Below are 269,465 nucleotides of genomic sequence, written 5' to 3' on the forward strand. Positions count from 1 at the left end.
GCTGGTGTTTGCTGATTCATCCACGGGGCCCCCTGTGCTGGTGGCTCCCCACCAGGTAGATCAGGAAACCACCAGCTGGGGTTCGTTGTATGGCAAGGAGCTGTGCTGAGCCCCATCCTGGCAGTGCTGAGCCCCTGGGCAAGCACGGCGCCCTGCAGTAACATCCCTCTGCAGCTCCGCTCCTTGCATTTTCCCTGAAATAATTGTCTAGAATCCCAAACCCGATCAACGAGTGGGTGCCCTGGCTCAAGAAAAACACACAGCTGGAAATGCACCAGGACGTCTGATTTCTCCAACCCGCGTTATAATCCCACATCATACTTTATAATGACTAACCCTCCGTCTGTGTTTTTGCGCTCCTGAAATATATTAATGTCGGCTTCCTTGCCCAGTTCCAGGCATTAAAGGCACTGCTGGATTTGAACGGTAATCCTTGATGCAGAAGTGTAATCCAAGCAGGACGAGCGTGTGTGTGTATAACTGGCCAAAACACCAGATTAAAGGGGCAGCATCTGCCTCAAAACCTCCGCTGGAATTCCTGTGCCGCTCCATGCGAGAGGATGAAACAACTCAGTGGTTTAATTTTCATTTTAAACTAACCCAAATCCGCATTTCTCATCTTCTTCCTGAATTTTGGGGAGGATTACAGGGAACCCATTGGGCAGGCTCTCCCTCCCCTGCACGCGACTGCTCCCACACCCAAGCTTGCTCTGCCGTGGGGGCAGGCAGGGTCCCATGTCCTGGGGACACGAGACCCCCATTTCATGGGGGTTGCAGTGAAAGGCACCGAAAATCAGGGGCGATTTGCTTGGCACTTTCACATCCTTCCTGGGTTTCGGGTTGGCAAGAGAAGCGACGAGAGAGAGGCGCCTGCAGTTTGGGGAGGCTGTGGGCCCGGATGGAACAGCTTTCAATTATCACGAGCCTCAGACACGGTAATGAAAATAGCATCCTGCAGAGCTGCAGCCTCTACCAGCAAGGACAGCTTCCCGGCGCAGGCAGCACCCCGTGGTTTCTCAGCTGCAGGGCTGCGTATCCTGCCCACACGTCCCCATGTCGGGCTGCAGACACGGCCACGAAAGAGGACAAACTCCTTGGAGCAGAAGGGACAGGGCTCATTTGCACCAGAGGGTCTGGCTGCTGGTGCTGTGCTCTTGCTGGATCTGGGCACTGGTGGCTGTTGCCTGCACCTTTAGGAACAGACGCCACCCCATGCTGGAGCTCCTCTCTCCCTGTGCAGGAGCAGGGATTGCCCTCTCTGCTCCAGGGTTTATTCTCCTGGCTCAGAGGCTGTAAGCCAGAGCCCCTAAACCAAACCACTTGGTTTTCCATGCACCCTGTGCCTTCCCCACCTCCACCACCTTCCTGAACACTGTCCCTGGCCGCAGGGTAGCAGCAGAAGCACCCATCTGCACATCCTCATCAACCGCTTTTTGTCTTCTTGCCCGTGCTCCTCCCGGCACCCTCATTTGCAATTTTCCCATGTTTTTGCTCTGTCTCCCTGGACTATAAATGAAACACCCGAGAAAGGCAAGCTGGGCTGACAGAAGACATCAGCAATAAGCCAGACAAGACAAGAGATACCATGGCAGCAGAAAACAGGACAGTGCTTTAATAATAGCATCTATTTTATTTATCATGCCATCTAAAAGTTCTTGCCGTCTGCATCTGAATACTCAGTGCCAGGGGATGGGAAGGACAGCTGGAATATAATAAGAGCTGACCTGAGCTGTTGTGAGGAGCTGAAACAAAAGATGAATAGGGAAGAGCCTGAACGATAAAAAATAACCTCAATAATACAGGTCTTCAGGTGCCGCCTGCTCTTTCTCAAATCTTTCGAGGCTGATGCACAGTGATCCAACACCACCTCCGGACCTGCCTCCCCATTTGGGGCTGACATCTGGGATGGGGTGACTGGGTACTCCATTATTCCTGGTATTATTACTTGCACCAGGGCCACAAGAGTGTAAAATGCCACTGTTGATCAAGGGAATCTACCACCTGCTTGGCATGGGAGAAGGGGACGACCCAAATGACCCCCTACAAACCTTCCTGGAAGGGCTTGCGTGGCCCAGACCCACTCCCCCCAAACATTGTCCTCAAGCTTTGCTGCCGCCTGGCACACAGCAAATTGGAGCGGGACCTTCTAAATATAGAGGTTTTCTAATGGCTGCAAGTGGTGAAAATATCCCGGCTCCATTTATCTTTGCGGGGGAGCACTATGGGGATTTAATAATTAAACTGTGCGCATCCAGTTGCTATGGAGCTCTTACCAGTCCCTGCATCCATCATCCAGAGGAAAGTGGGTCAGGGTGGCTTTTTGCAGCCACTGGTTCCCAAATCTGGTTCCTCCTTCCCAGACCAGTGACCGAGCCCATCATATTGTGGAGGTGGCCACGGATTGCACCAGGCTCGGTGCTGGGTGAGATCCCACAGGGGGCCCCAGCAGCGTTTTGGAGCTCCTGGCTTCATAGCCATAGCACGGATGAGGCCATGGGAATCTCCACCATGTCACTGTGACTGAGCTCTGAGCCTGCAAGGAGCCCTTAGAAAATCTGCCTTCGTTTTTCATCTCTTCAACACCGTCAGTCGTAATTCTAAAAAACAAGTAGAAGAAAAACCTTCCTTGCTGAACACCACAGACCAGGTTGGTTGCTCTTTCTTTCCTTCAATTTCTGGCTGCAAAATTCCAAGGGAAATCTCAGAGAAGTTCTTCCTGGAGATAGACATGCTCTGCTTCACTCACCTTCATTTTTTTTTCTGAAAGAAAGTGAATGGCCCTGCTACCCTGCGAGCGATTCTTTGGAAGAGAGCATTACAGATAAAACACATCCCTGCTCCTTCCTTCAAACCACTCTGGGAAATACACGTGGATTTCCTGATCACCTTTAGCTGGGTTTACGTAAAAGGTCACAGCAGCTGTGTCCTCCCTGGATCCAGGGGAGGGGAAACCAAAACAGACAGCCGAGCAGCTGTCCTCAAGGTGGTTTTGACCTTATCAGACGTAGGCAATGCAGGAAAGCACATTAAAGAAAATATTGCTGGTGCAATTAGGCAGATGCCTCTGAGACTGGGACAGTGAAAGCTCCTGCACAGCCAGCATGGGCTGTGATGTGGGCTGGAGCTACAGCACGTCTGAAAATTGCCAGGCAGTGGAAAGCAGTGGGATATGTGCATATATTACAGGATTAGCAGTAATCTCCCAGACCCCTGTTTGGAAGAGTCAGAGGGATACGTTATTATTGCTCATGTTCAATGCAAGAACTTCAAGATTTTCTTTAATCAGCTGTACCGCTGGTGATGATTAGTGTTTTGTTGGCTCAGAAATATGCTAGGATGGGTTTTGGCAGGCGAGTCTGTCCCGAATAATCACGGGGTGTTACAGACCCGCTTGCTGAGCGCATTAGGAGGAAAAACGTGTTCCTACAGGGCCACGCAGCTCCTGTGGGACTTCAGGACAAGATAACCCCAGTCCTGGCAGGCCTGGAGTCCTGGCAGGACTCCTCCCATCACTGTAATGTAGGCTCAGGGCAGAGGTGGCCCCATAAAAGCCACCATGGTGGTCAGGAAGGAGAGCCTTCCACTGGGAAGAGGCGATGTGGGAGGCTCTGCTCGGTCCCAGATATCTGCTCGGTCAGGGAAAACAATGTCAAGTGGTTGCCAGAGGTTTTGCAAGGCCCAGAAAGGTGCCTGGGGACAGGGCAGGGGCAGGGCAGGGACTTTGCAGCCTCAGCACAGAGCTGGGGCATCACAGTCCCTGAAGAAACAGCCGAAAAATTCCCAGCCCCATGCCTGGGCTCCTGTGAGCTCGCTCCCACTGCAGGGCTGAGCCGGGACTGGACCGATTCTAAGCCAAATGCAAAGCCCACTTAATGAAGCTTAATTAAAACACGGAGCCTGGTGCCGGCCTGCAGCTGCAGACGCATCGGCAGTGCCATTAATACTGGGGGGTGCTGGCAATTAGCACAGTGCTGGCAATTATTTGTTTGCTGCTTGTGTCAGGCTTGCTGTGGGTTTTTGCTCCTCGGGAGAGGGCTGCAGACCCCACGCACCCCCCGCGCTGCTGCAAACTGGGCCCGGCTCCAGGTCAGAGCTGAAACGTTGTCAAAAGTGCACCCAAGGCACAGCCAAACTGCAGGGAAAAGAGAAAATTGCCGAATTTTAATGTAAAGACTAATAGCGCAACAGAAAAAAAATAATCCACTCTTTGATATTTTCTAAACAAAGGGGTAGTCCCAGAGGCGAGCTCAGGCCCTGCCAGGGAGGCGGAAAAGCACATTGTGCAGTTCTGAGAGTTTCCAGGGCTGTTCTTTGCTCCTGAGGTTATACCTCGTACATTTATTTATGTGCCGTGGACTTAATTAGATGTTCTCCTGTCTCAGGCGGCGGCGAGATGAATCAGCACTCCTGTGCCCTGCAAGGTCTCCGCTCAGAGCAGCTCCGGCTTGGATGGAGGCTCGGAGGGGAGTTTTGGAGGGGAGGCTGCTCTCACCCCACTCAGGACCCTGTCCCAAATCCGCCCAGCACCGCATCGTCTGCTCCAGTTGCAGCAGCGCTGCTGCCAAAGGATACAAGCGAAGGCACCACCACGCTGTCGCTTGCATCTTGGGCTGAGGAAGTCCAAGGCCCCGTGGGCGATGGGCTCACTGGAGTGGGAGGTGTGAGCGGAGCCCGTCCTGCCTCTCCTGCCCCTCACACCCCAGGGATTTGCCACAGATCAGCTGGAGCTTACGGTGCTAAAACTTGTCAGGCAGAAGAACCAGGGAAAGCAGATGAAAAGGCTCCTTCTGATTAATCTATTTTTTTTTTTTTTCTTCTGCCTTTGCTGATTATATTCCTCCTTCTGCACCCGCTACTTGAACACACGGCCTCCACTTCTAAACCCCTTCTGGCATCAGCATCACATCCTCTTTGCAGCACCAAAGCTATTTATCCAGCGCCCCCTCCCCATTCATCACCCCCAGGTGTGCACCCACAGGTGCAGGGTAGGGCTACGGGCACCCCGCTCACATCACAGAGGTGCTGAGCAGCCCCCATCACTTCGGGGCCATGGGTGGGCACCCATCTCCTCCAGACAGGTCCCTGGCAAGGCAGAGCACCCAGAGCATGTGCAGGTGCAGCAAAGGGGCCCTGGCTTCTCCGTGCTGTGTTCTGAACTGATCTTCTTCCAGCAGAAGGACTGTTCTCTTGCTGTTTTTTTTATAAGCTGTGCCCACATGGTCATGTTCAAAGTGATGCAAGCCTGAATTAAGTTTTACACATTTTCCCCGCTATCTGGTTTCATTTTTCTTCAGCGCTTTCCTATAGCGCTGCCAATATCACATTATAAAGCAAACGCGTGACTCTGTCGGCCAGATGCCTGAGCTCCAGCACATTTATCAGCTACCAGCAATTCTTCCTGGCTCCGGAGAGGGGCTGGCCACCGGTTCCTGCTCCAACAGCATGCAGGGGGCACGGAGCACAAAGCAGGTGCCAGCGCCTAGGGTATGGCACAGGCTGCAGCCATTCTTCCCAGCTCCCTTTCGCTTCCATTTGGGCAGGGTTTGTAGCTAGCAGATGGGAGTGGGCTGCAGCATTATTTGATTGCTACCTATTTATGGCACTCGCACAATATTCTGTTCAACCAGGGCAAGAAGCCATTCGCAGAGGGTTGGACGTGTGAGTGGGAAGTCGTTAGGAGCCGCTTTTCTTCTGCCTGCTGATTATGCAAGAGAGGACGGGGTGTCCCACCTGCAGCATCGGCTGGAGCTTTGCCCGGTGGAGGCAGGTCCCTTACGGGGCTGCAAGGGCCGTGCCACCCACGTCTGCTGGGCTGTGGTGGCCTCCCAGGGACGGAGGAGACAAGGCACCTGCATGCTCACCCCGCTGCGGGCCCTGCGCCGCATGGTGCTGCAGGGGGTTGCAGTTTGCTCCTCGTGCAGCCGAGCTCACTGCAGGCAACGCTCCACCAAATGTGGCCAGGCTTGGGCAAAGAGTCCTCAGATTCACGTCTTCAGGGAGAAATTGGGATTTGGCAAGGGAAAGGGGTCTGAGCATCCCCTGCACCTGCATCCAGCTGCCCACAGGCATGGGGACGGAGCAGGGACCGGCTGTGGGAGCTGGGGTCAGAGCAGCCCTCGCACCACACCGGGGCTGCTGCTGTTATTACTTCCACGGCAGAGGCAATATGACTTATTGAAGCTTTTTTTATTTCCCAGTAGCTCATCCAGTGTTGTGTGTGTAAGGAAGACAAACTGTCTCATTATTGTCCTGATCTCTAATCATGTCACATTTTCAGTTACTCTGCAGTCACGGTGACATGTTGGTGTTTGGGGCTGCTCTGATGAAGGGAAAAAAAAAAAAAGAAAAAAAAAAAAGAGGGGAAGGAGTAAGGGAAGCTAATGCAAGTGTGATTCTGACTCCAAACTGGCATTTTCCCGGCTTTCCCTGGAAGACCAACACACACTTAAAGGACTCTGCTTGGGCCCATTGGTGTCTCAGCGCAGACACCTCCACCTCCGGAGGGCCTGAGAGCACAGCACAGACTCGTAAAGTCTCCAGAAATCTGAATCAAGAAGAAAAATGGGATTTTTTCTCCCTCCATATAAGGAGGCAACACATGGAAAGGGGGAAAACTCTGAACCCAGCCATCTGGGAGCTAGCAGGGTGCTCTCAGAGAGGCCTTTTATCTCCTCCAGTGGTGAATGCTCACCTCTGTAAGCATGCTAACAGCACACTGATGTACAGACAGGGATTTTGGTCCCGATGGTGGAGTTCCTCCTTGGGCTGGGGATGCTCCAGGTGCTGTGAGGGCTGCAGGCACAGGGGTGAGCAGCGCTGCGGGCTCTGCCTGCAGGGCCTCTGCATCACTTGCCTGCAGGATGGTTTCCATATCTAGGGCAAACATTTCACACAAAATACTTTTTTTTATTTTTTTATTATTTTTTTTTTTTTATGCTATCATTAAGTAAGGGAATAATATGACCAGATGCTCTGAAAGAGACTGCTGGATTCATCAGTGAACAACAGAGAAGCTGTAATGATTAAACATATTACATAGTGAAAGACAACAGAGGATTAATTTCAGCACTTAATTAGAGTACCTCTAATCTTCCTTTCCATCACGATTTTCCTTCTCTTCCCTTCCCTGCTTTGTCCACATGTGCTTCCAGAGATCATCCTTCAGGGAAGAGGGAGGTGTGAGATATGCCAATGTTTATTTTAACAGCTCCTTTTTTAGGGATCTGCTGCGAACATGCTCCTCCTGTTGAACAGGCTTGTTGCTATGGGGTAAAGTGATCCAAGTTCCCCAGTTTTGTACTTTTTCTCCCCTCTGCTTACACGCAGCTCCTGTTCCTGGCTGGCTGTGTGGTGGCACTGGAGACACCCCTGGGAGCGCTCCCATGGCACAGCTGCAGCCTCAGGAGCACCTGAGGGCTCCCAAGAGGATCAGGGCAGGGTGTGGGTGTTTGGCCTAGCAGCGTACTTCCAATACTGATTTAACAGATGGGAATTATAATATTAACACCGCATCTAATATTTAAAATGCAAAACATCTTAGAACAAAGCTGAGGACTATCAGGTCTGGTAGCCTGCTTCCAGAAGCAGCGACCGCTGTGTGCTTTCAGCAGAAGGCAGCGCAGCTCCTACCACAGCCCATTAGGTAGCATCACCCCTAGGACAAATCTCTGCCTGACCCTTAGCTGACAACCATCGTGCGCCCTGGTGCACGAGGGCTGGCTGCCCTTACGCAGCTTTTATCCCATCTGCTTTGACTTCAGAGGCTATTTTTATGCCCGAGGCTGGAATGTGTCCCCGATTTGCTCGTGCTGGGGATGCTCGCCCTGGCTCCCAGCCGGGCATGGGCAGCGCTCGCCTGCTGCTCGCTAAGGTGGCGAGGGGGAGCTTTGCACGGGGTGCGAGCATCTGGCAGGCACGGAGCAGCCTCCACTCGTTCTCATTACCATAACGCAGTAACGATGTTGGGTAATTAAAAGTCTGACAGTTTTTCCTGTGCAAAACACCGGTTTATTGAGTTTTTGAAAGAAAGTGTTATGGCTAAAATCTGGGCACGGGGCCCTGCTTGTTTGCAGCAGCTTTCCCTCCCCTCTGTCTTCCCAGCAGTGACGGATGTGCTACAGGCACCTGCACCTGAGCAGCGCTTGTGTCTGAAGCTGTTGGGCTCTTCGGGAAGCTCTGCAGGAATGTGGGACCTGCTCAGCACCCTGCCTTTCCCAGGGCTGCTTTCCCTCACAGACATGAGAGGGGTTTTGAATTTGAGCTTGCACTTTTCCTCACTGCAACAGAAAAGCTGCGTGTGGGTTCAGAAAAGTGGATTTGTGCTGATTCTGCCTGCTCTGTCGGGGGAAATTACAGGAAAGCAGAAATGTGGAAGTTCTGAGACATTTCTCAGCTCTTGCCCGAGCTCTTCAATGCAGCCTGTTGGTCCGCAGCTGAAGGCTGCCAGCTCTTGAGCACTGTTTGCAAGAGGAAATCTTGTTTGAGAGCACAAATATTTGTGCTCAAAGATGCTGAGCCTAACCTCACACCTTTCCTTCCTGCAAACCCCTCCTGGATTACAGGACTCATCTGAGTTTTCACTTCCCGCTTTGCTCCCCAAGCACTGTCCAAACCCTGGCTCCTGGGGCCACCAGATCCATGCGTGCTCCCTCACCAGGGTTCTGCAGAAAGCCCCGTCCCTGCCTGCATCCTTCCATCCATCCCTGCACTGAGATCACCCTGTGTTTCTGCCTCCTCATCCTGCTGGTCACGAGAAGCACCACCAGGAGCCTGGTGCCTCCGCTGTGCTTCCCTGAACCTTGCTCCTGCAGCTGAGCACGGCTGACTGCCCTGTGCTCATGGCCAGCATCAGTGGCAATTAGTGCTCAGCTGCTAATTTAAAATCCCAGCACAGCTCTTGAGACTCACCCTTGCGGCTTCACATTGCAGAATTGCAATAAAACTTTAATTGAATGCCTCCTGCACAAGGGGACCTCCCTGAGCTAATGTCAGCCCCTCCGAGTGACCCTTTGCAGCCACAGTATGTCTATTTTATTATGGCATGCCATGGCCAATTTGATGGGAAAAGGAGACTGCTTGGGCCGCAGAGAGGGAGCGCTTTAACATTCATTCAAAGTGACAGTGCCCTAGTGCAATATGACTGGTAAATGCTAAATTGCCACAGATGGCAAATTTATGTTTCCTTTCCCCAAGGTCCCTTGCCTGCCTTGCTGGGACTCGATGTGTGTCTGAGGGAGGACCCACACTGCTGCTGCAGGTGCTACTTGGCCTGTGGACACTTTTTTTTTCTTTGTAGCTGGATTCTCAGAAAGAACGATCCTCAGAAATGGGAAAGTATGCATAGAAAAGCATAAAAAAGAATTCCTGGAATCAATGAGGTCTTTGAAAGCCAGATCAAAAAAAAAACAGGAGGAAGGTGAGAAGCAGAGCTCAGCCCTGGCCTGTCGAGAGGGAGCTGATTCACTGCGAAGCCACCCCAAAGCTCTGAGGACACTGGGGGCCAGCAGGGAAGAAACAGCCCGTGGGTAAATGGAGAAATGGTCCTGATCCCCTGCCTGGGTGCTGGCTGGTGCTCTGGGATGCTGCTCCCTGTGCTGGGGTGCAGCTGCCTTATTCCTCCCCCTGGGGCACAGCAAAATCACGAAGCTGCCGCTGCCCGGAGTGGCCGTGGATGCCTGCGCGGCGAATGCCTTATGTAAGCCCTCCTTTGCATTCCTCCTCTCGTTCTTTTTTTGGTTTTATTTGACAGATTTGCTTAAAAAACAGCGTGGGAATACAAATGACATGTTCAATCCAGATCAGCTCTCGGCTTTACAACATCCCAAAGAACATAAGCACCACGTTATCAGAAGTCCTCGGCGCAGGCTGAGAACAAAAGCCCAGAGCACGGCGCCAAGGCAATGCTCGTCCTGCATGGCACTGAACTCTCCTCGCAGCTCTGCCCCTGCCAAAGCCACATCCCTCGATGGCTCCCCTTGGTGACGAGAGCCTTCCTGGGGTGATTAGACAAGATTCTTAATGACCGTGAACTTGTTCAGCCTGCCGGGCCTGGGGACTGCTTTGCAGGAGGAAGGAGCTGTTTGCGGTCGGTTAAAGTTCGGCGCAGCTGAGGTTTTGGTTAAAGCCTGCTGCAGACAGGCTACTTCCCTCCTGCATGCTCTCTGGGTGAGAAGTGGAGACAGTCATCTCTTCTAAATGGCTTGGGACCCATTTTTAGGAGGTTTTAAGCAAATCACTTAATCCCTCAGCCTTCACCCCAGGACAGGGGAGCCACCGTGGCTCCGGCACTGCCTCCTCCTGCTCTGCACCAGCTCCGCAGAGACTGGGAACAGCTCGGCCCTGGGCCGCCCACCTCCCTCTTTTCTGGGCCACCAGCAGCAGACGCACCCGAGGAACCCAAGCGAAGTCTGTACAGCTCAGAGCCTTGCAGGAGAGACCCATTTTTCTTCTGTGCTCACGTCTCGGAGCTGCACTCCTCCGGTGAACAGCTTGCGCAATACAGCGAATATAATCCATGCCCATCTGGCTTTTATTTATTCATGACGGGCCCGATCCTGCAACGTGCTGTCGGAGGAGCTGAGCCTCGCTAACTCCTGCCAGCCCCTGCACAAACAGAGGGGCTCAGCACCTCCCCTCATCTGGCAGGGACTTATCCAGGGTAAATTGATATAAGGAGGGATGCGCACATTTGTTTTTACAGTTACGGTGCTGTAAAAGTGGACTTATTAGGACATCAGCCCATAATTGCCCTCTTAATGATTCTTACTCTTCTGCACTCATTCAAAGAGAGTTATCTCTATTGTGTTACGTACAAAAAGTGTCATTGGCTTAGTTTATGACTTTATTAAACCCAAGGATTTAATATTAATAGCTATCAGCTCCTCAGCTATATATCCCTAATGAAGGAAATGTGTGTATTTGTCTAGGTCCAAGGTAATTTGTAAACACAAAGTATTAAAAGGCTCAACAATTCCAAAAAGTTTTAATTGGAAACTCACCAAATTGCTTGCAACATCTTAATGCTTCAATATGGAACTCCCAGATAATGAGGAGCTAATTAAGGGGCCAGGATTCATTTTTTTATGATAACTGTCTCCATATGGGCTCTGCATTCGGTGCTTGCAGAACTAATGAAGGTCAGAGAAGGAACAGCAAAGAAAGAAAGGGAAATTTTGAGCTCTCGGTGTTGTGACAATGCTCAGCAGCTGCCAGTATTTCTGCCTGGGTTGGAGGCCAGGTGTGGAGTGAGCGGCACATAATGGAGTGGGACAGCCTGGCCATGCACTATCGCAGCACCCAGCTGTATTTCATAGCCCACAGCTGCTCCCGATGGGCTTTGCTGCTGGTGGGGAAGTATGTAGGGATCCCATGTGTCAGAATAGGAGCTTCCCCTGTGCACACAAAGCCAGTTAGTTATGCCTGTACCAGATGCAGCCTGGAGCACCACAGGATTCCCAGGGTGAATCTCCCCTAGGAGGTGCTGAGTCTGCTGCTGGTGCCCGTGCTGGCCAGCACCAAGCCACTTTCTAGGAGGCTGTAGCCATGCAGGAGCCACTCCATGCCCCAAAACTGTGCCAGTGTCCTCCAGGACAGGGACTGTGGCTGCAGGGAGGAGGACTTGTCTCAGGGTGAGGAACAGAAAGGGCTGGGGGAACTGCAGGAATGGAAGCCAGCCTCGTGACTCCACGAGCAGATACACTCCGTTCATCCCCAGCTGGAGAGCAGTGCTCATCCGACTCAAAGGACAAAGAATAGAGGAAACATGACAGGCAAACTTAAAGCTGCTGTTGTTTGCTCAGATTCCTTGCCAGGACTCGTAGGGCTGGGAGCAGACCCTAGGCGCTATGGAGCCCTCTGAGCACAAGGCTCCTCTCTGTCCAACTGAAACACCCACAAATAACTTGTAATCTGCTTTTAAATTAATCCCTTGTAAAATATTAACAACACATAAACAGACATACAAATGTACGGTCAGATGTTTTTCTGAAGTAACTCGCTGACTCCCATGACTAAATTTGGACCAGCAAGCCTCGTGCACCAAATAATTAAGTCATAGGCTATAGAAAGCAATCCTCTGGGACGTACTTGTCTTTGAATGGCTCATCCACTTGAAAAGTAATACATACCATTAACTATATGACCATATGGCATCCATTTATAGAATATTGCACTACAGGCAAATAGGACAAAGGTACACCCCTTAAAGCACTTTTCTCATCTCATTAACTTTGGGTACATGTTACAGAAGAGCTGCTCTGCCTTTGTTGTGTTCAAGGACATTTTGTGCTGTTGAGTCTTGTATTAAATGAATTGCACTAGGAAAATTAGAGTCTAAATGTAGCTATGCCCTAAAGCAAACAGCATTATTTTGCCTTTCTGTAATTCAATTTATTTTTTGCAGATCAATGTTTTCAAGCAAATTTGTTCTTTTGTCCTCAAATCTTGCTTAATGACAAAACTGACTTTGGGTAATTTGGTGCACAAAGAGGCCCGCCAGTGCTTTGGTGCTAGCAGGTCTGGGTGGTGCCCTGCTATGCGCATCAGTATACCCAAAACAGCCACGTGCACTTCCCTGGAACTGCACAGATTGGCTCAGACAACCTCTGTGAGCACCGACAGAAGTTCTCAAGAAGACCCATCTGGTGCTCAGCGTGATGCACTCAGCTCCATGGCTTGCAAAAGGGCAGGAAGCAGAGTCTGCAAAGCCCAGTTGCTGGGACAATAGGCAACACCAAAAAGCAGTCATTTGTGTCCTACAGCTGACGGTGGCTGCGATTCAGCACTTCAAAAAGACTGTGCAGGAGGAACAACCCTACGCACACAGAAGCTGAGCCATGAGCACGCTCAGCTTGCTGCAAAAGCTCAGTCCCTCTTGTAGGCATCAGCATCTGCCCCACTGAGTCCTGCAGCTGCTGCATCCAGCTCTAAAAATTATAAGCATGCTGTGTTCCCTTTAAATTAATTTGCACTGAAGAAATGCATTTGTTAAGTAGAAGTGAGTGCAGGTGCCTTAAAGGTTTTTGGCTTGACAGATTTCTCTTGTACACTGAAAATCAATATTTCTGCCAAGTACACTGTGGGTCTATCCCCCTTTCCTAACTTCTTGGAAGGAAAGCCACTGCTATATATTAAAGATCTCCACAAATGTGGTGGTCCAGTGCACTAGAAATATAATTCGTAGTAGAGAAACGAGTCCTCAGAGATGTTCCATTCTGGATACAGCCAACATCTCAGTAAGAGGAGCAGTGCTGACACAGGGCAGTATCTCAAACCCACATAACTGGCTCAGACATCTGCACGTGGAGGATCATTCATTGCTCATGGTTGAACCCAGCTCTGGGAGCCACTTAATGTCTTTTTTTTTTTTTTCTTTTTTTTTTTTTCTTTTTCTTTCTTTCTTTCCCCTCTCCTCCTGCTGAAGAGTCCAGCAGAGACCTTCCGCAAAGGCCGAGAGGTTGAAATCCGCACACACAATTAGCAGCAATCACCTGTTGCTGACATTTCATTTCCGGACATTGGCGAGCCTCTCTCCTTCCAAGGGCCCAAACACTCCAGTCTGCTGAGCTTGAAGGCTGAACCTCAGCAGCAAGCATAGCTGTTCACATCCTACTTTGATGAAAACAGGCTGCTCAGAAAAATAGGCAATGGTCTAATGGCACCTTTGCACCATTTGCAGGGCTCCCAGGCATACCAGTTGCACATGAGCAGTAGCACTGGGGCTCCTTGGCAAAGGCAGGATGAGGCCTTTCCTTTCCCCATGCAGTGTGGGAACATGCTAAGCACTATTCTGCCTGCAGGCACCTGCAGGGACCCCGGGCAGTGGCAGCAGTGACCCAACTTGGTGCTGGGTTCCTGGTAAAAGGAGCCCTGCTAGAAACATGCAAGGGGATAGCAGAGACGTGTGGGATTTATTAAAGGTGGTTTCGATGAGCATGTTAGCATCCAGCATCCTCAGTTCCAAATATTAAATGCTTTAGGAGTGTTCAGCTGGAAAAATGCCCTGGATCATCTCGAAGTGTGTGCTGCTGTGCTGCAGCAGTCTGCAACGCCGTGAAGTCTCCGCCTTGGCAAAAACAAGATGAATGATTGCGTGGAGTGCTCAGGCCCCAGCAGCAACTGTTGCTTGTTATAATAAGCATTGCAGTGCTGGCTGCATGAGATGGAAGACTTTTACTAGTGCAAGACTAGCCAGACCATGATGAGAAGTGTTCTAAGTGCCTGAGAAGGAAAACGACCCAATTGCATCATGCAGCATGAAGAGAGTCCTGCAGAGGAGAGAGCAAAAGCCTCCAGCCTCTGCTTCCCAGTTGCAGATGGGCATCCCGTAATACTTGATTCCAGACACTAGGGAAGTCAGGATGGTTGCTCAACCATCACCCCAAAACCCACAATACCTCCTGTATCCTGCCCCCATACACCTGGCCACTCGTACACAGAACACGCAATGACCAAAGCAGGGAAGTCTCCTAATATTTTTATTGTTCCTTAGATAACTGTGGATAGTACAAAGTTTTCCTCTTAAAAAAAATTAATTACCTTCACACTTCCATAAACAGAGCTTTCCATGGGAATCTGATGCCACAGAATTTCCACAGAAGCGATTTCCAACCACCATAATGCTATGTAGATATTATAACAGTAAGAGAATATTCTTGTAATTATCAACATGAAATTGGTTACCTGTGTATAAGGGTGAACACTGATCTTTTTTTCTTTTTAGAAACAAAACCATCATTTATTAATCCAAACTACATCATTGCATTTACAACATTCATTGCATAAACTGGACATACAAAGTTTTGCCACCTCTGGTAAATAACAGACATACATTATACAATATATTTGCTGAATACATAAGTTCAAACAATATGGGTACAACAACTTGTTCATAATACATACTTAAACCATCGTGTTTAATAGTTACTAAGACACAGATCCATGAGCTACTTCGGGTCTCAGCACAGTTAATCTAAGTGACAAGAACACAGTTGAGAGACAGTAGCTGCAATGGAAGGCGAATAAAACTAACCTGTGATAGGTCTTGTTCAGACAGCGAGAGCTCCTCACGGGTCAGCTTTTCTGCTTAGAAATACAAATCACACATCCATCACAGCTGACCGCGATGTCGGAAAATGTCCATGCAACCCACACACAGAAGAGAGCGAGTCTCCCAAGGATAAACTTCCAACAGTCATTGCCTTACTGCTTTAGTATGTACTATAGGTTTGCTATCGGAACAGAAACAAAACAAAACCCCAAACTTAAGTGGTTCTTCAGGTGCAGTTCCAGCTGCAAGTACATGGTTAGTCATGAGTCTATAACACAGGGCCAGACTTCTAGAAATGTAGAGGTAATGCTGATCTGTCAGGTTTATGCTGAATAATCCTCCATGACGTTGGTCTTCATTTTGGCAGCTGTTTATTTATTTACTTATTTAAAGTGTGTTTCCTCGATATTAGTATTTCTTTTTCATTCGTTTCTCCCTTTTTTCCTTTTTATTTTATTTTTTCCTAAATCAGTTTCTAAACAAGGATGGACTACAACTCATCAGACCTGATGACGTGGAAGAGGGTGACATTGTAAAGTATTTGGTGCCCGTTGTTCCAGGCATAGAGGGCCCGATCCTTGGGGTTGTAGTCCAACATGGAAATGTGCGAGTACTTGTTTTGGAACGGGATGTCGATGTACTCGTAGGTGGAGGCGTTGGTCTGGTAGGCGTAGTGCACCTTGGTGCCTCCCGAGTAGCCGTTGGTGACGTAGAGCGTGCCGCAGATGATGAAGGCCTCCCCGGCGCTGCGTTTCGGGTAGCTGGTGTTCCAGGTCTGGAGGCTCTGCAGGGTGTTGGGGTCCAGCTTGCTGATGACGATGTTGCCCGCGTTCTGGTTGGTGGCGTAGACGGCCCACAGCCCGTTCTCGTCCACCATGAGGTCAATGTCCGAGTGGCCGCCCCAGGCGTAGTGGTACATGTTGTTGTAGCCGGCATAATCCAGGCTGCGAGTCTTGAGAATGGTCTCTGTTTTCAAGTCAAACCTGATAATTATGTGGCTTTGGTATTTGTTGAAATAGATAGAGCCGTTGTAGACCACTTGACCGGTGCCTGACCATGGGTGAGGGAGACGGTGAGAGGTAAAGTTGTCGGTATTCATGAAATCTGCCATGGATTTGTATTCGCGGACGAAGCGGTTGTTGTGGTAGCTGTCCATGTACCAGACCTGGTCGAGAAACAGAAAAACCTGGGGTTAGGAAAGAGCAGAGACCTGCCCGAGCCCTCCACCAGGGAGAGGTGCTTCACCTTTACATGTTTCCCTAGAAAATGTTCTGGGTGCTAAATCTGCGAGGAGGCTGGCTTCATTGAGCCACCCACTGGAAAACCACGCGCCCAAAGCCTGCCACCTGCGCCCAGAAATAAACCTCAGGCTGCCACCCCAAATCAGCCAAGAAATCAAGTGAAGAGCGAAGCTTTCCCAGAGGTAAGCTGGCATCTCCCTGGGGGCTGGCACTGTTCTTCCGGAGGGCAATCAGCATCTTTCTCTAGCTAAACCCAGCACATTACACTGATGCTGCCTCTGCTGCCTCTAAGCCCCATCACAACTGCACTCAGTAAATTATAGCAGCTGCTGTGCAGAGCTCCGTTAATTTGGCACGCAGAAGCAATGAACGTAATCACTCATTGTCAGGGAAATGCAGGCAAAGTCCATATTGGTTTAAAAATCATACACTTCTGCATCAAAAGCTTACACCGAGGCTGCTGAAATACAAAAGACAAAGACATCAAAATCTTGCTGTCAGGAGATGGGGGAGAGATTTTAGACCATGACTTAAACACCGGTTCACTGGGGACAGTGTCTAGACTTCTTAAAAAACAAAAAGGAAAAAAAAAAAAAAGAAAGAAAAACAAAAGCTTTCATCATTTGAAATCAATTCAGAGGCAAAGAAGAAAGAAGAAATATCCATCCAGTGAGAGACATCCTGTATGCCTTTGCTGCCTAAAGTTGAGACAGCTGCTTTCTATAAAAAACGTTTAGGAAGGTAAAGAGGTAAATGAAATAGCAGTGGGGAATGCCTTTAAGGACACAGATTTGGGTAATGTTGTAGTGCATGCTCCTTTTGCAAACACCTTGCAAAATCTGATCATACCAGAGCCTCAATACAGCCGTCTCCAGGGTCCATTAGAGCAGCAGACAAACATTTACACATGCCTGTGCGTGCATGCACGTTTGGGCTGCTGTATTTGAAAGGCCGAGTGAGGTCTGCAAAAACTTTGTAGGAAACTTCAGAGCTCCCTCAGTGCTGCCCCAGAAACACTGCAGAGGTGGAGAATAATCCTGTGGCAAATTGCTCTGGGCTTCACACCTCTGCTGTGGGATCAAGGATGGCTGCCAGAGCACCAGGAGAAAACCAAGCGCATCCCCGAGCCCACGGCAGAGAAGTGCCTGCAACCTGGGAGAGCTTCTGCTGCTGGACATGATGCTGGAGAGCACTCTTTGGTTAATGTAAAGTCTGTGTTTAACTAAAGTAGCTTGGGAAATTACAAAAAATCCTGAAAACTGATTGTATCTCAGCTAATCCCATTTCATTATTTGGCATTAAATAACTCCACGTGGCAATGCACTGTGCTCAGTTTTTGGAGAGACGAAGAGAAGACCACAAGAGCAGCCCCTGTTATCAGGCTGGTGCTGCAAGGTGGCAGGATCCAACGATGTTTTGTGCTTTGGAGAAGCAGAGATTGATCGGCAGAAGTGCCTCGTCGTGCCGACTGGCTCTGAGCAGCCTTCTCTGCACTGTCCTGCCAATACACATCAATCCCGGCGCTCAGCATCCACCTGCTGTCTCGCCGCTCCTGCGAGACTTGCAATTGTGCCTGGTTGTGTTCAATGATTTCATGACATGAACAAATGACCATGAAAACCACCAAACACCTCCCGGGGCCTGGCGAGGGAAGATGGATATGATAAAGTGCCAGCGTCTCCCCATCACTGGTTTCCCACTCCGCCAGGTAGCCAATGAAGTTCACTTGGGTGATTGTGTTTGTAATAAAATTCGCAGTAGATTTATGTATTATACACACACACACGCTTGTGAAGCTTGAGATACAGTCCAGAGAAAACTGCCTGTGTACTCTCACAACAAAACACACTGCAGAAAAAGACATGGGCAAAAAAAAAAAAAATCCATTTTGAGATAAGACTCTCTGAAGACATGGGAAGATCTTTAGCACGTAATTAATGTACTTCAGCTGCAACCCAACTCTCCCTTTACAGATGTATAAATCATGCCTAACCCTGTTAGTGCCAAGGGAGGCAGCAGACACAGCCTGGAGGGGACAACTCCGTCCCTTCTGATGAGGAAAACAGTGTGTGATGTGGGTAAAACCTTCCCGTTCTGCTTCCAAATTGGGATTTCATGGGGGTGATGCTTTGTTTAATAATTGTAAAATAAAGAGGTATTGTACTGGGAAGCCAAGCTGGCTGCTGGAAGGAACTAGCCCGGCATCCCAAGTCACTGCTGCTTCATCGCTGCACACCTCCAGGCACACGGAGCCACCCCCAGTGACGGCTTCTGCAGAGCATCCCTCGCGCGCTCTTAGCTACAGAAAGCCGATCACAGGGCAAGCTCCCAAAATAGCTGCCCCGACACAGCCCTTGCCAGCGCCTTTATCTTTTGATGAAGGCTGCTTCACGCAGGAGGGAATTGCCATGCAGCCAAGGTCTGTGGTTTCTGTTTTGTTTTGCTGCCTGCAAATCCTCAGCAAACACTCGAGATATTTTCCATTCCATCAGTCATGGGAAGCCTGGATTGATTTTCAGCCAGTTATTGGCCTCCTACCTCTTTGGGATCAAAATTGAATGGTCTGAATGAAAAAAAAAAAAAAAAAAAAAGGAAAAAAAAGACCAAACCAAATCTCTCGCTGCAGTCAGTTAAACCCTCACAACATTGCAGGTGGAAGACAGAGGGACAGAGGACAAATGGAGTTCGACGACAGTACTGGGTACACAGGCAGCAAAAAAGCAGCAGGGATCAAGACCATGGGCCCCTCTGCTTTGCCCCAGCTCCCTCTGGGCTTCCAACTCCAGACAAGAAACCCAATATTTGATTTTCCATCCCCAGATCTGGTGACACATCCAAGACCAAGCAAACAGTGGCTTCACTGAGGTTCACCTGCCCTGGGAAGGGACCACGGCATGGGGCTGCTCCCCCATCGTCCTCCTGCCCTTCCCCACCCTCAGCCGAGGTTGGCAGAGCCCCACGAGGAGGATTAGGCACCTAGGGGCACTACCAGGGCTTTGGTGCTCGGATTTAAGGAGCTTTCTATGGCTTTGGTGGAGGGGGGGACCACGGGGATGGCGCCGCCGCGCTCTTACCTTGTTCTCTCCCTCTGGAGCGAGCGGGTCCGTCATCCACGATCCGAATCGGGAGCCCGAGGTTTTAATTGTGATGGGGTCACTGATTCCCGTCAGCTTGCCACAAGCTGGAAAAAGAGTGCAAGGCTGGTGAGCACCATTTCCAACACCCTCTGCGGCCCGGGACTGAGCCTTCTCACGGCGGGTCTCTGCCTGCCAGGCCCCAGCTCAGGGTGCTGTGCCCTGCTGATTTGAAGCTGGTTTTTATTTAATTAGAGGTAATTAGGCTGAGAACAACTGCCGGGTGCTTTTGTTTGTTTCATGCCTCTTAATAACAAGTGTCCTTATCACACTGCCCCAAGAAAACAAGCTTTCCTGAAGCAGCCACGCTGCTCGAATGGAAAATGAGAGGAGTTAGCCAGGGTCGAGCAGCCAGGTGGAGAAATTAGCTGAACAGCTCTGCTCGTTTCTGCCGTAATAGAGTGGGTGCAGCCAAGATAAAAAGACAGACGTGTCTATTCCAGCCCTGCTGGAAACGCGCATTTGTTACGGGTTATGCAGGGGAGGAAAAAAAAAAAGTGGGAAATTCTAGGCAATATAAATCTCTTCCTTGAGAAGAGCATTTACCAGCTTCTAGCTGCCACCTTCTCTGCTCTCTGCCATGTCTGCTTGCTCAGGAGACACCCGAGACCACCAGCCCACCGTGGCCACCCCGCTAGCCCCAGAAGGGGACGCTGGGCACAGCAGAGGATGGAGGCTGTGCAGGAGCCTCCGGGACCCAGCCTCAGCATTGCTCCAATGGGGATGTGCACCCACACAGCACCCTGGGGCTCGGAATGAAGGGCCGGGTTGTGAAGCACTTCACCCCGTAGGTTTCATGCCCCTAAACTTAAGGTCAGCACATCTGCAAGTCCAGCTAAGCGCCTGGCTGCGTTTTAAAGCCATAAATACCAGGTGAGGCAGCAGCACCTCTCCCCTGTGAGCCTGCTATGCTGGCAGCCCACGGCAGCTCATTTTCCTTCCACCTATCTGCCCCCTGGCACTGAACCCAGTGTCCCTTTTGGGACACCCGTGACTAGATACCTGCAAAGCTACAGCCTCAGCATTGCAGGCAGCCCTACGCCGATGTCCTCTTTACGCTCATCTCCCCATTTTTCAGCCCAGCTGCCATTCTGGTCTCCCAAAACTCCAGCATCTCAGCATATGTGCACGACGTAATGACAGGCAAAGAGACCAAGCTGGATGCAGCAGGAGGGGCTGCAGCCGGTGCTGAAGGCTCTGTTGCTACGGGAGCAGGCATTTAAAATCCGGACACATTCCCGCAGAGCCGGACTGGCGGCAGCATCTCCTGCCAAGGTCAGCAGGGCAAGGGGACACCGGCCCCTGAAGTTCACCAGGTGTTTCTGGCTTCTCCCCTGGGATGAGGATGCTCCTGGGATGCTGAGGAAGGGGAAATGGTGAGGTGCTGGGCTGGAGAGGATGCTCCAGGTGCTGGGTCGGGATGTCCGGGGCTGGGCCAGTAGGTGGGAGCCTGCAGGGTGCTGCTGAAAGGCACGGGGAGCTGGACCAGATTGGGACAGGGTTCTGCTCGGTCACCGAGAACATGCCCCAGGAGCTCTGCACTACCCACCGGCTGCCCTTCTCCTAGCCTGGTCTCATCAGTCCCCTGGGCTCCTGGTTATGGCCACGGGACACATCCACATACCACAGCTCCGAGCTGAGGGGCAAAGGGGCCACCTTGGCCTGGGACATAAAACAAATGAAGATTTGCCTGATCTGCACCAGTACGACACGGCCACAGGGACCATCAGCCTTGCCACAGCCTTCAGACACCAAGCAGCTAAAGAGAGCTCCCACCAGAAAGCAGAGAGCTTCCCTGGCCTCACAGGGGAATGGCAGGGGGAATTCTGCCCGGCTGATGCATTCAAAGCCTCTCAGCTCAGGAGGAAAGCAAGGTATTGACAAAGGGATGCGATGGGTTAAAATAATAACTGCTTAATGTCTGGTAAATTCCCATCGCAGAGGACCAGCCTTCCTCTAATCACAGATCTGCTCAGTGCTGCCTTCCATTATCACCGCCCTACATTGCTGTCACTTTATCTCTTTCCTTCCATTTCCCTGGAGAGAAAGGTTGTATAAAAGCTCATTGATCAAAAAAAAAAAAAAAAAAGGAGAAAAAAAAAAAGGAAAAAAAAGCAGAAGCAGCTGATAAGGGTAAACTACTGTTGTTTGAACGTAGTGAGGCTACATCTCATACACGTTTAGCTGGAGGCACATTCACAACAGCTCTTCAGCAGTGCAAGAGGGTTGCTCTTATACAGGATGAGGTGTTTTCTGTCTTGGAGTAAATCTATGAGAGGCACTTAGACAAGAGAAAAAGTTTGAAAAGGGTCCTGGAGCCAAGTGCTTCCTGGCCCCCGGTGAGCTAGGTCCACGCAGCTCTCATGGGGTTACCAGCCCTGTGGTCCTGAGCTCGGGGCGAGGGTCCTGCTTACAGCCCTGCTGCTTCCACCGCGCTCTGCAGTGTTCTCGCAGGGCTCCCAGACCGTCTCCAATATTTCATGAAACACAAGAAAGGCAAAGGCTCTGCTCACTGCTTATTTTCCTTCTGGGACCCTTTTTGATTGCCGAAATGCTACAAGCATCTCAGCTCGCTCAGGGATGAATGAGCAGGAGGGGAGCTCGTTCTGGTGGCCGTGCCTGAGTGCACGATGCGGGGGAAGCTGGGACTGACAGATTTGGGGGCACTCACAGAGGGTCTGTTTCCACTCCACTTTCCCCAGCACTATTTGGGGTCCACGGGTGTCTGCATGTCCCTATCCCTGGGCATCAGCATGGGTCAGCCTCTCCCAGGGCGACCCTCCAGGACTCCTTCCTTCAGCCCCAGAGAGCAGCAAGGAGATGCCACCGCTGCGCACAGCCCCTTCCTCTACCCACACCAGGAATTTTCCAGCAGCAGCAGACAACTTCCAGCCAGTTACATCGAGCGCTGCCATCCTCCCAGGATGCTCACACCCCCGCTCCATCTTTTTTCCTAAGCTCCAGCCCCCCCGGTGACGTTTAGCAGCTCAGGAGCAATTTCTCCACCAACGCAGCCGCCACACCGCCACCAGCACTGCCTGGCGCTGCCCAGCCAGGAGCCCCCCATCCCAAACACACGTGGGACAGGCTGGCAGGACCCTGCTTCTCCAAAAAGGAAGGACACGCTTGCTATTTCCCCACCTCTGCACCAGGATTGTGGGCTGGGATTCTTTGCAGGAGTTGGGGAAGGCTCGTGCCACCAGCAAACGTGAGCCTGTGGAGAGCAGACGAATTGAATTCCCCCTTGACTCGAGGAATGACAGCCTTTCCCCTGTTTGAAGGCTCCTCTCAGGAGCATTAATGGAAACGTTAAGATCCCAATATAAATAGTGATCTTTAAGAATGTAAACAGAATAACAGATTGAACGTGCCATTATTGATTTCTTTTTCCCTTCACACACATGCCAGGGTCAGGAAGTGTTTTCACTATTGATCCATCAATAATGCTTAAGAAACCCAAAATACAAAAAGGACCTTGTCTAAAGGAAATGCTGCTGCACTGTTGAGCATCAGTGCTACCTGGAGGACGGGGAGAGGCAAATGGGACAGAAGCATGGCACATCTCCTCTGCCTCCCTTGTCCTGTGCTCCCCAGTCCTGTTTTTGGTGCTCCGAGCTGTATCCTGAGCACTAGCAGGCCAACACGCACCAGATGAGCAGTGCTGCTAGCCCATGCAGGAACAAATTTAAGCTAAAACATGCTGCTTGAGACTCCAGTGCATCCCTCGGAGCAGATAATTTGCAGCAAACAACAATCCTCAGCAAACAGGGTCTCATCGTGTGCCAGCAAAGTGTCTGTGAGGTTGTTATCTGAATTTAACTCAATTAACTACCATTTTCACTGGTTTACACTCCGGAGTGATAAACAACATTGGAAATTCAGTCTGTGCTGTTTGCTGCTAAATGACCAAATAAATCACCCTCCCAGGCGAGCAGCAAACGCTCCCGGGTGCGCCCTTGCAAGACTCAGCGCTGGTCTCTGCGAGCAGCCGGGGGGAGGCTGCAAAGCCCCAGGGCACAAAAGCTGCTCTGGGTGGCATAGACACAGAGGGAGCAGACAGGCAAGGGGAAAAAAAAAAAAAAGAAGGGGCAAAGCCAGAATGCCTAAATAAAACCTCAAAGAAATAAATACAAAAAAAAAAATAATCCCCAAAGTTTCTGGAAAAGGCTGCCTACAGGATCTCAGCACCCCAGCTGCCTCAGACTTAGCTGGGCTGGTGACCTGGCCGGTTGTCCCAGCTGGAAGACCTGAGCACTGGGGGACACAATGAGCCAGAACAACACAGCCCAGAGCAGAAGGGGCTAACTGTGCAAGAGCAAAACTTGGTTATTTTGAAGCCCTGAATGGTCTGGGATTTATTTCTTAAAGTCTGCCCAGGGTCTGCGGGAGGATCATCACAATGTCCCTGACTCTGGTGGAGCCAGCTTGGGCTGGGCAGCTCCATCAAAGCCCACCGGAGAGGGGCTATGAGGTCTGGGAGGGATTTATTTAAAGACCTGTCCCTAGGAAGGCAATTGCACAGCCCAGATTCAAATCCCTGATCCTGCTGCTGTTCCCCCTATCCATCATCAGCATCTTCTCGAGATGGGCTGAAGGCTACGGATGTAGCAAATGGATAGTCGGGCACCATCTCCCCCAACCAAACCCAGCCCTGCCCTCCAAAATTTCACCGGAGAGGTAGCTGATAAGGGGAAATGCAGGGAGGAGGCCGCTTGCAGGGGCTTGGAGGTGTCTAGAAACAAGCAAAAGCAATTCCAACAGCGGAGGCATGAGAGAAAGGAAACGTTACCTTGCCAAGGGTACACAGTTCTGAGAAGAGATCAGCTCTTTCTTGAAGTTACCTGAGAGTGTAATTTCATATGTGCTACCAAAATAGACTGCAGAGCAGTTAATGTGTTTAGATTACCTAAATTGCTTAACGAGAAAGTCAATAACGTAAGGAGAAATTAAATCAAGCCAACGAGCGGCAGGGAGCCCTGCAGTGGCAGGAGGCAGCACCCTCCTTCCCCCCTGCCCGGGGGCAGGATGTGGATTTTGGCTACAGCCAGGACCCCTCGGGCTTCGGGGCAGGCTTGGGCAGCCAAAGCCATCCAAAAGGCTCGGGGACATCTCCCTGGTGCTAGCACTGCTACGACCCAAGGGGTTCCCGGCTCTTTTGGGGAGGGAAGAGGTGGGGAGGGGCCCCATCCTGCACAGTCTGCACCGACCGCGAGCCCGCTACGTCATCATGCTCTTCTCGACAGTGGTTTGCAAGATGCAAAAGGAAAAAGGAAAAACTGGGTCCCCGCCTGCACGCTCGCTGCTTAAGCAGGGTGCAGAGACATTTGCTAATGTGCCAGGTCCGGGTAGCAAACGGGTTGGCCACCGATGCGTAAGCAGAACGGGTGCATGTGTTTGCTGTGCATAAGCGTTGCTTAGGAGGCCGCGTGTCGCCGCATTTCACCGCCCGCTTATGCAAACGCTGCAAAGAGTCACATGCCTACTTACGGGCCTGATCCTGAAGCACTTGCACCATGAGCAACATCAGTCGTGCAAGTAATCCTCAGCAGGACTACTCCCAGGACGGATGCTCCTTATAGCGCAGGTAATTGCAGGATCGAGCCTGGCCGGGCGAGCTCCTCTCGCAGCCAGGCGAGGCACCGGGAGATGTCCGGTCTAGCATCTCTGTCTGCAGGCGTGACGTGTGTTTTAACATCGATGGTGTTTAGCCAGTGCCACCATGTTGTTCTGAGCCTACCTAATTTTTGCATGCATGCACGAAGCCTTTCTTCAAGATTTGACACTCTGTTCTGAAGCTCTTCGTAGTCATAGGCGCCAATCTCTTCCTGGAGTTCGTTTAGAACTGACGTCAGATTCTGGACCTCCTCTTTAAACTGCAATACCAATTTTGCATCGGCTTTGTACTCTTCCAACACTGGTATCAAAGGCCTAAGTTCCTCCATTTTCGCTTTTATTGCCTGCAAGGTTAAAATAAGCTTGGTTCAGTGCTATGCGTGCAAAAATCTGCAACACTCTGCCTTGACCTGGTTGCTTCCTACGTGAGTGCAATGTTCATATCCCCAAATTATTATCATTAAAATTATTTAAATTATTATTTTGGTCCAAATGATGTATTGGAAAGAACATATTAAACAGGCTGCAGAACACCAAAATATTTGGGAAAGGCCTTTATTTGTCATTTTTAGAATGCAACATCTTAGGGTTACATGCTTCAGATCACATACACAAAGAGTTCTTTTTTTTTTTTTCTTTCCAAAAAATAAAATAAAATAATATATATGCATTGACAAGGGTTTCAAACTATTCATGAAATGCATCTACAATTGCATGCAAAGGAAGATCTCGGTTGTGTGGTTCAAGGTTCCTTAGTGAGATATGGTGCTAATTTGGAAAATAATCAAAAAAATAAATGCATGGTGCAAAATGCTCTGTGGCCCTCTTTTCATGGTTACATGGGAGTGAACTGCTTCTTCAGTCACTGCAGCATTGAAAAAACTTGCTTTTAAGTTAGCCCTGTAAGCAAGAAAATGAAATACTGTTGAGGATCTAGCTCACTAACCTGCCTTATATAGATAGCCATTCATAGACAAATACGGAACTAAAGAGAAAAAAAAACAAAACAAAACAAAACGAAAAACAACACAAGATCTCCAAACCACTCATATTTTAACGCTGGCATTAGCAGAAACAAAATGCTGTGGCTGTTACTTAAAATGATGCTTTGGCAGCAAATTATACAAAAATTCCTCACTGTTTTCAGGCCTGCTATGAGGAACAGAAAAATCCAAGTCATTACCACATTTATTTTGCAGCAACGAAGGCTTGTTGTTGTTTCGTTTTTGTTTTTAATTAAACGAAGGCCTTGTTTAAAGGCACAGTATGCAGCATTTTGTTAAGGATGCTTTGCTCCAGCAGCTAATGAGTAGACATAAATATGCATGCACCTACCCGTTAATGAAGCATGTCAGTGTACAGGGTATACCTGGCGCTGCTTGCACCAGCCAGAGCAGCGCAGGGGCAGGCTGTGACCTCTGCCTGCCTGGTGAAGCAGCTCTGGGGTGGGACAGCATCAGAAACTGGCCCCAGCCTTGTTTCTTTGCCTCCTATTTAAGTTGAAAGGCTTTCCCTCCTGTGGCTTGCGTGTGGGGAATTTGTTTATTTCCTTAGTGGCTCGTGCTACCTTGGTGCAAGTTCCCTGGCAGGTGATGGGGAGGATTAAACTCATCCGAATGGGGAAGAGCAAAAAAAAAAAAAAAAAAGGAACTCATGCTCCACTCAGGGAAATGGGCCTGGCATCCTGGCTGTGGAGCTCAACAGGGTCCTGGGGATGGGGAGCGGGGAAGGCAGAGTTGGTGGAAAGTTTTAAGAGCCTTCTTCCCAGCTTTTTATCACATAATCTTGGTATTTCGGCATTTATCGTATCAATTAAGAAATACCTGGTTTAAAACACCAGTCAGCTGGGCAGCAGGATGGGGATCAATGGGACGGGTCCCCAGATTTCACTAGAAATCTTCCAAATTTGTGCTTAGTTTTTAATCCAAAATATTACTGAAGTGTAACATTACAAATTGTACTGGCAGCCTCCTTTGGGCAATTTCATTTTGGTCATATTCTTGAAAGTTGCTGCATTGGCAGCTTCATTTAAAAGGCTGATTTTTTCCTCCTAATTTGCATGACACCAGGACAAAAGGCACACCAGTGACCAGAAGGCCCAGGCTCTGCTGCCAACATCCTGATTCAAAACTGGACATTTGCACCCCTGAAGATGCTCAGTTTGCCAGCCTGATGACAGATGAATAGCCAAACATTGATTTTTTTTTGGGGGGGTGGTTGTTTGCTTGACTGATTGCCCCACTGATGCAACCTCACCAAGGAGGGCAGCAAAGGGGTGAGAGCCTGGTATGTAGAGAAACATACACAAAGCCTCTGCTCTTGGCTCTTCCCAAGGAAAACTGGAGCTGGGCAGGGGTGGGGATGGGGACAGGACGAAGTCCCAGCTCTGCCTGGCCTCATCCTGCCCAGGCTCTCCCAGCACGGAGCCCAGCCTCGTTGGGGCACCGCCAGCCTGTGGGTATGGGAACATGGGGATTCAGGCTTTTACCCTGCAGAAAAAATGCTCTGTGGCAGAGGAAGCAATCCTACAGCCTGGATCTAGCCCTGCTTTGGGCAGGAGGGTGGCTGGGTGGCCACGAGCACAGCAAAGCAGGGCTGGGGACACAGCGCGCGCCCCGCAGCATCGCCAGCCACGGCTCGGTTAAGCGGATTGGAAAGCACACCTACCTTAAACTGCCTTGCCAGGTGCTGCTTGTGGCTTTCTTCCACTTGCTTGAATTTGGATTCCAGTCCCCTCATCTGGTTTTCCATCTTCTCCACGTACTGTAGGTCTCTCTGAGTCCGCCTGTCCAACACCTCTATCGACTGGGACATGTTTTGCACCTGTCAGACGAGAAGGGACTTGTCACGCACGAGGCACATATTCAGCAGCAGGGCAGCACTGCTCGCGGCCGAATGCAGATGCTGACATTTTCCCCGAGTCAACAAAGCTAAAGGGCAATCAGCAGATGCATTATTTACTGGCTAATCAACAGCATCTCCTCGTATTATGACCCCACGCTCCAAACCAGAGCAAAGTGGTTTCAGAAACATTTATTCTGCTGTGCTGCAGAGAATAACTCAGCGATCCCGTGTGCAAATGAGGGCTGTAGCCAAGTACGAGACGCATTAGTGGTAACGGCCTCTTTCGGTCTGGAACAGCACCCGGTGCCTGGTGCAGCACAAGGAGAGCCTATTAGCTTAACAGGAGCACATCTGACTCCGAGAACCACCTCTGCTGAGATGCACGTTATCGTTTCTTTGCGTGCATAAGTGACACTGATTGCCTAAGAGCAAACTTTCCTCCCAGCTAGTAAAACTTGGTACCCAAACAGCCCTACGGTTTAAGCAGCATCTGCCACAAGGAATCCAGCTGTGGATTTGGGGGTGCCCCGGAGCTGAGGGATAACGGGTGCATCCCTGCCCGGTGGGTGGGTGCTGTGCCGGGCGCTTTCTTGCATCCCCCTGTGTGCCCATCTGGCCCTGCTGAAGGAATGATGTAAGGTTTGGCCAGGTTCCTTGTGAGAAAAAAGCTGCTTATGGCAGAGGTGTAAGGAACAGGGGAAATGATAGCCTAAATGAGCTGATTTGGAAGGCTGGCTGTCCCCTCACTTATTGAGAGATTTGCTTCTCATTTTTCAGGCTATGAGAGAGCAAACGAAGCTCTGACTTAGGCAAGTACCTAAGCACATATTTAGCATCAAGCAATGGGTAAAATTAAAGGTCTTTGCTTCGGGAATGGTTGTGTTTGTACCATGTTTGGTACATTCTGGGGCTCAGCCCCCGTGCGGTGCCACCACCACTGCCAAGGTACCCATGGAAATGCCCCAGCCCTGCCAGCATTAATGGGGATAATGCCCATGTTTAAAATGAATCAGGCATCCATGCATGGTGCTGCACGGTGCCTAGCATCAAAGGCCTCCTGGTTCAAGCCTCTTCCTCTGTGGGGATCTGAGCAAAACACAAATATGAGCCAAAACGATCTCTGTGAGATGCTTCCCAGAGCCCTCCAACTCTGTCCCTCATGGGGCAAAACGCAGAAAGCTGAGATGGGGAAAGAAGGGTGTAAGGGCAGCGTTTCCTCCAGCAGCCCACACGGTGCTGCTGTGACTTACCTTAGAGGCTGGGACACCCGTGTGCATCGAGCAGCCTGCCTGCTGAAAGCAGCGCAGGTCAAATGCCAACTTTTGTGTCTGCGTCTCCAAAGTGATCAAAACGCCCATTGCTCATGCACGCCGACAAGAAAACTATTACAGGGAACCATTAAAAATGTATGGGCAACTGGTATTTCAAAGGCCAGGGGCGAGGAAACATTTTGTATGACCAGCGCAACTGCCCTGGGGCTCTAATAATCATCCTCAGCAGAGGTGAAGGTATTTGTCAGGCTGAGACCCTCCACAGGACTGGGAGGTGCCCCTTGGAGAGAGAAGAAAGGCCTCATACAAGCCTGACTGGTCTGCAATCCCTCCTGTTAGATATCCTTATCCCATTAATCCAGTCTATCCTCCTTTGAGTCAAGCCGTATCTACGTAGCAGAATTGTTTCAACGGGTTGGAATAGGAACGACTTGTTGGGATCATACAAAATCGATCTCATTTAGTCCACTAATGCCCAGCCCCAACTTTAGGCCAAGCAATCAGATGAGCAGAGATCATAACCCAGCCCTGCAGGTGCTGAGCAGGGGGCTCCTGGCGCTGCTCCCGGATCGTGTAGAGGCAGAACAGACTGTGCTGGGAAATGAATCAGAGCAGCTCGCGCAGGCTCCTGCTCTGAATCACCTCTGGAGGAGCCTGCCTCTCCCCTGACTGCAGAGGAAATTAGCCTCCTCGCAGGGCTCTCAACTCAGACATCTAAAATTAGCCGCCGTGCTATTTTAGGGATCTGTTTTACAAGTTCAGGCTCTCACTATTTGTTGCCTGTATTGTTTTCAACCAGGCAGGATTCTGGCCAGACTGGTAAAAACTCCATCTCCGTCATTCCTAATCTCTGACAGTAATGCGTGCTTCATCATCTGGAGATCTACTTGTTTTCCTTCATTAGCATATTAAGCCCTTGATCCAGCAAAGTACTTTGGCACATGATTAGATTTCAATGAGACTGCTCATAGCTTAAACTTAAGCGTGTACATAAGTGCTCTAATGAACTGAGACCTGAGGATATTGTCTCAGATTCCCTCTGCTTTATCCATTAGCTACTACCCTCAAATAGCAGCTAAAATGCTTTTTGCCCCCACTGGCTGAGCACGCACTCTCGACGTGAAACCTCATTTTCCATCAAGCTGATGAGAGAGGTATACCTGTGGTTGTCCTGGGGAAAAGAGCCCACTTCAGCGTATAAAACAAAAAACTGATACAGGCAAAGCTTCCAGTTCTGTTCTTGTCATAAAGTCAGGATGACTTCTTTGTCATCTCGAAACATAGACCAGTCCTGATGAGCTCAGGAAGGGCAGTTCAGAGCCCATTTTGGGGGTCTGAGGTAGGATGAACGCTTAGCTTGAGCTTGGGGTAGCTGGACAAACTGATGGAGTGATAGCTTGAGACATCCTGAGGGAGATTGTTGTGATCTATGGGAAAAATTGGCAGAGAGAGGGACTCAGCCAAGGGATCACTACAAGAGAAGTCCATTTTATAAGGATTGTGGAAGGCTGAGCAGATCATTGTCCTCTCTAAATACACCTCCGAGCGAGTATCAAAGGAACAAGAAGAACTGTTTAAGCTGGAACTCAGTGCTGGCAAAGAATAAGCCTTGGCAGGAAACGAGAAGTGGTTTAACTGTCAGAGGAGGAAGTCCTCCCAGATAACAGGGCCAAAAAAAAAAAAAAAAATCCATTTGAAGATAAAACATAATCTGTTCGTGAACATGATTTCGGTGACGGCTGGGTTTGGACGCAGCCCAGGATCTGGCCTCAGCACCTGACGCACGGAAGGCAGGAAGGGCTCCGCGCACGGCAGCCAAGGATGAGCTCAGGCACCTCGGTGTCCGAAGGCGGCCTGAACAGCCTGTGCGGCGGCGAGCAGACCTCGCTCATCACCTTAGCTCACTTGCACCTGCTGCTCCTCACACTGCTGGGGTGCCCAGGAATCACCTGCAAGCAGCACGCCCCGTGTGCCGAGGGGAGCTGGGGTCTCGGCGGCTGGGGACCTCAAACTGCCTTCAGCCCCTGATGCCCCTGTGTGGAGATTTTCACTGAGGATGCTGTAACTGCCTTGTGTACACACACACACACACACACACACAGGCAGCTTTCTTCTGGCTCACGAAAGCAATGCCTTATTATTTCTGTAGGTGAGTGCCAGGTTTCCTGCTTTGAAAATCCAAACAGAATTACTTCGCTGACACATTATGCTTCTTCATCTGCTGGCGGAGAGAAATCCGGAGGTGAGAGTTTTCCCATCACAAAACTAGAGGTAAAACGTCAGATTGGGGGAAGAAGCATCCAGGTCTGAAATCCTTCCTGGGGAGCTGGGAGCTCTCCGCTGCAGTTGCGTTTCCCTAAAGGGATTTTCGTTTCAGCCTTGATCGAGATCAGATGTCTGGCACCAAGAGCCCACTCTTTATTCTGGGGGTTTGATATGGGTTAGCGTAGGAGTGAGATGCAGACAGATCCGCAGGCAGGTAGCACATCCCCAGAACGCACGCCTTCACGTACCGCTCCCCCCTCGCTTTATCCACTCGCAGCCGGAGAGCTGCCCAAGGGAAAAAATCCCCGAGCGTTTCCACCCTCCGCAGTGCACCTGCTGGTATCCCAGGGCTGCTGCGCCCTGCTCGCCTGCCCATTAGCAGAGGGCGTTGGGTCAAACCCTACTTGTTTTCTGCATGTGAGCAGTTCTGGGAACGCGAGCGGGCTCTGACTGCCACAGCAGCTGCTAGCACAATGCCTGCTGCCTCTCAGACAAATGTGCTGCCGGACCAATTGCCGGTGTTGCTTAGAGAAATAAAGGCTTGAGTGCGATTATTTTTAGAAGCCTATGACATACCGAAGAGCTGTTTAAGGGCTAAGTGTTTTCTGTCTGAGTTTATTGTCCTTATCACGTAGGAGAATCAGTTAAGTGTAGGTTTAATGCTGTTATGAGTTCCTAATACATCAACTTCCCGAGAGCATCAGGGTGGAAGTTATTTTGTCATGCACAACACACGCCAACGTAGCATTAGGGCACAAAGGATAATTACACATCCAGCACACGAGTCCACTTATATTTTAAAGAGAAGAGGACCATTTCGCATGAAACGGCATTTCTTCAATGAAATCTATTATCTGGAAAATTTCTTGTTATCAGGAGCGTTTCCCTAATGAGATTCTTTGATCTCTTCGGACAGCAGACTATTAAAAACTAATCAAGTGGATGTCAACATTAGAAAGAAAACCACTAACTGTCATTTCTGTAATATTTGATGTTGACAGCTCGTAGTGTTCTAGTCGACCTTTTTTTTTTTTTTTTTTTTTTTAATATCAGCTCGGCTAAGAGTGCACGGGCTTTGGTTTTTTAATTCTCTCTCCTCTCATCTTGTTGAGACTCATCCTTTCAAACAGCTTGTGTTAACGTAATGAAAAAAAAAAAAAAAGCAAGTTACACCCTTTTATAAAAAAAAAAAAAAAAGAAAACAACTGATGTGATTCAATATCGTTGCTTTGATCTCAGCAGTTTTAACCTGACCTCAGGCCACGGTCCCTTTTCCTCTGTGCCTCAGAAATACTTAGACATTCGTCCTCCTGGCTGATTATTCCCCACTGCACACCTGGGGACAGCGACAGTACGGGAGGGCTGGCCCAAGGGGGCTGTCCTTTCTGGAAACGAAGGCTCAGCCCAACTCTCTCGTGTTTTTACCCCCTGTGCCATGTCAAACCAAACCACCTTGCCCAGAACGGGTCAGCCGTTACCTTTTCTAATAGTTGTCTCAGCTGCTTTGTCCTGGCATCACGCGAGCACATCGTCTGTTGAGGTGCCACCACTGTGCATATACAACGTCCCTCGCTATCCTGGGCAGAGCTGTAGACCTGCCAGCTTTCCTCTGGGTTGGTAGGCAACACCTAATTAACACAGGGAAAGATGGGTTAAGTCAAGGAAGGGAGGGTGGGGGAGATGAACGAGGAAGAGGAGGGAGGAAGCAGCACGGACTGAAGGATACTGGGGTTGTGCAGCAAGCGGAGGGAGCTCCTCCGAGGGCCCAGCCAGCAGAATTCCCTTGTAATGCAAAAATATGGATTGGGGACAAATAAAGGAAGGGTCTGTAAGGGAGAGAAAGAGCTGAAGCAGACAGGGCAATGCAAGGGGGAAGCAGGGACAGGAGGAAAGGCGTGCTGCAGAGGGGGTGGGCAGCGTGCTGTAAGGCACCGAGCGCAGCGGGGTGCCGAGCCGGTGGGAAATCCGCTGCCCGGCTGTCATTACACAGCACTCATCTTCTCCTTGACACCGGGAGAAGGATGTGCCCGAGCTAACAGGGGGCGTACGGTGTCCTGGCTGAGCGCTGAGCAGTGATCAATGAGCATCTGCAGAGCTCTCCTGGAGCCGGCGACAGGAAAATCAGCTCTTCTGAGGAAGCAGATACCGGGAGTTACGTTTCCCCTGTCCTCTGCCAGGTTCACCAGGACAGCCACTTCTCTCCAAACAATCTGTGGGTCCCAGGCAGGGAAACCCTGGTGCTGTGCCCCACAAAGCATGCCCGCAGTGAAAGGATGCAGGATCGGAGCCTCCGTCAGAGCTTCCAGGACGCAGCGCAGAAAGGGAGCCCAGCCCCAAACACAGCACATGCCCCAGCCCCCCCCCTCGTGCCCCTTGTGCTCTCCAAAGCTCTCTGATCTTAATTTCCCTTTGATCTTGCAGCACTTTGCAAAATACATTATTTAATCACAATTCAGCCTCCACTCACTTTGAAGGTGCCACTGTTTTGCCAACCGAAAGGGAAATGTTCTTTCTACAATTTTAATACATTACAAATAACCTTGCAAATACCCATGTGGACAGACACGCACTGAGAGGCAGCTAGCAGACAGACAAACAATTTGATTCTCTAGCAAAAGCAACCAGAAATAATAACAATAAATAAAAAAAAAAGGTCTCATCATCCCTGGTAACACGGAAAAAAAAAAAAAAAACTAGCTTCATTCACAACCAGCAGAGCCACTACATTAAATACTCATCCTGGAACAGCAGAGCTGAAATACGTTAGCTCTTTTCTAAGGCACGAGCATGCAGCCTGGAGGCGAAAGATTCCCTTTTTTTTCCTGCTCCGGGAAGACAAGACAGAGGGGTTGTTTTCCTCAGCCATTTCCAAAGTGGCAAGACCAGCCACCATAGCAGCCCTCCAGCACTGGAGGCATCAGGCACGACCGAAATACACCGCAACTCCTCCGCTGCATTTTCCATCCCATTAACGACTATTGATTAAAGGCAGGGAAGCAAACGAGACCCTGCGGGACTCGCACCTGCTGTCCCGAGCCGCTTCGCCAGGCGACGGCGGAGCAGCGCCGAGGGAAACTTTGCAATCCCCTGGCTGGAGGCAGGGCAAAGCCCCCCCCCAGTTTGCCCAGGGCTGGGGATGGATGAACCCCAGAGCAGAACTGGGGGCGCCTCCCACACCGCCACCCCACTTCCCCATCTCCTGCCAGCCCCTGCGACCCCAAAACGACCTGACCGTGCCTTCACGGCACGGGGGGGGCACTGGCAAAGCACCCCCCTGGGTGATGCCCCCATCACCCGAGGGGCAGCAGCGCTGCCTCCCCCCGGGGGCGCTGCTCTTTGCAGCGAGGGGGCTGCCGCTGGGTCTGCCGTGAGGGGGGTGGCAAGGACAAACCCAGACAGCCCGAGGGGGGGTCCCGGGGCGGAATTTAGCCAAGGAGAGATTTTGGCGACCCGGGGGGCACCCGGGTGGGGAGGGACAGGTTGGCCAGGGAGGAGCGGGGCGAGAGCCGGGGCGTAGCCACCCCCGGAGGCAGGGATGCTCCGGGCAGACCCCGACCCCCCCCCAGCCCCCTCCCGGCCCCCCGCACTTACTCCCGTGCTGCGATCCAAGGTGCCGCCCGAGGCCGCCGTGAGTTTGGTGGTGTTGAGCCCCACGAGGGAGGGCAGCGTCTGCGACATCCAGTTGGTGATCATGGCCATGGTGCTGAGGACCACTCCAATCTTGAGTAAAGGCACAGACATGTCTGCGGGGGGGGGCGCCGCGCACCCTTCATTCTGCACCGGCGCCGGGCTCCATGCCGCTGGGGACGGGCTGCGCCAGCCGCCCGACCACCGCCACCGCCTCTCGCCGCCTGCCCATCGTCCAGAACCTCGCCACGGCCCTGCCCGGGGCTACCGAGGATGCTGAAGGTGCTGGAAGCGGTGCTGGAAGCGGTGCCGGTGCCGGAGTCGGTCCCGGAGCGGGGCTGCCTCCCTGCGCCCGCCGCCACCGGGCGCGCCCCAGCCGGAGCGGAGAGGCTGCAGGAGGAGGGACGGGACCGGGAGGGAGGGGCAGGGTGGGTGGAGGGGAGGGGAGGGGAGGGGGGGGAGAGCCCAGCCAGCCGGAGAGGCTGCGGAGGGCGGGTGGGAGGCAGAGGGGAGAGAGGGAGAGGGAGGGGAGAAGGGATTTGGGGAGGGGAGAAAAGGTTTGGGGAGGGGAGAAGGGGTTTGGGGAGGGGAAGGGGGAGCGGGGATTTGGGGGAGGGCGAGAGATTTGCTTTTGGGGAGGGGGGCAGGGGAAGGGGAGAGGAAAAGGTTTAGGGAGGGGGGAAAGAACAGGGGAGAAGGGGATGGATTTGGGGAGCGGGGAAAAGGAGTTGGGGAGAGGAGGAAAGATTTGGGGAGAAAGGGGAAAATTGGGGGGGGGAAGGGGAAAGAGCCGGGGAGCCGGTACGATGTGGTGGTGGGGAAAAGGAGCTGGGGAGAGAGGAAAAGACCTGGGGGGGGGGAGAAGGCGGGAGGAAAAGAGCCCGGGGGGGGGGTCGCGGGCGGGTGCCGGGGCCGGGGGGCGGCTCCCCGCTGCGGCGCGGCGCTGCGGTGCCCCCTGCCGGCTGCCGGGGGGGGGGGGGCGTGGGGAGCTGCGGAGCCAGGGTGCGGGAATGGGGGGCTGGAGGGCGAACAGCCCCCTCGGGGACCCTATGGAAGACCCCTCCTGGCCGAGAGGCTGCTTCTCCGGGGGACAAAAGGGAGCTGCTGGCCACCGGGGGGAGCCAGGAGCAGCCCTCTGGAGCCGTGCCCCCCCCGTGAATACTCAGGTGCAGGGGGCTCCCCGACAAACCACGAGGTGTGGGACCCAGGGGAGGCACCTGGTGGTCTCCAGGCCCGCAGCCCCCTTCCCCCTCCGCGGGTTGTGGTGTATCGGAGCATCCCCCACGTTCCTGCGTGCCCCCTCGCCACGCTGCAGCCTCAGCCCGTGGCACACCACGCAGGAGCTGAACCCCAATATGCCAGGCAATCAGCCTGCCCTCCAGCTAGCAGTGCCACCCCTCGTGCTGCTCTCGCCCCACTCCCAGCAGGCAGGGTTGTATGGCCAGGGGAGGTGGGACAGCACTGGGTGCCCCCAAAACATCCCCCAAACGTCCTGCAGTTGGAAGAAACCTGGTTGCTGTGCCTGGGGTGGCTCGGAGGCAAACCCCGATGAGAAACCCCGTGGGCTGTTAGACTGAACAGGGTGGTGGCTTTGCCCCATGCAGCTCCTCTGGACCGAGACAGCACTCATTTGTGCCCCCCCCAAAGGGGTTTGCAGAACCGTCCCGGTGGCTTCAGAGCCAAAATTCCCCAGGCAGCAGAGAGCTGAGGTACCCTGCACACCCACCCTAAGCAAACCTTAACCACTCAGGGAAAAGTGAATTGTGAAGTCGATCCCCTGGCCCTCTCCAGAGGATAAAAGTGATGCCTCTTGCTCCACTGGCACAGCACCGGCCTCGGCACAATGAAGCAGCCACCACGGCCCTGCAACAAAGACCCCCAGCCTGGCTGGGACCCGTAGGGGTCTGATCTGACGAGGTCCAAATCTGCCTCCTCTGGCACCATTCCCCCCATGGCACAGCTCCTGGGGGTGGCGGGTGTCACAGCTGTGAGAGCACTGAGGGGCACCCCAAAGCTGTGACCCCCCAGGATTTCCTTGCCATACAGCGCCCAGACTGGTGTGCACAGCAAATCTCAAATGGGGAAGCAAGAAACTGTGCCCTAAAATGCATTCGCAGCAGAGCTGGCGTGTCCCTAAAGGCACCTTGCCCCTGGCTGGGGACCTTGCCCTTAGCTTGGGATTGCCCCAGTGCCCCCAGCACTGCTGCTCTGGGCAGAGAGACCAGGGACGGATGACAGCAGAGTGGAGCTGTTTCTGCAGCGAGCGCGAGGGAGTTTCAGGGAAGCACTGAGTGTACATTCAGCAAGTCCACCAGGTGGAGAAAAAGAGATGAGTTTGAGCGTGAGCGCGGATGCCAGGTCGGATCCTGCCCCTCCGGCAGCGCAGCAGCAGAATTGGATGCTGTTAGCTGGGCGGCACTGCCTGGTGCATGTCAGGGCTGCAGCAACTGGGATGCAATTCCCTTTCCTCGCTGCCCAGCACCCTCAATCCTGGCACCCCTGCCTTTTTCCCCACTGTTCAGGACAGACCAGTGCTAACCCCGGTAAGGCAGCCAGCCGACAGGTCCATCTGCTGTGCTGAAATCAGTGAGAAAACCACTCCTGCCCTCTGGGTCAGAAATTGTCCTGCTCAGGGCTCCTGAATTAGCTAAACTACTTCGATCCCATGAAATGGGCTTTACCCAGACCCAGGTTTTCCTCAGGTTTTGGGGCATCCCTTCCATGGCAAAACTGCTGTCAGCTTGTGCAGAGTTGTGCCTGTGAAGGGGGTCAACACCAAGGAGGTGTTTCAGGCTCTGCAGGACCAGGTTCTTTAGGCAAAAGCCTTGCATGACTTTGATATTTTAGAAAAAAATAACAGCTCCTGTTCTGCCTCAGTTCGGCCTGTGCTGCTCTGAGCAGGTGCTCATGCTGTGCTCAGACCCTGGTGGCTGATCTCATACCGTGTAAAACACCAGAGTGCTACGCTTAAATCCTCCCAATGTTCATTTTGAAGCTGAGTTTGTAGGAAAAGTTTGTCCCTCGTATTTGTCTACTCCACACACATACAAAGGACTTAGACCTACAGACCCATTATTAATTAAAGTAGTATTCACTGAAGGAAAAAACACCCCTGTGCCCTGCTGGGGATTCCACCAGAACTGAAGAAACATTCCTTTCCACCACACACACCTGATTTCATTCATGTGCCCTTCAAATGCAACGATTAAAGCTTCTGCAGGCGGGGACAGCAGGGTTCAGAGCCACTGGCCCCTGCCACGCAAGGAGGGGCCCAGCACCAGGACCCCTGTGCAATTCCCCAGCCCACCCCCAGCAACCAGCAGTGCTGCTCTGGCCACTTGGCGTGGAGCCCTCTGCGCTCAGGGGGAGGCTGCGTGTGTGGAAACGTGGGAGAAATCAGTCTGAATTTGCTGCTTTTGCTTCCAGTATTGGTGAAATAGCCAAGAGAAGCAGGGTCCTGGGAGTCTTTGCTGCTAACATAAGGGGCATTAAGGGAGGGACAGCATGAGACCCACGGTTCTCCCACACCTTTGCAGAAAGGTCGGTGCCTGGATGCACTGATAGCTGAGCAGGGTGGTGCTGAGCCCTCAGGACCCAGCTGTGCCTGCAGAGAGCCAGGGCCCTTCTCCATGGCAAGGCCACACAAGTTTAGCCCACAACATTGGGGTCAAAGCAGGACCTGGCCCACAAGAGGTCCCCAGAAGTGCCTCCCTTCTCCTTTCTCAGGGATGAAAGGTTTTCGGAGGCAAGAGGCGGTGCTGGCTGCTGGGCTCGGAGATGCTGCTGGTCACCCCGGGCTGTGCTAGCTCGTGGGCAGCAGGAAAATGACTTGGGTCACCTCCATGCCCAAAAGCAAATGACCTGCAGATGTGGAAAGCGCTTTCCTGCCCCAATGGCTTCCCCAGTTTTAAAAGCCTAGCACGAGAATAAAACCAAAGAAAGCAAAGGCAACAAAAAACAGTGAGGGCACGAACCTGCTGTAGGAGCCCTGCATTCACTGATGGGCCTTCCAGGATCCGGCCCTTAAAGAGCAACTTCCCACCATAACATCTGCTGAAATCTCCTCAGTGCCAGTTTGCCAAGCTGGTTGAGCTCACCGTTCTCCTGATCGCTTTGCTTTGTAGCACCCAGGGCATCGCCTTGAAAAAAAGGCTCCTGATGTTCCTGAGTTCTCCCCGTGCCCTCCCTCCCTGCAAGACCCGTGTGCTGCTGTGCACCTCGCGGGTGCCCCGAGGAGAGGAGGGCTGCTGGCAGCAGCGAGCAAACAGCAGGGGAGGATGAAGAGTTGGGGAACAAAAGATGCTACTCACACGCATGTTTTCTGAGCAGGGACAGAGAGAGAAAAGCAAATAAGAGAGTCTCCCGAAAGAGCTGCTTGGGGGAAAATTCCACCGCTTGGTTTGTTTTCCTGGGGCAACGCAAAACGGGAGCGGGTGCTGCAAGGAGACCCACGAGGGTCAGTGTCCGCAGAAACCCCACGCATGTGCATGTGTGTGCACGTGTGTGCGTGTGCACACGGTGGTCATTGTCTCCCTCTCCTGGCTGGTTCCGAGAAGAGGTGCCGAAGTCTCCGCCACCACCAAGCTTCAGTGGAGCTGGTGCCCGCAGACCCCAAGCAGAGCGCTCCGCAGACGGCACGGGGAGCGAAGGGGGCTCCCTTCAGATGCATACACCAAATTTTAGCAGCCTCAGCTCTTGCTGTTGCTCCCAGCTGGCTCAGCTCAGCTGTCACCCGGCATCCACAGCAGGGACTGGTCCCATTGTGCTGGTTGCCCACAGCACCCAGGGCAGGGCCCAGCACCTTCCCAGTGTCCAGCAGCTTTCTGGAGCTGTGTAACCTCAGGGATTCTGCTTTGGCACTTGGGTTAAGGGTCTTTTCTTCAGAACTTGTTTCTGTAGATGCTGAACAGGCTGTGAACCCACCTCTGGTGGTCTTTGCTGACCCCTGGCATCCCTCCCGGCAGCCTCTGGTTCCTATTCCTGCCCCACCTCTGGGTGCTGCAGCTCCTGCAAAGCCACGGGGACTGTGTGCAGGTGGGAGAGCAGCAGGGTGCAGGGGACCCACCCTCTGCCTGCCATCACACATGGATGGGGAGAGCACCCTGCGAGCCAGGGCGAGGTGCTGAGCTCCCTGGCACCAGTGGCAGAAAGCCCTGGGGATGCTGAGCAGCTCCGCAGGGCCTTTGGGCTGAGGTTAAGGAGCTGTCAGGGCTCTGAGCCCACCCCAGCATCACATGAGGCATCGCTGTGCCCCCCTGCTCTCTGCCTGGCACTCAGGGGCTAAGGGGACAAGGACGATGTTCCCCTTCCCTCAACTTGGTGAAAGTTCTTCCCCTTCCCTTGCATTCCCCATCACCTGTGCTTGTGGCAGGGGGTATCCAAAATCCCTCTGCACCGATATATGGGCACTGAAGAGCTCCAGGTCCACATTTCCTTGCCCTTTTGGCCATTTTTCTCACTTTTGGCTGTTTTTGTCAGTCATACCAGCTTGCCTCAGCCCTGGAGCTGGATGCTGCCATCTCAGCACTGCACCAGCACAGAGCTGACTGTTCTCTTCCCATCATGGGCAGGTTTTGGATGGACAGACGGGGAAAGTAAAGAAAGAGAACAGCACTTAAAGACCCCAAAGTGCTCTGGAAACTGTCCCCAGTGCCCCAGGTGGCAGCCAGCTCCCAGTGCTGCACCTTGCCCCTAGAGCAGCCACATTTGGGGTCAGGCAACCCAGTGTGCTCCAGAGAGTCCCTGCAGGAGCTGGGACACCTTCTGCACACAAAACACTCCCTTTTGTTGTCCCTTTGTTTTTTTTGGTATTTCCCTTTGGTTGTCCCACGGCGAGTAGAAACGCTCTTCTGCAGGAAGAAGACGCTCTTTGTGTTACACTGCAACCGAATAATCCCCTTTGCAGGTCTTCACTTCGCTAAATCTGTGTTTAGCTAAAGCTGCTCTTGACATTAAACCCGTGCTCTAACAGAGTGCCAGCACACGTCAGAGCCTCTGGGCGAGAGCTGAGCCCATTAAAGTCGGCACAGGTTTCAGCGGGCTCCTGTTACTCCAATGTTTTGGTTAGGAAGGATGATTATTTTTTGGCATATCTCCCCGGGTCAGCCGCACGCCTCCAGCCAGAAAGTGCCTGTGCATCGAAAACTTGCTCCGTGCGCTGCTTGCTCGGAAACACGGCATTGTTCTGGGCAGAACAGTCCTAGACCAAGGGCTGGGCCATGCTCTCATCCTGCTGCCCATCCGCCCAGAGTTTTTTTTTCCAATTTTGGCTGATTTTGGATGCTGCCTCCTGGCTGGGATGGGAAAAGGGGCTGGAAGCTAGGACGTGGGTCCTGAGAGGGGAAGAAGCTGCACAAGGCCAAAACCCCAGACAGAGCCATCAGGAGGCAGGGACCGGGGCTCAGCTCTGGGACAGTGGCAGCGAGCGGTGCCTATGGCCCATAAAACAGGGAGAATCAGGATTTTGAGGCACTGTTTCCTTGTGGTCAGGATTTGCTGCTGCTAAGGCACAGCTTTGGCTCCGTGCCTCAGTTTCCCCAAGTGCAAGCTTCAGGAGGAACAGCAGGACCAAATCAACCTCTCGGGTACCCCTTTCCAACCCAGGTCTCCCAAAGAGCCCGATGGAGACACCTGTGGGCAGCACACACCACAGGGATGCTCCTCGGTGTCCCTGTCCCTGCCCTGCTCCCGTTTGTTTGTGGCTTCCCCAGGGCAGAGCCAAGCCACCACAAATCACTCATAACCCAGGAGTTCGCTGCTGCCACAGCCGGTGCAGCCTACAGCCCGCATCCATCTAATTCATTCGGATCGTAATTAGTTTTGTATTACTTTCCTCAGTGATGCTAATACTGATTACAAGGACTGATAACTTGAGCAATAAATACAACCCGGGGCTGAAAATTACCTTTCTTTTTTTTTTTTTTTTTATTGGTTAAAGCCGAAGTTGGCGAAATGAGACACAAATTGGTTTATGAGATGAGGCAGCTGCCTCCTGCTACAGGCTGCAGATTTGCAGCTTAATCCTGCCACTTCCACGTGTGCCTCCCTGCCAGCGGGGGGAAGAGTCTGGCCACGGGAAGGTCCCCGTGGGTCCCACGGCTGGGCAGGGGGCACTGGGACACAGCAGCTCCAGGGATGGGACATGCAGGCACATCCCCAGCCTGGTGGGGCTGGCAGCTTTCCTCCTTCCCCCCAAAACAGCCCTGAGAGACCCAGCGAGCTTCTAGGAAAATCAATGGCAAAATTATTTTTCTTTTTGTCTTGCCAAAGCCCTAAATGTTTAGTCCCTCCCCGCTCCAGGAACCAATTTCTTCCCCTGTGGTTTCAGGGATTATTGGGTATGGGAGCGTCAGGGCGCCGGCTGCCCTATGAAACTTTGAGGAACACAAAGAGCTTTCCCTGGAGGTGTACAGTCAAAGGCAGCCAGAATAAGGAGGGACAAAATGATGGGGTGGACAGACAGAGAGCATCCTGCGCCCCTGCTTTTGCTACAGCTTCCCACACCCGCCATCCTTCTGGCAGCTCTGCCCTGCACGTTACAAGCAATGTGGGGGGGCAAATCCTTAGAGTGTAGGTTGGCTCTGCTTGCTCACGGCCACCCAGTGAGCTGCCCTGGGCTCTCCTGGAGAAGAGGATGAGGACAGAAAGCCCCCTGCTTTCCCCAGTAAACCCCTGCTTTGGGCAACGGGAAAGAATCCCAGAGCATCCTGCAGGTCTCACTTGTGCTCCCCCCCCCCCCCCCCAATCAGCACTGCCTGCTGGGGGCACGTGGGGGCTCCTGAAATGGGTTAGGATGCAGGGGAGCATGTAGGGGCTGCTTCCCCTTGTTTCCCAAAGGGGGACCTACCACCCACCTCAGGCAGGTCTCAGAGCTGGGGATGCAGCCTGCAGCGAGTGCATCCCCTCTGTGCTCTCAGGACACAGGCATCCTCCCTCCCAGCCAGGCAGATCATCAGAGGATGCTGAAGCGCCAACACACTGAAGATAATGCCCTCCCCACCACGAGAAGGGCTTTTCGGGCATCCAGCATGGTGCTGGCTGGAAGGACAGCCACGTGCTTGCCCCCTGCAGCCCCTTTAAACAGCCACCCCCCTCCCCGTTTTTATCCTTCTTGCATGCTGGCCTTTCCATGCTGCTGCAAGGAGGGAAAGCAGCAGCTTCTGCACCATCAGGGAACGCTGCCTGAATCAAAAACCTCTCCCCCCAAGCCTCGGTCCATCCTCCCCCGGCACAGGATCCCTGTAGGGGCAGGCAGAGACTACACGCACGTGATGGAGATGTGAAGCCGGCCCCGAACTAAACGTGGAAGACACGGAGCTGGGCGGTGCCTGGGCTGAAAGGCGTATTTGGGGATTGCATCTGGCAGCTGTGTGACTGAAATGAGATGCTAGAACTCGGTGAGGGCTCTGCAGTGCCAGGCGAGGTTGGTGAGATTGCTCCATGGGGCCTGGCAGGAGGTGGCTACCTGCAGGCACTGAGCCCTGGCTACCCCTGCGAGCCAGGAAAGTGCCCTGGCCAAACCCAGCTGGGCAAAGCCACGGCTCCGGCAGGGGCTTCAAGCCTCTGCTGGTGGCAGGGCAGGGCTGGGAGGTAGCCAGCAGTGCTCAGCTCTGCTCTTGGGGGGTTCAGTCGCCGCTCCCACCCCGCTTTAAAGTTGGGTGAGAAGTTGGCATGCTGCGCTCACGGAAAGGAAAGCAGGAGGAGGAGGAAGTCACCAGGCACAGAGGCATCCTCAGCATGAGAGGTGGTAACTCAGCATCCATGCATGAACCACCGGAGCAGAGCAATGGGGACTGACAAAGCCAAAAGAGGGGTGGCAGCACCCAGAGGGGTGCATCAGCGGAGTCCCTACACCACAGCCACGCTCCCTGGGGCAGGTGGCGATGCTGGAGGGGGGCAGCAGGGCAAGGGGTGGCCCCCACAGCACCACTTTGCTTCCCCACACAGCTGGCCATGCCCTGGGCCGGGTGCTGAGCCCCCTTTCTGCTGATTTCTGAGCGATGCTGGGGGATCGGCAGCTGCTTTGTCCGGCACGACGCATGCGCACTGCCGCGTGCCTCCTCTCGCACACAATGGGCTTCTCTCGGGCACTCACTTCCAGCTCTCCTTCCTTCATCCAGAGCCTGGATGTCTTCCCTCACCCCCAGTGAATTATTTCGCCCCCCCCCCCATCCCTTCTCCGGAGGGCTCCATGCAATTAAGGCAGCTCTTACTCGAGCTGTTTCATCCTGGGGGCAGCAGAAATACTCTGAGGGTGCAAAGCCCAAAGGCTTCAGCTACAGAAACTTCAGCACTAGGGCAGCGACAGGAGAGAGCATTGTCAGCAGCAGAAAGGAAGAAATAATCTACATAAAGCATCCAGGATGAGAGCCCAGCTGCTAATTGCTCCTACACTAAGAAGCCTCCATTCCTCCCCTATTTATAGCGTCTTTTTCTTTGCTTCTAGGCAGCACCACAATTAACCCCACAATCTAGAGCATCCTCTTGCAATTACTTTACTTCATTTCCCACTGTCCGTAGGAAATTAAAAAAAAAAAACACAACACAAAAAACCCACAAAACACAACCTCGCTGCCTCTCTCTCCCCAGTGATGCTAAAGAAGTCAAATGGAGTTTTTATTTCCACTTGCCAGGGACGTGGCCGTGTGCCTCCCCTCCTGCTCCTTCCTCCCCCCCCCAGCCCCACTACTCACTCAGCGCAGGGGCCAGGAAAGTAAAGGCGAGCATTAAAATCCGGTGAGGAAAAAGAGGGGAGGGCTGAGAGGGGGGCAATAAATAGGATGCTTCTCTCTCCCCCACAAGCCTGTCACAGATGGAAGCGTTGAGGGGTGCTTAAACGTCCCCTAAAACCCGGTAAAGCTGCCCCCACGCCAGCAGCTGCACGGGCAGGGATCACCACGGGGCACTCCCAGCACGTCCCCGTGGGGACACCACGGGGACATGTGGGGACACGGGACACGCAGCCCCAAACTTCACCAAGCCGCAGGCAGCGAGGGGCCATGGAGCACCCCCTGACCCACAAACATGAGTGGGGCTGCGGGGGGACACCGAAGGGCCCCATGTCCCCCAGGGGGGCTGCGGGAGAGCCCCCTGCCCCTTCCCCACCCCGTGCAGCCCCTCTCCTCCCCTCCCCAAACCCTGTGCCAACACCCCCACCCTGTCCCCCCCCCGGCCCCGCTGCAGGTGCACCCAGGGCACGAGCTGCAGCAAAAGGGGGGGTGGACCTGAGGGTGCAATCCCCTACTCGAGGGGGATAAATTCTTTTTATTTGCGCTCTCGAGATTTAGCAGAAAATGGCGTTGGGGAGAAAAAGGTGGGGATGGGGAGGTTGGAGGAGAAGAAGCAAGAGCGAAACCTACTTGAGTGAGTTCTGTGCCCATCAGGATGAGAAAGAAGAGGGTCAGGAGCTTGCTTGCCGGTTGCATGTCTCGCACCCCGCTCTAGGCACCTTGCATGCAGATCGCCTCCGCTCCTCCCGGCGAGCCTCCCTGTGCCGATCGCCGAGCGCCTCGCTGCCTCCTCGCTCCCCTTTATTGTACGGGTTGTTTTAATTAAAAATAAAAATAATAATAGAGACAAGATGCAATTAAAAAAAATAATGAAATAAATCGGTGATTTTTTTCCAGGCGGCTCTCAGCACCCCCAGGAAGCAATGCAAGAAATCTGCTTAGCAGAGCCTTCACTTTGCATATTTATTGGGATCCCAGGTTCTCTCCTCTGCTCTCTGGCAATTTTTTTTTTTTTTTTTTAATGGCTCCCCAGCTCGAAAGACATTTGCGAGGAGAAATTCACCGGAGCACGAAACGATTATCCCTGCTATTGCCAAAAGTTTGCCGTGAAAAGGGGGAGGGGGGGGGTGATGGGGAGAGGACAGGGATTAAAAAAAAAAAAAAAAAAAAGAAAGGAAAGGAATTGGTAGGGCTGGCTACTGGCAGGGGATGGCTGTGGAACAGGATGTGACATCAACTAAGGCGGGGGAAATTTAACTAAACACGGCAAAGGGAGAGGGGGAACGGGCAGCCGGGGAGCGGGAGGCTCGCGGATGGGGTGGGGGCGTTAACCCCCTCCCCGCCAGCACCCCGGGGCAGAGGGGCTCCCGCACCCGAAGTCCCAGACCCCCAGGCGAAGATGTGTGCCCAAATCAAACCCTCCCGGAGGGCTCTGGACACCTCTGGGAGGCTCAGACCCAAGCTCACGGCAGCAGTGGGGTGGCCACGCTCTCGCTCAGCATCCTCTGCGCCCACTGCCCTGCCAGGGCTCTGCTGGTGGTGCCCTTCCCCTCCCCAAGGTCCCTAGGGGCTGTGCACCCCTCATTTCTCTCTCACGTGCCCTCTGAATGCTTTCCAGCCCATGGTTTTCCCAGGACCTCAGAAATGCTATTAAGTCTCTTAGAACCTGGCACTGCAGGTGCTGAGCATCACCTCCCTGCCTCAGAGGTGAGAAATGCAGTGCAGAACTTCTCTTAACGATCATCAAATGCATTAATAGAAATCGCTTGCTACCGGCCCCCAATTAACAGAGGCCCTACAAGAGGATTTTCTTTCCTTGATTGCTCATTGCAAAGTTTTTTTTTTTCCTCCTTCTGCAGCCCCATGGCACCAGTCACTGCAGGAGGGGGTGATGGGCTCCCCGTGGGGATGAGCTGACACAGGGCATTCCCACATCCAGGGATCATCAGGGGCAGAAGTCAGGGAATTTGCAGCCCCCGACCCTGTGCTGAGGTCCAGCAGGGACAAACAGCCAAGAAAATAATGGAGAAAAGCTTCAATGCATTGCCATCAGCAAATGGCCAGGGGAAAGCTGGGCCGTGGGCATGGCTGCTGTGGGTTTCACCAGCACCATGCATCAAGAAAATCGAGAGATTCGTTTAGGAAGAGCTCAGAAAAAGGCACTCCAGAGAGCAGCCAGGGGAAAGCTGGCATGTCTGGCTATCCAACATAGATCTCTCTTTAATATACTTCCCCCAGCACCTCCCTTTAAGGTCAATGCTTTATAGCCCATAAAAACGAAGGACCTTTAAAGAGCATTAAGCTCCCCTTGACTTTAGCAGGAGGAATGCACAGAGGCCAAAAGCATCAGTCGCCCAATGGGATCTGAACTCATCTTCCCCTGGCACCTTACCTCGGGCATCACCTGCCCCCATTGGGATCCCATCAGGATGCCCTGCCCAGGTCAGCTCCAGCCCAAGGCAGGGGAAGGCTAGAGAATTACTGACAAGTGGTACCAAAAATACTATGAAATGGCATTTTTCCCAGGAAAGCCACAGCATGCTCCCAAAGTGGCATCTCTTTTCTTTTCCCCCCCTCCTTTGCTTTTATACACACCCAGCTTCATTGACCTTCATGGTAATAGTCATGGCTTGCAGCTGGGTAAACGACAGAAGCATCAGCTGTGTAATTTGTCTTAATTTATTCCTCTTTTACACTCTTTCATAATCAATGTCAAGAACCTAGTTGTAGAACTTAGGCTCTGGGCTCCCAAGGGTGAGGCCCTGCAGAGCCACCCTCCAGCCCTGTCCCTCGGAGCTCCCCTCCCAGGACGTAAATCACAGAAACCAGGAGAAATGAAAGGAAAAAACGGGCCTGGTGTGACACAGCCCAGGAGCCTGGGAACAACCCAGATCCTTTGATTCCTGCGGTGCCTTAACCAGACTTTGAAAAATACCTCCAGAAAGTTGGAAAAGGTTCAGAGCCGTGAACGTTTCGGGGTGTGGAGAACCTGCCCGTGGCGCCAGACTAAAGCAGCTCCAGCTCTCCCACCAGCTAAAGGCAGTGCTGCGAGGAGGCGGCCTGGGGGGAGCTTTCTGTACATGAAGGCTCTTTTATCTGATAAAAAAAAAAAAAGAAAGAAAAAGGTGAAGCTGGAGTCCACAGTGTGGACTGGAAGTCGGAAAAATTCTGGTTAGAATTAGGCCCTGTTTTTCCCTCGGGGGAGGATAATCAGAGTGTGAAACCACCCGGCTGGAGGCACGGTGCCTCCGCTGCTCGGCACAGTTAACTCGGAGCCAGGAGCCCTTCCCAAAGAGGCATCCAGGCCCCTCCAGAATTACAGTGCAGTCAAGGAAACTGCTGTGCAATGCAGGAGAGCAGATTACAATGCTTCTGGATCAATAAGTCACAATTTTGGCCAGTGCTCTGCTCCCTGGAGCCTGCTGCCCCCCTGCCCTGGGTGCTGGCATGGTGTGGGCAGGGGACGGCCGTGGTCCTGGGCTCTGCAGGAGGGCTGAGCTGGCAGCAACATCTGGAGGGGACAAACATACATTTCCCTCTTCCAGTCTTGACTTGAGGCTGCTGAAACTGCCCCGGTGTCCCGCTGAGTTCTGCCTGCCCCTGGGAGCTGGGTTTGGGCTGCTTCGGTCCCTTCACAGGCGTTGCAGAGCCATGTCCGTGGCTTTCTCTGCAGAGGGCTCTTCATTCACGTGGCCTACTTCTCTCTGCCCTTTGCTGGGATCTGGATCTAAAGCACAGATCTTTCTATTTTCTCCTGAAAGAGCGGCGGTGTCCCTTGCTGTGAGCTTTCCTGGTCCTGCCATCTCCTCTCGCCTGCTGTTACGGCTCTTTTTAAAACCTCTCGTGCAGCCAAGTGCCTCTCGCACGCTAGGATCCGGCTTTTCCTCCCCGCTGGGATGAAGGCTATTCCAGGTGGGGTGAAAATAGCTTCTGCGATGCTTTGTTACCTACAGAACGGCACATTTCAGACAATTTTTTTCAAAAGACCTAATTTCACACTCATTTGTCACATCCCTTGTGTATATTCACTGAAGGCACCTCCCCATCTTTTTTTTGGGCCCTTTCCCTTGAAATATTGGTGTCAGGAGTGCCAGGGGGAACGTTTAGTGCAGGTGTGGCTGCCAAAATGCTCCTTAAGGACAAGCCAGCTGCGTGCTGCTCCCTGAAAGGGCCTTTCCTGCAGAAAGCCACAGGGAAACGAATATTTTCCTCGCCATGGGTGCCTGCCCTGCACCTGCACATTTCTCTGTGTGGATACCAAGGGATGTCCCGCACAGAGGGGGGCTGCCCCAGGGTCACCAGCCTGGGGGGCTTTAGAGGATTCACAAAACCAGGGGGAGGGGAAGAGCTCTGGTAGCCCTGATACAGCCAGAGGACAAAAGAAAGTGAACTCAGTGGAACAGGAGACATCTTCAATTTGGGATGGTTTGGATGAAGCTCTGGAGACTCTCAGCAGCCCCAGGCTGGCTGTGATGACCCCAGCAGTCTTTCACCCCTTGTTGTTATCTCCCCCCCGCCATGTGTGTGTCACACCAAGGAGGAATGGAGAGTAATGAGCGATTCTGGGAGCAGCCACAAATAATTTGCACAGCCAAAATCCCCCTAAGGAGGAAGCAGGCCACCACGTTCACAGGACAGATGTAGTAGTAATAGCTCTAAGGGAGATGGCATGACTTGGATGGGCACTGGGGAGGGCCAGCTGCCCTTTCTCCCTGCAAATAAAGCAGGCAGGAGAGGCTGTGCTACCTGGTGATAAATACCCCCACCGAGCCATGCGATCAAACTACACTCGACAACAGCTCCAAACGACACAAAACCCAAGGAGACTGCTCCACGGACACATTTAGGTAGGTACATTTGTAAAACATTCCCGTCTCCTCCCCTGCTCACCACTCGCACCCTCGGGGAGTCTGGATTTATCTTGTCCCTTCCCAAGGCTCTGGCTCGGCTGATGTTTTGTTGGTGGTCTACAAGGGCTGCCAGTGAGAAAATTGACTTCCAAAAGAGACCCGAAGTATCGATCCCTTTGTCAGAAAGCTGCCAGGGGATAGGGGAGAGATGCCTGGCACGAGCATCACTGTCATGGGGCTTCAGCATGTGTGACGGGTGGACTCGCTGCAAGGACCCCTTGGGGAGCACTCAGTCAGCAGGCAGTGAGGGCTCCGTAGCATCTGATACTCGAGGAGCAGGCAATCTATCCTCAGAGGAAATCATACACGTGTGATCCTCCTGAACAGCCCATTTCATGCAGACAAACTCAATGATGAACGCGGGATGTTTTCTTCTGGTAGCCGGGATGCCACCGTGACTGCCTGCGTGATGGATTTCTCCTCCTCTTCCCTTAGGAATTGCCTTGGGATCCCAGCTACACAGTCTGGGGGGGAATTTCTCTGGTGGTGTTTTTCACTGACATCAATAAAAAAGAAACAAAACCTGTTGTTTCTTGGAAAATTGGCCCTCTCTTGTAGGGGATGTTAATAAGGACAGTACAGGTGGAGATGCTGGATGAAGCTGTTCCACGCTGCGCATCCAGCAGCGTGGCCACCTGCTGCCCTGTTCCTTCTTTTTACAAAGTGGAACCATCTGGGGGAAAATAACCCCCTTTTGCTGCAACTTTATACAGCATGTAGTCCAAAGTGACTCCGGGCCATGACCAGACAGTGCTGTGGTCCAAGCAGTAAACCTAAATTAATGCATTTCCTCCTGCTCCATCACCGACTTCTGTGGTTTCCCTGGCGAGGGTGCTGGCTCAGCCGGGCTCCCTTTCTGTGGGGAGAGGCACCAGGAAAGACGGATGTGCTCCTTTAAGGCAGGGCTCCATGTACCTCGGGCAGAGCATCACCATAACGTGATGCGGCAGTTGCTAAGGTAACAGCACCAACATATTTTTTCATGAATAGCAAAGCAAATTGTCATGGAACAGTAAAACCCACATACATTGCCAGGGTATATGTTCCGTTGCCCCAGGGTTACAGGTATTTACAGGTTGTTTATTCTTTTTTTCCCTATCTTGAGAAATGATCCTACACGTGCCCATGTGCTACTGATGTCCAGAAACATCTTGCCTGCCCCTGTCCTTGTGTGCTGCCAACAGAGGCACCAAACTGATGCTGTGCATTCGGTTCGGTCAATGCATGGGAGGAGAATTCATCTGGGTCTTCCAAACCCCTCCTAGGTGTGAGTTTGCTCTTTGCTTTGCTCCTTGGCTGAACACATGTTCAAAAAGTGGCCCCGTAGTGCCTCCTGATTCTCCGTGGGAGGTTTTGTATTCAGACCCCAGGTGCAGAGCTGAGGGACCCCGATGAGCAGCAGCTGTGCCCATTCCCAGCTCTTGGACGAGGACAGCTCTGGGGCCAGGCGCATGCCACCTTGCAGATCCAGCTGGGCTGTGCTGGGTCTGAGCTCTCGGGGGCTGGTTTTGGGGGCCCAGCTCCTCCTGCCAGAGCCCAGCTCCTCCTGGGATGTCCCCTCCTCACCTTCACTAGCTGAGGACGACCTGCTGCGGATGCACAGAGTGCACCAGTCATGAAGGAGACCTGGCAAAAGCAGTTGTTGAGCTCAGAGCCGTGATAACACCCCCAGGTCCCACATAGGCTCAGTCAGAAGGACCACGAGCAGGAACAGGGCTCCTGCCTCCCCCTGTTGCAGCTGGAGATGTGAGGCTTCAGCAAAAGCCTTCCTGCATGCCCCACAGCCGCAGCCTGCTCACAGCACGGCTGCAAAGTGTGTGTCCACACTGACACTGGCAAAGCTGCCTTGGTATCTGCCCATACCCTGAAGTGCCGTAAGCAACCTTGGGCCAACTTCAGCTGGTTTCAGGCAAATAGCATGGATTTACCTCCTTCTCTGAGGACCTGATCTCATGGGCTGCTGATCTGAGGTCAGGCAAGGCCACATCCCATGTCTTTTCACTTGTTGTCTCAGCACCGGCGATTCCAAATGCACCCAAAGGACAGAGGGGATAGGAAAGAAATGCCAGTTACGCATACGTATCTGAAAAAATGGCTTTCTTTTTATTATTATTATTTTTATTTTTATTTTTATTTTTATTTTTATTTTTATTTTTATTTTTATTTTTATTTTTTATTATTTTTTTTTTCAGGAAACAACTCTCATTCTGTGCAGCTCTTCACCTTCCTGCTCAGAAGCGGGTAGAGGAGCAGACACTGCCAGACTTCAATCCATCCACTAATGCTTCAGGGAGACCAGGCGAGAACAGGTCAGAAAGCAGCAGTGTGCATCAGGAATGGTAAGAACCAGCCTTTTACATCAGAGACAAGAAACAATCCAGCAGCTGAAGAACCGGGGAGGTGCAGGAGACAAAGAGTAGGAAGGGAAGTGGAAAAGAGCTCGGTGCTTGGTTGTACCGGGCACTTTCAGCAGCCAACCTAGCAGCAGGGAGGGTCTCGTGTGTCTGTGTGGGATCTGCCTCAGCCTGGGGGGCTTCCTAATTAAACTAATAACTATGATCTTCCTCAGCCCTACTCCTCCCATCTCGGTGAGGGGCCGACTCCTGTCCCCTTGCTGCACCAGGTCTCGGATGGTCCCGAGGCAAAGCCTGCTGCTGGCTGCATTGCCCCAGGCAGGATCAGGCTGGTTGCAGTCCTGTAATTGGTCCTGAATTCCCTTTTCCTGGTGCAAACTGCATGCAGATATTTCGCCTTTGTGGCCTGGTGGTTTCCTGGAGCTTTTACAGGTGTAGCCAAAGTTTCCAGGTGGTTGCACAGCTAGTTCCCTTAGAAGCACTGCCTTTTCCTTTGTTTTCCTTTACAGTTGTATTTTTTCCTCATCAGACAATTCGGTCCAAAGCTCACAGTTGGAAATTTTGTTTCACTGCTTTTCAAGAGTAGAGCAATGCCTCTCCCGGCCTCTTCATTATGGAAATAATTCAAGGACTTGAGCGAGGAAGATAAAACCCCATGGCAGGCAAAGCAGGCTCTGAAGGGCACAATTTTCTGAGCCAGCTGGCCACAACTGCTGGGCATCACCTTCCTTCCCAGCACCATAAAGGGCTTTGTGTTTTCTTCTTTTGTACCCAATACAATCTCGTGGAAAGAAAACAAAATCCATATTAGCAGCCTTTGAAGGGCTCGTGAGCTTCCCTGCAGCCTCAAACCCACACGAGGACCAGCACTTGGTGACAACAGACTAGTCTGCCATCCCAGCCAGGCCAAACCTCTGGTGTTCTTAGGGTTTCTGACACCTGGAGAGAATCAGCACTTTCTGCCCTGGTTTTGTATCAACAGGCAGGGTCAAGGAGGATAATAGCTGGCGTCAGAGGCTCGGTGAGCTCAATTCATACCGGGAAGATAGCCTCGTGCAGCTTAGCAGCCAGCTCACTTCTGAAATAGCACTAAATTGTGCGTGCTTTCTTGAGGAGCCACTTGCTCTCTGAGAGGCTCCTCTAAAAGGTGGCAGTGAAGTCATTTTGCAGTTTGGCTCTTTCCATTTATTGGTGACACACAGATAACAGATAACAGGCTGAGGACTTCATGGGGCTGGCAGGTGCATGCCCTCCTGCAGCTCCGTGGTGTCCCTGGGTGCAGCCCCCAGTCGGATGCTGCTGCTCAGGGCTCTGCTTGCTCAGGTAATTCACAGCTCCTGCAAAGCAGCAAGAAACCTCATGAAAGAAGCCCAGATGAATCAAATGGGGGAAAAAAAAAAAAAAAAAAAAAAAGAAAAACAATGCACTCCTGAATTTCCAGAAGTGATATTGGCTCACTGGGAGGGAAGTGCAGACAACAGCTTATGTTGCTAAAAAAACAAGTTTGCACTGTTTTGGGTTCAGCGTTTTAGCCAACTGCTAAGAACTTTAGAGTAAATCTCAGCATTTCCCAGGGCCCAGATTGCATATTGGACCATATACCCTGAAATGTTTTTATTTAATTTGAGTCCACATTATGCTGCCTACATATGGTGACACACACATTTCATTTTATGTAGCAGATGCTGCTTTGCTATTGAGAATGTAATATACTGAGTACATTATAGTATCATTTGGTTTAGGGTAACTGCAGTGTTTTTCAACTCTGATTAGCCTTAATTTTAAACCTGATTTCCTAAGGAAATGAAGCTTATGAGATCCTGCTCTGTATGCATGCTCGTGCGTGCCCATCATCCATCCACTTGTCCATCATTCCCCTGCTTCTTTGGAGCTCGCAGGCCAATCTCAAAGCAGGACGGGAAAACCTGGTGAGCTCCCCCTAGCTCTGCACAAAATGACTTCACGTGGGAGATGAAGGTCACGATACAGGTTCACGAGTCCTGGGAAACGGAGCTGACACAGCGCTTTCCCCTGAATTGTAAGGACTTCTGAAAATTAGAGGGCTAAGGGTAATAAGGCCACTCTCCAATAGCATCCAGAAGGAGGTATCAGTCAGGCCGAACGGTGCAGCTCTGCACGGAGCCAAAAGCCCATCTCAATCTTCATTAGAAGCAGATTAAGTCTCCAAGCGATTTCCGCTTTGCTGACCTCCCTGCTGGACCCACGGGCCCTGAGTTTGAGCTGCAGAGACTGGATTCCGATTCTGGTGGCGATCGCATCGCATCAGGGCAGTCCCAGACACCAAGACAGGTGCTATATGGCCACAGCTCTGGCTGGTCTGTTAATTGCATCCAACTCTTATTTGCAGATGTTTTCCTCACAATTAACACTTGGGTTTACTGAGAGCTTTTAAGAGGCAGCAGGGCACAGCTGTGATCGAAATGAACTGCAGCGTGAAAATGCAATATTTTTAATGGAGCTGACGTAGGCAGTGTTTTGCAATTCTCTGGCACTTTTCAGCAAAATATCATGTTTAGCATGTTGAGATAACACCCGTTTGCTGCACCTGCTGCAGCAGAAGTGCTGCATGGCCCTGCATGCGTGAACTCTGTCTTGTTACAGCACAGGCTCCACTGAATGTGGCCATAAACAGCACTTAGTGATGCATAATATATGAAAATGGCTCACGCTGAGCTTTTAGATACAGAAGGATTTTTTTTATTTTTTTTTTTTTACAATACTATTACAACATTCTCCTGCAGCCATGGAAGCAGTATCATAAATATTTAAAAGGAGGTTTAAAAGACCCAATCTGTGCAGACTGAATATTTACAGCCCCCAGAACCCTGACCTTTAGATTTAGGGTAAGGCACACATAAACCAGCCTTATTAAGCCGTACACTGTGGGTCAGCCCAGGGATCAGGTCAGAACTGAAAGCTCCTCCTGGGTACTTAGCATTTTTCAAGTTCCCAGTGGCAAACAAGCAGAGTGCAATGAAGAATGACTCTATTTGAAGCCTGACGAGGTGCCTGCTGTTGGGGAAGAGACGGGGCACACAAAGCCCAGCAGGGCGCAGGGATACCTGGTGCCAGCCCAAGCTGTCCCAAGAGAGAATATAATTAGCGTTGGGGTAAATCAAAAAATATTGGCCATGGTGTTGGATGCAGAGAGAAAATGCAACACTGGCTGCTCCCAGAGGAATCGCTTGTAATTTCAGAGTTTGTCTGGCCTTTTCTTTCTTGGATTTGTCCCTCTATAGCGCTAAATCCCCGGTTACACAGAGCCGGGTGTGTTCGGCTGAATGAGGACCTCTTTGCCTTCATTCAGGTTTTTCTAGCAGACCCGCTGCAGCTAAATACTTCAATCAGAGCCAATCAGAGATTTTCAAAACCACCATGCCTCCCAGCTGGCACATCTTTTTTTTTTTTTTTTTTTTTTCCTCCTTTTTTTGTTCTGTTTCTCGAGAATTATGACTCACGCTCCGTGTTTTCAAGTTAAAGCCTTGCATTCCCTCTACACCCTCAGCCCGGTGCCTTCCTTCTGCAAATTCCTGCCTGAGATGGAGCCAAGTGGGGGGCAGGAGCTGCAGGCACGCAGGGTTTGGAGGGGGGTGCAGCCGAGGGAGCGCACAGCATCCCTGTGTTTTTTGGAGCCAGGCCTTCAGGAGCTCAAAGGCCCTTCAGATCTGTGCCTAGTCAGGAGTTTGAAATGCTCCTCTGATGTATTTGCATATTTAAAAATAAGGGAGAAGGCAAGAAGATAAAAGGGAAGAGTTTTCCGCACGGCAGGCAGTGACCTGCTCACAGGGAACACAGAAAGCTGCTGAAAGCCCAGACAAGGTACTGGAAAACAAAAACTCCATGAATTTTATATCAATATTTTTTGTTTGTTCTCGGCCTGCTCCTTCCCTCTCCTTTTCCTGATTTTGTGCCCTTCTTCCCCTGGGAGATGCAGCCCACCTCTGGGGCAGCAATCTGCAGGCAGAGGGGCTGTGCTGCCTCAGGGATGGGCATGGGGGGCTGCAGGTACCCAGCAGAAGGCTGCGGTGGGCTGCCTGGGGTCCTGCCCTACAACCCCAAACTGCAAACCCACAGGGTCCAGAGCCCAGCGTGGGGTGTGCTGGGCAGCCCCGAACCAGCACTGGCTGTTGGCTCACGTGTACGTGGGGCCAAAAAGATGTGACCAACAGAGAGTCACCAGAAATTTGACATCCGTAATTCTCCTGGTGAGTCCGTCATGGTGGAGGTGAGGGAAAACTGGCCGAGGCAGCGGGAAGGATGCGCAGGTTTCTGGCAGTTTGTGCTCCAGCTGGACCACGTGCAACGCAGCCCATGTGTTAAATAACCCAAGCCCAGCGTGGATGAGCAAGGAGCAAAGCTAAAGTGCCACTTAGAGCGTAATGGGGTTGGTAACAAGTGCTGGTTGCTCGGGTTGGACGGTCGCGTTTTGAACTCATTTGCAGCGCGATGCCAGATGAGCACCATTCAGGCACCACTTAGAGTCCTGCGGGAAGAGTTACTGCAGGGAGCGTTTGTGGCTGGGTTTTTATGTGCGCTGCCTTGTTTCCAAGCACAATTTTCCCTGTCTAGTCAGTGGCTGGTAATAATCAACAGGGCAAACATGCTCCTCTTGCTTTGCCGGTGACGGGCTTTTTGTGATTTGTGTCCATTTCTGCGAGACGTTCCTAGCCCTCTGCCATATCACTGCATTAATCCTGCTGCTGCTAATAACCACCTACAAGGTGTACGCTACAAGTTCTCCACAGGAATTGCACATCATTTTTCTGATATTCCCAGATTTGTTAGCTGGAATTGATCCTGCTGCTCCATTAGCTGGAAAATAAACAAACCCTCAGCCAAGCTGGCTGCGTGCTTATTGCTAGGAACCTGCTAGAAAAGACAAAAGATCCAATATTGCGATTAATAGGTCCACAGGGGCATTTTGAGAAGAACTTCCATGTCCTCACTTCGCTCTGAACCTTCACAAAGCCTTCTGTGCTTCCTTCCAGCCCGAGCCAAAAGCTGCTGCAGACAATCCCTGCGCTCCCCAGGCTTGCTCCCCATGGGGACCCACCAGGATCTGCTTTTCTCCTCCTGTTAGTGTCCTCCCAGGACTGCTGACAGCTTGGAGAGTTGCAGGGGGAAGCGGGGACATCTCTCTGTCTCAGCTCCTTGCACAGACATCGGGTCAGAGAAGCCTTTCACCATCCCAGGCTCCAACCAGTCCCTTCATACTGGCAGCAAAGGAGCGAGCCTGGGGGCTTTAACATGGGTCTTTCTCTACCCAACCCATTATTGTTATTTTTTGCAATCCCAATGAAATATCCTTAAAATCTCTCTTCCTCTCCACCTCGGATGGTGCCAGAGATCCTGGGGGCGTTGCTGGCACAGAGGCTTCGGGGCTGCTTTGCCTGCTTCCCCAGGAAGCGCTGCCGCCTGCCAACCCGGCCAGAGATGGTTCCTGTAGCCCGGGGAGCCAGAAAGAGGAACTGCAATAATTCCTTTTGTATGTAAATACTTGGAAGGCGTTCAGCTGGGCAGAGCTGCGTGGAGCACAGAAGGCCTTGGCAGGTGTAGGAAGGATCCGTCAGTGGGGGCGGCCGCCGGACGGGCAGAAAGGGGTGCTGGCTTTTGGGGGGTTCACTCCTGCTGGGGTCCAGCTCTCATCTGGGGTGGCAAAGGCAAGGATGAAATCTGCATCCCTGGAATCAGACCTGTTTGTGGTCCTGGGAAGATCTGTCCCCATCCTGTTGCCTTTGGAAGCCTCTTTGCAGAGGGAAAGGTTTTCTCACAGACATCCGGAGGGTACCCCAGGGAATTTTTGTCACCTGAGAATTCAGGAGCAGTTTCACTGTCTTGTTCCCTGGTGTGTTCAGCAAGCTTGCCTTCTGCCGGAGTTGTTCTCACAGGCTTCCTTTCATCATGGGTCACCTCTGAGCCTGGTGGTCCCGGTGGCAGGAGGGGACCTCAGGGACTTGCCTTGTCCCCAGGGGGCCCTCCTGGGCTTGTGCCCTCCATGCTCCAGCTCCTGGGATTTCAACACCTGCCTGGGAACGAGCAAGGAGCTGATGGAGTTAAGCCATTTGCAGAAGGCAGGAGGTTATATACATCAGCAGAGCAAACCTTTATGGGTGTTTGACTAGCAGCTCTTTGTAGGCACTCAGCACATTAGCAGGAACACTGCCATTTAGTGTGTAATCGTCAGCTTAAACCCTCTCCTTTTATTCCCCTCACTCTGCAATACCCAAAATAGAGCAATAAAAACCTCACCCAAGGGCGACCAATAATCACCGTTACCATTTGCCCCTGATCCTTATGTGTTTGCTGCTGGAAAACTAGCTGGGAGCACACCGAGGGCTTGTCTGTGCTGCCAGGGGGTGAGCAGCACAGGGACACCCCATATTGTCAGTGCCCCCATTTGGGATGGCAACACCCCAAGGGGGTAAAGGGGAAGGGGACTGTTTGGAGCAAACCCATCCAGGCCACCTGAAAAAAAACTTTCTGGTTTGAAACTGGTCCCTCTTTGCTTTTCTGTCTGCAGGGGTGAGGCAGAGGCTGTGAAGGGAGCTGGGCTGGTGCTGTCCCTGGCTCAAAGGCTCTCTCATAGCAGCGGTTTTTAAAAATTAAATGCTGGCATCCACTTGTGTTTGCATTGTGTAACGTCCTTACCCGATGCAATCACTTCAAATCACTGTTCTTCAAATCCTCTGGGGCAGCTGCAGCGAGCAGAGGGCCCAGGTCAAGTATAAACCTTCTGGTTTATTTGGGAATGCCTGCGCCGGTGTTACCGCTGCATTAATGAGCTGTGTAAATCACGGCCAGTTGTTAAATAACGAGGGGGGGAGGAGGGGAAGGCAGGAGGGGCTCTGCACCTTTTGCAGGCAGAGCTTTGCAGCTGCAGGAACGAGCTGTGTCGGTGTTACAACTTGCCAGCTTGGAGGACATAAGTTTCCCATCCAAATATTGCTTCTTCAGAGGCTTTTGCTGCTCCCAAGGGATCCTGCAGAAATTTGTAAAGCCCGACTTCAGCATGTCCTTAGAAGGGTTTTACCGAAGGCTAATATGAATGCAAATTTTGGTTATTAATAACAAGGCAGGAGGAGGCAGGCTGCTTGTCTTCCTTTTGAGGCTCTCCGTGCAAGGCTGGGATGCAGAGGTTGGATGCCTGTCCCTGGCTCCCAGACACACCGCAACATTTCTGCTTTGCCCATCACCCTTTGGTCTGCACATGGAAAAAGCCCAGTCCCGAGAAGCATCTCTCACTTCTGCATAACACACTGTTATTGCTTTAATATTAAAGCGAAAGACAGGGGGGAAGTGGGAAAACAGACATATGGCTTGGCTGCAATCGCATTTCTTTTCTGGCTGCCTCCCTTCCATCTCCGGCTGTCCCTAAAGCCAGCATCCTCTCCAACCTCAGAGCCTCACCAGAGTCCTGCAATGCAGACGGGCAGGATGGGTTTGCCACTGGATAGGATATTTTGGAAAGATATTTGGAAGAATAGGATGCTGTTTGCCAGCCGGGTGGCACAAAGTATTGCAGCCAGACCCACAGTGTAAACCTGGACCAGGAAACATCCACAAACACACACACCCCATGGTAAACAGCTGCTGGATGGATGGGGAGCATGGGGCTGGCACTCCGTTTTTGCCTAAGAGGCTGCTCATGACACTTGTAAATAGTTTATATTTCCTATCCATTTTATCAAGGAGACTTTATTTCCTCTGTGTTTTCCCTCGGCAAGATTGACATTCACATTTCTGGTGGAAGCGCTTCTTCACTTGCTGCAGATGTGCTGAAATCTTAATATAGCTTAAATCCTCTCCGCTCCCTTTCCTGAGAATACAAACCGGGATGCTATAAGGCAGAATTGTTATTTTAGTTACCACTCTCCTAAGTCACCTTCACAAATCCATCATAATATTCCTGCATACAGTTCGCATTGGATTACTGTTGGCAATGGTGTTTTGGGAGCTTTGAGTTTTGATGTGACAAATCAGGTGTGATTAAAAAAAAAAAGTTCATAACAACACCATCTATTGCAAAAACAACAATAATAATATATATAAATAAGGGTTATTTCTATAATGAGCTTTAAGTATTTCAGTATTATGCAGATTACTGGAAAAAAGCTGGTACGTACCATCAGCTGCATCCCTCCTGCAGAACCTGACATCCTCACTTCCCTCCAGGCTGTGGACACAGCCTAACGAAGGCACTGGTAAATGAACACATCACGCTGGGAGACTGTTTGGTTATGGGTCTGGGTTGGCTGAACTCAAATATACTCAAAAAACTTCAGAAAAAATGGAGTCAAAAAGATGTGGGTCGGGCCCACTGCTGATAAAAGGGATTCAGGTGTGGCAGTGAATCATCCCAAGGCACAAACCTGGTTTATTGGTAACAAAACACCTGCTAGAGAGACGTCACCTGTGCATTGATCTGCAGCATTCCCCAGTCTGACCTGGAACACTCTGCTGAAAACAAGAAGAAAAATGTTAGGTGCACCCAGCAACACTGGGAGAGAGTTTTCCCTCTCTCCTTTTTCTCAGTGTCAGATCATTTGGATCATTCACCAGATCATTTAGATGGAGATGTGCTTGTTTGCACTTGGTCAGGTCCAGAATCAGTCATCCACAGGGTAAAGAGTGACAACATTTCCTGCCCACATAGTCTGCCACGTGAAAGAAATGAAGCTTACGTGGTGCTTGGGCTGAGCTGATCTTTGTTTCCTGGAAAGATGCATTTCCTGAGCGCATCATAATTATTGACACGAAGGTTCAGAACCTCGTAGTGCAGCAGGGAGGGCTTCAAAGCAGCTACAAAGTGATGACCCTCCAGTTTATGGCTGTGCCAGGGTTATGGGGTGCGTGTTGATGATAAGGCAGGGATGTGGGTGGACGTATGGCCAAGGTGTGGCTGCTCAGTCAAAAAAGGGGTTGGGAAAATGCTGCTTACTCCAGACAGCTCAGAGCCAGGCAGGGAAAAGCAGCTGCAAATAAAAACCCTACCCAAGTGTTTTGCCCTAGATCCTGACCAAGCCAGCCTGCTGCTGCATCCCTGGATCCCTTTCCCCCAACAGCTCCTGAGCGAGGTGAATCAGTGTCTTGGGAAGGAGGGGGAAAGAAAACACAGGAACTGCAAAAGAAATTGGTTTCACCAGTTTGCCCCTTGATTACTTAACACTGCTCGCATGCCAAATTTCTGCAGAGAAGCCATCAGCACAAGAGCCGTGGGTTGTGCTCCCCTGATTGCCTCCATCACGCCTGCACCCAGAGCAGAGCCCCCACTTGTTTCACTTGGCAGCCCCCTGTGAAACCCAATCCATTTCCACCTCCGCTGGCCCACAGCCCCGCTGCACGTTTTCCTCCCTATTTCAAAGCTGACATTTGCAAATAGATGTATTTATACATAATCCCTTCTTCTGCTGAGTTTTTTTTTTTTTTTTTTTAAAACCAGGCTAGAACGAGACAGACGCTCATTTTTTTATTTAATAGCGAGATTCCATCAATGCCTCGAGCTGCACATTTTGCACCCGCAGGAGCCGGGTGTTTACGTGCTGGCATAATGAACCATCAGCTGCGGGGCTGTGGAGTGATGGGGACGTTCTGTGTGTTACGGCCTTTAGTGAAAACAGTCCCCAGTCAATAACTACCGATTTTCTCAGGAGGAGAAGACCCTATTTGCAGTTGATATTTTCAGGGAAACCGTACACTCGGAGCAGGGCAGTGGCACGGGGTGTGATGTCGCTGTCGGAAATAGCCAACGATCAGGCATTGATCTTCACCTAGATGTGGCTGTGTGGGACCAAAAGAGCTGGAGAAACATAATAACAATGTGATTTTCTATTTTCTCTGCTGAGATGAGTAGCTTTGGAGCTCCATTATCGCACCCTTAATCTGTGATTTAGTTTTAGGGGGATTCACAATGTTTGATGCCAAATGCTGCTCCAGACGCCCGGCAGGGAGCATCCTCAGCCCTGGAGCACACTGGTGGCAGAGGGACATCACCCTGAGGGCTCCCCTGCTCTGGACCCAACCTACCAGACATGAACAACATGTCTGGATGAGACCCAAAATCTTCACCATACGAGCAATCCCAACACCTGCAATGGAGCAACAGGGCCAGGCACTGAATTAGTTTTTTACCAAAAATCTATATTTGCTGATGTGCTCTTACCAGAAGCGCAGAGCAAAGTTCAGCGTAATGCAGGGCTTAAAAACTCCAGCAGCTGTAAGCAGGAGATGTTTTGAAGTGTTTGATAAAAAAACTAGTCCTTGCTTCCAGGCTGGCAAAGTTTCACTTTATATTTCTCCCTCTACGGAAGATTTTAGAGTAGTAAGGATTTTAAATACATCCACATAATGCAGCTTCAGACAGCAAACAGGATTAAAACCCGACTCCAGAAAAGGAAAGGAAGTCAGATTACTTGTCAAAATTAAATTTGCCTTTGGATGCCATTACTTTCTACATTAAAAAGCTCTGGGGATTAGGAGATAAAAGAGCTAAATCCAATCTGGAGACAGGCTCAGAGGAAAATGTCAGCCAGCCGGTAATCCAGGCTCTTTTCTTTAATAGGATCCTCCCGAAGTCAAAGAAAGTGAGAATAATTATTTAATTCCATTTGGAAGCCGGGCTTCCTTATCGACCTGGCTCAGCACCACCGTCCCCGTGGTGAATCACCCGGTGGCCCAGCCCTTGCTGCTCCACGTGGTGTTGGCTTCGCCCTCCGTGCAAAACGAGCCCTGCAGCTGCCCCGTGCCCTCAGCACCAGCTTCCCAGCAGGACAGGGCCACCCCTGGCAGGTTCCCCTTTGTGTTTTGAAGCACAGAGCCAACCCTACAGCCTGCCCCAGCCTTCCTCGCCCCCAAAAGACTGTAACCATGGTTGCAGAGTGATCTGCAGGCACGGATATCTGCACGGACACACGTGCACCGACACGGGGGATGATTTAATTCTTTGGTGGGGTACAAGAGCCACGAGGAGCCCCATGCCATCTGACGTGCTGGTAGATTCATGCCGAAGTTTTCTTTAATCCAAGCACCAGACAAAGCTCCTCGGCCACCACCATGGATGAAAATCAGCGATCAATAAACATCAAAATGCCTTAGGGCTTCGGGAGAGACCTGAGGCGAGCTGCGGCGGCGTGCTCCGGTTGCCAAAGCCGGGGAGAGCAGGAGATGAGCTGTGCTATGGGGGCTCATTTAATGAGGGCCCGGGTGACCCTGGGAGCTCAATAGGTGGGTGAGAAGCAAAAGCTTGCTATGAGAGTGCTATTTTTAATAGGAGAAGGAGAGCAGGAGTCTCTGGAGCTAGAGAGATCAGGCGCTGGAGTTCAGCTGGATGCGTGTCAAACTGCAGGTCAAGAATTGTTTATCCACAGACACTGGCTGCTCTGAAAAGGAAACAAAAAGCAGCCGTGGAAAGAGGCGGTGGGGCTCTACCAGCAAGTAGGGAGAACAAAGGCTCCACCAGCCCCTGGTGACTTTGGGTCTGGAAAATGCACCTGCTTGCACAGGGAGGGCAGCGGGGGGCTGCTGGGTGGTGCAGAGGGTACGAGACATCTACTGCTTCCTACTGGGATGTTGTAGGGTCTGTACAGGAGCAGGGCTGAAAACTCCACCTCACCTCACTCACCAGCACAGCCAGACCCAGGGGACCCCCCCTCACCTCCCATCCAAAATTAAAGACTTGCCGCTAGCCTTCAGCTCATCAAAATCATGCCCATGCAAATGGAAAGGACAGCGGGGCCAACCACAGCATCTTCAGAGGTCATTTGCTTAAACCAACGCTCCCCCAGGCTCGAATAAAGGGGCAGTGAGGGAAAAAATGCAGCCAGGCTGGTCAAGTGGATGCACTGGAGGGGAACCAAGCTGTCAATGAGGGTTTAATAACACAGGGACTGGTTTGGGTGACGTGCCCCCCCTGGGGTGTCACTGCCAGTTGTATCCGTGCCAGCCCTGCCTGTGCCACTTTTGACAAAGCAAACGTGGCCCGTCATGCCTGATGCCTTTTTTTTTTTTTTTAATTAAACTAGCTGTAGGGAAATATAACATTTTCCTTCAGTAATTCATCCCCACGGCTCCCCTATTTTGTCATTTTAATTAAAGCCAGCCCCAGCCACAGTTTGGATGTTTGCAGCGATTAGTATTAAATCAAGCTCAGGCCTCGGGGACTGGTCCCTCGTCTGCTTTTGGATGGGTTTTTACAGCAAAAACCACCAGGATCTGGGGCTGAGCACCTGAAAAGGGCAGCACAGCCACAAAGGCAGAGACCTAGAGCTCGGCTGGGGCAGGATTTTGCCCCGTTGGTGGTGCTGCCCCTGCCTCTTCTCACCATGGCCAGGCGCAACCGAGCTGGAGTTTCACCCCAGTACCCAGCTGGATTCTCCTCTGGAGGAAGCACTCCGTTTTAATTGTTTCTCATTAAACACACCCTGACTGCTCACCTTGCATACACAGAGGGATAGAGAGTTGTTAGGGTTTAATATAAGGGAGGTGAAAGGGCTGGGAGCTTGGCTGCCACCCCAGCCCTGCCCATCCTTCCCTCCCCTGCAATCCCTGCCAGCACCTGCGCCTCTTTCAGCCGGAATTCTCCTTAATGCCCAGCCCAAACCTGCCTTTCCTTGAGGTTAAATAATTTGCCCCCAGCTGCTTTGATCACTGTTGCTCTGTTAATCGTGAGTTATACGATATTCAGAGATTTTGTTAAGCCCACAGCTTCAGGGAGAGGTAGGTACTCGGGTCTCACATATTTCACTTTTTTAAAAGCTCTCATGTTAGCCTTGGCGGTGTCAGAGCAAAGGTGGGGAAGCGTGACCCATGAATCAGCTAATGGCTCAGAAACAAAGAGAGGAACAAAAGAGTAAAACACCCAGCATGGATTTGTTAAATCTAATTTCTTCTTGATTGCTTTGCCTGGGCCCAGTTCAGAGGATTTCTGAGCAGCAGCATGGCAGTGCTCGGTGTTTTGGGTGACCAGCAGAGCCCAGGAATTGCTGTGCTGCCAGGGCACTGCTCCAGCACTGCCACAATCTGAGTTTCACCCCCACCAGGGAGCAGCTGCTGGAGGTGCCCAGGGACAGATTCAGGTGCAAGCCCCTCTGGCTGCTTTCTGACCCCCAGCAGATCCCCCTGTGGCCGGCACCCATCCCCACAACCCCTCAGGGGCTCAGCTCCTTTCAACAACCCAGCTGCTTGGGGGGAGAAGGCAGCTGAGCCCCACGCCTGCCCCAGAGCCTGAAGCCAAAGGGGAACCCAGACTGGCAGCACACCGTTACCCCAGCAATAAAACCCTAAACAAACCCCAAATCCCTTGGCTGAAAGCATGTAGGGCTCTGTGTGTGTACAAAGGTGAGAAAACTCCCCCAGGACGTCGGGTACCTTTGCTTGACCTTGCAGATGGGCACAGGAGGACGCTCGGAGCTCGCTGCGGCACGGGGGCGAGCGGTGGCCAAGGGGGGAAGCAAAAGGCAGGCAGCGCTGCCAGCTCTGCCCAAGCACGAGCAGATGGAAGAAACAGGAGGAAGCATGGCAGAGTGAGTCAAGACTGTGATTTTGCACAAGGGAAAACTGTTCCTCCCCACAGCAAAAGAAAATTAAAAAAAAAAAATGGTTATCTTGTCAACAAGTCTTCAGGATTGTGCAGAACACGAGCGGGCGATGAGCCCTCGCAGGGACACCTGAAACAGCACCAGCTTTTTCTAGCTGGAATTACGCTGGTTTGGTAAAAACATACACAGAATTAAAAGCTATGGAAAGCAAGGGCTTCACAGCCAGAAGCAGGAGTAGTGCATTGGTTTCGCATCCCCTGTGCTGTCGGAGGAGGAGAGCAGCTGCTGCCGCCCCCTGCTTCCCCCCACGGCGCTCAGCACCGCCAGCGAGCACCGACCCATCTTCCCTACCAGAGCCACATCCAGCACATCTGCCTCACCTTGACCCCTAGAAAATGAGATTGTGTGTACAAAGAAGTCAAAGTCTGGATACAAGGACCCCAGAGAAAATGCAACCTTCTCTAAATGCCAAGTAAAAAATAAAAATACTTTGGTAACAACCCTAGCCTTAGAGGGGAAGGACCAAAATGCTTGCACTAACCTAAAGGTGCAGGAAGATCCTAAACCTCCTCTCTTCCACCAGACTTCTGCAGCCTCCTTGGTAATGACTTGGTACTTAATTAAGAGTGGTTAAAGTTATTCATCACACCTGACTCAGGCTTGTCTATGAGGAGAAAAGCTGCGGAGGCTTTGCACAGAGGAAGGTGGTTTAACCCCCTCCCTCCCCAGCATCTCCGAGCTGCTCCCCGGTCTCTTGGGGCTCTGCACATCATCAGCAGCCAGTTTCCAGGTGTTGGGAAGGCTGGGTCTGATCCAGGTCCCAGTCCATGTAGCACAAGCCAGATCAAAGGACTGCAAAGCAAAATGTTCATCCGCAGGAGTGCTGGGGCTGGGGAGCAACAGATGCACCCCCAGACCTGGAGTGCAGAGCTGGGCACGTTGTGGGCTTGCAGTAAATGCCCTGTAACCTGCTTACTGACCTCCCTGTCCTGGGGTTTTGGGGTGAAGGGATGTATTGCACACATCCACACAGCTTTATGTAAGTGCTACAGAGACGCTTAAGAATAAATTAAATGCATCCAACTCCCCTCAGAACGATGAATCAATCTCATTTGCATGTCTCACCCACAGCTCCCGAAGTGCTGATGCTGGGAGAAAGTTCCTCCAGTTTTCTTTTTTCTCCTTGTCTGTCCTCACACGCATTTCTCCAACCTCCCTCGTGTCTTGGACATGCCAACGCCACGCTGCGAGGATGAGATGAGTCAAACCCCCTGGACGAGGGTGGGCATCTGCCCACATTTTACCACTTTCCAGAGTGTGTTTTACAAGCCCACAGCATGCTCAGGCTCGTCTGCTCTGCTCATCCCTCCACGCTGCCATCCCCAGTGATTAAAGGCTCGTGGTTCTGGCTCAGGCTGCCCTGTGGGGTCATCCCCTTGCTGCTCCACTCCCACCCCGCTCTAGCCAAGAGCTCACAAATTTCCAGTGGGCAAAGTGGGTTCAGTGATAGCAGAACAGCTCCTGGTTGCTAAATGTGGCTGTTCTTGCACTGACCTGGCAGGAATCAGCAATCCTGGTTAAATTAGCACCGGGGCATTGTTTCACTCTGGTGCTGCAGCCTGCAGCTACCTCCGACCAGAAAGGAGCTTCCATTGCCAGATATTTCAGTGTCTTCCTACCTACCACATCGCCAGTGGGACCTGACCCCCCCCATCAGCTACTAAAACAAATTCTGCAGAGATTTCAGGTGCAGAGACTCTGGGCTCCTGTGTTTTATCACAAAGGAATCAGTTTTGCATTACAAAGGCCAGCAAGGAAACCTTTCAGTGCTGGGTCTGCACTTCTCCTCTTGATGCTAAGACAAGCTATAAACTGAGCTCACTGAAAGCCTAAAATATTTACTGATCATCCTCCTTCTGCTGGCCACGTGGAAGTAATTGCCAGGGAGTAAAACAGAGAAAAGATCTCTTTATAGCTCTCAGGGAACATTTTTCCCTGAAGGAAGCTACCACCTCTCCCCCAGATGTATGAGTTTTGGTCTCCTGAAGTACACGTGACACTTTTATTCTCCTTATCTCTCCCCAAATCAGCACACCTGCTGGCAGCCAGGATGGAGGAGAAATGCTGAGGACCAGGAGGAGATGTGCATCACAGGCACTGGTGAAGCTCTTGGGGTGATGTGGCTTTCCCCTTACCCACCGGTAGAAATCCAGAGGTGTAAATGTGTGCACCTAAGGAAGCAATGGGAAGGTAAAGCTGAGCCTCCTCTATTTAGGACAAGTACATCTCCAGGGTGGGATTCTCACCACTGAGCCTCAGCGAGCAGCCAAGATGCCCACTGGAGGCACAGAGTGAGGAGCTGCTTGTGCCTGCGTGTGCCAGCAAGGAAACTTGACACGAAGCCAACTGCTGGACGGGAAGGAGAGAAAAGAGTTATGGAAGGGATACTGTCAGTGCTAATAGCCAGTTCAATGCAATTATAACCCTCGGGCATACAGCCTTTGGCCTACCAGGAGGTAACGCATTTCTGGGATTTCATCCTAATCCCTAACGTTTATTATCACCCGCTTCCAAGCTGAGATCTGGGTATTGCAGGTGGTCCTCCTGGAGGGGCTGGCTGCACAGTAAGAGGGCTGTGACACGAGGTGGCAGCCCCCAGGGCTGTGTCCCTGCCCCATCAGAGCCCAAGTGGGGTCTGCCCGGGGCTCACATCGTGCTCGTCCATGGGCACAGCCCAGCACCCTACAACTCCACGGCTCTTTCCACAGAAAAAATGTTCACAGAGAGTGAATAAAAAAAAAAGATGTAGTACCAGCTTTACAGGGTTGGTTCGCTGGCACAGAGTAGGAGGAAGCCTTCAAACCCCAGCACTCATTACGAACCGTACATCCGCGGCTGTTGTGCGTAATAGTCTGTTCCTAATGAAGCTTGAACTGGAGCCAGTGAAATCGTACAAATGTAAGGGAGAGGGGGGAAAAAAACAGGCCTGGTGCTTTAAGTCTGCATTAAATCTTGCCTGCTGAATGGCTGTGAAATATTACAGGTCAGTTTGCACCTGTGGGTGATGAGAGGCAACAACGCTGCACCTGCCGCGTTTCATGGTCAGGCCCAGCACGCCGGGCATCTAAGAGGCACGGGCTGCAAAATATATATCTAGACATGTTGTTAGACATGATCAGCACTGTATGAAATTCTTCAATGGTTTTGCACAGCCCGTTGAGCCCCTGTAATGAGGAGGAGGAGGAGGAGGAGCATTTACACAAACCTGCAGTTTATGAATGTGCTGTTTGTACGCTAAACTTGCCTGCTATTTATTGGGCTGGATCTGGCAGCTCAGAGTGAGTTGGAAACAGCAAATCACTTAGTACATTGCCTCTGAAACTAAGCTAAATAAGACTCTAGGGAACAAGGCAGTCCATGGTCCTTGCCTCCATCGTATTCTTTACTCTCAACATGTTTTTTCCCTTGGTTTACATTACAGTGGGGCTACAGAAACGTCTGCTCCAGACTTTAACTGTATCAGCTTCCTAACAGAGATGCTCTGGTTTTATTCTCTTTTAATTTTTCAAAATTTTCAAATCTCAAATTTTTCAAAATTTTAATTTTTCTTCTCTGAACATAAGTGGAAAGAAAGATGCAATGCTGTCAGAGGTTTGAGTGGAGAGAGAATATTTTATAGGGCTGCTCGCCTAGTCCTGTACAGGCTCTGCCTGCACAGCTTTTTCAGTGACTTTGTCAGGCACTTTATCCAACTCCCAGGTAATCAGTGGCCTTGCTCTTAGTAATTACCAACCCTCATTAAGCACCACCTCACACTTGAAGGGTCTGGAGGGGGCTCAGAGAAATTCCCTGCAGTTGTACCTACAAACAGCAGAATTTGGGGGAACGGAGCTGCACGGGGTCTGCACTGCCATCAGCTTCTGATAACAGCAGCACTGTGAGGGTGAGGTGCACAAGCCCCGTGTTTGCTCACATCCGTGTGCTCATCAGGTGAGGAGCAGTGCAGTGCATAATCTTCTGTGACAAACAGATTTTCCCCAGGAATCTCATAAAGGACTTGGAAAGGACATTTATGGCTTCATAAAGCACTTTGCTAACGACTTGCTTTACCACTGCTAAATCAACTGAAATCATTTAGCACTGTCCTCTTGTAACTTTCCACATTTGGTCTACAGGGGAAAAAAAAAAAAAAGAAAAAAAAAGAGTGCTGACATTTGCAAAATACATCTCAACCCATATTAGATGGTGTTAATTAAAATGACTTGCCGGGTAATGAGCTACAAGGAAAAAAAAAGAAATCAATCAGAGGCTTAGCACAATTAAAGCCAGATAGCCCAGCTCTGCGCCGGTGTGGTAGCACCAGTGCTCCTGGCATGGGGCAGCTTGGAGCTGAGCCTGCATGGCTTCCTTCATCATGGGCATCCCATCCAGAACTCCTGCATCCCTGCAGCACGATGGGCTATGATGGGGCTTGTCATGCAACTGAAAGCTCTGGTGGGTGCTCTCACCCATGCCAAGGGGCAGCAAAGGCTTCTGCAGCCCTCCCCTTCCAGCATTCCTCACCCTGACCCTGAAAACAGAGCATTTCCATCATTGCTGGAGACTGAACACCATGCACAGAGGCTGCACGTGGTGCTGAGCCTGGTGCTGCCCTTCCTCACCTGCCTTCACCCATAGCCAGCGTCTCAAAACCTGCCTTCAATCAATACCAGTGGATAAGTCTAAGAACAAGAAAAAAGGCAATGAGAATAGGGAGGAAAATCCAACAATATGAAGGAAATGGGCTATTTCTTCCTGAAAAAGGTGCCTTTCAGGTGGTTGGGTCATGGTGCAAATTAATAGTGTGCTGGGACATTGTTGCAGGCACTCCGTGTATTCGGAAACTGAATTACCAAATGAAATGTGACCTGTCCCCAAAGAGGGGAATTTCAGTGCTGTGCTGTGGAGGGAAGCTTCGCTGTATTGTCTCTAAGTATTTTGCAGCTTCTGCTCCCAAATTCACGTAAACATCTGCCTTAGCTTAAGTGCTTCCTTAACACCGGCGTTCGCAGAGCAGGGGCCGATTGCAGCAAGTTCAATACAAGGCTTCTGCTGCTACAGCTCTTATTAAGTGTCAGAACTAAATGGGCAAAACTTACTCTTAAAAGGAGCCCAGCTGACAGCAGTGTGAAGAGTGCTTTTTATTCATCTTCCAAACAGGTACTTTCAGGCGAGCAGCAATAAAACCTCTCTGCTTGGCCCAGCCCAGGCGCTGCTGTCCTAGAGGATGATATGCCAAGACAGGGAGGAAGTTGAGTCCTGCAGGCGTGCCACCACGTCCATATAGCAAGCAATAAATAACCATTAAGGGCCCTCTTCACTGCTTCTCTCTTGAGGCTGTCACCCAAGTCACCAAACTGTGGAATTGCATTTACCATTTTAACCGTTTCTACAAGAAGTGAGGAAGGAGTTAAAATTGAACAGAAGAAGCAGTTTTCTCCCCTCTCTAGCTCTCCTCACCCCCTGTGTGTTCAGTCACAGCCCAGAACCATAAAATCACAGAATGGCTTGGGACGGGAGGAACCTTAGATATCCTCTACTTTCACCCCCCTGCCACGGACAGGAACCAACACATTTCCAATTTTTAAATAAAGAAGTTATCACTGCACAAGCGTCTGGGTACTTTCCTGCTCTTACCCCTTGTTCTATCCTCCCTGGTCATTTTTCACCCACACAATAGGAGCCAGGGCAGAGCAGACCTTGACCAGAGCAGGAGGAGCATCTTCTGCTGCAGGGCCAGAGCAGAGCTCTCCTCCCATCTTGCTCCTGCTCCCATTACTCTGCCTCTAAAAACAAGGCACAGCTGGGATGGCTCTGCCAGAGGAGAAGCCCTGGGTGAGCCTTGATCAGGAAGCCTTTCTCCTGCTCACACACGTGGCAAAGGGGAGTAGAAAATTCCTACTTGTCACCAGCAGCAAGGAAGGTGCAATCAAGAGGAGCCAGGATTTCAGCTGTCAGCAACAAATGGCATCATGGCACGGCTCCTTCGCTTCATAACCTGGACCCAGATAAATGGTAAGCACTGCCAGAAAGATCCGAGCAAAGGCAACTCTCCAGCCAGCCAGACCAGAAGAGAACTTTATTTATTCCAGCAAAGCCCCTGGTGACCATCAGAAGGACGGTCACATATGCACTTCAGATTTAATTTCCCTACATGATGCATTGTTAGGAGGGATGGGAGCTGTGGAAGCGCTCTGGCAAGTCTGTTTGTAGTGATACACCGAAGGCAGCTCCGAGATGTCATAGCTGTGATACGGCACTTCAGAGGACAGGGCGGATCATCGATCCAGATTTAGACCCGTGTAAAAAGCAGATCATGTGCACGCAGTTATGAAAACCCCTCCACCTCCCTGCCAACAGTGATGAATTACCCTGCGTGTCCCCAGCAAGGGACTGGAGTGCCAGCCATCACCAAAGGGAAGGCAGAGCCAGGGAGACAAGTCGGATACAGATCAGGGGCAAAGCAGAGGGGGCTGTATAAATCAAGGGGGACATAGCTGAGCTGGGATGAAGTGTTTAGAGGAAGCTGAGTACCCCACAGGGCTGAGAGAGCACCAAGTGCCCCCGTCACAGACAGCCCGGGAGGGATGCGCCCCCCCTGCAGCATCACAGTGCTGTGCTTGCTCTTCACACCTCAGGAAGACTGAAGCATCTCCCCCACATGTTCACAGCCAGCAAAAAATGTTCACATTCTCTTAAAGGAAGACTCCAAGCAAACAAATGGGAGTATAAGCAATTCATCACTGTCTGAAAATGATTCTCTTTGATTTGTGAAGCTCTCAAAGGGTAAAACACAGAAACAGGCATGCTTGGTCACACCTGAGGTGCCTTCAGAATAGCTCTCTCCTTGGGGATGTGTGTTCATTTTTAATTATCTGTGCTGAGAGGGTACATTCGTGTAACTGCAAGGGAGATGGGAGGATATATATATAAACCCCTTCTTTTCAGAATGAATTTTTACAGAAACCGGGCCAAGTGCACACCATCACCCTCGTATCCAGACTTGAAAGACTCCAGATCCAGCACAGGGACATTTCCTAAGGGAAGATGGGAGCTCCTGGCTCACAGTAGCCACTGCAAGAGGCACCAGGCAGTCTCCATCATGGTCTCTTCCTCACCATCAACTAATTCTGTCCAGGAGGGTGATGCAGCTCTCCATCCCTCTGTAGCACTGGGCACCAGTGTTGGGAGCAGCACACAACCAGCACTGTGAGAGGGATGGAAAAAAATATTTTATTTCTTGTAAACTTAGCAGGACTCTCTTTAGGATAAAGTAAATATAAAATTGCCCATGTCATTAAAAAAAGATGTATGGCTTAAAGAAATCATCAGGGGTACAGACAGCAGAGAAGCCTGTTGCCTTCTGAAAACACTTATCAGCATCTTTGTCAGAAGGAAACCTTTATTCTCTTCCTTGATAAACTACCATGGATGATGGAATGCAGAAATAAATGATGAATGAAATGCCTTAATTAAATACAAACTGAGAGCAACTTGGGGCATTGTATTTTAATTCAGTCCTTTGACAGCACTTCATAAGCCTTAGGACAACATCTCATATTTAGTAATGCAGATGAGCTGCTGCACTGGCAACCTTCACCCCCAACAGGAAAGATGGGAGAGCTGAAAGCTATGGAGAAAACACTTCCCAGGGCAAAGTGGAATTAGCCTTTTTTTTTTTTTAATAGGAAAAAAAATGTTGGGGTAAGCAGTTTCCCCAGGACTCAAGAGGCAAAGTCCTGCAAGCTGCAAGCACCCTGGGATTCCCAAGGAGCTGCTGGAGCAGCCCACTGAGACCATGACAGAGGAAACTCCATCACCGTGGGAGGAAGCATTCCCATGGTCTGGGAGGAAAAAAAAAAACAAAAAAACAAAAAAACAAAAAAAAACACTGCAGTGCATAAGGTGCTGCCAGAGGAGGGACTTGCCCGAGCATCACGGACCTGGCTGAAAGGCAGGAGTATGAGCAGAAAGATGTCACAAAGGCTTAGGGTGACAAAACCCATTACAATTCTAGGAAGTGTCTTTTTAAACAATTTCAGAGCCTTGCTATGTTTCACCCCAAGCACCAAACCTGTACTTCTGGGATTAACTTGGAGAATAGCTTCTCAACCAGTGCTGGCATTGCCTACTATTAACACATAGGGGCCAATTAAATGATCGGTGCAGTCAGATTGCAAATGCCTCTCACAAAGCAATATTTCACCTTCAGTCCCCATCATCATACAGTGCAAAAAAAAAAAAAGAACAGAAAAAGCATTCCCTCTGTGGGCTTCTTTTCTCTCTCTGCTAGTCCTTCCAGATCTAATAAACAGGGCTAATAGACAGCTACATCCAAAGATTTACTGCATTTAAGCCCGACACGAGGATCCGGAGATGTAGCCCTTAAGCACTGATTTGTATTCAGCACAAGACGTTAGCTCAGGGAGCAGAGCCAAACTCAGTGCTGAAATTCCTGCTTTCACAGTGGAAGACTTAAAAGGCTACGAGCACAATGTCATCAGAGAAGGTTTGAACTCGTTCACGAGTTTTTTAATAAGACTCTCAAGCTCCCCGTTTGGGTTACAGGAGGATTTATGGGTTTAGAGAAGAGTGCTTCTCAAGATGTTTTATCAGAAGTTCCAACAGGAAGGGAATAACTCCAGGGGAGACAAACGACAGCACCAGGGCTGGTGACAGGAGCTGGCTCCCACAGCTGGGTGTGCTCCCACCACAGTCCCCTCTGGGGGCCTGAACAAGACCCCTCTTTCCCAGAAAGGTTAAAGGATCAGGAGGCTTATCTACAACCCATGTTGTGTTCGTTTGCCTCCAATATTTCAAGCCTATAGGCACTACAAGGAGCCTAGAAACATTCCCAAGCCTTTTTTTCTCCTCGAAGATGTTTGGAAAAAGAGCCTCCAGGATCTCACTGATTTGGGGCTGATACAAAAAGCAGGATCTGATGCCCTGCGGAAGGGCAGATCCATTCACATCCTGATGTGAGCACATCTCCTGCATCCTCTGCGGAGGCATCGCTGTGCCCATCACTGTTGGCAGCCAGGGCAGCCTCACTGCTCATCTCTGGTGGACGAAATGACAGCTCCATTGTCACTATTAATCAGCTCGTTAATGAAGGCTTGGAAAACCAGTCCTGGAGATGGGGGGGGGGGGGAGGGAAAGGCAGGGGGGGAAAAAAAAAGGGATGAGATCAGCAAAGTAATCCATCTCTAAGATTTTTTTTTTTTTTTTTTTTTTTTTAAAGCTTTTGACTATAGATTTCTTCCTTCCACAGAGTCTGCCAGAGCAGGGAGGGGGGACCTGTGCAGTTAAACAAATCAATTGATGAATTTTCTCCATGACATTCAAGGGCTGAGTCCTGGGCTAATCGTAAAAAGGCACTGCCAGAGGATTTTAATAAATCCCCTTAATTAAGTGATATGTTTTAGAATTAAATTATGATGAAAACTATAAATCCTTTCCCAATGAATGGAGCTCAGTGTGTACAGAAGGAGCAGGGCATCCCTCTTCTTTTATCTTCCTGTTTTCCCCCTCCTTAATACAACAGGATTCAAACAATTAATTATCAAACAATACAGGAAGCCATGTCATTTATCACCCTGCAATCCAGCCTTTTAAGAAGTGAGATTTAACCTTGCACTAACTAATCCTGTGCTGGCAGAACAGTTTAAGGCTTTTTTTTTTCCCCCTCCTTCCCTTCCTTGCTGAAGGACTCCAGGGCTAATGCCCTCAGCTTGCCAATGCCCCTTTGGGAATTTTGTCCCTGTGCTTCATCTGCAATGTGGTGCTCAGCCAGCCAGCCCCAAGGAGACGTAAGCAGAGGCAGAATTTTCTCCACTTGGTGCTCACAGAAAGCACAGGGAGCTGCCTTTGTGCATAAGGAGTTAATACAAGGAGAGCTACAATAAGATGGGATACAATAAGAAGGTACATGGGTCACTTGTCCCTGACCCCAAGGGACTGTGCCTGTACACCTCATTGATAGTCACAGCCAGCAGTGGCACCAAGCCCAGCTCCAGCAGAACCAGCTTGGTGTCCTCCTGCCCTCACAGGGACCCCTGGTCACACAGATGGTGCTTGCCTGCAGCTCTGCAGCACACGGCTTCAAAAAACGAGAAGCATCCCTGTGGGACTGAGCCCAGCATCTTGCAGCATCACACAGGGCAGGTGAGCTGCTGTTGGGCAGGAATGTGAAGGTGGGGCAAGAGAGATCCCAGTCTGATCCCTCTGACCAGGGCAGAGGCATTTATAGCTGTAGATTGGCATTAAGGGATAGGAGGATGCATTAAGAAGGGGCTGGTGGGCAAAGGAGAATTACAGCAGGACCCAGAGGAGGAAAGGGATGGTCACAGCACCCTCCCCATGCTTCTGTGCTGATGACTGCTGGAGCTGTTTCTTAAAAGCTGGTTTGTCTCCTGCACTGAGCACAACACTCATACAATTCAGTACAGGGACACCTTGACCCAGGACAGCTGGGAGCAGAGAAGAATAGAGAGAAGCGAAGGAAAACAGTTCTGGAGAGGGGAAAAAAGCACATATAGCACCAAGCACAAAGCTTTACCTGCACAATGGGTTGCTTTATCTGTAGCAGTTCTGTTATACAATGCAAGAGCTGCCATAATGCAGTGCAGGGAGAGTCAATATGAACTGGAGAGAAACTTAACCAGAGAGATTGCTCCCCAAGACACAGCCTTGTCACAGCTGATGCAAACAGAGGCTCTTTGTTAGCATATTTACCTTGCTCCACGATCATTTACTTGCTGCATAAATAGAACTGTTCATTTTCTTCTCCCAGCCAGCTCTTCTCCTCCGTGGGGATATCAGTGCAAATAGCTCAGGGTATCAGGCCAATGTAATATCCTTTTCCAACAAGGCTGCTGGTAATTGCAGGAAGAAAAGGAGAAGACAAAAAAAATCAGTTGTAATAACTGCTGAAAAGTTGCAATTAAAGCAAAGAAAATATGCAGAAAGAATAATACAGTGCTAAGGAAATAAAGTAACTAAAAATAGGAACTTCCTTGATATTAGCTTATCTGTGGGTGTAGTAGGAGCAGTGCCCTGCTGCTATTTCTGTAACCTACAGGAGCTACACCAAGAACAACAGCAGCACTCAGCACACAGCCATTGCTTTCTCTTTTCAATACTGCTCCATTGCTGAGCAATTTACCTCCAAACCAAGCAGCACAGCAGCCAGTTGAATTTTTCTGATTAATCTCCTTCAGAAAGAGAAATATCTCAGGGTCAACAAATTCACAACAGTTCTCCGCGTTCATCTCAAAATATCTGTTGTTCGATAAAAACCTGAATATCAACAGGATTTATCAGTTTCCAAATGCTACCAGCACTAAACCTTTTAGCTTACCTCCACTTCAAAGCATCCACAGGGAACTTCTCACCCCCTCAGTCTGCAAAAAATAAGGAGGGAGCAGCTGCTGGCATTTTATGGGGCAAAAGCAATCAGGAGCTTCACCTGGTGAAGGCCTTCATTTACTACCACACGTCTCTGGATCTACCCTCTCAAATCCTGGTAAATATGGCAAGTCTGAGTACTTTCTAGGGTCTCCTACCCTGAAAACATTTTCTGGGGGCTTTTCATTAACTTTGCTACAAACACCACAGGTTACAGAGCAGAGGTCCGTGCACAGGGACATTCAAAAGTGTCACCTTGAGTGGCATGCACACACGTTACCTCTGCATTGCCAAGCACCCCTTTGGGCCCGTGTTTCTGGCAGATGCAAAAATCCCCTTTAATCATGAGAAATGTTAAAGTGAGAGAAAGAAGAACAATATCTGCTGTTCATCCATCCCCTAGCGAAACAGAGAATCAAAAATTTCCCGACTCAAACTCTCTTGAAAGATGGCAGCTGGTGAATTGTAACTTGCTGCTGGTAAAACACAATCATTTTCAATAATTAATACACAAGATGCCTTTAAGAAAAGCAGAGGTCTCGTGGAGTGGAAGGTGCAATTATGGTTTCATTAAAGATTGATTGCGTGTGTGGCCATTCATTTGAATAATGGCTCTGCTGACACCTTAAATGGAATGATAAATGAGGGTTGGTGTACTGCTGTGACTTGATACACAAGTTGGCTCATGGCTGCTGGTGAGGAACAGCAGCATCTCTCCAGCCCCAAAGGTCACCTGAAATATTAAAGAGCTGAAGATCAAGTAACAATGAATAAGGTTGAACAGAATGTTACGGTGACAGGAGTGGAATTAATTGGGTGATAATTGTCCTACATTTTGGCCTTTATTTTTAGTTTATTTTTCTTATGAAAAGAACCCAAAGGCACGGCCCCGCTTGGCAGTGAAAAGCAGCGAGCTCGCCACCAGCTGCAGCAGAACAGTTTCTCTGCTCAGGGGGAAAGCAAGGTGCCCCCGGCGAGTGGCAGGGGCCATCTGGGAGAGGGGCTTCCTAAATCCCAGCACTGGGCTTGGTGGGATGCTCATCATTCCCATCCCAGCCCCAAAAGAAGCGTGGAGTGCAATGCTTGCTGAGAGTACCCCTACTGTCACCCATAGTGTTTGTGCTTGAGATAAGAGTGTGGTTCCCACGAAGTTTTTCTCCAGCTGCTTGGCTGGGGAGAGCAGAGGGGGTGGGAGCGTTCCCCTCTTTTCCTTGGCAGGGCAGGGGCAGACCGAGGCCACCGTCCCTCTGCAGGCAGCGATGCTTGCAGGGCAGGAGTTACAGGAAAAGCAAACACATGTTGGAAGCAAATGCCTTAATTATATTCATGATCGGTTTTGCCCTAGTCTGCAGCACTGAGGAGACCCCCTTCTATCAAAGTCAATTAAATGGATGCTATTCTACTAAAACCTAGCAATAAAACAAGGGCTGTACATATCCATTAAACTGCAGTACATATCCATTAAACTTGCTTTTGCTGCTGCAGTTCATTTACTGCCAGGTTTTGGACTTGATTCTGATCTCATTTACGTGGGTTTTACCCTGGTGTAATAGCAGAGACTTCTCAAAGTCAGTCCGGCTGATTTACTCCAGCCTGGTAGAGATATTGACACAGTTACAAAGGGATGAGGCAGATACTTTCATTTCAAAGACCTCCAAATAATCTTTGAGCATCAATAAACCCCAGAGATTAATGGTCTGCTAAGCAGCCAGGTTGCCCTACACACACTCACACACACACACATCTAAATGCAACTCCTAAAACAAATTTATCCTGGAGACAGGAAAGCTTTCTCCGTGACCATCCCAGCAGGATCTGTGCCAACGATGCCCCCTGACTTCATGTCCCTTCTGTCCCCTCGGGCCCTAGGGACAAAAGCAGGGGGCTGCCCTGGTGCTGGGTGGGCTCTGAGGGCCCAGCCAACCCAAAGCAGGTCGTGATTCCATGTTTCTAACCATTTTTTTTTTTTTCTCTTTTATATGAAAAGTAGCTGGATGCCTGCTTGTGTCAGGGGGTGTAATGCCCTTATGGCCAGGACTGACTTTCTGTTTTAACAGACACCAAGAGCATCCTTGGATTTTAAACCCTGCTGTCATTTTCTATAAATTTATCTTTTATATTCTTGCTGGTCCTTTTAAAATAAACCTTCAGAGAAGCATCTTCAGCTCCTTCCCTTAAATCTCCGTCCACCCCGGCCTCTCGTGGTGCCCCTGCACAGGGATGATGTGCTCCTGTCTTATCCCCAGGACCCCTCACACTGACAGCACTGGGGGGGCACCTGCACCTCCGCCAGGCATAGCACTCTGCATCCAGAATAAAGCAGTGTGATTGGGGTGAAATTTAACATTTCATGGCTGCTTTTTGTATTTCAAAGAGCTTGCAGGCAATCTGCTCATGCAGTGCAGCCCAGAAGCTGAAGATGTGGTGGTGAAGTTATCAGCACTTTAAAGACACCTTTGCTTTCTTAAGGTTTCCTTAAGAAGTCTCACGGTCGTTTTCTTACAGGGGGCTGAAGATAACAGGGAAGTGGCAGCATGTGTAGAAAAGGGAAAGGAGAAATCTGTGTTTGCCTGTAGGCAGAGCAGCAGGGAGGTCAGGCAGGCAGGGTGGCTCCTTAGCAGACATCCACTCATGTTAAAAGCTTGAGTCCCGGTGACTTTAGCACAAAGTCAGGAAGATGCCTTTGAAAATACGAGGCACGCATCCCAGAGCATCAGCAGCTCTGTCCCCATCTGCCTTTAGCCTCTGTGGTTCTCACTGCCCTGCTCTGAGCAGCCGGAGATGCACAAAGGACATGCACAAGGGGAGACAGAAAACCAAGGACGTCCTGGTTGGGGATGAGGTGCTGGGTGCACCTTTGGGGTGACCCCCACTTATGGCTTTCATCTTGCCTTAGAAGCAGCTGCAAGCACAAAGCTATAAAGCTTCATGGCAATAAGCAGGGATGTAATGAACTTGACAAAAAAAAGGAAAAGGTCACCACGTCCTTGTCTATTAACGTGGCCCTGCAGAAAGACCCAGTGACTAATTAAAACTGTGGGCTTCGCAGCCAGGAATACTAATCTTTATATCTGCACCGGCCTTAATTATCTGCCTCTGCGTGCTTCTTCATGAAGTGGGAAAACAAGCCATATTCAATCTAATTGGCTTAATTTTTATAACTGTGTTCCCCCCTGAGATCCATTTCTAAAACAATTTGGACCATTCTTTCAATACCCTTTCCTTATCTCCTTATGATCATCTCATTCACTCTAATTTGGAAAGAGGCCCATGAAAGACAGAAAGAAAAAAAAAAAAAAGCCCTTTTTGCTTTACAGAGTGCCCAATGTGAATTTTCTGACAGCAAAACTTTGAGTTACTTCGGGCTCTGTTAAAGACAAAAGGAAAATAAAGAAGGTGAGAGCTCTGAGATTTATGGCATCCAATGAAGGCTCTGCACATCGTGATTTACACAGCCACAGCAGCGGGTTGAGTCTGGAGAGAAAAATGTGTGGGACTCTATGATTTACGAACACCCACCTGGCATTTTCAAAACTCTCAGGCAGCAAACTATCAGGTCAATAATTCTATAAGCGATCAGCACTGGGCACTAGGTCAGCCACCAGACCCATTACAAACACCTTTGTGCCCATTTATTTGCTTGTTTAAACCTCCTTAACACCAGTACTCAGCGAGGACACGCTCCGGGCCATCAGCATCTGGATGCTCCTGCAGGTTTTCAGGCATGGCTCAAATCCTGCTGATGTGGCCAGCTGCACTGGGCCATCAGGCCAAGGCTTTATTTTGGCACTTTCACCTCTTGGGGTTGAAGTCTTCGTGGCCCCAGCCCTGGGATTCTCCAGGTGCCCCAGCGGGCACGAGGCAGGGATATAGATATGGATAAATAGCAGATAAACAGCAGAGGGAAAGAATAATTTGGTGTGCCAGGTATGGGAGCTGGGGAAGGTTCCCAGTGGTGGCAGGCAGTGGGGAGCTGATGAAGAGGAGCAGGGAGGAAGGCTGACTCCGATGATGGAGACAGGTGAGATGCTGAAGGACAGGGAGGGAGAAGAGCCTCTGGTGGCTGTTCCCCTCCGTTGTGGCTCTTGTGCAACACTTGTTAGCACAAGTTTCCGGACTGTTAGCACACTAATGAAGTTTTTAGTAATGTGTTAACCTTTCCTCAGCCCTCCACTCTGGCAAATCACACCGCTTCTTTGGGTGGGTGGAAAGGGCTGCCCTGGGGCGATGCAGTGCTTCCAGCTGGTGCAGCCACACGTGCAGCAGAGGAAGGAGATTTGGCTCCAAAACCAAACCTGCCTGAACCCCCCCCGAGCTCCCTGCAGCTCCTGGCACCGCTCCCTCCGCAGGAGAATCTGCTTTGCTACTTGTGCTATTTTACGGCTGGCATTTATTTGTTGTTTGGCGGATTTGAGTTTTCCATAAGCAGACATGGCTGCTTAGAAATTCAGCAGGGATAAGAGATGCCTCGTAGGTGCCAAAAAGGAAATATCAGCAGATGCTACGCACAGACTGAAGGTGCCACCGAGCTTCCTTTGGCTCCCGTGCTGCTCAGGAAGCACATCGCCTTCCCTCGCTCCCAAACTCTGTTTAGTGAATGAAACTCATTTTCTCGTACAATATTTCACAGAGCTTCCACCACTTACTGCCCGAGGATGGGCACTAAGACAAAAAACTCTCTCCCTCCATCTCTGGGAAAAATAGCTTTAGATAAAATTGATTCCTCCACTCCTCAAATTATTTCTCTTTAATGTCACACAGGTGGCTCCTCCAGCCTCATCTGACACACCCTCAGTTCAGACACACAGAGCAGATGATTACATGTGATTTCCTCAATCCTGGTGTTGCTGCACCAATCCTGGTTTGGAGACATCTGCTGCAAAGGGCCGAGCTGCCACCTGAATGCTGGCCATGCTATGGGACCGGGGAATGCAGCAGTGGCCCTGGCTTGGTGCCTCTCCTAAGCTCCCCTAATTTCATTTTTCTTGCTGTGATTTATGACACGAGGAGAAAGGCGCTGCTCGAGCTATTTCTGAGGAAGGCACTGGGGGGTTGCCGGCAGCTTTGCATTTTGCACTGAGTGGAAAGAGAAAAGCAAAGCTGAAAGGGGAAAACGGCTGCAGCAAACAGAGAGCTCCACGGAAAGCATGGGCATGGAAACTTCGCACCCAGGGGCTGAGAGCTGTGGATGGCAAAGAAAGTGCTCCTCTTTCCCTGCCTGCCTGCCTGCCAGCCAAAATTATTCATCACAAACGAGCAGGCAGTCACAAGGCTGCGTTTCTTTGGTATTTAAGCATATGGGCATAGGCTCCATCACATAAATGAGCCTCAGCAGATTCAGCAGAACAGCTAAAGCCCAGGTCTGGACAGGGACAGGAAACTTCCCCATCTCTGGGGAGCCTGGAGCCCTCTCCCCTCTGCATGACCCACAGTGATGGGCATGAAGCAGAGCCCATCACACACAGGGGCACAGCCCGGGCTTGCTGCTGGCCCAGCCGAGGGATGCTGGGCACCACGGGGACCCGGCGTTCTGGACATCAGCAAAAGCATTCACAAGTAAAGCCGACACAAATTGAAAGAGATGTTTATCCCCTGTGGCATCCCACACAAGCCCCATCACAGCCGGGCCTCCTGAACATCCTCCTGATTGATGAATATCGACCAGGAGGTGATTCGCCTCCCAACACTCTGATTTTTGAAGCCTGCCTCTAAAAACAGAGGGATGCACGTGCACGAGCCTGTGCTGCTTGCCTCCTCGTGCATCACCCGTGTCCCAGAGACGAGCCCGGTACAAAGGCAGTGCCAGAAATGGGGCTGATCCTGCACTCAGGATTCGAGCCTCGCCTGGTGTAATGGGACCCGGCACCGCAGCAGGCAGTAGGGCATCGGGGTTCTGCAGCAGCTGGGGAGAGGGCTCAGACTTTGGTTTTACTGAGTGCAGTCAAGAAAGCTTCTTCACGTGATCCTCTCTATAAATCATCCATACAGCACCTATAAATCTCATCAGTCAAAGGCGGCAATACTCGATGATTTATTTTTACAGCTGGCTGAAAAATTTCCTCCAAAGTACCCCTTCTAGGAGAAAATGGCTTTTTAACAACATGGAGATCTGCTGAAGTTTCTCACTTTGAAAAGTTTCCCATCCAGAAACGAGCAGTTTCTAGAGATTTCTGGAATTTTGAATGATGGAAGGGAAATTGAATATTTTGTTTTAGGTGTTCTGCCCCTTCCCTACAAGAAAAGGGATGAATATTTTTCAATCCTGTGTCAATTTACATTAGTGGTTCTATTTAGGCTCTACCATGTAGGGGATGCATTACAGGGCTTCTGTAGCTTTATGAGACACAGGAAGATCGCTGACCCGGGGAGAGTACAGCCAGGCCTGAAATAAAATAGATGAATTGGGAGAAAACGAGACAAAGGGAACAGGGTGCAAAAGCTGCAGACTTAGAGAGGGTGAAAGACTGGGACATGAACCTGTGCTGAGTCCCTTTACCCACCCGAACCTCCTTGTGCCCTTGACCCCATCACTTAACCCACGTTCTTTGCAGGTGCTGTGAGCAGAGTTAAGGCTGCTGCTCCCACCTGCCCCCAGTTCTTTTTTGCTCTTGTAGCTTTGGTTTTTGGTTCCTTGCCCCTGCCCTGGCCCCTGCCCTCAGCCAAACCTTTAGGGCTGCCGTGATGTACGATACCAGTCACCACATCACGAGATCGCTGCTGCTTCCCACCTTCATTTGATTTTCAGACTTGATTACCAAACTCATATTTCATCTAGAGAATTTACGGTGCCTTGGCTGCGAGCAAATGGGCAGTTTATTATCTGCAATTGGCCTTTGCAGCAGGGTGGTGTCTGTTCTTGTACCGCTGGGCTTAAGCTCGGGGCTTTTTACCTCGGAATGGTATTTCTAAGCCCTTTCCCAGGCGAGGCGAGATAGTGAGTTTGTTATTGATAGAATTTCCATTTAAATTGAGGACGTTGCTCAGCGCAACACGTGTACCAGTTAAACGAGACTCCTCCAGCAAAAAGCAGAAAATTATATGATGAGGAAAAAAAAATGTCGGGAAGGGGAGGGAGGAAGGGAGAAATCACAAAACCTAATGTGAAATCCAGCCGGATATATGTCTGCAATAAAGCATCTAGATCTTAATAAGGCTGTGGGCAAAGCTCGGATTACACTCCCAGCTCTCTATGCTATCTGCTAGTCAGCAGCTGCTTCTCTTGAAAGCTCCTTTCTCTGCTTGCCAATCCGATTAGCTCTCTAGAAAATTAGAAACAAAACAGCACAAAATCTTTCGCTTTTAGAAAATAAATAGAAAGGCAGCCATAAGAAGGGGGGTGGATCGGCCCCTGAAAAGTCTTTTCAAGTGGGTAATGACATGGGACAGACATTTCAGGTGGTTTTCTTTTTCATCTCAGATTTTAATTTACTCTGTAATTAAAGGGAGGGATGCAGGGAAGAAGAGGAAAATGCTTTCCAAGGGGCTCTGCCCGTCCTTTCCAGCCGCTTCCCCAGGCACCCAGGGCTGCACCTCCTCCTGCATGGCCCCGCAGCACCAGCTCTGAGCCTCTTACCAGCAGGTTAGGGGACTCCTGGTGCCCCTCACTTGGTCAGAGCCACAAGGGCTCTGCTCCTAAGCTAAAATGCACAAAGCCCTGGCTAACAGACGGGTTTCTAGCCAGGAGGAGTGGGCATTTCCCTGTCTGATTGCTCTTCTCCCCCAGCCCCCAGCTGCTTTCTACTGCTAATCAGAAGAAAAATGCTGTGCAATGAACCCCTGCAAGCAGCATTAATCCCTGCAAAAAGGGGAAACCATCCTGCACTGGCTCAGGAAATGCACCCAGGCTCAAGCCCCCTGCATGGTGCAGGCAAAGCTGTGCCCGCTCTGAGTGCTGGGGATGGAGAGGTGACACCGGGGCCGTGAGCTGCTCTCCAGGACTGATGTGCTGAGCCCTGCTCCTGGCTGCTCTGCTCCTCCCCGCAGCACAGGATCCACATGATGAGCTCCTTTTTTTTTTTTTTTTTTTTTTGCCATTTGCAGGGTCACCTCCAAGTCTAAACCACAGGTGTGAAGTAATCAGCTCCATATTGTACGTTGGCGGTTGCTAAGGGGGAAGAAATGATTAATTTATCACCCATTCCAAGATCTGAAGAAAGAAAGATAGGAAGGGAAAGAGAGAAAGAAGGAAAAGAGAAAAAAAAAAAAAAAAGAAACAGCCCCAAATAATTCTGCCTGAGCTGCACGGCGACATTATTTATGGTCCAAAACTTCTACAACACTCTGAATGTAAAGCAGGATCCCCAGCATTGATAAGATTGTGCCCTGATCGGAGGGAAGAGGCATCTGAGGGAGGGAAATAATGGCATATTTTCAAGTAGCCAGGAAGATTGCAAAAGGATTTTAATTCCAGAGATGCTGAACAAATTGCAGGTGAGACTCCATGAGAATAAATAGTGTCGGGTCATAGATCAGCACAACTTGATTTTCTCCCCCTTACGGCAAAGCGCTATCAATCTTTAGAGGGGAGGGAGGGAAAAAATCAAGGTGGCAAATGAATTATTCCTCAGACCTTTCTCCTCACGCGGGAGGAACGGGAAAACCTTGTGCTCTGCCACGTGTGACCCCGAGGAGATGGGGATGCTCCACGGCACAAACCCCGGGGCAGCAAACGGCTTCGTACAGCCACGTGGCGTGCCGGCTGGAAAGGGCGATGCTGCAGTGGGTGGTGTGTGTGGGCTCCCCGTTACCTCATCTACAGCACTTAACACAAATATTTTGTTCCCGGAGCGTCGTTGACCTTATTAACAAGATCTAATAGCAAATAGCTGGCTTTCAACCAAGGGTCTCAAATCCTTGTGGAAACATTTATTTAATTAGACACCACACCACGCAGCAATAAGGATGGCTGCGTGTTGCCATTCACCAAATGGAAAAATTAGAGGAAAAAGGGAGAAAAATCTGGGGAGGTGAGTTGTACACCTCCCTCGGTCGTACTTCTTGGAATTCTCCAGGCCCTGGGGAAACACTCATTAATCCTTGGTGGGTTTCTATGTGGCAGGTGGAAGAAAGGCCAGGAGTGTTTCTGGGCCCTTTTCTGACCTGTTTCAGGGTGTACATTTGAGCCCCACTTTTATTCCCCCAGTAGACCAGTGTCCCTTGCAGCAATCCAGCATCTCGGGGCAGGAGGTAGCAGCACCAGGGCTGTTCTGCATGGGCTCAGAGATGCCATCCATTACCCACAGGGGTTTCTGTAGGGCCGCTGTTGTGAGCAGGCGATGGGGAGCACCAGCAGAGCCATCTCAGGCCGATGTGACCCTGCGGGGGCCCTGCCTGGTGAAATCCCTCCTGGCACATAATAAACGTGGCAGTAGCGCTGCTGATAGAAGAGCGATTAGCTCAGCGTAAAACCCATAAGGATCGGAGATGAGAGAGGCTATTTGGGGCTGAATGGCTTTTCCAAAGGCATATTTCATCCCCAGAGCACTGAGGCTGCGGGCTACAGCGTGCATTTTCTTTGCTCCTCGGACATCAGCAAAGGGTGACCGCGAGGCTCCCAGAGCTCCGAAGCACCCAGGGCTGCAGGAGCAAGGGATGGGGGCTGCTGCAGCAGGCTGTGCTCAGGGACAGACCTTCCTGCTCAAAACCACATTAATGCTCATTAGCAATAACAGACTGATTAGCAGCTACGTTGTGCAAAACCGCTCGTGGTCCAGGTGTGCTGCTTTGCTGGGCAGACAGGCTTCGGCAGGTGAAGCAGCCAAAATGTAGACCTGGAGAGAAGCAGGGAGGGAGGGGAAGAAGAGAGATTTACATACAACTTGCATTTGTCTCTCCTTGGTGTTTCCTCCTGAAGAAACTTGGAGCGGGGATTAAGTTTTACACATTCTGCCTGCTCTGCTAATGCCCTTCAGCAAGGTTAATCTTTGCACGGTGCAGGTTTGAAAATTAAATCCACGGCGGTGTACAAACTTCCCGGGTCGTTTGATTCAGTTTCTTTCATTTGCCACCAAAATGATCTATGTGTGTCGAATTCACAAACGCTTCCTTTCAGAGCAAATAATTCACAAACAGGCGCTCCCCTCCGTGCTTCTCCCCATCTCTCCCTGTTGTGTGTCTTAATTAATGCTTCAGGTCCGGCAGCTTTTTGATTTCTGTTTCAACAGGGTCTCTGATCAGCCTGCCTGAAAGGCAAACCACAAGAAAGGACATTTGGTTTTTGGGTGGCTGCTCCCACTTTCTCCTGAAACTCAGCATCACCCCCATGGTGAGGATCTGTCCTGCAGACAGGGACTCTCCACCTCTCGGTGAGATGGGGCCTCAGGAGCAGCCCAGCACCTGGGACCATGACTTGGCCACTCTATGGGATGTCCCCATGGTCACACAGGCTGTTAGGACCAGCATGATGCTTGCCCAGCACAGTTACACCATCGCCCACCCCGGGGTGTTAGGGAAGGGTCCCCTCGGGTGCAGCCCCCGGCTTTGCCCCAGAGGAACGGAGACAACACAAAATCCACAGAGCCAAGGAGCAGCTGGAGAAAAAGCCCAGCCCAGTGCTGAAAATTTCCTGCGAAGAGGAACGTCTCATTGTCAAATTAACATACTAATAATTAGCCAGCACCAGAACGCAGTGTCCCAGCGCAGGGCCCGATGATGGCACATTTGCTCTCCGCTTTCGGCTGCGATGAGCCGTGATTCAGGGGTGCCTCTGAGTGTGACAGCCTGTGCTGTACAAGATGTAATTTTAGCGCTTCAGAGCCCTCTTAGTTATGCATCTCCTAAAAAAAAAAAAGAAAAAAGTGTGTTGGCTTCTCTCTGAATAAGAAAAAACAGCTCCTTCTTTGGGGTTTTCATGCGTTTGATTTCTTTGGGGTGTTTAGTTTTGCTCTGGGCTATTTGAGAAAACCCATTAAATACAAGCATATATTGCTAAGTTTTGTTTGCTGGGAAGGTAGAAGCGCACAGGGCCTGTCTGAACTATTGAGTTTGTGCCTCTGGAGAACATCACTTCACTGCCACGATGCCCCAGGATGAAAAAATCTGCAGCCAGAAGTTACGAGGAATAAATGAAACAGCGATAGGTGCCATAAATAAAACCACAGCGCATTAACACTCCCCCCACTTTGGGGATCAAAAGCAAAATAGCTCTCAGTGTTGTGACACGGGGAAAATCCAGCGAGAGCCCCAAACCCAGCAGCTTGATTACAAGCCCAGCAAAGGCACTGGTACTGGAGCTCTCCTTGCATTTACACACGTACAAAGGTTGTATTCAAGGGGGCTGCAATCCCCCCCAGCTGGAAGCACTGGTGGAGGGATGGGTCAAGAATAAATTCCTTCCAAGGCTGCTCTGTGGTCTCTAATGCCAGGAGTGCCTCCTGGTTGGATTCAGACCTTGGATCAATCCTTGAAAAGCTCCAAAGCTCAGTTGTTTTGTGCCACTGTAACAGCAGGAGAGCAGCACCGGTGGAACAGCTGCTGCAGATGCTGAGAGCAGCAGCCCAGGCTGGCTTCAAAGGCTGCCAAGCAGTGAAGTCACTCGTGCCTTAAAGTAAGAAAAATAGATGGGAAGGACAGAAGAAAGGAAAACGAAGCAGAAGGCCCCACTGCAGTGATGATTTATGGATAGTTACACGTTGAGGCTCTGCTGCCCGCCTGCTGCTCCTGCACCACGAAGCGGGGCAGAAAGGAAGCAAAGTGGGAGCAGGAAAGGAGAGCAGAGGAGGTGGCTGTGCCTGAGGGGCTCAGCTCCAGCCCTCAGCACCAGCAGGGGGCTGAGGGGACAGATCCTGCCCTGCCACCAGCACAGCGCCAGGCAGAGCAGAGGACGTGGTGCCACAAACGTGGAGGCACAAATTAAGGATAACCAATAACTGCTCCCTGATTCCAAGGCACACAATGGTTGGAAAAAAGTCTAGAGGACTTTCCGGACATCTGAAACCCCCAAGGGTCTGTCCTGCTCAGGTCACCTGCATGAAAACTAAGATAATTGGGAAGCTGCACGTCTGGTGGAGTGCTTGCTGGAAGGAAAACCAGCAGTGAGCTTGCAGCAGCACAGTTCCCATGCCAGGTGTGAAAGGGGAGGGCAGACCTTCAACCTGCACTGAATTGGCTTCGCTGGAGACTGCAGCTTAATTTACAGGTAGCAGAGAACTGCCAGGAGGCCTCTCCAGCTCTCTTGTCCCTTCTCACAGCAAGCCATGGAGAGACTTTTATATATATATATATATATTTATTATTATTATTTTTTCCCCTGGAGCTGTGAGTCAGATCAGTTCAATTCATTTGATTGAGATGTTAATAAAAAAGCAGCCAAACCAGGCCTAGCTGGGGAGAAGATGCTGGACAAAAAGCAGCTGAGCACTGAAAATAATCCCAGTTTGCCTTTTACAGCACTAAAGCCACACTCTAGCCAACACTTTGCACTCACTTCGTGCTAGAGCTTATTCCTCTCTCCTTCTAGTGACTGCCTCCCACTTCCCTTGCTGTTTCGCTCTTTCCAGGAGAGCTTTAGTCGCACTAAGGAAGCCCAACACTTCGTATAAAACACACATTCACAGGTTTTCTTCTGGGTTGGTTGCCCAAACTCACTCAGACCACAGGGAATAAATCCCCAGGATCTGCTCTCTAAATTTAACCCTAGCCAACGCTTCTGTTTTAGCCATTTTTATTTTTACCAGTCTCATGCAGACGTGGTATTTAGGGAGCTGGGAGGAGCATCGCTTCCAGAGATAGTAATAGAGCACGGCACATTGCAACCAAAAGCTGTCACGTCGTGCAACGAGCAAATGGGCCGTGAGTATGGAGTGAACATGGAGTGAGCACGGCGTGTCCCAGCACCCTGCAGACCGACACGAGCACCCAGTGTGCTGCAGCACCTGCCTCGTGCCACCACCCCCGTCCCTGTCCCCATCCCATTCACGCTTTACCTTAGGAAGCAGCCTGGGAGCAAATGCACACGTCCTCGCTCCTGGGTCAGCCTGGGTAGCTGAAAGGGAAAGCTCTTCAGGTCTCACGCAGAGTTAAGCCCCAGCTCTCTGGGGACAGTGAGGGCACAAAGCAGCCCCCAGCAGTGCTGGTTTCTGTTTGCACTGATGGGATCAAATGTGCAGAGCAGGGAGAGGAGAGCCTAAGCACAGAGAAAAACTGAACTGTCTCGGTGTTCCAACAACCTGCTGCTTTCTGTTGCGGATTGTCCCAAAATTACCTCCATATTGCACTTGGCAGAGTTACTGCCCTGTAGCTCTCGCACCAGATCACGGGCTCTTTGTTGTAAGAAAAGAGGTGAAAACCTGCTGTGCCTTCCAGCACTGGCAGCTCCAGGAACAGTCAATCCTTCGCTCAGATCTCTGTTTTCTCCTAATAGCAGATCAAAGCTCCTCTCGGCAGCGAGACCCCAAGGCATTCATGAGAAATGTTTGCTGCAACCACAACAACCTGCTGCAAACCTCAACTAGCAATCAGACAAGGTGAGCGTCTCCTTGAAACACCATCAGGATTAAGTTAAATCTTTCTAGCCAGGTCTAAGCAATTCAAGCTTTTTTTTTTTTTATTACTTTTATTATTATTATTTTTTATATTTACCCTAGCTGTGGTACCTCTGCATTTCTGGGGTCCGTTTGGATGGAGATTCGGCCGTAACATCCCAGGGTTACCCAGACTCCTACAAGCTAATTTACAGGTACAATAAAGAACTGCTGCTTATCTGAGCAGCTCTCTTAATCTGAGATTCACCACTAATTACAGCCAAGGATGAAGGGGGGGGGGGGCTGACAGGACACAGCTTGCCTCTGGGACACATTTCTCCTGTACGTACCTGCTGCACTGCAAACACCAAGCTTTTAAGGTGCTGTCTCCTGAACCTGTGAACCAGCAGCACCAGCAAATGGTGTCTGCAGGAAGCACTTGAGAAGCAGAGTAACACAAATCCAGAATCGTGGTGTTGACATATGGACATGCCATTTCTTACACTGGTTTCCAGAGGAGCCGTCATCTTGCACCCCAGGAGCGAAACGCGGAGAGGCAGGGCAGGGAGTGCCCCATCCCATGTCCCCCAGCAGCACCTGGAGGTGGAGGCAGGAATTTGGGGTTGAGAAGCTCCCCAGAAAGCTGCAGAAGTGGGGTTTGTTTCCTGAATTCACCTTGATGCACAGTCAGGCTCCTTGGATGTTGCTCCTGGGGTGGAGAACTGAAGAGTGGTGGCCTGGGGCCCTCATCCTCATCCCAGCAGCTGAAGTCCCCGGGCGATGTCTTTGCACAGCTGGGTTGATCCGAGTTTGTCACTGGGAAATAGGATTCCTGGAAGGTCTCTCTCGGATGCCTTTGCTTTCGTGTTTTATGGTGTGTAACCTTTAGGTGCTTTCACCGCTTCTCTGATGAACTCTTCACGTGCCACCGTGCAGAGGGGTCGTGGGGAAATCCCGCTGCAACCAACTCCAAGAAGACATTCACATCATGTTGATTTAGGTGGAAACAGTAAACTTGATTTATTGAAAAAATCTATTACATTTATTCCTTTATTACACAGGTTTAAAATATTTAAAAATAGCTCTTATGGGCATTACACTTAAATTTTATGACATGTTTATTGGACTTTGAAGAAATGTACAATATGTCATTTGACAGTATATTTTAAAAAGGGCCTTATGTACTAAATTTTTTTTTTCCATAGGTTTTATTTTTCTTATCAACATTTGTTCAAGTCATATATTAAGGGAAGAGGGAAATAAAATTACACAAAAAGAATGTCTGCAAATACAAGTAGTAATTTTATTGCAATATACCGTAGCTAAGTGGTCTGGGGAAATCGGAACAGTTTGGAGCTCAGTACAATTACAACACTGTGGAATTCAACAGAGGATTTTTTTTTTTCTTAAAGCAAGGAAATAAAAGGAAAAAAAAAAAAAAAAAAAAAAGAAGAAAAAAGCTCCCTTGATGAAAATTCATCGTAACAGAATCACATGACCTAGACAGACGCACACGTGTGTACATACATTGATATATGGCTTATCTGTTGCAGAGAGGAACGTGCAACCTTTCCTGACCTTCCCACTGTTCCCGGACAAGGCTCTCGCCAAGGTGAGCAGCTGAATTCTGCGATACACCATCATATGCTCAACTGCACTGCTTTGCTGCTGGAGTCTGCAGTTTTTAGGATAGCACCTTTTTCTTTTTTTTTTTTTTTTCCCCCCAGCGGGAAAAAAAAAATAGACAGAACACAACACAAGAAGGGAGACGGATGGACACGGCTCTTGCAGACCCAAAAGCACCACGCAGCGTCGCAGCTCCCGCCGCCGCCTCGAGCCAACACCATGGGCTCGGGTTCGGCATCGCTCCCTCCTCTGCTAGGGAAGGAGGGGGGAAAAGACATCATATATAGGCTCTTCTTCACAGTAAATGTGATGTCCTTTCCTTTACGGTGGCAGACCCCCTTGGCTCAACCGTCGCTGTAATACTCCAGGCCAAATAATAATAATAATAATAATAAAAACCCTGCAACATCTATTTGCCAGCCAAGAGATCTAAACAAGGAAATGGCCAGGGAGAAAACAAACAAACAAACGCAGAAGGAAGGTGGTGTCAGCTGGTTGCGATCCAAAAATGCTGCATGGAAAAAAAAAGAAAAAAGAAAAAAGAAAAAAAAAAGCCATCCTGGCAGCAACCACGGGCAGACAAAGAGAATTGCACACGCAGCTTCGTCCTCGCATCCGGACAGCAAACAAATACATAAATTAGCACCACAAACATTCAGCAACTGAGTACAATCTGGTGTGATTACCACCATATAAAATGCATGAATATTTTTTTTTTTGGAAAAAAAAAAGGCGTAAGCACATTTAATACTTTCTACATGGGCTGTAAAAGCTACTGTAATACAATTAGAGAGAGGAGCAGACCTTCTACATAACGAATACGAAGGTGGCATGCATTTATAATCAAAGACTGTAGCAAAAGCGTGCAGTCTGCGTTGGAAGTGGCTAAAGCAAAGGCCAGTGGGAGACTGGCCACTGGCAGGGTATAACCAGTGTTGTGTAAATGTTACTTGAATAGATAGCACCACAGAAAAACATTTAAAAATAAAAAGCACCTTTTTTTTCTCCTTTTTTTTTTTATGTTATGCTTTACACTTGGTATTCAGAGAGGACAAATGGATTTCCCCTGCCAGTGCAATCTGCCGCTGGGAATAGATTTTTTTTTTTTAAACATTTTAAAAGAATGCTGAAGGAAAAAAGGAGGCGAGAAGAATTAACTTAAAACACGCACATTAAGGTAAGCAGGGGTATAAAAGGCAGAGATGCAAATGGGATTCTGCTTTTAGGTTGGCGTTTTGTAGGAATCTTAGCAAAAAGTGGCTTTATTTTCCTTATTTTGGAGCGAATCCTTCCAAAGGCAGCAGTGGCTGGGAGGCTTGGGGGGTCCTCACCCCACAGAGCCTCGTGCCTGGGCACAGCCCCTGGGCATGGGGCAGCACCAGGGAGGGCGCGCGTGGCGGGGCTGTCATCGTACGGACAGGGTCACATGCATGTTATGAAGCCAGGAACGTTTAACCACTTAAAATAATATACAATACACATATTTACTTACAAACATACAAAAATATAAGCACCTTTAAGACACGGGGAAGAAGACGCCCGGCGTGGCTTTTAGCAACCGAATTGGGTGGGTGAAAATTTTGTAAAAAGTGGAATCAGGCGATTCAAGGGAGATAGTACGAATGCTGGAAACGGCCATTACATCTGCTTGCTAGACCCGATCCAAATCTCACAGAAGCCAACGAGATGACCATGAAGAACTTCAGCAGGGTTTGGATTAGAGCCAGGACTGCCCCGGTTTCAACGTCAAGCCGAACGCAGGAGTTTCAAGTTTGTTTTTTTTTTTCCCCATTATTATTTTTTTTTCTTAGAAACAAACGATAACCTCCAGCCAAGCTCTTGGTATCATCTCATGGCGAGAAGAAGTCTTTCATGTGTTTCCATCTCCGGACCCCCAGGTGGCTGTGCAGAGGTGGCTGCGGGAGGGAGGTGACATGGGGACAGGTCTTGGGGCCACGCGTGCGGCCTCAGGTCATGCGATTCTGGTCTGTCGCGGGAACGGTCCTCGCGGTTGGGTTCGTGTGGGTGCAGCGGCACAGAGGAACTCAGGCAAGACGAGGAACAAAACAAAAGGAAAAAAAAAAATAACCCATCGCTGTCCAGTTTCAGAACGTGCATGTGACAAGGAATTCTTTTTTTCTTTTTTTTTTCTTTTCTTTTCTTTTTTTCTTTTTAATTAATTAAATGGCGCAATGAGGTTACGAGGTTGCTCATTTGGAGACTAGTTTTCAGGTGGCTCTTAGCCCATGAAGCAAGCCGGTCCCACCTCGAATCCAAATTTCTGTGACGCTTCTCCGAAGTCATTGAACATGATGTCGACTATGGGTACTTGCTCGACCTTGGGCGTGTTGATTTCCAGGACAGTCTTCTGATAACCCTTCTTTGCCTGGAGGGGAAAAGGAGGAGAGAGAGGAGCTCTGGTGATGCCTCCAACCCCACACCAGCCAGTTATCATGAATGAGCATTCACTGGTCAGCTGGGAACATGGAGATGGTATCACCCAGGTATTTCCTGAGACAATTCAGAAGCATCCAGCACCAAAAAAACCCCACAAACATTTATCCTGCAAACGCACTAGATATGCTCTCAAGCAGGATGGTTGGGGATCACTGAGCAAACCCTGAGGGGGACAAGTGGCCCGAGCACGGACTTTGGAGCAGAACAGCTGTTGCCATGCAGACAGAAAGCACAAATGCTGCCTTCAGCACATCTCAGAGCTGGAACGGGAGCCTGGTAAAACTGTTGTGGCTGTGCTATAGCTGTGTTGCCTCCCCGAGGACACGCATGGGTTGTTGAGCAAATGTGAGCGATTTAATTTGAATATATTAGTTTGACTATTATCCGAGCGCTACCGAAAAGCCCACGTTTAAAGTTTGATGGAATTCACAAGGTGATGTTGTCTTTTTATCGTGCCTGCTAGCCATACAGTTATTTCTGAAATATAAATAATTATTGGAGGAGCAGAAGTGCACCCGGGGGCATACAAAGCTGCACAAACAAGTGAATTTATGGAGCAGCTTTTGGCTCTACCTTACCCTCTGATTTGTGTGTCTCAAAAGAATAGCCTATAGCACAGCTACTGAGAAAGGGCTGTAAGATCAGGAAAAACACATCCAAATAATGGCCCAGACATTAGCCCTGGAGTTCCTCCAGCGTGGGCTGCGGCAACCTCAATCATGGTGAGCGCACAGGTCCTGTCGGGACCTCTGGCAGTGCTGTGTTGGGTAGGCAGGCCTAATTTTTCACTTGGCAGGGCTCAATCTTATCAAATCTTGCCTGTGTTTCAGGAAGGATGACCTGCTGAGGTCACGGAGATGGTGGAGGAGTGCAGGAGATGCAGAGCATCTTTCTACAAGGCTCTCTGAGCATCTCACGGGGACGTGGCTCTGCACTAAATTGATCCCTTAATGATGCAATGAGCTCCCCTGGCGTTTTTTACCTCCTTTTCAGAGTCTGCAGGAACTTCTCCTGCAAGGGGGGCAGGAAGGAAGGGGCTGAGACCCAGCAGCTCCAAAGTGATGCCCAAGGAGCCAGGACACAGCTCCATGCCCCCGGGGGCACCAACTCCAGGGCTCATCCAGCCTCCCACCACAGTCCTTGCTGCTCCCTGCCCAATTCTTGCCCCAGCCTTTGATTTTTGGAGACTGGTCATGCTGACAGCAACCTGTGCTACAGCCTTCATTGTGAAGCGACCAAGCAAATAAAACCAAAAGGAGCGGCAGACCTGTTTCCATGCAAATATCCCTCATTAGAGAATAGGGAGAGGAATGTAGGGCACCTGAGCGGCACCACTTAAGCTGAAAGGATTTTCATCAGACACGTCTGCCTTAAAATTTGCAACCTGTGATCTCGCAGCTTCCCCGAGTCTTAAGAAAGAAAAGGGAGGGGAAGGCTTTTTTTTTTTTTTTTTTTGCTGAGGACAAGATGTGTTAGCAGGAGACCTGAAGTACTTGAGGATAAACTTCCCCATGTGACTTCTGAGTGTTTTCAGCAGAGGGATGAATGCCCTTTCCCTCTCTGCGTGAGTGTTAAAAGAAGTGATTCTAATTTGATTTTCCTCATTGCTCCTACAGTAAAAAATGTGTGTGCGCCAGAACAGAATCACTTTCATCTCAAATTATGTGGAGGGCTTTTGCTGTCAAACATCTCTATCTTTCAGTCCCGTGGGCTTCAAGCACTGCAGTTGCAGAGGGTGAGAATTATGCAGGCTTTTGCACCAGCAAACTGGATCTCAAAATAAATACAAGCGGCACCTGCTTTGCCAAATTTTCAGCTCCTGAGGGTAGATTGCTCAGAGCTCAGTCCCATATCAGGTGCCCAACAGGAGGAGGAAGAAGCAAAGGCAAGATGTTGGGCCCCCACGGAAGATCTGGCTGTTGCTCATTGCAAAGGCAAAGAGCACTGGGGGCTGCTTTGGCTCATCCTTCGCCAAGGGCACGGGCAGCTTTCATGTAGAGCAGACACAGAGCAAACCAAGTGCTGTGCTGGACTCCTCTGGCAGCCCAGGGACACCCACCAGGAGCTGAGGAGCAGCTGCACCCAGCACAACCCAGAGCCTTCCTGAGGCTGCACTCAGCAGCGTGCCACCAGCAGCAGCACCACCACCCCAACATAATGCTTTGCCTCTAAGATTTCCTGAAAGCACTTGCAAAATTATTATCAAAGCCTGCAGAATTCCCCTGCACCTGGATGTCATCACTCACACCTCCCCTTGTGAGTCAACAGTAAGAGCAAAGGCAAGAGGGAACGTTTAAAAGCAAGCAGTGATTTTAGACAGGTCCCTTCTGTATGCAGAGCCAGCAACAGACCCAATAAATGCGGTTTCTAGAGGTGCTGCAGCTTCCCCTGGCCTTGAGCTGAGCTGTGGCACAGGGAATAGCAAGCTGGAGGTCTCCCACCCTGGGAATAACCCTCAAGGCCACCCCATGGCATGGAAAATTTGGAAGCGATTTGCTCAGAGATCCCTTCTGCGGGGGCTTCCCACGTACCGCGCAGCCGTCGAAGGCGGCTCGGATGTAGGGGTTGTTGTCGTAGGACATCTCCTCGTCGTTGGAGCCCAGGAAGCGGATGGCCTTGTCGTAGCTGTCGGTGGTGGCGTCGTGCCAGGCTACGGACTGGTAGCAGTTGTAGGTGATGTTCTGGTGGGCCGAGGCGCTCAGGAGCCGGAGGAAAGTCATCTGCACCACTCCGATGGGGTTCCCATCCGAATCCACGTAGGAGAGCTGTGGGAAGTGGAGAAGGGGAAACACTGGGCAGTGAGAGGCAAGGCAACCCGCCTGGGGGGCTCCAAGGACCACCAGTCTCATCCTTAGCCCCATGTTCACAGGCATCCTGCCCTCTGCTCCTGGACCTCCCCACCCCAGCGGGGCATGGATCCTGCTCCTGCCATGCTGCACGGCACAAGGATGCTCTGGTCCTTCTGCTGCCGGGGCAGGTTCTTTCTTTTGCCGTTTGGGATCTGTTCATGAGCTGAACTAACAAGGCTAACACGGGGCAGGAGGAGAAAGGAAAGGGGATTTTGGCCCTGGTTGCAAAAGGGTGCAGCACTGAGCAAATTTGGGGATATATGTCCAATGGTTATTAAAGCCAATACTGAGCATATTTCTCCAGCTTTTGAAGAGAGAAGAATGAAGACTTATGGAGGAGCTTAGGGTTTTATTTTCCTGCCTCATTTGACACAATTTTTGACCTCTGTAGGTATTTTGCTCCACACACACAGGGCCATTTCCCATTCATCTTTCCTAGATACCAGTACAATGGCTTTTAAACAATCTTTGCAACCTTTATATAGAAATCCTGTTCCTGCCAACAGGGGCTGGAGAGGCTGCATCAGCCACAGGGAGCTCTGCTTGCTGCCCTTGGGGCACGGCGTGAAACGCAGAGCCACACAGCTGTGCCTGCACAGGGATTTGCTCCGATCTGCACATCAGGCTCCTTTTCTCCCCCAAGGGAGAACAGCTTCTGGAAATACGTTTCTGCAAAACAAGTTACTGAAATCCCCTCCAGCCCCATAGGATTCGGGCCTTTCCAGGACTCTCTCTTGTGCCCCACCAAGGAAGCAAACGCTCAGTGGGCCAGCCAGACCACAAGTACAGACCGACTGTACTCAGGGTGGTGTCTCCAGCCATGGCCAAGCTGCCAGAGCTGCTGCTGGAAACTGTCTACAGGCAGCTGACTTCTTTAGTAACAACTGGGGGAAAAACACAGCACAGAAACAACGCAGAGTTCTTCAAGGTACCACGAAACATCAAATTATGGCGCGAGCTGCAAACAGTAGAACAAATTTGTAACCACATGACAAAATCACGAGTAAAAAGATCATAAAAGTAAAGAAATGTATACCAACCGGTTGTCAGGATACCGTTGCGCTGTCCTCCTGAGAGTTAAATATGACTGACCATGAGAGAGCCACGCATGCCAGGTGGAGAGAGACCAGAAAACCACCAGGACATGGAAGGAGAGGGACACAAAATGCCAGCTACTTGGCACGCACTCAACGTCTCAGCTACCCATCGACCTGCAAGATTTGCTTTTCCTTGCACTCTTATTTCAAATCAGTGCTTGGCCTGGGAGCTTGGTTGCATGCTAAGGGGTCTCAGTTGCTGTTCTGCCTCTGCAGGCTGCACGAGATTTGCAACTGGAGCCACTGGGAACTGGCTGCACGCACAAGGCTTGGCTGGTTCTGCAAAAATCAATCTTTTCCTTTTTTTCCTGTGTGACAGTATTTGCCTGTGGCAGATGCCATATGGCATTGAAGGATAACAGGATGGGATAGATGGCAGGTCTCGTTAGAGCTACTGGGAATTACGGGTGTGCATGAGTAACGCACACGGGAGGAAAGCAGAGTCCAAAAGAAAACATCTGCAACCCTCTTATCCCTCTAAATGCAGGTTGGCTGCCTCATGAGAAATCCTGGGAAATTAACTCCAGGTACTCTGTGTCATTGATTAATGACAGTGGGGAAGCATCAAAACGAGATGGTTTCTTTGTATTCTATGTTTACTCTGTCCATCTTACTTCAGGTGCTCTCAGAAGAAAGGCACAACTTGGCCTTGGCACAACTGCACACCTTGTGTGAGCAGAGATTCCTTTGGGGTGCCCCATAAACAGCCCCATGGAAATCCTCCCCATGTTTCTGGGATCCCCTGGGCTCAGCCCCAGAAAGGCTGGGGCTGGGCTGGGCACAAAAGCTCTAGGGGTGACCAGAGCACTCCAAGGAGCACTGACACCCATCCTGCCAGCCTGTACAGACTTCAATTGATCCAGACAAACATCTTCCCCATTTACTGATCTCATAGCTCCAAATACCAATTGGTGTGAAATGGAGCTACTTTTTTTTGTTTTAAACAAACTTCATATTTATGGCCTTTGTGTTTAACAGTTCTGTGGTTTGCTTAGGAAGGTCTTCTATGTGCTGGTGGCTTTTTTCCAAATGGAAAATATGAAACAGGTAAAAAGCAAGAAAACGGCAACATGGAAAGATGGAACAAAGGGCTCCAAGTGGCACTGAAATTCCTATTTAGAAAAAGGGCCCTGAGCTCTAGACTGGCCATTCAGCCTCTAAAGTAGCTGACAAACAGACTGGAAAGAAATAAACAGAAGCAGAGAAAACGGAGAGATGAAGGCACTTGTAATATTAATTGATGAAGTGCTCTGTGACTAAGCTAGGAGCAGTTGCCCTCCAAGGAGCGATGAGGCTGAAGCCTTGGCTTTGCGGCCTTGCCGGATGGTGCAGAAAAGCTGCAGAAGCCATATCCTTCTTGTGGGCAGAATCAGAGCATACACGTTTAGTGGCGATGAAATGGGGCTTAGGAAAACAAGGCAGCGTTTTCCTTCGTTTGCTCTTTAAGGTGGAAGTTTGCACGTTCTGCAGGAAACCTCTGCCCTGGGCAGCAGGGCCATCAGCACCTCCACCTGCTTCTCTCTGCTGAGTATTTCCTCCTTCCCTAATCCTCCTGATTTGATTGAGCTCATTACATGCATCCTGCTAATCCTACAAGAATTGATACAGACGCGGGAGATTTCTGTTTCCGAAGGAGAGCTGGATCGTGCTAATCACTTGCTGATGGGCTCTGTGGGAGAGCAATCCATCCACCACAAACCTGCTACAGGACAAAACCCTTTTACGTGTTGCTGTCTTGGCTGCTTGCTGACATCAAGCATTGTTTGACCTCACAATAGCCACAATTAAGGATTTTTTTAAAGGAGAAAACAAAAAATCAGTAAAATTCCAAGCTACCAAGCTTGGCACACACTCACGGCTTGAAATCTTCGTTTGACTCAATGACTTCACCTCTCCCAGGCTCTGCTGGTGCTGTGGGAGCCCCCCTTTCTTCCCCTGGGGACAACCTGACCCAGTCCAGCCTGGAGCCACACAAGGGTTCTCTGAAGATAGAGCTACTCTCCCAGGGGACTGCAGCATGGGGACACCCAGTTTGCCCTTGTCACAGTGGGAATGGCTCAGGAGGCAGCAACACCCTCCTGCAGGGTACAACCTGCTCGGGGCAAAACCCATATTGGGTTTTGCTTCTTTTTTGCTTCAATTATTCCACCTTAAATGTTTTAACTGCAGCTTGTGATGGCGATTAGTCCAGCATGCAGAGTGCAACAGGTCTGGCCATACCAAAGCAGGTAACGTGCTCTGATTCAGACGAGAGGGCCAGGGTTAGCCACTTACCAAAGACCCCCGCTTGTATTGACTATACCATGTGGAAGGCTGTTCTTTGGGCCAACGAGCCATTTTACTCTGTAAAATATGACACGGGTTAAAGAAAACAGAAAGCACTGAGATGCATCTTACCAGTTTACCGCGCTTGAATTCACTGAACCAGGAGCCTGGGTTTTCCTTTGGCCAAGAAGTAATTCTAGCCTAGTTTGTGGACGGCAAGGAGGGAAGAGAGAAAGAAAAGAAAAAAAAAAGAAAGAAAAAAAGTTACATTCAGTTCCATGAGTAGAGTCTGCAAGTCTTATTGAAAATGTCCGACTTCTTTTAAAGAGAATGTTTCCTTAATCCTTATAAATCAGTAACAAGACCAGCCGGCAGAGCCCTAAGGTGCCAGCAGCCTCTCGAGCAGAAGGAGATGCCACTGCTTGGCACCAGCCTCCTTCACTAAGGGCTAATGATCACTAACTCCGGATACTTTGGATGCCAAACCGGCAGTGCAGTCTGTTGGCAGGAGAGCTGAAAGGAAAGACATAGGGGAAAAAAAAAGGAAATATGAATAGTAGAAGTGCTGGTAACAGACAAGGCTGCTGTCACTCCAATGTCAAATCCAGATGCTGTGGGGCTAGGAAAGGCAAAGAGCACGCTTAAGGAAAAGCGTCCATCTGCCTCCTGCAGTTGTACAGCAACAAGGGGCAGCACAGGCTGCACATCCTCCTCCATCGGTGCCGGACCATTGCACGTGATGGAGCTCCAGCCACCTGGAGCAGTGCAGGGGGTGACCTTGACAAGAAACGTGCTGTCAGAGCATCCTTTATGGCTGACCATCCGAGCAGCTGAAGCACTTTTCGCAGTCAGAGCACAAGGAAGGAGTGCAGCTGCCGTGTGCTCTCCTGGTTTTCTGAAACCTCCCTCGCTTCTGCCGTAAATCTCTCCAAAAACAATGGGCAAACTTTATGCAGGTGTCTCAGGATTATCCCTTCCTTTCCAGTCTGTGAACCATAAAGCTGGTCAGTGTGCTGCCACTGTGCTAGGGGTGGACTGAAAGGGGAGATGTCAAGCCCTGCAAGGACTTACAGTAAAACCACTCAGCCAACACTTCATGCTGCTGTGGTAGCAGTTCTCATCCCTCTCCATGGAAAACCAGCAGGCTGAGCCTTTTTCTCATTACGGCATTACTGCAATAGTGTAGCACAGTTTGCATTTGGGGAGCATCACAGCCTGTGTCCAGAAGAGCAGTTGGCAGGGGATGAAGTGGGGCCCAACAGCCACTGGCCGAGCCAGTGGGGCATGAATCTGCTATAAGATCATGGGCAGAATCCACTTTTTTTTTTTTGCTGTCAACACTTTGAGGAGATCCATGGCAAGGTAATGCAAAGGAGAATAAATCTATCTCCTATTTAAACAGCCCTAACAAAAAAATCAGGGAATATTTATGCTCTATGTTATTTGCCCTGCACTGGCACATATTTCTGGTGGATAAAATTCAGCAGGCGAACGGCTTCCACTGGAGTGAACAGCTTCATCTGCACCTCGTGCCAGCTGCAGCACAACTGTGACATTGGGAGCGCTCCCCCAGGCTGCTATACAAAGACTTTCAGCTTGGCCAGCGCTAGAGCTGGTCCCCAGGGAGCAGGGAGAGCTGCTCCACAGAATAAGGTGCATGGCTATGGGGCAAAAAACGTGAGTATGGGTGAGCTAAGCACATCAGTACATGTTAACTTAATCAATCTTGTGTTTCAGTGCCTGGAACAGTGCTGAGACTGGCTGAAGCCATTTAGGAAACCAGATACCCCCGAGAAGCAGCAGGGAAAGTTACAGGAGGTGAACATTTATCTGCTCTGCCTGAAGGCACAGCCAGGACGGAGGAGGCAGTGGTGCTTGCGCACACCAACGGCAGAGAGGCAGCCCCACTGCAGGAGGGAAGACAAGGAATGAATTAAATGTGGGGAGCCACAGCTCCTGCACCAACACAGTTCTGCCTTTGCAAAGGAAAAAAATAAGGTTTTAGCATTTATCATGCCTGAAAACATCTTCAAAGTTTAAAACTGACTTACTCAAAGAAATTCTCTTCGTAAACATATTCCTTAGTACTTTAAAAGCCAGCATTGTACAACAAAAGAACTGCTCTGGATTTTTACTTGCTACTGTTCAAATCACCTGATATGGATTCTCTGGGAATATTCGCATTAGGAAACAACCTCTTACCATCATGATATAGGAGAAAAATAAAGTTGTATGGACTTACTCCTTCAGACTTCTTATCCGGGAAGATGCAAGTCTCTCCACCAGCTGTGAAATTACAGTAAACTTTGAAAGAGTCCCTGGAACATCCTTGGTTAGGATCAACCCAGTATTCACCTGGATGCACGACAGGGCAGAGAGGGGAAGAAAGAATCAGCACTGTGGAGGGAGGACAATGGGCGCTTCAACCACCATCTTGGTAGGTACATTTCATCTCATTCACAGGCCACTATTACATGTATTTTTTGGAGATCTTTTGTTCTGATTCCAGGTGATAAAGTAGCACCTTTCAGGAATAGCTTTTTTTTTTTTTTTTTTTTTTTTTTTGCATCAGACATCCCCATTCTTCTCTGTGGGTAAGCTACAATCCTCATGGGACACAAGGGCCAGAAGTTCCCCAAATCTTTCCCCTTGACTATTCACTATTAGTGGGAAACCCACAGCATATTCCCTGTCCCTGCTCAGTTCCAGGACGCACCGTCTGGGAAATCCGGGTGACAGAGCTGCAGATCTTTGCAGGTGCGAGCTGGGTTATGTTGAGTGCCCAACGGATGCTTCATTTGCTCAATTTCCAGTTTCAAGGAATTCAGTGAGCCAAAAATTTCCTCCATGCCATCTGCATAGTCCATGTAGTTGTCAGCGTTTCCATCATCCACCAGCTGGCTGGCATCAATGTTTCGCCTGGTCCTCTTGGAGGCCTGGATGGGCAGCGGCTGGATGACTTCTCCAGGAGGACCCTGAGTTGAGGGGAAAGAAGGTAACTTCTCATTGCAAAGGGGGAAGAGACAGAAGAAATGGCCAAAGCAGCCACCAGCACTGACAAACAGTACCACAAGACAGGTAAAACACCCATGATGGTGCTAATGAAAACCCCAGTCACGAGGCATGAACATGGGTTTCATCTTCTCTTGTCCTCCTCCCATTACTAATTTCTCCCTTCGCCTCCTTTCTTCCCTGGCAGGACCCACAACATCCTAAATCTTTACCTGGATATCTACATTACAACACCTGTTAAATCAGAACCTCCTTTCACATTTCATGCGATGGGCTGTACTTACAGGAGGCCCTGGGGGCCCAGGAAGACCAGATTCACCCTTTGGACCTGTTGGACCCTAGGTGGAGAAACAATGGAAAAACATAAATCACTCAGAAAAAAAGAAAAAAAAAAAAAAAAAAACAACACTTGTTACTGATACTGCACTACATTATTTCTTTTAATAGTCTCTAGCAGCAAAAACTATCTTCCTATCCCTTTAGGGACACAAAGAGAGTCTCCTACCCCCTTACCCCCCAATAAACTGTTTATTTTGTTTACTCTCTGATGCTTGGTAAGAGAAAATGTCTGTCAAATGCTTGGTATTAAGCAGTCAAATTTTGCTCAAGCTTCTGCAGAAAAGGAAGGATATTTCAATGTATGAGGTCTCCAAATCAATTCAACAGGTTTATAAATCAAATAAAATCTTAAAAGTGATAAAATATTTAATTCTGCATGGAAAAAAAGACTTTAGGAAGTTGCACAGGAGGAATTTTTAGCTGCCTGAATAGATGATCTGTAGTACAAAGCCTGCTTTAGTGATGCATTTCTCACCTTCGCTTTTCAGCTTGCTACCTCCTGCTTCTATTTTTAATATCCTCTGCTTCACAATAGTGGGCTTTCTCCCAAGGACTATGCACTGGATTCCTCCTTATGATCTTTTCTATACTGATGTTCAATGAAGTACAATGCATGGAACAGAAACCTTCCCCAATTATAACTTCTGGGCTTGGACAACCTGAAAAGGCTGCATTTGCTACAGTCATCTTTGGCTAATTGCCTTAATGCTACTGATGGGGAGATGTCGCAGCAGGTTATGCACTTAATAAGAGATCCTCAGCCTCTTCATTTAACAAAGTCTATACTCACTGATGATCCTTTAGCACCTTTGGGACCAGGTGGACCCTGTGTAGAGAAGAATGAAGAAGGGAGTTAGTTTCTTTGTCAGCAGAGAATTCAGCCTCTCCTTACAGACACAGTACTGTTACACAAGGTTCTGCAATTTTAACATTCACTTCCCTTTTTGTGTATACTTTTCACATCCATTTGAGCTGGATGCTATTTTTATTTGCAAACAGACAAAAAACATTGGTGATGGACCAGCCTGCATCCCTCCCACAGGTCCATGCATGCCCTCTGACTTCCACCCACTGGGTACTCCTGTAACTCATTCAGGTGTTGTTAATGGGCTCAGCTGGGCAATCCTAATTCCCCACAGCATCCTCAAACAAGGTCAGGCCAGATGGGCCGAACTGGGTTATCTGGGAGCACCAAGGTGACCCCAGAAGGGCTGTGGAGCTCCCCAGGAATTCAAAGATAATTACTTGTCACATACCGGTAATCCTGGTGGCCCTGGGGGTCCAATTGGTCCAGAAGGACCTGTGATACCCTGAAAAATAAAAGCAGAACAACACTGATTTGCATGCAGTGATGCTGGCCTATTGCTATGCAATTAACATCTGCTCACAGTTGACCACCTGATTTTGGAGGACATTCAAATTTGAAAAATCAATTAATATTATTATTATTTTTTAAGTGTGTGCATCCAGAGAAGGTTATGAGTGGGAAATCTCATTTAGGCACACAGTTCTAAAAATCAGTCCTCCTGATGCATATTTAATGTTACCATCCCTCCAAGCCTATTCAACTCTTTTCATACAAGCCCTGAGAAACTGCTTTCCACTAAAATGGGTCATTGTGGAGCACCTCTACATTTCACATGTAGAATAAACCACATTAATATAGAAAACAGCAAATATTCCTCAAAATTTAGCAAGACTCCCTTGCTGAGCTTGACCATCTCTCCTATACTGCACTTGCTCAAAGGCAGCAACACCCCCCAGCTCAAAAACATGTTTAATGAAGGTCTTATGGGACGTTTACCTGCTCTCCTTTGGGTCCTGCTGAGCCCTGGGGGCCTGGGAGACCTCTGTCGCCCTTTTCTCCCTGCTCACCCGGTGGCCCAATAAGACCAATTAAACCTGGATGACCCTAGGGGAAAATAGCAGATGTTAATTACGATCTCTCTCCGGAGGTAACCGAACGCCAAAGCTACCCATCAAAGACATCTCCAGGTACACAAACAAATATCTAAGCAAGGTGACAGGAGTTTGCAGCTACCCTTGACACCTGGAAGCGGCAGAGCAGTGAAAGGACGAGCTTTTTGCAACGGGAAATGCTACAAATGCAGAAACAGAACTGCTGCACCCAAGTGCCTGCTCGTTTTGTATGGGACATATACTTCATACCCTTCTGTGGGAAGGAGACTCCTGCCCTAAAGCAGATGGGTGTTTGCATCGCCTGGTGCAAACAGACACAGACATCAGCGAGGTCGTGCACCGATTCTTACCTTTTCACCTTTAGGGCCAGAGTCTCCTTTAAGGCCAGGCAAACCAGGTGGGCCCTTTGGGAGACAGGAGGGAAAACAAAGGGGAGAATGAGATTATGGAAAATACGCTCTCCCGTTTCAAAACCTCATCAGATGTGATGGTCCGGACATACCATTGGGCCTGGAGGACCGTCTGGGCCAGGTGATCCGGGGAGACCTTGTTCACCCTGTAAAACATCACAATTCCCTCAAAGCCATCGTTCATGACAACAGTGCTCCCAGCTGGGGTTACTCAGATTATTCATAAATCCTCATCCTGCCACTGTGCCAGGGAACATTTGCCCTGTTTTCTTAAAGGTGGTAAGGACAAATGTGTTTATACCCCCCTCGTGCTCCAATCTCCACTGGAAAAGGGGCTTTCAAGCTCCAGGAAATGTTGCCCCAGAGCAGACCCAGCACTCAGATAAAAGGTGCTGGGAGCTGGTATCCACCATCACGTTATTTCCACTAAGTGTGTTTTGCCTGCTGTCAGGCACTGCAGCACAGAAGCTCTCTGCCCACTTGCAGACAGCACGTTACACTGGGAACAAGCTGCCTTCCACGGCAAATGCCCCTAAAGCACAGCCCTGAGCAGAAATGTTCTCAGACTCTGCTCCTTTGGGGAATACTCACGACTGGACCAGGAATTCCTCGAAGACCATCAGGGCCGGGTTTCCCTGGAGCACCCTGGGGACCGATTGGGCCTGTCTTCCCAGGAGGTCCTTCCAAACCAGCTTCACCCTGTGTGGAAAGACAGCACAGTTCAATTTGCATCGGGCCATCAAGTGATCTTCTCAGAGATGCAGCAGTGGCTGGCAGGATGTCACCAAATAAACACAATTCCCTGCATAGCATGTAAAATTTTCCATTCGCTGATTTTCCTGCTGCTTCCCTATCCCTGATGTGCTGGGGACAAGTCTCCAAACAGCTTCACTTTTCAGCCTTGCCTATTTCTGCTGATTTACAGCAGGAACGGTTCTTTGCTGCGAGCCCTCCAGAGCGTGAAGCTTCCTTTGGTTCGGTCCTGAGAGATGTGCTAGCAGAGCACATCCTCCTCCACCAGCGTTCCTGTGCCTGCCACAACAATTAGATCTGTAATTTGCAATCCCACTTGCCGTTTCCCCACCACCCCTAATGAAACTGCCACGGTCCAATAATGCTGTGTTTGCCCTGGGATATGATGCACGGCTCTGCAGGCCGTATTATTCACAACACATTAAATTGCCAAATATGGCACTTTGTCATTTTGAAGCAAGAAAAATATTCCCATGACCTTACCAAGCTCTATTCAACTCCACGGAGTTTGTTCAAAGATGAAACATACACTTTAATTTGAGGCCAACAGCCCCAGATTCAGGCTATTTTGTTGTAGCGCAGCAAAATCAAATGACTGTCTTTCAATAACAATGTCAGAGGGTGAGAGCTTTGGCACATGAAGGATATGGTAGAAGACAAATCCCATTCAGCTCTCACCTTGGCTCCTTTCTCTCCTTGCCTTCCTTCGGGACCAGCTGGACCAGGAGGGCCCTAAAGAAAGCACAAAATAGATGCAAAACACAGTTAGATCACCCTGATCTGTAACAGCCTAGTGGAATTACCAAAACAGTGCTTCAGTCCCAGAGAAGAAGACAACATGGAGACAAATATCTCTGAAAGGCTTTATAAATTAGCTTCTTGATAAAAAAAAAATCTCTCGTCTCTACCAGGAGAGAGAAAGTAAAGGAGCACCTTAAATTTATGTTTTCTTTTGGGTGTTGGAATCTTTGAAAAAACAATGAGATTTAGTTGACAACTTCCCATTGATTTCCAATGGCTGTGGATGGCATGTCAATTTTTTTTTTATACATGCTACTGCCTGGCATTTACTTTAGACGGAGTCATAAAATCGGTTAAAAAAAAAAAATCAACACGAGTACATTCAGAAAAATATTTTTAAACAATCAGCTTACCCTTTTTCCTGGGGGTCCGGAGGGTCCTGGCTCTCCCGTGGGACCTGGGGAACCCTAAATGGAGAGTGGAGGAGAAGCCATTACTGCACCACGAGACATGGGAAGAAGAAGCAAGCGTGCAAAACTCCAGCTGAGATTTGGAGTTTGTGCTAAGTCGGGGTGTGGGCGGCCAGTACAACTCCCAGCACTTCCTTGGGGTGCAGGTGGTATCTTGTTTTATCCCTTCCCACCATGTAATACCATAAGGCATGGCGAGCTTAAAACGAAAGGCTAGAATTTGTGGTTTTTTTTTGTAAACTAAAGTTTTGCTTTTTGGATGTATTGCTGAGCAGCCTGGATGGATGGCAGTGGCCAGGCTGACACAGACAGGAAGGGATGGGACGGGGCAGGCGGCTGGGGAAGCTGTTGGGAATTTGTTGCTGTACATCTTTCTGTGCTAAAGCCCTTGGACCTGCACAGAGACACTGGGGACTGAACACAGAGCCCTTCCATCCAGTTACTCACAGTCTGACCAGGTTCGCCATCATCACCTTTGTCACCAGGGGGACCATCTTGACCCTAAAATGGAAGAAGGAAGCAAGCAGGAATATATAGGGTACAAATGGAGCTAAATAAAACATTAGACCCAACAGGTGTGGTTCAGCATGTCCTGATGTCACCAGGAACCATCCCTTCCCATCTCTCGCTGGGAATGCCAGCATCAGCAAACCTCCCACATCAAATACTGTGGACAGGAACTGCTACCACCCCAAAGGCTGCGGGGTGGGCAGAAGAACAGTCTTATGGTGGGACTTCCCACCCTTTCCCCAAGTAAAGACCAGAGGAGCTGCTGGTGAATGAACAGCACACAGTCATATTTCACAAAACCTAATTATCCCTCTATGGGACAAACACTTACGGCTGGACCAGGTTCTCCAGGAGGACCAGGGTCACCAGGGAAACCAACTGGACCCTGCGAAGGGAGAAGAGGGAGATCCCCAGGTCAAAGGTTGCACCTGGAGAGCTGCAGAGCACTGTACCTGTCACCCCACTGGCAACATGGGGAGATGCCCTGTGGAGCAAAATCCCAATTCCCTACCCTCAAACCCAGTCCCAGTTCACATCCCAGTTTTGTGTCGTCAGTAATTTCATCCTGTTACAGTTCTCTGCAGCTCTGCAGCCAGGCTATACAAAGCTCCAGTATCTACACAGGGAATTTCATCTAGTTTTTCACAAATAGAGTAGACAAGTGACAGTGAAATCCTCTCAGCTTTGGAGAATGTGCAGATTAGAAGGTTTTGCTTTTCTTTACTACACGACGTGTAACATTTTTCACCTGAAGATCCTCTCAAAGCATTTAATGACTAAAACAACTCCACCACTCTCCTCCATATAATGCCTATTGTGCACTTCAAATGATTCTGAGAACAGCGCTCAGACACTAAGTTTGAACCAATAATGCACTCTCCCCAAACCCCATCTGTTAAGAGAGATGACTAACTCCCCTGCCTCCTTTGCTGTTTCATGCCATCTTTGTTTATCGCATGATGAATTTCTTCAGCCAACAAGCATCAAAGGAGCAGGCAAGACAAATACTGTACCATTGTCATCTGGTATAAATCAGTCCAGCTCTGCTGGCTTCCATAGAGCTACAGCAATTAGCATCAGCAGGGATCTGACCCCGGAGGTACTGCTCCCAGATTCACATAAATCTCCTCTCTGCTATCTTGGAAGCTTTGCTCTGGTACAGAGGACCCTTGCAATGCACAAGCTCAGATGCAAAGTAATCCTATTGCAGGCCCTTTCCATAAGTGTGTTTCCTGACAGCCTGCAAAAAGGACTAATGATTCAAGTAACGCTGCAAGGTATTGTACAGTTGGGTCTTTTCCTCATTAGCACCCTAAAGGAATGGATTAATAGCACATATTAATTAGAGGGGAAATTCTCTGGCTGGTAAACTACTTAGAATTTCCACAGTAATCCCTGGAAAACGTCTCTGCATGTGGAAATCTCCACAGGGCAAGACAAGGAAGCACTATTTTGACAGCAGGGGGTACTTACAGGGCTGCCTTTGGGCCCATCATCACCTGGTGGACCTTTGGGACCAGGTGGACCAGCAGCACCAGAGGGACCTGCTTCACCCTTTTCACCTCTTTCACCTTTAGGACCCTGTAAAGGAAAAAAGGATGTTTCTATTATCCAGTAAACCAACTTACCAATCCCTAATTATCCTTTAATCAATTCTGAACAGAACTCTCTATTTGTATCTCCAAGCACAAGGACGTGATTTAACAGTCCCTTCCCACAAAGATTTGATGGTGTTCCTGTTGTTGTGGGCAGCATGCATCCCGTGACTAAACGCTCTCCTATAAATACCCCGTACCATGGCAATGCCTCTGCCTGACGCCCAAACCAAGAACCCAGCTGGTTCAGTCCCCATCCACATCCATCCCTCCCGAAAACCTCTTTCACCAGCTCCCTGGGGGTACCACGGACAAAAATCCTCTCTCTGCCACATCCCATAGCATACTCACCGGCAGGCCAACCTCCCCGGGAAGACCAGGCTCACCAGATTCACCAGGTTCACCCTGCAGGGGAGAAAAAAAGAAGCCTACAGTTGTATTTCTGCAGGGTCCTGAGCTTTCTGCTGATGTGCTGAACCCCTTGGGCCTGCTGAGAGCTGTGAGCCCCAGCAAGGCACGGGCTGGGTGCTGCCACGCCACATGCTAGGGAGACCTCACTATTTTCTGTTCAGGCACATTTCCATCTTTTGGCTTATAATAACAAAAATACACAACATATATCTCTCTCAATAGATCTGTTTACTTAATTGAGGAGAAATCACTAGTATAAGTACCTCAAGGACTGCATTAAGCATGCTTCAGGTTGGGAGGAGCTGCCTCTTTTTAAATGGCACCTATTTATAGACCAGGTGGATGAACAAAATGCCCACAGCCATGAATTTACCCCCATCACCACCCCACTCACCTGGCCTAATCCTTACCTTATCACCTGAAAATACAGCTCAGGCTCCAAAACAAATTCTCTAATGAGCCCACCACAACTGTGGGAATTGGCACAGTCTGCAGAGCCACTCATCCACCTGAGCCCTCTCGAGGTCTCATTTCACATGAGCACATCAAGGATGATGCTCACATAATAGGAGCATTCAGCATCCAAGCTAGACCAGTAAGCAGACCTGGCGTATCTTCCTCAACAGGCTTTTTTATTTCCCTTTTCCATTTTAAATGATCACCCTGAGACATCGATATCTTAACACAGAAGACCTCCTTATTAGCAAAGCCCCCAAACAAGTAGCAAACTTCTTGCAGGCTTCAGTTGAGTTTGGGCGGATGCTTTACCTTCTCTCCTACTGCGCCAGGATTTCCAATCCCCCCGGGAGAACCCTGGGGGCCGTCTGCTCCTGGTGGTCCAGACGGACCTCTGGGCCCAGGTGGGCCTGGCGGGCCCTGGGGAAAGGGGAGACAAACCTCAGATGTGTTCTTGGAGAAACACTTACATCAGTGATGAAAATAGAAGAAAAGGATCTTACCATTTGCCCAACATCACCTGTTTCTCCCTTCTCACCGGGTGGTCCAGGCAGGCCCTGAGGAGATGTAGGAAGGGATAATTTTTAGCCATGAACATCTCTGGTGGAGGCCCCAGCTTTCATCACCCTCAGCACTCCCTTGATGCTACAAATTACCTGCAGGCCCACAGGGCCAGGGGGACCAGGGAAACCTCGAGGTCCTTCATCACCTTTCTGACCAAAGAGGCCTTGCTGCCCTCTGGGACCTGGCTCTCCATCAGCTCCCTATGAGGAAAAAGTCTAACGTGGCTTAGCATGGGCACAAGGTGGGTGCACAGCCCCATCCCCAGCACCTCCTGCTGCAGCCAGCAATGCTCATCCCCATGCACCGGGTATGAGCAGTGCCAGTCAGAAATTGCAACTCTTTACAGAGCTTCCCAAAATATATATATTTTTTTTTTATGGTAAGAAGCAGGATTCCTGCTGACAATACTCACAGCTGGGCCTGGCTGACCAATTGGACCCTGGGGGCCAGTAGGACCTGGTGGACCCTGTCGTGAAACAGAAGTGCAATGTCACATTTAGGAGCAGAAGGTGAAAAATCTCACCTGTAAAATAAGCACAGCATCCATTAAACCAGCATAAATCTCTGAAAGAGTGCAGTGGGTGGACAGGGTCCCTGGTGCACCAATGCTGGTGCAGCAGCGCTGCACCCAAGGACGTGCTTAAACTCATTTTGCAAAACACTTTCTGGGGGCGGTGGAAGCTGGAAATCTTTCTGGAGAGAAGGAAGCCATCTGTGTGTTTCTGTGTAGCATAACATGTCTGACAGATCACCATTAACCTCCAGCATCCCCTCCTGGGGGGTGCAGCTACCTGCCTGCATGGCCGAGAAGCCAAAACCAGTGCAATCCAACTTCTTCCTTCGGTACATTTACAGGGGAATTTGGTCTTAGCCATCAGTCACGCATCTTTGCTCCAGCAAGGCAATATCACACCACTCAGTCCTCTCTAGATACATACGTGCAATTTATTTTCCATCCCTCAGCCTCTGAGCACACAAAGGATGCTTCAGTGTGCTATAAGCAACCAGAAAAGTAACCGCAGCCAAACACCCAGCTCTAACAGCACGGGCTGAAGAGAAAAACACTTCAAGCACTCACTCTTTTTTTTTTTACACCATGTGGGTATTTGATGAAGCAAAGGAGAAGAGGAAGGAGTGACAGGAAGAAGTTAAAACGATACCGTTTTGTTTCCAGCAAGCCACACAACATCACCACATGTTCCTCCAAAGAGCAGCTGCTGGCGATGCCCGGTGCACTCACCTGCTCCCCTTTGTCGCCCTTGCTGCCCTTCTGGCCAGGTTCCCCGATCTCGCCCTGCCAGGAGCAAAGGGGCACAGTTAGCTTCCGTGTCCTCACCCAAAAGATGCTGATTCCCACAGAACCCCCCTAAAAATGCTGAAAAGGGCCAGTGATTTGGCTGTAACCAAACCCTTCTGCATCATTAAACTTTCCCAAGCCACCGCACAATGCAGGACCCAACATCCTGCAGGCCTCGTTAGCGGTGATGAGCGATACACCCCAGCTAACGCTTTCGAAGAATCCTCCAGTCCTAGAGGGGCTTAATGAGAGAGTGGGAAAGGTAATTAATTTGGAAAGGCCAAGCGCCTGAGGGCAGGCCACCTGCTACAGGCTCGGGGAAGGCTAACTGGATTTCAGCGAGTGGTTTGGCTGGCAAATTTGGCCTGATTCTCTCCCAGACCTGACTCTGCTCGAATTGCAGGACTGTGAGCACCACAAAACATCCCTGTTTTAGCAGACGGCACGGTGGCACTGGGGCAGGCGGCCCCACTCCCTCCCAGTGACCCCATACAGCAGGAGGACTTCTCCCACCTTGTCTCCGTCCTCGCCAGGGGGCCCAACAGGACCTGCTGGACCCGGCAGTCCCACCGGGCCCTGGATGCCGTCCCGACCTGCTGGGCCTTGAGGACCTTTCTCGCCCTGGAAGCAAAAAGAGCAGACAGGTCAGGCAGAGCTCACCTCCACCCTCCAACCGACCCATTGCAGTCCATTAACATTTTATGCAGCTGAAAACGACCCCAACTGCATGGACACGTAGAGCAAGACATGTTTCCAGATGATATTTCCTGGATCTCCCTCTCTCTCTCTCTCTCTCTCTCTCTCTGTGCTCGCTCTCTGAACAAGACAAAAATTCTATCTCCAGAGATAAAGAACAAACAAACCTAAACGGCAAATACCCAGATCACAGCTGCAATTTCGCTGCTGTAGCAATACAATTAGATTTAATCTGAACCCTCTGCCATCTCTCTCTGAATGACAAACAAGTCTCCAACTAATTTTTATTCCCACAGACCAGTTCTTACTGATGCTGGTCCTGACTGCCCCAGCTCCATCCCTGACTAATCCCTAAATAATGGCCCTGAGCTCTCTCCTGAGCCTCTGGACAAAAGAAAATACATGAAGCAAATAAAGCAATCTCTGCTGGCCTCCTGCTTAAACATCTTCTTGTATTCCTCAAGCCTGGAGCCTTTACTCAAATTTGTTTGTTTATAGGAACTGAACAGTGGATATTTTTCAGTTTCCTTGTACATAATTTAATTGCATCTGAATCCTGGATGCTCTCTTCTGAATAATTAGATGCCACATAAATTGCCTATTCATCTATCCAATAACACATCATATAGATACTTGGCAGGACAGATGTTCATAAAGCTGATTCACCAAGAAATTCTTGCCTCTGGACTAGCTGTTGGAGTTCCAAATAAGCCAGCAAATGTGGAATACACTGCCTGATAAACGCTTCTGATAACAACAATCAATCAGTGCAAGTGTCCTCGTGCAGTCTGAAATCCCTGATGCCAGCATTTGCTCATTTTGATGGATCTGAGGCTGAGCCTGGGCATGAACCAAAGCAACCCAGACGTCAGAGATGGTTCCAGCAACGCTCCTGGGGCACAGATTCGTGGCACAGCCTTCCCCCTTGGGACTGCCATGGCACTGGGCTCCTTGGGGACAAGCAGAGGCATCCTGCCCACTCCCTGCTGCCTGCAGGTGACATCTCATGTGTGAGCCGAGGGACTGAAAGATGTGAGAGTGTGCACGGCTGCTCTCAGCATCTTTGCGCGGGCTCCAGCAGACGACTGGCATGCTCACACCACAGGAACACACAGCATTTGTTTCTTGTTTCCTTTTTTACACCCAGTCTGGGGACTATCTCCATGCTCAGCTCTAGTTCTACGTGACCCACAGCTGTTAATTGGTGTACTGGTACTTACTGGGGCTCCCTTTTCACCTGCAGGTCCCGGAGGTCCCTGGGGGCCAGGTCGCCCTGGCAAGCCGATGGGGCCAGCTGAGCCCGCGGGGCCTCGCTCGCCAGGAGAGCCCTGTTTGGAGAAGGAAGGAGCAAGCATTACTGGGTTATCGAGCATTATCTATATGCAGAAAGAAAGAAATGCAGCAGTAGGACGCTGCAAATGCATGAACTTAGTAAATGAGCACGTCTAAAGGGGGTGAGTTCCATGCGGTGGCTTGGCACCATCAGCCCAAGGGGTTCTGCAGATCTTAATTAAAATCCTTGAAACTGCTGAGTTCTCCCCTGGCTGGTGCAGCGAGCTCAGTTCCTGGGGGCACATTATCAGCTTGGAACATGCGTGTGACCACTTCATGGTTAACGCAGCCGGGAGGGTTCGATGATGATTATTTTCTTCCAGAAGGGCTGCACGGAGCACACATCTTAAGTGGGAACAACTTTCAGAAGAAAAGCTGGTGACTTAAAAGCAAAATTCTGGATGTCCTGGATCATCCCAGTTCCCCCAGCTTGTCACGTATGTTCATAGCTAACCCCATAAAATAACTGAGCTATTACATGTGTGTCTTGTAAAATAAAGCAATATCCAGAAAGCCATTAGTTAGCACAGTAACGGAGGAGGCACTGCGCTGACTAACCCTCTGTTTTGGCTTGCCAAGCTTGTAAAAGTGTTAGGTGGTGCCTGGGAGGGCAACGATACTCACTGCTGGACCGGGGGGGCCTGGGGGACCTTCATTGCCTTTTAGTCCTGGAGCACCCTGGAGGGAAGAAGATGGGAAAATGGAGTCATTTGGGGAGCTGTGTGCTGCGCTGCTGGGGTGTCCTTCTTGCTGGAAGGACAGAAACTTACGATGGGGCCGGGGAGACCTCGCTCTCCAGGGAAGCCTCGCAAGCCTGGGGGTCCATCCTTCCCGGGGAGGCCGGCGGGACCAGGGTCCCCCTGTAACAACAAGGACAAAGAGCTAAGGAGCTGCAGATGCCATGGGGGCACAGCTCCTCTCTCTGTGCCAGAGCCTTGATGAAGCCCTGTGAAACATCATTTCTTTACTGGATCATCCCTCTCCACCTCTGCAAGAGGGGCAGCTGTCCAGGAGTGCAAGGAGGGGAAGCCAGCAGGCTGCTCATCCCTACCTTGGTCCCTTCCTTTCCAGTGAGGCCAGGGAGACCTTGTTCACCCGGGGGACCTGGAGGACCTGGGTGTCCCCGCTCACCCATGGGACCCGTCTCACCGGTCGGACCCTGAGGACAGAGAGCAGGGAGAAGGCGGTGGGTGTCAGCAGAGCAAATAGAGGAGGAAGGGCATCAGTTTGCTCCTTTAGGCTGCTACAGGATGGAAGATGCTTCTTCCCTGCAGTGTCACCAGGAAACCCCACAGAGATGCCTCCTTTGGCACCTAAAGGATCTCTGGTGCGGAAGTGGACAAAACTGCACTGAACAGACAGGAGGTATTGGAAAGAAAGCGTTCACATAAATGAGATCATCACTCAAATTATTACGCTTAGTTGTCTTTTTAACTGAAAAATTCCTAAGTATTCTACAATCATGCTGATTTGCCCTAATATGGGGAATAAATAATGGATGAGGCTTGTACTACACGGCGGTTGCTGCCTGCCGCTGTGCCATACACGGGCACTGATGGTGACGAGTGTGCCACGAGGCCCGGAGCAGAAGGTTCCCCAGCGGTCTGTTTTGGAGGAGGACACAAGCTGTGAGCACAATGCTACGACAACCCTGCAAGTCGGGGTCCGCTGGGACCGTGGTTGTGATTCGTGTCACGCTCCAGGGTGCCACTTAGCCTAAGCAGAAGGAGAACGCCGCGATCGCTCGGCAGCCACACATCAGACTAACTACACGCTGCCGAACCAAAGGAAATTGCCACGGAACCTAATTTGCACTTGAGAAGACAGACACAGTCGGGGAATTGCCCCTAATCATGGAACTTACAAATCAGAGAATTTACACTATCATTAAAGAGGACAAATTAATTGCTTTGTAATTAAAGAGCAACCTCCCTGGCAATTCAGGAAAGAAGACAACCAAACCCCAGTCCTCCTCAGCCTAGGACTCCACCTACACAACCGATGCACGAGCCCTGCATGCTTGTACTTAAGGGGTACAAATTCTGGTCGCGTAGTTATTATTTCCAGATTGCACTGAGTTCATTGCAACTGAAATAAAATCAAAAAAAAAAAAAAAGGCACAATTCCGACAGAATCTGGCAGCACTTCATGTCAAACAGGGATGCATTTCTTCCTAACGAAATGTCACACCACTCTTGCATCATGCTCCTACTGCTCCGATTGCCCAGTAGGTTGCACAGCCCTTCTGAATCACATCAAACTCTTTGGTCCTTCTGTCAGGCTGCACACAGCTGGTCTGTGTCTCCCATCCTGCATCTGTTTTACACCAGAGCAGCTCTGTTAAGTTCACAGGAGCCACCTCATCTCCGGCAGGGCTCACACACCTTGTCTAAGCGCCATCCTGTTCTCTCCTACCCTACCTGCATGCTGTACCCAGGAAAATGAGCCACAAGGGGCTGATGCAAGCACCAATATTTGTTCCTTACCTGAGGGCCTACAACGCCAGGGGGTCCAGGAGGGCCGGTCTTGCCTTGGAAACCCTGTTAGAAAAAGGGAGAAGACAAAAAGGTGACGATTCTGCCATGGAGTGCTCCCGTGAGGCTCATGGCCAGCTGCTGCCTGCTCCTCCCCGGCAGAGCTGCTGACCGTGAGCGATGGGCACCCGAAGGCAGAAGGAAGGAGAAATCAAACAGAAGGTGTAAAATGTCTATCTGTACATTTATGGGAGCAAGAGAATGGTAGAAAAAAGGAACTATCAAAGCCTTTCAGCTCCAGTGGAGGGTTCTGGCTGCTGCCTTAGGGATGAGTGGGTGTGTTGTTGGATGGCCATCAGATCGTCAGCTCAGCTCTGCTGGTTTGGTGGAGCTACTGTGGTTTGGCTGAAGGACTGGCCATATAAAAAAATAATAATAATTGCTACACTCATAAAACCTACAGAGGAAATGGCTATTAATGGCTGTTGCTCTTAATGCTGAGCAATTCTTCATCACCATTTCCCTTCTCCTGCTCCCAGTTCCAGAGCGGTTCCCAGTTTGAGCTTCACTCCTAGGGAGCCCTGAGGCTGGGTAACCACAGGCAGCGCCAGTCCCCAGCCCTGCAGTTTCATTTCCTTCCTCAACGTCTGCTGAAATAAATCACAGACGTGTTTCTCTCTGGATGGTCAAATGATGAGTAACGAAGTCTCCACGACAGCTACTTATAATGACATTTAAAGAGTGGCAATAATGAACTATCACCACTGCAATTGTTTAGTTCTCCTAAGCCACTCTTTAAAAAGCACATTAATTATCATTCTGACTGTAGCATGCTGACAAGCTTGAGAAATGTCAGTTAGGGCATACAGGCTATTTCTCACTGCCACAAAAGATGAGCAGATAAGTCCCAAGCCAACGGTACCATGTCATGCTAAGAAACTACTCAAAGCTACTCTAGCTGTCTGCAGATCACAGAAAATATCGTGTCATTGATGAGGAAATGGCAAGCCATCATTAGGAAAAGAATGTACAATTTAAGCTCTTATCTTAGAAAAATACTTCAAGTGCCTCCATGCGGGACTTTTCTTTTTAATCTGAAGAAAGGAGTTTCCTTTTATCCTGTCTGAACCACGGGCACAGAGCTTTTAGTTGTTTTTTTTTTTTTTTTTTTTTTTTTCTCTTGTCTTTTAGAGATTCCATCTTAATATATCTAATACGGCCAAATATGTTGGCGTCTTCAGCATGACTGTTTGCTCCTAAATGAAAAGCAAAATAAAGGGAGCTATTTGACACACAGACTTGATTCAGTCTTCTGGTGTTAGGTTTTCTTGCATGAAGGTACAGGGTGCGCTAACAAGCTTACCGATGTGGAAAACACATCTAATTTGTTTTTATGTTCACCTCCTCTTTTTGGCACTGTGCAAGGCAGGAGGACAAAACAGTGACTTTTGCTACCTGGGTCTCTGCATGTGTCTGCATGCATCCCAAGAGGATTCAGGGGAAAGTGATCTTTGCTTGTTCGTGGTGAAGATTAACAGGTTTTAGAAAGGCAAGTTACTCCCGAACGCAGCTATCAGGGAATGCTTTCAGACCCGAAATGATTGAAAGCCCATTCTTCACTCATATTCATGCAGACTTGAGAATTTGGTCTTTTATTCTGGTCTCAGAAGTTGATAACAGCAGATTTAAGTAAAATTTCTACAGCCTTTTCTGATTTCAGCTTAGGTGTCCTGGATGTTAGAGATAACTCAATGAAGGAAGACTAAATGTCACAGTCAGACTCTGGCAGGTGAAAGCTCTTCTCTCCATCTTTAAGTTAATCCTGACCTGAGGTCTGTGCGCTCAAAATACCACAACCATCGCCATAAAGTCTGACAGAGCATAAATAACTGGCGTGGCACTGAGCAGTGTTTGCATTGCCTTGCTTAGCAAATGCCAGGCAAGTTAATTAAACTGTTGTGTGATAAGTTGAGGGGGAAAAACGCACAATGTGCAAAGCCTTCTCAATGCTGTTTTGCTAGGAAAGGTGGTGAAGAAAAACGTGAAGCTGAGTGGAGGAAGTTGGGTTTCCTTCCCATAAAATAAACGCAGAACAAGGAGTCTATTTGCTAACATGCAGCATGCAGTCTGGGGAGAGGCACGTACCAACAGCAAATGAACTGGATTGTAAACAGCCGAGGAAAAAGAATCAGCATCCCCAGAAACGCCAAACAGAGAGGTACTAATTACTGCATGCAGAAAAATACGCGGCAGAACAGTCATTTTTGCTTAGGGTATCCTTCGAGCAAAAAGGTGCAGAGAACAGACCACCAGAGACGTAAGACAGCCATCATACCTTCCACATGCCTCATCATTCTCCTTTGGTGAGAAACACTGATTACATCTGTGCAACAAAACCTTTTAAAATTGACAAAGCAGTATGCGCACGACGCGGTAAGGTACCTGAACGGCCAGAAGCTGCTCCGTGGGTTGCAGCAAGGGACATTTGCCTGGGGAGAGGCCTTAAGCAAAACTTGGCGAGATCCTTGTGATTAGTTTTGGCTAAAAGGCAGCGCAGCAGAGATGCTCTGACTGGTGTGCTAAGGCAGGGCTGAGAGGTGAGCGTGCTGCAGTAACTGGCGTGGACAGACAAGCTAGAGCAAAACCATTGCACCACAGATCTTGGCCAGGAGTTGCCTTCCTCCTGAAAGAAGCACTGCCAAAACGGGGCTGTAACTCTTTTCTGCTGTGCAACAGTTCTTGGTGGTGGCCTCATGGTGCATGAAGAAGGCAAAAGTGTTTATTTCTACCCATGGCGGGCTCCAGAGACAGTAAAACTGCCCCTGACCTAAGGCAGCTGCGTGCAGAGAACTGAGCGCTGCCTAGCTGAGGAGCGAGCCTGTCTCGCACAAAAGATCTCTGTTATCACAGACCTAGAGTTGTGAGACCTAAAACCTGCACTTTTCCAATGGGAGGAGTGGGGAAGAAAGCACAGATTCACCCACAGTGCTCCTACAAGTTGGGTAGAGGCACAGCCTTCCCCTCCGTCCTCCTCGGAGCACAAAGGGACCAGTGCTCTGGTGAGTCCTTGGGGTGCACAACATGCGTGGAAATCACCCCCAGCTCCTTCTCCATTTCAGAAAGTAAGCACCACGCTGAGTCCTGGGGTGCTGACCCAGCCAGCATCCTCCCACCTAGCCAGGAACTGCCCCTGCAACATGCAGAAAGCCAGCTGCTCCGGCACTGCTCGCTGCTTCTCTGCTCAAATCCACTTCGTGTATGACCCACGTGCCCCCCACAATCGACTACGGGGCCAGAGAGAGGGCTTGGTGCACAGCCTTCACCCCAATCATCATTAGCCCGAGCCATCCTGCTCAGAAGAGGGTTGCTTCCTGTAGACCACCCCACGCAGCTGGGGACACGCAGACCTCTGGGGGAAACAAACGGGCGGCCCCATCTCCCCAGCTGCACGGAGGGGTTTAGAGAAACCAGCCAGCAAGACGAGGCTCGGGACTAATGATCTGCCCAGGATTTTTGGCTACTTACAGTTTCTCCTCTCTGTCCGGGGTGACCAGGCAATCCATCCTTCCCAGGAGGACCCTATGGCAGAAAACCAGGGTGAGAAGGACCAGGACCAGGTGCTCAGTAGTAAAAATAAGATAAAGGACTGTATCAAACCTGCTTGCATCCTTGCATTAATTCCTACCCATTTTACAGTGAAATGGGGGTGCTCAGAACCCTAAAAGATATGTCCTTTTCCCATACATCCCCCCAAAAATCTTACAGGTTTATATTACAGATCCAGACATTGAGTGAGCTGTCACCACAGGGAAAGAAATCACTCCAAAAACTTTTCTGCGGCTCCCCACCAGTGTACAATAATTGCAGAGACAGACGTGTTACTCTGTTGTGCTGTCATCCCAGTGTACAGAGGAAAAATAAAGAACAGAGCAACCGTGAAAGATCCTAGTGATATTGAGTCATTAGGAAATGAACATTTATAATCAGCTGTAATTTACTTGCCTATTTAAAATCTTAAACCGCCGGGTTATTATCATGATGGCTCAGTAATGCCTTTTATTGGGCATGTCACCACTTGTCAGAGAAGCAGCTAAGACTGAGATGGCACAGGCAATTACAGCTGGCTGAAAAAAATCTTTATGTACGTTTTTGTATGTTCTGGAAAGAGAGTTACTCACAGGGGGGCCTTTTGGTCCAGGAAATCCAGTTGGTCCTTGAGGCCCTGGTGGTCCCTGGACATAAAACAAGGCAGAGAGCACATGGTTAAGGAACGTATATGCTTTACTATGAAATACCAGCTCTGTGTGAACAGTAGATGATCACAAAGAAATGGAAAAATGGCTTGTTCTGCCACAAAGAAATGCTATTGAAGTGCAAGGCACAACTGCATGGGGCCATCCCTCAAAAAAAAAAACCTTGGAGAAGTAAGAACCACAGGGCATATGTAGCCAAGCATGCTGGCCAGCTGGGCAAAGAGGGTCATCCACCTCTTAGTGCCACCTTTCCCTCCCAAAGCTATGAAAAATAGGTCTTCTCCCATCCCAGCTCAGCTGAGGGCTTCAGGAGCTACCAGCTCATGCAGGGATGGGAAGGAGCCTGGCTCTTTTGGGGCTGGTGCTGCAGGCACCCTCTGCCCTTCGCAATGCTGCGGTGTCATCAGCAAATGCTCCTTCACCCAAAACCATCAAAATGTGCAAAGCACAAGGCCAATTCCATGTTTCCTGCCTGGGAAATTTCATACAGAATTTAGAGGCAAAAGAAAAATTTTTTTAAATTGCAGATATTGAGACTACAGTCACAAAAGTCCCATTGCTGCACTGTTTTCCACCGAGCACACTGTAGGCTGGAGAAAGCAGAAGAGGTCCTGGTGGATCCAACTCCTCCAGAAACCAGGCTATGGCCGTCAGCACAGACAGAGTGGGGGGCTTTTCCCTTTTCCCATGGAGCACCGTTGGCACAGGACACCCAAAGGCCCACTTGAGCCTCACTTGGAGAGCTCAGAAGCGCCATGAGGGCTGTGTGTGACTTGTGAGACCTCTCTCCACACCAATAATTTTCACCTGTTTTTTTTTTCTAAGCACTTTCTTAGCCCGTATCCTGGCTGCAGGGAGCTCCCCAGCCCTCTCTGCTTCATGAGACACTTGTAGGGTGCTTACTGCAGGAAAATCCCCTTGCTGTGAACCCCCCACTTCTGCTGGGTTACACCAGCAGAGGTTATAGGTCCCTGCCCCAGCCCCACGGCGCTGCCTTACCCTTTCGCCAGGAGGACCAGGGGGGCCATCGCCACCAGAGTTGCCCTTTTAAGGATAAACAAAAAAAAAAAACAAAACACAACAAAACACCATTAAAAATACATGCATCACCACTTCAGCTGCTTCGCACAAAGATTTCAAATGGCACCGACCCCAGGGTGAGAGCCCACCCCCCAGCCCCTCTCTATCAATAATTCTCCATCAGGGACAGCATCCAGCGAAAAAACGAGCAGCTGCTCATTCCCCCCACACCGCTTAATAAAAACACAGGGAAGATAACATCAGCAGGCTCGGGACATCTCCACCAGCTAACAGCCTCCCTCGGAGAGATAAATGCCGCAGCAAAGCCGAGGTATTTATCAAAAATTCATGCCGATACAAAGCCGAGGCATTTATTTTTAACGCCGGCAGTGCGGCGGTGACAGCGCCTCATTATGGCAGCTTTGCTTCCATCACGCCCAGCAATTGATGGTCACTTCATCCATTTCTGCAGCAGGTGCTAGAGCTGAGAACGCCTCCGGGTTGGCTGGCAGAACAATGTCTATTGTGTCTGATGGCCAATTGCTGGCCAGCAGTTTGCATGCAAAGCGGCTCGGCACGGTGCAAGGGTGTGCAGGGCTCGGGGGAAGCGTCAGTGGAGTTCAGGGTTGGGGTGGTCCCTGGTATGGGGTGACCCCTGGGTGAAACGGGGCCTCAGGTCAGGCTTCGTGCTGAAACAAAGCCATTGCATTTTTAGGACCTGTGCACAGACTTCTCAGTTGGGTTACGAGGCATTTGGCTGGGTAATGCAGATCAGGAGGGCTCAGCTTCCAAAATACAATGGAAAAAGGAGAGAAGGGAAACGGAGGGCAATGAAGCAGATGGTCTCTAATGCTGACGCTTTTTAGGACGTAGTTCTCTTCCCAATTACCATCATAGGCTCTCCCAAACCTTACCTTTGGGCCAGGTTTCCCAGTGCTTCCCCTAGGGCCTCTTTCCCCACGTGGACCCTTGGAAAGACACAAAAGATGACGGTTTAGTGCTCTGGGTAGCAAGAAGAACTGCACTGTGACAGGCAAAGAGCTCAAGCACCTGAGCTGCACGAGGACAAAGAGCAGTCCCACCAGCAGCACCACGATGCCAGGAGCCTTCGGCAGTGCTGGCTGAACATCCCATTTTGTTATGGCTCCAAACCAGAACCACTGGTGAGCCCCAGCCCCAAAGTAGTGCCCTCTCTGCTTGGCTTTAAGGCTGAAGGCCAGATAAAGAGCCAGATCCTGCCCAGGTAGGACATGAATCAGAGCACACCTCGTCTAGTATTAACAAGCTTTCAAAATGCACAAGAAGTGATAAAAAAAGATAAAAAATGATTACCGTTGGACCGCGCTGCCCCCTTGGACCTGGTTTGCCAGGTGTCCCCTGCAAGGAGAAGGAACACAGGTGAGTCACGGGCCAGCAGCAGCCACAGGCTGAGCTCGCAGCAGGGGAATGCACAACGGAGACCTATCGCATGCAAACTGCCCCCCAAACCTCCTCAGTTCTCATTTGCAATCAAAAAGACAATAGCAGTTTTACTCATAGCTCTCAGTTATTGCGTTTGTTGTCTTTTGTAATATTTGGACACATCTGAACAGCAACCCCAGTGCCCAGATGGCATCTAACACCTGAGGGACGGTCTCCTAAAAGTACCCAAAAAACACCACAAGGATGAGGCCACCTCCTTGGACCACGCAGGCTCCTAAAAAGCCAGCAAACACACCAGGGGCAGCCAAAAGCTGTTCTGCTCTGCCACCCCAAAATCCACAACCCCCTTTCCTGCTGATCTTCGCCCTCCCCTTCTCCCAGCTCACGCAGAGCATGTGCTGATGCACACACACACTGCAAGACCTGCGTTAAATATGTGCAGAATGACAGCAGCAGAGCAGGCACCCTAACCCGAGCAGTTATTTTACGCTACACAAGCCAATTAAGCTGCCCCACATATTTACAAATCTTTCCTCATCTTTGTGAACTTTGTGCTAAACAAGTAATTTAAGACATTGCTTTGCAGCAGCGACAAAACAGCAGGCTTATGAGCTCTGACAGATGCAGTCAGTTCCCCGTAATGGGGGACTGTGATTAATTCTGACAGAAGAAAGACAAAGACGGCTGGGTTCTAAATCTGGCATTATGCTAAGCTCCATTACCATACGCCTAAAAGAAAAGTAAAAGCCCAGATCTTGCTACCTGAGGACGCTGTTTTGGCTACTGTCATTATCAAAAAAAAAAAAGCCAATAGGTTTGACTTTCTTCCTTTGGACCAGCAGCCTACTATTTTTTACCAATCACCTGTTAAAGGAAGGAAGAGAAGGATTTTCTATGTAAGGAACACAGATGCTTAAAATATCATTTGCCATTTTCTGCCCCAAATCCATCATCTAAAAATCTTGCCTTCTCGTATTTGGCACTCATTAACCGGGCAAAAATAAAACAAGAGCTGGAAAAGTTTTAAATCAACTTTCTTCCAGCTGCTAAAATTAGCCCTGCTGAATCTTCCTCGTTCTGCGGTTCCATTTAATAAACACTACTGGCATACTTTTTTAATTAATTACAAAAAAATCATTTTGAAGCACTCCATCTGTTTTTCCTTTCCCTACAAGAGGCTGAATTTGGATCAGGTGGTGCAGAGTGCAGCCTCCCTGCAGGTAGCCCCCCACACTCCCTTCCTTCTTTCTCAATTCTATTTTTAAGCAAAATTTTTCCCCTGCTTATTGCTGTCATTAATCATGCATACAGCGCTGTGTACTGCTGCTAAGAATTCATATAGCACTGTAAATGCACACAGGCCTACATTTTTCAAACAGGGATATCGAAGGAAAGGCATCTAAATTCAGATTATTTTTTAGGCACCCAAATAAATGGCCTGGATTTTGGCTCCCCCCCTGCACACCCTCCAGGCTCTGTCAGACAGGGCGTGCAGGGAGATCTATTATCCCATGCTAATGGCTGGGGATTATTAGCTCTAAAAATAAAGATCACTTACTCACATTTCCAACTATCGATTTCATGATCAGTTTGTGAAAGCGCCCGAGCCAGCCCACCCAAACTCGCCTCAGGCTGCTGGGTGAAGCTGGGCACCGGGGAGCTGCTTGCCGAAACTACCAGGATATTTTGCAGGGCACTCCTTTCCAAAGACACCAAAGACACCCTTTTCTTCCTAATTCTTAACTTTGCCAGCCCCTGTGTGCAGCCAAAAGCTGTGGTTTCAGCTTTGGGGAGCTTTTGCACTGCCAGCACCAAAATTCAGCTGCTGGTGCTGGCCTGGCTGCTGATGCTGCTTGGGCTTCCTTATTTTCACCTTTTTTTTTTTTTTTATTATTATTTTAGGGGGAGAATAACTATCCATGTTGTTGAAATAATGAGATGGAAAGCTTATTTCAATGCCTAGATGATGACAACTGTAGGAAAAACCTGTGATTCTTATTATTCTGGACACGTAAACAACCGTGTGGAGTATCATAATAGTAATACCTTGTAAAAAGAAAAGACAAACAGAAATGATTTTTGGTTGTTTCAGCTGCAAATTGGGTTACCCCACAATGCACTGGAGAAGCAAATCTTACAAACTCTCTTTCTTGACTGCATGTGGACATGCTCATAAAGTAGCAAATTTACTGGTCTCGGGAGAAGCAGAGTGTAATTTATCAAGTCTAACTCAACGAGGCTTAAATTCAGTTGATGGTCTCCATTTGGTTCGTGCAGTGTGATCCTAGCTCAGTCTATTGTTCTCTATATAATCGCTTTCACTTATTTCAAATCAGATACTTGGGAGGAAAAAAAAGAAGGATACCAAAACAGTCATTGAAAATCTGTATTTCTGCTACCCTTATAAATTTTTCAAGCTGAGCTCCTTTTACTAAAAGGAGAGATTTGTCCATGGAAGTGTTTCTCTCTCCCACGCAGACAAACATAGCAATAAAACAAGGGCGAGCTGCTGGACTAGGTGCAGAGTGGTGTAAATGGTCCAAGCGAACACTGGAGAGAATTAGAATTAATCCAGCTTAATCCTTGATTATTTTTTCTCATTCTTACAGACAACCAGCTCCCACTGTGCTCCCGAAGAAGCCTGCTGTCCGAGCGGGCTGGCTCCACATCCCACCAGATGCAGCCAGATGAAGCAGGAGGGGTGAGGATGCTCAGGGGGTGCACAGCAGCATGTTTCCCTATCACTGCAGTGCCCATGCCCTGGTTTATGTCACCCAGAAATGCACCCCGAGGATTTTTTTTTTTGCATATTGGATAAGGCGGGTGGTAATTATACAGCTACAGTAAATTTGAGGCTGCTTTGGCAGCTGCCTCCCTTCTCCTGCCTGGCTGGGAGTGGAGGGAAGGGGATTTGTAGTTCAGAATGAGATGAAAATTACTCAGTGGGAAAAAAAAAAAAAAAAAGAGAGGGATATAAACCAAATTTCGGTGGCACAATATTAATGCAGTGCAAAGTGATTTGTATTTTCTGTGCTCCTATCAAACACGTCTGTTAGAAGTCATTTGTATTTAAATGAGAGTAAAATGGAAACTAATTCCACTTACTCTCCTTACTCCCCCTATTTTTTCCCTGGGACCAGAGCTCACGAAGAAAATGACTGCATTTGTACTTTCCATCCCCTAACTCAACCTTGTCATCCTCAAAATAAAATAATACAAAATAAAATAAAAGATCACTGGTGTATTTAGACAATTCCCTGCTATTCAAGCACAAAGCTGAGCAGGGGGTGAGAGGTAGAGGTGAGTTCAGGGGATGGAGCCCCTACATTTTGAGGCTGTTTAGGAATTTAAAACAGCTCCACTTATTAAAAGGAGAAACATGTTAAGTGTGTTTTCACCTACGTATTTTGAATCTCAAGTTAGGTTAAGATGGTTCTGGCTGCTTCTGAATAGATTCACCCATTTCTAACAATTACCATTAATTAAAAAGCTCTTCATGCCCCGAGCAAAGTCTGGCAGCAAGGAGAGGATTCAGGTTCAGAGAAATCTCTTGAAATATCTTGAGGGAAAGCTTTCTGCTGTGTAATAGGCGTGCACTGTGCTGTCACTTGTGCCCACCATGGGCATCAGCAGCATCCTGCCCTGGGGACCGGGAGGTGACAGCTGCCAGCAAGGGATTTTACCACCATCAGTCCTGCCCAAGGGCTGCTCTCTGGAGGAAAAAATCAACGAAGCAGCCAGCCAAAGCAGCTCTTACCCGTGTGCCCTTCTCGCCGTTGGCTCCTGGGAATCCTGGGAATCCGATTGAGCCCTTTTGGGGGAGAGAAAAGAGACGGATGGGTTCAGGACACTGGACGGGGTGGCTCTGTCTGGCTGTGCCAGGCGCCCGCTAGCCTGAAATAACCCTGGCCGAACTCGCTGACGTCTGCAGCTCCTGGTGCTTTTTTTTTTTTTTAAACCTTCCTCTAACAAAAACAAAATCGAAGACAGACCCGAAATGACCTCAGAAGCCAAATTTTCTCCAAAAATAACAAACCAAAATAAAAAGGTCCATGCCTCATTAGAAGTCGCTGCAAAGGCCCAAGCCCATGCTTGCACCAGGTGCCTGGGGAACAGCAGGCTTTTGTGTTTAGCTCCTAAGTCACTATGTTGCACATGAAAATTTAACTCCTGGCTTGTTCCTTTCTGATGTAATTGCCTGGAGAATAGCTGCTGCTGCTTTTAAAATATGAATTAGCTGAAAAAATGCAAAAAAAAAAAAAAAAAATTACCCCAGAAAAAAAAAAGGCAAATTAAAAAAAAAACAAACCATCAACACCACAACCAGAAAACAATCTCTTGCAGTTAATTATGTCTCCAGTGTTAAACAAGACTGCTTTTTTTTTTTAAGCAATGAACATGAATAATAAAATATGATTCTAAAAAGAAAAAAAAAAAAAAGTTAACAAAAACATAAGTTCCCAAAGCCTCCAGGGCATGTAAAAGCTGGGCTGTAGCCTCAGTCTATGGGGTGGAATTTGCAGCTTTAATTTAAAAAGGGCATTTGAAAATGGCCCATATGAAGGTGGGCGTGCAGGTAGGATATAAAGGATGTTTGCAAATCTGTAAATAGCAGTTCTATTTTAATTTCAGGGAGATCCTGATTCATTAGCTATTCTTCTTAATTAATTAAAGTAGCTCAAAGCTTTGAAGATACAAGGCCCAGTACCGGGAGAAGCACCTTTATGCCTATTGCTAGCACGAAAGCTCCCACAGAGCCCTTATCTGCTGCCTTAGTGGTCCTGCATGCCCTGGAGGGGGCTACTGTGCACACTTTGCAGCCCCCATCCCTGTGCATCTCCTCCCATCACGTTGCAGCACCCCCCCATTACCTTTGGGCCCTGCCTGCCCGGGTAGCCGGGCAGTCCTGGCACTCCGAGTTTTCCCTGAAACACAAAAAGAAAGTGAGTCAGTGGGGGCAACGGAGGCCTTGAGAGCAGCTGCGGGTTTGCACCAGCTAAAAGGGGAGAAGTTAAGCATGTAGAAGTCAAGAGCCAAGGTTGCTTAGGTGGCTTCCCTCCCTGGTCTTTTTTTTTTTTTACCAAGACTTTGCACCCAAGCAGATAATCCCAAAGAGACCAACACCTCGATGCACCCAACTCACATCACTGCAGTAACTCCATCTCCTCTGGGACCCCTCTGGTACTCACGTTGAACTGCACACACCAGCCTTCACACACAGCTCCTGCCCCTCTTCTTCATCCCTCTGCCCCAAAACCACCCCTTATGCCCCATACTGAGCACCGCTCTGTCCACACACCACAAAAAAAGCCCCAAAGCAGCGTGTTTTGCTGTAAAACCCACTTGGGTGTCTCCATCCCAAAGACTCACCTTCTCTCCAGCAGGACCAAGAGGACCGGGATCTCCATTAGGGCCAGAGCGACCTTTGGGGCCTTCGGGACCATCCTCACCCCGTGGACCAGGAGGCCCAATCTCCCCCTGTAAATGACAAGATGGGCACTGACACAGCAATACACGCCATCAGATACTCCCTGGAGCTGTTGGAGAAACTCAGCTCTTGGAGAAAGTGGCTCAGCTGAGACCGTCCTCGAGTAAATTGCAGAGCGTTATCAGAGCACCAAGCTCTCACTCATATGGCTTGGCTATTATTTCTGACTACAGCCGTCTTATCTGGTGGCCCAACTATCCCATCTACATGAAGCATTTCTCCACCGAAACAGCCTTCATTAGCTCTGATTGCAACACACCCTTCCCGGCTCCCAAATCGTGGTTTGATGTGCAAGCAGGCCCCGGGAAGTGTTTAATTGAGGCCTGAGCCACGGGCAACTGGAGAATAGAGATCGGGCTGGAGCTTTTGTGCTGAAAATCATTAGGAAATCTGAACACGGGCAGACGGAGCCATTAACATGAATTGTTACAGCACTGCGGGCTGCAGCACACACAACAACAGTAGTCATTTTGTCAGTGGGCAGCAGGAGATGTCTCCATGCTGTGAATACGGGCTGTGGCCTTCTCGCTCACCAGGTGAGCCACAGATCTTTATGTGAAGCTTTTGGGTGCCTTTGTCCTTTCAGAGCTCGCTGTAGATCACACAGATCATCATAAAACAGAGAGTTTGATGGTGGGAGCTGGAGCTGTGGGCTCCAGGTGAGGACAGCCGTCCCCTCCCCAGCAGGCCACCTTGAGGTCTGCTGAAGCCTGTGGAAGCACCAGCTCCAAGGTGACACGTGGAGTGTGAACCAGGAACCCCACCAATTACACGTTTAAATGCTGGGATTTAAATGGAAGATTTGATTTGTACTTTTACTTCACGCAAGGCATTCATTTTTCCTTTAAGCATGGGGAGAAAAGAGCACAGAGCTCTCCCTCAGCTGGGGGGACACCAAGCCCCAAGCAATGCAACCACTCGAAGAGATGGGACAAGAACAACCCCTTGTCCCCAACAGCTGGATGCTAAGGACAGACAAACACACTGCAAAGCCCTGTGCTACAGCTGCTGCTCACATCCAAGCATGATCTGGGGTTTCTGGCAGTGTGTGTGTGTTCCTCTGTCTTTAAAAGCCCTGAAGCCAGACAATGAGCTCTGCTGCTACAGATAAGAGTCTGATGGAAACCTGCACCCCTGGCAGCTTGCGCCGCACTGCTCTGGGTTCTGTTAAAGTGTGTTCCCAGTAACTTTACAACCCATGCTGATGGCATGGAGACGCATCAGGTGCAGCAAATAAAGATGCCTACCAGACCCGAGATGCAGTACTATGGGAGAAAAGAGAAAATGGAAATAAATGTGACACAGCTAGATTGTGCAGGATTCTTAGCTGTCAAAGCAGCAAGACTTGGCCCTCTTTTACTAATCAGTTTTAGTTTACCATCAAGATGGGACTCTAAATTTAGGAATTTATAACCCCTGTGCTTGATGTGAACATGAAATTCCTGCCTGGAGATCAGATGTGCCAGAAAGACCCTGACCAGAGCCTGCCCTGCTGCCCTAGTGCCACGTCTGCAGGGCTTGAAGGAGCACTACGAGACCTCATCGGTCACAAGCTCTTACCCGGTCTCCCTTGATGCCCATGTCACCTTTAAAGCCAGGGAAGCCATCTTCACCCTAAAAAACAGAGAGGGTAAAAAACAGACAAAGTGTATAAATGAAAAAAAAAAAAAAAAAAATTCCCTAGTCTTCCTGTGGGCCCCCTGCACAAGGAGAACAATGTCAGGTCCTTGGCTTCTGTAAGCCCTGGGTGCACACAAGCAGACACGAGGACACACACATGGAAGCCCAAGCAGGCTGCAGCTGTCAAGATCCCAGAGGCATCCCAAGGAAGTATTCCTTCACATCCCGCACTGGCTGCCAGTCAGGATATCACAAATCTGGCTCGATATGAGTAACAACACCTTGCCAGTACTGGGAACCAATTATTTCTTAAGTACAACTGGCTTTATTTTCATGGAGGATGTTTTACACCATGCTTCAAGGGAACCTCTAGGACAGTGGCAATATTTCTTTCAGCCAAGAAGGTTTAATTGCAGAACTCAAATCAATAATGTATTTCATCCTCCAGCAAATCTTTCATAGGCAATGAGGACACCATTCCCAGAAAGACCTTTCGAGTCCTGAAGGTCCCTGCCAGGACTCCCTAGCTAAAATGCCTAGATTTGCTGATTTTTTTTTTTGGAGCAGGAATGAAGGAATACAGAGCTGTTTAGGGCTGGAACCAGGCAAGATTTTTCTCTGCTTCCTTTGGGAAAACCCAATTCCATCTTTGACATACAAACAGACAGACTGTGTCCTCGTTCATACTGACTTGGGTCTCACAAGCTGCTCTAATGACCAGGCTGGGTAGCACATCCCATGTGCTGTCCTCCCTGGTCCAGCAGTTCCCCAGCTGCCACATGCTACAAAACTTCATCTCCGTGGAATCGTGCCCAGAAAACTCAAGCTGCTAATTTTGTCAGGAGGAAATCATCCCAAAGCTGAACCTGAGCTATCCGTAACGGCTGCCTGCAGCAGACAGCCCCGGCCCCAAGCAGGTCCTGGGGGCTGCACTGCTCCCAAGTGCAAATAAAACAAAATTCTAGCAAAATTCACCTCATGCAAGAGAATTTCACAGACAGCACATTGTGCAGGATGGGTCTGCAGAAACACTAAGAGGCTATAGAAGATTGATCCAAACACAGGGTGTTAACTCACCTTTTCACCTTTGGTGCCTTTCAACCCGCGAACACCATCTGCTCCCTTGGAGAAGACAAAACGAGATGTTACATGGTATGTGTAAGCTTAAGAATCATTAACAATGGTGATTTTTGCTTCCAACATTGACGATGGCATCTTGCAAACTGTGATAGTCTGAAATGCATTGCTAATTGAACATCACCTGCTAATTTCCAGCTGTGAGTGCTTGGAGACTCAAACCTCTTAGTGGGGCAGGTGGGGTTGGTGGTCTCTGCCTCTTCCAAGCCTAACCCCTGGAACCATGTTCCCAGGGATAAAACTCATGATGGAAAGTTTGTTTTCTGCATATATTTTACCCCAAAAAACATTTCCTGAGTGCTGAGTACACTTGTGCATTCAGAGGAAGGCGGTGCAGGAGCTGGGCAGGGACACCTGGGCTGGGAATTCAGTCTGAGCACACCGAGGAGATTTCCCTGTGGCTCTGCAGCGCCCTGTCTAGCACCCACAAAGTTTTAGCTTGTTTTTTTCTTTTTTCACCACGGTTCTCACCTCCGTGCACACACTGTATTATTTTATTTTTAAAGCATCCTGCTGTCAGCTGAAACCCTGGCGCTCCTCAGATCAACGGCAAAGCCTGGATTTCATTCCTCCTGCCTGACGGGGCCCCTTTTGCAGAGCAAGTAAACACGTTTGAGGCTGCTCCTGAAGCACCCATTCAGCTTCTGCTTGCCCTGCAAGGCTTCTGCTTGGCCTGCAAGGGTAGCCCCAGAGAGGGCTCCACCTTGGCTGGAATTCATCTCTGGAAGATGGACATGGAGCTCTGCAAGGGCTGGGAAAAGCTCACAGGATCACCTGCTTGGGGCACAGCTCGCTCTTGAGCTACCACTGCTTACAAAGGACGTGCCCAAACAGGATTTTCACGCCCTGAGAAATTTCACCAGGTTATAAATCAGACACGGTGATGCTGAATAAAACCCCAAACAATGAAAAAAAAAAAAAGAGGTAAAAAAAAAGAAAAGAAAAAAAAAAGATGACAACAAGCATGCCTGAAGCAAACTGCTGACTGAAAGGAGATTCAGTGTCTCCTGGAGGCGTTTGCACAAACATGATTGCTGACCAGAAGCAGAGATGCTGCAGCACAGACGATGCCTGGCACAGAAGCCTTGCTTGGCACACCGTGTCCTCAGCCTGCAGCCAGCTCTGCATGCTCCCTGGCCATCAGAGGGAAAAATCACCTTTCAGTGTGGTTTTTGCTTAGAAAAATCATTTAGGCACTGAAAGGAGAAAAGAAACAAAACAAAACTAATGTGACTGGTGCAGGCATATGTGACATTGTGCAGACGTGGTGCAGAAACCCTCCAGGGCTTCACTAAGGCGATCAGTCCATGGAGGTGCTGAGTGCGGTCAGGATCTGGCCCCTGCTCTGCCACCAGCCCTAACCTCGCCAGCCTCCAGGCTCCTCACCTATCCTGCCTCTCGGGATAAAATGCCACCCTAAGGTATCCACACCAGCTGAGCAATGCAACTCCTGAAATAAAAATGCCGAAGATATTTTTCTTAAAGGAGTATTTTGTGCAGGGCATTTTAACTTTTTTTTTTTTTTTGTCTCCCTTAGGCATGTCAAGAGAAAGTATAATTAAAAGTACATCAAAATTTGTGCAGTAGAACAGGGCTCTGGTAAGTGAGGCGAGATCTAAAAATTATTTATAGCTGCAAACCCAATGAGACGCATTTTTCTCAGAACTGGAGATTCATTCATTTAATAGGATGCTGCTTGTAGGAAGCAAAACCCCTTCTGTACGCACTATGGATTTGGTGCATGACATACTTTCTGTAGATCACTGTAATGTGGAACAGTTCCACTTTAGCGGTAAACACAACAGCAAACCATTCCCTAATGGACCACTATGTCTCAATCTGCAACCTTGCAAGAACCGAGATGAAAGCTTGCTTTGGTTAAATACATTCAGCTTAAATTTTGAAGGCAGAACGGCAAATGGGTTTGTGCTACTGAAAAAATATACAAGGGGCTTTAAGAGGGTTTAAATTCACCTTTCGTCACCAATCTAGCACAGATCCCTGCGGATTCATTGGAGCTTTGGGAAGCAAGATGCAACTGCACCTGAATTAATACATCTTGATGGGGCATAATAGCCGGAGCTGAATCGGGAAAAATACCCAGCACCTTCTTACTGGTGTGCAAGCGCTGCAGGCAGCAGGGAAGAGCTGGAATTCAATCTACTGAAAGAGCACATTACTGAGACCTACAAGCGCCGTCTGACAAGGTTTTGGATCAGGAGCATGAAAAGCTTGCTTTGTTTTAGTAATAGGCTATTTTGTTTTATTAACAAGCCTTGTTAAAGTCTTCACATTCTGGCTGAGATTTGCTTTGGCTGTAAACTGGAAACGACTAGAATGGGACTGAGCCATGCTCACAGAGAATTAAAAGAGAAATCTCTCCAAAGCACTGAAGGATGCTAGAAGGTGTTGTTGCAGAGCAGGGCACCTGCAATCCTTGTGGCCTGCGGGAAGACACAAGACTGAGGCTGAATCAAGCAGCAAACAGGGTGTCACCAAGGTGGCCCTAAGCACCTGTGCCCACCAGCAATGCTTCCTTTGCAGGTAAAAGCTTCTGGACCTGCCAGAAGGATTTGTTTCCTCCACAGTGGGCTGGAAGCTCTGCAGGTTTCCCTGAGGCACTGCTACAGGGCAGGTAATGTGTTACCCATGGGGGTTCGAGATTGTGCCCCAAAAGCATGCTCTCCTACCGTCCCTCACCGTCCGTATGGCTGCAGGACCAGAGCATGCAGAGGACCCTTCCTCAGGGTGCTTGGTGTGACTGAGAGGGCCTTGTCCATCTCCAGCATGAGGCAGAGATGTCTTAAGCTTCTTCTTAAGGAGTTTTAAGCAAGCAAAAGGGCGGACACTGTTTTGGCATCCTCCTTACCTTGACTCCACGTGGTCCTGGATAACCAACGGGGCCCTGAGGACCTGGTGGACCCTGGGGTGAAAAAAAGGCAAAGAAAAACACATCAAGTCAATGCGAAGGTGCAGCAGTAAGGAGATTGTGTGGAAAACAAATATCCCAGCCATCTGGCTGCTTCAAACTGGGCGGAAATGGCAGTGACCATCTGAAAACAGCTCAAAATAGCACCGAGTGCTACAGCAACATCACTTGGAGCAGGTGCACTCAGCTCAGCCAACAGCAAAGATCCACACAATGGGAAAGGATGAAGGAAAGGCAGAGCAACAACTCGGTACAAAGGGATTTATACATAAGATCAGTGACTTGTGTTTTGGATTGAAAAAAAGAACAAGTCTGAGAGAGAAGAACATGCTCTTCTGCTGCCTCCCCGCTCCCAAACCATCCTGGTTTCGCAGTAACGCTCCAGCCCAGATCGGGCATGACACGGCTCAGGGCGATGATCACCAGATCAGAGGAGTTATTGCTCGAGGCACACGCCTTGGATGCTGTCCTTTGGCCTTGGCGACATGGCAGGGAGGTGCTCACAAAACTCCTTCCTGCTACCAAAAGCTGTCGACCACCAGTGCTGCCGTGAGTGCCGCCACCACAGCACCCACCAGGTGCCCTGCGGGTGCTCCATCACCACCCCACCACCACGCTGTCCTGCCTGCCAATAAATCACGCTCTTTATCAAGCCCAGTTGGGTCTTATTCTCCTCAATCAGCCAGCTAAACAACTATTCTCTCACTTCCTCCAGCCTGAGACAGGCACTTTTTCCAGCCTGACAGCCCAGCGGAGCCCAGACCCCGCACAAACATCAAGCCCTGCCCGAAGATCACGGCTGCTGGAGAAATAACTCAAGCAACAAGCCGTGTGCCGGCCCTGCACCTCCACCTGCTGACTCCCTGACGTTTGCTAAATGTCCCCCCCCCCACCACCACTGCCTGGCTTCTCATATTGCACAGCTGTGAGGGTTTTGATTTCTCAGCCATGAGGGATGGCAGCGGGACAAGGGGCACAGCCAGGGCTGCGGCCGCTGCTCTGCACGGGGCTGGGGGACTTCGAGGCAGCCGGGCTGTGCTCCGGTAAAACACTTTTGACAAATGCAATGTTTTTCAACCGAATGGGACGCAGAGGGAACGCAGGCGGTAAATCTCCCAGACAGACAGACACCCGCATAATTCAAGGGCTCTAGCCCGCGGCAATATTCTCAAATATATTGTTAGAGAGGGACTTCAACCAAGGGGAGGGGAAGAAAATGGAAGGCCAGGAATACAAAAAGAGTTATTTTCTGCATTCCCCTGTGCCACAAAGGGTATTTATTTATGTCTGCTTAGGCTTCCCTGCACAGTTTCAGCTTTCACATCAGCTGGGCGCTGCTTGCCAGGAAGGAGGGCAGAAGGGACGGTGTTGTGCTGGATTTCAGGAGCAACAACTGCTGCATCACCAGAAAAATTGCAACTGCCCCCTCTCCTCTCCTGCCACCAAAGCACCAGAGAGAAAAAGCTTCAACAAAACCACTACAAACACCTTAACGGAGATCTGAGGGCTGAATAAGCTGCAAATATTACAACACCCCCCTGAACCTGGGGCATTTTTGGGGTTGTCACAGATGCTGAAAGAGCGCTTCGCTATTTCTGCACCTCCCTTTCCCTGACCTCGTGGAGAAAGCTGAGTAAAAAACAGCACAACGGAGAGACCCAAGCAGACAAGCTGGGCTCAGCTTCTGGTGTTGTTTCAGTGGGGTTTGCTTGTCCCCGATCCATGCCTTGGCAGCTCGGTCCCCCCGGCATATCCCTGCAGAGCCAACCCCATGCAGCACACGGACTCGTCCCCAGCTTGCACCCCGCTCCTGCCCGGCCTTGGCAGCGTTGCTGTGTTGGCCAAGAATGCGAAACTGCTCAACGCAGCTCTGCTAGCACAAGTTCTAGTGCTGGCAAACGTCTTCTTGACAACAGTTTGTTTTATTTTGGGAAGAACCATGACCCGTAACAGCGAAATCTCGCCCTCCTACAAGCAGCAGCTCCAGCAGCTAGCTGGCTGCAGCGCTTTCGTGGCGCCCTGGCAATGGATCTTCACTTTTAAGGCTAATATTAAATTCTTAATTTGTATTTTGTGATACTTAACAGTAATGAGGATCTTGTTGACACCTACCTGACTCCCCTTCTCTCCAGGAGGACCTTCCTTGCCAGGATGACCCTATTAATACAAGAGACAAACAGAAGAGAAAAATGGGTTTGGTGCATGCTGAACGCTTTGGAAGCCAACAAGCTCGCTCAGGCAGCTATGATTTATTTGCAAGACAACAGTTGCTCTCCAGGAAGCTCTTACTGATACAAAAAGCCCTCTGAAGCCAGCATTTCCCAAAAGAAAGAGGACTGCATTTGGTCTGTGTTGCTGTTCTTAGATATCTAAACCTTCTTACCCTTTACCTCCTTTCGGCAGACAAGCACAAACCATTCTGCAATATTTTTCTCATATTTGAACATCTCAGTGCATTCAGCAGCAAGCAGCATACACATTTTGCAGACGGAAAAAAAAGATAAAATTATCTCTGTATTTAACAAACTTGTGAAGATCACAAGATGCCCAGACTGGTCAGAGCCCCTCGCATTAATTTCCTAATTCCTGGAGTCGGTTACAAGATCTCATGACAAAGCCCCAGCTAACCTGCATCCCTGTCAGACGCTGGCTGGCTGGCTGCTGGCCAGCATTCCCCTGGGGATTTGATGCTGAATAACCCAACAGCCAAGAGCCTCCACCACATTCTCATTCACAGCCTTTAGGAGCCTTTTGCTGGGATTTCAATCAGCAGAAAAAAAGATGGTGCGAATTGCCTCAGGTATAACAGGAAGGATTAGTGAGAAACTGGGGAAATCCTTGAGAGAAGTTTTGAGTGGTGATTTTTCTACTGCAGGAACCGAGATGGAGCCGGGTCAGAAGATGAATTTTTGTCTGGCAATGCAAACAAAAGCAATAAGCCCTCCGTGAGGGCAGTCGCTGCACTCCCCAGGACTTTCTTTTTTCTCCCATTTTTTTTTTTTTTTTTTTTTTTAAGAAGATGAGAGCACATCCAACTGCTCTAAGGCCACTAAGACCTTCTTCACTCGGTAGTTTCTTTACATACGAAGTCTCCTCTAATACTCAAAATAGAGCAATGGAACAAGTAAAATCACAAGACTATTTTCCATAATCAGTCTTCATAACAGCAATGTCAGACAAGCAGGAATTCATAAAACAAGCTGGTTTAATAAAGAAACAACATGACAGCTGTCAGCTATGCGTCAATAACATGCAGAGAAAATACAATCTGAATTGGCCCTGTGATTTTAAACGGCACCAACAGCATCAGTGCACAAAGGGGGAGCGCATAAGCGCTTGCCTTCGGCTCCTGACATCTGCCTGCAGCCCGGGGGAAGCAAAATGGAAGTGCAACAAGACTTCAGAAGCACCCGTCCACTCCACACTAAATCATCACCGTTTGCAAAATGCCCGTCTCCATTACTGTTACTGAGATCAAAAATTGATGAGCAACTTGGTTGGCTCTTGCAGCGAGATGCTTCAGGCCCTCGGGGATTTGCAGACGCCTTTCAAGACCAATTTCTATAAAAGGCACACAGGCAGGTTTTGTCCTTGGGAAGAGCAACCCTTATGCTTGCAAACCTACACCCTGCTCGCAAACGACGTGGCTACCAGTGGCAAAGGGCCAGCGTCTGGGCACAGCCACGCACGCTCAGCCTGCTGATCTCACACAGCCTTCAGCCTGCACAGAAACAGACCCAGCGCCTTCTCCAGCTGAAGCTCCCTAGAGGCTGCTGCAGGAATTTCACATCGAAAGCTACAGCCTTGGAGATGTTCTGGGCTTTGCTTTAGCTGCTCTATTGACTCAGCTAACAATTGTAAGGATGTTTGAAATGCCCCTCATAGGAACGATAATCCCAGGGTGGGAAATGGATTTTTTTTTTTTTTTTTTGGCCATGCTTTGCATTTGCATCAGTGGGATGTAACTATTTCACATTTGTCACTTGTAAAATCAGGTGTCTCTGAGGTGTGCAAAAACGAGATCAATTTTAAAGGCCAGAGATTTTAGCACCAACTTCTAGAGGAATGAGCAAAAGCTGTTTAAAGAAGGATTAGGAGGAAGCTGCAAGAATATCGTGCTGATATGCCTCTTATCAGCGTTCTGCAGCAGTGCCCAGTGGTCCTGAGCGAGATGAGGACCACCGTGTGCTAGCACTGCAGTACACACACACACACACGAGACCATCCTTACCTCGGTGAGCTGCCAGCCTACATAAAACATAAACGAGAAGCAGGAGGAGGGGAAAAAGAAGCCCAAAAAGACGGCAAGAATTGCCCTGTGCTACACTGTGAGGCTGAGCAAAGCTCAAAGCAGGGCCAACTCAAACCCCTCAGCCCAGGTGAAACGTGGGCAGGCTGCAGGCTCACAGACTTCACAAGCCCACGGTGCACCCAGGAAGGATGGGTGGGTGCAGGATCACCCCTGCAGTCCCTGTGCCAAGGAAAGACCTGGGAGAGGATGACTTACCGGAGGACCGTCTGCACCAGGCATGCCAGGAAGACCGGGTTTGCCCAGAGGCCCCTAAAAACAAACAGAAAAATCATCAGCTGCAATAGCCAGAGCCCCCAGAGCACCAGTTTTGCTTGCTTTAGTCGTGAAAGGCTGCAGGGAGGTGGGTTTATTGGGAAAGCTGCCATGACTTGCAAGGAGTCTGAAAGGAATCTGGGATTCCGGCATCCCAGGAAGGTGTGGCAGTAGTGCCAGCACCTTACCCAGGCCTGGCAGAGCTCAGAGGGAGACGTTTGGGCATGAGGCTGGGAACAGAGCCCAGGGCTGGGAGCAAGTGGCTGCCCTGAGAAAGGCACCATGCGTAAGCATAGGTGGGAGCAGGTAAAAGCATGGGGCTTGCTAGGCTAGGAAATACCCACCCTTTGGTGACAAGTGCAGGAAGATTAATAGGCAAAGGGAGAAAATCAGGCGTGGAGCTGCCCCCATTGACTGCACCTTGCTGCTTTAACGTGAGGAAGTGGTCGCTTCGGTAATTAAGCAGCCCCCTGATTTCTCACGCTATCGAGGAGCGCCACTGCTGCTGCAAGTGCGTGACTCAGCACTAAACCCGAGAGCCCTTTATCTGCTGGAATTGCTAATGTGCTCCTTCACTCTTCTCCTGCTGATCGATAATTTCAGCACGCTGCGGGCTGCCAACACGAGCAGGGAGCTCTCCCGCACGCGTGCTGGATGGATCCCCTGCCTGTGGGAGCTGAACGAGCACCCAGCAATAGCTGCTTTGTCATCTGCATGGGCAAAAACGATGCCCTTGCTTAAACTCTGATGGTCCCAGCACTGCTGGGGGAATGAGGACAGCAGCAACTCCACGTCGACAGCGATGGGAAATCAGAGAGAGCTGGCATGGGTTGGGAGCGGGGAGGAGGCAGCACGAGGAGACCTCGGCAGAGCGATCCAACCCCCAGCTCTTCCCATTACCATCCCCATCAGACTTCCAGGCACTTAGCCCGCAGAAAGAGACAATTTTCAGCCCTCTGCTAATGTTTTGCCATCGGCTGCCTTCAGAATGTTTCTGTTAAAATAGGAAATGAATGCAAATATTATGAATTCGAGGTAAACTGCATTTTCTTGTCTCTCTTCTGTCTGGAATGAGACACATTAGACTTTCATGGACACGGCTGCAAACAGATGTTGCATATGGGGCAAAGGAGCAGCTGAAGCAGCAAATGCATATTAATGGCAACAGTTGTCTTAAGTCAGAGCTGTGGCATTTTAACCTACTTTCTCTCCTGGGGGACCGATGGGGCCTTGTGGACCTGGAAGACCCTGCGAAAAGAAAAACCTAGGGTCATTAAGGAACGAGTTATTCATTCCAAATGCATTTTGGCAATGTCTCAGCCAAGCATCATTCTAGTGCCTGCGACGGCTGGGGATTTCCCCGGCTCCATTCATTCTCAAAACGCCTTGCACCAGCTGATAAAACCTCATTTTTGTAATTTCATTTTCTCCCCCGGGGAGCCATCCCGCCTCGCGGTGTGCAGCCAGGTTCATCCCCACGATGGGAGCGGAGCCGTGCCGAAGGCTGACAGCAGGACTCGGACATCTGCGTTACCCTTCTGGCTCCCAGCATCTGGATGGGGGATGCTGAAAGTCAGACAGGAGCCACAACATGTGGCTCGGCTGATGAGATTGCTTGGACCTGGGCTTGGCTTTGTACCGTGGCAGCGAGAGCCAGGTGAGAACAGGAGGGATCTGAAACTGGGAGCGTTTTCAGGAAGATTTTGGGCCAGCAACGTACATGGAGCCAATTCCCAGCAAATCTCCTTATTGCTGGTCCATCTATTTCTTCCAAACCAGCATTCCTGTTTTTTCATTCCATTTTTTTCCCTCTTACCTGAGCACCTGGGTTGCCCTGCTGGCCTGGGGGGCCCGGCTCACCTTGAGGACCCTGTGAGGAGGCAAAGGCAGAGCTGAGAGCAGGAAAACAGCATCATCCCTCTTGCATCTCAAACCCTTCTCTAACTGTTGGCAACCAGGAGCTCCTGGGCATTGAACACAGCTTCACTCCATGGTGGGGCAGGAGGAGTGAAGTTATTTCACTGCACACACGCTTCTGTGCATGGCCATGCTGCCCAAACAAGCTGTGAGGGGCTTTAGTGCTGCCTAGCTCTGATCAGGTTGTTCTGCAGGAGTCCCTTCAGCCTGGTAGAGCCAACGAGAAGGCATACAAAGATTTTTTTCCCCCTCAGTTAAACTACAGTGCTCCGATGTTCATTAGAACAGCACACGTCTTGATGAGAATGTTTGATCTTTCACGGGGAAATAATGTGCAATTCCATCAGAAATTATAATAAATTAACAGCCATTTGCTGGTTTGCTGTAGGAAGATACTCTCGGTGGTTTTCACAGGCCCTGATAGGAATCTAGACCAGGCTAAAAAGCAATTAGCAAATCTAATTTAATGGAGTACATTTTACACTTCACATATGCTCTCTCTATATAATATCTGAACCGTCTGTAAAACTTGCAGTGAAAACTTACCACATTCCCCTTGGGACCTGTTTGTCCATCCATACCAGCCACACCCTGGGAAAGGATTGAAAAAACAGCATTAAGAAAATATCTGCATATTTCGCACCACAAAAGCAGGGAAAATGCAATAAAAATAAGAAAACATCAGGAGGCCCTTTAGACCGTGTGGAAATGGAGCAATTTTCTAAAGGTGTTTTGTTAAGCAGCCAATTCTATGAATCCAGCAAAAATTAACACTTTAAAGAGTCATTTTGGTATTTTCCCACTGGTTTAACCTGCCTGAAAAAGCAGAATCAGCACCAGATGAAGAAATCCTGGCTACGTACTGCAGCCGGATTGCTTCCGACAGCGAGCAGACTGGTAGTAGCTCGTGAGAAGGAACAACTGGACACAGACCTCGCTCGGGACAGGAATGCATTGTTCAGGTGAAGCCAACAAGGCTGTGCCAAAACGAGGATTTGACCCAGATTGTTCTTAACAGAGTTATGGACAAAGCAAAGCCTCCAAGGCTGAGGTTTCCTCAATAACAAAACGGAGCCTGTGCCAACAAAATAATCCCCCTTGTAACAGAGGGCCACAAAAAAAGGCAGCCAGGGTCACGTCTGCCCTGATCATCTTCAGTGAGGGTGTAATGTGGTAGATGGTCAATGCAAACCTCCTGCTGGGGCTTCTGCGTTCACCCATTTGCTCTAGGGCACATTAGGTTATCCATTTTTAACAGCATGCTCATGTGAGACCAGTTTTGCAGCAGATCCTGAAGCCTCATTTAATTTCAGCAGACTAGGAGTTCAAAGTGAGGATGTCTCCACATCCCACGAGGGGTTAAGGACCTCACCACGCTCACCATTAAAACCCTGACCCCCTCAGCTCTAGCAGCAGTCCAGAGTCCTGTTTGTAAATCCTGGGACCTCAGTGAGCTGCAGTGCTTTGCAGAAGGAGCCCTTACATCAGCACTTCCCTGGCCAGCAGTGCACGACAAATAGGGTGGCTGCCTCCTGCATAAAAACTGCACATTCTTGCCTTGGCTTTTGCCTGAAACCTGAACAAACTGCTTTGAAGGTTCAACACCCTATAGGAAAAAGTTAATAGCAAAGCCACCACGTTAATAGCTCTCATTCTGCCCTCCCAGGCTGAGCTAGGCATTAACTTCTACTCGGGTGAGCCAAATTTTGGGCTGTCACATGCAGAGGTGACAGCACTGAAAACAGGGCAGCAACTTTGAGCAGCAACTTTTATGAACACGTCTTCTCATGGCACAGACATATAGAATCGTGCAGATGCATCATCTGCTTGAACGACTAATTGGGGCAGGGTGGTTTGGCTGAGATGACCCAGGAAGGCAGCAGCCCCGGGAACTTACCGGTGGCCCTGGTGGTCCTGGTGGCCCCTTCGGTCCCAGCAGTCCTCGGGGTCCCTGTTGGAGCAAACAAGCAGGGTTAGTGCATCCCGTGCTCCCCCATGGGTGCCAGGCACTGCTCTGCCCAGCACAGCATTGGGGCTGGCCACGACCCTACTGGTTTTGCAGTAACAGCAGCTGTCTGGGTTAAAAAATCAGTAAGAGAAATCCTGTGTGCATGCACCCTTGAAATGCTTTTTGTCGAGGTAATATCCATGCATACAGTTATCCCCTGGATTGGAAGAAGGCCCACTTCAGCCACTTTTTTTTAATTTTTAAATAATTTAATCATATTCCTGGATTACCCTGTAATGCACACAATGATGCAAAACGTGTCACAGCCAAGTCATTCCAGCCGGAGAGTGCCATGAAGAACGAGCTTATTCCACTAATGGATCATTAAGGTTAGCATTTCTAAATCTCTCCAGACTTAATTCTGGTCATTGACAATCTGTACAATGAAGTAAGGCTGGAAAAGGTTTTAAGCCTGCAGCATAACAGTGCATTTTCAAAGGCATTTGGTTCTTAAACCACACCTTGCCATTCCTAGCTTTCTCACCAGATGAAACCTAGCATCATCTTCAGGGAAATCGGGGAGATTTGAGTATTGCATTGATGTGTCAGGAGAACTGTATCCATGTGAGAGAGTGAGTCTGACAGCTAATGCTTCAATGTACTTTCCCTGACTTTGCAAACCCCGCTCCAGCAGCCCCTCTACCTGGTGGGTTTGCAGCAAAAGGAAAGAGAGGGGGCCTTGTGTGCCCACCTGAGCGCTCAGATGCAGATCTGGAAGCTCATCCTTTAAATTCAGGCCCTTTCTTCAATTAGAGATGGTAAAAGGACCCTGGACATTTACAAGGCTGGTGTTCATTCACTGTCACGGAGGAAAACTGTTCTTGACTGATGGGCAGTTTTATCTGTCTGCCCAAATATTGCACATCTCTTTTTATGACGCAGAGGAATTAAAATGAAATGTTAGAGGACAGAAGAGCAGACATTATGAAAGGCTCTGATCTCAGAGGCCACGGGGATTTTGTTCCTGCAGAAAAGCAGTTTGCAGGGCCAACGGGATGCATGGGCACGGGGCCCTTCCCAGCCACCGGGGTCCTGCAGGGGCTGGGGCCTTTGTACCCTAAGCCCCAGGAGAGCAGCTCCTTGGCTGATGCTTGTATAACCCAGCTATGGAAGGAAATGAGGCAGGATGAAGAGGAACGAATTTCTAAGTCACACCACTAGTATCAGTTACGATTAAATTTGGTAAGACCCTATTTTGGCTCAGGGCAGGTAAAAACATGCAGATTTGGGACATGTATTTATGACCAGAAGTTTCCTGTGATGCAATTTAAGCCTTTCCTCTGGCAACCACTGATATTTTTTCTTGTATGGCTGCTATAAAAATAAGCTTCCCTGCATGCACGATCATCATTTAAGTTCCTCTTTTGTTACTCTGTTACCTGAGCATATAAATGCTTTTAAGAAGTTAATAACCCATAAGTTATTGCTTAGACATGTGCCGAGGAGATAGCTGGGTTGATTAATCTTTCCCAGAAGTTAATCAGACATCTCGTCTATAATTTAGTTCCAACGAGTCCGTAAATGCCAAGCCTTCCCTTTCTCATGTGAAGTGTGTCCAACAGTTCTCATCAATTACTCTCGGGCCACCATGCTGGGCCGCTCAACAACAAAATAAGACATTTTGAAAGCAAAGCTGATGGCCAATGATAGATAGTTAATGTTCTTTTTATAACAAAGGAAGTGCGTTTGGGATACTATGAGCAGCCAATGACTGTACTACACTCAGAAATCTACGGTCAGCCAGAAACAGAGTTCATCGTTGCCAACAAAATCAGAAATCGTTGGTGCTGGGGACAGAAAATGCCTTCAGAGTCTTGATTTGAAAACCCAGCTGTTTCTTTTTGGTGGGGCGCTCCCCCAAAACACTTGTTGGGATTGTTCAGGAGGTTTTTGTTCAAATCATGAGCATCTCCTTTTCACCTTACTGTTGATAGGAACTGTCCCCTTCGCTAGCCCTGGCCTGGCTGCTCCGGCACTAGCAACAGGATATGGAGCTGCAGGCCCAGACACTGACAAACTCTGCAGATTTATAAAGTTGTGTGTGCTGTGAACAGAACACCAGCCCCACTAAGGTCATGGCAAATGTCCCCTTGTGTTCAGTCCTGCTAGGACTGCATCCTAAGATTTATATGGGATCACTCACACTGCACTAAACTAGGGGTGCAGGTGATGAGCCGCATGGCTGATTGCTGCCATTGCCCCTGCAATAGCAGACAAAACCATTCCTCACTGCTGTTTGCTACTAACACTCACAAAACTCACATTTCACTTACACTCAGCATGCACACTTCACACCCCAGCCCACTTACCTGACTCCTAAACAGTCCAGATGGAGGATGCATGCAGGAAAAACGAGAGACCAGCCTAAGCTAAGCTTTACCTTTAAAATGACAGGGTTTAAATTTCAAATATTAGCCACTGAGCAAATAGAATCACCGAGAAGTTTGCTCATCGGTAATACAAGATCAGAAAGCATCTTCTCTCCTCAGTAGGCATCTTGGTGAAAAAAGTAGATGAGAACTGTTAAGGCAAAGAGACTCCCAACCATTCACTTGGATCTTCAAGCAGGAGAAGCTGTTCCCTGCAAGAACTCGGGGGTCTTGATTAGCACCACAGGAGCTGCCCCATGGGACACCTAAAGCACCCTGATCATGTCCAGCCCCTGACCAAAGCGGTGCTGCTGCACACCGAGCCCCAGGAGGTACTCACAGGCTCTCCAGGCAGCCCTCGGGGTCCAACTTCTCCATCATCTCCCTGCTCGGCAGCGAAGGCACAGAGGGAAGCAGCAAAAGAGACAGAGCAAAGCAGTTATATTTCAGTCACATCACAGGTGTTTCATTCTTGTTAAATAATAATCACACCGAAAAGCAGCTTCCCTGGAGTAATAAAAGGGTAGCCGTGCATAAGGAAGACCTCGTAAGCCGCGAGACTAATACTGCGTGTGCAGAATTTACCGAGGATTAGAAATGCTGTATGGATACTTCATAATTCATGTCAGTGTTTATAAAGATGGATTTTGCTAATAGCCAAGATACTGTAGGAACAATTCGGGCCATGTGAGTCAATAACCACAAGATTTAGTGCCTACTGAAGGGGAGCATGGGAGCGCTGCCCGGGGAATTTGATTTAGCCAGATTAACCCACTGGCTCCTCAGATAAACCAGAGGCATCAAAGGGGTAATTCTTCATCCCTCCACACCCACCTCTTGTTGATGCCCACCGATGGTGCTTCCTCCAAGTCATTTTTAAACGACCTAACACATGAGGCTCCCCCAGGGACACCGTATCACAACCCAGCACGCCCACACCCAGGAAATCAATCCTAGCAGCCAGCCCATGCAAACCCTCCTCTGCTGCTGATAAAATGCATTCTCTTCCCCTCAGCTATGCCCTCTCTTCCCCTTACATGGTTTCTCTTTCTCTTTAGGATTAAAGTTCTCCAGAAATTTGTTCTTTCCCCCAAAGATGCAAGTTAGGTCTTTTCGACTTAAAAGCCCTTTACATCCACGACTAATTAATCCTCACAATTTTGTGGTCTGGAAGGCATTATTATCTGTGCTTTAGAGATAGCCAAAGGTGGAAAGAGAACATTGTGGAGGGGGATTAGAGCCTGGGAAATCCATACTCCTCCAACTGAACCGCACACTTCCCAGAACTACACATTCAGCATTTGCAATCTCTTCTCTTAAACCGTCTCTTCTAGGCCTGTATCACTTAGTTTGAGCTTTGCTAAAGGCCTTGCGATTATCAACTGTTGCATGGTGTTAAAGTGAACAATTTAATCTTTGATTCCCATGTCTATCTGGAATCCCTGTTCCCCAAGTCGTGCTGCAATTTGCCATATCTTAGAAAACAAGCAGCCCACATCGTCAATGACATGATTTTTCATAACAAAAACAGAGTTTTTTGACCAGATACTTAAAATCCTCATCACTTTTCTTCCTCCCATCTTGCTCTGTCTGCCCCATGTCACTCTCATCCCGTGGCACCACGCTGCAGGGACGAGCTGCTGCTGCTGCTGCTGCAGGGGATGGCAGCAGGCAACGTGCGCCCGGTGCTGCCATCGCATCTGCTTCTCGTTTACAGGGCTCAGTTATGAATTCAAAGGACTGCTGCAGACACAGACAAACTTACCCTCTCCCCATCCTCTCCGGGAGCCCCTGGGGGTCCATGGGGGCCTGGCTCGCCCTGTGAAGGAAAGGCAAAAAATCCTCAGAGAAGGTGGACAGTCTGGCAATGGAAAACATTGGGTAATAGCGAGAAACCTAGCAACAGGCTTGCCTTTTCTGTCTGCACCATGTGCTGAGGATGCTCGTATCCTCACTTTCCTGTGCATGAGGCACAGGATTTACTCGTGACATCTCACTAGGGGTCTGCGAAGCAAGCAGATACTGTGGCTCCTTCAAGAAAAGGGGACTCGGGCTCTGCACACAGATATTCCTTCACCCAAGGCATCCCACTATCTCACATCTCGCCAATTAAGCATCTCTCTCAGGCACTGTCTTGCCTTTCCTCTGTAGCTTGTAATCATAATGCGATCTCTGCGTCTCAAGAACTCCCCTGCTTTACAAACTAATGGTTTAACTGGGGAGACAGTGGCTCTCTCTAGGGAGAGGAGGCAGCCTACCAAAATAACTAGCTTCTTGCTTTTTTCCCCATTGTTTAATTATAAGCCAAAGCGAACTATCCCATTGTGTTTTTGGCAGTTCCCATCCAGATCTGCACTAAAAGCAGGTTTTGCTTCTAATTTTTCAGTCTGCATTTTATTAAAGTGATCCCCCCCCTCCACTTTCAAGCAATCCCAGAAGGATTTTGCAGCTTCCCAGGATGTGAGTGCTGTGCCTGGGAGCAATGCTGTGACATCCCACATTATCCTTCAGGACACTCTTGTTCTCGTTGCACTGTTCTGGCTCATCCCCAGCAATAGCTGCCCTCCTCCCAGCCATGTCCTCCTGCCAAGGTTTCATTACAGACTGCAGCCAGGAAACAAGTGGAATATAACTTACTCTATTTCCCTTCTCACCAGGCAAACCAGCCAAGCCATCAAACCCTCGGTCACCCTAAAAGAAAAGCCAGGTTAGTACACGTTTCCACCTGCTGTTGAATATCTTTCCAATTTGTTTCCTTTCTGTGTCAAGGAGGGATTGATTTTCTCCCTCAGACATTCAGCCTTCACCTCCCATCAGACCAGTGATGATTTCAAAGTTATAGATTAAAAAAAAAAAAGAAAAATGCTCAAATAAAGCCATTTTACCTCCTCCCTTTTCCTGCAGCACCTACAGACTTATTATTTTTCCATGTGAATTCCGGAGTCCCATCATCTAAAGCATCTCAATTCTGGACAGGTTATTCTAGTGCAATTTATTTCATTTTATTCCACAGAATTACAAATGATGACCCAATGGTAGCCAGTTGGGCACCAGTATTCCTGCCGACAGGTCCCCAGACACCACCTTGGCCTCCACCACAACCCATCCCATACACACCCCTCTAATCCTGGCCAAACAGGGCTTTGGCCGTGCTGGGGAGCACGATGCCAAGCCCAAAATAAGGAGCTGTGCTAGGAGGGCGGGCGTGTTGCTCTGTGCTTGGCACCACGCTGGGAAAACAGAAGTCGTGCGGACACACTGAGCACACAGCTGCTCGCTCCTCACGTCCGCTGCCCAGCTCTGCAGATGTTCCCGAAGGAAACGGGCAACTCTTTGGGAAGCTGAAGTGTGAGGAGGAAAAATTAAAACCCCAGTAGTTCAGAGAGCTTCCTGGGGCTCAGACCAGCATGGGTCCCCCAGCGCTGGGATGCAGCCAGGTCCTGGTGAAACCCAGCAAAGCACAGCAGGGCTTCTCCTCTGCACAGCTGCTTTTCCTCACTGAATTTGTGCCCTGTTCCAATTCCCTGTATTCTGGGGGGAAATAGGAGCAGGAATGCACTGAGACAGACTGTCTGTGAAAGCCTCAGCTCTTCAGAAAAGGGAAGTCCCAAAGGCACCTGCAAACTGCGGGTGATGTTGTCACACAACACCTGGCACAGTTAAAAATGAAAGTCCCATTTTCTTTGTATAGTGAGGAACCCCTGGTCAAAAGGCACAGCACACACTAGTGGTAAGTGGGAAGAGCACCACTCCTTCCTCCCACAAACCTTTTACCTACGAACGAAGAAGTTGGTTACAACAGAGCATTTTGGAGGATAAATCGACCTGGCCAAGGCTGACGGAGATGCACCAGGGTAACTGATGGCTCCTTCGTTTTTGTCAGCTCATGGGGCGTTGCTCTGGCTCTGCTCACAGCAGATTTAGCTCGTTTCCAGAGCTGCTCATTATTCTGTTTTCCCTTCTTCCCTGGCATACACTCCTTGGAGGGCAGTTGATGCTCATTAAAGCACTTTACTGGATAAATGATTTGCAGCCTCCTGTCTCTGTATCAAAACCCCCCATCTTTTCCAGCTTTAAGTATCTACATAATAAAGTACTTAAAACCTTTAATACATGATTCCCTGAGCAAACTTTCTTTGCATTCAATTTCAGTGGAACAGCTCCTTCCTTGCTTGATAATACCTGCAGATCACAGCTGAATGAAAGGATTTTGTCTCAAAGATAAATACAAGGCATTAAAATTCCTCACCACGCCTTCTACATTTCCTCACCCACTTAATAGGTATTTTTTGGTAGTTATATTTCAGGATATTTCCAACTGCTCATTCATGTTTGTTTTTTGTAATTAGGATTCTGAAGTATTTGTTCTACAACTGCAGCCAAGGGAGCATGTTTCATTCTTAAGGGGATCCAGCAATTTAATAAAGTTGCACCAAAAAAAAAAAAAAAAAAAAAAAAGGAAAGAAAAGAAAATACAATCTCTTGCTGTTCTGCCTTCCAGGTGTGTGTTTAATTTCCCTCAGCTCTCAAATGTGGAGCCCACATCTTCACAGGAGTCGCTGGACCATTTCAGCCACCTCCTCCAAGCAAAGAGGGCTCCTCCTGCAAGGGTCCTCCCGTTCCTGCTTGCTAACCAGCTGATGCAAATTCCAAAAACACACAAAGACGTGACGCTACCTTTGGTCCTGTCTGGCCTGGCATTCCCCGGGCACCATCACTGCCAGCTCGTCCCTGCAGCAGAGAGAAGCAAAGTCAGACACAAGGGGTAAAGTAGGACTGCGGAGACATCTGCTCTTTGGTCTGTGGCTAAGCAAAGCTTTATTGAAGCTAAAGCTTGCCAGCTGGGCAGCAACTTCCCTGGGCAAAGGGAAAATGTTGCTCTGTTCTTGCAGCACCATCCTGGGTCAGCCTGGTGGGCTGGAGTATGGCAAACAGCAGGGAAGCTGGTTCACAGCATGGACATTGGGATACAGTCATCAATTTGAAAAAATAACCTTCCATTACACTTTAAGATATGCTATGTTGATGTTCACAAATTGAAATGAGATAAAAGTTTATGAAAGCCGGATGTGAGTCACACAAAAAACTTCTTAATTTCTTCCTCTGGTAAGCTTACACAAAGAGCTGGAGGACTCCGTAAAATAAAAATCAGCATTTGTGCAATGGGAATGTCAACAGAGCAAGTGAGCACTGCTTCTGCCAGCTCAGATACCCCCAGGGACCAGGTCCTCGCATGCTGCAAAGACCAGGACTGCCCGAAGCAGCCCAGGGTGCTCCTGCAGCTCCCACCCCAGCACCGTGGAGCAAAAATCTGGGAACTAAAACATGGGAAGCATGGACATGCAGCTCTTCCCATCCTCCCTCCTCCCTACCCCAAGCTCTTATCCCCGCGTGTGTCTGCCCAGCTGGACCGAGAAGGCCTGGACCAGCCCCTGGCTGGCCGCCAGCCCACGCTTGTGCAATGCTCTCAGCGCTCAGGAATTGCTTTGGCCGCGGGACGAAGCGCTCCCGGGACACTCACCCTGCGGCCTGGCTTCCCTGCCGGGCCGGGAGGGCCCTGGATGCCTCGTGGACCCTGTAATGCAATGAGGAGAGAGAAAGAAACGCCGTCAGCCAGCAGCATTACAGACGGACCCCGTGCAGCTGGCCGGAGCAGCGGCCCCACAGGCATCCCCAGCCAGGCCCCATTGGGGTGGTGAGGGTCAGAGGGGTGACAAAACACACAGGGTAGATGCAGGATTGAGCATGTCTGGATGGGAGTTGCATGCGTAGACCCAAATGTAAGCCTTCACCCTGTGAGCAGCCCTGCGCTTGTCACAGGCTCAGGGTGGTGGAGACAAATCCCTGCCCCCCATTAGAAAATTTCCCTTTGATGCAGGATTTACGACTCCGGAGGACAATTTTGTGAGCAATAAGGAACTCCCCACACTCCAACATTTCTCATATTTACAAGGCCACCCACACCACATCTCTTTTCCAACGTTTGTGGCCAGGGAATGGCTGGGGCCATGGGGAAGGCAAGAGGCTGGCGCACCAAGGAGCCCCCTGCCCCTCAGCAGCCTGCGGGAACCCCCTCACATCATGCCTCTGGGGTGCTCACAGAGGGCCCTGGGGGAATCGAGGGCCTTCAGGACCCCTCTGTGGATGCCTTTGCAGGAAAGGAGAACCACCTGCAGAATTTTACGCTGCTGGCTTGGAATTATGCCTTGAATCTGCGCTTGGATACTTGAAGGGACATTTATACGTGGAACAGATGTTCCCACACCTTCCTGGTTTCAGTTTGCATTTGTAGGCTCTGAGCTGCTCCCCCACAGCAGCCCCTGAAGCAAGGCTGGCTGCTCCACACCTGCATTTCCCCAAAGCCCCCGCAGCCCCCCGATCTTGCCATACACACCTGAGGCCCCATTTCTCCAGCTTCGCCCTTCAGTCCTCCACTGCCCGGGGGTCCCTGTGGGCAGAGAATGGGATTCACTGCATTTTGCCACAACAGAACCAGAGGGAAGAGCCAAAGGGCGTTAAGGAGAATGACAGTAGGTGCTGAACCAGTGCCAGCTTCGTTCTCTCCTTGCTTCTTTACTCACCATGGGGCCAGGCCGCCCGGTCAGACCCATTGGGCCCGCGGGTCCTCGCAGTGCCAGCTGAAACAGAAAGAGAGATGCTGCTTTAATTGTGTCCCTGTGTCACTGCCTCAATGGGACATGGCCACACTGCACCATGAGCTGCGTGTTCCCTGCATGCTCTGAGAACCAGGAATCCTTGCAGCTATTTCCATAATCTCAATAAATTTGATCAACTGATCAACTTCTTCTTGCTTCCACAAATGGGCCAAACCCCTGGTTGGTGGCGGTCTGCTGAGAGAATGTACGGACCTACAGCCCAGCTGCCTGCAGCCCCATACAGGTAGATACCTATAAACACCCCGCTTGAGACCCATGGCAGATAGAGAGCACAGATTTTCCTGCATTTGAACCCTTTTCCAACAATACACAAAAACAGAATACAACGGGCACTTTTAACAATAATCTACTGAAGGTAAATGACAAAACTTTACCCAAACATGCTACAGGGGTTTGCTCACATCCTGGTTTAGGAGGGCTTTTTCTTTATGAAACTAGCAGTTTAATTTTGGAGGATTTTTTCCTTTTTTTTTTTTTTTTTTTAATTACTACTTAGCATCTTCCAAATAGAACAATTCAATTTGCAGTGGGGGGTGTTTAGCTCAGTAATTAAGGAGTCATGTAACCATGCATCAAGTCGGTAATTTCTGTGGAGGGTAATGGGGCCGTCCACAGTTCATAACATCACTTGGACAATTTGTTCCCTCGTGACAATTCGACACTTTAAAAGAGTTGTAATTATCTGTGTATAACAGGAATTAAAATCTATCCGTGACTGAACTTGGAATTGTGTAAATATTGCACAAATGCTGGATTATGTGGCATCTTTTTACAACTCCCCATTAAAAGGGAGCTGCTCCGGAACACTGCTGGCTGGGACAGTGTCTACTTTCAGTGTCTACTGAAAGCCAAATTTTAAGGGAATAAGTCAACCTAATAATGCAATTAACAACACCACCCAAAAAAAAAAAAAAAAAAAAAAAAAAAAAGGAGAAAAAGAAGCACTTCCCTCTGCAGGACTCTTTTTTCATTCCTGCCACATCCCATAACTTCTCCACAGAAAAAAAATTATCTCCCTGTCCACTTCAGTATCAGGGTTTTCAGCTGAAATTGCCTGATGATAGGTTGATGTTTGTCAAGAAATGGATCTTTCTGTTTATGGAAATTATCAAATTTTCATCCACAGCCCAAAAGTTGCCCAGGATTTATTATTTTTTTATTTTTTTCCCAACATTTTACTGAAAATTAAACAAACAAAACACACACACACAAAAACAAAACAGAAAAGAGAATTTTCTTGGGGGGGGGGGGATACTTTGTTTTTTCAAATCAGTCACTATTTTTGACAGGCAGAAGAAAACAACAACAACAACAACAAAAAAAGGTCTGAGAAAGCAGATGCTTCTCATGAAACGTTCATCTGGTCAAGAAAAGCAATTTCCCAGCAAAATAAATGCTAATGGAAAAACTGTAGGCAGCCTGGAAATTAAGACTGACGAGGTAACACAAGAATCATAATCCACCAATATCATTCTCAGAGTAAGGTTAATGGATAGGAAAATGCAGTGGCTGGTGGCATCAGGGCCCTGTGCTCTGCCTGAACATGAGAAAAATTGAACTCCTTAGTTAAAGGAGAGCTGGATGGAAAGCAAAATAGTCCCAGCTGAGCCAAAGCCCTCATTATAAACCCAAAAGGGCATGTGTCACCCAGCTGGGTGGAGATCCTAAAGGACTTTATTTCACTCAAGGGTGAAAGGAATTGCTTTTTAGCCCATCAACAATGTCTGAGCTACGAGACCCAGCTGCTGGCAGACGTGGGCTTTGGATGCTGGGAAGCACAGCTAAGCTATGTCCTTTGATGGCTGCATTTGGCTGGAAGAGAACCAAAGCGCCCCAAAGCCATCCCCTTTCATTTTTGGCCTTGCTAAACCATCTTGTATTTTCCCCTTTACTGCTCAAAGCCAGGATCTGGTCCTTCCTGGACAAGACTGGTGCAAATAAATCAGAAATGCACTCAAGGGGTCCTCACGTTTTCCCTTCTGCTATAATTGTGCCTGCTGCTTTTCTGCTTTCAACGTGCTAATGATCAAATGTAACCTCAGACGAGCACTCATGGAAGGGAAAATTCAAAGCTGTCCTGCCTGGAAATGAAGTCTTATTTTGAACAGCTGAGGATGGAGCCTTATACACTGACATACTCATCCAGCTAGGGAACAGGAATTGTACTGGGAACGTGCATGGCCCATCTTGTTTCACCAGTGAGCCTAAATAATAAACACGGCTGGGGATTATGTGATCACTAATCAATAAGGTCATTTGACAAAATAAAACAAAACAAAAAAAGGTGTAGATATTCATCATGTATTTTCAATAAATATATTAAAGGAAATTGCAGGCTGCCTGCTGAGATTCATGGAGCTGGGAACAGCTTACATCTGTGACATACATTTAATTATTGAGTGAGATTTGCTGGAAAAAATGAAAGAAAGAAAGAAATCCCCTACAGCATATGCCACGACTTTTCATATAGATTCTCAAAACTGTCAGCATAAACAGCAGAACGCTGCAGCAGGTTTATGTCTACTTCCATCAGCAGAAGGCCATCTCCAAGGTCCGTAGGTAATTTAAAACTGAGTTTTTAGAGCCTGGCCTGTTGCTGGTGCTCAATAAAATGCCAAGTCATCCAGGTGTCATCCCCTCAAGCCACGCAGCAATCCCACCTCAGACCTAGGTCAAGAGACTGTTACCAGCATGGATGGTGCAAACATGGAGACATCTCCTCTGAGAAGTTTAATCTTGTCTTCCTCATCAAGACAGACCTGCTGCAAGAGACACCCCGCTCCCCTTCACTTACCCTGGCCTGCTGCAGGATGGCTTGGGCTTGGGCCTCCTGGGCTGAAACGAGTGGTCCTTTCGAGCCAGCATCTCCTCCTCCGCTAAAGCGGAACTGATGGGAACAAGACAGAGAAAGCAGGTCACGGGGTTGCTGTGTCTCCATACTCACGCTAGCCTGGTTCCTAAATAGCTCTGTTCAGCACGACTGCCCCAGGCCCATCGGTGTCCTTCCAGACCACCCCATTAAGCAGCGTGCTTTCGGGTTGCACAGCTCGCCGGCGCACACGGACTGTTTCCCATGGACGTATCCACACAGCAAACGCTGCCAGGCCAAAGCATGCACAATAGGAGGCCTTGCAGGCTTTGAACTGTAAGGACCTCATGCACCACTGCTCAAAACTAACGCCGAAGTTCTCACAGGCCTGAGAGCCCCCGTGCAGATGCTGGTGGAGATGGGGTTGTATCAGGTTATTGGGCTGGAGCTGTCTCGTGGCCATGGGACCGAGGCTGCCTTTCCCAAGCATGGCAGCATACTTCAGGGAAACTCATCCTAATGTTTAAGCCATGATCCTTACACGCAAAGGATTCAAAAAAATAATGATTATTTTTAATTTTCCTGAACTTGAAAGGGAAGGAATTGTTTAATGTTTTCTTCTGTCTCTTCCATCTCCAATTCCTTAATTGCACGTGTTTTGGGGTTTTGCAAGAGGAATTCGGCAGAGTGCAGAACCTACTTGGAAGGCTCTTTCACCTCGACTTCACCTCTGCGTCTTGCTTGGTTGGCTCTAGGTATACGACCACATGAACTTGGCAAGCAGATCCAAAGAAACAATTTATAGGCCTACGGTTGGTTTCTGTAGGGGCCAACAAATGTATTGTAATGGCCAGCTAAGCTCCGTGTTGAGCACTTGGCCCAGGCTCTCCTCGGCACCCTGCCAGTAACCTACACACATATCACCCTGCGATTTGGAGCCCGTACAAGAGTGCTGCGGTTTTTCACTAAAGCCTCTTTCCCTTTGGTACCTAACCACTCATTTTCAACAGCTGGTTTCCTGAGGGCTTTTTCTCACATCAAAGGAGACACAAAATATAATCACTCGCTTAGTGTCCCGGGATCAAGAAGACTGACTTGGTACTTGCTAGCTTCATGTAAAGGAAAAAGACAGTGCAAAGTAACCACTGGTTGTCAAAAGGGACCAGATACTAAAACCGTAAGAACCTGGATGAACTGCTATGAACAGCCATTAGAGGTTCCTCACCTTAAGAAGCAGGGTAATGCCCAAAATTTGGCCCTTGGAGATGTCTTTAGTTGCTTCCTCATGACTTTCACCCTCCACCACTTAACTCCAAGGAGCCCAAGTCATTTAAATGCCTTTTTGGGGGCTATATTTGTACTTACAGGCAACATAAGCATTGTCCCTGGTGGTCCTGGTAAACCATCTGCTCCTGGAAGACCTGGACGGCCAGGTGGTCCCTATAAGAAAGAGAAATAAAAATAAACTTCTGTAATACCATCTTAGTTATGGTTGTAAAGGCGTGTTATGACACAAAAGGCTCCCTATCTTGACAGCTCATGTTGAGCACGCTGGCATCCTGATGGTCTGGCAAATTTTGTGGAAGCACATCTGTAAGCGCACATGGTTTTTCTTAGTAATTCCCTCTCCTTACATCCTGGCCCCTATATTTTCAGTGTCTGCCATAAGCAATATTTGAGTGAACAATAAAACCCTCTGCGTTGTTCCAAGTCAATGGAATCAATGTTTAGTAGAGTCTCTTAAAATCTATTAAAAAGGTATATGAAACTTCATAACTCAGGTCAGCGAAATAGAAATGTGGAAAGATAAATACATTTCCGTGCATGTTCAGTCATCTGGGTCATTCCATTTTTCTCTCTTCAGTCTTTTTTTTCTTTTTTTTTTTTGTCCTGTGAGGCTACTTCTGTCTACAACGAAGTGATCCTGTCAGCAGCTGTAAATCAGCCAAACTCCGAGGATCTCAACAGAGCTGTGCTGATTAACATCAGCTGAGTATCTTTAACTTACACTAAAGAAACAAGTACGTAATAAAAGATGTATTGATGAAGCCATAAATAATCGAATATGGCCAATTTCCATAAGACAGCCCACAAATTATTCACACTCACAGTTGTGGACTCGGCAATAAGTTTAAGTTAACCCAACTTTTCACAACCATCCAGCAAGCCTACATACAAACGAAGATGACATCCAACCACTCGGTGAGCATGCAGAATTGCAATTTTCACACCAGCTTAAAGGGCTGAGAGTGGCTTGATCTTGACCCAGGAAGCCTGGTGCTCTCTTCATGGCAAGGCAGACAGAACTGCCTGGCCAGAAGCTCAGGCTTGAGGACTTGGACACTCCCCTGGTCAGTAAATGCCAACAATAAAGTCATCTGTGGAGGACCAAAGCCCTTAGGAGGGCAAGCGATAAACATCCACATTAGTTTGTATTCTCTCCCATTTGTCTGAAGCTCTCAAACCCATCCAGACACCAAACAAAAGGGAAAATAAAATCCTGCCACAATCCCAGACACCTGTGGACACAGAAGAGCCAGCCCTTGTCCTGAGAAGATGCGTGCTCACCATACAATGCAAAGGAAGGGGGGTGAAGCTGGGAGAGGGAGGAGGAAAAGACAAAAGGGTACAAAGTCCCTAAAGCAGAGGATTTAGAAAAGGTAGTTGAAGTGTTTCCCTTGCCCCATTGTCTTGCTTTCAGATCTGGGTGCTCATTGGGTCTATTTCTACGAAGGAGGCATCTAAAAACATCCTTCAGATCTGCCTTGGTTTGGGCTGAAGGTCTCAGGCCATACTGGAACTGACGTTTTCTTCCCCCACATCTCATCTCAGCCGTGCAGCTCTCCATTTCTGCAGGAGCAGCGGACTCAGCTTCACCTCACACCTCTTTCCTCCCTCCCTTACCCTCCCTGCCTTCCTTAACCTACCATCTCCTTCCTCGTCTCCCTCTTAAAAAGGAACATAAAGCATTCGAGCCAAAGTTCCGAGCCCTAAATTAGAGCCCAGCCCTGGGGAACGACAGCCACCGTCACCCCACCCCGCGGGGCTGTTCCCCTGCCCTGCACCACAATCACAGGGCAGCGCGGTGCCGCGGGCCAGGCGCCCAGCTCCGCACTGCAACCGGCCCGGAATAACAACGCTGCTCCCAGCGCCGCAGCGAGCCAGCGCTGCAGCCCCTGATTTATCATCAAAACCACCCAACGGCTCCCTCAGCGCCGAAGGAAGGCTGCACGACACGCCAGCCCATCCATTTTTCAAGACAAGCTCATGATGTTACATTCCTGGTGTTTACTTAGTCTGGCCGACACCGGAGTCCCTGGCTCTGCTGGCGAGGTGCAGAGGGCAGCCCCATCTGCCGCACCAGCAGCATGATAAATAATTTAGGCCAGGCTCGTCTTTATATAATAAACTTTCTTCCCTCTCTTCCCTCTCCTTTAGCTCTGGTCCCCCGTATGACGGATCAGGAATGAGCTTGTTTATCTCTTGTTGTGTACTCTGCCCGACAAATGTTGGCGGGGTGTTTTTCTACAAAAACGCCTCGTTATGTTTCAGGTTGGGTGCGTGAGGTCTTTTCCTTGCGGGGTGGAGCAGTGGGGGGCAGTGACACGGAGGAAAAATCCAAACCACAAAGCACTTTGTAAATTTAAATTGAGGCTGGGTTGCAGAAACCTCTGAATGCCTTTAAGAAATGCAGCACGTCAGACCCTCCGTTGGTGTAAATCTGTGTCACTCTCATTATGTAAACAGAGATCTGCTGATATACAGCAACCAGGGATGGGAACTTCAACTTCCATTTGGTGCAGTGCTCCAAGATGCCACGCTGAGCACAAACACTAATGCAATATTTCAAGGGAACGCTTAACCTCACATCTGTGTTAGTTCTCATGATCATCACATAGCAGACAGTGATGGACAGACACACGGTGGGTGTTGAGAACAGTGCCCAGCAGCAGGCACACAGACCCACCCACCAGCCTGCAGTTTTGAGCTTCAAGTCAAGGATTATTTTTCTACCCTGGCCATAGAATTTCATGAGAAAAGATCTTTCTCACAGCATTTAGGGTTTTCTGTGTAAGGCACCGCTTGCAGTCTGATGGAAGAAAGGGTACCCTGAAAGCTTCGAGCCTTTCAGAACCGCAGGAAGGATTTTAGGGATCCTATTAAACTCTGGAGATGAAAAACTATTCTCAGTGGAAATAAGGCCATGGAGACATTAGGACTGCATGAGGTTGGGAAATGTAATGATGGCTTTGAGACCAGCTTTTGCTCAGAGCTGGAGGGAAGCTGAGCAGAAGCCCAGCAGCACCAAGGCACCCACATTTATTTCCCAACACACAATAGGGTCAGCGACCAGGGTGAGATTTGTTATACTGCTACAGACCATCTCGTTTAAAATTAAAGATATAAATAAAAATCTCCCCTTTTCTTCATTCCATTCTGGAGTACCCACAAAACAGCTCTCTGGCCTCCTAAGTGCCATATTTCCTTCTTCCCACCACTTGAAAGAAACTCCCCATCAGCCCTCTGCTACCTCCCACAAACAGGCTGCTCTGCAGCTTTGCTGGTGATGCGAGCTCCTCTGTGCTTTGTAAAGTAACTGGGATAAATGAACAAACTGACATGATGAATAAAACAGAGCTAAATGAGTGTTGGCCAATATTAACATAGCTGAATATTGTTGGTATATTAATTCAGTGCACCTGCCTGATTGCAAATAAGTCCTTATCAGATGCTGGCATAAGAAATGTTCCTCACTGTACACATATAAGTGCCATGTAAATTCATGAGCTATGCGCAGGGTTAATAATAAACAAATTAAAGAGGAGCTGCTCTAATTGAAAAGAGTGTTTTAATACAGTTTCAGTTCCTGGCTCTGCAAGTTCATCACTTCTCCATGCACAATATGTTGGATTACATTCTGTTCTGGACACTCTGTAAAAGCAGGATGTGCTGTCTGGGCTAGAATGCAAATGAAGCCTTTAATTTCAGGGTGTGTAATGACAACATCAGGGACAGTGTGTCTGCTGCTGGTTGGCTTTGCACGGCCGTTCAGGAGGAGCCCGGCCAGCAAACATCTGCATGGACAAGCAGCAGAAGCGCTACCTCCCTCCTCATCAGGGTCAGCACCCATCCTGGCACACAAATAATTGTTAGGAGCAGGGGAAGAGCATCAAGGGGAGTAGAAGAGCAAGCTGGACAACATGTAGGACCCATGGAGGCTGAACGTGAGGGCAAATGAAGACTACCAAGGGCTGTGTTGACTAATCCTAGGCTGCTGCAAGATTTGTGCTGCACAAACATTGCTGGGACCTTGCCCGAATGAACTGTGGATGGTCCCCTACAAACTCCAACACTGAAGGATGCAAAGCCTTGCCAGGGCAGTGCAGGAAGACCCAGATCTGTGGTGGCTTGAGGGTTAAGCAAGCCTTGGAGCGGTGGCCCTGGCACCCAGCCGCGGGCTCGTGGCTGCGTATTGACTTTCTGAGCTCGCAGACACCGATCGATGGAGCTCAGGCAGGGCCTCTCGTTCTCAATCATGTCACAACCACAAGAAATGTTACTACTGTTCCATCAAAAAAAAACAACAATAAATACACCAGGAGTGTAAATGAAGCGAGGGTCTTTACAGAAGGGCTCCGGGGGGTTGTGGCAGCACGGCAGCCAGCGAGCTCCAGCCAAGGCCCCTGGGACCAGCAAGGCAACCAAGAGCCTTAATTAAAAATATGGGGCCCGAGCCAGGTTGACTGCCACACGACCCCAACACCTAAGCAATCTCCTCAAGTACACCTGAAAACCACACCAGACACCTTCCAGTGCAGGCCAGCAATGGTTTTATTTCTCCCAACACTTGCATTTTGCAACACGCACGTCCTCAGGCTGGGAGGTGAGCAAGGAAGGTTTGGAGCCAGCTGGTTGCCTCATCCTCCAGCAGGCAGGAAAGGTGGCAGTGCAGCTGGTCCTGCTGTGCCCCAAGCATGGCAGCCAGGCCACAGGGGACATCCCACAACAACGGGGTGTTGCTTTCAGTGAGCACCAAAATGCAGTTCCCCATCTCTTGCTTTTTTTTTCCTGGTGAATGGGTGGGCTGGAGAACCACCTCGAGGGGTGGGAGAAGAAGGGTACAAGGGCAGTGCTGGGGAGGACAACAGCTCAGGGGGACGTGGGGCATAAAAGAGACCCAGGAGTGTTGTTCCAGAGTGACCCCAAGCCTTTCCTCCAAGGGACGACAGCTTTTAAAAGCTGAGGGTAGGAGAGACTGGTGAAAACCAGCTCAGCCCCTACTTAATGCAGAAAGCCTGGCTACAGAGGATTTAGGGAAGAACATTTAGCTGTTCTAGCTGGAGTTTTCACATTGTGCTTCATCCCATCCTAGGGTGGAAATGTGCTCAGCCCTTTCCTGAGGGGCTGCCACTGGTGCTGCCTGCCTGCAAGGGTAAGGAGGAATAAAGCCCAGGGGATGTGATGCAGACCTGATAGTTACTGCAGAGGCAGCCATGCAAACCTCCAGCATCGCTTAAGCATTACAAACAAAGCTACACTGAGCTCCTTTGTAGCACAGAAATCTCGTTCTGATTCTCTGCAACGGAACAAATCCTCCCTCGTGTTCATTCTGGGTCTTAGGTTATGCAACTGAAATAGAAAATAAAGTGGAAAAAAGACAAACAGCAATGCTACAACATGAATCCTTAACAGGAGTCGCAGCAATTAGCTGTGCTAAGATGTGCATCAGAACAGCACAACACCCTTGTCGGCATGGACCTTCCCATTTGAGCCTGAGCAGCTTCTCCCATCCTGTACAGACAAAATCCAAGAAACTCAGCCAGCAGAGCAGGAAACCCTGCAGATGCAGAGGGTCTGGGTCTCTCTATCCTATCCCTGATGCAGCCCAGGGACAGATAGGACAATTCCCCACTCAGAAAGCAGCTGCTAAAACAGCTGAGGACGCCGTGGTGTGTCAGACCCTGCTACGTTATCTGCCAGGAAAAGCTGCTGAGGCCCTGGCCATCAGATTGAGGAGTGTTTGCTGATAAGCACTCCCTCCATCGCCGAGGCATTCTGCATTCACCGGGTGACAGCACTGACAGCTGCGGGACGCGGTGCATCCAGGCACATCTCCTGCCATCAGCATCACTGCTGCTCTCCTCCCGCCCCCGCTTTCCCAGAGAAAGGCTGGAAAAATAGACCTCCAGCCAGCCTGCCTTCAAAGAGCCATCTGTAGGCATGCTTTCTGCCCTTTTGGTCACTTAGACTGTGTGCCTCAGGCCACAAAGTGCCCTGTCCTTAGGGCCGCTTTTATTTTTAGGTGGACTTCTAGCGCCCGCTAAAATTGCTCCCAGCAGCAGCCCTCGAGCCTGACGTGGCCCTGGACACTTGCCTTGGTGCAACTGCCTGGCCCCATTACAGCTCGTTTTGTTCAGAGAGGACAAGCCAAGCTTTTCCTGCATGCCTAATGCTTGCACACCTCTTGCTGAGCTGAGGTTTGAGTTCAGCAGCCCTTAAAATAGGGGTGAAAAACACAGCGGGATGGTGGTGCGACACCAGGGGCTGTGCTGGATGCAGCCAAAACCAACCCCTCTGCTGCAGGACCCGCACCACCAGCTGAAATGAGGATTCAGAATCACAATGAGCTCCGTTTTTCTGTGCTCATGGCTGTTTTGTGTGCTGGCTCACCCCGTTCTCCCAGTGCCCAGCTCCCGTGCCCTAATGACTAATAACATGCCAAAGGGTGCAGGCAGAGAGGAGAGGGTTTGTCAGCTTTAGTCTTGGTTTTAGCCTGGAGAAAAGTGCTTAGTGCTGCTCACTACCGTGGTTAGTCCCCAGCCACTTGTCCCTGGGTGCAAAGGTCTGCCCTTTACCCTGGCACAAGCATCTTTTAGGGCTGACATCCTCTTCACCCAGCTCTGAGGTGTTAAGACCAAGGACTCAGAGAGGGAACACCATCAAACGCCTCGTGCAACCAGCAGAATTTAGGGTTCCAATAAGGCACCACAGTCCCGCTTTGAAGACAAAAAATGACAAAAGGCTTCTAAGAGGAGAAAAACAGGGGTACTCACTCTCTCCCCAGGGTCTCCCATTTGGCCCACGGGTCCAGTTGGTCCTGGAGGTCCTGGAAGACCCTAGGAGAGAAAAAAATAATAAAAATAAGCCACTGAATGAAAATGTGCATTATTTGTAACGTTCATAGAAAGCACAGGAAAAGAATTAGAGCTTTCTGTTTATTTTTGCTCCAGAAAACAGACTCCAAAGCGCTCTGCACACATGCATGGCACATGGAAGCAACACATCCCAGGCACAGATGGGCGCTGAGCCCTCTGCTCAGCTCCCTGCAACGCACACATCCAGCACCATGCACCCTCCAGTGAGGCGTAAACAAAATGCCACTTACTGCCGGGCCTTCAGGACCTGGGGGGCCCTCCACAAGCATTCCCTAAATAAGAAGGAGGAAAAAAAAACAGTGATTAGCAGAGCACATCCTCCAAGTCACCTCAACATCAGGGCTGGAAACCCAGTGCTTTGTCTGTCCTTAAGTATTTCATGTCTTGCTTCTGGGTTGGGGCATCCCAGAAGCTGAGCAGTTCCCATTCTCCCCCAGTGACACCCCCTGCGCATTGAAAAGCCAAATGCCATTTTTCTGGACCGTGCAGGGTTTGGCAGAACAGCCCTTTCCCCCAGCACCAAGCCTCACCACAGCACAGGGGCATCTTCCATAAAAAAAACCTTTTCCCTGAGCTCAAGGACAGGCAAACCCAGGGCGCACACAAACCTCGGCTGTGCTGCAGGGGGAGAAGGGCTCGTTGTCAGGAAGAAGCTGTCTCTGAGCCCAAGCAGCTTTAAAAAAAAGTTAATAATCAAACTGCAAGGTGCTTTTTTCTTTTTTTTTTTTTTTTTGAAATTACTTTTCTAGCAGGCTGCACACCGTGATTTACTCTGTGTACCTAGGAAATCACTGTGTGGGCAAAATGGTAGAATAATGTTATTTCATTCCTTTTAATCTAAATATTTTGTCATAACTTTAAATCAGATCTATCATGCACTCAGTAGAATTGAGAGGTGGGTTTTTTTTCATTTTCCCCTCATTGGTATGTAAGAGGCAGGGAAAAAAACCTCCCAATAAGCCAGGCAAACGTTTTCCAGCAGGCATCAGGATGCCGTGCTGGGCAGAGCCCCACAGCCAGCGCTGCCTTTTTATCTCGGGACCAGTGACCACGCACCCAGTGGGCACCTCACTTGAGCCAAAGCGCTTTCAGCCCTTGCCAGCTCCTCTGTGGAACTGGGGAAATCGCTCCCAGGGGATGCAAACAGCCTAGGAAAGCCTGCAGATCCCCACGGGCTTGCCTGGAAGAAGCCTGGGGGAAGCAAGCGCTTGGTCTTGGGCAACCCTTGGCTGGGCTCTGGTGCTAAAAGCATCGGCTGAGCCCACGGCAGCCACGGGAGCAGACAGGGCTGAGCTGAACGGGTCTGAAATGGGGAGAAGAAAACCCAGGCCTGCCCCCAAAGCCACAGTGCCTAACCCCAGAGGAGCAAAAATTAGACCAAACATGCTGGCAGGAGCCAGCCTTGCTTCCATTAGTGCTGTTTCGGCACCATTAATGCAGGGCCAGCGTTATTTTCTGTCCCTCCCCACACCCGTACTCTCCATTACCATGTCATTTAAATCCGCTTTCCGCAGATTTGGGTGCATTTGGGAGATGTTCTACTAGCACCTGTGTTGTTCTTTGCGGGTAAAGAGAACAGCTCCTGGCCTTTGCTCCATCCCCATTCTGAGAGCAGTGTCACTGACCGCCACGGAGCCACAGCTCTCTTTTGGGTGTAAATTAGGGGGAAACCTTACACAGCACTGCCCCAACCCTCACTAAGTGAGCTATTTGCTGCTGTGGGCTAGCAAGATGTGGCAAGCTAAGCCGATAAAGAAGGCTCTCCCCACAGGAATGACATCTGCTAAGCACCAGCTCCTTTTCAGTCCCCAACGAGGATGTTGCTCAGAAAACCCCAGAGCTCCCAGCAAGCCCACAGGGGCACCCTCAGACCCATCCCTGGTGACACCGAGACCAACGATGGCACATTTTGGTGTGGCAGGCTCCAAAACACAAACCGATGCCAACCCTTCCCTTCACCAGGCTAGTAAATGTCTCCAGCCTGGTGCTGAGAGCCACAGCCCACCTCTGTCCCCCCCCCAGGGCTTTTTTTTGGAGCTGCTGGGTGCCAGCATCACCACGGCCTGAGCACGCACAGCACCAGGGCTTTCCATGGCTGGCTGCAGGATGCTCCCCGGCACGGCGGGGTCTGGGCTAAGGAGCCAATTCACAACGCAAACATCCTTGGCATCTCCCCGTATTTATCTGTCGGTTTACGTTGAGCCCTAGCTTTAGGGACATCTGGAGAGTCTCCTCGGCAAGGGATCTCAGCTGTTTACACAACGGGCTCAGCAACACGAGGGGCAGAAACACGAGGAGGCTCTGGGAGCAGCCAGGCAGGGCAGGACACCCCATAGCTGGGACACGAGGGGGGTCCCAACATCCCCGTGCCCCTAAGCAGGACCATCCTCACCCCACTCCTGTGCTGCCCTGCTGCCTCCAGCGAGCGTCAGCACCGAGCAAGGATTGAGGGCCGGGCGGCGTGAATGAAAAGCTGAGAAAATTCAGCAGAACCCGCCTTCCCTGCTTGGTTTTTATTTCCCCTGTTCTGCTGCAGCCCCGATCAAAACGGAGATAAAGAGCACGGCGAATGTGAATTTCTCTCTCCGCCGAGGAGGAACCGAGCAGAGAGGAGCGAGGCAGCATTTGGTCTTGTTTACTTTCTGGCAAAAAGCTATACGTGGCTCCAGTGTTTTGAAATAGCAAAGGCGGCCAAATTCTTTCTGGATGATTAAACTTAACTATTTTGCTCGCTCTGTAACGTTTCAGATTGGTTCTGGCCAAGGGCAGGCTGCTGGGGCTGCCTTTCCCCACGTCTTTCTGCTCGCCCCCCACCCTCCCCGCGCCGCGGTTCAGCGCATCGCTCGCTCCCTGCCCTTTGTTTGCAGCCCGAGAGTGGGACCCAGAAGGGAAACGGAGGAAGGAAGGCTCAGAGATGCTTTTATCAAGCATGTGGGGAGGCTTGCAGAGCCCTGCTGCTGCCCCCCCGGCTCCTCCATGGCCCCACCGGCACCAGCAAAGTCTCCTCGAGAGGGAAAGGGAGGAAAAATGCAAAGGAAAATGAGGGGCTGGGGGCGATGGGAAGTGCTGCTGCCACGCTGGGCACTGCACGGGCCCTTTGCCAAGGGAAATTAGGTTAATTGAGCTGCTGGTGTGCAGCGAGCCTGTGCTTGGCCCTTCAGGGACGCTGCTGATGGGGTGACTGCAGGGATGCAAAGCCCCCGGTTGCTGTCCAGGGGCACCGTGGTGCCCAGCGAGAGGCAGACACACATTAACTGCCCAAACTGAGCCAAAAGTGGCTGTCCCAGCACAAGCAGGGCTGGGGACTGCCGAGCCTCCAGCCCTGTGCACACCTACAGAGGGATGCTCGCTTGGAAACCCACATTTTCTGCAGACTGCAAAGGGCACAGGCAGTTTTTATTGTTCTTCAGAAAGAAAAAAACACCTCGGGAGTGGGCCAGGGCAGAATCGTAACGAAGAAAAGAGTTGAGTTTCCCTCCTGGGACAGCACAGGGCTCCTCTGGAAGTGCAAGCCTCTCTGCTCAGCTCCCACCCCGTGTGCAGTGGGAACCCTTTTATTTCCACAGAGCCGACCCCATTAGCTGCACCATTAAAGGCGGCCCCGAGCTGTAGGTTCAGGTCAGGATGGGACCTGGCCACCAGCTGCGGAGGTCCTCAAAATCCCACAGAGCTGGGGACAGCCTCTGCCAGGCACTTCCATTTTACACGGCCTGGGTTGTTACGGCGAATGAGAGATGTCATGGGAAATTTTGCACTTCCTTCCTAATTTAGGCTGCTTTGTGAAATTAAAAAAAAAAAAAAAAAAAAAGAAAGAAAAAAGATTACAGGATTTTATATTAAAATGAACCAAGTAATTATTTCATGGGAAGATTTCCTCCCAGCTACACGGCACAATACAGAGCACCAAATCACACAGAGCACACCCTTTATGCCTTTTTCCTTGGGAGATAAAAAGAAAAAAGAACAGAGATCGTCCTTACCGGCTCAATAATTGCAGGCTCCCCCTTCTGTCCTTTCTCACCCCGTGGACCCCCAATCTGCAGCACGGGACAGAAAAAGAAGGGTAAAGAGTTGAGAACATTGCTCACACTACCAACACGGCCCCACGCAGGATCTGGGGATGTTTCTGCCACCAGAGGACTGCAGGTTTTTGTAGGGCAGAAATGGGGCACCTCCACCTAACCAGGACATGGAGCCATCTCCCGTGCAGCAAGCACGTCCATCAAGGTGGATGAACCCAAATGGGATAGGACCACTGCCTTTTGCAGTGCTCATCTCTGTGATATCACTGTGGGAACGTTCAATAACATTAAATAAAAACGTTTTGAACTACGTTTACGTCCAATGGAAGAAGCACTCACCCCTTCGTAGATGGTGTCCTGGTTCGCAGGCATCCCCGGCCCAATGTCAGGAGACACGGTTCTGTCGTAGTAGTTGTAGTAATTCCCATCATATTCTTTTATTGTTTCCTCGGTGAAATCTTTATCCAGGTCGTCTCCTTCTTGAGGGTTCTGAAAGCAAGAGGAGGAACACGTCAGGATGCAAACTTCTATAGGATGCACATGCTGAAAACCTCAGGGTAGACAGTAGGTTTGGGGAAGTGAAACAGTTTTATAATAATAGTTGCAAATAAAAAGCAGGAAAGTTGAAATCTGGAGTTTTAAGGTCTCCAGTGATCTGCAAGACTCTTCTCTGATGGCAGGATGTTCACATCGATGTGTACCCTGGCCTTCCCTGGGATTTCTCCATCAATCCCAGACATAACCCTGGGTGTAACAGCCTGGGCAGCAAAGCAGCACGGAGCAAGAGCTCCTGCCAGGACAACCCTACAAGCTCCAGAGGCTTGAAGAAACATGGAAGCAAAGTTTCCAACTCCAGGCCCTGCTCATCTCTCTCAGCCTGAACGTTGGAGTTGCTGGATTATTAAGCACACAAAAAAAATAAATAAATCACATCCAGTCTCATTCTAAAAAGTCATGTCAAAAACGCAACGTGTCATTATGAGAATCTAATTACAGGAGGAAATGTGGAAAAATCCAAGCTTGCTTATACAAAAACCTCCTGTTTGTTTTGTCTGGGATCCAAGACAGTTGTGCTTTTCCAAAGAGCGGTAGCAGAAATTTTTACAAATTTGATTCATTAATCCCTAAATCCTGTCTGAATCTTCACAGCAACAGATACTATGGTCTATAAACAAGGATATTAAATAAATAGCAGAATTTCCTTGCTTATGTCCATCTCCTTGCCCTTTCTGTAGCTTTGCGGGCAACTGTCTCTGGCACCCTTCAGTTTGAAGAGCACCATAAAGAAGAACATGTGCTGATAATCATTTTGTTTCTTCCCCATCCAGGTAATAATCAAAATGGTCCAGAAATTTAATTATTTCCAGTGCTTCCCAGAGAAATCATCTCCTCACTGCTATGAATTCAGAACTACTTAAATGCCACCACCGCTTCCAGACCTTGTTTCTGTGCCCAAACTGCTCAGAATCCATAAGCATGAGCATCTGTACCTAAATGTAAGAGGGTTTAAAGAATAAGCCTGGTGCTAAGGCAAACATACAGAGATTTCGGCTCTTTCGTATCACTTCCTAGCCCTGCCCACTTTATCATTTAATTAGCAGGGAAAAAATCATGACAAATCATCCTGTCTCATATTTTCTTGGATCAGAGCATTGAAAAACTGCGAACAGAGGTAAAATCCAAAAGGACACCACAGAATTTCATAGTTCTGGCCCTGCTAGAAAATAATGCTCTCTCAACACCCTGTCCCTCTCCCCATCTTTTTTCTGTATCATTGCCAACTTCTCAGAGCCATTTGGAAACTGATTTTGCCTGATTCTAACATTAGTGAATTATCCGTTCATGGTATAGAGTAGAAAACTTTAAAAGCAAATTTCTTTGCCAACATTTAACACGAAAACTTCGGTTACGGTTCTCAATCCAAAGTCTGGGCAAGGCCAAAAGCTGGCTGCAGGTCCTTTTATAAAATTTTGACACATTTCCTAAACAGCCTCTGAACACTTTTGAAAATGGTTTTTGATAGCATCACTGATAGACTTGAGTTGCTTCTAGATCAATTTTTTGACATAGCAAAAATTTACACCTTATGTTTATGGACTTTTTTTTTTTTTTAACAACCTGATAGTGACTCTTGCTTAGAAAACTTGGAAAAATGAGCATTATTTTTCCTTTGTACCATGCAAATGGATCTAGTGCTATCACACCTCTTATCCTGTTAAAAATCTTTTATCTGGGTTTGCACTTTGAAACCTCAAAACCTGTTTATCTTTCTATAAAGCTCTTAGAGATAATACAGCAAGCTTTTTTTCAAATTGCATTTCCTGACATTAACATCAAAAAAGTCTGTTTTGATACTCTGATATCCCCAAATCAATTTGCATGGAAAGAGGTAATATTCTGAATAACTGTGCAGAGCAGAAGGAAAGTTCTCTGTGCTGAGATTTCGCAGATTTTTTGGGAAAAAATAAAAATAATCTCCTTTAACAATCAGAACACAGCCCAAAAAAAGAAAACAAGAGGTCAAAAAATCACTGTGCACAATACTGCGATTCTTTGCTGATAACAGCTTCTTGTAAATCACCTTTTAGCCTTCCCTTTTAAGAAGGTGATGTAGATAGGAAGCCCTTGGTATATGCATCTAGACAAGCAAAGTAAACTGCTTGATGAATTGCGGGCAATGAACAAAATATATCTGTCCCCTGCTCCTTTTGTTCACAGGAGTATTGCCTACTCAATCTCAGAACTGCTCACTGGCATTTATCACGGCGTTATTAGCCATAATGAAGCTCAAGCCCAGGAGAATTAATAGACTGCACCTGCCTCCAAAACCTCACACATCACCCCCTGAAAGGTCCACTCGTGTAAGACTGAGTCGTCTTATAAATTCAGATGGAGGAATTGCTCGCTTCCCAAATCTCTTGCAGGTGAACTCCGGTGCCAGACATCCCCCCTTCCACACTGCTCGTGGGCAGCTTGCTTGGCCACTGGGTTAAAGGGTTCTGTTTCTGTTCCCTCGAGAGTTCACAGCTGCAGGTGGGGCCCTGACCTTCCACATCGAGGTGTGAACCTGAAACTCACATCCTCTGCTGGGATCCCTGCACCTCAGGCTGCCACTTTTGGGGAGCCTGCGCCATGTCACGCTGCATTAGCCTTTGCCTTGGTGCATGGAAATCTCCCTCAGCTGGGCAAGTTGCGTCCCTTTCTCTGCTCATCACTGAGCGATTCGGTGGAGCAACTGGGTAAACTGGAGTAGGCTCCCACCCTGGAGCAGTCCTGAAGCCTTCCCCTTTCACATGCCACCTCTTCTGGAGTTTCTGGGGACAAGATCTGGGGACAAGACATCTTGCACACCCTCACCTGCAAGCTGCTGTGCTGAGAGCAGGCTCAGCTTTCACAAAAGAAAGCTTTGCAGTGGGTTTCCCTGACCTATCCTCCTCTTTTATTTCCTTTTCCTAAAGGAAAAGGTGCTAACGTGGCCCTTGAGCCTCTTATTTCCTCTCTCAATTTTTTTTTTAAGGTCACTCTATCCAATCTTCAATTCTTCTTTATTAGAAAGTTCAATCTTAGCCAGAGATTTCTGGCTGTTTGTCAGGAAACTAAAAAAAATGTTTCCCATCCTTTGGTTCCCTCAGGTTGGTGCTCACTTCCCTCAGACGTGCTGGAGATGTTTTCTGTTTCTGCGTATTGCTTTGGGCCACCCAGCTGCCTCCTCCGTGGCAGCTCCATCCCCAGCTGCTGGGCTTGATCCCATCGCCCCACTGGCCCTCACCTCCTGCCGTGCTCCAGCTGCTTGGCTCTTACAGACATTTTCCCCCCAATGCCTCTGAATTCAAGTTTTTGGGTCCAGCTCCAGTTGTTTTGGCCTCTTTTGCCACCTTTCAGCATCTCACAGGAAGCCTTGAGTGCTGCAGTCCCATTCCTCTCCACTCAAGGAGGAATCACAAAACTCTGCCAGGTCCTAACAAATCCACCCCAAAACATCATCCCACTATTAACTCCCCTTGCTGATGCTCCTGGATCATCTAAGGATGAGACCAACGTTGGACTACCCAAACTCCTACATAAAAACAAAAACTGGGCAAGACTTCAGGGTACAACAGTCTCAAGCATGACATATTTCAGTTGAAGCATATTAAATAACTAAACATGCAGTTACTCCAGAGAATATCAGCTCTAGGATCCAGACTGATCCCATTTTTAGTAGATCTGTATTCAAAATAGAGGTCAATCTATGGACAACTGTAAGAGTTTAAAATCCAGAGCAGATTCTTCCAGGATAATTGTCCCCAATCAAATCCTAAATATCTGTTTTCCACACCCTGGAATATCTCAAGTAAGAGTATCTCTTTTAAAATGTCCTCTTCCAAGAGGCCAAGCCACCTACAGATTTACCATATGGATTATCACATCTCCTTTGCTTAGGGCTATGAAATATCAGAAGTAATAAAAAACAAAGCGAAGGGAAAGAGCATTCATTAAACTTACATCGGTCTCGTTGTAGGTGACGACGGTGCTTGTGGGGAGCTCAGCTTCCACGGCGTTCTCGGTGAGTCCACCCTGGGGGTCTACTTCTTCGTTGTAGTTGACGTCTTCATAGGGGAGAGGCGTGAAGTACTCCTCGTTGATGGTCTCGTAGTTGTACTCGTCCACGAGGGGGTCATCCACCGCAGCGTCCCCTTTCGTCCGCCCCGTGGGGTTCCCTGTGTCAGGTGATGGTGTGGGGGCAGGATAGTCCTGTGGGAGAAACACAGCTAAAATGCCAGAACCAGAGAAATAGAAGGGGTGTTCTGCACCATCCTCCACCCCCCAGCTCATCTCTTGATACCGGTGCTGTTTTTACCAACCACCCCATTGCCAGGACCCCGTGTCAGTACCTGCTTGGTCTCAGGTCGCTCTCCAGCAGCCACTTCGGGGGGGGCAGGTTTGGTGGTGGGTGCCTCAGGCTTTACAGCTTCATCGACGTCTTCGTAGTAGGGGTACTCGTAGTAGTAGGTGTCACCTTCTCCCTCCCCATCAGTGTACTGCAAAGAGAAACCACGAAGCAGGAAATAAGCTGGTGGCACCCCACGCACTCCTGGCAGCCCTTTCTAGGTTTTATTTCACATCAGCAGGCCATGCCGTGGTGCAGACCAGTGCAGCACCATTTTTCCCTTCCTATTGTTCATCAACTTCTACAACACCTTCACCAAGAGCCTGCCTTTGGGCTGATTGCTTTGATAATTGCTGTCATTTCAGCTTCCCAACAATCTCTCAGCTGTGGGGCATCTTCCACCTTAGCAGAGAGAATCGAAGCCACCTTGATAGCATAATCATAGTCACCCATGATAGCATAATCAAACAAAAAAGTGATTTTTTATTATATGTCCAATTGCTGAGCTCACTCGGGTCACATCCCAGACACACAGAAGAAGATGAATGCACACTTTGAGAAGCAGGGCAGCAATTTTCACTCCTCTGATTGCACTAACGGTGCGCGTGTGATTTCCTATCGGCCGTGACCCGCAGGCGGAAGGGCTTCAAAACCAAGATATTTTCAGGGTTTTCCACAAGGCGTCAGTCATTCTTCAAAATGAAATACAAACCAAACGTTTGGTTACAGCCAGGCATGGCAAATCTCTTTGCCAGTCCATCGCTCTTGCTGGCAGCAGACGCCGGCACATGGAGGAGTTATTCTTACACAGGGCCTTACGACAAGCCAGCTCTTGCTGCATCGCTGGCTCCAAAAGCAGAGCTTTATTTTTTTCCTACTACCATATATTTTGACCATAGAGTCTATTTTGTTTTGCTTTTTTGTTTCTCCAGCAGCACTGGTGGCACAGTTACAGCACGTCGCTGCCGTGCTCTGCCTCACGCTGCTGCAAGCCCTGCGCTGCTCCCCAGAGCAGATTTTTAACCTAAACCCAAGCTGGAGCAGGACGATGGCATCGCAGCTCAGTGGGGATGTGGCAGGAGCCTGCAGCTCCGAGACCAGCTGAAAGAGAGCGTGCACACGAGCACCTACAGATCAGGCAGAAGCAGCAGCCAAGGTACTGAGAAGCAGCTGAGGGTGCCAGACACTTTAATTGCTGTGAGCTGGGCTCAAGACCTCTCCTAAATGTGTAAAATTCAGGTGATGGTCGTCTGGAAATCAGCCACGTCCAGGCATTTCCAACTGAGCAGCAGAAATAAAGAGGCATGCTATCAGTGTTTTTGTTTGTTTGTTTTGTTGTTGTTTTTTCCATTTCTTTCCATGAAGAAATAAATCTGACTGTAGAAAAAAAACTAGCTAGCACAGCAGCATGTACAGGAGAAATCATTACAGATCAGCTGGGAACATTTCTGCCAAAATGAAATTCAAATGGCAAATGCACAGGCAAAAAAAAATAAAAAATCACTTCTCCTGCCCTTGCCACCTGTTTCAAGAAAGTACTAATAAAAAAAGTGCTTAATCTCTTTTCAAGTTTAACAGTAAAAATTGGAATTTAGGAACAGGTGCATGTTTTGGACAGGATTCGACCTGCCTGGGAAGGTCGGTGCTTCGGAGTCAGCTCAGGCTCTCTCTGCTGCGAGCTTTGAGCTCAAAGCAACTATTCATTGCTGGAAACGGGAGGAGTGCAGAAAGGAAGGGAAACTCCTGGGGGCAAGAGCCAAGCAGGCAGAGGCCAGGAGTGGTGGATCTTAAAAACAAAGCTCTGTCTGGGCCGCTGCCTTGTGCTGGAGCTGTAGGGCAAATGGGATGAAGGAGCTGAGCATGGCATGGAGCTTGATGCCGCTGCCCCCAAAGCATCCCCATCCCATCTTCCCCAGGGGTCTCCCCAGGCTTCGTGCCCCTCCACTCACGTATTCGTCCTGGTTGGGGTCCTGGGACTGGGGCGAGTCGGGGATGGCAGTGTCGCAGTCGGGGCTGTAGTGCTCGCAGTAATCGTGGGCTGCTCGGGGGTCCGCCACGATCAGGAGCTGCTGGATGTCACCCTGTGAGGAAGAAAACACAGCATCAGGGTGTGCACAGAGCCTGCAGGTGAGAGGATGAAACACCACAGAGAAACAAAAAGCACAAGCCCCAGTGCTGGGCTGCTTCCCCAGCTGCTCGTTAGCCTCAACACTCCTGTTTTTCCCACCCCATCACCTTGTCTCATAAAAGAGATCAGCTCCTCACCAGCTCCTGCCTCACCTCAATTTTCCACCTGCAGCAGTGGCAGATGCAGAGAGATTAGAAGTACACCTGATAATCAGAAACAAAAATAAAATAAAAATAGAGGGAGTTTGCAGAGGCTGCTTGAAAGCCAGGCGCACTGCAAGCTCCCCAGACACCAGGCCTGCACAGCAAACCCTGCACAGCCAAAGGTCAGAGCAGAAATTGCTCTTAAATTTCCGAAAAAACCACGGCACTGTTTATCCATAACACCAAAAACACAGCTTATTCAGTAGACGGTTACATAAGACAAGACCTTACTACTTGGATTTTTAGAGCTGATGCTTTAATTAGGGGGAAAAGCCTGGTTTAATAATAGAAAAATATCGCTGAGGATAAAAAAGGAGCATGACAGCAGAACTGAGAGGACAACTCGGGCACGTAATAGGAACCAGAAGCTCAGACTAGAGCCTGGCCAGAACGTCTCAGAGCCCTGTGGAAAACCAAAGGATGTTTTTGAAGCACGAGGCCAGGGCTGCCCTCACGCATACGAGCTGGGCTTGCTCCAGGTGCAGGAACCAGCGGGTCCATGGTGGGGGACAGCCCCCCAGTGGCACAGTGCCACCCGAACACCACCTTCAGACCTCACCAAAACTGTGCTGTTTGCATTTCTGGCAGTGATCTGCAAGGAAAGCAGGTTTGCAAGAGTTCACAGCCTTCATCTCTGGATACTACACCTCCCTGTAGTATCTGCACACCCCTCAAATGCTATGCGAGTTATCCTAAAATTCAGCCGTGGTTTAAGCTTGTTAGCCATTGCTTCCTCCGAATAACCTTTAGAAAATTAACAGAGATGTCTGCAAAGTGGTCTTCAATTACCATTAAATACATACATATATATATATATATATATAATTTTTTTTTAAGTAATTCCATGGAGTTCAGTGTTGTCATTGTTGCTTTGGCTTTTTTTTCACAGCGTGACCACAAAAAAAGGGGGATGCAGGACCAGGAAAATGGAAAATACGTTTTTGTCTCAAGGACCATCTCCCATTTCCAGCCAGCCCTGGCCACCGCCTGCAGGGTGACCTGCTGAGGGATTGGGGTTTCTCACCCCACAGAACATCATCCCAGCCTCCCCACGCAGCTCAGAGCAGCCTGCCCCTTCGGGTGTACCTCCAGAGCATGCCCAACCTGGGCAAGACAATTTGCTTGAAGCTCATGATGTGAATGTCCTTGCAACTGCTATTTCTGAGTGCAGGACCCCAACCATCCCTGCCCTCGCACAGGACCAAGTTAAGCCATTTATGTCCTTCTCCATTAGGCAAAGCTCCCCCATTTGCATGTGTGGAGTATCTGCTGCTGTTGGAATAAGCTGAAATAAAACAGTCGCAGAAGCAGACTCAGTGCTTGTCTCTGAGAGGCAAGGAAGGAAGCCTGAAAGCTTTTTCTTCCTGATAAGCCTGGATTTACACCTCAAGGAGAGCTGATAGCCTGTATCCTATAAGTGACCAGAACTAAACTGGTGTATTCACGAGGAACAGATAAAGCAAGGAAAGGCACGTTGGATAAACACAGCACAAAAGATTAAGCAGGAGAGAATTTGCTACAGCTGAGTTCACTTTTAGTCTCAGCTGACGGCAACTCCTGAGCTATGCATGGGAAGAAATCCTGGCCCAATCCTGCCCTGCTTCCCAGCAGCAGAACAGGAGAAGCACATCCTCTGGCAGCTCCTCTGAGTACACAGGACATCGCTGCAAGTCCCAGCACCTCCAGGGTCAGGCTTTGCAGCCACAGCAGACACCCCAAACTCACCCAAAGAAACACACCGAGGGATGGCATTGGCCCAGTAAGCAGGGGACGAATAACAAAGCTCCCTCTGCTAGCTCTGGGTTGAGAACTTGAAGTCAGTGTGTATCTGAATAAATCTGGCTTGGAAAGGGTGCCAGGAGAAGGCGTGAGCTGCATCAGACAGCTCCTTCAGAGCTCACCACGCTCCATGAGCATCACCCAACACGATTCCTATTCTCCCACTTCCTTTTCAAACCCCATCGCCCCGCAGAGCAAAGCCCATCCTTCTCTTGTTCCAGCATGCAAAACCAGAAGGAAAACCAGGGCACCAGAATTTGGAAGAATGAGCCCCAGGAAGCATCCGAGCTCAGTGCCCTGCCATGGGTCGAGCAGCTCAACGGTAGGGCAGGAGGAGAGCTCGGGGGCTGCCAGATTCTTCCTCTTGGTTTCATTAACAGCAAGTGCACAGCGCTGGTGGGCATCCCTGTTAACACTCGTAAAAAGCAGACAGGAGTGAAACCTTGTTAGCAAAATTCCCCATCAACTGACCTCATCCCTCAGTGCAAAACAATAAAACGGGCTAATTTAGCCTGTAATAAAAAGCCCCGCTATCTGAGCTGCACAAAAGATGCACAAAGCTCCGCTGTCAAGAGCCCCATTTCTTTGATTTAAAAAGCCGACTTTAAATGGAGCAAGCCGTGCTGGGAGGTTCGCGAGCCTTTTGTGTCCTTTCAAGTGTGTTGCTGCTAATAAATTTCGCCGAGAGATAGCTGCCTCCAGCCCCACTGCTGGCCAAAAGAGGCACGGCCAGCCCCGCTCCACTACAGGTCTATTTGTCTGACTGTTACGGTCTCACAAAGCACCCTGGCCCCTCTCCTTCCTATTTCAGCATCTTTTTTTCTCAGTGAGAGCCGCGATACCGAAGATACCGTTAAGTCACCCCCCCCTTCACGCCACCCCGCAGCAGCCACATATTTTCCATGAAGCCTTTGCAGAGGAGAGGGCTTCCCGTGACACCGCCTGGCTCCAAGATTTTACCTGCCAGCTTATTTAGGTTTCAAACAAAGAGGTATCTCAGCTGGGGAGCAAGTCAGTAATGCATTGGCATTGCTTTGTAAAAAATCGTGAGCCTTGCAAACTCCAGCCCCCCCCAGCACACCTGGGGCACCTCTGGACACAGATGCCCAAAAAAGCCCGTCCAGGCACGCTGTAATCCAAGACCTGCATCACTTGACCATTTATTACTCCTATAAAAATCTCTTCTTTTGTCTGAAGATAACCCATATTTCATCCGCTAGAAGAGCTACTTTTAAAAAAAAGGCAAATAAATCAAACGTTGACCTTTATTCCTAGAACTTCCTGGGAAGAGGCAGAACAGCGCATTTATGAAAACGATGGTGAATTGTGAGGCTTTTTTTTTTGCTCCACCAAACAGATGTAAGTGCTAACTGTCACGGCCAGTATGAATTTGTTTGACATTTATGGTAAAGCCATTTATGCCTGATGACTCATTTGCTTTATGGATTAAGTTCCATCAAGCCAGTTTAACTCAACTCCCCAGCCAGCTCCCAGACACGACTGGAAAAGCTCTTCTGGAGCATTTTTTAACACTTATTCTATATGTGTGCAAAAATGTCACATCACTTCCAATGACATCAACTTCAGTAACTTGGAGAAATTGCTGTGGTTCAACAAAACAAACAGCTGGCGAGGATAATCGGAGTGACTTCATCTGGCATTGGCAGCAGCTCCATAAATACTGGGATTCTTCAGGGCTCCCACTGCAACGCACTGATAATTAACCGGGCTGTTTTTTTAGTGCACTACCACAGAAGTCTTAGGGACACTGCACTATAGAAGAATAACGGCTACTTGATGAGCCTTTTAAAATTCCCACTTCTAAACTGGAAAGCCACAAACCCAGGATGTGTATCTTGAAAAAATCTTAATTATCAGAAGCAATTGGGATGTTACTGAGTTTTGCTACAACAAACTCGCCGCTTTCATAAATGCAAACCCCATCAGATGGCTTAAGAGTGGCCGAAGATCAGCGGGGCCCTACGGTGAAGTGAAAGCTTTGAGATCCCAGCAGCAAGTTTCTAAAAAACCTAATCCCTGTCTCGGAGATGGCCTGCCAGCCTCAGATGTTCCACTTGATAAAAGCTGTCATTAGCACTTGTCCGTGGACAGAGGTTTCCTGCTAAGGACACCACGGCTGCCCTGTGCAGGGCTCCATGTGTGCAGAGGAGAAGTGATGGTAGAGAGGTTGGTGACAAAGAGAAACAATAAATGACCCAAAATTCACCATGCCCCTTGCTGGTACAGCAGGACACCCAGTTGGACACAAGATGACTGCTCGGTGTCAGTGCATCCTCCGTGGTATTGGTATCACCCAAGGATTTGTCCTTTAAACACAGCTGCTGCAGAGGAGAACCCAAACAGCAGCAATGGGGTCAAGCAAAGCCTCTTCCCCCCTGTTCCTGCATCCTGACCTGCTCTCGCTGGGCGAGCCTGAGTGACTGGCACCCGAAGGGCATCCTCCAGGCCCCCAAAGATGTTGCGCTACAAAATTGGATTGTTAAAGTTTACAAAATTGGAAGCAAGCAGTTGGAGATCTGGCTCAGTAAAAAATAAATAAAATTAAAAAAGGGAAGGGCTCGGTTCGCACACAGCCATGAGTCAGCTGCGAATACTTGGTGGTTTGGATGCAGACAACCCGGATGTTTCCTTCCCCGTCCTGCACAAAGGGGGCTGCAGGAATGGACAGACGGTTTTGCTGCGAGACCTCTGCTATTTCCCCTCCTGGGCTCGAGTCACCACAAGAATGGCTCCCTCCTGGCTTTTGGCACTCAGATAAGAGCCTCTTCTGAGTCCTTTTTAGTAAAAAAACAAGTTCAATTTTGCAGAAAAGGGATAGAAGTTTCACCAAAACCAAGTACAGCTTCAAGTAAAAACCTTTCTCAAGGGCTGATGATAGTTCTTCTTTCTCACTGCAGCTCTGCATTGGAAAGGAGGTACCCCAGGACACCCAGCCCTCACCACGTCCAGCCCAGTTCTGCATCCCCACCTCAAAGAGAAGCTGCTAGCGTTCCCCACGTTAAATTCTGAAAACAAACGATCTACAAACAAGAGCTACAGAAATTATTAACAGCCTGCGTGCCTCCCTCCCTGACCACAGCAACAAGAAAATAAGCCCTTTAGCTCTAAGGTAGTTAACCTGCTTAGGAATTTCAATTTTTCATATTTTGTAGTTCCAGGAGGAGCCCGATTTCCCATCGCAGGGGGATGCAGGGACTCGCTGCTCTCATCAAAAGGGTGGGCAGGGGAACACCACTGCACGCTCGAGTCAGCCCTCTCCAGGTCGGTTCTTAGAAATGTTTTTTTTCATAGCAAGAGGATGCATCATGGACACGGTTTAGTGGGTGACAGTGGCAGTAGGGTGATGGTTGGACCAGATGATCTTGGAGGGCTTTTCCAACCATAACGATTCTGTGATTTCTTGTGTGCTTGCACAGGCCACAGCGCGACACGGCGTTGGTTATGACAGATCTCAGCCTAACACAGCAATACAAATCACAAGCAGCTTAGCAACAGCTCCTTAGCAGAAGACAAGGACAAGCGATTCTCCAAGAGCTCAAAAGCCAGATGGCTTTCCTAATTCTGGAAAGCTCCCCCAAATAAACCGTCACTCTGCCAAAACCCAAATACCAGTCAAGGACCCAAGTCATTAACAGAGGGGGAGACACTACAGGAAGCTTAATTTTTGAGTGGCTACTATTCTTTTCCCCCCGACCTCAGCTCCAATAGCCAGGCAATGTAAATAACGTCCCGAGCTAATGTAAGCACTCCTCAGCCAGCGCCTGCAGCCCCAGGCTCAGCGCCGAGCACCCGCAGCAGTCACCGAAGCAAACGCAGAGCCCGAGCTTGTGCCAAAGTCCATTTTTGCTTAAGTGACAGCGCGGAGCTAATTCCCAAAGACAACATACACAGCATTAATCAGCACTATGGATTATTTACACAACAGTGCTCTACAGGCAACGGACAGAGCCGTCCGCTATTTCGGAGAGTTTCCTACTCGTAATGGGCGAAAGATTTTCTTGCCTTTCCAAATGGCTGAGTTTGTCATGGCCATTAATCATCCCCAATTTCTTCCTGAGACATCCGTGGAATCCTCCCCAAACTCCGGCAGCCCAGAGCCTTTCCCTTTCCCGTCCCATCCCTCTACCAGTAGCCTTCCAGTCACCCTCCCCTCGCCCACCCAACTCCATAGCTCTCACGTCCCACCCATAGAGCATCCCCTGTAGGGACAGTCAACACCCCAAAGAGAATGGGATGAGAAGGATAAAGCCTGGCGATGCTCAAAGAGCCATTTAAAAACAGGCAAGAGCCCAAGTCGAGCTCTGGTCTTCCCACGCCAGCACCAATTCATCCCCCGGCACGGCGCCTAATTGAAACCCTCATCCTTTCAGAAGGGATGTCTAATCACCAGCTTAAAGGTCCCAAAAAGCAGCAATTGTACGTAACCTTACTCAACCTTGAGCCCAGCTGCCTGTGAAGGGGCTGTGGTGGTCAGATGGAGCACTACGTGCGCATCGCACGTGCTGTTACCCCGTGGCTTGCCCTATAAGCCAAAAATGAGCATTGCTTCCAGAGTGCGACGTGCCTTCCCCAGCTAAAAGCCAATGCCCAGACCTTGTAGAAGAGTTTTTACCCAAAAATCCACCAAATGGGTGGAAAATCCCAGAGAAGGCAGATTAGCAACCTACCGCTCAACTAAGATCCAGGAATTTAAGGGACATCAGGATTGTTTTCCTCTCCACCCCAAAAAACAGGCAGCTTGGAGAGCAGGGGGCACCAGCAGCAGCACAGACAGCACCAAACCCACAAAGCGTTCACTGCAAGGCTCCTGCAGCACCGCAGTGCTCACTGGTTTTGGTTCTGAGGCAGAGAAACCCCGTCCAAACCCAGAGAGCCAGGCTGCCCCAGAGGCATGGCTGCTGGCAGCAGTGGGTTTTTCTCCAGATAAAAAAAAAATAAGCTAGAGGTTAAAAAAAATAAAGATGACCATGGCAGCTGAGAGGCTCCCGTAAGAGCATCCCGGGTCGGGAGGCAGCAGCAGCCCCACGCACGTAGCAGGGACACGTCCAGCTTTCCCTTGACTCATGTCTGGTGCCGCGAGCTGCCAGACAGCGGCTGCACCACAAAGCTGACGAGGACTTTTAATAACTCTTAGGGCTAATTGCACCAGGGAGCCGGACCCACCCAGAGGAAGCCGCGCTGAGAAACGGCTCCTCGGATGCTGGCTCTTCTCACGCCCCATGCAGGCGGCCCTACAGCAGCTGCTGCGAGCGTGGTAGCATCACCATCGTGTGCTGAAGTCCTCAGAGAGGGAATATCTGCAGGCTTTGGTTTTTCTCTCCCTTTTCAAGCTCCCTGCCCTCCTGCTAACCCAGGTCCATCTCAGAACCGCTGGGATGGGGTGGCGTGGGCAGGGCGAAGCAGCCGCCAAGCAGTAGGGACTGCAGGAAAGGAAAAGGCAGCCAAGCTGACTTGAAAAAAATAAAGCAAATACAAAGGCTGCTAGAACACCAAAAAAACAAAGACAAAAAAAAAAAAGAAAGATATCCTTAAATCAACAGCCACCGCGCCCAGATACTCTGCTCCTTTTGCTATTTTTGTGCATTTTATGTCTTTTAAACAAACTGCCATCTATTTGCTAGGATTTTTGGGCGTGAAACAAGCAGTTAGGGACACGGAAAGCGCATTGCTATCAAACAGCTTCCTCAAACTGTGCAGCCCCAGCCTGGAAGGAAGGAGGGACGGGGAGAGTGGTGTTACAAAAGGCTGCTTTATACTCACTCCTTCTCTAAAGCCTGGCCAAGCACCGTGGTAACACAGGCAAAAATAATATGAGATGTGTCTGTAGCTATTTCACAAAGAAGGGAAAAATAATAGCAGAGCTCAGGTTTTTAATGGTGAAAAAGAAAAGAAGAAAAGCCCTGACAGTCCCAACCTCTCTCTGCCCCAATAAAGAGGATATTACTCTCAAATTTTATTTTCTTATTGTTAGGTCAGTCTTTATATTTGCAAAGTGAGCGTTTTTCAGCTTTTTCTGGGGTAAATTGTATGTTCTCAGCAGATGTCAGAACAACCCCCCCTCAGCAGATTAGAAACATATGGGAAGAATGAGGAATCCAAACCACACGTTTTTATTAAACTGCATGACTCCTAGTTCAAGTTTCATCACACCGAAGTAAATATTTTCTCCCTGAAGTAGCAGCTGCAGGTTAAGTTATCCATAATAGATATTTCATATATGTCCGTTCATATATGTATGCATAAATGCAGGTGCCCCTATGTGCACATCTCATCATTGCTAAAAAAACTTGAGATGTCAATGTGAGCCCACAAGGCTAAAGCTGATTTTGCTTTTTTTTTTTTTTTTTTAAAATTAAATAACCTGCTTGTGAACATGCACTTTTTTTTTTTGTTTTAAAAAAAAAAAAAAAGCTGCCGAGACTCCAAAACTTTAGAAGTACCAGATTTAAAGTTGTATATGCAACCCTAAATCTATCGCTCCGTATAGACATTTTAACTAATGGTCTAATTACCCTGCAACATGAGACTTTGAGACTTTTCCAGGCTATTTCCACTTCAGTCAGCGTACAAGTGATGAGAAAGCTTTTTCCATCGCCCCCCTGCTTGCCTCTCTAAGCCTGGATCTGCAGCCACTATCACACAACTGTGCTGTGCACCTAAGCACATGCACTTAAAGTAGGTATCTCTGGATGCAGATGTTAAGCCCTGCTGACTTGAAAGAGCTCCTCCACTGATAGAGGAGTTTTCCAGGAAAGATTTGGATACTTGGAAGATGCTGACTTCCTAGGGAATTAGCTTCCACTTGAAGCATGGGGCATGCACCCTGCTAAAGCCTAGCCTGAGGCGTTCCTAGAGGTTTTTCTGGGGCCAGGGCTTAATCCTCATCGCCAGCCTCTTCCTGTGAAAGCTGCGACTTGGCAGGCAGGGTTCCTGAGGGGTGTTTGAGGAGCACCTGGGCATTTCCCCGGAGCAGAGAACATGCTGCTTGCTGCAGCACCTAGCATACAACACCCCCAGGGACAGACCTGATCCAGGGCAAGGGCATAGATCCTACCTGGGGGCACCCTGCACCTCTCCACCAGCCTTGAACCCTGTCCCTAAAGCACTGACCCAGGCCAGAGTGAAGCCAGTTGAGTATGTGCCATTTATCCCCCTTCACCAGTCACCCAAATCAGGCAATAACAATCTTTACAAGACTTCCACCTGCAGCAGATGCAAAGCCAAGCCCCACAACCTGCTCCTGTTCCCCTCCAGTGCCCCCATTTCAGCCCCAGCAGTGCAGGAAGCCAACACCCTCGGTGCCACAGCTCCACGGAGACTTTGGGGCTGGGGGATGAAGAACTGCATCCATCTCCTCCACAAGCAGCCTGGTGTAGCTCTCCTGGGCAGCTGACACCTCTCTCTTTTAAGAAGCCCTTGCAGGTCTCCTGCAGTTTAACGCCTTCCCGAGGAGAGAAAATTGACAGCAGCCAGAGCCCCTTGGTTTGCTGGGGCTGTCACCAAAGCCCCAACAAGTTCTCGTAGTTTTGGGATAGAAACCTTGCAGTGTGATCCGTTCTAGACCATGGTACAATCCTGGTTGGAAGAAATAAATCCTTTGCTGGCTTCTTTTTTGAGCTGCTGGCTGGGCAAAGGTGTTCTTTCTATTTCTGGGGCAGGGTAAGAAAAAAAAAATAGAGAAGATAAAAAGCTGACTGCAGAGAGCGCTTCCAAGTTGACTCAGTTTTCTTTGGCTGCCCCAAAACTCCCATAACGTGGTAAATAGCCTGAATCTCTTTTCCCCCTCTCTAGTTTTGACTGAAAAGTAGGAAACCTGATTCTGAGAAGAGCTGGAACGAGGGAGAAGCAGCTTCAGCCTCCCTGTGTGCAGGGCCAGCTTGGCAGAGGGACTTGGCACACGTGTGCCATCACCTAGAGAATGTGAGATGTTAAGGTCAGACCTGGTGGAGGTCCTTGGCAGACTTGCTGTGTGTGTACTCCTTGTGTGGGATCTTATACCTTGCCTCCCAGCATCCAGTGCTTGCGTTTCTGCCAGCACAAGGAGCAGAAGTGTCTGTTTTAATAGGGTTCCTACCTAGAGGAAGCGTTTGGAGCACACCTCCTGCATGTACAGCAGAGAAACACCTTCAAAGAAATGACCCAGCCTCCTGGCCACCTCTGGAATTACATCGCTAACAACTACTCATCCTCTTGTGTACACCAGAAACCCCACTGAGTTATTTAATCTGAAGGTTTAAACTCTAACACATGAGGAAGCATTCCCCTCTAATGAATTCGTTAGGACAGCAGAGCATTTTTTTTTTTTTTGGCTGTTTTCCCCTGAAAGCAAGCCACGTGTGATCTCTGCGCAGCTACAGGTGTGTCTGTCTATCTCAATAACTCTCCAATCTGATGGCTGATTTCAATCACATCTGACAGAGGAAAAAAGCTCAAGATAATTAAATTCCTATAAACGTCACGGAAACGGGCAGCCAGGTAAAAGAAAGGCATCGTACAAGCTCACTGTCTGAAGGGGGGGCTGTGCAGCACGAGCCCACTTCTGATCAGCAATAGGGGCGTTCAGAACAAGACATCTCTGATGTTCCTGCCATAGGAAAAGCTTGAAGCGACCACGAGACAAATTAGAAGGACTGCAGACTTGACTCATCTCACAGCATCTGACGGTCCCAATTGTAGCAGCAACTAGAAAAAGATGAGCTGAAGCACCACAAAATAAGCAGTTCTTGTGTTTCTGCCTATACATAGCAGACACCCTCTCCTCCTCAATTTTCCAGATCCAAGAGGAGTGGAGGAGAAAGCCGAGCATCTCCTGGTCTCAGCTAGCTGGGTCCCCTGGCAGCTCAGAGGGATGGCACAGGGCAGAGCCCAAGGGTTTGTTGGACCTGTCATCAGGCACTGGTCACGTTCAGGCTGGCACTGCCACCGAGGTGACCTCGGCTGAGCCTTCGCTCGGTGATTTATCCATCTGCACAACAGGCTTGTAATCATCACTGGCTCACCAGCAAACACACTAAGAGCAAACCACGGAGCTATTTTTTTCCCTCCCCTTCTATCTGACCACACAGCAGCTGGCCGCTCTGTGATTTCTCCTTTCAAACTCTTCATTTGGTAACTTCAAATCAACATGTCATGCTCCGTGCGGACAAATTACACCACTGATCCCTAAAAATAGACGTCCCACAATCACCATGTGCTCCGTTGCCACTGTTTTTACTCCTAGCCCAGACACAACCCTCATGGCAGAGCCACTATGGGGTGTGGGTTTATTCCAGATTACAAATGTTTAGCTATAAATAGCACAAATCTATAGGATAACTTTCAAAGGAACGCTTTAAAAACTGCTCACAAATTGCACTGCGTTCACAGGTATTCTTTTTAATAGCTACAACCACTGTTCCTCTGCAATATCAACACCAGCTAAGAGTGACTTCATGGCAGTAGATTATTCGAGAGATGGGATCTCATTTTAATGCATCTATACAGAATTCAGACATTTGTTTTTGAAGTCAGTAGCTATTCCAAACTGCTCGCAAAATAATGCATGAGTAAGTGCACAGCACAAGTTTCTCAAGCAGTTCCTCCCAGCGGTTTTCAAACAGGAGCCGATTTGGCTGAGGCGCGCTGCAGCCTTGTTCCCTAATTGGAGCATCAAGTCAGATTACGCTCCTGAACACTTTCAAGCAGCAAATTGGACGATTCAAAAAATTTCTCTCAATAGTCACAAAACTTCACGGTGCATCGGCAGGGCTCGGAGCCCACCAAAACCAACTGCTGGGACAAACTGGGATGCAACTGGAACCGGGGAAGTTTGGCTTCATGTCAGGGACTGCTGCAAGAAATGAGAGATTTTCATGAACGCTGCCTCTGTGGTGCTCGAGGCTGGGTGCAGGTTGGCACTGCCAGGATGGCAGCCCCACAGGCAACATCCCCCAGAACTGGCAATCCAGGCCACTGGAGAAGTGACAGCTGACAGCCTGCACATTGTGGGAGGCATTTCCATCACGGGAGGACAGTGCCAGCCTGGCCTTCCACTGTCCAGCATGGAAATTAAGGGGAGAAGGGGAGAAAAAAAAAAAAAAGAAAAGGAAAAGACCAGGCCAGGCCTCTGAGAAATGAATAGGGCAAAATGAATGGATGCCATTGTCTGTCATGATCTGCCAGCCCTTTAACCAGCCCTTAATAAAGCTGAGAGATGAAATAATCAGCAGTTTTGCAATAACACCCTCATTTTGAAACCCGTGTATTCCAGATAAGTCTTTCTGAAGCGTACGTGTTCAGGCTCAGGGGGACTGCATTTTGCTTGGAGGATGACCTTTGGTGAGAGAGACCCATGCACACCATTCTCACATGCTGCTGGATTACCTTAACCCATGCTTACTGGATCTAAAAACATGACTCCACATGCCCATAAAGCCAGTTTTTAAGCTTAAAAAGTGGATCAGGACCCCTGAAAGAAACTCAAGCTCCCCATGTCCCTTGCCCTGCATGGCTCCTCGAGCACTTCACCCCCCTCTCCTGCCAACCCACCCACCCTCCAGGTCCCATTTCCATTCTCCAGATCCCATTTCTCATCACGCATGGGTCCCTCCCTCACAGCAGGCACCCTCATGCCCCAGCTGATGTCCCTGTCCCCCGCAGCCTGAGGGGTCAGCACTGGGCAGTGCCCTTTGATCCAAGCTACATTTCTGCATGCAGCCTCTGAAAACTCCACTTAAACCCAAATTAGAGAGAGAAGAGGCCGCCGAAGGCTGCCCAGCCTTCAAATTTCTTCTTGTGGTCTCGCAGCCCTGACCACATACTCAAGCTCCCTATTTTCTTTCCCGTTCCATTTCATGCTGCATTTCCCCCATCCAACTCCATCTCCTGATGTCACCGGGTTACCAAGTGCTGATCCCGCTGTTCCAACTTTCCCCTCTCCATCCAACCCAAATAATCCACTAATAACCGAGCGAGGGGCTGGCTTTTTCCTATAGAAGTTATTTTTCAATGACATATGTGTGAACCATAAGGGATAGTTTAAAAACAGATTCTCCCTCATTACAGGCTGCAGCCCGGCACATCGCGGCGCTGCTCTTTTGTGTCTTCTCCCCCCCTCCCCATGCTGAGCGGTGCTGTTTCCTGGCTCCGGTTTCACGTTGATTTATTTCCCTTTCGTCTATGGAAAATGAGGAATGGAATCAGCTCCTGCTCGCTGCGCCGCCCACACCAAGCTGGATATGCGAGCGTTGCGCGGGGCGCTCGCACGGTGGAAAATGTGTCGTGGAGGAGCAGAGCTGCTGGCCCGAGCTACGTGTTTGAGAAGTCGCTGTTGGAGCCACAATGAGCTGGAGTAGGGGTAGTTGCTTCATTTCTGCTTAGCCCTACCTGAGCAGGGTGGCAATATTGCCCTGGGAGGTGCTGAGCCCAGGATCTGCACCCAGGATCACCTCCGCTTTGTCTCCATCCCTACCCACGGTGGGAGAGGCAAAGGGAAGGTGGCGAAGAGTCTCCACCTTGGTTGAGAACAAAAAGAGTCAAAAGACCAAGCCACAGTCACCAGCAAGCACCCAGTCAGGGCCATCCACGAAGGCCCAAGCGCACAGGACTTCTGGCAGCTCCACTGCACAATTCTCAACTTTGCTACAGGGGCAGAAAGAGCAACCAGGTGCAGCCCCTTGACGCTCCTTCCTGGATTTCCCATCCTCTCCCCTCCCCACTCCGACCGCTTCCAAGCTCCAGCACAAAACCCCAGGCAAGCTCCAAAGCTTTGGAAAGCTCCAGCTTCCCCTGGGCTCACTTCCATCACCGAAGGGGGGCTTTGCTTCCAGCAGCACATCAGGGCTTCCTGCTCCCATCCCACACCAGCTGGAGCTCTTCTGAGCACGGAGGTACCTGAGCTGCACGCCCCTTGCTTCCATCCCTTTTTTTTTTCCCCCCCTCATACTTGGATTAACCTGGAAGCTGAGCTGCCATTCTCAGCTCTGCCAAAGGGTTTTCCATTCACACACTGCCACAACCCCAAGATCCACCCTGGGGTTTTAGCCGAGCCCTCCGCACCGAGGTGGCTCAGGATCAAGGGTTTTGTGTACACAGAGGCTTTTAATCAGGACTTGGAATGTTTTCTGCCCCAGGAGGTAAATACAGAATCCAGGTTTTATGGATTAAAGGGAATGGGGGGAAAATAGACCTGGTTGCCAAAGCTATCTCAGGATGTAAGTGGGATTACGCACTTAGCCGTGGGGATATCTGCTGACACACTCAGAATTCAACTTAACACCAAATTTTGGTTGGGAAAGTGTTCTGCATTTGGCAAGCAATGATCACCAAACCATGGAGCAGGGAGGGCAGGATGCATCTGCTGGGACCACCCCAGAAGGAAACGGCAGTGCAGGTTCCTATTGCTGCTTCCCAACATTTCTGCACATTTGGGCATTACAGCAATGTCTAGGAAAGTAATGCTTAGGAAAGAGCTGAAAATGGGTAGTGGAGCTAACACGCACAGGTCTGTGCAATACCTCTTGTCCATACACCATTCTCCCTCCCTCTTTCCCCAGAAAACTCAATTGCTTGTCCTTTCTCAGATGTTTACGCATCGCTTCTCCATACTCCCAACCACTTCAGCAATTATGTTTGAACAGTGTTGACTGTCCCCAAGAGACGTTATTTCTCCTGCAAGAGAACTTCTGTGCAGCATCTCCCATCCCAAAAAGCCTCGTGCTGAAATAATCTTGCTCAGCTCCCGTAACACAGCTCTTTGCCACTACCCAAGCTTTTCACCCCAAGAGCTGGGTTTGGGCACCCTATGGCCTGAAGAGCAGATGTGAAGCTCAGCCCAGGAATGTGGTTATCCGAACAAACCCTGTTACAGACCAGGAGTGGACGCGGCATGCCAAGCGTGGCCAGCAATAGCTGAGCATCACAGCTCGCATCTCAGTATTCCGAGCAGCAAGCTGGAAAAGGGTAAACATCATTTGCAGATAAAATTTGCTTATGCGAGGCATCAAAGCCCCAGGAAAACCTTCCTGTGTTTGCAGACATTCCAGAGCAGAGAACAGTGCATGAATGTAATATTCACCACCAATTCTCTCGTCTCCCCACACATTTCACTCCAGTGGCCAGAGCACTGTTTGTTCAAACAGGCCTGACCTCCTGAACCGGGGCCAGCATGCGGCTACGTGTGGAGAACAATGAGCCCACGGTGAGAGACTTTTTTCCGTGTTCTTGGAGGGAATAGAAAACACACACACACACACACACAAATACACAGACCCCATCCAATATTCTGCACAACTCATTAGGAATACCCTCTTCCAGCTCCCGTCCCCGGGGTGATGTATTTATTGCGAACATATACATTCGATCCCGCTTGGCTCTGTCGAAGTAAGTAGTACACCTGCACACTGGGGATGTCTGGAGTGGGCTAGGATTTTCCTCTGGGCTTTGGCACGCAGCCCAGACTGCCTCAAAAAAAATAAAATAAAATAAAATAAAAAGGCCTCACCATGTGTAAGGAACATGTGTTTCATTTGTTCGTACCTCAATGACAAGGGAATGGGTTGAACGCAAAGTCAGCTAATAGAAGCTTCTAGTTAGGACGGGCTCATCTACGCTGGGTTTACTATGTAAAAATCTGACTTAGAGAAGTCACAGATATAAAGCAGGGTCCTGCAAGGCGGGACAACAGCAATCAAGTCCTAAATTAGAAAGAAACCTCATTTTGAGCACTGCCAGGTCACCCAGGACACAAGCCCGCTGCCTGCCTGCCCTGCACACCAGAGCTCAGTGCCCATGGCCCTGCTCCTCGGTGCAGGGGCTCTCCCCCGAGCTTGGCTCAGTCAAGCCCGTGCTTCCTATAACAATTTGCTGCAACCATGCAAATCGGGCTTTTTGTATGTGGAAGGAAACGCGCTCCCATCCAACAGGCTTCTGCTCCAGAAATTTGCTTTTATGCAAATAAAACTAATTGGTGTGACCTCCCACATACAGAACGAGGTTTCCAAATTAGCAGAAAAGGGGAAACATGCCCTGATTCGGGCTGGTGGCACAGCCACTGCTCTTGCTGCTCTCGGTAATCGCTTTTACATATTGCGCAGCAGCGCTGCCAGTAAAGCTCAGCTGGAAACTTCTCCCCAATAGCACAACTATTTGGCTTCTCCCCCTCGCTCAAGCTGCAGAAAGTAATCTCTCCCAAACTCCCCAACGCATCCCGGTTGCTCTCTTCTCCAGCACCTCGCACACACCGGGTCCCTTCACAGCGCCTCCTCTGCTCCCCGAGCCCCATCCCCCTGCCTGCTCCCAGGGGACATCCTTGTCCACAACGCCACCGTACGCCTTGGCATGTCGTCACCGGAGGGGAGCAGGTTTCCAGCATTACCTCACCCTGTCTGGGCTCTGCAACCAGCCCTCTACACCTCAGAGTTTCCATGGAAGAAACCAAGCCCCCTTTCTCCTCCCTCCCGCTATCCAGCAGGGGAAGGGAGCTGCAGCCAAAGCCATGGGCTGGAGGAGTAATGACAGCGCACCAAGCTGCATCCATCACGTGTAACAGGCCTGCCTCTGGTACTGCCTGCCAGTATTTGAACACAAAACACTACCAAGTGAGTGCCAGGAACAGCCAGACAGCTCTGCTCCCCAAACCCCACAATCCCTGCAGTGGACGGACTACTCTGAAGGATGGGCTTCGCCTTCAAGAAGCCTCTCAGCTTTCCATGTCAGCTGTTTGAACTGGTCACTGCTCCCTGCAGGAGGTTCTTCAGGCCAGGGAAACTTGGGCAACAGCCTGCCTGTCCTCTCCAGGCCAAACCAGGCTGTTGTGCCAAGGCCCAGGAGAGCAGCAGGGACGGGGAGTCCTCGTGGCACTGCTCAGCATCCTTCCCACTGACCATTCTCCCCTGCTCCCACCTGGCATCCTTGCTGATACCTTCCAAAACAGCAAAACCTCAAGAACAATTAGCCTGCAGTAGTTACTAGTAAGGAAACTAGCCTCTAAGCCTCTTGTTAGAATTGTAATAATAATAAAATTGTGTCATGCTGCTGCTACTGCAGCCACCGTCCAGGAGCAGGCAAGGAAGCCAAGCAGTCCCCCAGCCCAGGGTCCTGTATCCTTCACCGACCACTTACAGAGGGTATTTATTACTAGATTTTAACGACTGCTAATTACTCCATATCTTCTTCATTCGCCACGCTTTCCAGACAAATAACAAAGAGGGAGCCCTCACAAAATTGCTCCTGAGTGGGTATCTTTCCCCATCTGCAGGTGACCATCCTGTTTCTGCATTTAGGTACACGACAGCAAACTGCAGCTACCTCAGCACGGGCCAGTCCAAACAGCACAACCATTAATCAATCAGTAAGAGAAAGGTGTTACCTTGAAGCTAGCATTAACAGAGAATTAACAGTCCCAAGAACAAACCTGTGCTATCAGGACTCTGCTGCTCTGTCTGCAGAGCCGGGGCTTGGCTCCTGGCAAACTGCAAGCAGCGAAGCCATACAGCTTCCTGGGCCCGGTGCGTAGCTTGGCCATATTAAAAGATAAACGATGCACTGCATAACTTCAGCATCAATAAAAGCACTTTTATGGCCTGTTTGAACAATGAAACACGTCTCTCCCCTTGCACTGGATGCGACCATCGGCCAGAAGGCATTTGATAGCAGCAAGCTCCAGTAATTACCTACACAAGCCAAGCAGTTTCTTTTTACAGCTTATGAAATGGAATTCATCACTAACAAACAACAAAAAGATGAAAAAAACATTAAATATTTGTATTTTGTAATTATGACTAATAAAGCTACATCATTACAGGCAACCCTGACCCAGTCACAAAGCTTGACTGCGCTCCAGACGTCTGAGCTGCCAATTACCCAGCAAGTCTAAGTGAAAAACAAGAAGTTTGAGCAAAGTGCATGCAAACAATTAATCCAATGTTTCCACCCAAATCTTTACTCTTCTTACAGGAACCTGTCAGACAGGGATTGTATGACACGGTGTCACTTTCGGATCAAGATGAAGCTATCTGAAGCACAGGCTAACTTTTACAAGCTGTTTTGCAATTCTGCTTCTGGACAGGGCTCTGTCCCTCCCTCCGCTCAAGCACGCATTTGCAGACACGCTGATAAAACCAGATGACATCCCTGGGCACCTGTGTAAGACGATCTCAAGTGCAAGCCCTTGCCAACTGGAGCCAAATATCACATTTGGGTTTTGATTAGACTGACTGCATTGCTTGGCCTCTGGCACTAAAATCTCACCATTAATTGCAAAGCCATCCAGAGGCATAATCTTCAGCAATTGAAGACATTTTCTAGGCAGCATTGCTGTTCTGGAAGAACCTCGCTCTGTGATTTAATCCATATGTCTTAAGTGCACCATCTCACTAAAGAGGATCCCTTTGAAAAAACAAAAGCAGAAGAAAATGACGAGAAAACCAGCAACTAAATGGAGAATTATTGGGAGACTGGGGAAAGCTATAGACATCTTCAATAAAGAACCCAAACGCTGGCTCAGGACATTTTATTTTCCATCATCTCACACCACAGTATATGCTGGTGGTGTAAAACATCGACTCTTTGCACTCCCTGAAAGGCTCTACAGCAAAAGAGGTGAAATCAGATTTGGCAGGGCTAGGAAAGCAGGCAGCCAGGACTGTAAATTAGCTTCTTTCAGCAGTCTGCCGAGGTAGGGGAAAATACACAGGAGCATGTGTCTGTGGTGCATCTCGACAGAGAAATTCAGGTTAGTATAAAACTCTAATTAATTTTCAAAGTGTTTTTCGAAGGTCGACTAACCTAAGCACAAGCTCCGGCCAGTTCCTTCCTGCCCCTCCAGACTAAACCCAGATCTTGCAGAGGATGGGCCCGACACGATGCTCACGAGAAGCCCCCCTGAGCTCCACATAGCCACTAAGATGTATTTGGTTTGAGGAGATTGGGGAGCTTCTTGCTTCTCCTGTAAAGAAGTAAATGTTTCCATGTGCTCCAACGCCTTGCCACTGCTGTTTACGTTCACACAAGAGGATCTAGGCATGAATCAGATTCAGAGCTGAGGCTCCCACAGTAGGTTTTTCCCCCACAAGATAAAGCCTGCAAATTTTGCAGTACCACCAATCCAGCTTTCCCCAAAGCCCATTGTATTAGTAGTGCAGTTATCCTCCTGCAAGAGCTGATCAAGGCTATTTGACTTGTTAACAGCAGATCTGCCTGCAAAAGTAGAGCCCTAAATCTGTCCTCAAACACCAAAAACTACAGCAAGGTGCACTTTCATTGATAGGAAGCCTATTTTCAGTTGTATACCTTTTGCTAGAACAAAATTTATTGATCCAATCTTGTAACCTTGGAGCTGTCTGGAAAAAAATAATGTGCAGAAATGTAAAAGCTATGAACTTTTTCCAGAGCTGGAAATGCTAAAAGCCAAGAGCACGGGGAGGCAGGGAGGGAGAAAGCCATGATGATAGCAAAATGAAATCTGGGATTATCAGACCCAGTGATAATTGTTTTTAAGTGTAAACAAGGCAGGAGATGAAAAGGGAGCTAGCATTTCAGCCCAAAAGCAACAGAGCACCTGAACGGCACCAATGTTTCAGCTAAGAGCACTGGAGCGTCAATTCTGCTTTCTCTTGTTGCGCCTTGAAACGTTCCCCGGCCCTAAGAGCACCTCTGGCACCTCGCCCAGCCTTTCTGGCTCACCCTGGCACAAATTGCTTTCCTTCTATTTCCGATATCTTGATTTTGCTAGCGGTCTTCAAAAAACCACAAAGGAAGAGAGCGAACAGGGAGTGCCATCCTTTTCGCATCGCCCAGCCCCGTGCAGCACACCACGTCTCATCCCAGGGCAACGTTTGGCTCACGCTGCCAGCAAACCCTCCTGTCTGCTCTTGGTTTCACTGCCTTGGCACAAGGGCACGCACAGGTGTCTGAGACCCTCTCGCTTTGCACCTCGCTTGGCAGGATCAGAAGAAACCACTTGTTTTTTACAGGACCAACCAGACCAATGACACAGTGACAAATTAGCCCCTCCTGTTTCCAGAGAAGCCAGGTGTAAAAAGCAATGTTATGCACTGAACTTTTCCACTCATGGGAAAACCAATTTAATTTCTTCTACACCAACATCAGACGAGACCCCAACATTGCTTTTAGAGGGTCAAAATGCCACTTAGCTGGTGGAACAGCCCTATAAATTTTTGAAACAGCTGAAGCAAGAATAATCAACATGAAATGTCCTCAGTTGTTACAAGGGCATCCTCATCACTTTTTTTTTTTTTTTTTAAAAAAGTATCTGTATTTGCAGCACAGTTTTAAACAATGCCAATTCCAGCTCTGCCAGCTAGGTGCTGTACAGTTGTTTTTTTTTTTTTTTTTTTTTTTTTTCTCCCTAGGCACAGCAGCCTCACACAGTTTTCTTCCTGCAGATCTGGAAAAACATAAATCTGGAGCTTCCAGCAGAAATATGGACAATAGTGCACATTTGGGACTTCGGCACAGTCTAGACAAATTTCTTTTTTGTTCATCAGCCCATCGCTGTGAAGTGAGGGTCTACAGAGGAAGGCTGAGCAGTAAAACAGGGCTGGGCCTCATGCTGTTGCAGAAACCAAGCTTCTGGGGAATTATTCTGGGGGATTACCAAAATGCTCCAGAACAGCATCGCAGAGGGCTTAAGTTCACCTCACCCAGCACAGATGGGATGTGTACCCGCCCCAGACGTTATGCAGCACTTTCCATTCATAAAGACCCTCCAGCTGCAGGTTATGGGATTTCTTTCTTCACTGCTCTAACAGCCATTTCTGGGACAAACACAGCACCAGCGACCTTCCTGAGCCAGGACCTGAACTGTGTTTCAACCCACGCCTGCGAAACCAGAATGATTTCTGCAGGCAAGAGCTGTCTGAGCTGCTTTTTCCCCAGGACCACCACCACCACGGCTGGCTGGAAGAGCCAGCCCCCGGGGAGATGCTGTCCCACACAGCGCTTGGGGGGGGGCTAAGGGGGCTGCACACTGCTTTTACTAAACACAAAGCCTCGCCAGGCTCTGCATTGAGGTGGGCAATATTCAAGCCACGTTGCTCAACCTGCTAGGAAGGAGCGAGGCTCAGCAATGAGTTGTGCATGGAGCAGTCACAAGTGCCTCCCATGGGAGCCCACAAAGCACCCCAAAAAGCTGCAGCTGGGGTTGATGACCTCTTAAAAGAAGAGCATGGAGCCACCACCCAGCACATCTCAGGGTTGATTTCTTTGGAAAGTTCCCCCTGACTTTAGTGCTCAGCCTCCTGGGTAAGTCCCCTTCCCAACCTTCATTCTCCTTTTATTTCTCTGCGTAACAAACAGACTGTTAGAAATTGCTTCCTAATGCATAAATGCTGCAAAAGAAACGGTCATTCCCTCTAAAAATGAGATACTTTCACATGCCTTCTGACTTCCTCCCAATGTTGCTGTAGCCGCAGGAACTCTGCTTACCACAGCCTGCAGGCGGAGAGAAAAGTGTTTGTCTTGCACCACGGGCTGGTCTTTTCTCTCTCTTGCTCTGCAAAAGGCCCTTTGCTGCCTCACAACAGCGTCCTCTCAGCCACAGCTTGAAGCCAGCCGCCGCTGCCCGAGCTCGTCCTGACATTTGTAAACTTGTGTTCCGAACAAGAGCTCAGCACAAAACTCAACTTGTACAACCTAGGCTCTCGGCTTGGCCCCTCTTCAAACCGACCCAGCGTTCCCAGAGCCGCACAGAGATCCACACAGCCTCCCAGCTAATTGAATTTTAATGAGAGGAAGTCGTTTTTCCACTGGAAGAATGTCGCGCTAGAGAAATATTTTGAAACTCCTCTAACTTTTCCTGCTGGGCTTTTTCTGCAGCAGGGCATGAGCAGAGAAGTCACCATCCGAGCGCCCAAGCTACAGATGCAGCAGAGCCGCTTCCCTGTGACCCCAGCTAGACCTGAAGTTTAAATAATTCTGACTTTCAAAACAAGAAGTGTTTGGGGTTGTATTTAGTTCCAATCCTGATGAGAGTCCAAGCAAGGAGGTTGGGAATTCCCCCTACTTAGGGATCTTGTTGATCCCAGCTGAGACAAAACCTAAGCCCCCACAGCCGCTGCCTCCCATCTCACCCACAGTTAACGGGGCTGGAGGAGCTCTCAGCAGCAGGGACAGGCACGCAACACCCAGGCAGCTCCACGGCCACAGAAGACTTCAAAACTTCATCATCACCACGTTAACTAGCTGAGGTTCACAGGGCATAGCTCCTGGACTGACTGTGGGAGAGCTGCGTGTGCCTGGAAATCCCACTGCTGACACCTTCCCCATCATCCTCAGCCACAATTTGCTCTACACGGTTTCTGCTTAGGCTTTTTCTGCTTAGGCTTGCAGATTGCAGAAAAGAAAGGAGGGGCTAAAGGAAATTAAGTTGCCGAGATATGAAGGAAATTAGGATATAGTCCACTGCCTTCATGAAACCTATTAATTACATTCGGTTTAAAGCTGCTGGTATCTTGATTAGTGTGCATGAGAGTGTATGTTGAAAAACCTCTTTGTTTGATGAGAACGACAAAAGAGAAGAGGATAAATACCAGAACGGAAGAGGTTGCTTTTTTTTTTTTTTTTTTTTTAAAAAATGTACTGATAGTTTACAACACGCAGGAGAAAGCTGTAGGAAAAAAAACTTGTTAATTGTCGAGTTCTGGTAGAATAACCACAGTGAGTTTCTCAGGAAGTGCCTGCAATGATCTCGGAGCTGTGTTTTGTACCCAGAGCTGACGACAAGGCAACAGCCTCCAGTGCAGGGGAACAATTGCTCTATTTTATGCCACCTCCCAGGATCTAAGAGGTTTCACAAGTCCCCTGAGCTTATACTCCTAGATAAATTATTTCCAACAAGGCCAGGAGGCTTTGTTCTCTATAAAGCAGAAGACTCTGCTCACCAAGTGGCAGCAAAATGAAGTAGCCTAAATTAGTTTCCGTACTCAGATTGGATGCAACGATTTCTTTAAGGAGATCTACTAGATCCCTAGGTCCAATGGTTCAGAAAAATTGCTCAGAAAAGCTCATCACTTTACACAATGGCTTCATTTAAAATACAGCAACGAATGCAATTGCTCAGTTTTCCACAGAACATCCAATACTTGCAAGATATGCTCCAGTGCCCATTAAACCCAGCTTTTACTTTCCATTTTAATTGTTAGACTTCCCAGGGAATGTCTATTAATGCAATTTCGAAATCCAGTTCGAACTTTCTAACTGGGATTTTGGCAGCGGTGCTTAGTCCATGCATTCTTGCTGTGTTTACAGTGCGCCAGCTCCCAGATGTTGGTAACATTAAACAGACTGGAACTTTCCTTTTCCCAGTGACAGCGAAGTGCAGACAAAGGCTGGCTTCGCTACAGCCCTAATTATCCACCACTGATAGATGTTCCCCATCCCTGTACTGGGTTAGGAGGCCCACGAGATACAGCACTTCCTCCGTGCAAACGCAATAAATACAGAGATAGAGAAGTCAATAGGTCTTCATTTACACTCCATTGCACTGGCGCTGATTTCGGGGAAGCAATTCTAGCTTGCAAGCAAGATCAGGGACAAGATTATTGTGCACAAAAGCCTCAGAAGTACAGCAGACCACAGAAGTTGAAATTGCTAGTGAAATGCATATATTAAGCTATCTGTTGAGCTACAGGAAAAGCTCTTCTACCATATGTACTTGGTCTATAAATAATTCTCTATCTCTTTGCTTAAATCACAAGAGCTCATGGGAACATTCCGCCCATCACGATTTTGGTTTGCTTTTGAAAAAGCAGGCACTGTGTGGGAGGTGACAGGGCTGCCAAAGAATCTGTCAAGGAGACTCATGTCGTGGTGCAAGAACCCAAGAATCAATGACCAGGGCACAGGAAAAGAGCAAGTTCTGAGAACCCCACAGAGTACCACGAGTTGTAAGGGAGATGCCTTCATCTGTTCACTGCCCTTCAAGTATGATTTAAATTGTAACACAGGGATGAATGAAATCCTGTTACTTCCCGAAGTTGGAGCCCTTCCCATGCTAACCGAGCTGAGAGACAAGAGGCACAGACCTACAAGGTTCGTGTAGGGGCTGGTCTAAAACCCCAGCGAGGGTGTGAAACCAGAGAACCAGGGGAGTTAACTCCAACTGTTATGCAGCCCACTAAATAGTGCAGAAAGCATTTGCCTAGTCAGAATGAAGTCTTTAAAGATTAAGTAACAAATTACAGAGTTCTTCTATGCAAAAATCCAAGACAAGTCCCAAAAAATGAGCTGTAAGTCCCCCAGCCAGAGCCTTCCTCATCAGCTCTGTGGAATGCTGCCAGAGCTGCTCGTTGTCTTGACTTACCTCAAAGACTTCCTCATCTAATATCCTCGTTCCAAATACAATGATGCCATTGACGTCAATGATGGGATGGTCACTTCGGTCCAAGAACTTGGTTATTTTCTTTTTACAGTCCAATATCAAAGTGACATTTTTCTTCTGCACACTGATAGCTACTCTGTGCCACCTACAAAAACAATTCACAGATGTTAAACAGAGCCTCGGACTTCCGAGAACAAGCCAACAATTGTAGTAACAATGAATCCTTCATAAAATGTTCCTGGAAGCCTTCATGACCGCTATTGCCTGCAAACTGATGAAAATCAGCCTTGGGCAGACCCTAGACTTATTTGAAATAGAAGTGACAGTGCTGGCAGATGTTTCATTTTCACCCTCCAAATCAGGCAGAACACCTTTTCTTGCTTCACCTAGAGGCAGAGGAACCACCCTAATAACTTGCTAACTTCCCTCTTCCACCCTCCTCAGGTCCTGCAAGGGACTCAATGTGTTTTTTTTCTTGACCAAGTTGATTCTTAGTACCCTTTGTAACAATCAGTGCTCCTGTCCCTATAAACACCAGACAGTCTGCACAGACTAGTATGTGATTCACCCTTTTTTTTATGCAGTGTTTATTTGCCAAAAGGGTACGGTTCAGGAAGAGGACTTTTAGCAGCAGTCAAAGCTGTCTACATACATTATATATGACCCCTATTTTACATCATGTTCAACGCATGCTGGTATTGATATAAACAATGTACTGTTTTTCCCCTTTGTGCACAAAATTTCACTTACTTGCCATCTGCTAGGTTAATGCCTCTAAAGAGAGGATAGTCTTCTGGGCCTGGCTTTCCTGTATGGTCTTCATACAGGAATACAGGAGATCTACCCATCTCCACACCAATTTGCTGGATCCCTTGCTCATTGTAAATTGAGATCAAGAAGGACTGACCTCCTTTCTTCGCTTTTACAGTGGTTAGAATGGAGAAGTCCTCTGGGAATGGGGAAGCTGGAGTGGAAAAGCAGAGAGGTTAGTCAGGTTTCCTTGAAAACAATTCCCTACAGAAACAGTGCTGTCTAATGACCTATGGGGAGAACACCGATTACTGTTTACCCCTCCAGACGTGTGCACCCTAAAAATGTATGTTGGGAAGCATTTAGTTGCCAGCTGAAGATCCATCTTTTCCTCCAAAGCCTACTGATACTAGGTTAGGACATGCTGCAACCCAAAGTATATTGCACAAGCAAAGCCAAAGCAGGGCAGTGCCTCTCAAGGGCTACCTACCCAAAGGGTATATTGAGCATCCAGACACAGACCTGGGCATCGCTGGGGATCTTCCCATTAATGATCAGAAAGCCTTTTTCCAGTCCCTATTGCAATATGTCACAGATATAAAAGTCACACCACATTTGAACTTCCAAGCAAATCACAAGTGAGGAATCTACTGTTCTGGGATGGGAACATGATGCTGAGAAAGCAGAGGTTCTAAAAGAGCTGTTGGTTTGAATCTATTCACACCAAACCCTTCCTTCGTGTATTCTGGAGCATTTAGGAGAGAAGGCAAGAACTTTCTCTATTTCATTTATCACACAATCTCCAAATTAACTTAATATGTCCAGAGGACAGAGGAAATGAAGCATTCCATGCCAGGCAAATAAATCCCTTCAATATTGTGTGTAAGGGAGTATGGGAATTGCATCGGGTTTCATCTCTTCTAGACCAGAACAGAGCACTCTGTGGCTTTGGCTTACAGGGTTGGTACAGGAAAAAATATCTGCTAAGTCTGGCAAACAGTAGAAGATGCTATTTTGTCTGCATATTAAGCAGCTAACAACTTTCCTAGCTTTCTCTCCACTCAGGAAAGCAGACCCATCTCTATTTTTGCAAGGTTTGCAGAGTTTTGCACTGGCATGAAGATCACTAAGTCACGCTCTGTTCAGGATACAGCTCCTTGGGTTTTACTTTTTTTTTTTTTTCTGCCATTCATGCAGAAGCATTAAAAACCAAAAAGCCTGGATGCACATCCAAAACAGGTCTTTAATAATACCAGGAGCATTGCTAAAGGATCTTCCTTGATCAAATTATTACCGGAGACAGGACCTGTTGGAAATGAGGGTACCTACAGGGCATAACCTGCTCACATGCTGCATTTCAGCAGCTTGAGACTTGCGAAGTATTTCTCCTCCAAGGTCCAGACTTTCAAAAACAAGGATTGCATTGTACCACTGGGTGTACAATGTACAATGTACAATGCTTGGGAATTCTTACAGCAAGGCACAGCAGAGCAAAGTGGGGTGGCCCAACCACAGGCAGCGTGGTGCGTGTGCTGTGACCATCTACACATGTGGCAGCTGGCAGCATACGGGGAAAGGAGCAACACATTTTTTAAACTGCAGATCTGCAGCCATATAAACTATAAAAAAAAAAAAAAAGTCAAGCTCAATGCCCAAAAGCTTCAAATAGGTTTCCTCTGCCCCATAGGCTTTTCTTTGGTGGCATCCCAGAGCTGCCTAGGGGATTTTGCCATGAGTACAGGACCCAGGGCATGAGTTTCTCTGACCACAGCAAAGCTAGGAAGTCTAGGAAGTTCACAAATCACCCTCTTCTGCCTGGGAGTTGCTCAAACTTTATTAACTGGTGCTTTAAATGCATTAAGCTTTCCAGCACAGGATGACAGAGCAGGGCAGAGGAGGAGGCAGGAGAAAGCCTGCTGAGCAGCAGGCTCAGCTAACAAGCACTGCTACAGACAGCACTGCAAACAGCACCCGAACAGGGCACCTGTGGATGCCTATGGAGACACTGCATTTACACCCAGTTAACATCCCTCACCCTCATTAAATAGCATTTGGAAAGAAGCATAAAGCATATTCTGAATGGAGGACTCTGTCAATAATTAAGTACTGTGATTATAGCCTGATTTCCCCCCTAGGACAAAGGGCCAGATATTTGGCAAAGGCAGGCATCTGATTTTCGTGCCTCCCATAGGATGAGCTGAGCTTTATCTCCCTCCTGCTGTATACAAATCCTCCTGTAGCACTGAATCAAGACCATACGCCTTCCTGGTTCTAATTACAGGCTACAGTTTTGGGCCTTTTATGTAGAATAGTTCATGTCCAAAATTTCATTATGAATCCACAATACAGTACCTTTCAACTTGAACAAGCTGCCAACTCATTAAAAAGCTGCTTTTAATTTTTTTCATTATTATTAAGATGTCTCCATGGTGACGTGAGTTTCTCAACCCAAATAACCATAACGGATGAATTATAGCTGACATTACTGTTACTGCTCTGCTGTCCTGGCAAAATAACAATGCCTTCACTGTCACAGGAGTGACCCAGGCTATTGAACAACGTATGAAAACAAATCCACATACACAAGGACATATACATGACAATGACCATATGAAGCACGTGGAAACCGGCCCAAATCCCCTTAAAGACAAGGGAGTCACTCCCAACAATAGGTTTGGGATTAAGCCTTCGTTTTCAATCCATTTTAAGCAAGCTTGTTCTGAGATGCTGTGTATCCACCTCTTTACTTAACAGCACCACACCAATGCTGAATTTGGCTCAGTGCTTCTTTACCCCATGGCTAAGTCCTTTTAAATTCACTACGCTGCTTTGCAGGAGGGTGCGTAAAGGGAAGGGCAGGAATGTTTTTGCTGTGCAATAAAAGTGAGCAAGAACAGTGAGCTGATCCAGCTCCCGATACAAACATGACACAGATCTGCTCTGCAAGACGGTGTCATTTCCATAGCCACTTCTCAAAGGAAAACAACTCTTCAGTGTCACCAAGTTCTGGCCCTTTTCTTCATCTGAGAATGCTTCCAATTTTGGAATGGCTCCTTTTCTTCAGAGATAACTGTCCAAGCTATAATACAGATTTCTGAGCCCTTAAATACATACAGAATATATATGCAGACACCCACAGGCAGTGCAGAGAATACAGAATTTGCTAAAGGAATGCACATGACATTTTGCTGGCTGCCACTGAAATTTTGCCTTTCTTGCCTCTACTGGAAGAGCACAGTTTTGCTGGGAAGCAGAACTTAGAAAGCAAGGACAAAGAGCATCTCAGCAGATTTTCTCACTCTTGTGGGTTTGAAAAACAGACAGGCTTTATATATATAGATATATCTTGCTTTGTTGGCTGCGGCTGCAGAAGCAGAATGCAAAGCCAATAAAATTACCATCTTAGAAAAACACCAACTTCTAATTAGCACAAAATACTGTGTACAGTGTACATTTGCCTAGGGTGCTTGATAGCAGAGAGGGCAAGTTATCCTACAGCCATCCCACCTGTTAATATGGGGTACTAAAACCACATGTCCCCAACACACTGCCCTACAATTACTTTGTCTTTACCTCCCCTCTCATTCATTTGGTGGTGAGCTACAGTCACATCTAGTTAGAGATGTGCTGAAAAAGCCTCTGTGGATTTGATGGAAAGCACCAGTGCTTCTTCCCTCTGCTCTTCCCTTCCTAGCTCCTGTCAAGCAGCATGGCAGAATGTTTTGGAAGACTCAATAGGGACAGAGCTACTCCAGCTACTCCAGTTATCCAGGTGAATTGATTGAAAAGTTGCTTGATGACACCACAGAAACACCATCCAAGCTCTTCTCACCCATGAAAGACCATAGGTGCAAGCCAAGAACTCGAAGAGGATGTACAAGTATTAAGGTGGGTCAAAAGCAAGAACATCTCCTACAGCAGGGTTCTTTGACCCCAATTCAGTTCTGCGTGCTCCTGGGTCAACCTGTCTGAGGTGGCAGCATACAGTCTTGGCTGTTATTAGCCAAGAGACTCCAGCCTTGCTTTTTTTTTTTTTTTTTTTTTTATTCTGGGGTCACCATTGTTGCTGCTTTCCACACCACAAAGGCCCTTAGACCAGATTTCACAGCTACAACCACTGAAAAGCTCTTAAGCCAGCTCTGGTTGTATACTCCGAACTGGAAGAGATTCCTCAAGCAGTTCTGAGCTTGAGCACATCAGGCCAAGCCTGGGAATGCTTCCAGATCCAGAGTGCATGACAGCAGGCACACGTGTGCTGGTTACATTGAGCTGATCCTGCCTTGGGACAAGATCATTGACACAGGGGCTGCTGCAGGGCCCTTGCAGCCCATCCCTGGGATGACTGCTCCCCATCCGTATCCATGGGATGTTCCTCTGGGACAAAGGCACAACCTGGCCGAGGGGTGCCATCAGGCACGTGATAGATATAGCAGACACTAAAACAGGGCTTGATACAAAAATGAGCAGCTCCTCCACTAGTGCTGACCCTGCCACGAGCTGTCAGCCCGCAGCCCAGGCACACCACACCGAGCTCCATGCCACCCTCCTCTTTGTGTCAGGCTCTCAGATCTTAAACAAAAGATGCTGGAAGGGTGAACGGTGCACTCCTGCTCACCACAGAATATAATTCACCTGCTTACTGTCAAAACAAGCCAATAATGAAGTCTGAAAATAACCTCAGCGATAATGCATGCAGTGAGGGAGATACGCAACTAGAGGCTGCAAACACATTTGCAGTCCAGCCTTAGAGTCCTCATTGAGGCCACCGACAGACTGGCTCTGATAGATGCAGCACGTTAATTAAAAAACATTAGTAGTGGCATGCCACATTACCTCTGATTTAGCTAATGGATTTTGTACCATTAATTCTCTCAAACACCAAAGGAGCGTGTGCATGTGTCTGTCTGCTCTGCTTCAGTCATCTGCTGCTTCACAAATGAGGTACATCTTTGTGCCTTGTTGCTAAACCTTCAAAGGCACGTTCCCTACTGAACCTAGGAAGCCCTCCAACACCTGCTCTCAGCACCTGCACCCTTATTTTTATACCATGGAGATACAGCAGCACTCCTGGAAGGAGAGCTTCCATGGTGGCCGTGTGTTTGAGACTGAAGCTGTCATGCAGTGAGTAATTCTCCATGTCTGCTGATATGCCCAGTCTTAAAACCACATTTCACATTAATCACCCTTGGCTTGAAAAATTAAGTCTCCAGCACATCCCAAGCAACAAGCAGAACAGTCCTTAGCCCACATGGCCTCCAATGGCGTTGTAAACTCCTGCATCTCTGTGGCTTGCTCTGATGAACCTCCAATTTCCTTCAAACAACTTTTCTTGGGACATCTGTTCTTGTGGGGGCAGTCTATTACTTTTATATGGTGATTATTTGTGTTATGAGACACCACAGCCGCAGAATAAGACCCTACTGTGCTTGGCACTCTACAAACAGAGCAAAACACGGTCTGCATTCCTTCGTGTCTTCCAAGTCTCTCTCCCCAGCTGGGTGCCACTGTGTGATAATGAGACAGTAGAAAGTTTCTAATATAGGAAGGAACAGATGTAGGCAGTGGCCACATCTCCCTCGGTGAAACCTGCCCCCATATTCAAAATGCATCAACAAAAGAACTTACTCTGGTGTTATTTGATGGTTGAAAGCTTACATTCTCCCAAAATAGCAGAGTCACTCCCTGCCAAGGGAGCATACATGCACAAAAAATGAAGGATCCAGGCCCTGTATGTGCCCGGAGAAACACTGAGAAAAGGATCAGGCATTTCCACATAACAACAAAAAAAAAAAGCTGCATACTCACCAGGATACAGCTGCTTTGTCGGTGCACTAAGCTGAGCATCTTTTGTTACTCTATAAGCAACATCTGCTTCTTTTGAAGATCTTCTGCTTGTGCAAAACCCTGTTGTTTTTGTTATACCATCAGGTAAATTATGAAAATCTAGGACCTTCAAGAGGTCTGCAGGTTCAGCTGCAAAAAAGAAAAAAGAAAACAAGAATTAACAGGCAACAGGACTGGCACTTCACATCCAAATCATTAGCCTACATCACAAATCATTCCACCCCTTAAATAACAGATGACAGAAGTTTTCAATACATCTGCAAATACAATGTTAATATCAGCTTCAAAGCTAGGATGCTGTATTGTTGGTCAAAGACACTAATTCAACGCAGAGAACAGTTGATCAGTTGTCTGCACTAGGGGAGAAGGGAGAATATACTATCTTATTAGCTGGAATAGTTATATATTTTCTGGATGTCTTTGCCCAATCCCCATCACACAAGCACATCCACGAAGATTAAGTATCACAGAGGAAATTCATGATCTCAGGGAAAGGCTTTAAATCAGGAAGTTGCCAGAAATTTGCTGATGCAAATGTTTCCATTCTTAAATTGGTTGATACACAAGAAAATGTGAGAGCAAGTATCCTTACGGATTGCACGCTCGTACCATGCAAAACAAGGGCATGGTGATGCACAGCAGCTAGAGTATCAGGTAAACCCACAGCCATGCTTCAGGTTACAAGTGAGCTATGTCAGAGAGCCACACCAGCATGATGTTTCAGTGCTCAGGTGGTTCCTGCTGCCTGCAGGCTCATTCACACCCTCGGAGGGTTTTGTGCACAGCATCTAACCTGCCCAGGGCAAAGCAAGCAGATTTAGGGCAGGAACACAGCACAACTCCACCACCAGCAGCCGAGTGCCTGCCCTGCCACTGCACCCAAGCCCAGATGAGGGCTGTCAAATAATTCCCCCCTTCGGCAGGTATTCCCCTATGAATTCCCACAACCAGCAATGCACACGAGTGCAGTTGCACTTGCCAACAAAACACAAGCTTTACAGGAAAAAAAAAAAAAAAAAAGTTACTCCCCAGCTTGAAAAAAAGCTTATCCTGGTTTGTGGCCTCATGTAGTCTGCTACCTCTGCCAGGAACTTGCCAGGGCACAGCACAGCCACTGCAGCCCACCATGACCACATCCCATCAGGCTCCCATCCTTACTGAGGTGTGCAGCAGCAAAAACCTCCAGTTAAAAGCTAACGGAGCTGCTCACACCCTGTGCTCCCGTGCCAGCAGAGCCAGGGCTGTCACCTCCAGGCAGTTTGGTCTCTCCAGCAGCAATTAAACAGCGCGAGCCATCTCATTAGTTTCCTAATCTGGTCTTGCTCATGTCAGAAGAGATGGCATCACCAGAAGTGGAGTAACCAGATCCGACTTTAAACGCTTAAAAATAAATTGTTTTGAGTTTCGACCCGATACTCGCAGCGAAGCGCTGTCAGGAAGACAAGCCAGCCAACTCAGCAAACCCCTGGCAGTGCCCAAAGCCAGCGCCTGCACAACAGCTTCATTTAGCCTCGCCTGGACAATACATCACAGCTGTGTTCTTTTGCCACACAATCCATTATTTTCCCTGAAGAGTGATATTCCTCAGATCCTCAAGGACAAGCACGCATCAGGTGCTCTGATGTTTGCAACAGCCCAGACAAGCCCTGGGCTGGCTGCCCCAGCTTCCATCTGTGTCCCAGGACATCTCGCCACGCCGATGGCCAAGGGTGCAAAGCTCATTGCCAGCTGCTAATAGAGTGTTTGCAAGAGGGTCTTCCAAAAGCCTGTGCCAGACAACACTGCCTTCACCCACAGGGATGGACTACGATATATACGTTAGCATTGAACACAAAAAGGCCAGCACTGGAAAGAAATAAGAACAGATCTTTTTAAAAAAATGAAGTTTTGGTTACCAAGAAGATCTGCCTAATATTTGCATGGAAAACTCACGTACATTGTTAGGCAGCTTTAAAAAGTTTCCACAATCCTGAGAAATTGGGTCCTCAATGAGAGATTGCAAACATATGGCAAATCCAAGTCAACACAGCAGATAATAAACCAGCTGAGAGAGTCGGGGCCAAGAAGCATACAGCTGTGATATTTCCTCATTTCTCATTCTTGTTAGACAGAATATGGATGACATTTGTCTAAGCAGTCTTTGCAGCTTGGATCTTCCCACTGCCTTTAACCATGCTTTATTTCATGCAGAAATTCCTACGTACTCAGAGCCCAAGCTGCCTATAAGCAACAAAAGTGATTATAGTGTAAGTCCAGCTCTGTTTCCAGCTCCCTCCCTGTGCTCCGGGAGATTCAGCTCAGCCAGAACCAAGCTGCCTCCAAAATTTATTTACAGAGAAGAGGGGAAAAAGGCAGCGAGGCAGGGGGAGGGGATGTGAATTCCAGACTCCTGACATCAGCCGTGCTCCCCAGGCGCAGGCTGCAGGGGATTTGGAGCCTCTCTCGCAGCGCTGCACGCAGCCGTCCCGCAGCGGGGCTGAGCTGGCTGCAGGAACAGAAACTGCTGCAGAAGAATCCACCACTCAAAATCCCATCTCCTAAAATCCCATCTGCTGGGGTGACCAGAACTGGGCAAACACTCCCAGCAAAGCAGCCCCGGAGCACTAGAGCCGGTTGTGGGCATCTTGCATTAGTGTACAGTGCTGGATGGGGTAAGTGCTGCTTGCTACAGCTGTGCAGTGCACGGAGGGGAAGTGCAGCACAAAGACAAAAAAAAAAAAAAGGCAGATTTTGCCAGCTCTATGCATTAACTGAATTATACCACTTTCAAGTCAGAAGGCTGCTGCTTGCTAAAAGTTCCTGCAGCAGTTACAGCAAGGCAGTGAGTTCAGAGCTGGAGCTCCTCCAGCAGCCACCAGCAGGTTGCAGGCTCTGCTCTCCAGCCCCTGCTCACAGCCCTCCGACCGCCCTCACCCAGCACCACAGCACCCAGCACCCTGTGCAGGATGGTTCAAGCATCTGCCTGCCAGCCTCTGCTGCTCTCCGTCTCCTAACACAACGCGCAATTCATCTTCGTTTTGAAGATCCTCTACGCCTCTAACTGTGATGGATTAGCTCAACACAAGAAATTAAAGTAAAACAACAGTGTGGGCACCACTCAGAGTAGGAAACAGACTGCAGACTGCGCAGGTGAACAGCAGGAGAGGAGAGCTTCTGTTAGAGACATGCACGAACATCACCTCTGCTTACTCCTAAGGAGCTCAGGAGCCAGCTTGGATCCTTTGCTGCGCGCTCCAGCACTAAGAGCTCTGGTCTGAGTGGGATTTGAGTAGGATTTAAGCAGCATGAAAGCCTCCAGCTCTTTCTAGAAAGATGCAATTCACACAGGAGCAGCTCTTATTCATGCCCAGTTAACCAGTTTATTTCCCCTTCATTTTTTTTCAGCCAAATTTAAACCCAGCAATCTCCTGTTAGGAGCTACGACGGAAGCCGCAGAAGGACAGAGACCAGCCTGACCAAGGCCAGGCCCTGCAGGGTATTTCTTACAAGCTTGCACCGGGCTTGGCCCGCATCCAAGAGCTGAATTAGTTGTTGCTATATGAAAGCTCCATTTTTTTTTTTTTTTTTTTTTTTGCTATTTTATGAATAACATTACTATGCAACATTACACACTGGGTCATTCTTTTGCTTGAGATGCACAGGGCTGCCCGAGGAGACCAGCAGCTCCATCCCTGCTGCACCAGAGGATGGCAATAAACCCAGTAGGCAAAGAAGCAAACCATAAATAGGTAAAATCAGACCAAAATCAGGGCTATCTTGGGCCAGAGGCTGCCCCAAAAGCCTGCCCCCAGTAGTGGGAAGCCCTTGAGTGAGACAGAGCACCACTCCCCACCTTTAACAGAGCCGAGATGAATGACACATTGAGCCCGCAGTGGGAAAAGCTGGAATTAAACCCTTAATTCCTCCATGTCTAACAAGAGCTTTAACCACAAAACCAATCTGTGTTAATTGGGTTCCTAATTTTTTAATTACCTGTTAAAACCTGGGCTAGAGGCTGCAGGTTTTAGCTTTATCTCCACCCTCCGGGCAGCAGTGGCCAGTTGCCTTTCTCCTCTCACACATCACAAGGAGGCAAATCAAGTAGCAGTCACTGAAATAAGCCCACTGGCTTCAGGCTGCACACAGGCTCCAGCTCGGCCCTGCCACACTCAAATGCAGCCACACAAACTGGTCAGGCTCAGCTGTGTGACACAGAAGCATGGCAGAAGTCTTGAATCAAGTCAAGGACACCAGAGCATCGCTGACATCTGAAGGTGCACACTGCAGTGCACCAAGCACTTGTGACCATGGGCAAGCCCCATTCCTAACACGACTGGGATGTTCATTCTCACCCTTCCCTGTTATTTAAATTAAATTACAAGAGGGGAAGAGGTCTTAAACCATACTGAGCCTTCAGGACACATGCAACAATAAACAAGGATTATTTAATGCCATTACACTTGCATAGAGCAGAAAGGTGGAGAACCAGACTTTTAGACACTTCACTGAAGGCCAGTTAAAGACTTTCCATGCACCACATAAAGGTTATACGAAGGTTAAACAGTTTAATTTAGCAAGTTTAACAAAAATCCTAGTAAGAATAAGATTGCAATCAGGTTCAGGCCTCATGGCTACTGCCTGCTCTATCGCAGAATAAAGGAGCTACCTACTCTTGCTGGAAGCTTCCCATACATTCTCTGCAGACACTTTTGCTGGAAATTTTTGGGGAGAACAGCCTTTCCCATAGACTTTCTGCCTGCATGGCACAATACCCAAGCTCAGCCAGAGCCCATTGGGCCTATGGAAAGGAAAGGGAAGGAAATTCCCTGAGGACAGGATCTCCAAAGGGATTCAGCCCAAATGGAACAAGCAGTCAGATCTGATTCCACCACGTTGACTGAACTGCAGCGAGCTCTTCTGAAACTGGGCTGCTTTTTCCACCAGGCTTGATACCAAACCCAAACCCTTCTAAAATAACATTTTCTGGCCAAGGCACTTTGTTCCTTTCTCACCTGCAGAAGATAAATTCCTCACTATTTCTTCACTCCTACAAGAGCAAAGAGGTGCCAGCCCAGAGAAGCGCACACTGCACTGGTTCCCTGCTCCTCTCCTTTTACCACTCACTTGGTAGTTCGCCAGCTTAATGTTCTTGAAAGCACGATGGATCACCAGGAAAATAAGACATTATATCCTACCTCCAAAGAAAACAACCCATGGAAATGGTGCTGCTGAAGCTCAGTGCAAGATCAACTTGCAGCTTCTAGAAACCACTCTGAAAATCTGAGCAGATGCAGCCTTCGCCAGAAGTCATTAATCTAAGCCATATTTATGCCTGTAATAATAACAACAACACCTGAAGCAATGCTCCTGAATGGGCCCCAAACCATTTTACCAAGTGTCAGGATACATGAGTAGCTTACAATATTACCTGGGGGGGTATCTGCAATTCCGGTGTCTGAAGGATTACCAAATTACAAATAACAAGCCTTGAAACAATTCTCCCCCATCATTTTTCAAGGCATTTAAGTAAATCCCCAAGGAAATCTATAGTATTTAAAACTGCCACTGAGCTGAAGAGTGAAGCTATTGCAGCCTGGCACAACTGGTGACAGGCATTATCCACGGCCTCCCTGCTTCATGGGGGGCACTCAGCTGCAGCTTCTCCTGCCCTGCCACGCTGAGCAGCACCAACAGGCACTAGGCAGAAGGAAAAAAAAGGTGGTTGACAAGAGCATGGAATGGATTCCACTAAATTATAAAGTCTAAATGTTTTTTTTTCCCAAGTATATAAAGGAGGATAAGTCCTTTTTATTTAAAGTGGCCTTTTAATTATGTATAGGAAATTTTATAAATCTTGTAAGTTGCCTTCTAGTTTTTCCAGTGTGATGTTCAAGCTTTTCCAGCTACCATTCAGTATCATTTGTTAAAATAAAACTAAAACATGACTCTAGCAGCAGAGACCTTCAGATAGAAAACAAGAGAACTCCACCAGGTATTGATATCCCTCATGCAAATCCCAGCAAGTTGCAGTGCTGCAATGCTGCATCTCACCTGCAAGTTTACAACAGGGCACACCTGGCACAAGAATCAGATTCCATGTCATTGGAATCCGTGCTGTACCTGCAGCACCCAGTTTACCCCTTGTAAACTAGCTCCTAAATCAACCACTTCTTTTCACAGATCTCTATACATTTTCTAGTAAAGCTGCAGGGGATGCTATAGAAAAGTATGGCATTACTGAAAATACATTTGCTTTTCCAAAAGACCTCAATGGAGAAGTTGAAAAGGGCTTTAGCAGCAGTTTAGTACTGTGCAGTGCAGTACGTGTACAGCAAACATATGGCAAAAATACACGCAGCTGTGCCCAAAACTAGGTTTAACAAAGCCTTCCCCTTTCACTTAATACTATTATCATCTTGGGGTACTTATGGAGCTTTTTCAGTGATATCTAACATCTTGCATGTCTTCAGCATCTTCACTATGTTCCTAGAGTTTAGGAGCCAAAAAAATCCCCCTTTCTCCAACTCTTTACCTTGTAATACCCTTCAAAGTGAAGATATCCCCACCTGTATCTGAAACTCCTGAAACATACTTTTTTTTTTGTGCACAGGCAATGTATTTTTGCATTCGTGTAACAACTGCAATGTTTGAATGTCTGGACAAGAGGTCACCACCCTGTAACAGTGAAGAACCGTTCTTCTATATCTGGTTTCATAACAGTTGAAGGGCATCCAAAGACTTTCAGGACTTCATGACACAGCACTTAGTCATACTACAGCTTACGTGCAATTATTGCCAAAGATCTGAGATCACAAGGTGAAGAATGAATAAGCATTTCTGTTCCCAACTCACTCCAGGTGCCCTCTGCAGCTTTAGCATTTAATACAGAACCCAGTCTGGGCATCTGTACTCGAGTGTCATCACTAAAGAACCAGGCTTCCTAGGAAGGGGAGCCTTCCCGTATGAACAGGCTATCTCAGCCCTCAGCAAGTAGTGACAGCAAACAAGGTGAATAAGGATTATTTCAGAAAAGTGTCTCCTTGAAGATTACCTTGAATCCTAAAGAAAAGGAGGAACAGTTTTACTGGAAAAATGGAAGAGGTGCACTGCAGTTCCCCTGCCCACAACTGTCCAGGATCAACCAGCTACCTTAGGTTGCCTCCTTTATCTTGTACAAATTCAGAGATGTATTCAGAGATGTAAACGTTGCCCCTGGGTTCTCACCACTAACACCAAGAGCAGAATACAGCCCTGAGCATGGACAGATCCAGCTCCTGGACCCAGACAAGTCACTGGTTCACCTGTACAGCCTTGGCTGAGCCATTAGTGCCAGGTGACGTGACAGACACAGGGTGGATGGATACTCGGCTCCCTGGCTTTAGCGAAGCCAGAGAACCCATGCCTTCATATTCCCATATTTTGTCGTCTTTAAGCTAGAAAATCACCAGCATCTGTGTTTTGAGATTACGAGACATTTTATAAGGATTTACAGGTACTCAGATGACAAGCATGACATTATTACCAAATTTCCCCCAGTTAATAGAGTCAATATATCCTGCACAAACAGCATCAAGCAGAGCACCAGTGTCTCACTTATCTTCCCAAACAGGGAAGGAGGGCTCTGCAGGGCTGCCTGAACACACAGTAAAAATGCCCTCCTGGGAAGAGATGGAGGAGAGATTACAGCTTATTTTTAAAAAGAAAAAGTGATTTCCAACAGAAGCCCAAAAAGTCCCTGAGCTGTGAGAGGATGGAGCTGCTGGCACAGCATCACTGGAGCGACCAGGGACAGGAAGAGCCCGCTGTGACCCAGCAGCAGTGTGCTTTAATCCTGACCCAGGAAACCCAGCCAAGGTCCAGGTCCCTCTGAGAGAGCTGAACCTCAGCACCAGAGCAGCACGCTGGGCACCTTGCTGCCCAGTGTGGAAGCCAGCTGGGGAAAAACACAAACAAACCCTTTGTCTTCCATCTTCACCAGTTTGGCTTTTCCCCCACCCAGTGCTTTTCCAAAATTGTTTGTTAGCACTAAAACACTTAATTATTTCCTAGCCCGAGCCAAGGGGCTGCCCTTACAGGCACAGGGAGCAGCAGCACCAAAGCCAGACCTGCTCAGGGGGATGGGTGCCTGTTCCACCATGTTCAGGGTTTCTCTTGTTCCCAAGCCCCTGCCCAGAGGTTTAAATATCCATGATTATAGCAGGAATGATTCAAGCACCAAAAGGTAAATGCTCCTGTACTGATATCTATACCAGACAGCTAAATGCAGATGAGAACAAAGCTGCTTCACTTAGCAACATCCGCTTCGTGCCTGCAGAATTTCAACAATTTTTGCTCCTTATCTATATGCTTTTCACCACTGTTGGACTTGGGCTCCAGCCCTCAGATAATTAACTATCCAAACAAGATGGCAGAGGCTAAGACAACAAAAAAAAATAACCTTAAGCTCCAGTTGCCATTGTTCGAGCACCCTTTGGATTGAATTAGTAGCCCCTTGAATTCTTCAGCATGCCAGCAGCCCAATAAAACAAAATGACATTTGGACAAAGGAAAGGCATTTTAAGAAGGATAATCAGGGAGTCTGAACTGCAGGATTGAAGCTCTGGAAGTTCGTTCCCTAGGAAGGGGCACGCTACAGCAAAAAATGCTGACTACGTCCAGGGTCAGATCCTCATCTGGTACACATCAGCTCAGATCCAATAGCTGCAACAAATCTGTCAATTCACATTGCTCTAGATAACTGAATATTTCACCAATGACTCATGTCGTCCCCTTATGGGGTTTTTTAAAGGCCCAAGTAGTCCCAACTGTGAACAAAGGAAACCATTATACAGAACCAGATTCAAAAGATCATATACATAATCCCAAAAGGGATAGAAAGAAACCCAGAACCGATATCAGAGCAGCTCTGCAAGACTACATTAAAACCCGAGGATCAAATAATCTTTGTTCCTTTCAGCATAAATCATTTTTTTAAAAAAAATCAATCATTTGGGTTTCTAACAAAGCTGTGGTGTTAGCAGCCAGCAGCAGAGAGCAGGCCTTCCCTCCACAGAATATAATTAAACCACGCAAATAATCTCCGCTGCAAATGCCACGCAGAGAACTTCAGGACAATTCAGAGCAAACAGGCGAGCATTTAAGACTTCAGGGAAACTCCCAGCCCCATTCAAGATGGGGAGCAAATATCCCATTCATTTTGAAGAACGAAGGATTTCAGATTCTGCTCTAGAGGAAGAAAAAACACAGCTTTGCAGGGTTGGCTCCATGAGCAGAGGTATTTGAAGCACGAAGGGTACTGAAGGGGTCTGGGATGCTGACAAGCCATCTCCTGACAGGGGAAGCTCTGGCCAGGGCAATTCCTGGGAGCCCAGCACCACCACCAGTAGTGCAGCCCAGTGATACCCATCATAGGGATGCTGGCGGCAGCTGCTGCTGCACGCTGACAGCACGTCAAGGGAACATCCTACAGGAGGGATTTCTGCACCCTCTGAGGAGCTGCTGATCCCAATTCCCACAAATCCTGGGAAAAGAGGAGCACAGGAGAAAGGCGGTGGTGGCCTCCCCAGAAGGGCAGCCCCGTGGGGCACCAAGCCAGCGCGTACAGTCCCAATCCCAGCTCCCACCCATCCACTAGGGTAAATCCACTAGGATTTATATTTTATTATTTTTTTATTTTTTATTTATTTTTTAAACTATATGCCCCCAAAGAGGAGGCCGCTGAAGCAAAACACTCCAAAAAAAAAAAAATTACCAATCCTTTTAAGGCAGAGCACAAGGATGAGCCCAGCTGCCCCCACCCCCGGGCCACATCAGGGCCCAGCACCACTGTTCAGTGTCCAAGCCTTTTTACGGGTCTGTCCTGACAGCAGGGCCAAGGGAAAGAGGTGAATCACCGGCCTCACCATCCCGGCCTCTGCTCGCACGCCTGGGCTGTGGATGCCGTGCATTCCGGCCTGCCCACGGCCCCGCCAGGCCCAGCCCCGCTCCCCAGGGCAAGGGGAAGCTCTCCCCTTCCCCACCACTTCCCTCCAGTGTTTCTGGGTCACGGTGACATCTCGGGAAGCTTTCCAGCAGGATTTTGGTTACTGGCAAGAGCCTTGCCCTTTACACGCAGTAAGGGCGGGCGGACTCGAGCTCTCCGAGTTGTTAGAGCTGCATTATTAGGGCCACAAGCATGCACTCAGCAGATCTGCAAACGGGAACTGTGATGGGGCATGACTTCATCTTCCGAATGATTAACGGGGAGGCCCAAGAGCTTGGTTTTAGGAGCAGTTTCTCAATGCCAACCATGAATGGATGCAAGTTCAGTGCAGATGAACCCGCCCCCTTCTTAAATTCCCCAGTTTGTTTCTTTATTTAAAAAAAAAAAAAAAAAAAAAAAAAAGGAAAACACTTAGATCCTCACAAGGCTCTAGACCGCCACACATGCAGACATACCAGAGAGAAGTCACCTTGAAGCGGCTGTCACCTGCCTGAGCACAGCCTCACCACAGCCTTTTAGAAATCAGCTCCACAGGCACAGCACTGAGCTTTTCTGGGTTGAGGGCGGGCAGAAATACTGATAGAGATGTCCCCAGCTGCCCAGCACCTCATGCTTTTCTGCAGGAAACAAGGAAGAACCAGCAGGTACCTGATTGTGGGAGCACACAGCCCAGCTCCACAGCAGGAGGGCTGCAGGCAGCATGTCTCCCACACCAAGCTGTCCCAACGAGCACGAGCTCTGTGTCAGCACAGGACCACACGTGCAGAATAGGATGCTTCAGGGGCTGGGGACATCAGCATCCCCTGGGGACCCAAAGTCACACTCCACCATAACCATTCTGCACAGCCCAGGACAACCCAACCAGGCTGCAGGTCTCACCTGAGGCAAAAGAAGGTTTTAAGAAAACAAACAAACAAAAAAAAAAAAACTTTCCTGCTTTTCTCAGTGATCATTTTCTGGCTGGGGCTTAGGGGACAGACACTGACTTCCCTGCACTGCCCAGGGCTCAGCAGGGAGGGCTCTGTGCAGCTCTCTGGAGCAAAGCCCCATGGCAGGTGTATTTTAAGGGGAAAGGCAAGTTCACCATTTTGTCTCCGCTCCAAGGAGCCCAACGTGTTGCCAGACATTCTGGCACTTGGACAACATTTGCATTTTCAAAGTACTTTGTAATGATCAACTAATTAATGCTCTTTACAGCCTGCAATTAGGGCCTGATCCAACACTGCTTTCAAGTCAGACAGTTTGCAACCAGTTTTAGTGCAGTGCAGAGAGGTCACTCCTGCACTGAACACAAGTTGACATGCTCACCTCCCAGAATGGGGAGGGAGAAGAACATAAAGCTGCTGTAACACCATCAGAGCAGGCGTGAGATCCTGCATCAGCTGCCACAGCACACTGCCAGGGCTGCCCAGCCATTCCAGGATGCTAGAGCACATCACTGAGCACCTTGCTTCCTCTCTTTGCCATCCAAAGCTACCTGGAAGTTAACCAGGAACAAGGGCATCGCCTTGCTCAAAGTCAGGCAGATGTGGATCAAGGCCATGACCTCCCTCTGCGTGACTTCTCACTCAGAACTCCCCAAATACAAAGTTTTCCTGCTAAAGTAATGTTTGGTAGCCCTCTGGATTATTTCATGTTGGCTAACTGTCCCTCAACCCATCTGTATTCTGGATGCTTATGAGGATTATAAGGACTCAGTGTATAGGCACAGGGAAAAGGATCTACTCCACGCAATGGTCCGTGACATAGCTAGAAAGCAAGCCCAAGTCAAACACAACTCGTACAATGTCTCACCTTCCATGCATATGATCATACAGAGTTGGTCAGCTAATCCACATTGCAGTCAGCCCTGGTGGCTGCAGATCTGCCAGGACAGTTTAGGAACAGCACAAGCCATGGACAGGGCTTCTCCCCCTCCTCTCCCACACTAGTGGCTGCAAGCAGTTAAACCAGGATGAACATAAGCAGCCTACATCTGCACAGAATGGCAAAAAACACATCTCTCCTGGGATCTTCATGGTCAGAAAAAGCTCACCGGACACTTTCTAAACAGGAATCTGTACCAAGAGAAATGGGACCACACTGACACTCTTTGCAAGTGCAGTGCAAAGAATTCTGCTCCCTCCCAGCGCTTTCCTGGGGTACCTGGGGAAAACAGGAGATGCTAAAGAGGTACCAGGGAGCAGGCTGTCCAGTAGCCATGGCAGAGCTGCTGTTGCACAAGGACACAAGGGACAAGAGGTACAGAGGGACAGCATTCTGATAGATCACAGAACATCACACATTGGGATGGACCCACAGGAACAGAGTCCAGCTCCTTGCTCCCCAAAGACGGATCAACACAGCTTGGAGGGAGCAGACAAAATGGACAAGATTTGGGGGAACATCCACCATTCTGGAATGTTCTCTATATAGCCTTCTTGTAGCCATGCCCAGCCCTTTAATTCCGTTAGCACAGCAAGCAGACTGCCCATCCAGGAGCACTGACACAAGCAACCACATAATTACAATTATTTCCACCATGGTAAACACCGCAGCTACAGCTGGGGCTGGCAACCAGCATCAAATCACCAGTGCATCACCTCACCACTTAAACAGGGAACAAAACCACACAAGGGTTTGCTGCAGGGCACCGTCCCACGCCCTGCACAGGTAGCCCAGCTGGGATGCTTCCACAGCAAACATTTCAGAGCTAAAAGCTCATTTTCATGCACTGTGGGTGTTTTGCTGTCCACAGAGTTTATGGGACTGAGCATAAGCAATTTTAATTTTCAAATGTCTTATTGAATTTTTAAGGAGCCCACTGAATTATTTCCAGCACTACTGAATACGTAGATATTTTTGAAACAAATGTGAAACCAATTATTCTTTTTAGATGTTTAAATCAATAAACTGTTAGCATTTCCTTTATATCTATATCTGATTTTCCTCCTCAGAAATGTATAGCTGGAAGATGAATTTCAAAACTCTGCTTCACTTGATGAAAAAGGTTTTTAAAGCCTTTTTTTTTTTTTTTTTTTTTTAAACCATGAACCCAGAGCCAAAAGTTTCATCAGTTCTCAAACACCACAAAACATCTTTGATGCCCACAAAGTAACTACGCAGGCAGGAGAAATTCACTTACATTGCTAGCCCCTGATGATTTTTCTCTCTTCCAACCCATATTCATTCAGCAGATCTTATTCCTGATTAGGTGGTTAAATGAATTTGTTACTGTCAGTAGGGAAAGGAACAACATTTTACGTTAAGCCAACTGAGTTTTTAGGGACTAGTTAGAATAATATATAATCTGCTGATGGCCAACCATGCACAAAAAGAGGCTCATCCAAATAAAACACTCCGGCTCCCATTCCTTTATAATCTCAGCACAAAAAAAAAAAAAAAAAAAAAAAAAAAAAAAGTAGGCTATATATTTCCCTTCCACCTGAATTAAGGAGATGCACACAATGAGGCTTTGCAGTCATAGCACTGTGAGATGAGCAGGATGCCCCCACCCCACACCCCCAAAGGCTGGAAGGGGCATTTGGGGTTTTTAACCCCCAGGAGCTGAGCTAAGGAAGCAGCATTAGTGCAACACCACGAAATTAGTGTGCAGCCTTGACTGACCTTTCTGATCTCTGACCCTGGGTCAGGAGGTGAGAAAGGCAAGCCATCAGCCCCCTCGTTAACTCAGAGCAGCCTCTCCATTACACAGCTATCAGGAGCCAAATAGGAGCTAATTACCCTACAAAAGCCTCCTCCCTCCCTGCACCACCCTACCTGGAGCAGGAGACAGAAATCCCACTTCAGGAGCCAGTTCAAAAGTGAGGGGGTTTTGATCATGGAGCAGTATTCCTATAAAATCACGGCTTTTTGCTTAAAACCCACAGCTGCCATCAGGGCATATTGTGGCAGTGACCAAGAGGGACAAGAATTGATTTTTAGAAAGCTCAGGTCACCGGATCACTCATCGCTGCACAATCATTTTTCCCCTTTCAGATATTTTCCATTAAATTGCTTGCAATGATTTCTGCATGATTTTCTGTTCTTGGAAGTGCGCTGCATTTAGCAACTGAAATGTCATTTCGGGTCTTCCATTATACACGAAGGAGAACTCAAACCCAAAGATAGCAGCTAAATTGAAATATGCTACTATAAAAGCTAACAAGAAATATCCAAGAAAACCATCCAAAAAGCTTTCCCAGGACTCTAACACTGGCCCAGACAAATATTTACATAATTATTCACATCGGTTTGTTTTAAAGAAGGCCTTTTGTTATTGTTCCTTTGGCATTAGCCATCTAATTAGAGGCCAATGGCAGTTACAGAACTCGCTGCAGTCCTCCAGCAGCACCGACAAGGGGTGCTGCTTCAGTCACCTCCTGCTTGCTGGGGGAGCCCAGGGGAGGGAAGTGTCAAAAGGGAATAATATCTAGGGCATAACATCTTCCTGCAGACACCAGGGGATGAAGGAGCTAAAACTTACGTGGCTGGCTGCGTGCTGGGAAAGCAGAAGATGGAGGGGCAAAGGGTAAGAGGTCTCCTGGCAGAAATACCCACAAATGCCAAGTTTTCTCAGCTCTATTACCAGCACTACACTATGACCCTGGAGGAGTCACTTCTGTGTACATCTCTGCCTTACGTCCTAGCTTTTGGGACTAGTCTTCCCCTGGATGCATGCACACTGCCCAGCATAGCTCCAGCACACGAGCTTGATGTGGCCAGAAGCAAGGCACCACTTAGCACAGCAGCTTGAGATAAACGCGTGCCAAGGCACTCGTGGTGGTCTTCAAGAAGAAAATGTGCACAAGCCAGTTTTAAGGCAAAGCTCCAAGCACACTGATGAAGTGGATGATAAGAACACCCCTTCTTGGTGCCACAAGACTGAGTCCTTCCCATGCCTGCTCCCCCAGCCACGCAGCTGATGCCCCAGGACCCATGCACATGCAGGCTCCTCTCAATCCTGTTATTAGAAGACTTTTCCACACCATCCCTTTTCCTGTAGCCTGGCTCAGGCACCCAGCTCCCAAATTCTAACAGTCGAGCTCAGCACCCAAACCCCTTCATGCTCTTGAACCCCTGCAAAGGAGGTGACTCTGAGTCCCTGCAATCCCAGCCCCCAGCCTGGCCACCCCTCCAGCTATCATTCCCCAGCTTTTCCACGTTTTCTAAGAAAGGAGGTGAGAAGAGAACATCCCCATCACAGCCTCTCCTGCAGAGTGCTGGAGGGAGCCATGGCCAGACCTGGAGCACAGCCTGCTTCTGTACAGGGAGCTCACAGCTTTGCCCTCAGCCCCTGCTCCCTACTGCTACATCATGCCACCAAGCTGATGGCTGATGAATGTAATTCACATCCTGAATATCTTTCCTCTGCTTTTCTCAGGTTTACTGTGCTCCTGAGGCCTTTAAAGCTGGGATTCAAGTTACTGAAAGCAAGACAGTCCATCAGAGCACAGCAAAGAAGGAACAGAAACAAAGCTACCTAGGGCCATAAAGCTAAGCTGGAACAGTAAAAGGAGATTTCCCCCCCTTCCTGTTGATCTTCCCACCCCTAGGATAGATGTGAAGAGAGGAAAGACCCCAAAGCCAGCCTGTGTTTTATTTGGAAGCTGCCACCCCCACAGAAGGAGGTGGTGCTGGGACCAGCACCCATTGCTGGTGGCTCATCCAAACAAACATCCACGTGAGATGCTTCTGGGGAGCCCAGGGAAAGGAGACCCTCGGTATCTGCAAGGAGAGCTCCGCTCACCATGAGCCCATTTAACTTGAGCAAGAAAGCAATTAGTGTTCCCTCCTAGTAAAACTGCAGACAAATACTACGTAACCTTCCCGTGAACCAGTCCCAAGGCTCCAATAAAACCCTCGAGTCAAACACTTCTGTGTGAATTAGACGATACTTGAAGCTTCGGATTCCAAAGTGATTTCTTCAAAAACAGAAGAATTATTTTGTGACTGCTGAAGATATGATGGGCTTCCTCTAGCTTCCACACAGCACTGCTCGAAAGCCCCTACGTTTGAGGGGTAAAGAAAGCACAAGGACTTCCTTTCACATCACAAGCAACAGGGTACAAAATAAGTTCTGCAGCTGAAAAGATTCTTCTCCTCATTTCTTCCCAGCTACCGAAAGCAGCTGATGATTTCCTTGCATAGTACTCAGCTAGCACGGTGACTGGTGCTGCATAAAGGCTTTCTGTAGGTAAGAGAAGGGCTTTGGCCCCTCAGTGTAGCTTTGTCTGCAGGACATCCTTTTTACATCTGTAAAGAAAAACACATTTTTCCCCCTCAGCATCTGGGGGAGAGTTCTAGTGCTGAGCTTATTCTCGTTTGCTTGGAATTGGTTCATGGCATGATCCCTAATCATACTCAGAGGTTTTAAGAGCTCAATCACAACTTTGATCAGTCAGGCCTGTAATATTTGCAGACACTGTAACAATGCTTTTTCGTATCCCAATACACGTATCCCCCAAGTGGTTTCAGGAAATGCTTCTGGCATCTGGCAGCTCCTTGGCAGGAGAAAAGCACCAAACCGAGAGGGCAACATAAAGGCAGGCACAAGCACGCTCCTGGCAGAGGACAACAGAGGGATTGGTGTCTTCCACAGAGCAGCTGGGGCCACCCTTTGCACATTTAGAAGCAATTTTACTGCATTGCATCCTTTGAATCACTGTCCTTGGGCTGGCAGAGGAAAGCACAGCAAGGCAGGGACCCATTCAAAGCAAGTTTTCCCTCGTGTGTTATTGGCAAATAACTTGCTTTTCAGGTCGTAGTTACCGTGGTGCATAAAGCATAAGCAAACAATAAAGTTATACACAGATTACACACAGAAAATGATGATTCATCCAAATCTGAGCTGTTCCAGAGGTCTACCAAGAACCAGACAATGACAAACTCATAGCACTCTTGGTGCTGCCTTAGGAAAAGATCAAAGATGAAGAAAATTGAGTCTCATTGCCAGCAGCAGTGAAAAGCTATTTTAATTCCAAACATACTCTTCCCCACATTTGAGACAAAAAATAGCAAGCTAAGAGATGCTAAAAGATTAAGCTCACTGCAGGCCACTTTTCTGCTGTGCCCCCCAGCCTGAAATGGTGCCAAAAAGGCTCCTAGAACTGGTCTGAGTTCCAAGGACCAAGAAAAACCCACAGCTATATGGGAAAAACTCCATTTGAAGCCAATAAACCACAGAAGAGCAACACTTGATGGGCTGGCCATTAAAACCCAGGCTTTGCCTTGTTTGATATTTGGTAGCACTAAAGGACCAATTTTCTATCAGACAACTGAATTCTCCAAAGGGAAACAACTGCAGCTTTGTAAATAAATGGCTTAGCAGAGCTAAGGTTTGATGCAGAAGCCTAGCAGAGCCATATGTTCCCACAACTCTTCCAGGCCCTATTCCCACCGAGGAAAGTGTATTACATTGCTTTCAAACAATCCCAATATGTTCAGTGGCAATTTACTTAATAAGGCGAGGTGATAAGGCTGGCGGAGGCTGTCCCTAAGAGGGGGGTAATCAGAAAGCAAATTTGTATAGGAGCACAGCACAACAAGCATCATTTACATGATGCTCAGAAATGCAATCACAGCATATTGAGAGCCCCAAGAAAGATCTAGCAACGCTCCTCAGATACCTAACAGCAGCATCAGTGCCCTGAGCTCTACAAGCAATGAGACCCAGCTTCTGCACCAAGCTCTGAAGCCCCTGGAAGCATTGGGCTTCCAAATACTGATCCAGGACAGCTCATCTAAAGGCAGCTTGGTACTGATGTGCACCCTACCCGACTACAGTACAAGCACAGCCCACACCGCTATGTTACAGCAGGTAAAAACCAGATAAGTAAGAAGCAGCAGAGAAATCAATGCCCTGACACGTTAGCCTCGTTTTAAATGTTTTTCTCTGCTGTATAATACATTTACCTTGACATCGCCTTTTATTTGTTTTAAGGGCTTACAATACTTGTTTTCTTTACCAAAAGCAGGATAACACAAGTGAACAAGGAGCAAGGTCACAGGAATCAGTGATGAATCGAGACAGTCCATCTGCAGCTCCGCACATCAGACATTACCAACTTGACCATCCAATAAACTTCTCCTTTATCACCTAAATTAGGCACTAAATGTTAATTAAGCGTGTGCTTTAGAGGCCTTAAACTGGATTTATTTTGTTTTATTTTATTTTTTACCACTGCTATTTAGTCAAACTTTAGCAAAGTGACAGACTTGGATGCTCCAGAAAGATATCCAGCTCCCAAAGATAAATTCTGAAATATTGCTAGCCTTAATCGCACCCACCCTTTGTAGTGGCAGCCAGCACAGGTAACTCCTCCAAGCAGCAGCACAGCCTGCTGAAAAAGTTAAAGGCAGAGGGAAAAAGTCAGTAAGCTTGGCAGGGGGTGAGGCTGGACCCAGAGAGATTTATCAGCATGCTGACAGAGCCAGCAGCAGCACAGCTGGGACAAGGAAGGCAGGCAGGTGGCCAGGGGATGCTGCTCCAGCCTTACACTTCCAGGGTGGTCACCGAAAACCAAGCTGGAAATGTTATCCCAGACAATGCCGTGCCTGTGCAAAGGCCAAAGCTTCGATCAGCACCAGGAACAGGACTTTGATTAACGAGATATTGATGAGGTGGGAAAACAGCTTTGCTATGCATCAGGGAGGTACCACAGGGCAGATCCCCACATGGTGTAAAACAGCACATTTCTGGTCAGACTTCAGCAGTCAATGCTATTTCTTGCAGAGAAGGATCCTTCTCCTACACTCAGAGGAACCACAGCCTCCACACAGGACAATTTGTGCATGAGAAGAGTTTCCAGGTCCTTCTTTGTTTGGATGTGACACTTGAAAAGCAACCAGACAGAGTGGGTGAAGATGCCACCGAGCAGGAATATTTGAAATTCAATCACACCAGCATTAAAATACCCAGAGACAAGTATCTAGGGGAGTCACACAAATAGCCACCAGCTTTAGGCAAAAACAGATAGAAGAATACTCTGAATGAACTACAAGTGTGCAGTCCCATCCCGGGGGAGCCTTACAACAGAGAAATGGGAAATATTTGGGAAAGTTTGGAGCCTTGCAATTAAACTTCCAGCTCAGCCCAAAGAGGAGCCTGTGAGCCAGCACAGCTGGGTACCCGCAGGTAGAAAGGGAGCCGAAAGGCTTTTCGGAAACATACTGCAGTAAAAAGAGAAGGGTCAAGGGAAAAAATACAGGCAGGATCAAGTCTAATTAAAGGAGCAAAAATAAGTGACAGCTACAAAAAGGCAGGGGCTATTTTCATACCGAGCAAAGGGTCGCTGGCACGTTTGCAAAGCCACAACACCCAGAACTCCGGGAGAAAAGAGGTCCTTTGTGAGAGGGATGGGGAGGCATGGGAACCGAGGAGCCCCGGGGTAGCTTGGAGGCATTACTGTACTTAACACAAAGGAGAGAGACAATAGAGGGCAAGAGGAGCCAGGGCTGTTTATTTCTCTGGGTACCAGAGGTAAGGGAGCCTTCACAGATAGCGTTGGGAGAGACTGGGAAAAGTGGCCACTAAGGCTGTGTCAGGCCTGGATAAGAGGCTGGAGAGGTATGGAGACCTCAAGGGTGTGAATTCCAAGTTAACCACCGTTAGAAATTCTCTGATAACAGCTATTTCCTCAAAGTAAACGGCAGACCAGTGCTTCCCTTCCAGAAATACTGCAGGGCATGATCTAAAAGAAACCGTGGTGTTTTAGAGGTGCAATGGATTATTAGAGGGAATCATCTCGAAAATCCCTTACAAGACTTTAAGACAATAAGACAAAGTGCAGGGTGGAAACAAAACACTCCAAACAGATGCATGGTATTGTTTCCAAGGATCTGGATGAGGATGAAGCCTCCTGGGTCTGCACCTGAGCCAGTGCCTGCATGCAATGCCAAACATCAGAGCTCTGCCCACTTCTCAGAAGCAGGACAGCTGTGATGCCAGCCACGATGCCCACCAACCACAGGAGTGAGACAACAGCCACCAGGAACTAACACAGTTACTGATTTCTATAGATTTTCATAGATTTGATTTCTATGGGACTGCCTCGAGACTCATCTGGCCTGGTTTCCAAAGGTCAGGAGAGCTCCTGGCATCCTCTCGGAGCTGCTAAGCTGGAATTCGGTCCTTTACTGCCCTAACTTGGGCACCAAACCCAGCACCCATCCCTGAAACTTCAACATCTGACCAGAGCAATTTCTCTACAGCCCTGCCTGGCTTAGGTAGTTCCAAAACTGCTACCCCTGAGAAGCCTGCAAACTTCAAAGCACACTAAGTGGGAAAAAAAGGCATCCTCTGGCAGACAAGCAGAAAAACAAAAGACTAAGGATAGATCTAGAGCTTACTATAGTGCAGCAAGAGATGTCACAGCAAGCTCCAGGATGCTGGCACTGCAACCACAAACAGGACAAGAGCAACAGAAGGGCCTGGAGTCAGCCTAGAGATTGCATTTTAACTCCTGAAGGCTGTTGCTTCTTTACAGCATGCGACTTCACCCCACGCTGGGGGAACTGAGACACGAATCACTATCACTTCAGTTCAAGTCTGGTAGTAATTAATTTTATTGAGTTTGACATTTGAAGTAAATGAAGGAACATGCTTCTACCATCTGGAAAAGTGCATGCTGACACTTCCAATCACTTGTGCATCCATTCGTGAACGTGTGTAAGGAATGTTTGCTATTTTTACATATATACAGAGCAAGGCGGCAAGCGATGCATCGAGGCACCAACCCATGCAGATAAGTACAGCAGCCCAGCACCACTCATCATACAAATGAGCAAAAGTGTGTTGAGCAATAGCAGCAGCCAAATGATGTAAAGTATTTGGGAAACCAGAGACGAGACAAATGCCAGAAAGAGTTATCAGCGTATTTTGGGAAGACTGATCTATATGTGGAACACGCTTGATGTTTTCTCCATCAGGAAAACAAGCTATGAATGAAGTACCTTGCATTGGGTATATTCAACAGCTTAAAAGCAATCTGTGTACGTTTTATGTGCCATCATCTATGGCTCAGAGGAAGGGCAGATTTTTCATAACTACGGGAAAACAAATTGCATCCTTACAGAAGAGCAAAGATGCACTACATTCTTCCCTTCAAAAATACATGAAGATGTTTTCCAGAGCAAGCAAGGGAAAAACCATTCACTTTGACATGAAGACAGCCATTCTACAAAATACCAGCTATGTACAAGACTCAAACCCATGAGATCTTGGAAGGAACTCTCCCCTTTGCCAGTGCCATCCTGGCTTCTCTTATCCTTCTGCCCATTTCAGCCAAAAGCCACCAGGACCAATGCAGGTAAGTTCCAGGTGAAGAGCATAGCTACATGCACACAGTAGAACAAAATTTCATACTAAAACCCAGGATATTATGGGTCAAGCTAACCCATATCCATTCCAAGCAACCATAAAACTCTGCTGTTTTCACAAGCATTTAGAAAAATCAGCCAGACCTCAGCGGAGCAGCAGCCCCTCCAGCGACCACTGGCTCCTCACCCCTTTTCTCCAAGGGGCACAGACGATTTTGCCTTACAGAGCAGCTCCCTGCCCACATCCTCCCTTCCATTCACTCAGGGATACTTCACGCTCGACAAAACATCTGAGTGCAGTCAGAGAGCTGCTTCCTCAGCACCGCGGGATGTTCTCAGACCTGCGAGCCTCACCCGTGCCAAGTATGCCACTTCCTCCCAGGCTGCTGATCCATCATTTGGATGACTTCCAGGGGCACAGATGAGGACTGCTGCTTGTCTCGAGCAGGTTATTTCACCTCCCGAGCTCTCCAGTGATTATTTCTCACCGTGCTTTGCTTCCTAGAAGAATTTTCCACATGCCTTATTTAATCCTGCGTCGATTGACATTGCACAGACATGACATACCTGCCTGCTCTGACACCCCGCCACTGCTCTTCATTGCTCACTGAAGTGGAAATAAAGGTATTGAGACAGATCTGCTCCCCCAAATATTGCTTGTGGCACATCTGCAGGTTTGGTTCTCAGCATAGGAAAACTCATTTCACAGATCCTCAGGAGCTGGGATTTCCAAGTGACCCTAAGGCCACAGACCTGCAATCCTAAAGCTGAAGCTTAACCCTGTAGCTGGGGAATGAGGGGAGCTTGCAACATGAACCAGAGCCTTTCCTAGAGGGACAGAAGCACAGTGGTCCTTCAGGAGAAGGAAAAAAAAATAAATGCACTTCCCTCTCTCCCCTCGCCTTTCCGCTTTGGGGCATAGACATATGGCCATGGCCCACCGAGGAAGGCAGTAATCTGTTTCTGAGAAGTCGTGCATGCATACCAGATTATCCCTTCACATCCTAAATTAGCAACATGCAGATGAAGAGCTTTGTCCCAAAGGAGGTTAAAGTAATTTCTGCTTCACAGTACTGAAGCAGGGATCTTTAAGGGCATGGAGGCCCCTCTGCAATAGGATACAGAGGGTCCTGTGAACTGCAAAGAGCCCCAAGCTGGTTCATTTAATCAGTCCAGGGATATTCTCCTAATCTGAAGTTTCCTAGAAGCTCTCATCTCCCACATATTTTAGCCCTTCCACCATTGACGGAGACTTACTATATTTGCACTTCACCACCATCAGCAAACAACCACTAACCACCCAAGTCACAGCAAGAGGGGCAGGTACATCGGGCCCCAAACCCCACCCCAGGTCCATTCCTTACAGCCCACTACCTGGAATAATGTGGCAAAATCCACCCACCCCACCCCTGCAAAGCAGATGTTTCTGCTTCATCCTTGGAAAAAAAAAATAAATAGACACACACCCTGAAGTGGCCAGCTTTGCTCAGGCAGACTCAGCTATTTCTAGGCTGCTAGAATCATGCCTGTTTTAGCAGCCAGTCTGTTCTCACTTGGATGTGTCCCCAGTGCTAGTAGGGCCCTAGACCATCTGGCCAAGGCCTAATGATGCCCTCTAAGTCACTGCCTTAATTTCCCAGGTCAGCAGCAGCTATGTCCCTAAGGGTCCCAGCGGTCCCCAAGGGTCCCAGTCCCACATGGGCAGATGCCCGCAGCAGCACAGCGTGCTGCAAGAGCAGGACTTGCAGCCAAGCACCAAAATCCTGCTTCTGCCCAGCAAAACTCAGCGTGCGGACACCAAAAGGTCAGAGTGAGATCCTAGCTGGCACGCGGGGGTGACTTCAACCCTCAAAGTAAACCCCTGCAGGCTGCGTGCAGAGGTCAGGTATGGCACAGCACATCCACGACCGCCCAGGGCAAGGCACCGCTGTTTGCCAGCAGCTGTGGGGCTCCTTGGTTGTGGGTTCCCATGTGAAGAGCAAAGGGCTGATCCTGCCTGGCCCTTAACTCTCAGCTCTGCTCCCAGCAAGCATCTCCCAGTCAGACCCTGCTGGGCGAGCATCTGTGGTTTGAGGAGAAAAAAGGAAAAACAGTTGTTGAGACCCTGCAGAAGCCTTAACCCCCTGGACGGGCTCTGGCAGAAGGGTTGAGCATGCCTGCTGCCTTCTTCCTATACTTCTTGTAGGACTATAACCTCCAGTGCATGAAGGATTCACTGCTTCCTGTTATATCTCTCGTAATTACAAGAGCACAGGGAAAATCTGTGTTTCCAGAGCAGATATGGGCCTTATTGTTTTCTGTTTTGCGTCCTGCAGGGAATCAGAAGTGAAGTTTTTAGAAAAGCCAGAGCCAGTTAGAAGCACTGGGGGCTGGACGCTCCTCCTCCTGGTCCCAGCTCCTGAGGTCAGGAGGGAAAGCATCCAACAGTGGCAGAAAGACAGATTGTTGTAATTTAAACATTTGAGAGAGGCAGAGAGAGGGACTTTCTCCCCAAGCGTACACGACGTGATGGTATGCCTCTCCTGATCCCTGCAAACCCTTGCAAGAGAACATTCCGAGCAGTTTTCCTATATGAGCACTCTCCCACGTGTGCCAAAAGGCAGTGACAAGGATGAAAGCTGCTTCCTCCTCCCACCCTCACGTCGCTTTTGGATCACAGAAACGACAAGGGGATTCTTTGTGATCTGCCCTCCCTGTTACAAAAAGCAGAAGACCCAAAGGGATCAAGAGAAAAACAACACCAGCCTCATTAAGAGAAGCATCTGCAGCCACAGGGCTCCAGGCAAGCACTCCTTATCCTTCAAGGAATCGACAGCTTTCCAAGGCGAGACACTGAGCAGCACACGGCCAGGGAACAGATGCTGTAACTGGAGGATGGACAGCCTCACATCTTTTAGGGAAAATCATCCGACGGGCACGTCCAGCACGGGTCCTGCCCTGCAGCACACTTCTCCCGCATGGCAGCTCCAGCAGGGTCACAGCAGGGAGTGCAGAGCAGCTCTGCCAGCCCTACAAGCTGTGTCCTACCTGCCAGCAGCCAACCACCCCCCTATACCCACCTCATCCACCTCCAGAGGTCCGCTGCCACGCGATATCAACACATCAGAGCCAAGACTTCAATGCACAAACCAGGCACCATCCTCCCATGCAAGAGCTGTGAGCCATCAACTCCTCCCTGCCTTACTACACCTGTAGGTCAAATCACCACATCATTAGGGGAAGAGCCCACGTTCCCCGTCATTTGATATCAAATGGAATGTATATTGAATTTTCAGCTAGCTTGGACAAAATCCTTCAGAAGTTGCTTGTGGAAATCATCTCGCATTAGACAGGCAAGTGGTTGGCTTAGTTTCCTACTAACGCTATGCTTTGAGGGGGGAGGACAAATCGAGGGCTTTAGTTATTTTTCTGAAGGAATATCGGTTTTTACACCAGAGAAATGATTTCACAGCAGAAAAATCCAATGGCTAGAAATCAAAAATGTAAACATTTCTACGTAGCCTCTCAGGATTCGTGTTCTGCCAAAACACCAGAGGAGCACCAGACGACACGCAGGGTGCGTGCCCCAGCACCACTGCCCCCACCACAGCACACCACACCACACGTCCTTCCTTTCCAGGACAGCAAAAAGCAATTAGCCCAAGTGCTGATGATCCCCAAGGAGAGTATTTCAGCCACATGAAAAGCGAAACCCATAGGTACAAGAGCTCAGGACTTAAATTCTATCCCCCTAAAATGAGCATTAACAGCTGCTGAACCAGCTTCTGTTTTCTGGCCTCCTAGGCACCGCTGCTCCTTTACTGAAATTGCCCCAGCAGTATCAATTAGAGGAAAACTGGCCAACTCCCCATCGTATCCCACCCACTTGGCATTAACCCATGCACAGCCCACCACTCCCCCCTCCACAAGTGCAACCCCAAGCCACATTTCTATTTTCAGTGCTCTGCCAGTGTGGTTAACCCGCTGCCTGGGGCTTACCGAGTCAATCTGTTGGGCAGGAAATTAAAAAAGCTTAATTTATAACAGGGCATTTACTAAGGCCAGGAAAGGGGGGATGGGGGCAAACTATAGGGTGTGCCCACGCTGATTTCCAGGCACCCTATGGACTCACACATCCCACCACCCCGCTCTAATGCTGCAGCTCCTTCCCTCCAGGATGGTGCAGCAACCAAGCCAGGACCCACTGCTTGAAGTCCATGCCTTTTCTTGCCAGCTTTTCAAGAGATATTGTCCCAGGACAGCATCTTAACACTGCTAGCCTTGCTAAGTGTTGGAGGAAAGCATCCTGAGTATTAGGAGTTACCACATTAATTTAGAAGTGGCAAGAAAGAAGAGGAGCTTACTAACAAGCTCCAGCTTTGTTTTTGCAAAGCCACTGAAGCAGTACAGCAGCAACAAGCCTGCTTCCAGAATATTATCCAGGTTTTTCTGTGTACAGCCTACATCAGCAGTTGGTTTCTGAGCCCCTGGCAACTACAATTGCCAAACCCCTGCTCCAGACCCTTGCTAACATTTAGGTGCCCGAACATTTCAGATTTCAGCTGAGATTTCATCTCGTAACTCTCAAAATACAGTGAAACAGAGCTGTCTGGCACCAGCTGAAGCACCTGGCTTGGAAGCTCCTTTTTTTTCCATTTCTTCTGAGCAGAATGACACTTGTGTTCAGCGTGACTCATCTCCTTGACCTTTCTATTCACTTTTAATGGTGCAAGCTGGAAATAAGGGCATACAAACAATGCGCTCATTATTCAGCTGGTGAACTGCAGCCCTCGGACCAGCTCTCTACCCTGCAGCAGACAAGGGCACACAGCATGCGCATCTCATTCCAGCACATCCAGGATGAGCCCCTCCAAGACCATGCAACCCCACTGCTTATTTCACAGCAGAGGGGTGCAGCCCAAGGAGCTCGTACCCTACTGGCAGAAGTCCATATAAAACGGTGCACAAGTGCAAGAGATCCTGGGAAACTGGCAGTGTCACCTCCAGGAATTCAGCTGCAAGGAATTCTTACCGAGGTATTGTCCTGGAAACTGAAAAGGGGGTGGAGGGAGGAAGGGAAGAGGAAAAGGGGCTGGCGAGGCTCTCAGCCGAAGCACGGCTTTCCTGCATGTCCACACAGAAAATAGAAACCCCAACTGACGCGTGAATGAAACTAAATCCGGCCACTAAAACTTCCTGAGAGTCCCTCCAAGCAGGGGCTGCAGCAGACCCCTCGGTGACCTCTCCTCTCCGGGAGTTTCCCCTCATTGACTTGGTGCAGCGTTTCCAACAGAGCCGCAGCTTCCCCCACCCTCCGCAAGCTGCAGCAAAGCAGAGCACGAAGAAAAGGGCTTTCAACAGTTTGCTTAAAAGCTGAGCCAGGAAAAAAAAAATTATTACTTTATTTACTCTGAAAGAATTAGCATCTCCCTGGCTGCAGAGGCACAGCATGATGCAGGCAGGGATGGCACGCAGGGTCAGCCTGAGCCAACAGACCCAGATGCACTGAAGCCCCACAGGTCACCCAGATCCTCAGCAAGATGCAGCTTCCTAAGGAGAGCACAGCCCCTGAAATACACCCCATCCCTTGCCAGGAAAATAGGTTACCTGGGTCCCTTAGGTGAAAGCCAGACCCTGTTCAGATAGATGGGAAGTTGGCCCTGAGCCTCATGAGCTGAGCATCACAAGGAATACAACTTCAGGCATGGGGGACTTCACAAGAAATCAAACCAGACTCATTAGGGACAAATACACTCAGCCCAGGGCCTGTATGAGGGCGGATATTCAGTAACAACACACTGGAATTGCTTTCTTATAGCACCAAGAGCCAAACATCTCCAGCTCCGAGGCAGTGCCAGACTGACATCCACTCACCTTACAGCCCAGGGTTAGCACACAACACCCACAGGGTGCCCCAGCCTCACTATCCAGCACCCTGCTTCCATTTCCATCCCTCCAGCTTCCAGAAGCTTTTCTTCCCAGTAAACTAAAGCATGTGTGGCTGCCTAACAGACCCTCCACCGCCTTCAGATTTCACTTACAGACAATTCTTCAGAGTATCGAGAGCAGCAGATGTAAGGGCATGGTGCTCTGTGTTACTCCCCATCATCTAAACTGTAAGAACAATCTGTTCAAAGTCTGAAGACAAAAACCCAAACCTTTTTGGATTTGCAGCGTGTGATGCACTAGTAGTGTTGCTAGACAGGAAGAGACCAGCCCACAGAGGAAAAGCATTTTTCAAGCAGACAACTCAGACCACAACTGAGAACATAACCTGAGGCACGGGGATGAAAAAGGGCTCAGAATATTTCAGTGCTTGAAAACAAATGCATCTTGCTGGCATATCAGCATCCAGCCTTACTTTTGTGTTACAGCAGTGACTCGAGGCCAGGTTCTGTGCAGGGAGAGAGGATCAGGCCCCAGGGCATCAGAAATGCAAGGGACTTGCCCAGGGGCTGAAAAGCTGCAGCAGAGCTTGGGAACGAGCACTGGTGTAGCTCACTCCACTCATTCAGTCCCCAAGCCATCCTTTTTCCTTCCAGCTCCTTATCCAACCTTGAAGAAAAGCTTCTGCATTGTAAATACATTACTATCATTTTCCTAATTTCAGAAGTGACATCTTGACATTGTGAAAGCTTCCAGATGATGCAAAGAATCCTGCTGGCTTCTGGAGAGAAGAGTCCAGACTCAGAGCAACCAACCTCAAAAATGCCTTTTGTGTAGTTCATTTATTTTAGTTCCAAAGATTTTCCAGACGTGTCCGCAGAGAAACCACGGCATCATTTGGATGGTTCACTCCGCGCTAGGCTTCATTTCAAGAGCCTTGAAATCTGCCGACAGTAACCCAATGGCTAATTACACCCCATTGCCAACCTAAGTTTTTTCCACATAACATGAGATTGTTACAATTTTTCCATTCTTTCATGTCTCAACTTTTTTTCCGGTTTTAGTCATTCTTCCCATATTGGGTTTTTCTTGATTTGTTTGTTTCACACAAAGGTCTCAATTTTAAGGAAAACTGCCAGTTTGCAAACTCAGCACATATCCGCGTGAGCTTCAGCAGAGCTACCAAGGATAAAAAAAAAAGAAAAGCTTTGATATACACCAAAGCCAGGCTGCAGCTGGAAAAGGGTCCCAGCAACTTCTCTCAGGCAAGCCAGGAGGGCAAAGGAAGGGTGCATTGCCTAAACAGCTGAAGGAAAAAAGCAGGTAACACCAGAAGGTAGAAGATCTTAAGGGTCTGAGGACAGCACCCTGCTTACCTTGGTCAGAGGTTTGCACCCGCAGCCGGTGAGGCTAACTCAGGACACTGCTACGTGTCCTGCTGATGCTCAAAGTCTAGCCACTTTCAGAGGTTTGGTTCATTGCCACTGGTCCAAGGAGCCTGCAGTTTGCAGAAGGCTTTAACTCTTACCAGCAGAATACTTTTATGCAGTAGCCCCACTCCCTCATTCTCCAATATCTACTCTGCAGTCTTGATGTCTTGGTCATCGGGGTAATTTTCTGCTAAAGGATGGGTATCAGGAGGCTTAAAACCCTGAGTAAATCACGCCAGCAATTCTGCTCCTCAGGCACAAAGCGGCTCCTGACAGAAGCTAACTCTGCACAAGGAGCAGAGCTTTCCCCAGGGCCAAACCAAGCCCCACAAACACACTTGAGCTCCCCCTGGTTTGCCACAGGGCACCGCACCACATCCTGCTGTGGACATGGGGCTCGCTGCTTTCTCCAGAAGGCACAGCAGTGTTCATCTGGAAGGTTTCCCTGTCCTGAAGTCTCCTAAAACCTCTCCAGAAAGCCACCCTCCCAAAAGCAAGGAATAAAAGCAGTGCTATTCCTGACAGCTCTGTAATGATAAGGTGGGGGGTCATAATCAGAGAAATCCAAGTAAAAAAGAGCCAAGAACGGCACTAAGCAGCCCTTACCCAGACGAACACAACCAAGTCCACATCTCAGCACAATTCAAGTTTGGGATCAGCAGGCACAGCAGGAGCAGTGCCTTTTGTGGCACGGGTCCTCCCTTGGGGTGCCCCCAGCCACCACTGATCCAAGGGGGACCCCCACATCGGGACAGGCAGGGGGTCCCAGCACAGCTCCACTTCCAGGCCCTGCTGCTCGTACAGGACAGACCTGCCATGAATCCAGGTCAGACGGTTGCCTTCCATATGGCAACTCTACTCCAAAGCAGCTCAAAATGTCAATAGCTCGGGGAACCCTGCAGATCATCAGGCTGAGCTGCGGAAGCACAATTGTGCACGCATGCCTTTGTGGTGACACTGACACTCACTGTTGGGCAAATAGTGAAGATATTTAACTTGACCCAGTTCCAGCAGATGACTGAAAGGCCTCAGCATTCCCAGAGTGTCCTCAATCACTGCATCAGACCTGCAGAGTAAGGGCTTTCGTACAGGCGTAAGGGGAAGCCTACACTGGAAAGAGTCTTCCTCCACATGAATGTAGTTTGAGGTGTAACTTGTGGTTCATTTCTAGTGTATTTCCTAAATAATGATCTTGTTTTAAACTGGAATTTCCATTCTCCTGTTTTCACACAGGGGAAGTAATCATGTTTTCAACCAAAACCCAAATTTAATGTTTCCTTAGTTTTATAGAATAGCTGCTTCCTAAGGATAAGGTTCCTGCTAAGCAAACTGGGTGAGCATATACATTGCCACATGGATACAAATATAAATCTGGCACTTCATCACACGCAATGCAGCAGGGATTTCTACAGCCATAGGGACCACTACACCTCAAAGTCAATTCACCCTGCAACAGAACAGGAGCTCAAAATGCATTTGTTCTTCCCAATTCACTTGGACCAGGCATCTCTACCCAAAAACCAGCGTACACAGACCGTGCTAACCATCTCTAACACAGGTGCCAAGCAGCAAGCCAGCAAACAAGCTCAACCCTTTGAAAGCCCTTCAAGGCCAAGAGCCACCCCTGCACCTGCAGTGTCTGCTGCTGTCCAACAGCCCCGGGCTCAGCTTCTTCCTAGGTCCCTCCAGCCCTTCCTAGGTCCCTCCGTCCTCCAGCTACATCCACAGCAGCACCACGCTGATACCTCACACCCTACCTACACCAGCTCCTCTGTTCCCCTTTCCCCGATTCCCCCATATAAGGTTTGTCAGCCCAAAAAAGCACATGATCTTCAACCTGCTTCCGTGAAAGCACTCCCAGTATTGCTATAACGCAGTTCTTTGAAGTTTGGGAATCGCATGTTTGCACAGTACAGCTGGCCATGCAGCTCCCACCTGCTCCAAGAGCAGCCCCGCAATGCGTTCCCCACACCACACTGCAGTCCCAGCACCCAAATAGCAGCCTGAAGGATCAGGGCATAAGACAAAAGTAGAAAACGTAACTTAAAATCATTTGCTGATTTGTTTTACTGCTACAGACAAAGAAAAATTCAGACGGAGGAGTGGTTTCCTGGAAAGCATTCCCTGATTTATTTCAGAAGTCCAGACAAAACTCACATTACCTAAAAATGCATCTATAAATGGTACTTCCCCAAACGCCTCTGCATTAGCGATATGTGCCACGGCAGTGCCTTCTGCTTTTTTAGCATCTGCTGCAATAGTTTGTCTTGGCTTAAAGAACAGATCTAATTCAAAGCAGTTATGAGAACATACTCTGAAACCATGCCCTGAAGCCGGGCTGCGGGACAGATGGGGAGCTTTGAGGCACAAACAGCACCAGGACCTCACTCCATCGCCCCTGGCAGAGGAAAAGCAGTCCGGGACACACTGCTGGTTGATAGGACATCCTGCCATTAACAGGCTGGGCTGACAGTGGCAAATATTTTTGTGTTGGAGCTCTGAGGGAACTAAACGGTACTTTAAAATTAGAGCTGCTGTGCTGAGCATCACAGACAGCACTGCTGCCACACAGACAGCAACAGCACTTCAACAGGTTCCCTTGGGAGCTGCCAACAGCCAGCCCAGGCACTAAGCAGACCACGGTGATCAAGCTGGAGACAGACTTAAGAACATGTAATATACACCAAACTTAATCACCTTCCAATTGTCTCATGGAGTTTTTACACCAGATTGAGCTCGCTCCCAGGCTCACACCTCTACCCGCACATCACTGTCCTGCTGCAGAGGAGGCAGAGTTCAGAGCAGGAACCACAGCACTGCATCACCCCCAAAGGTGGGACAGGCATCACCACAGCCCACAACACATCATGCAGCTACAGGTAACCACGAGACACTGGGGAATCCTATTCTGCATGGTAAGAACCTGAGAAATCCATCCCCATTCAGCAACAAAAAGTGAGAAGCAGGGGTCAGTACCCGTTTAAAAGGATGCACATCCCTTTTGCAGTCCCCCCCAGTTTGTTCTAGGGCAGAACATCTGCATGCACTAGGAACACCACCAGTTTTATTGGCTTACTCTTGCTTTTACAGGACATTTTACATGCCAGGATCCAGTAGTGGAGCTCTGACACAGCAATGCCAGCAGGCAGGAGGTCCACGCTATCATTGCTTTTTGCACATGAGAAAGGATCGGTAATCTCCAACAGACTTTGCCTTAGAGAGCTACAACCTAAAAAGCAGGGATGAAAAGGGACCCAATCCCTAAAGAATCATGGCCCAAGCAATGCAGCTGTGCTTTGGACCACAGAGCCAACACTCCCATTAGCTCTGCTGGGAGCCAGCTCCTCGATCATGGGTTGGGAACCAGCTCCTGCATCCAGCCCTGCAGGGAGGCGAGCGCCAGAGCAGCCTTCAAAAACTGCCTCTAAGGGAAGGGCCTGCAGAGGGATTTCATCCTGACCCCAGCTTACATGGAAGAATAATAAATTACCTAAGCCAAATGCCTGCACCCCGTCCCCTGGACGGAGCATGGCTGACAGCTGGGCTGCTTTTAACTGAAAGTCCTGTTCCAAGCTGGCAATGCACTGACAGCATAATCCAGGTTTTACACTGGAAATCAGAGTCGCCATCAATTCCAAGCTTAAAGTCATATTTCTTCTTGTAAAACAGTATCAACGCTTTCAATTGGCAAAATATGAAACAAAAGGACTTCTAACTGGCTGGATAAGGATTATTCTTTAGCTCATTCTGGATGACTGGGGAAGAGCCAAGGGGAGAAGCAACAGATGGTAACTGGATACTTCATAATTTCCAGCATTTTTATTTCTTCTGAAGAGCATGCCATGTATTATTACACTTCTCTACCACTAAAGGAAACTGCTGCTTCCAGAAGTTTTCACCCAAAAAAACAATCCAATTTTATAGGCATTTGTAAAAGTATAGACAGGCTCCAACTTTGCGGGTTGGATTTGTGTGACATCATCTGTTAAAATATGGGAAAATGTGAGCTGGAAGGGCAGTGTTCAGAGGCAGTTCAGTTCGTGCCATTCCTGACACTGGGATTTCTCTATTTTCCCTGGAAGCCTTCTGTCCTGGGTTCTTCTCCCTTTCTTTGGGGACACCTGATGGATCTGCTGCTGAGGATGAGCACAGAAGTGCTTCACCTCTCCACACACAGCAACCAACTGAACTGAAACTGAAACAATCCTGGCTGAAATAAAACCCAAGAAAACTTGGAAAGATTAAAAGGCTATAAAAAGCATTAGTCAATGCCATCACCAGTCCAAATCTGACTCCTCCCTCATTTAAATTATTTGATGCCCTATTAGGAGGCTCATTAAGAAAACTCAAAGCTTTCACTACAAGAGCCATTACTTGGAGCAACGGGCTGGCCCTACAACAGCTCACCAGCCACCCATCACCTCGTTAGCTCCAGCCAGAGCACAGCTCTGCTTCCTGCAGCTGCCGCCCAGGGCTGGACCCAGGACTGCCAGAAAAGTTACCTGCTAACTTGAAAAGGAGCTAGGTCCTATGCTGAAGCTGCCTGAAGGATACACGCTGACAGGCAATATGCCTAGGGATGCTCTGAAACCACTGAAACATCAGTACAGCAACAGACAAAAGAAAAAAGAGAACTTCATAAACTGTCCTTTGAAATAGTTGAGACTGAAGGTAGTCCAGTTTTCAACTAACACAAAGTCAGGGTGGCCAGACAAGCTGGCTGCACAAGAAGGGAATCAAGAAGAGCTAATATCACCCCAGTATTCTCAGAGAGAACTGCTCTAGCAGCCCAACACAGACTCTAGCAGTAGGTCCCACTGCCGTTAACTTTTTCTGGCAGTGATTTTTATTCATTGACCAGCACTTATTTTCCCCATCTTGCTCAAACTCTGCAAGCAAACCAGCAATGAAAGCATTCCTCATATGCCACCTTTCTTAAGGAAGTTTTAGGAACTCAGAAACTATAGTCTGCAACCACACTGCTACACACAGAGTCCCACAAGTGTTCACCCTGCTAAGAACCAGCCCCACAATCCCCACTGCCTGGGCTGCTCAGGGAAGACAGCAAGCACGCAAATATCGAGCATGAATGCTGAATCCCAGACATCTCAGCTCTTTGCTCTTCAGAGCACTACTCCATTTCTCAAGTTACCCTGCACGACTCCAACTTTTCACATTTCAGAAGCAGCCTTGCCAACAAGCTAGCCGTCCCCTCGCAGGACTGCTCAAAAAGAGCTCGGTGCACCAATACCAAGTGCCCGCTGCAGCCTCAGCAAACGCCCTGAGAGCACACAAAACTCTTAGAGCAGCTCCACAAGTCTCCATCCAGCCTGCTCTGGCATTTCACATCCACCCTGGGGACGGCAGACATTTGGAAAGCAGAGCTCTGGAAACGCGCTCTGCAAAACCAGAGCGCTCGCCTGGTGAAACCGAGCGCTCAGCCCCGCTTCTGCCTGGCTGTCCAAGTGACATTCCAGGCTCTCGCTGCACGCCCAGTGCTGCTCCACATCTGGTGCTTCTCTGCACTTCCTCCTGCCCCGCTCAGGAGCCACGATTTTAAGGAGAAACCCGGAAAATTCGGGCTGGCGAGGCGAGAGGGCAGAGCGCGCCTTGAGGAGCCGAGCAGGAACTTCTGCACAGCTTTTTTTTGTGTGTGTGAGAGATCTGGGCTTTGATGTACGGCGGGGAGAGCAGATTACTTGTGGACAAAAGTTTCTGCTCCTCGGGGAGGAGAGCTGTGCAAGAAGAGAGGCTCGGTTAAACACATCCCCACGCCCGGCCATATAAAGAGCTGCAGCCTCCGCCAACACGTCCCAGCTTTTTGCTGCAGGACACAAAAAAGCAACAGGCAGACTCTTTAAGAAAGACGAATAAACTATTGTTTTAAGGGTGGTTTTTTTTCTTCCTCCCCTTTTACGGGCCCCCTGACAAATGGCATTCAGACCCGAGCAGCTGAAGGGTTTTTTTTTCCCGGAATGCAGCCCAGGAGCGCTTCGCCCCGCACAAAAGCCCCGCTCGCAGGGCGCAGCGGCCCCGGCTCGCTTCTGGCACCCACCAAAGCCTAAAGAAAGGGGTCCCGGGGGGGTCCCCCTGCCTCTTACCTGCCCGGCCGAGGGACACGGCACCCAGCAGCAGCAGCAGGCAGCTCCGTATCCAACTGCGCCTTTTCCACCGCGTGTGCGTATCCATGGTCCAGAAAAAACGGGGTACCAGCTCGGGACAATTCAGGGAGAAAAAAAAATGCAAAAAAAAAAGAAAACACGCCAGAAAAAAAAAAAAAAAAAAAGCAGCTCGGACCCCCCCCCGCCAACCCACCCCCCCCGGAGAGCAGCCGCCCTATAAAGCCATGGGATGGGCGAAAAGCTCTCGGGGGCTCCGCCGCGCTCGCTCCACCGCGCTGGCCCCCGGCCCCTGCCTCGCTCCGGCGGCGCAAAACTTTCTTTTCTCTTTCCCCCCCCCTCCCCTCCTTCCCTTTTCTTCTTTTAAACCCAAGGCAAGAGTTTGTCAATCTGGGAGCCGAGCAGCAAATCAGGGCCGGGCGGAGCAGCCCCCCCGCCCGGGTCGGCCCGGCCCCCCCGCCCGCCCCCCAGCCCGGCCCGGCCCCAGTCCGGGACATTGAGGGGAGGGGGGGGGTTCAGCACGGCTGGGTGGCTCCTAGCAGCACCCTCAGCCCTGGGGTTTCTCGGGGAGAGGGGTTTGGAAGGGGCAAAATGCAAGGATTTGGTGAAAAGGAGGCTGGCGCTGCAAGGAGGGCGGTGGAGAGGCAGCGGGGCTGCTCGCCCCCCGGTCCCAGCACTGCTCTGCTCCTCTTGGTCTTTTTGTGGAGCTACCGAGCACTGCTCGCTTGGGATAAACACCAAGGGACAGTGCAAGGGACATGAACCACCAGCAACACCAAAGGACAGTGCGTGTCCCTTGCACCAGTGACAAGCGCTGAGGGATGGTGCAAGGGACGTGCACCATGAAGTGACAAACACCAAGGGACGTGCACCATTAAGTGACACCCCAGCACCCAGGCAGACTTTGCATCCACCCCTCAGGCCCCAGGGTCCTGGCAGAGGCTGAACCTTGCACTGTAGGGCCGGGGGCACACAGCGCTGCAGCCCCCAGCAAGCCCCAGATCAGAGCAGGCAGGGAAAAACAACCAGGCGCAGCCTTCCCCTTAAGGTGCTTCCTAGCACCGATACCTGCTGACCTGAACGATGCCCACTGCTAGCACGCACCCAGCTGAAAAGTCCCTAGTCCTGTGACTCGAGTATCTGGGGTCACCAGATTTCAAGGAGCAGTGATTTCTCCTACAGACTCATGCCCTAAGCCCCACCAAAGCATCCCAGCCCCTGCAGAGCAGCACCTTGAGGCCCTTTATTGTCCATAGGGGAAATAACCATGGCTGGCACCTGCACTCAGCACTCTGCCTACATCAGCCTCCTCATCCAAGGGTTTGGCACTCAGCACTGCAAGAGCCAGGATAGCCACTGGCTGTTCCTGCTTATCATCAATAATTAGAGGGACAACACATGATTTGGGGTCACTTATCCTGTCCCTGCTTTGGGGGACATCCACTGGAAGGCTCGGTACAACAGGGGTTACACTGAGCTATTTGCTCAGCATTGATCTTTGAGCTGCCAGAAGCTCCTTGTGCAGGTAATTGCTCTCAGCTGGCACATCAAAAACCCAAAAACACAGGAGGCCAAATCCCACCAGATCCATACAAGGGAGCAAAGGAAAAACAGGTGCTGCCTGTGCGTTCAGCATGGAGCCTAAAGAGGCTATCTCACAGTTCCACGGAAAGAGATGCAGGAAGCATTTCCCTTCACCTAGACCTCTTGGGATGTCCTCCCCTCCCACCAGCCTCCATACAAACCTGGAAAGGCCCCAGCCCGAGCTACACACGGGAGGCTGTTTGCTGATGGAGCTGCTCACCGGAGGCAGGGGAGGCACACGCTGGCTGCACGCCCGAGCCAGGAGCTGGAGGAGGCACGCAGCTCGCACGTGCTGGCTGCAGCCCTGCGCAGGGTGAGTACGGTGCCAGTGGCACTCCCGGGCACGTCTTAGATGAAAGCCTCTTCCAGTACCCACCTTTCATTAGGAACCAGATGACTGGAGGCTGGCGAGACAAATTAAGTTGGGCTCTGTACCCAGGAGGAGCCTGGAGGCGAGTTCTTTTGGTACGAGTAACACCTGTGCTTCCCTGCAAACACCAGGGCAGCATCCATCACCACTGCACCTCCTGCTCCAACATCCCCAACTACTCACAGACAGTCCTTCCCACAGGCTCACAGGTGCCTCTGGCATGGAGCAGAGCAGCTACTCCACAACTCAAACAGCACATCACAGAGGGGAGATGTTCGCTCGCCCCTTCGGTCACGTGGAGAGAACCTCAGGAGTACAGATAAGGACCTATGACAGCTAGAAGGACCAGCAAACCCTGAAGATTGCAGAAGACCTCTCCCCAATAACACTTGTTGTGGCAGCAAAACAATGCAATTTCATCCACAATATTTCTATGGATGTCTCATCCCTGCCCAGAAGCTGGAGAGCCCTCTCAAGGCACTGGCAGCCTCAGTGACAGAGGTGGGGTTTGATTTCAGCCTCAGCCACATAAGCACCAGGACCCTTCATCTGCTCACCCCAGATGTTGCTGGCATTTCTGACCATACAAGTAGCTCATTGTTTTGGGATGAGACCTTTTTTTTTCCAGCTGCAAGTGAAAATCCCATTGCCACCTAAAATCTCAAAGAGTTGAAGTCACCTTCACTTTCAAAGGCATACAGCAATAGGAGGGGGATATCTAGTGCATTGAAAGCACAGCAAATGAGGAAATAAAAGCAGGTCAGAGCAGCGCAGTGCTCATTTACCACCCATACTTCAAGGGCTCCCAAAGCAAAAGCCAGAACACCCAAACCTAGACCTTCACCAGATGTGAAGCCACTTTGCTTTACGCAGCAGCTGAGAGCCTGGCCTAGGGAGTTGTGCCGAGCAGTCCAAGTCAGTCTCCAGTTGCTTTCCAGGTGATTTAGAAGCTTGCACAGACCTGTTTGCCCCTCCTCAACAATAGCAGAGAAACACAGAATTAAGCTTGTAAGAGCAAACTGGAAAATTCCAGCATTTGCATGCCAAGTTTCAAGAGCCAGCCTCTGAGCTGGAGCAGGCTGGATCATCTATCTGCTGCTGCGGGCTCTGAGTAGGCTTACACAAGTTGGGGTGGTTCATGCCAACTCCAAATCCCTCCAGCAGCCAGTTGGGGTAACATCTCTATAGCCAACAGAATGGATTGCAGCAGGGGCAGGTGGCCAGAGATCTTTAAGGAACAGGAGATATTTTTATATGAGTATTTAAGACTAAATGCATTTTGAGCTCAGCTACCATTTATAGGATGGGAGACGCTGGTGAGCTTTAAAAGACACAAGGTATATGGATAACAGAAATTGGCAATCATTTATATACTATGAAACTAGTCAAACACGAGCATTCAGCCAAAAAACTCAAAGGCATTCTGTAGTTTGAAAGTAAATACTGGGATAGTCAGAAAAACACTAGATTTTACTGATAACCAGTTAAACCCTGTGAACACCTGATGAGAACAGATTGAAAAATGGCTTTCTTAGAATTGCTTGAGCTGTTGCATAAATAATCAGGGAAGACAACTGCTATCAGCAATGACTGCAAATGTTATTCATGAAGAGCACAATCTGTAAAAAGTTTTCCTCTATTCCTAATCTTATAACCTGCCTTTAACACATCCCTACCCCAACCCAACCTTTATGAATTGCTTTATGCTGAAGTCATAATCCTGAACTATGATCTCACACCTGCTGCCATGGAAATGATTCCTTAAATGTAATTTAAGACTTAAGAAAAAAAATACAAGTTTAGTGCTGAGACATTTTGAATTAAGAGATTTGAAAAAAAACTATCCATCTACAAACAGGTGAAACACCATTCAGAAAAGCTTTATGGTCCAATAGCAGCTACAAAATTAATTAAATCAGGTTAACGTGAATTCTTCCTACAGTTAAATCTCATCTCAGAACAAAAATAAAAACATGGCTCTGGTGGTTAAACACCTGTTTTGGCTTTGGGGGCCAATTCCTTTACAAAACAGCTCCAGCACTCGGAGCTGGACAGACGGCTTGTCCAAGCTTCAGCTGCTCTGGTGGAAATTAAATCTGATTTTTGCCATGAGGTGGCACCAGGACAAGCCCCATCAGTGAAAAGAGCAGCCAGCACAAGGTGGGGCTTGTTTTTTTGTATGTTTCAATGCTTCATAGTCAAAGAGGTTTGTTTAATAGAGGAAATAGCATTATAAGAAGAACAGACTTTCCACTCCTCCTCTTTTTCCAGTGTTGTTGCCTTCTCCTGAGTTTGGTGTTAACTCCAAGCCTTGTATGTTTGAAATGCATTGATATTAAACACAGAAGGGCAGAAATCACACCGCTGTGCCTGTTGAGAAGGATGAACTCAGTTCACCTTCACCTTTCAGTCTGGTTCCTCTCTCCATGCCCAGGCTGGAAGGCCAGCAGGAGAGCTGCTATTCACTTTCCATATCTGTTTTATTTCTAAATGCCCCTATGATCTGTGGTCAACAGCCCAGGCTAAACCCTATATAATCTGTCTAGACTGCAGGCAGATAATCCTTGGTGCTACAGAAAGTGTTGCGTTAAGCCCTGAGGCTGCACAAGGACCTATGAGTTACCCTGTGATCTTCACAAGGGTCAAAAAAATGAAGATACTCCTCAATTACTCACTCTCGCTGACCCCAAAGAAGGCTTTGCTGAAGACAGGACTGCAGAGTTAATTTCTGAGCTCTAGTTCGCCCATCGTAATCATGCCTGAAGATTAAAGGTGAGCCCTAACCGCAAGGCTTCCCCACGGGTCCAGAATTCCCATGGCATTTGGCTTCAGGGGCCAGGCTCGTATGCCTGCTGGGAATATTCCCATCTAGGCCACTGTGGGGTTTCTTTTCAAGCCTGTCCATAAGAAATGCTTTAGAATTTCCCCGGGGATAAAAAGGGATTGACAGGAATCAAACGAGCAGGTGACAGCTTGCATTCCATGCACCTCTACTTCTTGCACTCTGTGGTCACAAGTTTGCCTTACCCACCACCTGTCAGGGTCACTTCTCCCAGCAATTGTTGGGTTTCTCGTTGCTATTCCAGGAATGCAGGTGAGCAGTTTTGCTGGTACAGCCCATTTTCTAGAAGCGAGGTGCTTCCCCTCCTTGCTACCTCAGATTACCTGTGATGCCAATCAGGGCAGATGTCAACTGTGATCACATCACATCCTCCCTCATTACCTGCTTCTTCGTGTGTTCAACCATGCTATTTTTGTCCGTGCAGTTATTTGATATCGCTAAATACCAGAACTGAGGGTTTCTAAGTACAAGCAAGCTTTCATGTTGCATAGAGGAGAAGTTTGCATTTCATTTTCCCCTACCACAGCTACCAACAGTAAGATTCTTCGAGATGAACTCTCCCCTAAAGATGTGCTGGAATCCTACCCAGGAAAGTCCTGAACCTGAAATGAATTGCTGGAAATTTGGGGATATCAAACTGCCTAAGAAATTGGAAGTTGTAAATTTTAACCTACAGTATGTGGAATAGATTTTGTAAGCATGGCAATCCATGCTCACAGCTCTGCTCTGCAGACATCCCTAAAGCTATCTTTTTTTCTGTATTACAGCAGTTCCAGAGCTCTGAAAACCCTACCAATTTTGGGGATTACAGTCTGTGCCACCTGAGCGTACTCCTTGTGCATATGGGAGGGCACAACACCAACCAGGTACAGTTCATGGTTTAAATGAGATTACTGGATGGAAATTAAACACCATAAAATTCAGTCTAAGATACCAGGAAAATAATCCTTACATCAAGGTCTCCTCAGCCATAGAAGTAGCTTTTTTGCCCAAAGGAAGTGGCAAAAAATCTGAACGCCTGAGTCACATCAAATCAGTCTGGACAAAGCTATACATGGCTGGGAACGACCCTGCTCTGCCATGAGTGGGTTGGATGACCAGAGATCTTTTCCGCTGATGGTTTCTGTGTTCTGGTAATCCTGAAAATATTTGCGTGAATTTCACAAGAACGTGTGGTCACAGCACTGAGAATCCGTGCTCCTGCTCCCACCATGGGGCAAGCTGGTTCAGCCTTCCCCTGCCTCAAACACTGACCTTTGCTGGCAAGCACCAGGCAGCACAGCAGGCCCTCCTGTTCATGTTAAACATGCTCTCCTTAGGACAAACAATGGCATTTGCTAGGTTTATTCCCCACATGAGCTGGTGAAAAAAATCACAGGTAGGTTTTAGTCCCTATGACCAGTAGCAATATGAAAAGTGAACATTTTTGTGTGCCCAAGTGCACCCCAAACTGGTATCATTTATGAATTACTCTATCCACATCTAGTAACTGACATAAGCATCCCAGCACGTTTTGTTTGCACCAGCTGATGGTCCTTTCTTTAGTCCTTCCACTGAAATCGAGCAGCTTCAAACCTGGAGACTTCCATCCAAAGCTTTTTCCCCAGTATTTCTATCAATTAACTCTGACACAATTTACAGGCAGCCATTTCCATTTGTAATTTTATTGCATTAAAGACACAAGGCAACATTCCCTAGATTCCCCTTTGATTTCTCAAGATTACAGGTTCATTCCTCTGAGGGCTTCTGGAGTGACAAAGCCCTCAATTTTGTCGTCTTTTCCCCCCCTTGCTGAAGCAGTGGTTTAGAAATTATGAGAATACGAGGATGCTATGCGCACCACCCAGCTATCAAAAAGCAATTCAGACAACGGGCCACAGTCTCGGTAAGTCTAAGCTACTTTCTAAATAGAGAGGGGAAATAAAACGTCAGGCAAAGCAGTCATTTTTGTGGATGAATCACTCAAGGAATCCTATCCAGCTACCAAGTGGTCTCTAACATGACTAATTTTTACTTCTGTCTGTTCAGTGTTTCCAGTAAGTCACCTTTTCAGACACATCAGCACCTTTCCACAAGTCCCTGCTGTATTTTACTCCCTCTTTGCACTGATGATTTTTCCAGTTTGGGCAGCACTGGGGCAAGCCAGACAGCCTGGCCTGAGGTGCAGACCTGGGCCAGACCCCTCACTTCTGCTGGGCTCCAGGGTGCAGCACCCACAAGTCCCCCTATTCCCTACTGTAGACCCTCAATGGTTTGAGGGATGGGATTTTCCAGGGCTGGTGTCTTTCTGTAGCATCCACAAGCTGCTGGATTAGTTACCAACCCTCGCAGCCATCTGAAACTTCAGGTTGGCTGGTCTCTTCCTCAGACACCTTTCTGCACAAGTCCAAGGTGTTTTGGCCACATTTTCAAGAGGTACAAAATACTCCATTAGCATTTCACCTCCCTTCAAGCATCTGACGCAGAAAAAAAGACCACAGCAGAGTATCAACCCTAATTGCTCTTTCCTCAGGCATTAAAACTATTCTCACAAAACCATGTCAGGGTACAGGAAGCAGGCAGGCTGTGGTCTGCTGTGCTTTGTATCTGAGCTACAACTAACCCATAACTAACCCATAACTTTTACAAAACAAGCTAGCAAGCTATGCACATACACACCATCGGCTCTCACTTGCAGCACTGTCCCTAAACAACCCAGATCTCTAGGAACCCTGATATTTGCCCTACAGTTTGTAACTGAGTTAAAAGTTGGGTACGGTGACACAGCAAATACTTCAGGATGCAATCAGCTCCGTCACTCCCCGTGGTTTTGCCAGCCCTGGGAAGTAGCACTGTGCTTGCTGGGGGCTCTGCAGACACGCACGGAGCCCCCAGCACACGCAGGCATCCAACGCACATGGGCAACAACTGCACATCAGCACATCGGTATCTGTATAATTAACACTGGGGGAGGAGATTCAGCCAGCACAGAAATTTGTGGTCCTGATGAGGACCAGATGTTTTGTCTTTTTTAGTGCTGCTCACAACAGGAATTTGGCAGGATGCTTCAGAAACAGGAGGGGAGGCTGGAAGATGCTGGGCCCTGCCCTGATCACTGCTCACCTGGTGCAGCCCCACCTCCGATCACCACCAAACCACCTCAGTGCCACTACGGATTTTTTCTCCTTCCAGTTCTGTCCATATTTGTGGAAAACAAAAAGCACGGGGCTGTAGAGACCCCAGTCCAACCCCTCTGCTAAAGGGCACCTACTCCAAACCATCCTCAGCTGCTCCCCTCCACAGGATTAAATCCCCCCAGGAGGGCAGAGCACTTTTGCAGCTCATGACACCCCCTGGCTGTGCCACCTCTGCACAGATGGGTTTCTAACACCTACCTGCTCCGATGCCTTTATTTTTTCCATACAGCTTGTTTTCTTCCAGCGAGACTTCCCCCCAGCTTTGTATTCATAAATCATGAGGCCAGAGGGGATCAAGTTTCAGAGGCCATGGGGCTTCGCTGAATTAAGTCTTGTTTGAACTGAAGTATCTTCTTTAGTAAACCAAACAAACTTCTTGACCTGACTTGTACTACAGCAAAATGAGCCCAGAAAACTCCTGGCTGCAGCGGGAAGGTATTTTGCTTGTAAAGTCAAGTATAACAGCTTCATGGCACTGCTGAGGAAATGGAAGATCTGAGAAACCCTCATCCAGACATTCCACTGGGCCTGAGGCTGGCCAAAGTCAGGGCTCTCCATAGCCCTTGGGTACCACAAGGAGCCCTTGCCCCATTCCCTTGCAGCTGGTGGTGCTGCAGGAGCCAGGACAGGACCAGCCTGGGACATCTTCTCCTGGTTTGGGACATCACCCTTTTTTCCTCCGTCTCCTACAGATGCTCATCGTGGGGTCATGTTTGGCCCCACAGAGCAGTTTTTCCTCCCCCCAGCAGCAGAAACGCCATCTAGATCATCTAAATTGACATAGCTCCTTCAAAAGCAATGGAGCTTCACACATTTACACTCACAGCATTTCTACCCCATACCTTCCTTTAAATAAAGTCAACTACTTAATCACTAAGCTTGACAGTGGTTTAATTTCCAGGGTGACATTAACTCCTGTCCCAAGCTGGACGCTCATTCTACAGTCTTCCAAGTCCCACAGAAAATTCAGTCCTTTTCCAGCAATGCATTTCCATTTAGACAACTTCTGCCTCATGCCTGTTATAGAGAAGCCCACAAGCACTTTGATTCATTTGATGGGCAACAGAAAGTAGCCAAGCTACAGAAGTGGGGTGCCATGGCTTACCTCTACGCCAAACCAAAAATCAGGAATTCCAGGACTATTTGCCCCGGTCCCATGCTCTAAGCCAGCTACTCACTTTAGGGACATTTTTTCATAGACTCCGCTTTTAAGCATCTGTATGTTTAAAAAGACAGCAGAGACTTCTGATGGAGGATTCAATTGACAAAGGTCACCAGCAAACATGACTAATCCATTACGCTGTTAAACAACTCAACATGCAGGGGTTAATCAATGCTAGCCCTCGGCTTAATCCCCCTCTCTGCTAAATAACTCACTGAAAACAAACTCTGCCTGCTAATGTTCTGCAAGGGAAGATAAATGCATACGAGGCTTGAGGAGGTTCAGTTTTCAGAGCTCTCAACTCCTATACAGCCTGACCACTGTCAGCCTGGCCAGATGTTATTTCCATCCTCGCAAGGATGGGGATTAGGGGAAGGTTGGCTGGCTCTGATCCAGCTTACAAGAGTCAGAGCACCGGGCTCCTTACCCTGGGTTAGCAGGGCTATCCTGGGCAGACAAAGCAAGAGCCACTATTCCCTCGGGGCTCCTGCACATATTCCAGACCCCTATTTATAGCCATGATTTGTGCTTTTACAAGATGGTAATTTTATGCCGCTCATAAATCTCTCCCTGAAAACTGGTATTTGTAGGTCAGCAAGGAGAGGAAGCCAGCGACCAAAATTACTGAACTTCTGCAGAAACTGTACAATTGGACCACAAACACTGAAAGGCAATTAGGAGGAATCAAAGGACCCTGTGTTGTCTCTCCTGCTGGAAGGGGACATGTTTGTTCCATGAGGATCGGCGGCTGCTGCCTACACATTAAGGAGGTTGTTTGGGATCTGGGAAGAGGGTGACACCATTTGCTTACCTACTGGATACAGCTTACTGCATCAATATGCCAGCCAAGTTTGGACTGGCAAGGTACATCCCTCACATTATGTCATGGAAGCATTCACCTCTTGTTTTCTTCGCATTTCTTACACTTCTGGGACCACATTTTCCCCTCAAAAGGGAATAGATACTCAGATTTCTTTTGACATTTAAAGATACTGAGAAGAAGCTAACAGTAGTACAGACCCCACAGTGTCAGAAAATCCACAAGTTGCTGCCCTGTCCTTACGACCCTTCTGCATCCCACTGATTCTGGAGCAGCCTTGTAGAAGTCCAGTCCCCTGGAATAAATGGCTACAGATACTGCATGTCATACTAACTCCTGCATTCATTAGTGTACACTGCATCACTGAAAGATAATACCTTTTACTCCAAATGCTCTATTTTTTACATACTAAGTCTTTATAATTAAGACAGATGTGTCCAATTCACAGAGAAAAATGATGAAAACAAACTATTTGTGTTCAAATGAAAGGGCATTCCAACTTCCAAGTAACTTCACTTTTCATTGCAACAGTTTTTCCTGCCTCTGTTTAGCAATAAACGACTTGGAGGATGTTTGCTGCTTGGCCAGGCACCTAAAACACTTGCTGCTTTTCTAAGCTGATTTTTTTTTGATATGCCACTGGAAATCGCAAGGTTCACGGAAGAGTTCCTTAATGAATTTTCAAGCTGCTTTTCCTCTCAACTCTCCAAGAACATCTATAATATGACAGATGCTCAATCAAAAGAACACAGTTAGTCCAACTTTAAAACTTACAAAAAGAATAAAATTATTTCTTAAAGCTCCTGCACCTGACCTCTGCCTAGTTACACCCAGGCACATCAGAAGAACTACTTACAGACAAAGAAATCCCATTGCCCTGTGGAGTTTATTTCTTTGCTTCACCATTTTTTCTGCACAATAAGGTGCTGAGATTGGTATTTGAATAAAGACAGCCACAGAAAGCCTGAGTTGTGCTCCTGTACACGGGCTCCCTCGTGCCTCCCTGCACAGCATCACAGACCCCAGTCCCCAGCACTGGAGGGGCTCTGCTGGGCAGCCCCCATGGGCTTGGGTCCCTGCACAGCAGCTCTGACCCACACTGAGCAGGCAGCAAATGTGGAAAGCAGATGGGAGAGGAGGAAATCAGGTTCCCAGGAGACAAAGAAAGGAAACAGAGCAGCCAGCAGGAGCAGCACCTGTCCCACCAAGGCCAGTTGCATGCTCCTTATAAAGTGCCTCTGCAGTAGAAGCAGGCCCATCAAGCCACCAGTTCTCCCACACCCTCTGCTAATTTGTCCCAAGGCAGCAGGAAGCAGTCTAGCCTCTAACAGGTACTAGGAGACATCAGCAGGGACCAGGCTGAGGACTTCCAGCAGCAAGACATTGTTCCCATGGGCTGGTAGCCCACCACGACAGCTAAAGGAAAGCACCTCTCAACTAAATTGTTGGCCTGGGAAAGAAGCCTAAATTATTCCCCAGCCCTAGCACTGGCTCTTTGGTGGATCAGTCACCTAACATTGGTTTTCACAGAGGAAGTATTTGTTTTGAGACCTGCTGCCTACCTGTTCTGGAGCACAGATTTAAACCTGGCTTCCCCAGCTGCAGAAGGTAAATGGTAAACATCCACAAGTTTTAGTCCTAGAGATTCAAAGCTTGCCAACAGCAAAACAAGCAAACATAATTCTCAGGAAGCTCTGAATAACATCCTTCAAGTGACTTTTCACTTCCTCTACTTTGAGGCAGGACAAGGGAGAAAGTTAGAAGTGGCTCTTTTCAGGTGAGACATACTTTGGTTTAATTCAATAGTAATTCCAGGGAACAGGCATGTGTCAATTATGGGTGCCTGTGCAGTATGATACTGAAAGCTACTCAGTCACATCACAGAAAGTTTAGATTTTAACATACTTTATAATAGCTGAAGTGTGTCCTAATATTAGAAACCTCCCAGATGTGCTACTTATATCATTTCCTAATCAAGCCATATGCTGGCCTCTTCAGCACCTGCATTTTTGCATCCCCAGAGGAACACCTAAATACCTGACTATTTTTCAGAGTCTGTAGATTACACATGGACCATTGAGCAAGTTCTTCAGACAGGCTGGAAACGCTTTTGTCTGTAGTGTTGCAGCAACTCTGACACACGGAGTTTGGTAGGCTGTGAATGCTGCTTTTCCTGCTCTGGCTTTTCATTTACTGGAGTCCCACAAGCACAGAAGGAATCCGATCTTGCAATTCACAGTTCAGCTTTCGGGGACGGTGAGCATCTCAGCTCACAGAAGACATGCAGCTTGTGGCAGCCCAGGTATCATTTAATAGCAGAAGGGAGATCCACATTTGCTTGTCAAAAAGCAAAGCATAACAGCAGTTAATTCACACACAGATCCTCTCGGATGGCAATTCCCACACAAAACACACACATACAACAGAACAGAGGCAGCGTTTTCCTAACGTCAGTGGCATCACAGCAAAAAATCAAGAGAAAGTTGGGGCCATTTGCACAAAAACCCTGCAGAGATTAGATGCAGAATTTGTCCCAGCAACTCTGAAGGCCTGCAATGAGAGCACTGCCATTTGAAGACGAAGCCCTGAAGAACAGAGGGCTGTCACTCAGTGATTTACCTCCTTGCAGGCAGTCCTGGGAGAGGCAAGGAGAACAAACAAGAGTGCTCTGGCCATCGTAGTATCCCCTCCTCCCAGCAAGGACGCCTTCCCTCCCAAGGCTCCATTTAACCCTCCCCAGCAGCAGGTGGGAACATCACCACTCCTCTTGCAGGCACACTGGAGGCTCCACGATAAAGCAGCACATTTTCAGCATTGTGCTGAGGTTGAAAAGCATTTAGCTCCGTGGGGTTATTCATCCCCTCGCTGGCTATGCAGTTATCATCATTAGGTTAAACAGGGGCTCCCTTGTTCCCTGCACACTGGGCTGGCATCGATAGCCCTGGGGATGAGGAGAGCTACAGCCATCACTCCTGTCTCTTTTAAAGCACAGCAATGTGAACAGGAGATGATCTGTGGGCATTGTTAGCAGACAGGCAGCAAAAATCCAGCTTTGTGGCTTTTGAGAAGTCGCTGAACATCCCAGCCACAGTTTCCACCATCATGTCTAGTTTATGCATGGTTACACTGCAGCCAACCTGCACACACTGGAACTAGAATGGAAAACCTCGGTATTTAGAGGTGACAGACAAGACTGCTGCTACGCTTCAGGGAAAGGCAGAAAGAGGAGGAAAGTGCCATCACAAATGCTTGTTCTCCACAGCCTACTTCGATCCTGTAAGCAAATTTGGAAGTGCAAGCAGTTCTAGTGAGCCGGCAGAGTGCCTCAACGTGTGCGCAAATAGAAGTATTTCTTCCACGTCCAGAAAAGAGTTCAACAGGAGAATTTTGAGGCTATCTGGTAAGAAAATAAATCTCCCGCAAGAAAAAGAATGTCACAGTATATCAGCTGCCTCCTAGGAGCTGAATTGCTTTTGGCAGTGCTGTGTTCATCCCTGATCCTGTCCAGAGGTTAGACAGCAGTGCAGCTCCAGCTGACAACCCACGCCGCACGAGGAGCTGCAGCCAAGGCGCAACCCCACTCCGTGGGACACGGGCCATGATCTCCGCCGCTGCCTTCCCGAATTAGCCGAGCTATTTGCATTTCTCATACATACCATGGCTTTCTCTTGACGCAAGAGAAAGAGGGATTTCTTCTTGCCAAACATCTCGCAGCTCAAAGACATCATAACGAGTCTAGCAGAGCTTTAATGCATGGGAAGGTATCGTATGGAAAAAGCTACAGTCTGGGAGACTGTTGGACAAATCTGGCTTTTTCCCTCCTTGTTAGACCTGAGGTGGACACGAGGAACAGCTGGGATGTTGTTTTTAAAACAAGAGCAACCAATTTAATGAAATGTGAAATTTATGAGCTGGTCAGCCTTAGGAATAATTGCCTTCAGGGACCCTCTGGGGTCCAGAGGCTCTCAGTAATGGAAAGTCAGCTGTCTTGCTATAGAATCTATAGGCTGCAAGGAAGAAACCTGTAACCCCTCCGTATAGCTCCGGGACTGCCGTACACCAACTGGCATCCCGAGACAGAAGTGAAATCACAGTTGTGACCTGGAACAGCAGACTCCCGGCACTTCTACTACAATACACAGCTGGCTTTTTCATTTCTTCTGAGCTTTTATTTTCTTAACTGACTCCGGTGACGTGAGCCTGGAATTTTGTGAATTGAAGCTGCGGCGGGAGCTCCGAGTCAGATTTCGGCTCAAAGAATGTAAATGCACTGGCAAGATAGCGTGTGCATGGAGGCACGGGCTGGGGAGCCAAGAAGGGAAAGGCCAGAGCCTGCATTTGGGGTGAGAGGAATGCAGGAAGACAAACCCTGCTTCCTTTGTACTCCTCTCAGTGTAGCACTTGGGTTTGTTCATTTTTCACAGGGCAGAGATACAGCACTACACCATGGGCAGACAGATATACAGCATCAAGTGTCAGAACCTCCCTGAGTACTCCTCCACAGCTAAACAGCAAAGCAAAACCATAGCTGTAACAAACACAGCAGCCTCCAGAAGGTGTGGATTTAGCCAGTCCCCAGAAGGTACAGATTTAGCCAGTCCCAGATAATAGGATGTGTCTGGTGCTCACAGCGCTGTCCTCTTCACTTACCCACCACAACATCAGATGGCAGAGTGCAAAACTCATTGCCTATAACCCATTTGTTGCTGCACATTGTTCAACAGCCTCAGCACAGGGCAGCTCCAGCCCTCCTGGGAGGTTTCCAGCACAGCTCCCCCAGGACACGAGCACCTTGCTGGGTCCCACTGCTCCTGAACCAGCTTCCATAACAATGACAGAAGCAGCTGCGTTTCTGCATGCCCAAATGCACAGCAATGCAAACAACATTTTGCAGGAGCAATCACACAATTACTGCTGAAAACAAAGCAAAACTGGAAACCAAAATGGCAGCTTAAGCTGAGGTTGTCCCAGCAGTTCCTTGTCCAAACCTGACTCCCTGAAACATGGACCAGCCATCAGGCCCTGCAAATTGAGGTGAATACAGTGGATGCAGTCGCTCCAGCCCCACAGCAGGGTCTATTTGCCTGGCCTGACACTACAGTGATGGGGTCGAGCCCTTCCCCATCAGGCTGGGAACACCAGCAGCCCTGGGGCAAGGGCGATCAGGGCAGCCCAGCTGCAGCCTGCCCCTTGTGCAGACACTGCCTGCAGCTCCAGCAGGGCTCTCCTCCCTCAAATGCATCCATGGTCCAAGAGCAGCATTACCATGCTGCTGTCACCACAGGAGGAAAGGTTTTTATTCTCCCCTTCCCCTTCAGAAAGGTTCACAAAATTCTTTAAGAAATAAATCACATGGTACCTTTGAGAATGCTTAATACCTGGCATTAATAAGCAGCTGCCAAGCCACTCTTAGTTTTGAGACAGAAAACAGTCTTCTCAGAAATCCCAGTGTAGTAAATTAATCCCAGGAGGGAGCAGACTGAGCTTTTGCTACTGTAAATAGACTTTTTCATTATTCTGGAGCATTTTGAGGCCAAAAGACTGTCCCAACATATTGGAAAGTGTAAGTAACTGTCTCACTTCTCTGCAGAAGAGGAACATTAAACAAGCAGAGCAGGACAGATTGATTAGTTCTTCCATTTAGCTGGCAGGGGCTAAAGAGTGACTTTTGTTGCTGCTCTTGCTGGAGGAGGAGGACTCGCATCCCAGGCCCCCCCACACGATGGAAAGAGCTGATGCAGCGAGAGCCCAGCTCCAAGGCTGCGAGCACACGGGGCTGTTCGCCACCAGCACGGCTCCGGAGCTGCCCCAGGTTTTGGGCTGACAGCTACAGACAGTTGTCTCCTGGCTAGACACTGCGAGGTGACACTTATGCAAGCTGCAGTGGGAGCTATAAATGGGTTTTCAAAGCCTTGCTCGTACTTTTTCCCTTTTTTATATAAAAAAGACGGTGTATGTGGCTCCTGCCTTACAGCAGCGTGATGGCACAGTTTGTCATAGGCAGGGAATGACTGGGGGAGCTTTAAGCCCTCTCTGCTCCATTGAATCCTGCATAACATGCAGCAAAACATCCTCACATCTTGGCTCTGAAATGAATGTATCAGTCTGATCTCTTGTGCAGCAAGCGTGCATTTGGACAGCTTGCTGCAGTGAGATGAACTGCATCGTGTTTCTATACCATCTTCTGTGCCTCCCCCATCCCTTTCTTAAATTATGGCATTGCAATGCCAGACTTACTGAAAGGTACAGAAAGCTCAGATAATGCCAGAATAAAGAATTATTTCCGCATGAAATCAGAGTAAGAAGCTAAGGAAGAGTGGTAATGGTCAATGATGATTTAGTGTGAAGCAGCTCAATAGGAAAGTATGAGCTCAGGAGCCACGAGGCTATAAGCTATCTATAAAGTGAAGAGGGAAGGGAACACCACAGGAGAGTAGACAAGCCCAGCTGGGCTGTATGGTGTAACCTCAAGTATGTCTTACAGGACCAGGCCTGAACCCAAAGGCTTTGTTTGGAAGAAAATGATTGCCCCATTAAAAAAAAAAAAAAAAAATCCTCATTCCTATTTTACAGGGAACCGGGGGTAGAGACAAAAAGGATAAGATCACACCCCAAACAGGATTTGGGATGGAAAGCAGCTCTTCCTTTGTTCCTCCCTGCTCCTGGATGAGGACCCCAGCGCAGAGCTCAGCACCACACACCCCAGGGCCTGCCAAGCAGCAGCTGCACCCCATAAGAGCTCAATTCTCACCTTTTCAGCAGTACTTCAAAGTGCTTTTAACTGCATATTTTCCACCAGCTTCAAGACTATCCCCCCAACTTCCCAGGTTTATTTCCCAGGCTTTTAGCTCAATTTTCAGGGGCCTGTTTGGCAAATGATGTCACATAGACTGCAAGTAGTGCCATCCTTCTTCCTTTTTACCCCAGCACACACCAGTGCCAGCCCCACACCCCCAGCTCTCTGGCTCTCCAGCAGACACCCACCACCTCCCCATTCCATCTCTAGGTCTGGGGACACTGCCCAGAAGTCAGAGATGCTATCCCATCTTTTTTCCATATCTTTCTTCCAAGTCTGCTTTGACTCAATCTGCAAATGGGTGACAGCTGAGAACCAGCAGGTAAAAGATTAGTTCCTGCTGAGATCTGGATGAAGAGGAAAAATGCTCATGGTAAGCTCAAAATTTAAGCACACAGCTGCAAAAAATTAGATCAGACCAAACATTTCTGCATTAGTGCTCCTCTACATGCACTTAGAAATAGCATGAAATAATGAAAGTTTCTCACCTGCACGTAAACAGAAGGACATGGAAACACCTAAAAAGCATTTTTGGATAAATTCATAACTACCAGCTCTGCAGTACTCAGCTCATCTTCATGTGGAAGCTGGCAATTATTGCTAATAGCTGGAACTAATTCAACGTGGATTAAGAACACAAAACACTTGAGAAGAAAGAAAACCAACCCTCTGAGCATCTCAGCACCAGCAGAGCTGCAGAACAACATCCTGATACCATGGGCACCCCAACTCATCTCCTCAATAACTCAGAATTACACATCTTAATTGTTTATAAAGATATTTACTCCTAGTGGCACTGCGAGGGGATGCTGGTTCACATTGTCCTGGGACTTGAGGAATTTTTCAGCTTCAAACACTGCATCATGTTAGAGCTCCTAAGCCCTTCTCTGCAAGTAATTAAAGACAGTAATTTTGGATTATCTTTAATTAATGAGAAAGAAGACATGGTGCCTCTAGTCCCTGGAATGCTATTCTGTGGTTATGTCAAATTACTTTTTAATTATCTAGGCTGAAAACAGTCTCCTCTCCTCAATGAACACGCCCACAGCAGCTCAGCCTGGACCTAAGCAACCTGCATCAGCTTCCAGGCTGAGGCTTCAGATGAGTTTTCATCATTTCAGGTCCCCGTGCACACACACACAAAGCTTACAAGCACAGACACCGAATATACACTTTGACTGGAAACTTGATTTTGCCACCAGCAGCTAATGGGAGCTTTCCCACTGACAAAGGTATAAAACCACTTTCCCCATCAGCTTCAGTGGGAAGCGTGCATAGCTCCACAGCTTCCCTTCCCAGGGATCCCAGCCAGCTGTCATTTGGTTTCAATTTAAGTGGATTCACACCCCTTGACTTTAATGTGGCTTGGAAATTCAGGTTCAAGTGAATCAAACTAAGCTGCGAGCAATAAATATCACAACCCAAGATACCATGCCGCCTTTGCTATCAGTAGGAAGGAGAACATAAAGCCCAGCCATTGGAAAGCTCATTAATGTATTTGCAAAGCTGCTTCTCACCCCTGAGAAGGCTGTCCTTTAAATCAAGCCCCACTCCAGCAGAAGTTAATGTTTTCCAGTTCAGCAGCCTGTGCTCCCAGAGCAAGGAGAAAGAAACCTCCCAAAAAGCAGGGGGGCCCAGGGAGCATCCTCCCCATGGGTCACAAGGGAGAGCCTTTTAGGTTCAGAGCTTTTCATCCTATACAAAATATTGTACCAGCCTGCTACTAGGGCATGACAGCACTACAAATATTCTGCATTCTAGGTGTACTGAAATGAATGCCTCTCTATCATACCAGGCTCACACACATAAATAGCACTTATTTTTTTTAAGCTCCCTTCTCTCAGTCTCTCCATAGACGTGCAGGGGTATGTCTGTAATTTCTAGATCACCCAGTAGCAGACTTGGTCTTATTCAAGCTATAATATTCAGCCAGCTGTTCCTACAGAGCTATTTAGGGACTTTAGCCTGTCATTACCCATGATATCCAGCCTAGCCCACATCAAAACCATACAGGCTTTTTTTTTTTTTTTTTTTTTTTTAGACGAGCACACAAAGAAAAGATGAAATCTCTGTAAGAAAACATTCCCTGTGCCTTCACTCCTAGCTGGGGGGTCCTCCCCAGGCAGCTGTACCCACAGCCTCCTGCACACCAGGACAGGTCCCCTGGATCCCCCAAACCAGGCCAAATTTTATATGGAGCTCTCAGAGCATTTCCCACCTTCATTGCCTGCTGAGGAAAGGCCTCCTGAAGGGTGTTTCTTGGGTCAGCACACACAGAAGACAAGCAATGCCCTCCAGAAGCAGGATCCAGAGGAATCCCTCTCTTGGTGTTCATCCTCCAGCTCAGCCGTGGCACAGCATCACCCCAGGAAAACAAAGAGAAGGGTTCCTGCCTTCAGCTCCTAATAAAACCCGCTCCTGCCTTGCTCAATCACCCAGAACTGGGCTCAGCTGGTACCTCAGCCCTTCGTAATGTGAAACTTCATCTGCCTGCTACTTGTTTTCTTTTTTTTTTTTTTTTTCTTTCCCCTCCTTTCTCCCCCCTGAGCTTGGCTCTTCCACGGTGTTTCCTGCAAACCTTCCCTTCCTGTCCTACCGGCCCCATCTTGGTAGAGTTCAGAGCTGTGCCAGAGTAGAGATAATCTCTGCCAGCATGACGGGACAACACAGAGCAGGGGCTGCCCCAACTGCCCTGGTGCAGGCAAGCAGGCGTTCTGCTGCAGGGCTCCTGGTGGGGCATAAAAGTGACTGATCCCACAAAGATCCCCTGCCAGTGAGAGCAGCGGGGTCAGTCAGTGGCTAATTCCCACATTAAGTCCCTCTGCGGTGCAAGTGAATGTGGAATTGGGTTTATTTCCAGCCAAATGCTGGTAATACATATACATAGAGAGCGTATACCTCCTCCATCATACATATAAATCATCCTACAGTGCCATTTCAGAGCCTATCAGCCCTGCGGTGCTGCCACATCACAGCTTTGCAGCTCCAGCAGTGTCTGTCCATTGCATCCCCTGTCCCTTCCCGCTGCCGTTTTCAGCCATTTCGCTGTTTGCCATTAAACCCCTGCTGCACCACAGCCCGCAGATGGCTGCAGTGCCAAGCCATCCCGTTACGTAGGCAGCCCGTAGCTCTTGTGGAGCAGCGAAATGCTGGGGGAAAGGCACCGCTGTAAATCAGCATCCAGCTGGAGATCCGCGTGGCGATTACAAAACCAGGTCCCAAGTTAATGGATGAAGCGCTGCACGGACTAACGAACCCACAGATTGCAGACTTTGCGATTTTCCTTGTGTGTTTACAGCCGTGGGATGTCCCTTGGCATCAGTGCTCACACCAGGACAGAAACCAGAGCCGTGCCTAGAGCAGGCCGCTTTATTTACGTCCTGCCCCGATGGACCCTTGCCCAGGTGTAAGACGATAACATCTGCACAGATCTGCCGTGCTCGGGGGCCAGCCCCTCTTTCTGTGTGTCAGCATGTTTCACTCACCACCCCAATGAATTTGGGGGTTTATTAACCCTCCTGAGCCCCCCTCTGTTGCACAAGCAGCCCATAGAGCCAGCGACGTTAGCCTCCTCTCCTGCACAGGTGATGCTGCGCCGGGTTGCAACCATGAGCGGGATGGAGCAGGCAATGCTTCGTGTCACCTCCCATACAGGAGAATGGATGAGATCTTGTTTTCCAAGAGATTTTTTAATTATTATTTTTTTTTTTTTTTGGAGGGGGACACCCTTAGAATAATAGCTGGCCACTGACACCAGGCCTTGCCTTGCTTCTTGCCAACTTTGGCTTCACTGAGGGGATGGATCGGATTTACCTTTGGAGACACGGCACGGGACATACTGCAGGGGGTCTCTGTCACAAAGAGAACCTTGCTGGTGTTTGGCAAGGAACCCAGGGACCTTGCTGCCTTGCACATACCAGGCTTGAAATATTCTGTGGGTCTGCACTGAAGAAATCCCACCCCTGAGAGATGCTGGGAGCACTCACCAGCATGCACGGGGAGAGGGTGCCCCACCGTGGAGCGCCCGCAGCCCAACGGCAGGAGCGGCTGTGCCATGCCATGAGCAGGGAGGAGGAGAAGGCTTCTTTTCTGTAAAAACATCCATCACACCTTCCAGCTGCTCTGGCGAGTGCCAAGCAAAGGATCTGGTTGCTGGTACCCCAGCTCTGGAGACAGACGTGAACACAAACAAGCCGATGTTTGTACTTGTTTCACTCTGCCGCTCTTGGAGCCAAATCCACTGCATCTCCCAAGCACAATACTTTATTATTAATTTATTAAAAAAAAAAAAAATCGAGAGAAAATAACACTCCGGGGAGAGGTAGAAACTTTAATTTAGCAGCTAAATGCTTGGCTGCGCCAGCTGGAAATTCCTGGCGTTATGAAGATGAGGTAATTCTGACGTAGGTGAGACGTGAAGGTGGAGCATGTCCTCGGAGAAGGGTTCAGCGCCGCCCTGGCACATCGGGCTGTGCCTCCCACTCTGCCACAACCACACCAATGCTGCCATGGTCGTTCTGCCCACGTTCCCCCGTGGGATGGAGATGGGCTCCTTCCTGCTGGAGCTCAGCCCTCCTGCCTGCAGAGCCCAGAGATCCCCTGGAAGAGGGAGACCAGCTCCAAGCCTGTCTCCGCTCAGTGCTCTCCGGACTGGAGCATGAAGGTCGCCCATCCACTCTACAATTTCATTTGGGAACAGGACAAAGCTGGGGAGCTGCTGTTGCTTGTGCTGTAGCAGCTCTCACAGGAGAGGCAGCCCCGTGGTTAATGCTCAGATCTGGGTTTCAATCTCAGCCCTGCCACATGTTCTTCGTATGACCTTTTTCAAGCCGTTTAATTGCTCTGTGCTTGGGCGGTTTGGCTGCAAAATGGGTGAATGTCTTTTTTCTACCACTCCTTATCTTGCTTGCCTAATTCCCAACAAATTTTACTCCAGCATCTCTCTCTGACCGTGTGTATGCAGCACTGAGGGTCCACAAGGAGTCCTCCCATTTTCCTTAATGAAGAAGATGAACAGATAACTCACCTGCAGATGAAGAGCTTCCCTTGCTAAAGCAGCTCAGCTTGTTTAGTCCAGCAAGGCAGAGCAGAGGAGGCACAGCTGGGGAAAGGGAAGGGGTTGCAGGGTAAACCCTACATGGGGAGAAGAGCTATTCAGGATCCAAGTCAATGCTGGAGTGAAAAGAAAATGAGTTTAGAAGGGACACAAACAAAAGCTTACAACATCAGCCATCGGAGATAGCCTTTGTGGCTAGTTGGGCCTCTTCTGGCACAGTTTCCATGCTGTCCTCCTGGCCCTGAACACAAGCACTGGGATGATCTCAGGGACTCGCCCTGACGTTACTTACAATGAATCCTTGCAGTCAGTGCCGAAATCTAAGCTGGGGTGCTGTGGGTGCCTGCTGAAGGGAGCGGAGACACGCACATGCCTCGTGGGAATGCATGGTGGGGAAGGCCAGCACCTTCGGAGCAGTAGGGGCAAACTGGGTACATTTCAGTTTTATTAATTGAGATCCTTCTCCAGTGATCTAGCAGCAAAGGTCACAGAGTTTATACGTTCTGGCCAAAAAACCTGCATGGACATATATTTGTATACATATTTGTACAGGGTGGTGCACTCAGCAGCATGGGATCATTCGAGAGAGGTTCAAGAGGGGCTGACGGGTCACAAGGGGCCTGTAGCGGGATCCTGGCCTCGGAGGCCTCCAGCTGCTGATCCAGAGCTGTAACGTTCCCAGCCCTGCATCATCGCTTGGCACCATGGAGGCAGCAGCTGATCTTCCAAATCCACCCCGGGACCTCGGCCTTGCGGTGCTCTGCAAGCACACAGCCTGCTCCCTTGCAGTTAAAATCAGCAGAACGTTTGCTACAGCTTCCCCATCTCTCTGCTGAGCTGCACTTTCCATTTACGTCAAAAAACGTCTTTTCTTTTTTAACTTTAATGTAATATTTTCAAGAACACTGTTTTAGACTGGCTTCAGCATTTGAAGGGAACCTTGAGGTACTGTCCGTTTTAATCAGAGTTTTGGTAATGACTTTTTTCTTTCCCCAACTGTTCCCTTGTCAAACTGCAGCTTCTCCACTTACCAAACCACAGCAGGTTCTTGTTAATAAATGCTTCAGGTGAGCCTGTTTGTGTTCCCCTCCCATGAAAAACCACACGGTTTAAATTTGCCAGATCTACACAGGGATGCACAACAACAGGAGAGTTATACAGACTCCTTATCCATTCAGAATTGCCACTCAGCTTTAGAAAATCTGAGTTTGTAAGCAGGATTTTTCTGTCTTCCACGATAACAAAAAAAAGCCACTCTCCCCATAGAAATCCTCCCCGAAGCTCTTGCCCAGGTTACGCCGCAGCTCAGAGCACGCAGATGGAGCTGGAGCTTGTCTGGCCTTTCCTCGGCAAAGAGGAGATTTTCATTTCATACTTCAACAAGCAAACGCCATCCCTGCTCATTTCAGCTGGAGAGCTCAAGTGAGGATAATTGCTGGCCAGCAAACCCAGGAAGCAGAGCTTGCGGCAGACGGGGCCTTTATAAACCAAGTCCCCTCTCACACAGACCCCGGTTCCTCACACCCACTCAAGGCTATTACAGGACCATTCCACATCAACATGCAACTTTCAGCCAGTTTTTTTTGTAAAACTTCCCTAACAGAAGGCCCAAGTGCACCCTGTGGGATCTGCAGACCTTTAAGGCAAGGCTGGTGCTGGACGTCCCGTGGGCTCCCCGAGCACCTGCACTGCTGCTGACGGCAGAGAGCAGGCACTGCTCAGCACCAGGACGCAGGATTTTGTCCAGGGCCTGATCCAGAAAGCTCTGGTGACAAGGGGAGCTGGTCCTTTGGCTTTGCTGAGCTCTGGATCAGGCCCCCTGATATGAAGCTGAGGATGCAGCTGGCCCGATCCAGGCTTCACTTTTGCAAGCGGACAGAGGGAGCAGAGCATCCAATTCTCAAGGAAATCAAAAGCAAGCAGAGCTCAAACAACGGCTTTGGGTCCAGGCTGGTTTTGTGTGTTTTTTTTTTTTTGATTTTTTTTTTACTCCAAGAATACCTACTGGCTTTCAGAGCAACCTGGCAGCTTTCCTTCTCTGTATAACACGCAGCCTGGGAGATGACAGCAGCGATAACACGGGATTCCTCGGCAGGCAGCAAGTGCCAGCGCGAGCAGCATCCAGCCCTGCGACAGCTCGCGGGGTGAGCGGGACGAATGCAAATCACATCCAGTTTCATGGCTGCAACTCTGGCGTCGTCTGCCAGCCAGAGCTGGCATCGTGCTGTAATCTGTTGAGCAAAGAGCCTCCGACAGCAGCAGATCAGGACTCGGCATGGGTGAATCATTTCTGAAGGAAGTTATCCTCATTGCGTTAGCCTCGCTTGTTCATGGCCAGCTTAAGGAAGAGAGCTGCCTGAAATTAGATATGGCAAAGGAACACCAGCTCCCCTGCTTCGCTTTGCTGCAGGAAATGTGGCTGCTTTTTAGACTGGAGGGAGGCTAAAAGAGAAAGGCAGCTGGTGCTGATGTAAGCCCCATCAGAAGACTGTGGTTGGAAAGAACTCACCAGTCACGGGATCTGCAGTGGATCTGAAAGGATTGGATCCTGCTGTACCTCCTGCAGGGTTGTCCCCATCAGGGGTGCCTGACTGAGGATTTGGGACCTGCAGGAGTGTCATTTTTCCAGGGTGCCATTTATCCAGCACGCTCAGTGCAAAGCAGCCCTGGTGAGATGCTGGCATTGGAGGAAGGGTGCTTGTTTGGCTGCATTTTGGAGGTGTCTCAAACACACAGTGTTCAGAGAGCACCTTTCAGTCACCAAAACAAATAAATTGTTATTATTTAGGGCAGCTGCCCAAGCACCAAATCCACAGCACCAACCCATAATCAGAGACAATCCTCACCCCAGCAAAATGCTTCCTAAACAACCAGGAGTCACTAAACAGCACCAAGTCAGAATGGGAATGGGAGCAGAAAGGAGTGTGCCCAGCCTAAAGCTCAGGACAGGACAAGGAGGTCCCCTGAGCACCAACCCGAGTCCTTTGGTGCCAGGCTCTTCATGAAAGCACGGTTAGGAACTGATATAGTGATGAGCTAGGGGATGGGAAGCAGGAGAGGACCCTGCCCAGGCACAAAACCTGTGTGTGACTGAGCTGTTATTTACCCCTGGGTGAGTGGGGGAGCCCAGCTCTCCCATGCGTGGATTCCTGTGTCTTTCGGGTCCCTGGGGACTCCCATTTTGCAATACACCAACTGTGCCTGAAAGGCACAGCTTCGCACACCTCGCCACTGAAGCAGACGGCGCCGTTCCAGCTACAGCCCCTGCGAAGTCAGAGGCATCTGATTCCCTTCACTGTGAGAGCTCGAGGAGGCATGGTATATGCTATAAAAATCCATCTTCTGCTCCATAACCCATGTCACCGCAAGAGCTAATTGCCTCTCAATATGCCAGGTTTTTATAAGGCAATTCATTCTTCTGCACTCGAAGGAGTACGCTGGGGAAGAAGAAAATCAGCCAGTTTCTTTGTTTTCTAGCTTGTTTTAAGCTTTTCCCCAGTCAGTGTTTGCTTGTTACCCATATTTTTAACACATCCCTCGGTCCGTGTGGCATCCAGGTATGATGCTGAGTACTTAAGGAAGACTGGTGAAGGCTGAAGGCAGATGAGAAATGTGGCTGTCCTGTGTCTGAGGGCTAGTGCTAAAGAAACCAGGGGCAAATTAGAAAAGTAGCAACTGTGTTTCTTCGGAGAAAAACGAGGATTTTATATGTGCTCAAGTGCAACAGCACAAGCAAGCAGAACTACATTCTGATTTTGATTAATAGTTGGCTAGAGATAATCTTACACTATTGGGGATTAGGGAAACAGTCCTCCAACATTGAAATCTTGGACGGAAAAACCTGTCTGTGAGCCAAAAAGCTCAAGCACCAGCTTAGAAACAAAATAAAGCAAAATTGCTGTGGACAGAGTCTCAGCTGGTGACAGCAGTACTGAAACCTGTGGAGCTGTGCGATGTCCACCGGCAGCACATTCAGCTCGGAAAGTCTGCGAGCCAATGTCCTGGGACCTGGCAGCAGGGAAAATCACTGGGTGTTTTCTCCCTCTGTTATAAAATAGGGATTAGGAGTGAATATACTTACAGCAACAGCCCAATAACAGCTGGAGACAAAACGATGTTGCAAACTAGCAACGTGCTAGAGAGAAACCCGTCTCAGCAGCTGGACCAGGACTATCTATTTGAACCAAACCCCAAGTGACTCAGTGTTGCCCCACTGCAGAGGAAAGCTGGAGCTGCTGTGAGCAGCGCTGCGGCCCCAAAGCAGCACGAGACTCCCCAAAGAGCCCAGGGTTTGCTGACCTCTACCCATGGAGTCTCAATTGCTCAGCCCCATAAATCATCCCAGTCAAAGCTGAACACAGAGCAGCTGCGTCCAGTGGTGCCCAATGAGCTGCCATATCCATGGCCAGAGCTGGTCTGGAGACCCCAAATCCTGGTGGTGGCTCCCAGGAGCCCAGCCCGCAGCATGCAGCCGGCTCCGAGCTCAGCCTTTGTCTTAACGTAAATTCTCCAAGCGACTGAGGATGTGTTATATCCCTGGGGAATCTGTTCTGTGGCTTAATTGGACTCACTGTAAGTCGTGGATGCCCTATTTTCCGTGTTTATTTTCTGTATATGCTGCAGGGTGGTGCAGTGAGGAGGAAGAGGGAACACGGTCAAAGCGTTTTGAAGATCATTAGGGATGTACGCACACAGCCAAGGCCCGTTTATTCCCTCTTACATGGAAATAGTTCCTTGAGTAACGCTGAAGGGCTCTGCTCAGATCCCCGAGAGCAGGACTGACTTCAGCTGATTGCGTTCTCAGACAAAAATCTCTGGAAAACCACGTGTCTTCCTCACCGAGAATATGGACAATTATTTCCCCACTGGAGAAAAGGCAGTGGTGTGCCTCCGTACACATAAATCAGCAGGCGAGCGCAACTCTGCACAAGCACATCCGCATACAGCCTCATAAATACCTCTGCGACGACAACGGCGGCAGCAGCAGTGACAGGTAGTTTCCCAATTTCAGTTTTATGAAAGAATATAATCACCGGGAATCAGGAGCAGGACTGGCTTTCAGACTGTCTGAGCACTCCCTGAGACACCCTATCCATTTTTTCTTTGTCTGCAATTCTTCTCGGAGATGCAGACATCTCACCCAGTTGATCTTTCTCCTGTCTTGTGAAATCTCAAATTGTTTAGAGGGAAATTCCTTTATTTGTCTTTATTTCTTAACCAGGTCCCATTGTGAAGTTGCTACCAGTAGGGCTTTTTTATTTCATTAGTGTGTATTTCGTGACAGTTGATAATTGTGATTATGACTACACACATTCACATTTAAGAAGAGATCTCCCATATTACTTTCCTTTGCTTCAGATATTGAAGACATCTGCTTTTGAGCATGCGATAAGTGCCCTATAATAAAGGAAGGACTAGCTCTAGTAGCGTAGGTTTTATTCATTTCTTAAAAATACTCGCCAATTATTGGAAACATACTTGCTGAAACCTAGCAAATCTGAAAGGGGTCTATACCTACAGCACAGCTAATCCTCCGGACATTTATTTAATAACCCACTGACACACATTGATCCTACCAGAGCTGTGCTGGAGGCCGGCAGCCAGCATGGGTGGCTGCAGGGCAGGCAGGAGCCGAGCACACAGATCTCACCCACACCCCCAGGGGTCTGTTGCTGGCTCTTCTGTCTGTCTGTCCTTCCAGGGCTTTCAGGTGCCAAGGGGGTGCTGAGTTCCTCTGCACGAGGTGCAATACACACCTTGGCCAGGACAGGCAGTACTCCAGCATTTGCAGGGGACCTGCTCTTGCAGGTCACCACATCACCTCAAAGTGTTCCCCAGCGCCCAGGGGAGAAGAGATCTTCCTCATCACTCCCAGATGCAAAGACAAAGACCTCAGCCTCCCGCTGGGATTTTGGGGAGGTATCTGCTCACCTGAACCTCCAGCACCACGCTCAGTCCTACCACTCAGGGTGCACACAAATGTGGAATTTTGGCACCAAAAGGGGCACCAGCTGTGCCTTCTCCTCCCCAGAATTCAGCATCAGGGACCTCCCTGAGGGCCCTGCACCCCCAGGTGCCTCCCCAAGGCAGTGCCTGGCCCGGATCCAAACCCCACAGCTCGCCAGCTTTCCCTCCATATCCCCAGAGCTGTTTTGCCTCGGTGGAAAAGACAGACAAAACAAATGAAGCAGCATCTGTGCAAGGCAAAGGACACGAGCTGCTGCTTGCTGCGGGCTGGCTGCTGGGTAAATCCCACTGCTCCTCTTCCTCCCTCTGCCAGCTCCGAGCTCCAGCACGTGCTCCTGGCTTCTCCCAGCTGAAATCTCCCCTGCATTTAAACTCCTCTCTTGGTTTTCTCCACCCCAGTACCAGGTCTTGGGGTTCTTAGAGGCTGGTGCCCGGCAGCCAGCGCTCGGTTTGCAGTGAGGGCTCCTGGTGAAGGAGGGCAGTGCCCAGCTGTGCCCAGGGCAACTCGGACACGTCGAGCAGAGCCAGGGCGGTGGCTGCTCCAGGCATTTCTCCCCCTGAGCCCAGCACTGCAGAATGGGCTGAAATTCCTGCGGTGCTCACAGATTTACGTTGGCCTGGTCAACGCGAGCGGCAAGGGCCAAGGCAAACAAAAGGGGAGAAGTGATTCTAATTATTTGATGCATTAAAGGCGGTGACATTTCCAGGAAAAACACAAGGGGTGAGATGAGGGTTTTTTTTCTCTCCTGTGCTACAGCACACTTCTTTTTTTTTTTCCTCTCTCCTGTACAAAGCATCACTTGTGAGCTCTGCCTGAAGATGCAGAGGATAAAAGGCAGCAACAGCCACATGAATGCCACCTCCAGGCAAGGGGTGAGGAGGGGATTTGTGGGGACCCCACTGTATTGACAGAGGAAACATTGGCCCATGGTGCTGGGGGAAGAGCTTTG

At 49.0% G+C, this 269,465-nt stretch overlaps 2 protein-coding genes across 3 annotated transcripts; both read right to left on the reverse strand.

Annotated features, from left to right (window-relative positions):
* Window positions 1-14,463: 14,463 nt before the first annotated feature.
* On the reverse strand, window positions 14,464-35,419 carry OLFM1 (olfactomedin 1). Its single transcript, XM_082775323.1, has 6 exons — window positions 35,006-35,419; window positions 32,893-33,042; window positions 27,702-27,857; window positions 25,159-25,378; window positions 19,362-19,468; window positions 14,464-16,211 (listed from the first exon to the last, which is right to left on the reverse strand). Exons 1-6 carry the CDS (start codon window positions 35,153-35,155, stop codon window positions 15,537-15,539), a joined length of 1,458 nt encoding a protein of 485 aa, XP_082631449.1. The 5' UTR covers window positions 35,156-35,419; the 3' UTR covers window positions 14,464-15,536.
* Window positions 35,420-93,119: 57,700 nt separating this feature from the next.
* COL5A1 (collagen type V alpha 1 chain) lies at window positions 93,120-240,852 on the reverse strand. 2 transcript variants are annotated; one of them, XM_082775611.1, is made up of 66 exons: window positions 240,725-240,852; window positions 206,031-206,198; window positions 200,226-200,439; window positions 199,458-199,620; window positions 174,976-175,107; window positions 173,031-173,177; window positions 172,642-172,890; window positions 168,496-168,645; window positions 168,115-168,171; window positions 164,365-164,406; window positions 164,033-164,095; window positions 157,344-157,418; window positions 155,964-156,056; window positions 153,074-153,130; window positions 152,887-152,940; window positions 152,014-152,067; window positions 151,170-151,223; window positions 149,130-149,183; window positions 148,258-148,311; window positions 146,833-146,877; window positions 144,013-144,066; window positions 142,662-142,706; window positions 142,015-142,068; window positions 141,402-141,446; window positions 140,142-140,195; window positions 137,747-137,791; window positions 135,575-135,628; window positions 132,646-132,690; window positions 131,509-131,562; window positions 129,831-129,938; window positions 129,332-129,385; window positions 128,218-128,271; window positions 124,371-124,415; window positions 123,953-124,006; window positions 123,018-123,062; window positions 121,944-121,997; window positions 121,291-121,344; window positions 117,778-117,831; window positions 116,343-116,450; window positions 116,062-116,151; window positions 115,916-115,969; window positions 115,180-115,287; window positions 113,777-113,884; window positions 113,207-113,260; window positions 112,379-112,432; window positions 112,059-112,166; window positions 111,906-111,959; window positions 111,715-111,822; window positions 110,887-110,940; window positions 110,414-110,521; window positions 109,272-109,325; window positions 108,878-108,931; window positions 108,374-108,427; window positions 107,898-107,951; window positions 107,058-107,165; window positions 106,559-106,612; window positions 106,407-106,460; window positions 105,941-106,048; window positions 105,393-105,446; window positions 104,927-104,962; window positions 104,082-104,135; window positions 103,502-103,760; window positions 103,028-103,140; window positions 100,795-100,863; window positions 97,106-97,339; window positions 93,120-94,503 (listed from the first exon to the last, which is right to left on the reverse strand). In XM_082775611.1, exons 1-66 carry the CDS (start codon window positions 240,810-240,812, stop codon window positions 94,357-94,359), a joined length of 5,499 nt encoding a protein of 1,832 aa, XP_082631737.1. In that variant the 5' UTR covers window positions 240,813-240,852; the 3' UTR covers window positions 93,120-94,356. The 2 variants fall into 2 exon arrangements, with proteins under 2 accessions (XP_082631737.1, XP_082631736.1); XM_082775610.1 differs by lacking the exon at window positions 100,795-100,863 and adding an exon at window positions 100,918-100,986.
* Between the last annotated feature and the right edge of the window lie 28,613 nt (window positions 240,853-269,465).

Source organism: Aythya marila, assembly GCF_965140915.1.
Source record: "Aythya marila genome assembly, chromosome: 19".
Taxonomy (NCBI): domain Eukaryota; kingdom Metazoa; phylum Chordata; class Aves; order Anseriformes; family Anatidae; genus Aythya; species Aythya marila.

What these genes read in the sequence shown, in the direction of transcription:
- OLFM1 (XM_082775323.1), bottom strand. Translation starts at nt 35,155, where the DNA reads ATGTCTGTGCCTTTACTCAAGATTGGAGTGGTCCTCAGCACCATGGCC. An exon ending in CCTTGGATCGCAGCACGGGA is followed by an intron (nt 33,043 to 35,005) that starts GTAAGTGCGGGG and finishes TGTGTTAATTAG; the next exon opens with GTGTTGCCTACCAACCCAGA. An exon ending in CTCCAGAGGGAGAGAACAAG is followed by an intron (nt 16,212 to 19,361) that starts GTAAGAGCGCGG and finishes TTTCTCGACCAG; the next exon opens with GTCTGGTACATGGACAGCTA.
- COL5A1 (XM_082775611.1), bottom strand. Translation starts at nt 240,812, where the DNA reads ATGGATACGCACACGCGGTGGAAAAGGCGCAGTTGGATACGGAGCTGC. An exon ending in CCGGGGAGGTTGGCCTGCCG is followed by an intron (nt 110,522 to 110,886) that starts GTGAGTATGCTA and finishes TTTCCTTTACAG; the next exon opens with GGTCCTAAAGGTGAAAGAGG. An exon ending in AAGGAGAGAAAGGAGCCAAG is followed by an intron (nt 107,166 to 107,897) that starts GTGAGAGCTGAA and finishes CTTTCCACACAG; the next exon opens with GGTGAAGCTGGTTTGGAAGG.